A 288,358-nucleotide genomic window follows, 5' to 3' on the forward strand; every position below is an offset into this window, starting at 1 on the left:
AATACTAAATATATTTCATCAGAATGGTAATCGTGTTCTGACAAAGCTCATTGCTCTAATAAATTCTACAATTCTAGTGAGGAAAATAATGAAAAAAAAATCTTAAATCTGTATTTGAAATAATAAGAATTCTGGAAGTTAAAACATCAAAATTATATCTATGAAACAAGTGACAATATTCAGAAACTGCTATCAGACTTTTAACACAATCTAATGTATAGTTTTAAGTAATTAAGTATTTTTAGACATAAAATGAATGGAATTTCAAAAAAGAATAAAAAAGCATGTGTGCATCATTCTGACCTAAATTAATGGCTCCACTTGTTATAAAATGTCACTATTGAAATAAAACACATTTTGAAAATTTATAAATTAACGCAATAAAATCTGCATCATTTCCCCCCAGTTTCAACTACTTCCTAACATGTATTTTTAAATCAAAAATGTAATATTCAAGTCTTCAAAAATAGTTGCTTATTTTTGCTCATCTCTTAAAGGGGAGGAACATGTAAAATACTATATCCAAATTTTACTGTCAGTGCTTGAGAAATATGGTTTCCATGATGTTTCATGGAAATCTTACTGGGTTTTATGCATGGTGGGAGTACTAGAGCAGGGTAAAGAAGAAGTCTGGGAAATCTGGAGTGTCAGCCAAGATTTTAGAAACTGTTTCTAGACCCTTTGGTTTGGTGGTAGGCTAGTAGCCCAGCTCCCTTCCTCCACGGCTGACTGGGCAGAGCGGCACATCCTCTCTGAGGGATGGCTTACCCAGAGATGCCTGGGTGGTTCCTCGCACATGCCCCCATGCCCATGACCATGACTCAACAGTGGAGGGAAGGTGCAGGTGTCTTGCCACCAGATGGACCGAACTCCACGGCACAACTCACACCCCACATCACCCCAAGGGAGCAGACAATGGGTCAAGTTCAGAAGGACCCTATCTTTGCTTAGTTTCTTCCCACATCCTGTTCTATGTGCCCATCCCTGTCCCTTCTCCTTCAAGCCCTCCCTCAATAAACCACATACTCAAGAAGCCTGTCTCAGGCTCTATTGCCCAGGAACCTGTCCTCAGACAGATGGGGTCAAACCCTCCATAGTCACCGATGGGTGATGTAGTTAAAGATGTGAGGGACTTCCCCGGTGGCCCAGTAGCTAAGACTCTCTCCAAGGCAGGAGGTCCAGTTTCGATTACAATTAAGGGAATTAGACCCCACATGCTGCACCTAGAGATTCTAATGCCCCATGAAGATGGAAGATCCTGAGTGCCACAACTGAGACCCCCCAAAAAAAGATGTGAATCATGTCAATCTTAAAGTATTTTTCTGACAAACTTTTAATTTACCTTCTTTCATCAAACATCAGAGAGAATTACATATTATGTCTCAAGACTTGAGAATCAAGACAATGAAAATGGGAAGGCTTCTGGACTTAATGGAGAATTTGTGGTACAACAGTCGCAGTTTGGAAATTTTGGACTCTTACGTGTTTATTTTAATGGAAGTGGTAAAATATTTGGAAAAGTAAATATTTTAGGGAGTTTTATGGTTAATTAGGGATGTGTTGTGCTGTGCTTAGTCGCTCAGTCGTGTCCGACTCTTTGCGACCCCATGGACTATAGCCTGCCAGGCTCCTCTGTCCATGGGGATTCTCCAGGCAAGAATACTAGAGTGGGTTGCCATGCCCCCCTCCAGGGGATCTTCCCAACCCAGGGATCGAACCCATGTCTCCCACATTGCAGGAGAATTCTTTACAGTCTGAGCCACCAGAGGAGCCCTAATTAGGGATATTCTAAGATAAATTTTAATACTTCTATTTATTATATTTTATATTACATTATATTTATATTATATTACATAGATACAATAAATATTTGTTAATTTGAAGTGCAATCGACTTATCATATTCCATAAGTTATTTCACTTAGTATAACACCCTCTAGGTCCATCCAGGTTTTCTCAAACAGCAAGATTTCATTCTTTTGTGGGTAAGTAATATTTCATTGTGTGTATGTGTGTGTGTGTATATATATATATATGCTACATCTTCTTTATCCATTCATCTATTGATGGAGACTTAGGTTGTTTCCATAGCTTGGCTGTTGTAAATAATGCTACAGTGAATATAAGGGTGCTTATATCTTTCCAAATTAGTGTTCTGTTTTCTTCAGAAAACGCCCCAGAAGTGGAGTTGCTGATCTCTATGATAGTTCTATTTTTAATTTTTTGAGGAACCACCATACTGTTTTCCATAGTGGCGGCAGCAATTTATATTCCCAGCAACAGTGCATGAGGGTCCCCTTTTCTTCACATCCTCACCAACACTTGTTATTTGTTGTCTTTTTGATGACAACCATTATGACAGGTGAGTTTCCCTGATGGCTCAAACAGTAAAGAATTTGCCTGCCATGCAGGAGACCCAGGTTCAATCCCTGGGTTGGGAAGACCCCCCGGAGAAGGAAATGGCAACCCACTCCAGTACTCTTGCCTGGAGAATCCCATGGACAGAGAGATCCGGCAGGATACAGTCCACGGGGTCTCAAAGAGTTGGACACAACTGAGTGACTTGCACTTTCATTATGATGGATGTGAGGTGATGTTTTACTGTGATTTTGATTTGTGTTTCCCTGATAATTAGTGATGTTTAGCATCTTTTCACATGGAGATTTTTTTATTATAAATCTATAGGCTTATTATCAAGTGGAGATTTTAATACTTTTAGATTTATAATATTAATTCAATAAATGAAAGAGAAGTGAAAGATACTGTAAAAATGAAGAACTATGGCATGATTTCTTATAATAAAACAAAAATAAATGTTAATTCCAAGAGAAAAATATAATATCTTAAAATAAATTATAATATTAAAATGCATTTGTTATTTGAGGGCAAAATCCTGACACTACTAAATGGTATTTGTAAAGATATATGGGAGCATATATTCTTGGGCTTCCCTGGTGGCTCAGCTGGTAAAGAATCCGCCTGCAATACGGGAGACCTGGGTTCGATCCCTTGGTTGGAAAGATCCCCTGGAGAAGGGAAAGGCTACCCACTCCCATATTCTGGCCTGGAGACTTCCATGCACTGTAGTCCATGTGGTTGCAAAGAGCTGGACACGACTGAGCAATTTTTGCTTTCACTTTCACTTTCATGGGAGCATAAATGAAATTAAACCAAAGGATTAAATGATTTTTTGTGATTTAGAAATAAAAGATAATAGAAATATTGGGTATAGGGCTTCCCAGGTGGTTCAGTGGTAAAGAATCTGTCTCTCAATGTAGGAGATGCAGGTTTGATTCCTGATACAGGAAGATCCTACATGTCTCAGAGCAACTAAGCCCGCGCACCACAACCATTGAGCCTGTGCTCTAGAGCCGGGGAGCCACGACTTCTGAGCCCACATGCCTCAACTACTGGGCCCTGAGTACCCTAGAGCCTGTGCACTGCCTCAAGAGAAGCCACTGCAATGAGAAGCCTGTGTGCTGCAACTAGAAAGTTTACTGATATGACGAATTTCCGTGGACCATGATAGTGCAGATTCGTCATGATTTGGGCCCCATGCAACGTGTCAGGTCCATGAATGAACTTTTTTCTTTTTCCACTTGAGACTTTCTATCTGATTTGTTGTGTAATCTTTGATAAACTATGATCCTTTTTGGGGGGCCTCGATAAGGTACTCCTAGTAATGTTTACTAACAGCCCTAAGAAGAACTTCCTCCAGTTTCCTTTGCTGTCTTTGCTGTCTGCTTTCTTTTGCTGCGGTCTGCAGGCTTCCTGCCTGAGCTGAAAGTTCCACATGCAGAAATGCCCCAGACACGTCAGCTTTTCTGAAAGAGCCCCCATCCTTCTGGGCATGACAGTTCTCAGGCCAGGATGGATAAGACATTGGTGGGAAACGTCAAAACCGAAACCTCTGATTCCCTTTAGCAGAAATTCTGGCGTTGAGAGTTATGCCACCAGAGATTAAACTGGTGGGGTGCTTTCCCTCCCTCTCCTTTAGTGAGAGAAATTGCCACCAATATTGCCATCTGAAGTCACTGAGTGCTGCCTTTGTTGGAAGGGTGGGTGCCTGAGAAGTAACTTTTACTATTGGAAGGAAATAAAGGCCTTTTACAAACTGAGGGCTAACTTTGCATTTTTCTTTTACAAACTGAGGGCTAAGATGATTTGCTTCCAGACAGTGGCAGCAGACAGGGAGGAAGTGGGGGTGATGGCAGCAAGCCCTGGGCTCTGTTCAGACCCGCAGTGGTGTGTGGCTGGGCATGACTGACCACAACAGGCTAGGAACCTGGGGAGCCCAAGCAAGGAGCCCCTGGAGCAAGTTAATACTGGAGACTGGATGATGTTTTGGAAGAACTTGCACCCAGGCAGGGATGTGTCTTCCCCACGGAGAGGGCACCTGTCCACAAGAACGCAAGAGGCCTTCAGGGTCAACCCTTCAGGCAACAAGAGCCAGTAACCTGGGAATTCCCTGGCGGTCCACTGGTTAGGACTCTGCACGTGCGCTGCGGAGGATGCAGGTTCATTCTCTGGTCAGGGAACTAAGATCTCACGAGTTGTATAACTTAGCCAAAAAAAAAAAACCCACAAATAAGAAAAGAAAAAAAGAACCAGTAATCCAAGTGGCGCAGCCCAATCACAGCCCCCGCCACTCAGGAACCCCTTACCCCCTTCCCACTCCCCACTTCACGCTGGTGACAGTAAAATATGCATCCACTTGGCAGAGTTAGAAGTCTGGACTGGGTGGAAGTGAATCACAAGCCACTTCAGGGCTGTAATTTAGACACACTGAGGCTGCTGGGGCCCTGGAGAAAATTCAGAGCCCCAGGTTTCATCCCCAGGAAGCCTGGAACAGGGCCTAGAAGCCAGCATTTAACACAGTCAGGCATTTCTCCTGCCACGTTTCTGTGTTTCTCTCTAGACAGCCAATATTGCTCCCCAAGACTAAACCAAACTTTCCACTCACTTCCTTTTGACCCAGGCTGAATCCAAAAAGAGATGATCAGGTGGGTTTGCATAAAGACAATGCTCTTGTTGTTTAGTTGCTAAGTAATGTCTGATCCTTTTGTGACCCCATGGACTATATAGCCTGCCAGGCTACTCTGTCCATGGATTTTCCAGGCAAGAATACTGTAGTGGGTTGCCATTTCCTTCTCCAGGCGATCTTTCCCACCCAGGGATCGAACCTGGGTCTCCTGCATTGGCAGGTGGGTTCTTTACCACTGAGCCACCAGGGAAGCCCATAGTAGCCACACCTTCTCTTTTTCTCACAGTCCGCTTCCCTGCCAGCCTGAATTAGAAGCAACCTGCCATATCCCTCTCTGCCTACACGTGCTCACAGAGGAGCACGGGGTCACACCAACCAGTCCTCTCACATCAGGCTAGTCCACACAACTCCAATTTCTTTAAATTTGTCGAAAAAGAGGAAGTTCTCTCTGTGATTCGCTGATGGGAGGCAGGGAGGCCATCAGGACTCCTTTGCCCTCCTCCCCGATTTCATTCAAGAGAATGTGGGGCTATTTAAACCAGCCGTTCTTTGGGGCATTTTTCTTTCTGTCACATCTGAGGCTCACCTACCATTTCGAAGCTTGAATCTCCAAACCAAAACGTCATGTGGAAGAAGAGTTTTCTCGTGTTCCTTTTCTCTCTTTCAGTTCAAAAGGCTGCCCTGGATTGTGAAAGAGTAAGAAAAACAAATGGTAAGTTTCATGTACTTCTCTGTTGTACTAAAGCCGCTTTCACCGAAACGGTGAGACAGTCAGCTTTAATCGTGCGCCGTCATGAGCGGGTTCTTCTGTGCTTTTTGATGAACAGCCAAAGAGGAGAGTTTTTCCACTTTGTACTGTTTAAAATGAAGTGATTTTAGGGAGGGAGTCAGAGAATCTTTCCTGAAACTAAGAAACAAAATGTAGAGCTGGTTTTTTTTCTTTAAACAATGAAATGGTTCTTTCTTTCTCTGTTGTTTTTTAATTAGAAAATCAACCCACAATTGTTGTAAAATAATTCAGGTGACACTAAAAACATATCCTGGGAGGCAGTTTATCATCATAGAGCCAGGCTTGTTGCGGTCCTAACCTTGTTTCTACCCTTTTCCAGCTGGTAGTCTGGGCACATGATGAAAACCACTTTAAGCTTAATTTCTATTCTCTGTGAAGTGGGGGAGTGGGTTGGCGGCGGGCGGGGGCGTGCGGTGGGGTGGGGGGGAATAAAGGCACCTCCCTGGGAGGGCTGTTGTGAAGACTGAGACAAGCCCTGTCCCTCAGCACAGAGCCGAGTGCGTGGGGAGCCATCAGTAAATGCTAGCCCAGGTTGTTGTTATTATACTGTAAAAGGTGAACGTTCTGCTGTAAACAGATCCCCAGTCTCTCTCCCATCTCTGTGTCCAGAAGCAACCACTATTAACAGTCCTTTTCGCTCCAATATCAAAGCAAACAAACTCTTCTGTGACCTGTTCTTTTTAAAGTTAACACGTCCCAGACTTCTTTCTAAGAGGAAGTTGTAGATTTAGCTCCCTTCTTTTCAACAGTTGCATGGCAGTTCACAATAGGACTTAGTCATAATTCATGGAACCATCATTCCCTTATTTTATTCCTTATCTTAGAAACAATACTGCAGTAAATATCCTTTGTGGACACATGAGCGTGTGAGTTCATGAAGGATAAGATCCTAGAACTGAATCGGCTGGGTCGAAAGCCGTGTCCATTTGAATTGTTACAGCTAATGCTAAGTTGCCCTCCTAACACGCTGAACTGGTGCATGTTCACCAACGCTGACCACAGACATGGGTAGAGTGTGAGTTTCTCACCCTCTCTCAGACAGTGGATACAATCAATTTTTTAAATTTGTGTCAATCTGATGAGGACAAAAATAATATCTCAATGTTGTTTTAGTTCGTGGTTGCCTCGTCACTCATAAAGCTGTGCTCCTTTCTCATGTTTGTTGACTACGAAAGCTCTAGCACGCCCATATAAAAGACATTTAGGGATGGCAATCTGGCTGGAAAGAGAAGTGAGGTCTTATCTTGAATCTGAGCTTACATAAGACTGAGAAAATATTAACTGTCCAGATCAAAGTGTAGATTGCTGGCGTTTTTGAGGGGTCTAAACCCCTCCTCCACCCAAGCCATCCCTCGAACACTATTTCTTCTTCTGAGAATTACCTATTCATATTATTTGACCATTTATTTGATTGTCTTTTCCTTATTAATTTGCTATTGGTTTATGTATATTAGGGCTTCCCTGGTAGCTCAGACGGTAAAGAATCTGCCTGCAATGCAGGAGACCTGGGTTCCATCCCTGGGTTGGGAAGATGCCCTGGATAAGGAAATGGCAACCCACTCCAGTATTCTTGCCTGGAGAATGCCATGGACGGAGGAGCCTGGGCAGGCTACAATCCATGGAGTCCCAAAGAGTCAGACATGCCTGAACGACTAACACGTTTATCTTATGTATATTAAAAGAATCCTATGCGGAGAAACAGTGGAAACAGTGTCAGACTTTATTTTTCTGGGCTCCAAAATCACTACAGATGGTGACTGCAGCCATGAAATTAAAAGACGCTTACTCCTTGGAAGGAAAGTTATGACCAACCTAGGTAGCACATTCAAAAGCAGAGACATTACTTTGCCAACAAAGGTTCGTCTAGTCAAGGCTATGGTTTTTCCTGTGGTCATGTATGGATGTGAGAGTTGGACTGTGAAGAAGGCTGAGAGCCGAAGAATTGATGCTTTTGAACTGTGGTGTTGGAGAAGACTCTTGAGAGTCCCTTGGACTGCAAGGAGATCCAACCAGTCCATTCTGAAGGAGATCAGCCCTGGGATTTCTTTGGAAGGAATGATGCTAAAGCTGAAACTCCAGTACTTTGGCCACCTCATGCGAAGAGTTGACTCATTGGAAAAGACTCTGATGCTGGGAGGGATTGGGGGCAGGAGGAGAAGGGGACAACAGAGGATGAGATGGCTGGATGGCATCACTGACTCAATGGACGTGAGTCTGAGTGAACTCCGGGAGTTGGTGATGGACAGGGAGGCCTGGCGTGCTGCAATTCATGGGGTCACAAAGAGTCGGACATGACTGAGCGACTGATCTGGTCTGATCTGATCTGATGCTTATTTATGTTTTAAGTACTTTCTTCTAGGCTTCCACTTGTCTTAATTTTTCCATGGAGGAGTTTAAAGTTTTAGAATAGTTATTTCTTTCAGTCTTTTCTTTATGGTTCCTGTTTTGTGGGTCTTACTTGGAAGACCTTTCCAACAGATGATATAAAAATGTTTCTGTGTATTTCTCTTAATTCTTTTATAATCTTAAATTTTAACATTAGATTTTCTGATGAGGGTTATTTCTTCCTTTGGCATTTTTTTTTTTTGGCATTTTTAAATAATAAAATACAAACACACAAGCTATCAGAGATTACTAGGATTGTGGCAAAAAGAGTCAGGAGGCCATTTAGAGAAGCTATAAGAATAAAATAAGTTTAAATAGTGTAATAGGTTGAGACACATCAAATATGTTTACATCTATGAGTTCACAATGATTCTTAAACAAAAATAACAATAATAAAGGAGAAACATCTCACTGTTTTAAGATACTAGGAAACCAACTCATTATTTTTTAAAATTGGTCAATAACAGAAGAGAATCTAGTATTTATCCTCCCTTTTCTAGACAAACCGATCCAGAGTGTAACCAAAGAGATGACAAGGGTATTTCTCTTTAGATAATTATGGGTTATAAATGAAAAATAATTGGTATATCCCCATTTTGCAGCGTCTAATGAAATTATCAGTGTGCACATGTGTTCTCAGGCGTGTGTCTGACTCCTTGTGACCCCATGGACTGTAGCCCACCAGGCTCCTCTGTCCATGGAATTTCCTAGGCAAGAATACTGGAGTGGGTTGCCACGCCCTCCTCCAGGGGCATCTTCTTCACCCAGAGATCAAATCTGCATCTCCTGCCTAAGCAGATGGGTTCTTTACCACTGTGCCACCTAAGAAACTCAATGAAATAATGTTTCTGGGTAACCATCATCAAAGCCTGCTAACAAACAAAAAAGAGAGATAATCAGACATTATGTGCCTCCTAATGGAAGTACACCTACCCCCTAAGTTGCATTCTTGCTAAATAAAAGCTAATCTGAATTTCATCAAGCCTCTGGACAGGAGATAGAAGAACATGATAAAGGAGCACCATGGGAATGTAATTAAAGAAATCCAGACCATGGAAAACACTTCAGAACAAACAACTTGCTATCTTCAACAGATAAAGTACAGGGGGAATAAAAGAGACGGAAAAATCTATCGATGAAAAAAGATATAAGAAACATTTCAACTAACTACAACAGACCATCATGGATCCTAAAAGAAAAATCAGACAGTTGGGGGAATTTGAACATTAACTAGATATCTGGTAATATTTTTAAAATATTGTTAATTTTCAGGTGGGATAATGGTATTGTTATTTTTACCAAACAGTCCTTACTTTTTAGAGATTAAAAACTATTATTATGAATGTCCTCCAGCCAAAGATCACTGGAGACACATGTGTAGTTGAACAAAGTTAGGTTTTGAGGGAAAATGTGTACCATGGGAATGAGCAAGAGGGCATCCTAGAATAAGATTTGTGTTCGGTAGCTTGGAGGAAGATTTGAGGCAGCAGGATTTACTCTGAATTGGATTCTCTCTCTCTCTCTCTTTTTAAATTTATCTAGTTTCCTGAGCAGGTATCAAACCCAGGCCCCCTGCATTGGGAGCATGGAGTCTTAGCCATTGGACCACAAGGGAAGTCCCTGAATTGGATTCTTTTAGCAAATGGAAACAACAACACGGTTGGGCATCTTAGTAATTCTTATCTGATACCCAGCGTGAGACTGATGCATGAAGCAGAGCCCCCAAAGCCAGGGCTCTGGGACAAACTAGAAGGATAGGGAGGGGAAGGAGGTAGGGGGGCGTTTCAGGATAGAGGGACACATGTATAAGCTCTCACCAATTCATGTTGATACATGGCAAAAAACCATAACAATATTGTAATTATCCGCCAAGTAAAATAAAGTAGTTAAAAATAAAATACATAATTCTTATCCAAAAGATAAGCAATGCAAGACAAAAACCGTGACGGATAAAGAAGCAGCTGTCAACCGTACTAGCCAGTTTAGAGGGATATTTGGCCATTTTTGTGTTTTGGACGATGTTCACGTCCTCATCTGTGTTTAGACAGGAGTCATCTGGTCTTTTTGTCTCGATCTAATATGGTCATAGTGTGGCCTTGTCTGGTACCAGGGACCAGTAAGTTCCAAGCCAGAACAAAAGAGCTCAGTGAGGTCACCCATCTCTCACTGGGAGAGGCCTTTGGAGGTGCCGAGACTTCCTCACACACTGTCCAGCCTGGATGCGCAGGCAAGAAATGCCCCCCACCTCTGGGAAGTTCGCCAGGAAAAGAGGGTCTCCACCACCTCGACCCACAAAATGTGGCTTGACAACCATGGGGTGATTATCACTGGATGGTAAAAAGGACTTTCTCTTGTGTTTTGTTTTCCAGAACTCCCTTCTCCAAGTCTGCACTCAGAAACGGACACAGTCAGGAGGGGTCAGAATGTATCTCTATCGTGTTTGCAACAGAACAAATCACTAGAGATCACCTATTTTTTGTTTCGGGGTGATAAACGCCTGCAAACCCAGGATGGAAAAGGTGAACCCGTGACTTTTAACCTAACAGTCTCAGAAGCTCATGATCTGGGTCCCTACAAATGCAAAGTCCAAGTTGCTAACTGTTCAAAATACAGTCTTCCATTCAACTTCACATTTGCCGGTAAGTAAAACGCTTGTTCGGAGAAGGCAATGGCACCCCACTCCAGTACTCTTGCCTGGAAAATCCCATGGATGGAGGAGCCTGGTAGGCTGCAGTCCGTGGGGTCGCTAAGAGTCTGACACGACTGAGCGATCTCACTTTCACTTTTCCCTTTCATGCATTGGAGAAGGAATGACAACCCAGTGTTCTTGCCTGGAGAATCCCAGGGATGGTGGAGCCTGATGGGCTGCCGTCTATGGGGTCGCACAGAGTTGGACACGACTGAAGCGACTTAGCAGCAGCAGCAGCAGCAGCAAAACGCTTGTTACTCAGGGGCCCTGTGATTTGGGGGAATTATTTCCTGTTATAGAGTGGACTCTCTGTTCTGGTTAACACTCTCTCAAGATCTGTGTACAGTCTTTCCACATCCTGTCTTCAAAGTAAATGCACTAGTTTCCTGTAATGTGTTTCCAGCAGTGATTACACTGCCTGGTAGAATTTTTTTATAGATTATAAACCTGTATCATCTTCATTTAGGTCAGACTAGGAAAGTTATGACCAACCTAGATAGCATATTCAAAAGCAGAGATATTACTTTACCAACAAAGGTCTGTCTAGTCAAGGCTATGGTTTTTCCAGTGGTCATGTATGGATGTGAGAGTTGGACTGTGAAGAAAGCTGAGCGCTGAAGAATTGATGCTTTTGAACTGTGGTGCTGGAGAAGACTCTTGCGAGTCCCTTGGACTGCAAGGAGATCCAACCAGTCCATTCTAAAGGAGTGTTCATTTGTAGGACTGATGCTGAGGCTGAAATTCCAATACTTTGGCCACCTCATGCAAAGAGTTGACTCATTGGAAAAGACCCTGATGCTGGGAGGGATTGGGGGCAGGAGGAGAAGGGGACGACAGAGGATGAGATGGCTGGATGGCATCGCCGACTCGATGGACATGAGTTTGGGTGAACTTTGGAAGTTGGTGGTGGACAGGGAGGCCTGGCATGCTGCGATTCATGGGGTTGCAGAGAGTTGGACACAACTGAGTGACTGAACTGAACTGAACTGAACATCTATTGAGTGCCTACCCCATGTGAATAACTGTCTTGCATGCTGCCAGAGTTTCGATAACACCTAAATCATGGTCTTGTTGCCAACTCAGTAAGGGATATGAGCCATGAACACAGATTCATTCATCTTTGATCCACTCATTGAATATTTAATGATATCCCCAATGTGCCAAGCCCTGGATATACATTAGTTCCTGCCTTGGTGGGGCTTATAGTCTAATTGAGGAGGCATGAAACCCAAGTACCCAGTCAAATAAATTCATAATCACAAACTGTGTTGACGGTTATAAAGAAAAAGAAACTGGCACAGTGATGGAGAAAAGTTGGGGAGTGGGTGGTGAATGGGGAGTGACTTCCTTAGATAGGGTAGTTGTGTGCATGCTAAGTCAATTCAGTTGTGTCCAACTCGACTATCAACTGTAGCCCACCAGGCTCCTCTGTCCATGGGGATTCTCCAGGCAAGAATAGTGGAGTGGGTTGCCATGTCCTCCTCCAGGGGAATCTTCCCAACCCAGGGATCAAACCTACATCTCTTAACGTCTCCTGCATTGGCAGACGGGTTCTGTTTTTTGGCTGCCCAGGAGTCTTAGTTGTGGCATATGGAGATCTAGTTCCTTGACCAGGGATTGGACCCCTAGAGTCTTAGCCTCTGGACCACTAGGGAAGTCCCAGCAGATGGGTTCTTTACCCCTAGCGCCACCTCGGAAGCCCAGATAATTATGGAAGGACTTTCTAAGGGGCTGGCATTTCAGGGGACCCCTGAAGGATGAGCAATGATTTGCTACAGTGAGAGAAAGAAGGCTCTAGTCAAGGGATAATACCCTGTGCTGGGGGCTCCACCTTGAGGAAGAACTTGGCTGTTGGGAAGGGTGTAATATGCCACTGGTATGGCTGGAGGTCAGATGAAGGGACGGTGAGCTCAGGTGAGACTGGAAAGGGGAGGGGAGAGCCAAGTCAGGCCTCTGACCCCATTTATCGTCTTTGAATTTAATTCTTCCTGGGTGGGGCAGGGCAAAGGTAGAGGTTGGGGACTGGCTGGGAGGCTTCTGCAGTCATCCAGGAGATAAACAGTGGGGAGACGGAGAGGAGTGGACGGGGTCAGAACAGACTTTGGAGGGAGGAACAACAGGACTTGCTGAGTGATTAGGTTTGGAATCATAGGTACTAAAGGTGAGGAAGGAGTCAAGAATGACCCTCAGGGGTCTACTGTGATCAGCTGATGGACAAGGAGTGGTGTCGTTTACTGAAAGGGGCAAAAATAGAAGTTGTTCAATGGGTATAAAACTTTGGTTAGAGTTAACAATGCTGTACTATGCACTTAAAACTTTGTTAAGAAGGTAGATCTCTACAAATGACCCAGTTTCATTCATCTTTATGACTGAGCAATATCCCATTGTATATATGTACCACATCTTCTTCATCCATTCATCTGTCATTAGATCTATCAGCGGCTTCCACGTCCTGGCTATTGTAAATAGTACTACAATGAACATGGGGGTACACGTGTCTTTTTGAATTATGGTTTTCTCCAGATATGTCCAGTAGTGGGATTGCTGGGTCATATGGTAATTCTATTCCTAGTTTTTTGAGCAAACTCCATACTGTTCTCCATAGTGGCTGTATTAATTTACATTCCCACCAACAGCGCAAGAGGGTTCCCTTTTCTCCACACCCTCTCCAGCATTTATCATTTGTAGTTCAATTCAGTTCAGTCGCTCAGTCATGTCCGACTCTTTGCGACCCCATGAATCGCAGCACACCAGGCCTCCCTGTCCATCACCAACTCCCAGAGTTCACCCAGACTCACGTCCATCGAGTCAGTGATGCCATCCAGCCATCTCATCCTCTGTTGTCCCCGTAGACTTTTTTTAAAAAATACTTATTTATGTATTTGGCTGCATCGGGTCTTAGTTGCAGCACGTGGGATTCTTGTTGCATCATGCAGGATCCTTCATTGTGGCGCACAGATTCCAGAGCGCTGGGGTTCAGTAGTTGGGCTCCTGGGCTTAGTGGCCTGGTGGCACATGGAATCTTAGTTCTTCAACCAGGGATTGAATCCATGTCCCCTGCTTTGCAAGGTAGATTCTTAACCACTGGATCAGCAGGGAAGTCCCTATAGTTTGTAGAGTTTTTGATAATGGCCATTCTGACCAGTGTCAGACATGGATGGACCTAGAGTCTGTCATACAGAGTAAAGTCAGAAAGAGGAAAAAAAAAATCATGTATTACTGCATATGTGTGGAATCTAGAAAACGGTACAAATGAACCTATTTGCAGGGCAGGAGTAGAGACTGAGACACAGGGAACAGATGTGTGAATATGGCAGGGGTGGGATGAACTGGGATATTGGGACTGATGGTATGTGCTCTGCCACGTGTGAAACAGATAGCTAGTGGGAACCTGCTTTATAGCGCAGGGAGCTCAGCTCAGTGCTCACCCTAGAGGGGTGGGATGGGGGTGTGTTAGAAGGGAGGTCCAAGAGGGAGGGGCTGTATGTATACATATAGCTGAGTCACTTCATTGTACAGCAGAAAATAACACCTTGTAAAGCAACTATCAGATCAGATCAGTCGCTCAGTCGTGTCCGACTCTTTGCGACCCGATGAATCGCAGCACGCCAGGCCTCCCTGTCCATCACGAACTCCCGGAGTTCACTCAGACTCACATCTATCGAGTCAGTGATGCCATCCAGCCATCTCATCCTCTGGCGTCCCCTTCTCCTCCTGCCCCCAATCCCTCCCAGCATCAGAGTCTTTTCCAACGAGTCAACTCTTTGCATGAGGTGGCCAAAGTACTGGAGTTTTAGCTTTAGCATCATTCCTTCCAAAGAAATCCCAGGGCTGATCTCCTTCAGAATGGACTGGTTGGATCTCCTTGCAGTCCAAGGGACTCTCAAGAGTCTTCTCCAACACCACAGTTCAAAAGCATCAATTCTTCGGCGCTCAGCCTTCTTCACAGTCCAACTCTCACGTCCATACATGACCACAGGAAAAACCATAGCCTTGACTAGACGAACCTTTGTTGGCAAAGTAATGTCTCTGCTTTTGAATATGCTATCTAGGTTGGTCATAACTTTCCTTCCAAGGAGTAAGCGTCTTTTAATTTCATGGCTGCAGTCACCATCTGTAGTGATTTTGGAGCCCAGAAAAATAAAGTCTGACACTGTTTCCACTGTTTCCCCATCTATTTCCCATGAAGTGGTGGGACCAGATGCCATGATCTTTGTTTTCTGAATGTTGAGCTTTAAGCCAACTTTTCACTCTCCTCTTTCACTTTCATCAAGAGGCTCTTGAGTTCCTCTTCAATTTCTACCATAAGGGTGGTGTCATCTGCATATCTGAGGTTATTAATATTTCTCCCGGCAATCTTGATTCCAGTTTGTGGTTCTTCCAGTCCAGTGTTTCTCATGATGTACTCTGCATATAAGTTAAATAAACAGGGTGACAATATACAGCCTTGACAAACTCCTTTTCCTATTTGGAACCAGTCTGTTGTTCCATGTCCAGTTCTAACTGTTGCTTCCTGACCTGCATACAAATTTCTCAAGAGGCAGATCAGGTGGTCTGGTATTCCCATCTCTTTCAGAATTTTCTACAGTTTATTGTGATCTACACAGTCAAAGGCTTTGGCATAGTCAATAAAGCAGAAATAGATGTTTTTCTGGAACTCTTGTGCTTTTTCTATGATCCAGCGGATGTTGGCAATTTGATCTCTGGTTCCTCTGCCTTTTCTAAAACCAGCTTGAACATCAGGAAGTTCACGGTTCACATATTGCTGAAGCCTGGCTTGGAGAATTTTGAGCATTACTTTACTAGCATGTGAGATGAGTGCAATTGTGTGGTAGTTTGAGCATTCTTTGGCATTGCCTTTCTTTGGGATTGGAATGAAAACTGACCTTTTCCAGTCCTGTGGCCACTGCTGAGTTTTCCAAATTTGCTGGCATATTGAGTGCAGCACTTTCACAGCATCATCTTTCAGGATTTGGAACAGCTCAACTGGAATTCCATCACCTCCACTAGCTTTGTTCGTAGTGATGCTTTCTAAGGCCCACTTGACTTCACATTCCAGGATGTCTGGCTCTAGGTCAGTGATCACACCATCGTGATTATCTGGGTCATGAAGATCTTTTTTGTACAGTTCTTCTGTGTATTCTTGCCATCTCTTCTTAATATCTTCTGCTTCTGTTAGGTCCATACCATTTCTGTCCTTTATCGAGCTCATCTTCGCATGAAATGTTCCTTTGGTATCTGATTTTCTTGAAGAGATACCTAGTCTTTCCTATTCTGTTGTTTTCCTCTATTTCTTTGCATTGATCACTGAAGAAGGCTTTCTTATCTCTTCTTGCTATTCTTTGGAACTCTGCATTCAGATGTTTATATCTTTCCTTTTCTCCTTTGCTTTTTGCTTCTCTTCTTTTCACAGCTATTTGTAAGGCCTCCCCAGATAGCCATTTTGCTTTTTTGCATTTCTTTTCTATGGGAATGGTCTATACATGGACATCACCAGATGGTCAACACCAAAATCAGATTGATTATATTCTTTGCAGCCAAAGATGGAGAAGCTCTATACAGGCAGCAAAAACAAGACTAGGAGCTGACTGTGGCTCAGACCATGAACTCCTTATTGCCAAATTCAGACTTAAATTGAAGAAAGTAGGGAAAACCACTAGACCATTCAGGTATAACCTAAATCAAATCCCTTATGATTATACAGTGGAAGTGAGAAATAGATTTAAGGGCCTAGATCTGATAGATAGAGTGCCTGACGAACTATGGAATGAGGTTCATGACATTGTACAGGAGACAGGGATCAAGACCATTCCCATAGAAAAGCAACTATACTCCAATTTAAAAAAAAAAAAAAGAAAAAAAGAATCTACTGTATAGCACAAGGAACCCTACTCAATACTCTGTAATGAACTATATGGCAAGTGAGAGAGTGGATGTATGTATACATTTAACTGATTCAATTTGCTGTACAGCAGAAACTAACACAACATTGTAAATCAACTGTGAGCCAATAAAAAATAATTTAAAAAAAAAGAAGGTAGACCTCATGTTAACTGTTCTAGGCACAAAAGAACTAAATGAATGACTGAATGAATAAAAACATTTTTAAAAAGAATATAATTTTAATAATGTTTATCTACCTACCAATTGATTCATTAACTAGCAGATTAACTAGAGTTCAGTTTCAAAAGGTTATGTTTGAGGTGGCCAGGAGACATTCAAGTGGATCACAAAATAAGAGGCAGAAAAAGTAGTATGAGGATGGGATCAAGTGCTGCAGGAGACAGAAGAGGGAGAACTTTCGCCTGGAGGGTTTAGGAAAAGTTTTATGGGGAAGGTGGCATCTGACTGAGCCTTAAAGGACTCCTTTAATTTAAAAAACAACTGATTTATGGAAGAGTTACAACTCCCTTCCCTTGATCACAGTGATGCTGTGATGCCCTTTACCAGTCCTTTTACAAACTCTGAGGGAAGTTTACATCTTTCCACTAAATTTAGATATCCACCCTTATTCTGGTTTGAACCATCTTATCTCAGAGAGAAGTCCATGCTCTCTGCTTCATCATGAATACATCAATTCCTGAAAATTGCAGGAAGTAGATTTCAGTTTTTCGTAGGAAGAACAGTCTATTGATGCTATTCCCAAACAAAGTTGCTCTTTGAGGCTCCCATCCCTGGGTACCACTCTGTCAAGGATGCTGCCACCGGGATTCCTGCTCAGGGGAGGGAGGGATGGAGCAAGAAGACTCTAATTTGTTAGCTTCTTTCCTTTGACTTAAACAATGAAACATGTTTCATTGTTTCTGCACCCAGTTATTAAAATGGCACAGTACTGTCAAAAACAAAAGTATCTGCTTGGGAACTGGCCCTGGCTCTGCCATTTATTAGGTATGTGGTCTCTGAGTTTCAATGGACTCATCTGTGGAGTGGGCATAATGCTGTCCACCTTGTGTGCTGTTGTGGAGTGAACCAAGATAACGTGTATAGTGACCCCAACACATGAAGGGTACTCAGCGATTATCTTTCTTTCCCTATAATCCTGTTTCATTAAAGAACTATATAACAAATTACAGAGCTGGATTCTCCCATGAAGTATGGTATGATCTGACAGAGCCCACCAGACTCACTCGTTTCTGGTCAAGAATTTCCCTTAACTCTATTTATCAGGGTTACTTCCTGTTTTGGGGAGGAACTGAAAGATAATTGTACAGCTGAATTCTATAAACGACAGTACTGTGAGAAAAGATGATATTTTTAGACTTTCTTGATTAAAAAAAAGACACTTATCTTACAACGATTGGGACTAAAAGCACCTCTCAACTACATACTTGGAGCTGGATCTTTGACAAAATTATACCATCAACCACAAACAAATGGTGAATTCTGATAAAAGGCAAGTTTGCACTCCAGCTCCTCAAAGCAGAGAGATGCTCTCCACTCTCTGGCTTTCTCAGAGCCTGGTTCATGCCAGGATACATGGGGTTAACCACATACCTATTGATCTTTCCCCATGGAGCTTCTTGCGAGCTGCTTGACTTCACAAGAGCAGTGTTGTCCATCTTCGGGTGAACAGACGGGAATAGAGTAGGGCTTCCATCCATGTTTGTGGACTGAGTGAGGGAACCAATCTGCTCAGCCATTTAACGTGCACTTTCATTTTTCTAGACCCAGTGACTGCACCGGTGCTGAACATTAGCGTCATTCAAACAAAAACAGACCGATATATAACGCTACGCTGCATCTCATTCAACGGCTCTCTGCCTATCAATTATATTTTTTTTGAAAAAAACATCACCATATCACCAGTTATTTCCAAGGATGTAAGGAAGCCTGCTGAATTTAACATAACCAAGAGTAACACTGCGGAAGTGAAAGAGTACAGGTGTAAAGCTAAAAACAGATTGCCTGACCATGCAAAATACAGTAAACCTGTCACCATACCCTCAACAGGTAAGGGCTACCTGAATTCGTTCAACAGGGTCTAGATTTACTTCCAGAAACTGCAGCCTGTCCTCTGCCCACCATTTCCCACTTCGCCCACCTGCTTCTAAGTACTTTTTCTTCTATAGGGTCCATTCGCTCTGATGGGGCTGCTTTCTGCCATAAAGGAACCATAGAAAAACCTAGAGTGGGGCAGGAAGGGACCTTGTTGTAAGACTTCCTGAACTGACTCTGTTTCCTGCTCAGGTTCTTAGCAATCACATTAGAATTTGTAACTCTTTGTTTTCACTTTCTTTTTTTAAGCACTGTTTTTATATATGCATTTATTTTGACCATGCTGGGTCTTCATTGCTGCGCATGGGCTTTTTCTAGTTGCAGCAAGTGGGGGCTACTCTTCGTTGCAGTGCCCGAGCTTCTCAGTGCAGTGACTTCTCGTTTGTGGAGCACAGGCTCTCTGCACATGGGCTTCAGTGGCTGCAGCACAAAGGCTCAGTAGTTGTGGTGAACTGGGCTTAGTTGCACCATGGCATGTGGAATCCTCCCGGACCAGGGATCGAACATGTGTACCATGCATTAGCAGGCGGATTCTTACCCACTCCACCACCAGGGAAGTCCTGCATCTCTTGAAGCTGGTGGGGTCTCTTGATTTTCTTGTGCTTTTTAAAATCATTTAAATAAAAACTCACTTCTAACACCGGTACCTTCCTCCTTGGCTGTTGAATGCCCTACTGCTAATGCTTGGTGAATCTAGATTTCTCTACTGGGGGCAAAAGCAGCTCCTGTCCCAGTCTTGTGTTTCGGAAGGCGCTATCTGGATTCTTCTAAGCCATACACTTTCCAATAAGCTTCCCATAAGCCATAGGGATGCCTGCCTGGACCTTGTATCTCTACTTTTCTGTACCTCACTCTAGGTTCCTAGACCTGCATTCCCTACCCCATCAGATCAGAACCCACCTCCCAGGGCCTGCACAAGTCTCTTTCCCAGCTCGTCCTCCCAAGGGTAGACCACCGTGAGGATGTGAGCACTTCTGGACTCAAGCCAAGGGAGCTGTTTGTGGGGGCTGAGGGACAACACTTGGCCACGCAGGCAGGTTCCTTAGGGCGCAGATCAGAGCCTGGGTGGGAAGGGGCCAGGCCAGAGCTAGAGCCAGCTCTCTTTACACTGTCATGTTCCAGCGCAGAACTCAGAGTCTGAGAATTCCAGATTTAAACCTTTCCTTAGGGACTTCCCTGGCCATCTAGTGGTTAAGACTGCATTTCCAATGCAGGTGGCATGGGTTTGATCCCTGGTCAGGGAACTGGGACCCCTCATGGTGCATGGCCACAACATTTAAAAAATAAAAACCTGGCCTGATGAAGGGACACTGGTCAAGGCGGGAGGAGAAAAAAAAAATTAGGTTAGCAAGGGTAATAGGCATCAGATCAGATCAGATCAGTCGCTGAGTCGTGTCCGACTCTTTGCGACCCCATGAATCGCGCATACAAGGGCATTAAACATCTCATCCTCAGAAGATCAGAGCCCACATCTGGGTGTTCAGTAAGTTCTAACAGTCAGGCAGCCTGTTGGAGTCAGGCCCCAGAGTCAGCCTTTTGCTTACAAATCACCGCCTTCCATTCACTAGCTGTGTGACCTTAGAAAAGTCACATACTCTTATTTAATTGCAAAATGGGAACTTTACTTGAGTCTTATTCTACTTAATTGTAAAATGGGAATAATACCAATGAGATACCTAAGGCAATGCACGAAAAGTGCTTAACACGAAGTCTGCATATAGTCAATAATAAGTGACAGCTGTTGGGTAACATAGATCATACCGACATGACTAAAGACTTTGCCTGACAAATGGCCAGGCTGTTCTCAGACTTATGACCCTAATGATGTAGACAACAATCTGTCTGTTAAATGCTGTACTGCTTTTTTTTCTTTGCAAATAACCCTTGGTGGAAGGTGGACTTGGTCTGACTTTTAGAACTTCATTGACAACTTAATTCTCAGGTGGTGAGGGTGTCCACATAGGGCAGGGACCCAGGTTTCATGGGTAACTTGGGAGACAGTCATGATCGACCTTTCCAGAACATTCCACAATTCAGTATCATTGGAAAAGCAGGTTGTGCAGTGACCAGTGAATGCTGTCTTCTTCTTCTTCCAGGAGGAGACTGCGGTCCATTCTGCCTGCAGCTCCTGCTTCCGGGGTTATTACTGGTGCTGATAATAATCATCCTAGTTCTGGCATTTTGGATGCTACGAAAGTACAAAGCAAGTAAGTTCCTTAGGAACTTTGCCATTGTTTTCCCTGGTGGCTTAGACAGTTAAGAATCTGCCTGCAAGGCAGGAGATCCGGGTTCAATCCCTGGGTGGGGAAGATCCCCTGAAGAGGGGAATGGCTACTCACTCCAGTATGCTAACCTGGAGAATCCATGGACAGAGGAGCCGGACGGGCTATGGTCCTTGGGGTTGCAAAGAGTCGGACACCATTGAGCGACTAACACTTTCACTTTCCCTGGATTTTGGAGACAGACAGAAGGGGAGAGGGTAAGGAGGAAGGGAAAGGAGAATCAGAAATGGGATATGAAGAAAATGAAAAGAGAAGGAAAAGATGCAAAACAAGAAGATAATGAAGGACTTCCTGAACTGTTCACATTTAGCACAGTTCTCTTTTCTCTGGTGAAGCCTTCCCTATTTAGATTGCTTGTGGGTGTGTTACCTGTGCAGTCACATGGGGCCCCGGGCTAAGAAGACATTTTAATGCTCTGCTGTCATTGTCTTAAAATTTGTCATACCTTTTTACCTTTTTAAAAATTTTTTAAAAATTGTTTTTCAAAATTGTGGTAAAATATGCATAACAACAGAATTTACCATTTTGGCCATTGTTAAGTATACAGTTTAGTGGCATTAAGTACATTCACATTCCTGGGCTACCATCACCAGCCATCCACTTTTTCACTATGCAAATATGACACTCTGTACCTGTCAAATGGTGTAAGTCCCTATTAACTTCTCTCTCCTCTCAGCCCCTGGCAAACACCATTCTGATTCCTGTCTATTCTGACTAATAGTCTAATCTGACTATTTTAGAAATCTCATGTAAATGGAATCATACCCTATTTATCCTTTTGTAGGTGGCTTCTTTCATTTAGCACAATGTCCTCTAGGTTCATCCATGTTGTATACATGTCAGAATTTCCTTCATTTTGGGGGACTTCCCTGGTGGTCCAAGGGTTAGGACTCTGCATTTCCACTGCAGGGGACACGGCTTCAATCTGTGGCTGGGGGACTTAAGATCCCCCAAGCCTTGCGGTGCAACAGATTTTTTTCTCCTTCATTTCAAAAGCTGAATAATCAGTTATATATATGTGTGTATATATATATAATATAATATATATATTATACACACACATGTATACATACATAACACATACTTTGTTTATCCATTCATTCATCCATCAATGAACTCTTTCTTCAGAAAAAATTCCTAGAAGTGGAATTGCTGGATCGCTTTTTTTTTTTGAGACTCCTCCATACAGTTTTCCATAGTGGCTGCATCAATTTACATTCCCACCAACAGTGCATGACTTTCCTTTAAGTTGCATCCTTGTCAACACTTGTTACTTGTTACCTTTTTGATGGTAGCTATTCTGAGATGTGTGAGGTGGTATCACTTTGTAGTTTCAACTTGCATTTCCCTAATGATGAGTGATTTTGAACATCTTTCCATGTGCCTGCTGGAGATTTGTATGTGCTCTTTAGAAAATGCCTATACAATTCCTCTGCCTGTTTTTAAATTGGGTTGTTTGGTTTTTTGATGTTGAGCTGTATGAGTTCTTTGTACATTTTGGATATTAACTCCTTATCAGACATATCATTTGCAATATCTTCTTTCATTCTGTAGGCTGCCTTTTTGCTTTGTTGATAATTTCCTTCGCTGTGCAAGCTTAATGTAGTCCCATTTGTTTATTTTTGCTTTTACTTCTCTTGCCTGAGGAGACAGAGCCAAAAAAAATATTGCTAAGACCAGTGTCAAAGAGCATACTACCTATGTTTCCTTTTATGTGTTTTATGGTTTCTGATCTCACATTTAGGTTCTTAATCCACTTTATTTTTGTAGATGGTGTGAGAAAGTAGTGCAGTTTGATTCTTTCACATATAACTGTCCAGTTTTCCCAATACCATCTATTGAAAAGACTATCTTTTCCTGACTGTATATTCTGACCTCCCTTGTAAATTAATTGACCGTGTAAGTAGGGGTTCATCTCTGGGCTCTCTAGTCTGTTTCACTGACCTGTGTGTCTGTTTCTGTGCCAGTCCCATACTGTTTTGATTGCTGTACCTTCGTAGTACAGTTTGAAATTAGAGAATATGATACCTCCAGCTTTGTTTTTTCTCAGGATAGGTTGTTTTGTGTTTCCAAACAAATTTTAGAATTATTTGCCTAAGTCTGTGAAAAAATCCCATTGTTAACTTGACAGGGATTTCATTAAACCTGTAGATTGCCTTGGGGAGTACAGCCATTTGCAATATTAATTCTTCCAATCTGTAAGAATGGTATATCTTTCCATTTGTTTGTGCTGTCTTCAATTTCCTTCACCAGTGTCTTATGGTTTCCCAAGTACAGGTCTGTTACCTTCTTGGTTATATTATTCCTCGGTATTTTATTCTTTTTGGTACAGATAGGATTGCTTTCTTAATTTCTCTTTCAGATAGTTCATTGTTGGTGTATAGAAATGCAACTGATCTCTGTATATTATTAATAATTCCATATACTGTGACTTTAGCTGAATTCATTTATTTGTTTCAATAGCTCTAGTTCTTTGGTGGTGTCTTTAGGATTTTCTCTATATAGTATCATGTCATCTGCAGTGACAGTTTTACTTTTTTCTTTCCAATTTTGATTCCTTTTTTTCTTGTCTGATTACTGTGGCTCAGACTCCCAATACTATTGTGAATAAAAGTGGCAAGAGTGAGCATTCTTGTCTTCTTCCTTATCTTAGAGGAAATGCTTTCAGCTTTTCATCACTGAGTATAATGTTAGCCATGGGCTTGTTATATATGGTCTTTATTATGTTGAGGTATGTTCCCTCTGTACTCACTTTGTTTAGTTTTTATCATAAATAGATATTGAATTTTGTCAAAAGCTTTTTCTGCATCTATTTAAATAATCATATGGCTTTTATTCAATTTGTTAATGTGGTGTATCACACTGATTGATTTGTGGATATTGAAATGTCCTTGTATCTCTGGGACAAATCTCAACTGATCATGGGGTATAATTCTTTCAATGTATTATTGAATTTGGTTTGCTACTACGTTGTTGAGGATTTTTGCATCTACATTCATCAGTGATATTGGCCTGTAGTTTTCTTTTTTTCTGGTGTCTTTGTCTGTCTTTTGTCATTTGGGTTTTTGTTGTTGTTCGTATTGGCTGCACCAGGTCTTAGGTGTGACACTTTGGATCTTTTTTTTTTTTTTTTAGTTGCATCATGTGGGATCTTAGTGGCACCACGAAGGATCTAGTTCCCTGACTAAAGATTAAACCCAGACTCCCTGCATTATGAGCTCAGAGTCTTAGCCACTGGACCACCAGAGAAGTCCCTGTCTTTGGCTTTGATAGCAGGGTGATACTGGCCTTGTAGAATGAGTTTGGAAGGGTTCCTTCCTCTTCAATGTTTTTATAGAGTTCACTTGTGAAGCCATCTGGCCCAGGATTTTTGTTTGTTGGGAGTCTTTTGATGATTGCTTCCATTTCATATTGAATGGTAATTGGTCTGTTCATATCTTCTATTTCTTTCTGATTTAGCCTGAGGAGGCTGTATATTTTAGGAATTCATCCATTTATTCTAGGTTGTCTGTTTTATTGGTGTACAACTGTTTATCTTAATCTCTTACGACTCTGTATTTCTATGGTTATCAGCTGTAACTTCTTTCATTTTTTTTTTTAAATTTCTTGGACAAAATAATATGGAATTTACTTCCATGGAGAATTCTCATTAAAGTCCTATAAAAACATTCCTTTTTTTTTTTTTAACTGAAGGATAATTGCTTTACAATGTTGTGTTGGTTTCTGTCATACAACAATGCAAATCAGTCATAACTATATGTACATCCCTCCTTCTGGAGCCTCCCGCCCATCCCCCACTTCTTTCATTTTTGATTTTATTTATTTGAGCCCTCTTTTTTCTTGATGAGTCTAGCTAAAGGTTTATCAATTTTATTTGGCTTTTCATAGAACCAGCTCTTCATCAATCTTTTCTACTGTTTTATTTTAGTTGTTAGTTCACTTATTCCTGCTCTAATCTTTATTATTTCTTTCCTTCTAACTTTTCTTCTTTCCTTTGGGTGTAAAGCTGGGTTGTTTATGATTTTTCCTGTTTCCTGAGATAGATTTGTATTATAATAAACTTCCCTCTTAGAGCTGCTTTTGCTTGGTCCCTAAGATTTTGGATGGTTGTGCTTCCATTTTCATTCATCTTTGGGTATGTTTTTACTTCCTCTTTAATTTCTTCAGGGACTCATTGTTTGTTTAGTAGTATGTAGTTTATCCTCCATGTGTTTGTGGGTTGTTTTTTTTTTTTTGATAGTTTTTTTTCTTGTAGTTGATTTCTGGTCTCATATGTTGTGGTCAGAAAAGATGGCTGATATGACTTCAATCCTCTTAAATTTATTGCATCTCATGCATTTTTAAAACTAGTCTCTTCCTACAAAAATCCGAGGATCTTACAAAAGTGGAATTAATATTCTTGAGTACTCGCCAGGGCTAAATGGAACTCAGTTGGGTAATTTAGTATCTCTTGCAGATATTAAGAAGCTTTTTACAGGCTATTCTTTACAGTGAAGGAAAGAAAAGATATCTCTGGCCATCTCAGGCACAATCTAAGAGGCCAAGGGTGTTGTTTGCAGATCTGAGAACAAATCAGAAGGGCTCCTGGCCTGAAGCAGCAGATGCTACGGTCTCCTAGCTGAGCCCACGATTTCCCTTTAATAGACAACACTTCAGGCCATCCGAGAAGGTCATTCTTCCAGAACTTTGGGGAATTCTGCTCCGTGGAGGAGCAGGAAAAAAAAAATTGTGGCTGAATTGGTTTATTTTAATGATTTTGCACCAACTTATGTAGGAAAAGCTATGAAAGATAGTGCACCCAGAGTCTGCAGAAATATACCCATGGAAGCTGGAATATATGCAAATGTCTGTGAAAATCAAGCAGGTAAGAGAATTTTGTTTGAGATTTTGGTTGGTTTGGGGTTTTTGTCTTTTACATTTTTTTTAAGGTCATACACAAATGGGTAAAATACTGAAGAAGCTGAGTATAGCGTCTCCCTTCCGCCCCAACACTCAATCCCACTTTCCACTTTAAAGTCCTTCCACAGATACTTTATGTGTGTTTTATAAACATCTAAATAAATGGTAGTAATGGTAGCATGTCATAGATATGCCATTCTACACCTGATTTTTTCAGTTAGCAACATATCTTGGAAATTTTTTTTTTTAATATCACTTCAGAATGATCCACACTGTGTTCCAATCACTTTTATGATCATCTCTTAAAGTTGGCATCGTTTACTGCTTTATGGTAAATAGACCCAGCACCTTGGCCAACAGTGAGAACAACCCCAGCCAATGTGGATGCTGACTGAGGACCAGCCATGTTCCAGGCACAGCCCTAAGCGACTTCTCTGCTCTGTCTGGTGCAAACACCACTAACTCCCAAATTATATCACCCCCATTTTACAGATGAGAAACCCGTGCCAGGCTTAGAACCAAAGCAATGTGTTTCCAGTGCCCAAGATGGTAAGTACTCTGCAAAGTCCAGAAGCGACATGCCACTGCAAGGGTAGCCACTGCCCTCAGGAGATCAGAGATTTGGACCACAGACCCAGTAATTCTGTTTCTTGTCTTTTACCCAGGGGCTAAATACTCCCAGGAGATACATTATGCTGACCCCGTGTTCCAGCAAGTGGCACCAAGAGATCAGGGTGAGCCACAGTTTGGGATAGGAGACGCTGTTGAAATGGGCAGTGGTTTCTGTGAGGCCATCATTAGCTTTAGGAACCCAAGGATGGGATGAACAGGGGCAACATCCACGCTCTAGGACACCAATAGCAGCCAGCACCACAGCGCCTAATACATTTCATCAGGACGTGGGTGGATGGGGAGGAGGAAAGGATGTGGTAGGGAGTGTATCACATTAAAAAAATCCAGAGAGAACAAGGCAAGTGCACTTCTAAAATGCTTTCAAGAATAAATCACATAATGTAGTCCAGGAAAAAAAGACAGTTCATACTTGGTTTTATCAGGACCCCCAGCTACCAAAATAGAATTTTAAAAGAGCTTCTATAGATATATATCCAAGATTGAAGGCAAAAGGAGAAGAGGGCGGCAAAGGATGAGATGGTTAGATAGCATCACCGACTCAATGGACACAAGCTTGAGGAAACTCTGGGAGATGGTGAGGGACATGGAAGCCTGGCATGCTGCAGTCCACTGGGTTGCAAAGAATCAGACATGACTTAGCAACTGAACACCAATGACAACATCCTAAGTTTACTGAATTATTTTCTCTTCTATATTACAGAAAACAGTAATAATTCTAAAGATGGATACGTCTATTCTGAACTTGTCCTCTGAGATTTAAAGATGTAGGCTACATCTCAGGGTAAGATGCTTTTTATAAAGCTGATTTCCATAAAGAAAAAGCAAACTTGATTGATACTTTAAAAGGTTTCACCTGGTTACCCAAAGTGACTCGCTGTTTTTCATGCTTAAACACTATTCCTTTGGCTTTTTCAGGTACATACAATCCTGTCATCAGACAAGAGTTTTGTTAGGTGGGATCCTAAGTTTTTACATGCTTTTGCCATTTTTTGGCAAGGACCATTTCCCCCATTTCCACACCACTGAATAAAGAATAATTTTTTGACCACTGTGTTCTTCATAAGTGCATCCTGGAAGCTTACAACAATCATCTCCCCATCCCCATGCCCACTGAAGTTTCAGAAGCAAACACACAAAGCAAAAACCATGCCTGAATTCCAAAACAAAGCCTGGTGGCCTTGAAAAGGTGTCTGAAGAAAACAGCACCTGCAGTCACCTCTGGAGAAAGGCAAGATCACTCAACGAGTACACATTTATTACTCACTGCCACTAACATTTGCTCTTAGCTTCCGGAAGCCTGCAAATTCATTTGTATTGATTTCCATGGACTTTCTCAGTCCTCAAGATTCAGCTCATGTCAGAAGCGTGCCTTTATGTGCTGCATTTTTCCGGTCAGCTGTCTGTCAAGAGGACAGCCCAGAGTTGAGTTGGGGAAGAACAGAGAAATGGATTGGCTTCCCAGGATTGCTGTAACAGATTACTACAAACTGCTGACTTAAAACAACAGACATGTATTTTCTCATAGGGCTTCCCTGATAGCTCAGTTGGTAAAGCTCCTGCAATGCAGGAGACCTGGTTTGATTCCTGGATCGGGAAGATCCGCTGGAGAAGGAATAGGCTACCCACCCCAGTATTGGTGGGAGTGACTTAGCACACACACAGTGGATTCAGGAACTATCCAGATGATCCAGGTTGATCTTATCTGGAGATTCTTATTAATTACACCTTCAGAGACCCTTTTCTCAAGGTGATATTCACAGGTTCCGAGCGTTAGAACTTATGGGGGAGCCACCATTCAGTCCACTTGAGGGGCAAAAATATTTCTGGTTTGAATCTCTCATCCCAGGAGTTATAAGTAAAGTCCAATAAAGCCAAGAGGCATTTCTGGGGTTCTGGACACAAAATAACTTGGCCAAAATTGCTCCACTCTGTTCTTCTTCTGGGGGGGGGGGGTTGCCTGAACCTGTCTTAACTATTCTCAACAATGGACCTCTGACTAGAAAAATCATAGTTATCAGCTAATTAGACACTAACCCTGTAACACCCTTGGGGCCGGTTTTATTAACTTGATTTTACAGGTAAGGAAACTGAGGCTTAGATGGGGTAAGTAATTTCACAGGGTCATCCTCAGCTTGGTAAGTGGTTGGACTGGGACTTAAATCCCAGCAAAGAACAACATCAGCACTGGCTGTGGGAATGCATATTCAGGGTGGGAAGGGCTATACTGTACACACAGGTCCAGGTGAACCTGAGGATTTTGTTGCGATAAAGCAGCATCCATGAGCTTAATTTCCCCTTCTTTCTGTGGATATTTTTATTGGCTTGGCCATTAAGTCCATCTGGGTTCTTTCCATAAGATGTTATCAGTTCAGTTCAGTTCAGTTGCACAGTCGTGTCTGACTCTTTGCGACCCCATGAATCGCAGCACACCAGGCCTCCCCGTCCATCACCAACTCCCGGAGTTCACTCAGACTCACGTCCATCGAGTCAGTGATGCCATCCACCCATCTCATCCTCTGTCATACCCCTTCTCCTCCTGCCCCCAATCCCTCCCAGCGTCAGAGTCTTTTCCAATGAGTCAACTCTTCGCATGAGGTGGCCAAAGTACTGGAGTTTCAGCTTTAGCATCATTCCTTCCAAAGAAATCCCAGGGCTGATCTCTTTCAGAATGGACTAGTTGGATCTCCTTGCAGTCCAAGGGACTCTCAAGAGTCTTCTCCAACACCACAATTCAAAAGCATCAATTCTTCGGCGCTCAGCCTTCTTCACAGTCCAACTCTCACATCCATACATGACTACTGGAAAAACCATAGCCTTGACTAGAAGGATCTTTGTTGGCAAAGTAACGTCTCTGCTTTTGAATATGCTATCTAGGTTGGACATAACTTTCCTTCCAAGGAGCAAGCATCTTTTAATTTAATGGCTGCAGTCACCATTTGCAGTGATTTTGGAGCCCAGAAAAATAAAGTCTGACACTGTTTCCACTGTTTCCCCATCTATTTGCCATGAAGTGATGGGACCAGATGCCGTGATCTTCGTTTTCTGAATATTGAGCTTTAAGCCAACTTTTTCACTCTCCACTTTCACTTTCATCAAGAGGCTTTTTAGTTCCTCTTCACTTTCTGCCGTAAGGGTGGTGTCATCTGCATATCTGAGGATATTGATATTTCTCCCAGCAATCTTGATTCCAGCTTGTGTTTCTTCCAGTCCAGTGTTTCTCATGATGTACTCTGCATATAAGTTAAATAAGCAGGGTGACAATATACAGCCTTGATGTACTCCTTTTCCTATTTGGAACCAGTCTGTTGTTCCATGTCCAGTTCTAACTGTTGCTTCCTGACCTGCATACAGATTTCTCAAGAGGCAGGTCAGGTGGTCTGGTATTCCCATCTCTTTCAGAGTTTCCCATAGTTTATTGTGATCCACACAGTCAAAGGCTTTGGCATAGTCAATAAAGCAGAAATAGATGTTTTTCTGGAACTCTCGTGCTTTTTCCATGATCCAGCGGATGTTGGTAATTTGATCTCTGGTTCTTCTGCCTTTTCTAAAACCAGCTTGAACATCAGGAAGTTCACGGTTCACATATTGCTGAAGCCTGGCTTGGAGAATTTTGAGCATTACTTTACTAGCATGTGAGATGAGTGCAATTGTGTGGTAGTTTGAGCATTCTTTGGCATTGCCTTTCTTTGGGATTGGAATGAAAACTGACCTTTTCCAGTCCTGTGGCCACTGCTGAGTTTTCCAAATTTGCTGGCATATTGAGTGCAGCACTTTCACAGCTTCATCTTTCAGGATTTGGAACAGCTCAACTGGAATTCCATCACCTCCACTAGCTTTGTTCGTAGTGATGCTCTCTAAGGCCCACTTGACTTCATATTCCAGGATGTCTGGCTCTAGGTCAGTGATCACACCATCGTGATTATCTGGGTCATGAAGATCTTTTTTGTACAGTTCTTCTGTATATTCTTGCCACCTCTTCTTGATAGCTTCTGCTTCTGTTAGGTCCATACCATTTCTGTCCTTTATTGAGCCCATCTTTGCATGAAATGTTCCCTTGGTATCTCTAATTTTCTTGAAGAGATCCCTAGTCTTTCCCATTCTGTTGTTTTCCTCTATTTTTTTGCACTGATCGCTGAGGAAGGCTTTATCTCTTCTTGCTATTCTTTGGAACTCTGCATTCAGATGTTTATATCTTTCCTTTTCTCCTTTGCTTTTCATTTCTCTTCTTTTCACAGCTATTTGTAAGGCCTCCCCAGACAGCCATTTTGCCTTTTTGCATTTCTTTTCCATGGGGATGGTCTTGATTCCTGTCTCCTGTACAATGTCACGAACGTCAGTCCATAGTTCATCAGGCACTCTATCTATCAGATCTAGGCCCTTAAATCTATTTCTCACTTCCACTGTATAATCATAAGGGATTTGATTTAGGTCATACCTGAATGGTCTTTCCCTACTTTCTTCAATTTCAGTCTGAATTTGGCAATAAGGAGTTCATGATCGGAGCCACAGTCAGCTCCTGGTCTTGTTTTTGTTGACTGTACAGTGCTTCTCCATCTTTGGCTGCAAAGAATATAATCAGTCTGATTTTGGTGTTGACCATCTGGTGATGTCCATGTGTAGAGTCTTCTCTTGTGTTGTTGGAAGAGGGTGTTTGCTATGACCAGTGCATTTTCCTGGCAAAACTCTATTAGTCTTTGCCTTGCTTCATTCCGTATTCCAAGGCCAAATTTGCCTGTTACTCCAGGTGTTTCTTGACTTCCTACTTTTGCATTCCAGTCCCCTATAATGAAAAGGACATCTTTTTTGGGTGTTCTAAAAGACCTTTAGACCTTAGACATCTTTTTCGGGTGTTCTAAAAGACCTTTAGGCCTTTAGACCTTTTAGTTCTAAAAGGTCTTGTAGGTCTTCATAGAACCATTCAACTTCAGCTTCTTCAGCGTTACTGGTTGGGGCATAGACTTGGATTACTGTGATATTGAATGGTTTGCCTTGGAAATGAACAGAGATCATTCTGTCATTTTTGAGATTGCATCCAAGTACTGTATTTCAGACTCTTTTGTTGACCATGATGGCTACTCCATTTCTTCTGAGGGATTCCTGCCCGCAGTAGTAGATATAATGGTCATCGTAATTAAATTCACCCATTCCAGTCCATTTCAGTTTGCTGATTCCTAGAATGTTGGCATTCACTCTTGCCATCTCTTGTTTGACCACTTCCAATTTGCCTTGATTCATGGACCTGACATTCCAGGTTCCTATGCAATATTGCTCTTTACAGCATCGGACCTTGCTTCTATCACCAGTCCACATCCAAGCTGGGTATTCTTTTTGCTTTGGCTCCATCCCTTCATTCTTTCTGGAGTTATTTCTCCACTGATCTCTAGTAGCATATTGGGCACCTACTGACCTGGGGAGTTCCTCTTTCAGTATCCTATCATTTTGTCTTTTCATACTGTTCATGGGGTTCTCAAGGCAAGAATACTGAAGTGGTTTGCCATTCCCTTCTCCAGTGGACCACATTCTGTCAGATCTCTCCACCATGACCCGCCCATCTTGGGTTGCCCCACGGGCATGGCTTAGTTTCATTGAGTTAGACAAGGCTGTGGTCCTAGTGTGACCTCGGACGTGGGGTAGCTCCTCTCGGCCACGCTTAGTGTGCTGGTCGCAGGTGCCCGTGCTTAGTGCCTAAGATGTTATAGAAAACCCCAAATGAACTTTTGACCAACCCTAAAGAAGGCTGAGTACCAAAGAATCAGTGCTTTCAAATTGTGCTGGAGAAGACTCTTGAGAGTCCCTTGGACAGCAAGGAGATCAAAACAGTCAATCCTAAAGGAAATCAACTCAATATTCATTGGAAGGACTGATGCTGAAGCTGAAGCTCCAATCCTTTGGCCAGTTGATGCAAAGAATTGACTCATTGGAAAAGAGCCTGCTGCTGGAAAGATTGAAGGCAGGAGAAGGGGGAGACAGAGGATAAGATGGTTGGATGGATCACCGATTCAATGGATATGAGTCTGAGCAATCTCCAGGAGATACTGAAGGACAGAGAAGCCTGGCATGCTGCAGTCCATGGAGTCGCAAAGAGGAGGACACAGCTTCGTGACTGAACAACAATATTTGGAGGAACTCAGTATATCACAGAGGCTGAGAGTGAGGATATCCAGGCTCAGTGCTAATTGTGTGACTCTGGGTAAGTTACATAAAATCCTGGGGTTCAGTTTCCTCACTTGAGGGGGTGGGGGAAAGAGGAGAGGGACAGGGAGAAATGTTACCTACATCACGGAGCTGCTGTGAGAATTAACTCAGGTGATGAATGTAAAAGCTTTGGAACAGGAGCTGGGGACAGAGTAAGAACTGGGAAAAAAAAAATGCTAGCTATTCATAGTATGCTCATCCTTAGCACGGGTCATGCTAATTGGCTGCTCCCCTTAGAAATCTTCAGTCTTTGAGGTCATAAACTTAGTTACTTGGCCGCCATTAACCTCTTGATGTAGTAACCTGAGCTCCTTCCTGAAGCAGAGCCTGAGGCAAGGACTTGGTGCAGGTTGTTTATATGAGGGGCTAGGGAGACTGAAATAGAGAAGAAGCCAAGACAAGAGGTGGAGAGGGGCTGGCAAATTAATGAGCACCCCAGTAACTGGATGTGATACTATTAAGCCCATCTGAGGTCTCAAAGTCCACTATGTCCCTGGGTTTCACAGCATGCCCTGAATCGACAGCCTCTCATTTTCTCTTTGCAAAGCTTCTAAAGCAGTTAGCAGAAGCCAACCAACCCACAATCCATGTAATTACCACTGCCTCGTGCCTTTCAAGGGCTAGAACTATTGCGTAACCTCGAGCTTCATTATCTACCTCTGCTGTCTTCCCCACTGCAAGGGAAAGTCTTAGTAATTGGGAAGCTATAACATGTAAGGATTATCTCTACTCCCCTTACCACCAGCAACAGAGTCCTTGTTGCCATTCATCCTGGGAGGAAATCTGTTTATCAGGGCTGCTTTCTCCAGCCTCTGACAGGCTGATAGCCCTGAAAGCAGAGGCTGAGAAAAGGCCTTCTGTGGAACAGAAGGGACACTGGCAAACAGGCATGAGGGGCTGGAGGAAAAGCCAGAACGCGGTATAAGGTTGAGTTGGGCATTGCTGTGGGGAACTGGGGCTCGATTCCATCGGAACTGTCTGTGGAGTGAAAAAATGCCTCTCAGAATTATCCCCTTGAGGACTGAGTGAGAAGCACTCATCCATCGGCTCCCATCCCCCATTGGCTGAGGGCTGCCCCCAGGAGATGATGCATGTGGGCATTCCAAATGGGCTTCCATTGGCCTCTCACCGAGGCACTGGAAAGCCCCGGGGTAGAAAAGGAGTCATATGTCTTGGACACTAAAAGCAAGAAAGCTGTCAACACAAAGTGGGTGAGGCTGCAGATGCAGCTGGAATCAGAGGATGTGACTGCTGGCTGCTCGGCCGTCTCTCAACATTTCCTTTGTACTGACTATGTGGTTTATTTGCTTGTGTCTGACTCTTTGCGACCCCGTGGACCGCAGCACGCCAGGCTCTCCTGTCCTTCACCATTTCCCGGCGTAACAACAATAATAATAACTGCCACGGGCTGAGTATATACCAGGTTCCGGGCACTGCTGAGTGTTTTGTGTACTTCTCACAACACCCTCCTCACACAACCCCAACTTTCTACGGCCTCCACCTTCACCTACCCCCCGCACGGTCACTGAGCCCCAGCCCATGGCTTTTGGACTGAATTGTTTAGGATGGCAAGGGGAGGAAAAGGAAGAGGAAGAGGATCTATTGAGTTTTCATTCAATAGTTACATTTTTTTCATGTCTAGAAGTTTCCCTTTGGTTTTTGATTTTTTTTTTTGCTGAGCCGGGTCTTAGTTGCAGCACGTGGGCTCTTTAGTTGGGGCATGCAGGATCTAGTCCCCTGACCAGGGATGCAACCTAAGTCCCCTGCATTGGGAGTGCAGAGTCTTAGCCACTGAATCACCAGGGACATACCTAGTTCTTTTTCAAACCGACATACTCTTTTTTTTTTTTTGGTTGTGAAATAGAGTATGCATTATATAAAAATGCACAAAAATATATACCCACAGTTTAATAAGTTCTATTAATTGGACACTAGCAACAGAATGTTGTCAGCATCCCAGAAGCCCTCTGCATAGCTCTTCTCAATCACAACCCCAATTCCCCAACTTAACTACCCTATTATGGGAATCACACCTTTGCTTTTCTTTAGTTTTACCACCTACATATGCATTCCTAAGCACCATCTTTAGTTTTGCCTGCTTTTTCAAAATTGAATGTAAATGAAATCACATAGCATTTATTCTCATGTCTGGCTCCTTTTGCTCAACATTGTGTTTGAGAGGTTTACCCAAGATGCTGCATGTATTTGTAATTAATTTATTCCTCTTGCTTAGTTCAGTTCAGTTCAGTCGATCAGTTGTGTCCAACTCTTTGTGACCCCATGGACTGCAGCATGCCAGGCTTCCCTGTCCATCACCAACTCCTGGAGCTTGTTCAAACTCATGTCCATCAAGTCAGTGATGCCATCCAACCATTTCATCCTCTGTTGTCTCCTTCTGCTTCTGCTTTCAATCTTTCTCAGCATCAGAGTCTTTTCCAGTGAGTCAGTTCTTTACATCAGGTGGCCAAAGTATTGGAGCTTCAGCTTCAACATCAGTCCTTCCAATGAATATTCAGAGTTGATTTCCTTTAGGATTGACTGGTTTGATTTCCTTGCTGTCCAAGGGACTCTCAAGAGTCTCTTCTCCAATACCACAGTTCAAAAGCATCAATTCTTTGGTGCTCAGCTTTCTTTATGGTCCAACTTTCACATCCATACATGACTACTGGAAAAACCATAGCTTTGACTATACAGACCTTTGTCAGTAATGTCTCTGCTTTTTAATATACTGTCTAGATTATTATTATCTTGCTAAGTAGTATTCCCTTGTTTGAATACACTATAATTTATCTATTGTGGGCTTCCCCGGTGGCTCAGTGGTAAAGATTTCGCCTGCAACAGGAGCCGCAGGAGATTCGGATTCCATCCCTGGGTCAGGAAGATCCCCTAGAGGAGGGCATCCCAACCCACTCCAGTATTCTTGTCTGGAGAATCCCATGGACAGAGGAGCCTGGTGGGCTACAGTCTATAGGGTTGAGAAGAGTAGGATACAACTGAAGCGACTTAGCACGCACATACACAGCTTGGAACTGTTACAAACAATGCAGTTATGACCATTCTTACATGTCTTACACATGTCTCCTGGTTTCCAAGTGCATGCAATTATGTTGAACATACATAGGAATGGAATTACTGGGGCACGGGGTATGTTTAGTTCGCTTATTCCTAAAATGCTGACATTCACTCTTGCCATCTCCTGTTGGACCACTTCCAGTTTGCCTTGATTCATGGACCCAACGTTCCAGATTCCTATGCAGTACAACATCAGATTTTACTTCTATCACCAGTCACATCCAAAACTGGGTGTTGTTTTTGCTTTGGCTCTGTCTCTTTGTTCTTTCTGGACTTATTTCTCCACTGATCTCCAGTAGTGTATTGGGCACTTACCAACCTGGGGAGTTCATCTTTCAGTGTCGTATTTTTTGCCTTTTCATATTGTTCATGGGGTTCTCAAGGCAAGAATACTGAAGTGGTTTACCATTGCCTTCTCCAGTGGACCATGTTTTGTCAGAATTCTCTACCATAACCCATCCACCTTGGGTGGCCCTACACAGCATGGCTGGCTCATGGTTTCATTGAGTTAGACAAGGCTGTGGTCCATGTGATCAGATTGGTTAGTTTTCTGTGACTGTGGTTTTCAGTCTGTCTGCCCTCTGATGGAGAAGGATAAGAGGCTATGGAAGCTTCCTGATGGGAAAGACTGACTGAGGGGGAAACTCGGCCTTGTTCTGATGGGTGGGGCCATGCTCAGTTCAGTTCAGTTCAGTCGCTCAGTCGTGTCTGACTCTTTGTGACTCCATGAATCGCAGCATGCCAGGCCTCCCTGTCCATCACCAACTCCCGGAGTTCACTCAGACTCACGTCCATCGAGTCGGTGATACCATCCAGCCATCTCATCCTCCATCGTCCCCTTTTCCTCCTGCCCCCAATCCCTCCCACCATCAGAGTCTTTTCCAATGAGTCAACTCTTCGCATGAAGTGGCCAAAGTACTGGAGTTTCAGCTTTAGCATCATTCCTTCCAAAGAATACCCAGGACTGATCTCCTTTAGGATGGACTGGTTGGATCTCCTTGCAGTCCAAGGGACTCTCAAGAGTCTTCTCCAACACCATAGTTCAAAAGCATCAATTCTTCAGTGCTCAGCTTTCTTCACAGTTCAACTCTCACATCCATACATGACTACTGGAAAAACCATAGCCTTGACCAGACGGACCTTTGTTGGCAAAGTAATGTCTCTGCCTTTGAATATGCTATCTAGGTTGGTCATAACTTTCCTTCCAAGGAGTAAGCCTCTTTTAATTTCATGGCTGCAATCACCATCTGCAGTGATTTTGGAGCCCCCAAAAATGAAGTCTGACACTGTTCCCACTGTTTCCCCGTCTATTTGCCATGAAGTGATGGGACCGGATGCCATGATCTTCGTTTTCTGTTGAGCTTTAAGCCAACTTTTTCACTCTGCTCTTTCACTTTTATCAAGAGGCTTTTTAGTTCCTCTTCACTTTCTGCCAGTAGATGTTTAATCCAATTTTCAGTTGATGGGTGGGGCTGTGTTCCCTCACTCTTATTTAAGTAGAAAGTGAAGTTGCTCAGTCATGTCCAACTCTTTGCGACCCCATGGACTGTAGCCTATCAGGCTCCTCCGTTCATGGGATTTTCCAGGCAAGACTACTGGAGTGGGTTGCCATTTCCTTCTCTAGGAGATCTTCCCAAGCCAGGGATTGAACCCAAGTCTCCCACATTTTAGGCAGACGCTTTATCGTCTGAGCCACCAGGGAAGTCATTTACCCGGGGCCAAACTATGGTGGAGGTAATGAAGATAATGGCAACCTCCTTAAAAGATCCCATGCACACACTGCTACACTCAGTGCCCCTAACCCTGCAGCAGGCCACTGCCAACCCACACCTCCAGAGATTCCTAGACACTCTATTCATTTCCAAGGAAAACCATTCAATATCACAGTAATCCAAGTCTATGCCCCAGCCAGTAATGCTGAAGAAACTTAAGTTGAATGGTTTTATGAAGACCTACAAGACCTTCTAGAACTAACACCCAAAAAAGATGTCTTTTTCAGTATAGGGGACTAGAATGCAAAAGTAGGAAGGCAAGAAATACCTGGAGTAACAGGCAAATTTGGCCTTGGAAATATGGAATGAAGCAGGGCAAAGGCTAATAGAGTTTTGTCAAGAGAATGCACTGGTCATAGCAAACACCTTCTTCCAACAACACAAGAGAAGACTCTACACGTGGACATCACCAGATGGTCAATACCAAAATCAGATTGATTATATTCTTCACAGCCAAAGATGGAGAAGCTCTATACAGTCAGCAAAAACAAGACTGGGAGCTGACTGTGTCTCAGATCATGAACTCCTTACTGCCAAATTCACTTAAATTGAAGAAAGTAGGGAAAAGTAGACCATTCAGGTAGGACCTAAATCAAATCCCTTACAATTATACAGTGGAAGTGAGAAATAGATTTAGGGGATTAGATCTGATAGACAGAGTGCCTGAAGAACTATGGACAGAGGTTCGTGACATTGTATGGGAGGCAGGGATCAAGATCATCCTCAAGAAAAAGAAATGCAAAAAGGCAGAACGGTTGTCTGAGGAGGCCTTACAAATAGCCATGAAAAGAGAAGCAAAAGGCAAAGGATAAAAGGAAAGACATACCCACTTGAATGCAGAGTTCCAAAGAATAGCAAGGAGAGATAAGAAAGCCTTCCTCAGTGATCAGTGCAAAGAAATAGAGGAAAACAATAGAATGGGAAAGACTAGAGATCTTTTCAAGAAAATTAGAGAAAAATTTTAAATTAAAAGTTGGCTTAAAGCTCAACATTCAGAAAACTAAGATCATGGCATCTGGTCCCATCACTTCAAGGCAAATAGATGGGGAAACAGTGGAAACAGTGTCAGACTATATTTTTGGGCTCCAAAATCACTGCAGATGGTGACTGCAGCCATGAAATTAAAAGAGGCTTGCTCCTTGGAAGAAAAGTTATGACCAGCCTAGACAGCATATTAAAAAGCAGAGGCATTACTTTGTCAACAAAGGTCCATCTAGTCAAAGCTATGGTTTTTCCAGTAGTCATGTATGGATGTGAGAGTTGGACTGTGAAGAAAGCTGAGCGCCGAAAAATGGATGCTTTTGAACTGTGTGGGAGAAGACTCTTGAGAGTCCCTTGGACTGCAAAGAGATCCAACCAGTCCATCCTAAAGGAAATCAGTCCTGAATATTCATTGGAAGACTGATGCTGAAACTCCAGTACTTTGGCCACCTGATGGGAAGAACTGACTCATTTGAAAAGACCCTGATGCTGGGAAAGATTGAGGGCAGGAGGAGAAGGGGACGACAGAGGATGAGATGGTTGGATGGCATCACCAACTTAATGGACATGAGTTTGGGTAAATTCCGGGAGTTGGTGATGAATAGGGAGGCCTGGCGTGCTGTGGTTCATGGGGTCGCAAAGAGTCAGACACGACTGAGCGACTGAACTGAACTGAACATTGTGATTTTAATTTACATTTTTCCTGATGACTAATAAGGTCAAGCACTTTTACATATATTTGCAGGCCATTTGGATTTCTTTTATAAGGTGCCTGTTTGAGGTACTTGGCCTATTATTCTACTGAAGTGTTTTTACTTTTTCATATTTTTTAGTAGTTGTTCTCCTACTCTGCAGCTTGATTTTTCACTATCTTAATGGTACTTTTTGATGAAGTTCTTTCTTCTGTTTTAGCTTATAGTTTTTATTATAACCAAGTAGCTTTACCAAACACAAAATTCAGTAGACTTAAAATTCTCATGCATTATATCATGCAAAATTGATTTCTGGCTTGTAATGATCCACTTTTATTATTTTTACTCAATATTATTTCCCATATAGGTTTTCATATATTTACATAGTTTCTTTTAACTTTTTCAGCACATATCATCTTTTTAAAAAAATCTATTTATTCATTTATTTGTGGTTGTGATGGGTCTTCTACTGCTGTGTGAGGGCTTTCTCTAGTGTTGAGCAGGGGCTCCTCTTCCTTGGGGTGCATGGGCTTCTCATTCAGCACATACCATCTTATTTAATTCTTGCATTGTTGGTTGGTTCGTTGGTTTAGTTGCTAAGTCATGTCCAACTCTTTTGTGACCCCATGGACTACCCTGCCAGGCTCCTCTGTCCATGGGATTTCCCAGGCAAGAATCCTGGATTGGGTTGCCATTTCCTCCTCCAGATTGATGAAGTTTGAAGAACTTGTTGTGCCTGCCGTGTCTTTATGGTTAGTGCTTTTTTGTGAATGTGTGTCCAGATGAATATTTTTTCAACTTGAGGTCATACAAGCATTATCCTATACTGCTATCTACTAAAGGCTTTTCTTCTTCTTCTTTTTTTACTAAAGGCTTTTTTAGTTACTTTCATATTTCAGTTTCTATCAGCCTGCAATTGTTTCTGTGATATGAAATTGGCATCACATTTTTTTAAAAATTTCATTATTTATTTTTGGCTGTGTTGCTTTGCACGGGCTTTCCTCTAGCCGCGGTGAGCAGGGCTACTCTTCGTTGCGGTGCACAGGTCTCTCAGCGTGGCTCCTCTTGTTGCAGAGTGCGGGCTCTAGGTGCGTAGCTCCAGTAGCTGCAGCATGCAGGCTCTAGAGCGCAGGCTCCGTAGTTGCGGCACGGCATGTGGAGTCTTCCCAGACCAGGGATCAAACCTGTGTCCCCTGCTTTGGCATGCAGATTCTTACCCACTGCACTACCAGGGAAATCCTGGCATCTCACCTGGTTCCCCTCCCCTGCATGGACGTACCCCGTTGCTGCAGCACTGTCCACTGAAAAGGCCGTCCTTTCCCCACTAAACTGCAGTGTCATCTTGGTCACTAATCAAATGTTCATATACGTGTGGGTTTCCTTCTGGGCTGTGGATTCTGTTTCACTGTTCTATACTTCTCTCTCCTGTGCCAGTGCCATACTCAGCTTTTAAATAGATCCTAATAGCTGGAAGAGCAGTTTCCCCACCTTGTTCTTTTTAGTCACGTCTTAGCTTTTCTTGACCTTTTCATTTCTGTACTTGGCGAGTCTTGTGGGATCTTAGTTTCCCGACCAGGGATGGAATCCATGCCCCCTGTAGTGGAAACACAGAGCCTTAACCACAAAACCGCCAGGGAAGTCCCTGCATTTCCATACAAACTTTAGTCAGCTTACTATTTCCTTACAGAAAACACTAAGCATAGTACGGATTTTGATTGACATTGCATTGAACTTTTTAGATCAACTTGGGGGAGAATTAATAGTTTTATAATATTGAATTTTCTGAACTGCAAAGTATTTCATCATTTGTTTGTTTTTTTTCAACTCTCTCAGTAGTGTTTTTTTATTTTCTGTATAAACAATCTTGCGTACTTTTTGTTAGATTTAGTCCTAGCTGGTCAATATTTTGAGGCTATGTTAAGTTGTATTTTTATTTCATGTTGTGGATACACAGAAACACAATCACTTTTCTTGGTCAACTTTGTATCCAGCAACCTTGCTAAATTCCCTTTTCAATTTTAATAATTCGTCTAAAGGTCTTTTAATTTATCTGCAGGTTTTCTAACAATCTGGAGACCAGACAGCTACCGCTGCTACTGTTAGCGTTGTTGCCTTCAGTACAACTGCCTCACCCAGAAACTGGAGCCCAGTGGAGTGTGGAGTTCTGCCATTAGAGACACTTACTTTTCAGCAGAAATCATCATCTCCCTTCTCCTTTCCAGGTCCTATGGATATGTGTCTAATTGGTGGAAGATATTCACAGTCATACCCTGGCAGCAAGGGAATTGCAATTTTTCAGGTTTCAGACCCCACCAAATAGAAGAAGGGTTATGAGGTGGCTTAAGAGAACCAACCAAAATAACTACCACTTTAGCCAAAATACCAATCAAGAACTGAGGGGGAAATAAACACATTTTAAGACAAAGGAGGAGGTTTCTCAATTGCGTTCACACTGAAAGAGATACACAATGTACTCATGAAAAAGGAAACTGAACACAGATTCAGGGAGCGTGTGTGGTGGGTGAGGGATGAGAGAGAAGGGGGTATATAAGGGTTCAAAACATGATAAAATTAGCAGGATTTTGAAGGTGTGTTATGGGCATATGGCTAAACAAGTAGAAAGTGTAAATGTAACATGAAAGAAAGTCCAAATATAAATCTAAATACAGATGAGAGTTTAGTATGTGAAAAATATGGCATTTTAAATCAATGGGGAAAAGATGGAACATTCAATACAGTGTAAAAATTGCAAACCACATTTAAAAACTTAGAACTCCATTTTTTTTTTCCACTTCATTCTTTACAAAAAAATCCATTCAGCTAGCTCAAATATTAAAACATCTAAAAATTAAGCCACAGAAGTGGAGGAATTTTATAATAATCTTTAAGAGGGAAAGGCTTTTCTAGGTATGATTTGTGATCCAGAAGACATAAATGAGTGTTAAATTTAGTTAGATGAAACATTTAAAAATCTTTAACTAAATCAAAAGAATGGGGAGAGGAAATATTTTTAATCCATGTCTCTGATATAGTATGATGTTTTACAATATTTGATGAGCTCTCAGAAATCATTCAGAAAAAGGCCAGCAACCCAATAGGAGACTGGGAGAAGGCAGCATATGCAAGGTGACACCAGGGCAGCACGAAAACCCTGCTGGGATGAGGAGCTGCAAACAGGTGTTCCCTTCAAGCATCTGTCCCTTCTGCCCCTTCTGGTCCCAGAGCTGGGGGATTTCAACCTAAGGAGACTGCCTTCTCTCAGTGCTGCTTCTCCTAAAGGAGATAAAGGGGAGAGCTAACCACAGGAATGATCAGCAGTGAGTGGTTCAGTGATGTCTGATCACACGTTCTTCTTTCTCCTTTATTGCCCTGGAGAGACACGCACTAGTCCTTGCCTTTGACCTTCCCCATTACACACTATCAGAAACAGTAACTAAGATCTCGGATAGTGCATCAACTCACAGGTTAGGACAATTAGACACCTAAGGATTACAATGATCTCCAAGCACATCTCCTTGGCCCCTCACACATAATGTGGAGGAAGGCACAGCAGAGAAGCGCCAGAGCAGGACCCTCTAAACGACAGGACTAAGGAGGTATTGCTACCTCTTGCCAGGTCTTGCCAGGTCTAAGGAGGGTATTGTTACCTCTCTTGTCCTGGCCACCATCACCTGGGTACTGTCAGAGCTCCTAATAGGTCTCCCCACTGCCCTTTTACTCCTCTAACATTCCACTCTCCACAGTGAGCTTTTCAGAACAACAGAATGTCCCTCTTCTGCTCAAACTGTGCCCCCTCCTGTCCCAATGGCTTCCGGGCTCCGTATGTGAAGCACCCGGACCAGCTCTCTGACCTCACGCTCGGCTCTGCCCTGCTTGATGGTCCTTGCTCATTCCATGCTGCGTCCCTCCTAAGGGCCTTGCCACTTGCTACTCCCTTTTGCTCAACGCACTGTCCCACATCTTCACACAGCTGGCTGCTTCACATCATTCAGTTTCAGTTGCAGGTCATGGCCTCAGAAACTTCCCTGATCACCCATGTAAAGCACACCACCCAAGGCGTGATCAAACACACCATCCTGTCCTATTTTACAACACTATCGCTACCCAGAATTACCTGAAATTGCCATGTACCTACTGGCTTACTGTCTGTCCCCACCTGCCCACCCCCAGAAGGGCTTTGTTTGTTTTGCTCACCATTGCGTCCCAGCACCTCAAGTTCCTGATACTTGGGTGCTCAAAAAGCTTTTGCGAATAAACAAAATGAACAGATACATGACGCATGTAACAGGCCAGTCTTCAGGAAAAGCACAACTATCCCTGGCATTTAAATCTGAAATTTCTCCCGTGCTTTCTCACAGGAAGATATGGTGTAACATAGCAACCGTCAAGAACTTTTTTATGGTGGCATGAAAAATGAATTTCATAAAGCTCTTTTTTTTTTTAACCTGTCCCGTGGCATGTGGGGTCTTAGTTCCCCACCCAGGGATCAAACCTGTGCCCCCTATAGTGGAAGCACAGAGTTGTCTTAATCACTGGATTGCCAAGGAAATTCCATAGAGCTGTTTCTAATAACATCTTTTAATATATATTGGTGTGGTATAATACCTAAGAAGGGTATTTACTAAAAAAAATTTTATTAAATGCAATTGAGTTGGAGGGAAGTTCTGTCAAAACCATACCATCCAGGTATGGAGCTCTCTAATAATTTTTTTAAGATTTTTTTTTTTTTAATGTGCACCATTTTTAAAGTCTTTACTGAACTTGTTACAATGTTGTTTCTGTTTTTTGCTTTTTTGTCCATGAGGCATGTGGAATCTTAGCACCTCCTGGATGTGGGCTTCACTGTTAACACAAATAGAATGTCTGTCTGGGACAGGGCTTGAATATATTTATTTTTAAAAAGTTCCATAGGAGATTCTGATGCATAACCTCAGTCGGACACCTCTGATCTGGATAATCCTCCATAAATATTACTTACCCCAACTGGTGTTTAGATATTCCATGTTGCCAGTTAGTGCAGTCAGCTGACCTGAGACCAGGAATGCAATCCTCCTGTGAAGCCTGAGGCCCCTAAGAAGACAAAGTACCTAAATAAAGGTACCTGTGGGTTGGACTGAGATTTTCTTTAGAAAAATAGGTCTTTAAACTTTTTAGATTCTTATATACTAAAATCAAAAATTGGACCCCAAACTGCAAAAATGAAATTTAACCTTTCAGGTAGACATATGGTAGGAATATTGGTGTTGCAGTTTCTGAGAGTGCTGTGGTTAAGATAAGGCAGGGGAGCAGTTGTGTGGCATGACATTCTAATTTTATCTCTCAGTATTGAGAATTGGGGTTCTTGGGGGTGGGGAGATACAGATGTGTGATAGAAGAAGTTCAAGTCAAAACCCTAAAGTCCTAAAGGGGCATGAGGGGACTTTTGGGGGGTAATGGAATGTTCTATATTGTCACATGGTGGTGGTTATTATACACATGTCAGAACTCATAACGTGTACCTTTAAAACAAATTTACTGTATGTAAACACACACACTTACCAGCTCTGAACACTGAAAAGGTCTAGGAAGAAAGACCACCTTCTAATAATGAGCACCCCTGGCACCCAGGATATAATCTCCAGTTTTCCAACAAAAGGAACCAGGGGTCCTCGGAGAAACCCTAACTATATAATCTCTATATTAGATACTACAGAAGCTCTCAAGCACTACTACAGTTGTGTCAAAAGGACTTGAGACAAAAGATAGGACAATTGTGCATGAAAAAGAATTAAAGAGGGCAAACCCAGCATTTCTCCCCTTTCCCATACCCCTAAGCAAACAGTAGATGAGATATTTTCCTTCATACAAGTATTTTAGCTAATAAATAAAGAAGGTGAAGCCACCTCTTAAAAACTGGCTGATCTGGGCATTGGTCAATGATTGCTGGCATTCCCCCGAGAGAGAGAATCAGATATTTTGCCCACCCTCCTCCCCACACCAAAGTGATCAAGCCTCTGGATTCAATTTCCAATCTATAGGAGATACAGAGGAATAGGCTAAACTAAACCAAGGTGATACAGTTTGCAAAATCCAAACAGTAGGAAACACTAGTAGATAAACGTTTCATAAAAAAGTACAAGTGAGCAGGAGTGCTCAAATCTATAAGGATAACAACCAACTTGAATAAAGTAGACCTTATTTGGATCCTGAACCAATTATGAGACAGTTTTTAATAGAAACTAAGTGGATAAAGTAGTTCAGTCGTGTCTCTTTGTGATCCCATGGGTGATCCCACCAGGCTCCTAAGGTCCATGGGATTCTCCAGGCAAGAATACTGGAGTGGATTGCCATTTCCTTCTCCAGGGGATGCTCCTGACTCAGGGATCAAACCTCGGTCTCCTGCATTGCAGGCAGATTCTTTACCATTTGAGCCACCAGGGAAGCCCATAACTGGATATCTGATACTACAGATATGATTTTTAAAACTGTTTATTATAATCCTCAGACATACACAAAAAGCAGGACAGTGAACCCATGTACCCATAACTCAACAACTCAGGACTATCCTTATTTTTCACCTATATTCTACCACTTTTTTAAAACTAAATTTTAAAACAAGTCTCAGATATCATATATTTTTACTCAAAAATATTTAAGTACATGTCTTTCAGATAAGGATTTTTAAAAAGAAAAATAAAGCCATAATATCATGATCACACTCAAGAAAATTCTCAAAAATTCCTTAATATCATCTAGTGTTAATTTTTTCAGGCATGAAAATGGTTAACAAAAGATCCTGAACTAAAACATTTACAAACGAAATGATAGCTGTGACCTGCTTTGTATAATATGGAAGGGTGGTGTTGGGTGGATGAGGCAAGACTGGTCATAGGTTGATGGTTATTGGTACTGGGTGATAGGCACATGGAGTTAATTATACTGTCCTGTAGATATCTTTGTGTTTGAAATTCTCCCCAAGAGCAAAAACTAAAAACCTACTAGGTAAGGTCAACTCAGACAAGTTAGCCAACCTTTCGAGACACTGTATATAAATCATCATTTGGGATATCTGCCAAGTTGGCAATGACAACAGAGTCAACACAAACATAATCAGCACATAAACGTTTATAGAATGAGATACTAATATTAGACTACGCCATTTAACATTTATTTTAGCTTGCTTTTCAAAAATCAATAAATGTTCTAATTTAGTTTTAGGTTAATCTTTGATATCTGAGAGTGTACATAAAGACCTTTGCTTTCCTGACAACAAAACCCATTTCAGAGACTAAAAGACAGTACTGTAGCACCAAAGGATAAAGTGTCTTTGATCCAAATTAATCATGATATCCTCATGCCCTTGGACAATGATTGGCCTAGTAATGATCGTGTGATTCAGTTCTGATGAATAAAAGTAAACACGTCTTCTGATTAGGATGTTTGGGAAAGCGTTTACTTTCCTAATTAAAAAGGGAGAGAGTCATGGTTGGCTAGTTCTTATCTCTTTGACTTTCTTTCTAACTAGAGTGTAGCTGAGGTTAGAAATACAGCAGCCGCCTTGTGACCAAGAAGCAACAAGTAGACAGATATAAGCCATATACTGAAGATGGTGGAAAGACAGCAAGAGCTTCGGTCCCTAACTACTATAGAGGAAAAAATTATACCAGCTCCGGACAGTCTAAACCCTTGATCGCTTGTTATTAGAAAAACAATCCCCAATTTGCTTAATCTAGTAGTCTTTTTCTTATAGTTGAAAATATTCCTGATACCATGAAATACATCAAGAAGTAGTAAAAACAATGAAAAAACAAAGCACCAAAAACATCCACTTCTTAAGTGCAAAAGGGTTAAACAACAAGAAAGTTAAATAAGACAACCAACTTAGGAAAGGTGAATATTTATTATACAAATATTGAAATCTATACATTCTTAGCTGATGATATATATTTAGTTAAAAAGTCTTTTACTTTGGATATATGCATCATCTCCTTCATTGTGGTGTCTCTGCTTCTCAACTGTATTAATCCATTCTCCAAAGTAGCTTCAGTAATCAACACTGTGAAGAGGATACTCATTTCATCATATCTAAGAAAAAATAGTTAACCAAAACATATGAGCACAAATATAAATTGGAAATTCACTACATTACCAGCATTAATTACTCTGGAATCAATGTCACTTTCCAGAGCCACAAAACTCAAAGGCAGTGTTGGAGAGCTAAACCCAAAAACAGTTTTCTCAAGTTTCTGAACCATTTTCAAAGTAAAATCTTCAGAAAATTTCTGACATATTGTGATAGCTTGGAAGCTATAAAAGAAAATAAAATATAAGAAATAAATACTATCAGGAAAAAAAAAAAGAAAGAAATATTGGTATCTCAAAACAACATCTGGGATGATATTATGTATGAACCTCAGAATAACCTCGGCCTTTTGGTATGTGGATACAATCCAAGAAAATTATTTTAGACCCAACTCTCTTATACAACTACAATAATATTAGATCCAGTGCACAACAAATGATACCAAAACCCATGTTTGATACATAACTTAGTATGCTAACTTACAGTTTCTAGTTTAGCAGTAACTGAATACATTCCACACTGGCCTTCTTTTTGCTTCAGTCACACACTAGGTCATTACTATTTCTCTTCTTTGTAGGACTCCACCAGAAATTATCTTATTTATCTACTGACTTGTCTATAGTCTACTCTAGCCACTGGCAATATAAGCATCACAAGAACAGGAAACTTTGCTGTCTTGTTTGTTGCTGTATCAAAGTACATAAAATATAGTAGGTGCTTTATCTGAATGAACATATTCTGGGACAAAGCAAATAAATATCCTGAGACATAAAACCTTTACTATGTAAAGAACAAACTTAACTTGATAGTGTCCTTAAGACTCCAAGGGTAAGACTTTAGAACTGAGAACATTGGAAGGTTCAAGTACTACTACTTCATTTTATATATGATAAAACCATCAGCTGCTCTACCTCTAGAAACCTGTTTTTCTTCTGAAAGGTCTATTTAATAATTTACTAGAGAACTGAGGAACAAGACACTGAGCTTCACAACTTATCACCTAAAAGACATGTATTTGACACAAAAAGCTAAAAAAAAACACAAAAAAAACCCCAAAGTAAGGGAAATGAACTGTTTTATTGAAAAATAGAAGTCATTGGAAATAGCAAGGCTAAGACTAGAGACAGGGAGATCGATTAGGAGATTAGTTCAATGATTCAGCCAAGAGATACTAGTAACCTTAACTTGAGTAGGGACAGTGAAGATGGGGAGAAATGGACGTGAGATACATTTAGGAGGAAGACAAGAGTCAGTGATGGACCGGGTAAGGGAGAGGTAGGAATGCAGGACAATATCCAGGTTTCAGTCTTAAGTAATCAGGTAAACAGAGGCACCAATCAACTGAGAAAACCTGTTCTCTGTTCTCTGTCCTCTGGAATGAAATTACCTTCCACTCAGCCTGAGAATGAACCATAAGAACGAGCAAGAAAAAGGCACTCCACTCAGGTTCCCACAGTCCTGATTCAACAAACGCATCTAATAGGAGTAATTCCATTCCTGATAAACTGAAAACCTCAGGGACACATACTTCATGGTAGGAGTCCTGAGGTTTCACATAGCACATGGGTAAATATACCTGATGAGTACTGCTTCCTGCTGTAGCAATTAACTAAGGGTTTGTGGTTCTGTAAACAGAACAGTTAGGAATAATTTTAAACTACATTATATATACATATTCAGAAGAGGTTTGTTACCCATAAAGTACAGAAACATCAGATAATCAAAAACTCTGAATAAATACAATTATTTTTAGCAACCAAAAAGATAATTCTCACTTTGAATAAAGTTGTTCCAGTGAAGACTGCACAGTTTCCAGATAACCAGGCCACACAGAAATTCCATTCTCCAGTAATTCATTAAACAGCCCTTGACAAACCTGGGGAAAAATACAAAAACTCTGAATATGAAAGAGAGAAAAGTAGCTAGAAGTAGTACCCTATTTTCATGAAACCACCTATCATCTTTTTCAATCTTTAAAATGGGCATAAATCCTTTTAATTACATAATATTGTTGATAATTTTATATATTATATATTTATAAACTGTATATTTCTTAAGAACTTAAACACTGCAAGGCGTGTTAGTTGTTTAGTCGTATCCGACTCTTTGAGACTGCATGGACCACAGCAGGCCAGGCTTCTCTGTCCATGGAATTCTCCAGGCAAGAACACTGGCTGCTGCTGCTGCTGCTAAGTCGCTTCAGTCGTGTCCGACTCTGTGAGACCCCATAGATGGAAGCCCACCAGGCTCCCCCGTCCCTGGGATTCTCCAGGCAAGAACACTGGAGTGGGTTGCCATTTCCTTCTCCATGCATGAAAGTGAAAAGTGAAAGTGAAGTCGCTCAGTCGTGTCCGACTCTTAGCGACCCCATGGACTACAGCCTACCAGGCTCCTCTGCCCATGGGATTTTCCAGGCAAGAGTACTGGAGTGGGGTGCCACTGCCTTCTCCGTAAGAACACTGGAGAGGTGGCCATTTCCTTCTCCAGGGATCTTCCCAACCCAGGGATCGAACCCAGGTCTCCTGCATTGCAGGTAGACTCTTTACAGTCTGAGCCATGAATACTAAATGCAAGTCTCTGAGATTTTTATACTAAACTTAAGAATTTTTATTATCATCACTCAAAACACAAAAGCAAAACAGAGTCTATCAAAAAAAAAGCAGGTAAGTCCAAAGGATTATGTTAACTCATCTGAGACTTGAGGATTGAAGAGAAGAGACATCAAAGAAAAGTAAGAAGAAGCTAGAAAAGTATGAAGAAAACTAGGAAAGTGGTATTCCTGAAGCCAACTAAAGAAAATGTTTCAGGAACAGAGAATGATTGATTAGCGTCAGTGGAATGCTAGAGACAAAAGCCTGATGGAAAACACAGAAATAATAATGAGTAAACGACAGTTTACTGTTTTAAAAACGGTGATGAAAAAGAAAGAAAGAAAGAAAAATTTAAAATGCCCGTAACAATCCAAAACTCTAAAGCAAAATTTTCCTCACTGGTGCAGCCGACACAAGATGTTTAGCAGTATCCCTGCCTTCATCAGATGCCTGGAGCACTCTCCCTTACCTTGTGACAACCGAAACTGTTCGCAAACTTTACCAAATGTCCGTGGTGGGGATGGGGAAGGTAATGGTGAGTGGAAGGGTCACATGAGAGCCTGTGCTTGCACTAGAGCACTGTGTCTCCAACTTTAGCTTCAGTAACACCTGGAGGGCTTGCAAAACACAGATGGCTCAGCCTCACCCCAGAGTTTCTGATTCAGCAGGTTTGGCAAGAATTTGCATTTCTAGCAAGTTCCCAGGGAAAAACCAGAGCAAAGTAAATGGGTGTTAAGGTATATGGTATTTTGGGGACAAATGAGAATAAAGATATTAATAAATCTTAGAATGTAAGAGGAAAAAGACTAATATGAGTTTTAGTAAGTTAGTGGTTGCCAGCAGAAAATGACCTCTTCCTAACAGAAGGTGGAAGAGGAAAGAAAAGCATGATTAAGGTGAAGATGTGGGGGAATGAGAGCCCTCACGCCACAGACAGTCCACAAACAGGTGCAGCCAGTTTGGAAAGCAAGCTAACCGATACAGTGAAATTAAGGCTACGTGTTCATTTTACCCCCAAATCCGATCCCTGTAAAAACAACCCACAAAACCTCTTCCATGGCCCAGAAAGTTACAGGCATAAGGATTCTGTCATAAAGCTGAGGAAAAAGTTAAAAACAGAACAGGATGCTCCTCGACACCACTCGTTCGGTACAACGCGGGAGGCGCCAAGCAGCACCATTCTTCCTGTAAACAAGCAAAGCAGAGCAGGGCCTGCAAGGGCACCGAAAATCTCAGAGGCAGAGCTCTTCTTTGTCCTGCAAGCGGAAAAAACAAACTCCCCAGGAACTTGGTACCTCCTGCGGTGTTTGGGAAGTCCTCCTCAATCCTGGGGGCAAATGTGGACATCAAGCCATTCTCTTTCCCTTTCCCTGAGCTCAGTATCACCACCTTCCCAGACCCTCCCCAAGAGCTTGAGAAAGCCAGTTAATCTTTCAAGAGTCCTCACTCAGTTCTGGACGGTCTGAGTCACCCAGACAGAAATGACTGCTGAAGGGGCCCTGGCTTTTTTAAGAGTATTTAATTTGACCAGATACAGTAAAAAATAAAATAAGATTGCAAATCTAGAGCTTGTGCTGATACCAACAAGTATCAAAATGTTAAGTTGGCCAATAAACACACGAAAAGATGCTTAACATCGTTCAGTATTAGAGACATGCAAATCAAAACTACAATGAGATACCACCTCACTCCGGTCAGAATGGCCGTCATCAAAAACATCTACAAACAATAAAGGCTGGAGAGGACAGGGAGAAAAGGGAACCCTCTTGTACTCTTGGTGAGACTGTAAATTGATACTGCCACTATGGAGAACAGCAATGGAGATTCCTTAAAAAACTAGGAATAAAACCACCACATGATCCAGCAGTCCCACTACTGGGCATATACCCTAAGACAACCACAATTCAAAAAGACACATGTAACCCAATGTTCATTGCAGCATTATTTACAAAAGCTAGGGCATGGAAGCAACCTAGATGTCCACTGAGAGATGAATAGATAGAGAAGCTGTGGTACATATACACAGTGGAATATTACTCAGCCATAAAAAGGAATGGATCTGAGTCAGTTCTAGTAAGGTGGATGAACCTAGAGCCTGTTACACAGAGTGAAGTCAGAAAAACAAATATTGTATATTAATGCATATATATGGAAGCTAGAAAAACAGCACTGATGAGCCTGTCTGCAGGGAAGGAATGGAGATGCAGACACAGAGAACAGACTTGCGGACACAGTGAGGGAAGCAGAGGGCGGGACCCACTGAGAGAGCAGCGCTGACATATACGGCACTGCTGTGCTGAGCCGCTCAGTCGTGTCTGACTCTGAGACCCCGTGGACTGTAGCCCACCAGGCTCCTCTGTCCAAGGGAGTTCTCCAGGCAAGAATACTGGAGTGGGTTGCCATGCCCTCCTCCAGGGGATCTCCCCAACCCAGGATCAAACCCAGGTCTCCTGCATTGCAGGCGGATTCTTTACCATCTGAGTCACTGGGGAAGCCCAATACTGGAGCGGGTAGCCTATCCCTTCTCCAGGGGATCTCCCCAACCCAGGAATCAAACCAGTGTCTCCTGTATTACAGGTGGAGTCTTTACCAGCTGAGCTACCGGGAAGCCCATATATAACACTATCCTGTGTAAAGTAGCTCTCTAGTGGGAAGCTGCTATATAACACAAGGAGCCCAATCTGCTGCTCTGTGATGGTCTAGATGGGTGGGTGGGAGAGTGGAGGGAGGTTCAGGAGCTGGAGGATATACATATAATTATGGCTGATTCGAGTTGTATGGCAGAATCCAGCACAACACTGTAAAGCAATTATCCTCCAATTTAAAAAAAAGTGTTAAAAAGAGAAAAGGTAAGAAGTTACTCACTAGACTTCTGTACAAATATTTTGATCACCAAAATTATGTATACTCATTTTAAAAAATGCAATTATGACTGAGCATGACATTAACAGCAAAATCCACACAAGTGTATTCAGTCTCTTTTGTATGCTATATTTCAAATTGCATTAATTAATCACAGTATTTATCCACAGTTCATTATTCAGTTAAAGATTTTTTTAATGAATCAAAAGAAAACTTAGATGGCAAACTACTCATTTACTTGGAATAGCGGTTACAGTTGAAATCCAGACACTGAAGCTTGTTTAACCCACCTGTCTTAGTTCCACTGTTGGGCCTCGTCCCACATCCAAAGCAGCTTTAATAGGCGCCAAGCAAGGGTGAAGTTTAAGCACCTGAAACAATTTAAAGAGCAGGGGTAAGAAGGACAAGCACCAACCAACACGAAGCTGCTTCAACAGTTAAAATTTTCTGTGTGAAAATGGAAGCTAGCTGAGGTCATAAAAGGTCATGTAAAGATTCAGCTGCCATAGATGTCTCCATTTAGGCATTCTGCAGAAATACATCCATCTGATGCTCTCCTCTCTCCCGACAACTCCATTTTCCCTCAGTTGAAATGCCCTTTCAAAGGAACCACTGCCTTCACTACCCAGCCTGCGCCATGCGCCTTATCACTCGCACCTTCTCTGCCAAAACCCATCACGCTACACATTCATTCAGCCATTTAACACTTGTATGAGAAACAGTTCTAGGTGGTGGGGACAAAAATCCCTGTCCCTCACGATGGGGAGAAGATAACAAAATAAAAAAGTAATATATTTGAAGGTAGGAAAAGAAAAGAAAGTGAAGTCGCTCAGTCGTGTCCGACTCTGCGACCCCATGGACTGTAGCCCACCAGGCTCCTCTGTCCATGGGATTTTCCAGGCAAGAGTACAGGAGTGGGTTGCCATTGCCTTCTCCAGGAGATCTTCCCAATCCAGGTATTAAACCCAGGTCTCCCACGTGCAGGCAGACGCTTTACCATCTGAGCCACCAGGGAAGCTCTATATTTGAAGGTAGTAAGTGCTTAAAAGGAAAAAAAGAAAGAAAGAAGATATGTGTTGGCAAGGGGTGGGCTAGGGGAGGGCTGTTTGCAATTTTAAATAAGGTGATAAGAGAAAGTCTCCTCTCTGAGGTGACATTTGAGCAAAGACTTGAAAGTGGATTGAGGGGCAAGACCTGTGCGTTTGGAGGAAGAGCACTCAGACAAAGGGAGAACTAATGACATGACTCTGGGGGCACACCTGGCATGTTCTAGAAACAACGATGATGTCTGTATTGCTGGAGCAGACTGAGTAACGTGGAGACGAGCTGAAGGTCAAAAAGAAAAAGGTTTTGTAAAACATTTTAAGGGGCTTGAGCTTTTCCCCTGAATAAGAGGAGCTTACTGGAGGGTTTAAAGCAGAGGAGCCGAGTAACATGAATGTTCAAAAGGGCCACTCAGTGCAGGGTGGTGGGGATGACGGTGGCTTAGATCAGAGTTCAAGGAGGGGAGGTGGTAAGAAAAGACCAGATTCAAGATATATGTTGGAGACAGAGTCAAAGAGGTTTTGCTGATGGTTTGGAAGTAGGGTATAAGAGAAAGAAGGGATCTCCCTTGTTTGTTTGCCACAAATGCCCCATAAATCCCAACTCCCAGAATGGCCACATCAGGCTAAATGAACACCGCATAATAAATCACTAACTGTGCAGAGTGGAGCTACAAGCTCATGGTGTCTGATGCCAGGTGAGCACTCAACATGTTAAAACTTTTGATTTAGAGACGCTCCCTGTCACAGTTGAGGGGAATAGGACTATTCTAAACTCTTGCCACTTAAACCCCTACTCCTCCACATTTTAAGCTAACAATCTTGCTTCTGAATTCCCCAAGAAAACAAAGGATGTGAGTAAAGCTTCCTTCAAGGGCTAAACAGCCCTGGCAGCCTATTTTTATCTATACTATTGTTTTTCCTCCCTGCTGTTTAAAGTAACCCTTTTCAAGACAACCCACCTCCCCCTGCAACATGTATTCTTGATTCTGTCTTAATCCTTCTTGTTACTTCCAAAATTTTGCTCCATTAGGCATTTCATTTCTCTCCTACAGCTGCAACTCCTCCTCTCTCTCTTGATTTTGAGCCCGTAAGAATGCTAAAACTGCACATCCTAAAATAAGCCTTTCCCTTGACCCAGACCCATGGCTTGCTCCTGTGATCCAGTGACCAGCCACTTGGGGTCAGACCAGAAGCTGAGAGGTCAATATCACAAGTCTGGCTGGTCTGTCTTACTCCTATTTAACATTTTGCTTCTGATGTAAGTGGAAGCCATCAGTTAAGAGGCTCAGGGGCTGAGAGTGAGAGAGCTGTCTAGCTGCCCAAGATCAAACAGAAACGCCTTTGGGGCTACCCAGTAGGGATTCCCGGTTCTAATTCTGCAAGAACCTGCTTATTATTCCTGTGGCCGCATTCTCTAAGAAACCTGAAAAATATTTCAATTACTTGCACTAAAAAAATTATTATTCAGACTTTATGTTAGAAACCAAGTACGCTAACACAAAAAAGAGGGGAGAAACCTGTATTTTTAACTTCCCAAGGCTGTCTCTGAAATATCAAAGTACCTTTCTATGAAGATCTTTCTTTCTTGTAAAGGAGTTCTCTGTTAGCTGGAAAGAATCATAGAGGTAGGCCAGCATGCCTCGGTCTAGATCTCCATTTATAGATAAAACAGAAGGAACCACATTTTTCCGCCCGTCTCGGCCCTCAATAGAAAAGTACAACAAAAATAAAGCATTATTCAGCAGAACTACCTCCTAAAATCACATTTTAGACTTACAGAATCAGTGATCAATAAATCTGATCAATAAAACTGACCAATAAATCTAGACAGAATGATGAAATTAATTTAAAAGTTATCATTTTGGCAACCCTCACAGTAATCATTGATTTGGGCAAAAAAGATGCTGTAACATCAGCAGGTCAAAATTTGCTGAGAAACAGGTTATTTTTACGTAAAGTATCTGCCCACAAAAGACTTATTAATTACTTGCCAAGGAATAACCTCAAAATACTTATCAGCTTTACAATGGAGAAACCTGGGAGGGTCATCTTAATCAAGTGATAAAGGTTAATATCACCAGTAACAAACGGCTATCACATGCCTCCTGATACGATGCACTGTGGAGAGGGTGGCACCATCTCTGTGGCATGCCTAGCAAAAAACACTTGAAGGAAACTCCAACCAAGGGACGGTCTACAGAGCAGCTGGCCTGTACTCTTCAAAAATGTCAAGGTCATGAAAGACAAGGAGAGATAAAAGGAATTGTTCATTTGAAGGGGACTAAGAACACATGACAATTACTTGAAACCCAATCCTAGATTGGATCCTGGACCTATAAAGGGCAGATCGGAATAACTGATTACATTTGAAGGGTTCTGTAGATGTGACAGTAATAGCAGATTACTGTTACTTTTCTGATCATAATGACCGCACTGCAGTTATATAGGTGAGTCCTTGTAATACTTGAGAAATGCATACTGAAGTACTGAGAAGTCTTGGGCCAGCCACCATGTCTACAGTTAATTCTCAAATGGTTCAGAAACAATCACAGGGTAGTCCAGTGGTTAAGAATCTGCCTTCTAACACAGGGACAAGGGTTCGACCCCTGGTCTGGGAACTGAGATTCCACATGCCACGGGGCAACTGAGTCTGTGCACAACGAAGACCTGACACGGCAGAAAACTAATAAATAAAATCTGAAAACATAATAAAATGTACAAGTCAGAGGGTTTTTTAAAAAGTATATCTTAAAAATGATCATGGTTAGAGAATCTGGGTAAAGGACACACAGGAGCACAAGGGAAAACATACGTGTACTTGAGCCACACTTCCAGGATACATGTGTAAAAGTTCATGATCTCCTAGGTTCCACAGGGTTTCTATTGGCTCCTTTCCCCAGGGGAAATTGTAGTAAAGTCTGTTTCCTTTTCGGCCTGCTTCATCCTGACAATCTCCACTGCTGAAGTTAGATGGACTCATAGCAAACTGGAAAGGAAAGTTTGTCTTATTAACATATTAAAATGAACATTAGAAAGTAAAGTTGCCTGCAGCAACTGAAATGAAATGGGTCAGGTTCCACATAAGAACTGTGAAGTTGAATTAAATATGAGTGACTATGCTGCTAAAAATACTGTTTTTTAATCTCAAAGAATTACAGAGAATAACTGCTGATGCTATCTAGCCTTTCTGTGGTCAATTAAAAAGAAGGGAAGGAACCATGAACTTAGATACAGAAGAAAGTATCACATACCATTCTCATCCTTCCATAAACAGCCTGAGTATTTGTGATCATTTCATTTAGTTTAGGTGAGTATTTGGAGATTCTGAGAGTTAGAGTAATAAGACAATGGCAAGACAAAAATGCTTACTTCAGCTTTTCTCTCTTAGGCTTACATTAAAACTTGATTGTAAATTACAGGACCGTTTGACTAACATGGAGAGTTCATGGAGGTTGGGAGGAAAAGCTAAAGTTGTAAGAGTGGGCAAGGGTCAAACTCTATACCAGTCAGGAATGCCAGGTAAGAGAATTTGAACTTTATTTTGTTGAAGCCTTACCAACAAAAGTTTCTGACCAAAACATCAACAAACACCTTTACCAAAGTAACTTACAGAACAATGAAAATCATTACAAAGAGTTTTTTTTATATGTACTTGTTAATTTTTATAGCTGTCTCATAAATATAACATAGCTACATCAAATAAAATTTAATTTATTATAGAGAAGTATTACTTCTTACTTAGCCAATTTGCCTATTCATTATTAAATTAAAGGTTAATTATTGTAGTACCTTTCTCCACCATAGGAGTCGATGACGTAACCAGAAATCAAGCCACTGGCTTGCAGTTCTTGCTGAAGTAAACCATACCAGAGAAGCTTCAGTCTTTTCACCGATTCTTTAGATATGAGAAATATAAGACAATCATTTATTTGAAAATGATATAGTCTATCCCAAAGTGAAAGTGACTGTTTAAACACAAGGCCAAGTTATATGCCATTTTCTGTGTACCTTTTAACACCATCAGGTGTCTGCTTAGTATCAGAAACAGGGTGAAAACACGCTCCAATCTGAGCAAGGCCAAAAGGTAGCCTCTTGTTTACCAGATCCAGGTAACTAACATAGTGCTCCAAGGCACCTGTTAAAAAATAAATCAGTCATTGTATAAATCTGTTGCATAAACCCAATCATTTTGGTCAATTTATAGACAAATTAATAATATAATGCTAACACAGCAATAAGTAATAGTAACATGGAGCTCAAGTAGATCTTAGTTGATTACCACTTAATTTCAAGTAGTGCTCTCCAACTTTTTAGTTTGACGATTTTCAAATCTACAAGAAAGTTGAAAGAATAGTACAATAAACATCTGTAAATCCTTCACCTAGATTCACCAACTGTAAACATTTTGCCACATTTTTCTTGTTCACCACAAAACATTTCAGCAGGCACCTCCTAAAATTAAAACTATTCACTGTACACCTTTATTACACCATTAATCATGTCATGATTTCACCTAACATATGATCAATATTTTATTTTCTGTCACCCCAAATGCCATTTATTGCTGTCTTTTTCTCCCTAATTAAGGTTAATAAATGCTCTGCATTTTGATTAGGTTTCTTAAATCACTCTAAATCTAGACTATTTCTCTGATTTCTCCAACTTTGCTTTTAATAACACTGACTTTTGATTTGAGTACAGGCCAGTCACAGATTAATCTCAAATTAGACTTGTCTGAATGTTCCCTTATGATTTAATTTGGGTTAATCATTTTTAGCAAGAATACTACCTAGTTGATATGTTTTGTCTTACTGCATCCTAATAGGAGGAACCTAGTATCAAATGATCCCATTTCTAATGAAACCAGATTTAGATTAACTAGTTCAGGCAGTGAATATCCATTCCCCACTATTATCCTACTCCCCAAAAATCTTCCACCCAATCTTTTAGAATTCACTGATGACCCCTGCTTGAATTATCGTATCAAGGATTACAAAGGTAGTTTTTCTATTCTAGTGTTCCTTCTACATTTACTGCACTGCTCCTATTAAAACAAACTCTCTTCAACTCCTCTTTCTACCAAGAGCCTGAATTACACCAAGAGCCTTAATTACTTATTTTTTTCATTAACACTGTGGATTAGATTTTTAATGTGTTCTCAGCCATTACCATCAATATTTATTTTAATGTTCAATTTGTCCCCAACTTAGCCAGTGGGAATCTCCTTCAAGCCAGTATCTATGTCCTTTTATCATAAAGGACTCCCGCTCCTGCTCCTTGGAAGGAAAGCTACAACATACCTAGACAGTGTATTAAAAAGCAGAGACATCACTTTGCCGACAAAGTTCTGTATAGTATAGTCAAAGCTATGGTTTTTCCAGTAGTCATGTATGCATATCAGAGTTGGACCATAAAAAAGGCTGAGTGCCAAAGAACTGATGCTTTTGGATTGTGGTGCTGGAGAAGACTCTTGAGAGTCCCTTGGACTGCAAGGAGATCAAAGCAGTCAATCCTAAAGGAAATCAACCCTAAATATTCATTGGAAGGACTGATGCTGAAGCTCCAATACGTTGGCCACCTGACGGGAAGAGCCAACTCAATGAAAAAGACCCTAATGCTGGAAAAGACTGAAGGCAAAAGAAGAAGGGGATGGTGAGATAGTGGGATGGCATCACTGACTCAATGGACATGAATCTGAGCAAATTCTGGGAGATAGTGAAGGACAGGGAAGCCTGGTGCACTGCAGTCCATGGGGTCACAAAGAGTCGGACACAACTTAGCGACTGAACAACAATACTTAGTCTTCTAGTAATTTTTTGCTTTCTAGCACCATAAACTGTCCCAAAGTCACCTTATATTGTCCCTGCCCCAGACCTGGAATAAGCCATTTCTCCAAGTACTGGTTCCTTTTAGAAACTTAATTCTAGGTGTGCTCGTTGCTATTGTCATTGTTTCTAGGCCTTTTCAATGAAGAAAAGTTAGGAAATATGTATTTTTAAAATAAGTTCATACTGATAGTCAATTCAAACAATATTACAAAGTTTATCCTTATCTGCTTTGTATCTTTTTTCTTACAGTGAAAATCTTGGTTCCTACTAAATCTATCCATGGGTCTATTTGCTCAGAGTTGGACACAACTGAGCAGGCATGCACAAAATATATGTAAAATAGCTTCAGAATTATAATTCCAACATTTCTACTTAGAATAAATCAAAGTTCAAGACTTCTTACACTTAGATTATATCCCACTAAATGACAACACTGTGTTCAACAGTTACTTGAGATTTCCACTTCCCATAACAATTGGCAAGCTTGTTGACAAGAAAAGCTTGGCCGAGAAACTTTAAAAAATCTGTTTAAAGACACAAGAGAGCTATCAAGGCAGTAAGGACCGAGGGTCCAAGATTTGGAGAGAAAGGAAGAGTAGAGAGGTGAATTCACTTTCACATCTGAAGTAGCAGAGCTGAGAAGCTGAAACGGACATCGTATAGGGCTGGGAAGTATAAAAATTGTAGTCCAAAGGTCATAAGAAAGACAAGCCCTGGCGAACACCCCAGCCTTTCACTAGGGACACCTAAAGGATTGCCTTCTAGGGGTCAAGTGCAAACGAAGCTGTCAATGAACTTTCTGGATAAATATGCCCTAACTGCCTGCCCAAAGCAAAAGTAATCCCCATCCGCTAGCCCACAGATAGAAGAAAACGTCACCCAGAGCCTCAATTTATCTCTACAATTAACACACAAATTACTTAGAAAATCAAGAGAAAAGTCCAAATGAACAAAAGTCCAGAGTAACACAGATACTAGAAACAGGCATAACTGAGTTATCAGACCAGACTTTGAAATGTGATCAATGTGTTCAAGAAAGTTGGTAACAAGATGGGGGAAGTCTAACATATGTGTAACTAATCACAGGACAGAAGAAAGAGAACAGGGCAGTAGCGATCTTTGGAGATAAAATGGCTGAGAATTTTTAAAAACCATTCATACTTAGATCAGTTCAGTCACTCAGTCGTGTCCGATTCTTTGCAGCCTCATGGACTGCAGCACGCCAGGCTTCCCTGTCCATCACCAACTCCTGCAGTTTACTCAAACTCATGTCCATTGACTCGGTGATGCCATCCAACCATCTCATCCTCTGTCGTCCCATTCTTCTCTCTCCTTCAATCTTTCCCAGCATCAGGGTCTTTTCAAATGAGTCAGCTCTTCACATCAGGTGGCCAAAGTATTCATAGCCAGAGGCTACCACAATAGTTCAGATATGAAATAGAGAAGGCAAGGGCATCGGGCATAGAAAGAAATGGCAAACTGGTACTTGAAAGCCAGAAGCACCAGACAACTAAAAGATTAGGCAAATGCATGGATTTAAGTTTCTTAAAGGGAAGAGAATGTCTAGCTCATCAGTAAATACTTTCATGAATCTAAGACAGCTGTGTTTCATTTTCTCATAGGAAATAAAAAATTGATTTGTTTTGGAACATGGTAATGAAAAGTGATTTAACTTCCCCAAAGTAAAACCATCATGAATAATTAAAGTAGTTCAAATCAAAATGGTCACATTTACTCCACAGTTTAAGTTTGTCTTATTAAGGAAATCTTTAAAAGGTTGTAAGTACTAATTTTCACAGACCATGGACATTGGTTATTTCAAATTACTTCCTGCTACTGCTAAGTCGCTTCAGTCGTGTCCAACTCCGTGCAACCCCACAGACGGCAGCCCACCAGGCTCCCCCATCCCTGGGATTCTCCAGGCAAGAATACCGGAGTGGGTTGCCATTTCCTTCTCCAATGCATGAAAGTGAAAAGTGAAAGAAGTCACTCAGTCGTGTCCGACTCTTTGCGACCCCACGGACTGCAGCCTACCAGGCTCCTCTGTCCATGGGATTTTCCAGGCAAGAGTACTGGAGTGGGTGGCCACTGCCTTCTCCAAATTACTTCCTAGTACCAATTAATTAAAAAAAAAAAAAAAAAAAAAGGCAAGGATAACATGTTGCAAAGATGAGATGCTTTAAAAAAAAAAATCTAATCCCCCCCCAGAATCTCTACTATCATGTACTATTTAACATTAAAGGTATACTGTGCCCTACAAAGTTCTGTGTATTCACTCAAGAATCACTTATAAAACTTGATCAGTCCTATTATTCTGCCAATTCAAAAATTACCTGAAGGGCTCTTCAAACAACAGATTATGTAGATCAGTACGAAAAACTGAGGGAGGGCATTTTCTTGTTGCTCTGGAAAAACGAGCTCTTTTTTTTAATTTGGCTATGCGGCATATGGGATCTTAGTTCCCTGATCTGGGATCAAAGCCACACCCTTGCACTGGAAGCTTGGAGTCTTAACCACTGGACCACCAGGGGAAGGCCCAAAACGAGCTCTTGCTAAGTCGTGTGTGTGTGTGTGTGTGTGTGTTGCTAAGTCGTGTGTGTGTGTGTGTGTGTGTGTTGCTAAGTCGTGTGTGTGTGTGTGTGTGTGTGTGTGTTAAAAGAGTAACTGTGGAAATACTTGTTAGTATTTTAGTAACAATGAACCAACTACCAGGGGAAGGCCCAAAACGAGCTCTTGCTAAGTCGTGTGTGTGTGTGTGTGTGTGTGTGTGTGTGTGTGTGTGTTAAAAGAGTAACTGTGGAAATACTTGTTAGTATTTTAGTAACAATGAACCAACTACCAGGGGAAGGCCCAAAACGAGCTCTTGCTAAGTCGTGTGTGTGTGTGTGTGTGTGTGTGTGTGTGTGTGTGAAAAGAGTAACTGTGGAAATACTTGTTAGTATTTTAGTAACAATGAACCAACTACCAGGGGAAGGCCCAAAACGAGCTCTTGCTAAGTCGTGTGTGTGTGTGTGTGTGTGTGTGTGTGTTAAAAGAGTAACTGTGGAAATACTTGTTAGTATTTTAGTAACAATGAACCAACTACCAGGGGAAGGCCCAAAACGAGCTCTTGCTAAGTCGTGTGTGTGTGTGTGTGTGTGTGTGTGTGTGTGAAAAGAGTAACTGTGGAAATACTTGTTAGTATTTTAGTAACAATGAACCAACTACCAGGGGAAGGCCCAAAACGAGCTCTTGCTAAGTCGTGTGTGTGTGTGTGTGTGTGTGTGTGTGTGTGTGTGTGTTAAAAGAGTAACTGTGGAAATACTTGTTAGTATTTTAGTAACAATGAACCAACTACCAGGGGAAGGCCCAAAACGAGCTCTTGCTAAGTCGTGTGTGTGTGTGTGTGTGTGTGTGTGTGTGTTAAAAGAGTAACTGTGGAAATACTTGTTAGTATTTTAGTAACAATGAACCAACTACCAGGGGAAGGCCCAAAACGAGCTCTTGCTAAGTCGTGTGTGTGTGTGTGTGTGTGTGTTAAAAGAGTAACTGTGGAAATACTTGTTAGTATTTTAGTAACAATGAACCAACTACCAGGGGAAGGCCCAAAACGAGCTCTTGCTAAGTCGTGTGTGTGTGTGTGTGTGTGTGTGTGTGTTAAAAGAGTAACTGTGGAAATACTTGTTAGTATTTTAGTAACAATGAACCAACTATTCAAACACGCGATTTAACTTAGGTCCTAATTCTAGGACTACTCAATTGAACTCCAAAATACTACGGTTGCCTTGGGAAACTGACAGCTTTACTAGATCCTTGAACCAGATTCTTTTAAGAAACAATAACGATCCCATGAACCAGTTGTCTCCAAGGTAGCAAGACTGTCAATAAACCCAACTACGTCAAGAAGACAGATTCAGGTAATTTCCTTTCCACGTGACTAAAGGGCCAGTTGCAATTCGTGAAATCGAGCGAGATTGCCTTTCCACCCCACCTATTTTGAAGCATGAAATCGTGAAGCATACCGTGAAGAAGGTTCTCCCGTAGTTTCCCAGAAGTGTTTAGTAAGTTCTCAAGAAATGCTACTAGCTGTTCCTTACTCAGCTCTTTGTCTTGCAAGATTTCGCGCAGTGTTTCTGCAGAAACTAACCTGAAGCCATTGTCCACCGGCAGCGAAGGATCTGGTTCACGATGGAGGGCGTCTACCGGGAACACCTGCTCCCTGAACACCACCACTGAGGACCACCATTCGGCCGCCAGGTTCTTCCGCAACTCTATGCCCAAGGGGCCAAGGCCGGGGTGGCATCCGTTTAGAAGAGAATCTCGGCTAAGCTGCTGCTTGGTGCCACTGAGGAAACGTCTCTTCCGACAGATCTCTACCAGCGGCTCACTCCCCTCACCACCAGACTCGGGGGCCTCTCTCGGCTCGTTTCGGGGTAGCTCCGCTTGCGACCTCACGGGCCCTACGAAGGAGCCTGTCCCTTTCGACAACTGCTCCGGCTGCCTCCCATCTACTTGACCCCCAAACCCAGACAACAGGCACCGGCAGATTCTCTGGCAAGCTCTGATGGCTGGAGCAGAGCGCATCGCCCTCGGGTGTTACAGAGCAGTCTCCTACTAACTGGCTGATCCCAAAAAACCGCCACAACAGGGCGAGCCCAAGGGTCCAGTTGCGCAGGCGCGACGGAAGTGAGCGTGAGCGGAGACCGGTCCCTCCCACGGAAGTACGTCACTGCGTTCCGGCCGCCGCCGTCCCATCCCTTTCGTCCAGGTGAATACAGGATTCCTCTTCTTTTCTCAAGGTCTAGATCCTTCAGACTGCTGCTCTTTTAATCCGTCCTCAGCACCGAAAGATCATTGCCATCTGCTTTTTACTATCCCGCTGTTCCCAGTAGAATCAGCTTTATTTTCCTATTTGCTTTTGCCAAAATACCTAGGTGTTCTGCACATTTCCGTTTACATACACCTTATTTAAATGGTAATTTGCATTCTCAACGTCGTGTTACCGAAAACCTTAGTTCCTTTTTAAAAAAAGGGTGTAGTCCTGAATGTTAGAGACCAGGCCTCTTGTGCATCTCTACTAAAAATGCTGTCACCATCCTCCCTGTCCTCTCCTGGAAGTACGTGAATGGACGTTGTGACGATCAAGTATAGTCCCTTTACATATATTAAAAAGGATGCCCTTGGCCACCTGTACCCATCACCTGAAAACACTTAAAAAACTGCTGAGAATGGCCCAGTAGTATTAAAAACTCTCCAGGTTAATGAGGCGGCACCAGACAACCAAGCACTGGCGTACACTACAGTTGTTCTACCAGAGGGCCCTTAAGACCCTTCCAGGAGCTTGTGACTTCACACTTCCACTTAAAAAACATCAGCCCTGATAGTGGTACAGCCCAGATTAAAGAAAACGGTTTATTTCAAAATGCATTATAGTTCTACTTCAGACTTTCCCGTAAGTGGCTACGACGACTAAGCCAGGTGGAAGAACAAATCACTATATTCTACTAGAATACCAGGAAAAGGCAGTTTATGAAGAGGACAGTCTAGCAACTGAGTTAAGAGAACACAAGAACAGTGAAAATTCATCACGTGTGACAGGTTCAGAAAATTGCTCCATACAAGAACATGTAAGTCTGTTAAAAAGTCAGTAGATCAGTATATATGAAAAGCAATTGTATTAACAGTGAGGCTGGGCAGTATTAACGTGTTTTCCACTCCCAGAAAACACACACGAGGCCTACAACGCAAATAAATAAAAGAGAGAATGGGGAGAAAAATCACATTTATTAAGACAACCACAGGCTGGACACAACACACATGCTAAAAAGTGGACTGTCTTAAAATTTACTTCAAATAGTTTGTTTTCCACAGCCCCACAATCATTCCAGTGTTTACAAATTAAAAGGCCCACTTTAGACATTAAACAGTAATATGTAATAAATACTTCAACCTACCCCCAAAAGCTCCTTTTAAGAGTCATAATGAATGACTAATCATGCTATTGAAAACTGTTAAATTACTAAAGGGTCCATCAGTTTTCAGTGTCAGTCCTAAAAATACCATTCCTTGTCTTGTCCCTGGAAAATTCTAGTTTGTTTTACATTTTAGAGCTAAGGCATTAACACCAATTAAAGCCTCAATAACCATAGTTTAAAATGAAGTCTCATAAAACCCTATCCTCTCCTTGCAAACATTCAAATGAAGTATTAAGGTTGGTGAGACACAGTTAAAGCTACCCACCAGATCTCTTCAGCAATAAACCCATGTTGATCCAACAAAAGGATCTGTATCACAGTCACTGTGCTTTGGGCAATGTGGCTTCCTCTAGGTTAACCCGTTAAATTTGAGGATTTCTTACATCCTATTTTACATTTTGAAGTCCTCCAGAGTTCCCTCAATTACTGGCCATTCATGACTCCTAGTTTGACTAGGTAAGAGCCCCAGGAGGCCTATGAAGACTAGCCTTTCTGTATTACCCTTGGCAGGAGAACACAGGACATGAATTCAATCTTAGCTTGTGGCCAACCATCTTCAAGGGTGGAAGTCTTTCAGCCTCAGTAATAGTACAGCCCAGAGCACAAATATAATCTCTTGAAAAGTTATTTGAAGACTTTTCCCAAATTACAAATTTGCAAAAGGAACAGTCATCCATGTTCTCACTAAGCAATCTAAGTTAAGGGTGGGGCTATACACTTGTTTCCTGTTTTAGTATCTCCTTTCACCCCTCTAAGACTATTTAAATGACTCACCTGATTTGGGGAGGCACCAAAAGAAAGCCTTTGTGCAATTTAGCCTAGAACTGCTAATCAACCTAAATCAACTGCATTTTAATCCTTACAATAGGAATAGATCACTTTAAGAAGGGCCTTCTGATCTCCCCACTTCCCAAAACGAAATTATAGAAAGGAGCAGTCAATTTTAGTTTTATGATTTAAAAAAAAAAAAAAAAAAAAGACCATCTAAGCAAAGTTTTACATGACATTATATATGTAAAATAAAGTACCATTTCCACTTAATTCAGTCTTCAAATATTTTTTATTGGAAGGCCATGCATTGCCTTCATTTATTGTATTTCAAATCACTGTACATTTACTTTTGTGAAAACACTGCCTGCATTTTCTAGTACAAAAAAAACCTAAAAATTGTTTCAGGAATGTAGAGAAATATCCAACTTAAATAGCGAAAAAGTGCACCATAATTACTGCTGCACTGCAGTCATTTCTGCATTTCCCATGTTTCTTAAATAACTATCTTGTCTGATAACACACAATATAAAGAGCAATTATGAAAAACAGACATTTACATATACTTCTAAAGTCTTATTGAGAATATCCTGTTGGCATCGGATAACCAATCATAGGCGCAGCTGCAGTAGCAGGATATGCATATGCCTGTTGGTTCATACCATTGTGCATATTTGGAACGTTACTTCCATATTGCTGAGTGCTATCATAACCGTTCTGGTAAGTCCCTGTTGGATTACCAGTCCTAAAACTGGTCTGTATACCAGCAGACACAAAATTACTTCCAAAGCTCCCATTGGTGTAATTTGCAGCACTGTAAACACCATTCTGAGTTTTTGCCCCAAAATCTCTCTTAAGCAGACTAGAGTAACCGCGGTCATAATTTTCCCTGTCTCTAAATGTATTAAATCCACCCCTCTTGCCCGCAGAGTATCTGTCCCGCCGGTCATCCTTCATGCCTCCTCTACCCCTGGAACGACCTGTCAAGAAAAAAATTGCCAACCGGTTATTTCCATGGAACCAATCATTACTAACACAGAAAAGAATTTCGTAGCTCAATTTGAGAAGTATTTTCTCAACTTCTTTCTGCCCTCACCCACCAATCCCATCCAAATGGACTTGTAAATAATCATGTGACCCCACACCCACTTACCAAAGGTTGGTCTTACCTGAACCTCTGTCTTCGACCAACTGAAGCAACTTAGGATTAATTGCTTGATTAGCTTCCCGAAGCACAGAGATAAGGTCGCTCACTTGCTTTATGTTATTAGGTGTAAAGAAAGTGTATGCTGTGCCTGTTTTGGTACTGCGAGCAGTTCTTCCAATTCGATGAATATAATCCTCTGAGGAGTTAGGGTAGTCATAATTGATGACAAATTTCACATCTTCCACATCTGTAAGGTGTTGCAGTGTGGCAAAATAGCAATGTACAGGGTTTTGCACACCACAACAGCCAGACCAAAAATAAAAAGTTAGACAATTGTATTCCCAAGAAGGTATGGGCTGCAAAAAATACAGTTAAAATGGTTATCCATTCCCTGTAGGAATACCATTGAGGTTGAAGGGGGGGAAGAAAAAAAAACAAAAAGCACACGTCATCTGTATACCTTATTACCCACCCAATGATGGAGCGTGTCCAAAGGACGTGTGTATTTCCTAACAGTCCCAAATTAGCAAGTCCCCTTACAGATCATCAAGTGACATCTGAATGCTTCTGCGCAGTAGGGCCACTTAAAAGTTCACAGCAACCTCCTCGTGTGCTCTCATTTTGAGGACCTTTCAACAAAAATGTACATGGTCCTTTGCGTTACACACTTATCAGAAGTTCAAAATTCTGGCCACACTGCTTGTCTTGCCAAGACCTTACAACCGCAGCTGCAAGAAAAACATACCTGTCCCCCAAAAGTTGTTTTTATGCACTGTGTCTCGTCTAGGCAAGCGCTTCCAAGAAGCCAGGATTCACTTGAGAATGTGTCTCTCTCTGGCAGGTCTCGACATGACGACTACTGTGTAGGTGAGGGAGGAACTTTCAAAGCACTGCTTTTTTTCCCACTGACTACGTGTGAGAAGTTGCTCCTGCTCTAGATCTTATGTGCCAGTACTCACCAATTTGTAAAAGGCTTTTAGTACCTTTTAAAGCTGCTCTCTCCATTTCAAACTTGAACAAAAATTTCATTGAACATTGAAGTTTGGAAATATTTCTTCGACATTTCAGCAAACTCACTGAAACTCAAAGACCCACAGATCACAGTAAACAGTTTGAAACAATGCTGTACCATGGCAGTCATGCAAAGCATGGGACAGAAGAAATACCACGGCAGTGAACTGTGAGGATAACTTCCATTTTTTTCCCCCGGAGAGAACAGTTTACGGGGCAGAGGTGGTATGTTCTGCCTTTTGAAGATTACTGGCACACTTTCAGCTTTTCACCTCTCTAATCGACTGGAAGCAGCCAGCCGATCACTAGTCCTCCATCCCCCTCGAGTCCTCCGATTGTCATGCCTAGGCCTTGCCACAAAGACTGCACCTTTATATGAAAAAAACTTAGAAAAAATGCAGAGGTTAAAGAAAGCAATAAACTTTCTTTAAAAAAATTATATGGGTATCTTCTGGGAAACCAAGCCATGAATTCGAGTTTGTACTAACCTAGCCCTCTGGAGGCCACATCAGTAGCAATCAGAATAGGAGCCTTTCCATGTTTGAATTCTGCAAAAGAAAGCACATATATAACCATCAATATGAATGGTATTCTAAGTCTTTGGGGGGTGGGAGTGGGACCCCGCACTTAAAATACTTACCATTTAGAACCCAGTCACGTTCCTGTTGACTCTTGTCACCATGGATACCCATGGCAGGCCACCTAAATTAAAGAAAAATTACATTAAGAGACTGGCATTTAAATCCTTGTAGATTTTAACCATGTGCTTTAACGGTTTTGGTCACAAACCCTTTTAACTCCATCTGAAACAAGGTACACACAGTCTTTCCTATACATGCATACTACCAGATCATTTCCATCTTTGAAACTCAGAGCTATCAACCCTGATTAAACTTTGCCCCTTCTCCTGAACTCAGCTCCAATAAATATCTGCTTTAGTGGAGGACAACCACACATACCCATCTCTCCTCATTTTTCTAGTGAGTTCATCACATCTTCTTTTGGTTTCAACAAAAACAATGGTTTTGTTCTCCTTTTCACTCATGATCTCTTCCATTAGACGAATAAGCCTTGAAAGAAAAATTTTCTCAATTTTTTAAAAAGTTCATGGTTATGAGCAGACCACCAACTTTTACTCACAGGGCTACAAGAGAACACCTGCTTAACCTTTTTAACCATTCTACCCTTTACCCTTAAACCACAAGACAATACTCTTTCTGTTAATAATTTAAAAAAAAAAAATAGTGATAGCCAATTACCTGAAGGAAGCAAAACAATTTTCAACATGACAGATTTCAAATTAGCATTTAGATTCCACCCAACTGAAAGTCACTCTTAAGATAACTTGTGCAACAGTGACTCAACTTGTAGAGTTGTTTTCAGAGTTAGTCACTTACTTTTCATCCTTTTCTACGTCATGACACACATCCACAATCTGAAGAATGTTGTGATTTGCACTCAGTTCTAGTGCACCAATGTTTATATGAATATAGTCTTTCAGGAAATCTTCAGCAAGCTGTCTTACTTCTTTTGGCCAAGTAGCACTCCACATTAGGGTTTGCCTGTCAGGCTACAGATTTTTAGATTTAAAAAAAAAAAAAAAAAGTCATTGTATTTCAAGAACAAATTTACAGCTTAGTTTGAAGACATGACACAACATTTAAAAGGACACTCACTCTGATCTGGTCCACAATCTTCCTTATTTGGGGTTCAAACCCCATATCAAGCATTCTATCTGCTTCATCAAGGACAAGGTAGGTGGTTCTTCTTAGATTGGTTTTCCCACATTCTAAAAAGTCTATCAGTCTTCCAGGTGTTGCAATACAGATTTCCACACCTTTAATTAAACACACAAATGTTACCACAACATCCAGAACTTTCTGCATAATCAGTGACAAATAAAACCTTTTTGGTTACATACCTCTTTCCAAATCACGTATTTGTGGTCCCTTGGGAGCACCGCCATAAATGCAAGTAGACTTCAAGCGACATGCTCTACAGTATTCAGCAGCTACTTGCTGTACCTGTTGGGCCAGTTCCCGAGTAGGTGCCAGCACCAAGCACTAAGGAAAGAGAAAGCGGAACACCTTAAGGAGAGTCCTGAATTCTAGTTTTCAAGTGCTAATTTACTATTGCTACACGGGTAGATGATTTACACTGGCAATACCCAAAGCAGCTTTGTCCCTTCCTACACTGAAAAACATAACTATATATAAAACCACCACAATTTTACTCTGCTGTATATTCCACAAATCTCTATGCTTTTAACAAAGTTAAGAGAATACAATGTACACTTACAATAGGCCCATCACCTCTCTCTAGGAATGGCTGATGATTGATGTGGACAATGGCAGGCAGCAAATACTATACAAGAGAAAAGCAAAAAAATGAAGTCACATTAAAAACACTTCTGGTTTCTTTTAACTCCCAATCCATTTTCTTCAGGACCTGTTACATAACTCAAAAGTTCTCCCAAACTTACAGACAAAGTCTTCCCAGATCCAGTTTGTGCTACCCCAACCATATCCAATCCACTTAGAGCAACTGGCCATCCCTGAGCTTGAATAGCTGTGGGTTCAGTGAAGTTCTGCCTTGCAATCACGTCCATGACATTTGCTGTAATGTTAAGAATTAAACATCAATAATGCCAAAAGAAAAGGAATTTTTTTTAAAAGGTGGGGAAAACTAGCACTTACCAGGGAAGTTTGCCTCATAAAAATTCAGGACTGGCTTCGGGCAATTATGACCTCTAACTGTAATTTCCTTGCTTCTTCTGTATGTCTCTACCTCTTGCTACAAAAAAAACCATAAAAATCCAGTTTATCTCATGAGGACTCCCCCTAACTAAACACACAACCAATACACCCCTAAGTGTATAATTGTCTACATTAACAGTCCTTTAAGTTTGCAAGACATTTCTAGTCAAACTTAAAAGTCACTTGAGTTACAGCCTGAAAAAACCATATGAAATTACTCACTGCTGTACGCCTAGCCAAATCGGGGTGTTCTTGATAAAAATTCTTCTCAAACTTAGGCAGCTCATCAAGATTCCACTTCTTTTTAACCAGTTTCTCTCCAGGATTTCCAAACTTCTTTCCAGATAAGGGCCCTGCCCTACTACCTCCAAATCGAGGAGCACCAAACCTAAAATTAGAGAAAAAAAAAATTGCATTTTCAAACATGTACAGACTTATTTTACCATCCCTGCGCACATGCTAAAACTCAATGAAAGACTCTGGAGGTGGAAGTGCTGTTCTCAGTGACGGTCATTCTTTCAAAAGCCACAGTTAGTACCACATCTCCCTCATTTCCCGTTATAGGAAGTACACACACCATTGAAAACAAATCAACAGCCCGGGATTTACTAGGTCGGAAACTGGCTGGCCAAGCTCTAGGAGTTCAGATACAAGGACAGACAACAGCTGGTAGATACTACTCTTTCCCACGAGCAAAAGAATTAAATGCCTTAAAAAGCCAATAAAGCAGAAGCTTAACACAGATGTTACTTAGCAGCTGTCCTGAACCAAAGAGCTCTGGTTTTAATAGGTAGCGGAACAACACAGGCAGTGAGTGCAGAACACTGAGGATGGTCTCGGGGGTAGTAGGCAAGCCAATAGAGTTGAGGGATCCCTCAAAACGGCTTCCTACCAAGGTAGCAAAATTATATAACGAAAGGAAAATGAGGAGGAGGAGCTGGAGACTACCGGGGGAGGAGTCCCGGCCCGGGCGGAGTCCTTCGGGCGGCGTTCCCGCTGGGGCGGCGCTTCCCCCTTTGTCTCTCATTTCTCTCTGCGCCACATTTTCTCGACGCTGCCATTTTGAGCTCCTCCGCCGGGCGGGGTAACAAAGGCGCCGCCGCCATGTCCGCCGCCGGCATTTTGTACCCACGGCTCGGCCACATGGCCGATTCCCGCGGCGCCGGCCACCCTCCAAACATCGCCGCATTAACGGCTTCGGAGGTGGCCCCCTCGGCACCCACAGAACCCCCAGATTCCGTAAAACTCCTGTAAGCTTACATCTAATAGCGGCAACTTTGCCTCGAAGCGCCGCGCTTTCCTCCCCTCGAAAAATGTGCTCGAAATTCTCCGAACAATTGCCAAATCATCAAGGTCCCGATACCCCCTCCCAAACAAAAAGGAATATTGAGGACCGTTAACATGAAAACTCCAGGTTTGGACAAATATCAAAATGGCGCAAGCCCTTTTCGACGGCGGAGGCCCAAGAATAGTCTATAGAAGCCGAGTTCCCCCCACCACCCCACCCCCGCAACCCTCATCGGTCTCCCATCCCCCACCCGCCGGGCCTGACAGGTCGGTTCCCACACTCACCCTCGATCCCGGCCACGGTCTCGGTCACTCGAATAACCCGACATGGCGTCAATGGTTGCGGTTGGCGGGAAGCGAAGCGGAGAGAATCGGGTGCGACGAGTCGCTGGAGGTGGCTCCGGCGACGGCAAAGCCTTGAGGGGGCGACAGCGGCGGAGGGACGACGATGACAGAAGCCAAGGCTGCCCAACAAGAGACCGGTGGAAATGAATGAGGTGCCGGCCGCGTCCCGGCAGCCGGTTTTATAGCCTGGCCCGCCTCCTCCGCCGCAGAGAATGCTGGGAGCCGCTCTATGACCTAATCACTCCGCCCCTGCGCAGAGGTATTAACGCCTGCCGGCGTTCCGGGATCCGCCATTTTCTCGCCCCTCCCCCCTTTGCCGATTTTTCGCCCCTTTCAAGGATGGTACCCGCCCCCCGCCCCCCCGCCCCCCCGCCGCGGTCCTCCACTGGGATGCCTCAGCCTGCACTCTCTTGACTTCACCTTTTTCTGGTTTTTGACACTTCAGGGAGACCACTGGGCCCTTTTCCAGGTCTAGCCCAGACAATAAAATGTCCAGCCCACGTCAACCCACTCGGTCCCCTTGAAGATGTTTACGTCTCCAAAGAGCCTTTACGCCCATTACTAGGGGCGACAGGAAGGCGGAGCCCGACATTGTCACGTGGCTGCCCCGCCCGCCGAGTGAGCGGGACGCACTACTTCCCCAGTTGGCGTCGGCGGAGGAGTACAAGACGAAATAGCTCACCGGAAGTGCCGTGCTAATGCCCCCGGGAAATTGGCCGGGGCTGTTGGGTGACCCGAACTGTCAAACCCACCCACCCCAGGACCCCTGAGCGGGATCTGGCTGGTGAAAAATGGTATCTAGAGCTCGCAAACCGCCACCTCGGCACGTGCTGCCAAAGGAAGTACTCCCCCCGGTGACCAATCAGCAGCGAGAATTCGTTTTAACGTCCCTTCCTTTTCCACCGCATCCCTTCCCGGCACTTTCGTTTGCTTCCTCTCCTGTCAGCGCTGGGTCTGCTCCGTGCGGCCCTTTCAGGACGCCGTCCCGCGCGCGCCGGGCTAGGAGTCCGGAGGCAACTTGCCTCCGCGACATGGCCGGCTCAGAGGCTGGTGAGTCTCTGCCTGGAGTCCCGTTTGTGTGTGGGCTCAAGTCCCCTTTCAGTCCAAGTCCCGAACGCCCCTCCCCATCTTGTCTTGAGGCTTCGGGTGGCTCTGGGTTGCCGGAGGGGCTCGTGAGACAATCCGGTCGTAGTTGGCGGGTTCTCTGGCTGGGGCTTAGCCCCGCTCCCTGGCGCATTCGAAGTTGTCGAGCCTGTTTTGGGGCGGGGAGACAAGGGCCCTGCGGCGAGGCCCGCAGCATGCGAGCATGTTGGCTGTAAATGATCAGAAAGTGTCTTTGCCTAGACTGGTATTTTCTGGGGAGTGTGCCCTCTGCTCCTGCATTGCGGGGCCTGAGACTGAGTATTAGCACTCTAAAAATCTGTTGTCATCCCAAAGCAGAATAGTGGTGGATTTTCCCGCTTCAGTGCTTTCAACGGTTACCGGCTTTCTGTAGCGCAGTTTTTGAAAAGCGAGTTGATTGGGTTGTCTAGGACGCTTTCATCTTTTTTTCCAAGACAGCGTTCAAACCAGTTGTCATGGTTTGGTCTGCTGTTAAGTAATGGTCACTGGGAGAGGGAGTTAAGGTGCCCTGACAGTCCCACACATAAACATGTTTATTTCTAGAGCATACTGAAGATAACGTGCACAATAAAAGAACTTGCCCCTTAATCGTCAATTATTTCAGAGAACAAGTGTTTCAGGTTTGCTAAATTACCTTTGGGTGAGAAGCCCTTGAAATAATTTGGCTAATCCCAACGGAGGGATGGTACACAGGAAACTTCGATAAGGTTAGTAATATGCTAGCTCTGAATTTGGAGAAGGCAATGGCAACCCACTCCAGTACTCTTGCCTGGAAAATCCCCATGGACGGAGGGGCCTGGAGGGCTGCAGTCCTTGGGGTCGCTAGGAGTCGGACACGACTGAGCGACTTCACTTTATTTTTTCACTTTCATACATTGGAGAAGGAAATGGCAACCCAGTCCAGTGTTCTTGCCTTGAGAATCCCAGGGTTGGGGGAGCTTGGTGGGCTGCCGTCTTTGGGGTCGCACAGAGTCGGACACGACTAAAGCAACTTAGCAGCGGCAGCAGCAGCAGCTCTGAATTTAAAGGCGTTTTTATGAATTTCCCAGGCCTCTCTTCATATATGTCAAGTATAATTAAAAATAGAACTAACAAATGCAGTAGTGTTGGTGCCATTACTCTAGTTCTTCACAGGCTAGGTTAATCACCACCATTTGGGCAGCAGAGAAATTCCAACTTGCACAAGATAATTGGGTTAAAAACATGACTAATTCTATGGGGAATTTGAAGCAACATCCATTAATTAGTTTCTAGTAGCCTGAGATTATCATTAACAAACTGTCTTGTTTGTGACATCCTGTTTACTTGTAAATGTGTTGAAAAAACATCTACCTATGGTTAGTAAAATGAGATCAATGGTAAGCAACTTAAGATTTTAGGTTGCAGCAGTGAAAATTGAATTTGCATCATAGTTTTGACTAAATTGAAATTACAGCTTTTTGGAAGTCATCCCAAGAAATTAAATACAGCTTTTCAAAAATCATGCCCAGTCCAGTGGTTAGGGCTCCACCTTCCAGTGTAGAGGATGCAGGTTTGATCCTTGTTAAGGGATTTAAAATCCCTTATACTGTAGGGTGTAGCCCCCCCCAAATTTTTTTTAATTGAAAAAAAACCCACCTAGCAGGGTCTTCAAATTCTCTAACAATCAGATTCCTTCTCTTCTATTGAATTTAGTGTCTGTGTTTGTGGAGGTTATTTTTTAAAGAAATGTGTTTGACTTTTTCTAGTATTAGACTAATCTTTTCCTTCCTTTCCCAACAGAGTGGATAACTATTGCCAATAATCTTCTTTTGAAATGTCACATACACCTGAGGATTCGAGAACTAGAAGACTGTGATGCTAATGTTTTTATTGCTCTTTATCAATCCATTTTGGGAGAAAAGGTACCAGGTAAGAATACTTAAAAGCAGGAGTAATAGTGTCTCTATCTTAAGCCAGACGTTTCTAGTGCTTTTTAGTTAGATCTTTATATATAAAGTCTTGAGATTTCTCTTTTATCTTCTTTTTATCTAAATAATAGCATTCATTGCCTTAATGAATATCTTAGGAGACCCACCTATAGTAACTGCCTTGGTCATCAACTGTTTAATCATTCATAATGTTGTGTGAAAGTCACACCTTCTCTGTAAATGTACCTGCATGGGTTCTAAGAAAGTGAAAGAAAGAAAGTGAAGTCGCTCAGTCGTGTCCGACTCTTTGCAACCCCATGGACTGTAACCTACCAGGCTCCTCCGTCCATGGGATTCTCCAGGCAAGAATACTGGAGTGGGTTGCCATTTCCTTCTCCAGGGGATCTTCCCAACCCAGGGATCAAACCCTGGTCGCCCACATTGTGGGCACTGAGGCATGAGGGAAGCATGGGTTCTAAAATTGAATGGAATTTGAAGACTTGTTGAGTCTTGGTATTTAACCAATATTATGGATAAGAATTGTTGTTTGTACTGTGTTCCTGGTTGACTATCTCAGAGTCCTTATCCATAGATTCCTCTGCTACTTCTGTATGTTTATATTGTTTATAACCATTAAGCACTAACACTCTGTACAATCTCTCTCCCCTCCATTGTTATGAGTCAGTCCCTCATCACTTCCTGGAATAATGGGACACCCTCCAGCTGGTATCTTTGATACTAATCTTTTTAGAGTACAAAAGTGAAGTGAAGCCGCTCAGTCGTGTCTGACTTTTTGCAACCCCACGGACTATAGTCTACCATGGGATTTTCCATGCAAGAGTACTGGAGTGGGTTGCCATTTGGGCATGTAGTTATTGAATCAGTCTTTTAAAATACTTATTTCCTCCTTCCCCAAGACACTTATCTTCCTCAATACAAGAGGAGAAATTCCAAATTTAAGTTGTCATTAAAATCTTTCTGCTCTGATCTATATTGATCTTAAAAGCCTTTATGCCAGTAATTCCCAATAGCTTGCTTTAACAGCACATATATGAATCCTCCTTTCATACCTGTTATGGGTTTTTTCCCTCTTATGGAAAGCAGCCTGGTGTTATGGGTTAAAGTCCCAACTCACGGGTTCTCTCTCTTATTAGAGTATTAGCATCTCCTTGAATTTATGGATCTATTTAGCTTTCTTTAGCATGGCACTTATGGAGCATGTTCATATATGTGTTTTGTGTGTGTGTGTGTGTGTGTGTGTGTGTTAGTCGTCCAGTTGTGTCCGACTCTTTGCCACCCCATGGAATTCTCCAGGCAAGAATACTGGAGTTGGTTGCCATTTTCTTCTCCATATATATGTTGATTGACTATTCAACCAATAAAGATTCCACTTTGTGGAATTCAGGCTCTGTTTATCTGTATGTTATAGCCCACTCTGTTTGGGCAGAGCTCAGAGGCCTGGTCAGAGACAGGTAGATGAAAACTTGGATTTGCATAGGATGCAAAATTACATAGTTTTTTCTCCACAGATCTCATAGCTATTCCCAGGAATCAAGAGGACGACGCTCACAATGTGCAAGCAGCGATTGATTCGCTGGCTTTGGATTACCTACAGGTCAGCCTGTCTCACATAACAGGTTGGTATGTACTTAATCATCAGATAATTTAGCATTTTACTAAAATATTTTGTTGGATAGAACTCGGCCTTGTTTTACCAAATGAGTAAGGTTGTGAAATAGACCAAACAGCAAGACTGAACCAAGACAATTCACTGGTATAGTTAAGACAACATCCTTTAAAGCTTTTCCAGGAGAGTTGTACGTTGAGTTTGGGATAGGTCTCAGAATCCTAGCTGGTAATTTGAATTGTGTTTTGTTGTTGTTATTACTTTATAGCTACCATTCTGTTTGTTTGTAGTAACTAAAAATTAGAAACACCTGAGTGTCCATTAATAGGGACAGGTTAAATAAATTACTGTAGTTCCTTATAGGGAACTACTCTGCAGCTATAAAAGATAATTGATAATGCTCTATATATCAATACGATGTTCCATATTCATGAAATGATCTCATATATATTATATGAGAAAAATATGTAGTTATAATGTTGATTTGCAGAATATGCTATTATTTGTAAAAACAAATTCAGAAGTTATATGCAGTTGATTGAATGCAGAAGGACTCTCTAGAAGTACATGTAAGAAATTTAATTCTGATTGCCTCCGATGAGATAAACTGGACAAGGGTGGGAAGAGATTTTTCATTTTATACCTTTTGTACTTTTTAAATTTTGAACCATATGAATGTATTACCTGTTCGGAATAAATAAAACTGTAAATTGTTTTTCAGCCTTTTTCCAAAACAGTATCCATACTTATATTCAAAAGCCAAACATAACAAATTCATTTGTAAATCTCTGTTTTGGTAGATAGAAAATGAGGGTTATTTCAGTAAATTATTTCAAGCTAATGAACAGAGGAAATTTTGGAGTCTTAAAACTATACCTGAATCACTAAGAGAAAGTGTATACTGTTTCATTCTTTGACAGTCATTAAGAGAGATACATCTTAGTCAGGATGGGACATTTGTATCTTATTTTGGTAGTAATAAGAGCAAAATTTTACAGAAATACTGTCTTTAAGTTTTTTAGTGTAGTTCAAGGTGAGTAAATGTGGTAAATTAGTTTGGGGAAGATTCATTTTGAGGGATAATGCTGGGACTTCCCTGTTCTTTGGAAATGGCTTTCTCTGCCAATTGGGCAATTTTTGGTATTTGTATTTACTGTACAAACATACCATATACCAAGATTGTGTCTGCTTATAGAACTTCTGGTATGTGGAGTTGCCTCTAACAACTCATACCCACCCCACAGAAAGTTGCAAAACTGCTTACCTCCTCCAGTAGACTGCAAAGCAGCTTTTTACTCGTGCTGTTTAAAGCAGTTTCTCCTACACGCTGAAGCACTGCATTCTGGCGGGCAGTCTTGTTGCTGGGTTGGCACAGTACACTCCCCATCATAGAAACCACAAGTCTTGGATATGTCCTTGGGGTATGCTTGTGTATCTTGTTAAGCCGGAAAACATAGGACTTAAAACAAAACATAGGGCTTAAGATATCTGTTCAGTTGTTTTAAACGGGAAAAAAACTATTAAACATTGACTGTCTTTACTGGAGTGTTATAAAACATCAAATTCCTGGGTTAGTTTTTTGGATTTTTTTTCCTGCATCATGACTAAGGTTATGAATGACTGGATTATCTCAAATATCAAATTTCCACTCCGCCTCTCCCATACTTGTTTGAATTCATGCCAAATCTAATCTCCCAAAGGACAGCCCAAGTGTGTCAGGAGTTTTAAGTTCCATCCACACCTCAGGTTGCTCAGAGTCCATTTTAGGTGACATTAAACACGTCAAGTTTTCATGCTTTTGCAGCCCGTTTCTCGTCAGCATTTCAACTGAACATTTATTTAAAATCTGTTTGAGCCAGGTACTGTGCTGGAGACTTTAAACAGTTTAAATGTTAGTTTCTAGGTATTACGTTGGTATAATGGAAGGTAAGGCTGGAGAGTTGGGGGTAAGGTGAGATTAAAAGGAGTTTTATATGCAGGGGACCGGCTCAGTTTTTAATTAAAAAATTGTATAACGTGTAGTAAGTGAATAGGAGTTAACAAATTTTAAAAATTAGGAATTCCTGATGAAGGTATCTTAAGTTTGTTTTTGTTTTATATTCTCTACTGCTATTGTCTTCAGAACAAGGCATACCACCATCATTCCATATTCACCAGCCTAATAAAATTCAGCTTAGTTGTTTTATACTTTAGTATAAATCTTATAGGATGAAGTTCACTTAATTTGCTTCTTCATAAATAAAGGACTGTGCCAATGAATTATCACCCATAATATTCAGGACTACATTTTTCAAATATAATCAAGTATCAGGAAATTGATATTTTTGATATTTACACTGTCATTTTTTCTTTTGGGTTAATTTATAATCCTGTGTCCTGAACAATATTTTTATACTGGTATATCCATTTCAAAATCATGAGGCTTTCAATTTCTTGGTTAATTTTTTTTAATAGCTCTGTATTCTGTGTTCAGGAGAAAATATAGTGAAAGGAGATAAAGAATCTATTAAGAATCTTCTAGAAATATTTGATGGGTTGCTGGAGTATCTTACAGAACACGTCAGTGAAACATCTCACGAGAAAAGTAAGTTTAAGAATAAAATTTGGCTTGATTTATATTCTGTTATCTCCCTTTTTATCTTTTATCTTTTTGCCTATTTTTCTCCTTAGGAATTAGAATCACTAATACACTGTATCTGATGAATTTAATTGTAAATTAAGTTTCACTTCTCACTGTTGAAGTGGTTGAAACTCATCTAATCATCACATCCTTTGTCAACTTGGGTATTGCTTATAAATTACTTTAAAGCTAATATAGGAAGCTAAATCTAGTTAAAATTGCTTATTGTCCTATTATTACATGAAATTCCTTACTCAGTAATTCCCATGTCAGAACTGCCATTTTTGCACAAATTTGGATATTGCCAAGGCATCAACAGAAAGAGTTGGTATGTTTCTGTTTTCAGCTTACACCTAGGTTTGTGACAGCTTGAGTATTTTTTATTTTACTCTTCAAATAATTCATTTCCCCAAATTGTAACAGTTTGTTGTGTGAAATTTTGATTTTATGTTTTTTTATTGCTGTATTATTAATATTTTCCAAAAGTATTCTGGTTATATTTAAACTGTATCACTAGTGTATAGGAGTTATTCATAATCTTTGACTCCATAAATCCCATTTCTAGGGATTTATCCTGAAGAAATAGTACAGAAGAAAGTTAAGGACTTCCTTGGTAGTTAAGTGGCTAAGACTCTGTACTCCCAATACAGGGGCCTGAGTTTGATCCCTGGTCAGGGAATTAGATCCCACAGGCTGCACTGAAGATTGAAAATCCCAGGTTCCATAACTAAGACCTAATGCAGCCAGATAATATGAAATAAATTAAAAAAAAAAAAAAAGTGCTTAGAGGTTTTCATGCACTGTTACTTACCACTGGAAAAAAAAAAAGGACCTATATGTCTTACCAATTTGGATTGATCAATAAATAATACAAAAGTGCATACAGGTTTCTCCTACCTCCTGAGAAACCTGTATGCAGGTCAAGAAGCAACAGTTAGAACTAGACATGGAACAATGGACTGGTTCCAGATTGGAAAAGGAGTGCATCAGGCTGTATATTGTCACCCTGCTTATATAATTTATATGCAGAATACATCATGTGAAATGCCAGGCTGGATGAAGCACAAGCTGAAATTAAGATTGCCAGGAGAAATATCAATAACCTCAGATATGCGGATGACACCACCCTTACGGCAGAAAGTGAAGAGGAACTAAAGAGCCTCTTGATGAAAGTGAAAGAGGAGAGTGAAGAAGCTGGCCTAAAACTCAACATTCAAAAAAATGAAGATCATGGCATCCGGTCCCATCACTTCATGGGAAACAGATGGGGAAACAATGGAAACAGTGTCAGACTTTATTTTCTTGGGCTCCAAAATCACTGTAGATGGTGATTGCAGCCATGAAATTAAAAGACGCTTGCTCCTTGGAAGAAAAGTTATGACCAACCTAGACAGCATATTAAAAAGCTGAGACATTACTTTGCCAACAGAGGTCCATGTAGTCAAAGCCGTGGTTTTTCCAGCAGTCATGTATGGATGTGGGAGTTGGATAAAGAAGGCTGAGCGCTAAAGGATTGATGCTTTTGAACTGTGGTGCTGGAGAAGACTCTTGTGAGTCCCTTGGACTGCAAGGAGATCAAACCAGTCAATCCTAAAGGAAATCAGTCCTGAATGTTCATTGGAAGGACTGAAGCTGAAGCTCCAGTACTTTGGCCACCTGATATGAAGAGCCAGTTCATTTGAAAAGCCCCTGATGCTGGGAAGGATTGAAGGCAGGAGGAAAAGGGGACAACAGAGGATGAGGTGGTTGGATGGCATCCCTGACTCAATGGACATGAGTGTGAACCAGCTCCAGGAAATGGTGAAAGACAGGCAAGCTTGGCGTGCTGTAGTCCATGGGATCACAAAGAGTCGGACACAGCTGAGTGAACAACAACAACATTAATATACAGTGAATAATATATGACTCAGAATAGGTTTACTATTGTGAAGTTATCCAAAACAAAGGTTTTAGCAGCCATAGCAATTTATATAAATTCTAGTACAAATGAAGACAAAAAATGGAGGCAGGCTCATGATTTCTAATTCTCACATTGTTAATGCTGATACCTATGCCATGATTATAACATCTGAAATTAATCTTAAATTCTTTAGAGATAGTTTTCTATTTTTTATCCTTGTTGCTGAAAAGATTTAAAAGCATATAGAGATAAGGCCTAGAAGGAAAGTTTGAAGGACACCCTATACTGTATATTTCTTTTTATTTTAATTTCAAAAAACTTGAGTGTGTAATATATTAATATGTTAAATATCAACATAGGAACGCTGGGAAGAGTCAAAGCTGCATGCCATATTTATTGCTGTCAAATAAACCTATACTCAAGTTAGGGAGAGTGCCATAAGTATGTACAATAAAAAGCATTGTAAGAGAATTGGGAGGGAGTAAATGACATGCAAAAAAAACCTGACCTAGGGGCACTCTCTGCCCCCTTCTGATGTCTATGTCAGAAGCTTTCAGTCCTTTTTTCACTTTAATAAAACTTTTGCCACACACAAAAAAACAAAAAACAAAAAAAACCTGACCTAATTCAAGGCTGCCATGGGTATTTCAATGCTCTATGGTTTTCTAGTCATTTTAGCAGCAAAAGTAAGAGGAAGAAAACTACCTGTAGGAGACTGATTGATTCAAAACGTTCTAGAGACAGCAGTTTTTATGACATAGTACTTGATTACAGGTAGCAGGGGATGATAATGGGGATGGAGAGGAGGACAGAACAGAGAGATACTTATATGTGAGGCTGGTAAAAAATGAAATGCTGAGTGGGGAATCTTCCAGGGGAGGTCAGAAGGCTATGGTGAGCTTAGCGCTGCTAGGAGGGAGTTGCTCACATGGAGTTGGAGAATGTTTTCTGAAGTCTGGTTCTCAACTTTGCAGGTCCAGATTTATACAGCAGTATTACCTGGAGCTGATCAGAATCTCAAAATGGCAATTAATAACAGGAAATGTTTATTACTAGTCAAGTCAGGTATAGGGCAATTTGTTCTGACCTGGCATGATCGTTTACCACTGAAGAACGAGGAATTTGAAGGCAGACTGTGGACTCAGTGCTGCTGCCCACTGTATGACTAAATTTCCACCCTCACTGTGTGACTGAACCTTTCTAAGCTGCAGTTTTCTCCATCGGAAATTCTTTCACGGTTGTAGGAAAGGTTAATAGATACACATAAGTGGTTTAGTACTGAGCCTAGCCCAGAGTTACTACACAATGAATATTGACTAACGTTGTTTGGTGAATATAGAAATAGGAAAAGGTGAGAAGTGGGATGAGAATATGCAGACAGGTAGATGTGAAGTAGGAGATTTCACCCACATACCTCCTGGAATCGCTTAGTTACTGCCACTGTGAAGATGTATTTCTCTAGTGTATTGGGGTAGAAAAAAGGTTGATAGTCTTCTCTTTTTTTGGCTACTCGGTATGGCATGTGGGGTCCTAGTTTCCTGACCAGGGATGAACCCCTGCAGAAGGGCAGAGTCTTAACCACTGGATCACCAGGGAATTCCCAAGGTCGATAGCCTTAAGGAGAATTTCATCCACACCTTACTGTGGTCTCTCTCTTTGGCTAGGGCATGATTGGGAGCTTGAGTCAGGCTGACACAGTCATGTTTTTCTGAAGCTACACCCTAGTCATTCTGCCTCAGCCATCCCTTACAGATGGAGAGGTATGAGAATGATGAGCCTACCACCTAGCTTAAAGAAGAAAACGTTGCTAGTACAACTGTAGACTCTGCTCAGAGAGCAGCGCTTGCGTTGCTTCTTTGTTACCCAGGTAGTGCGCGCTCATTGCGAGTACTGATTTGGTTCTTACTTCACTCACAGGTACCTAGTTGACCAGTAAGGGGTTGGGGTATTTTGCTGTCCTTACCTCTATGCTTGCCCTGTAGAGAAATAATTGCATTAACTTGTTTTTTCTTTTTTTAACCTGGGGTGTGTTTTTTTTTTTGGTATTGTTTTTATCTGTTCCAAACAGGTGAAACTGGACAGGATTCTAAAGAATCCCATCGAGGAGACCCTTTGGAAGATCGAGAAAATACTAAAGAATCCAGATCATCATGGAAAAGAGTTTCTTTTGAGAGGTAGCTCTCAATGTCTGTGAATTTAATTAAAACAAGTTATGCTTTTCCTTCTATTAAGAATTAAAATTGCACACAGTATACCAGAATGGCAGCAAAAAGCAAAGCTAATGTGAATTTTACTAACTTCTCGTGTTTTAAACCTCCCTGAGAGAGTTTTAAGCACCTTGAGCTATGTATAATCTCAGCATTAACCGCCTACTTAATTTAAAACATTTCCTTGATCACCAAAGTAATTTATGTTCCTTGCAGAATACTTGGAAAGTACTTGGAGCAAAAAAGAAGCAAAAAACAAAGAATAAGATGAACTACATCATTCAGAACTAAATAACTGCTTATTAACTTTTTTTTTTTAAGTCTTTTTTTTAACTATATTTTTCTTTTGTGATTTAGCCATATTGTCTGTATAATTTTGTTTCCTAAATTTTAAAGTTTAACACGTCTTTTCCTAACTTGATAAACTCTTTATAATGATTTTTAGTCACTGTATAACATACTGTGCAAATGGATGCATCATAATTTACTAAACCACTCCTCTTCAGTAGAGGTAGTTTTTTAATATATATTTATTTTTTAAGGTGATACATACTTTAATTTTTCTTCTCTTTTCCTGTGTTTAAGCTGTATTCAAAGACTGTGAATGATATAGGGTGATTCAAAGTTGCCAAATGACTTTGCAGAAAGGCTGTGAGTGTTGCATATCCACCAGCAGTATGAAAGTGCTGGGGGCTGCGCTAGCGGCCACCCACCGGCATTGTTGCCTGTTAAATGCCAGAGTTTTTAAATTTGTGCTGCTTTCATAGGCAAAATGTAACGTTGTAACAGGCTTGATTATACTTCTACTAAGTAGAGGTTGAATATGATACTAAGATTTTCTTTTAAATATCTGATTATCATTTTGTGGAGTTTGTCCTGGTTTGAAAAGCACAAGCAAAGCCTTCTTATGTAAATATAGCACATTGTAGAATATGTGTCTAAAGAAGACTATCAGAAAATAAATTTCTTGACTTAATTTTTCATTATTAGATTAAAAAAGTATATAAGTGCAAAAGTAAAACAACAGAAGGATGTTTAGTACAAAATTAATATCCTACCCAGATTCCCTTCACACCCCTAAAGTAACCAATATTTATTTTCTCTGTGTGTCTTCTCTTATACATTTAATCCTTGACACTTTATACACTGCTTTTCCCACCATGCATATATCAGATAAGCAGCAAAAGGGAGAGTCTCCCTTTTTCCTCTCATAGCGATGACCAGTCTGAGCATTCGTAGGCAGGCTACTTGAGGCAGTTCTCGGGATCCTGTCTGGAAGGGCCCTGTGGTCGGACCAGGCCGTGAGTGAGTGAGGAAACTCTTTCAGGTGTTCCTTATCGTCTGGGGCATTGGGCTCCTCTTGGGATGGAGATGAAGCGGAATCCACTGGTGAAATAATTAGACTTGGAGACACAGCACACACCTTTTCTCTAAGAAGTAATGGTGAGTAATTAAACTTTAAATATCAGTTATTATTCAGCATACAAGTATGAAAATGTAAATAGTTATACCTGGGAGTTTTTAAAAGTTGAGAAGAATAGAGAGCCCTAACTGGATATCAGAATTGAAATTCCAGAATGCCACCATTACCCACTAAATATGAACAGTGGTCCAAAATGGATCAAGTGGGAGTCCCAGGTGCATGGGCAAAAGGCGTACGCAAGCTTGTCAGGTAAGGTGTGGGGCTTCCCAAGTGGCAGTAGTGGTGAAGAAGCCGCCTGCCAATGCAGGAGACGCGGGTTCGATCCCTGGGTCGGGACGATCCCCTGGAGGAGGGCATAGCAACCCTCTCCAGTATTCTTGCCTGGAGACCGTGGACAAAGGAGCCTGGTGGGCTGTAGTCCCTAGGGTTGCAAAGAATCGGACATGACTGAAGAGACTTAGCATGCATGAATGCACATGTGGGACTTGATACCCTAGGAAGAAAAGCGTGGATGCAGCTTAACAGTCTAGTCACATTCAGAATACCCACTAAGTATAGTTTTCCAAGCTGGGTGACTCATTTCTTTCATAGTTTCAACCAAGTCTGTACATCCAGAGGCAGTTTTTCTCCCAGGCTCAGGCCCCATTTCCGACAGTCTACTGCTTACCTACAGGCCGGCTTTGAGCCTCTCACCTCGCCGTCCTCCAGCCATTCCACTTCTGTTCTGCTCATCCTGGTTGTCATGCTCTTTTCTTGTCATCATATATTGAGTTGGCTGAAAAATTCATTTGGGTTTTACATAAGATGGTACAGAAAAACCCGAACAGACTTTTTGGCCAAACAAGTTTCTTTTTTTTTTTTTTTTGGCTGTGCTACACAGCTTGAGGGATCTCAGTTCCCTGACCAGGCTTGAACCTGGGCTGCAGCAGTGAAAGCACAGAATCCTAACCGTTAGGCCACCAGGGAACACCATATAGTTTCTTTTGTTGGAATACTCTTCCTCTTTGTCCCTGGAAGACTCACTCTGTACAAAGCCCGGCCTCTGAGGCTCTGTATTCCCACAATGGTGTCTCCTTGCCTTATTTCACTAACACCATTCTCAACATTGCACAATAACTTTCGAGGTTGATGTTACGTAAACTGAGTTGCAGGGGCAGCAGCCACCTCATACACTCAGCCAGTGTGTGTGCGGTGCCTTCCCTTGCCAGGCAGTGGTGACGCAGCGCTAAACAGGCGCACACACAACTCCCTTCCCTCGCGGCATGCATACTCTACTGGTGGGGCAGTCAGTAAATAAGACAAATAAGTGAAATGTGTAATAAAACTTTTCATATTTGTCTTGCTACTACTGCTAAGTCACTTCAGTCGTGTCCGACTCTGTGCGACCCCATAGACGGAAGCCCACCAGGCTCCCCCGTCCCTGGGATTCTCCAGGCAAGAACACTGGAGTGGGTTGCCATTTCCTTCTCCAATGCATGAAAGGGAAAAGTGAAAGTGAAGTTGCTCAGTCGTGTCGGACTCTTAGTGACCCCATGGACTGCAGCCCTCCAGGCTCCTCCGTCCATGGGATTTTCCAGGCAAGAGTACTGGAGTGGGGTGCCATTGCCTTCTCCATCATATTTGTCTTAGTATCCCCCAAATTAGGAAAACATCAGGCCCACAGTTAAGTATATTTTGGAGTTGAAGAACAGGAATGGTAGAGTTAAATGAAGTACATTAAATTATGGCAGTCAAGTGTCCCACATTCTCTTCCAGACGCTGTACCGGCTGTGTGACTTAGGACAAGTCCCTTCTCTTTTCTGAGCCCCCGTTTCTTCCAGTGTGAAGTTAGAGAATTCAACGAAACCATCTCTGAAATCCTTCTGTGCTTCAGTACCCTTAATTCCAAAGAATAGACTCTTCTTTCCAAGGAATTGTGTTCAAAGAGCCTGAGCCTGGGAGGTCAGACAGTAGGCCATAGACTTATACTTGGCATTAAGGTGGGCAGAGGAGCAGAATACCAGAGTGAAGTGTAGGTAATGCAAGAAGGTTTCTTCAAGGCAGAGAGTCAGATGAAAGGGATGGTGGTTTTAGAAATGGTATTCTGTGATAGCCAGTGCATGTAGAAAGGCTGTATCTATAAAAAGTGAATTACTTGCTTTCAGATTTTAGCTATTCAGATGAAACTCAATTCAAGGGAAAAAGAAAAGGTTGAGAGAAAAGCCAGGCTGAGGTGTTTGGGTTTGATATCATATGGTAGCTTCCTTTTATATTGGATTTAAGTCATCAGATAAGTGTCATCATACACATCCTTAGACATCTAATTCAGACTTTAATTCCAGGATTATAAATCTTTATTGCAGTATAATTGATATATTATTATACAGGTGTACAATATGATTCTTTATTTGTGTATATTGTAAAAAGGATACCACAGTATATCTTGTTGTTCAGTCACTCAGTCGTGTCAAACTCTTTGTGACCCCATGGACTGCAGCATGCCTGACTTCCCTGTCCTTCACTATCTCCCCGAGTTGGCTCACACTCATGTCCACTGATGAATGATCCCATCTAACCATCTTGTCCTCTGTCTCCCCCTTCTTTTCCTGCCCTCAGTCTTTCCCAGCATCAGGGTCTTTTCCAGTGAATCAGTTCTTTGCATCAAGTGGCCAAATTTATTGGAGCTTCAGCATCAGTCCTTCCAATGAATATTCAGGGTTGGTTTCCTTTAGGTTTGACTGGTTTGATCTTACTGTTCAAGGGACTCACAAGAGTCTTCTCCAACACCACAATTGGAAAGCATCAATTTTCGGCACGCAGCCTTCTTAATGGACCAATTCTCACATCCATACATGACTCCTGGAAAAACCATAGCTTTGATTAGAGGGACCTTTGTCAGCAAAGTAATGTCTCTGCTTTGTCATATACTCTCTAGGTTTGTCATAATTTTTCTTCCAAGGAGCAAGTGTTTTTTAATTTCATGGCTGCAATCACCGTCCACAGTGATTTTGGAACCCAAGAAAATAAAGTCTGTCACTGTTTCCATTTTTTTCCACATCTGTTTGCCATGAGGTGATGGGACCAAGTGCCATGATCTTAGTTTTTTGAATGTTGAATTTTAAGCCAGCTTTTTCACTCTCTTCTTTCACCTTCATCAAGAGGCTCTTTTATTCCTCTTTGCTTTCTGCCATTAGGGTGGTGTCATCTGCATATCTGAAGTTGTTGCTATTTCTCCTAGCAATCTTTATTCCAGCTTGAGCTTCATTCAGCCTGACATTTCACATGATGTACACTGCATGTAAGTTAAATAAGCAGGGTGACAATACACAGACTTGATGTATGACGTACTCCTTTCCCAGTCTTGAACCAGTTTGTTGTTCCGTGTCCAGTTCTAACTGTTGCTTCTTAACCTCCATACAGGTTTCTCAGAAGGCAGGTAAGGTGGTCTGGTATTCCCATCTCATTAAGAATTTTCCACAGTTTGTTGTGATCCACGTAGTCAAAGGCTTTAGCGTAGTCAGTGAAGCAGAACTAGGTATTTTTCTGGAATTCCCTTTTTCTATGATCCAACAGATGTTGGCAGTTTGATCTCTGGTTCCTCTGCCTTTTCTAAATCCAACATGGACATCTGGAAGTTCTTGATTCACATACTGAGAAAAAGTATTTTTAAACCTTTTCTAAAATTGAGCCTAGCTTGAAGGATTTTGAGCATTACTTTGGTAGCATGTGAAATGAGTGCAATTGTGTGGTAGTCTGAACATTCTTTTGCATTGCCCTTCTTTGGAATGGGAATAAAAACTGACCTTTTCCAGTCCTGTGCCCACTTCTGAGTTTTCCAAATTTGCTGGCATATTGAGTGCAGCACTTTAACAACATCATCTTTTAGGATTTGAAGTAGTTCAGCTGGAATTCCATCACCTCCACTAACTTTGTTTGTTGTAATGCTTCCTAAGGCCCACTTGATTGCATAGTCCAGGATGTCTGACTCTAGGTGAGTGATCACACCATCATGGTTATCTGGGTCATTAAGACGTTTTTTGTACAGTTCTGTGTATTCTTGTCACCTCTTCTTAAATATCTTCTGCTTCTGTTAGGTCTATACTGTCTCTGTCTTTATTGTACCCATCTTTCCATGAAATGTTCTCTTGGTAGCTCTAATTTTCTTGAAGAGATCTCTAGTCTTTCCCATTCTATTGTTTTCCTGTATTTCTCTGCATTGTTCACCTAAGGGTTTTTTTATCTCTCCTAGCTGTTCTTTGGAACTCTGCATTCAGATGGATATATCTTTGCTTTTCTCCTTTGCCTTTCACTTCTCTTCTCAGCTATTTGTAAGGCCTCCTCAAACGCCTTTTTGCATTTCTTTCTCTTGGGGATGGTTTTGATCACTGCCTCTTGTACAGTGTTATGAACCTTTGTCCATAGTTCTTCAGGCACTCTGTTTATCAGATCTAATCTCTTGAATCTATTTGTCACTTCCACTGTATAATCATAACAGATTTGAGTTAGGTCATACCTGAATGGTCTAGTGGTTTTCCCTACTTTATTCAATTTAAGTCTGTATGTCTAATTAACATTCGTTACCTAAAACTTACCAATTTTTTTTATCGTAATGAGAACTTTTACGATTACTCTGTTAGCAGCTTTGAAGTAAACAACAGAATTTTTTCTTAAAGCCTTTTTAAAATTGAGATACAGTTAACGTACAATATTATATAAGTGTTAGGTGTATAACATTGTGATTCACAATTTTTAAATTTTATACTCCATTTATAGTTTTTATAGGTCTTCCCTGGTGGCCCAGATGGTAAAGAATCCACCTGCAATGTGGGAGACCCAGGCTTGATCCCTGGGCCGGGAAGATCCCTTGGAGGAGGGCATGGCAATCAACTCCAGTATTGTTGCCTGGAGAATCCCACAGACAGAGGAGCCTGGTGGGCTACAGTCCATGGGGTCACAAAGTCAGGACACAGCTGAGTGACTAAACACGTGGTTATACAATTTGGCTGTATTTCCTGTGTTGTATGGTATATCCTTGTTGCTTTATTTTATACATAATAGTTTGTACTTCTTAACCCCCATCCCTGTCTTGTCCCTCTCTCCACTAGTAACCATTAGTGTATTCTCTGTGTCTGTGAGTTTATTTCCTTTCTGTTACATTCACTACTTTTATTTTGTAGATTCCATATATAAGTGATATCATATATAGCATTTGTCTTTCTCTAACTTATTTCACTTAGCATAATACCCTCAAAGTCCATTCATATTGTTGTAAATAGCAAAATTTTCATTCTTTTTTATGACTGAGTAGTATTCCAGCGTGTGTGTACATAAACCATGTTTTTTCTATCCATCCGTTAATGAACACAGGTTGCTTCCTTATCTTGGTGATTAGAAATAATGCTGCTGTGGACATTGGGGTGCACGTGTCTTTTCAAATTAGTGTTCTCTTTTATTTTGAATATATAGCAAACGTGGAAGTGCTGGGTCGTATGGTAGTTCTATTTTTAGCTTTTTGAAAAGCTGCTGCATTGTTCTCCACAGTAGCTGCACCAATTTACATTCCCACCAGCAGTGTGCAAGGGTTCCCTTTTCTCCACATCTCCACTGACATTTGTTATCTGTGGTCTTTTTGATAAGCCATTCTGACCAGGTGATAATCTCATTGTGGTTTTAATTTGCATTTCTCTGATTAGCAGTATTGAGAGTCTCTTCATTTACCTGTGGCTGTCTGTATGTCTTTGGGAAAATGTCTGTTCAGGTTTTCTGCCCATTTTTAAATTGGGGTTTGTGTTTTTGATGTTGCGCTGTAGAGCTGTTTTTATACTTTGGATATTAACCCCTTGTCAGTCATGTCATTAGCAGATGTTTTCTAATTTTAAAGGTTGTCTTTTTGTGATGGTTTTCTTTGCTGCGCAGAGCTTTTAAGTCTAACTAGGTCTCATTTGTTTCACTTTCAATTGTTTATTTTTGGTTTTATATCCTTTGCTTTAGGAGATAGATCCAAAAAGGTATTGGTATGATTGTTTCAAAAAGTGTTCTGCCTATATTTCCTTCTAGGAGTTTTATGGTTTTGGTCTTATATTTAGACCTATAATCCATTTTGAGTATATTTTTTGTATATGGTGTGGGAAAATGTTCTAGTTTCACTCATTAATATGTAGTTGTCCAGTTTTCCCAGCACTACTTATTGAAGAGACAGTCTTTATTGTATTTTTTGTCTTGTCATAGATTATTTGCAATCTGTATATATACATGATTGTTTTAAGTTGCTGATCTCTCACTTTCAAGCCCTTTTTAACAGCCCTGCATTTGTACTTTCCTCCCCTCACAATTACTGTTTTTGATTTTATATTTTATATCTAATTATTTTGTGGATCCCTTAACTGGGCTTCCCTGCTGGCTAAGTGGTAAAGAATCCGCCTGCCAGTGCAGGAGATACAGGTTCAACCCCTGGGTTAGGAAGACTCCCTGGAGAAGGAAATAGCAACCCAGTCCAATATTCTTACCTGGGAAATTCCATGGACAGAGGAGCCTGGCAGGCTACAGTCCATGGGGTCACAAAAGAGTCGGACACGACTTGGCAGCTAAACAACAGTTCCTTATTGTGGATATTCATGATTTTGCTACTTTTGTCTTCTAACCTTATTAGCTTTGTGTGTGGGTGATTTCCTACCTTTTCTGTATGGTTGCCTGTACCAGTGAACATTTTCATTTCATAATTTTCATGTTTCTACTTATAGCCTTTTTTTTTCATTCAGAAGGTCCTTTAACATTTGTTGTAAAACTGGTTTGGTGATGTTGAACTCTTAGTTTTTGCTTGTCTGTAAGGCTTTTGATCTCGCTATCAAATCTGAATGAGAGTCTTTCTGGGTAGAGTATTCCTGGTTGTAGGTTTTTCCCTTTCATCACTTTAAATATAGCCTGTCACTCCCCTCTGGCCTGCAGAGTTTCTCCTGAGAAGTCAGCACATAGCCTTGAGGGAATCCTCTTGTTTCTTCTCCCTCATTGCTTTTAGTAACAAGAGCAGTTTTTAATTTTTACCCTTAGAACTAGAGTTGTCTTGTAATGTGGGACTTCCTGCACTTCCTGGACTTGGATATCTGTTCCTTTCCCAGGTGAGGGAAGTTTTCAGTTATTATGTCCTAAAATATGTTACCAGCTCCTTTTTCTCTCTCTTCTCCTGGAACCTGTACAATGGGACTGTTAGTGCACATGATACTGTGCTAGAAATCTATTAAAATGTTGTCATTTCTTATCATTTTCAAAAATTCATTCAGTGTCACTGATTTCCACTGCTCTCTTCTAGCTGGCTGATCCATTCCTCTATATCATTTAGTCTATTTTTAATTCCTTTTAGTGTATTTTTCATTTCAGTTATTGTATTCTTCATTTCTGTTTTGCTCTTTAGTTTCTCTTTGTTAAAAACTTTGGCTTCTCATTCTGTGCAGCCGTTGTTCGCTCGAGTTCTTTGATCATCTTATACGATCACGCCCCTGAACTCCTTCTCTGGTAGACGTCTGTCTCCGCTTCACTTGGTCCTTCTGAAGTCTCACCTTGTTGCTTTGTCTGGAACGTGTTCTTCTGTCACCGCATTTTGCCTAAGTTGCTATTTTTATTTTTGTGTATCTGGTATGTTGATTATGTTTCCCTACTAGAGAAGTGGCTTTTTGTTGGAAATGCCTTATGCATCCCAGCAACATGTCCCCCTCTCGTCACCTGAGCTGTATGCTCTAGCAGTTGTCCCTATGAGGACTGCGTGGGGCCTTCGGTTGTGGTGGGCTATTCGGTACGCTTGATTAGCCCTTGGTCCAGTTGGTTGCCAGGCCTTGCCTTGTGCAGCTGCTGGTTGGCTGGTCAGAAGGTGGCTAACTGTGTAACCTCAGAGACCCCCAGGGCTAGTGCTGGCTCAGTGGTGGATGGAGTCACTCTTGAAGGCTGCAGAGCTGTTTCCTGCTGGTTGGTGGGTAAAGCCATATCCTGGCTTAGTGCTGCCTTATACATGGGCAGAGCAGGTCTTGGAGTCTGGTTGCAGAGCCCAGAGCTGGTGTCTGATTGCTGGGTGTGGACAGTTCCTGACACAGTTGGGTACAGGGTCTGGGGTGTCCTGAAGCTTGTGTTGGCCTGCTAGTGGCCAGGGCTGGGGCCCAGCTGTCCCAGTGAGGGGTCTGGCCTGCTGATCCACTTATTGCAGGACTAGTTTTCTTGCATCTGATGTCTGTCCCCTGGTGGGAGAAACTGGTCCAGAGGCTAGAGCAGGCTCCCTCGAGGCCAGGGCCAGGGCCAGCGGATCTAGATCTTGGAACTGCTGCATGCTTACTGGTGGGTGAAGTTCATGGGGTCTTAAGGCAGCCTGTCGGCTGATGGATGGGGCTGTGTCCCTGCTAAGTTGCTTGGCCTGAGGTGTCCCAGCACTGGTACCTGCAGGCTTTGGGTAGGGCCAGGTCTTGGTGCTAATAAGCTAGAGGTAGGATTCCACAGTGCCGCTTGCCAGCACCAAGGTCCATCCATGTGGCAGATGGCGTTCCTCACAACGGCTGCCACCAGTGTCTGTGTGCCCAGGGTGAGCTGCCGCTGCCACCTGTCTCACCAGGAGACTCTGAGTTCAGGAAGTGGGCCTGGCCTAGGCTCCTCTCAAATTACTGCTTCTGTCCCCAGTCCCAGAATAGAGATTTTGTGTGTGCCCTTTAAGAATGAAATTTCTTTCCTGCAGCCCTTTGGGACTCCTAAAAGTAATCACCACTGCCTTCAAAGCCAGATGTTCTGAGGGCTCATCTTCCCAGAGCAGGACCCTCAGGCCAGGGAGCTTACTCCTTTGGGAGAACCTCTGCAATGTAATATTCTCCAGTTTGTGGTCCCATACACCTTGGGATATGGGACTTGACTATATTGCAAGTCTGCCCCTCCTACCATCTCGCTGTGGTTCCTTATTGATGTCTTTAGTTATAGAAGATCTTTTTTGGTAGGTTCCTATCTTTTTCATCAACTGTTGTTCAGCAGATGGTTGTGGTTTTGGTGTGCCCATGAAAAGAAGTGAGTTCAGATTCTTTGTACTCTGGCATCTTGGCCATCCTCCCTTCCTTATATCTTTTCCATGAGTAAGGAGAAATCCCTTCCTAAGCACCTTGTAATAAGATACACAGCAGGATCTCATCGTGATGCAAACCTGGCCGAGGCATGTTGCTCTGTGACTTGAGTTGGGGAGGCGATAGTGAGGCCTCGTAAGAGCTGGGTTTGCTTTACATTTGGCGTGAACAGGACTCATGGAGGAGGAGGCTTCTGGCGCCCAGGGCACTGCCCACTCAACACAGTGTTAATTGTAGTCACCATACCTGTACACTGGGGCTTCCCTAGTGGCTCAGACAGTAAAGAATCTGCCTGCAGTGCCAGACACCCACATTCGATCCCTGGATTGGGAAGATCCCCTGGAGAAGGGAGTGGCAACCCACTCCAGTATTGTTTCCTGGAGAATTCCATGGACAGTGGAGCCTGGTGGGCTACAGTCTGTAGAGTAGCAAAGAGTCGGAGACAACTAAGCAACTAAAACTTTTACTTACTGTACATTAAATCCCCATGACTTATTTATTGTATAACGGGAAGTTTGTACTTCTATCTTCACTCATTTGTTCTACTGAGGACCTTTTTGTTTTTTGTAAATGAGATATTATGTATGTATTATATAAATACTTACATAATTTTTTTTTTTGTGCCATGCAGCTTGCGGGATCTCAGTTCCCTGACCAGGGGTTGAACCCAGGCCACAGCAGTAAAAGTCCAGAATCTTAACTGTTAGGCCACCAGGGAAATCCCTAACTGAAATATTATTAATGTTTACAGTAGAGAAGTTCACAATCTCTGCAGTGATAAAAACAGTAGGTTCTAAAACAATCTGAAGATTGAGAGATAATTAAATGTGTAACTTTTAGTCTGACAAAAGTTCTAGATGATAACTAACCATGAGTCTTTCAGAGAAATCCCATCAAAAAAAGGGGGAATCCATTTTGTTTATGGGGAGTTGGTGTATTGTAGATTTCCAAGGCAGCAAAATGGTATTTCCTCAATTTCAGAACTATTTTAATACCGCTTTCTATGTAATATATTATAGAGCTGATTCAAAATATTAACCATTCAAGAATTAGACAAAACTTGGGATTTCCCTGGTGGTCCAACGACTAAGATTCTGCACTTCCAATGGAGGGAGCCAGGATTCATTCCCTGGTCAGGGAACTGGATCCCACTTGCCCCGACTAAGACCTGGGGCATCCAGATAAATAAAAATAAATGTTTTTTTAAAAAGGAAAAAAATCAGAACATTTGTTTGATCTCTAAATCTTTGATTATGGTTCCAACCAAGACTTCTAGCTCGGAGATGCACCTGTGCGACAGTTGGCACTTCTGCAACCCTGGCCCCTGCTTTTCTAAAGCAGAGGAAGGAAGCGCTGTGTAAAACTGCTTTTAAGTTACATAAATGACTCTGGGCTACAGAACTACATGTTGCTATTAGTTACAAAAAAGTAATTGGTATTTCAAGAAATCAGACCAACATAGTTCTGTGATTTATGTCATTTCTGAGATTTTTATCCTCAAGATACTAAACTTTTAGCTTTTAGTCTAACAGCAATAAAAAAATTGTACCTTTAATATTTTCTAGGTGCCCAAGGTCCTAATGAAATGCAGTCTAAAAAACCCTCAACCCTTCCATGCTCTAGCTCACAAGAAGAGGAAGTGCTGAACCCTCCCTCTCGTTTTTTGTCCAAGAGCAGGACATCCTTTGTGGAAGACAGTGAGTAGTAACGCACAGAGTTCTTGAGACTGTGGCTGGGAGCTGGCGGTGGTCGATCGTGAGCAGTGCTCTTAGCCTTTTTACTTGTGTTGCTCTATGGTTAATGTGATTCTTTTTGGTTTTACATGACCTCATTTGTAAATGTTTACTATTATGAACTTGGATGTCGTCTTTTTTTTTTTTTAATTTTATTTTTAAACTTTACAATATTGTCTTCTTAAGATGGTCTTTGGTCATATGTTTTGCATCCACTATTTTATTATCTAAATCCTCTCAAAGGCTTTAGGACAGTAAGAGTCTCCGATATATTAGTTTATCAGTTGGTGGCCTTCAAATTATATTAACTTGAAAAATATTCTCATTTCATATTATCTCTAGGATTTTCATATGGTTAGTATTATATAAAGTCATAGTTAACGGCTATTTTTATAACGTATAGATGAACCATAATTTATACAGCTATTCAAGCCATTTAGGTTTTTAGTAATTTTTCATTATTTTAAAATAACTTTTTAGGAAACTATTATAATAATATTAAAATTATATTCTTCCTGATTTAATTAGGTCCCTACTTGTTCATTTAGAATGAGTCCCTATTTCCATTGTCTTTTTGGTGTACTTTTCTTAAAATCAGATTTAAAATATATTTCTAAATAGTGTGTGTGCACTTGTTTGTATAGGGTATATGTATATGTGAAATGATTTATGTCTCAATGTCCACTTTACTTTGTCCAACTAACAGAAATTTCTTCTGTGGATATGATTCCAAGTGCTAGGAAGTTAGGGGAGCCTATCCGGTCAGCTATTCCTTTACATCCCCCTTACCACCCTTCAGAGCCTCGAGCTCCCTGCCCCATAGGAAAAGAATACTTGCGTTCAAGTCACTGCTCCCCTACCATGAATTCTACCGGAGAAGGCACGGCATTTTCTACGGTAAGTGGAAAAGCTTGCTTTCAGCTGGACCAAAGCCTATAGATTTATTTAAAAGTTCTCTGCTAGACTAGTAGTCAAGAATACTGCACTAACCAGAGAGCACTGTAGTTCTTAAAATTCACCTCTGCATACACCTGCATATTCTCAGCCTGGGAAGATAGGGACAGGGTGACTGTAAAGGGGAAGTAGGATGAGCCGACACTTACTGAGTGCTCATTTGTGTTAGGCCCAGTACTGCATACTTTACAAATACTGGATAAATTACTTCTTAGAACACAGCTCTGAAGTAGATACTATTTTTATTTCTTATGGGGGAAACTGAAATACAGGGTTTAAGAATCTTGTCTGAGGTCACACAGCAGTTGTAGAATTAGGATTAGAATTCAGGCATTCTAGCTTCAGAACCCATATTGTATATATCTAATTTAATAATTGAAATTATTTAACAGAAAGTATAAAAAATAATCTTTCAGCCATATTCCTATTAATCCAGCATGAACTACTATTAACATTCTGGCCTATTTGTTTCTACTCTTTTCTTTGAAAATAAAAGCCTTTTTTATACAGTCATCATGTTCCTATTTCCCCAGCAACAAGAGCACTCAGGTATGTGCCAAGAGTAGGTATATTTAAAAAATAATACACTGTCATTAAAAATTGAAACAGTACCAGAAAAGTAAGTTAGCATTAGGTGACTGTCATTCTAAACATTCTGAGCATCAGTTTAGGTTGGAGGGTGAACGGATAAAGAGAGAAAGGGATCATAGGTTAGTGGTTACTTTGAGGGGGCTTGCAGGGGTGATGGAAGGGCTTCTGAGTTGTTGGGAATACTCTTTTTCTTTACTGAGTGGCAGTTAAATGGAAATAATCATTTTGAACCAGTTCTTGAGAAGGACACTAACTTCAGTTTTAAAAAGGTTTCTTTTAAATATGATTGTAATATAGTTTTTACTTAAAGGCATTAAATTTAATTTTACTTTAATAGAAGAAAAAGATACTGAAGTGAAATTAAAGAGATAGTTAAACATCAAATGTTTCTTAACCACAAGAAATATTTTCCATAAGATTCCCTCCAAAGTTAAGATATACATTGTTTAAAATGTTACATTTATATTCATATTTTAGAGGTTTTGCCTATTTGTTTTGAAGTTTCTGTTGACTCCTTCATATGAAAGAAAATGATTTTAATACTTTCCACTTGTGATTTGATCATTTTTTCACTGTCCAGGTGTAGCCATAACCTCTATAAATTTTCATATTTGAGACCACTTCACTTGCATTTATATTTGAATGACATCCTGAGCCATGCTTTTTCTTTGAGGACAAGTTTACAGACATTGCTCCATTCCTTTGGCATTGGTGATCAGTAGAGTGTTTTGACAAATGGGTTTTTTAAAAAGGCAAAACATGGAGAATAAAGGGACCTAGCTTTCTATCACAGGTCCTCCCTTCCCATCACACACAATGTTGTTGTTTATGTCTTCCCTGTATCTTTTTCAAATAAATTCTCCTTTGTTTTTAATAGGAACCAGACAATAGAGTTTCCTTAAGTTCCAAGTTGTCTCAAGATAGCAAACAGGAAATGTATCCAGCTCGGGACCAAGGCCCTAGGACAAGGAAACTTCCCAGAGAAAAAAGGTAACAGCACTGCAGGCTTCAGTGTTGCGGGTTGTTACAGGGATTTGCGGAGGTAAGGGTATACTCTCCAGATGGAGCTGTGAAGGCCAGGATGAAATATTTGGCAAAGCATGTATTACAGTTGTTCTGAACTAAGTAATGTACACTTGTCTATTTAAATGTCATATCCTTTTTATTACAGATACGAAAACAGAGCTGCAGTCTCATCCTGGGATTCAACTTTCTCCCAGAGGGCAGGAAAAAGGTTAACAGAACAAGAATTACATGCAGTATCAGAGAAACTATCTCAGCGCCTCTCTGAACTAGATTCGGCAAGTCTTATTTTTTTGTCTTATCTGTATTGAGATTGCCGTAGTTGGTGAGCATTTAAGTGATTTTCCAATTAAGGTGAGAGCTAAGCTTAATGAACTAGCAAGTTAATTTTATCTTAGTTACTGTGAAAATCTGTAAATCAAGCAGATGGGACATAGGCTGAGAAATTATCTCCTAGCCTTTTATTGTATAACCAGATTTGGTACATATTCATGCAAATTTTATCGAATTCTGATTAAATAACAGATGATTACATTAAACCATGTATATTTAGATGCATATGTATTGTTTCTCTTTGTCACTAAAGACATTCTGATATAAAATTGGATGAGCTCTGATTTTCAAAAATAAAATACTGTAGTTTGGAGATATCATTGAATAAATATATTAAGTCCTATGTAACTTACTCTTAAGGTTATTGGAACTGATAGTCTGTGGCACTGATACATATCCTTTAGAAACTCTGCATAAGCGTCTGAAAACTTGTGCCTGAACCTGTGCCTAATTATCAGAGAAAGCTTTTAAAAGGTTTTATCTGTCTAATCCTTCCAACTTGCATTCTGCTGAAATCAGTAACAGATGTTAAAAATAATTTTCTTGATAGATGTTAAAAAGTGCCCTGGGTGATCGAATGAAAGAAAAGACTGGCTCCGAAGAGAATATTGGAAATGAAGAGGTGGGAAGTGGAAATGATGAGACACTGTCTCAGCACAGTGATGGCATTGTGGAGTACGGACCGAAGAAGCCAAGGCCAGGTAAAGCCTGTATGCATTTCATCAAGATCCGTTTGAATTTTATCTTGTTCTTTTGTTTGGAACATATTCTACTATTTCTTCATTTTCCTGACTTTGTGTTGGTTTCTGAGCAGTATGTAAAACAGCCACTCTCTCTGTCCTGAAGGAGTAGTCTTGCACAGGAGGACTCTTAGCATTCAGCCCATCCCTAGCTCCTGGTTTGTTCTCAAATCTTTGTGGTTGTCCAAACCACTCTCTTTTCTTAATGGCTCCTGGTAGTTGAGGGTGTGCCCTAACCCTTTTTGATGTGGGTTTTTTGTCATTTGGGTCACTCAGCTAGTGTCTGGATTCTTTTCAGAGGAAATTATTCCATATGTAGTATATGTTAGTGTCTCTGGAGGAGATGAATTCAGGAGCCTGTATATTACCATCTTGAACTGGAACCCTCTCACCCCTGTCTTTTTACTTAAAAAAAATTTTTTTTAATGTTTTAATTGAAGGATAATTGCTTTATAGTATTATGTTGGTTTCTGCCAAACATCAACATGAATCAGCCATAGATATACATATGTCTCCTCCCTCTTGAACTTCCCTCCCACGTCCCTCCCTATCCTACCCTTCTAGGTTGTTATAGAGCCCCAGTTTAAGTTCCCTGAGTCATATAGCAAATTCCCATTTCACCTGTCTTTTTTGTTTAACAGCATTGTGTTACCTGTCTAAATATGCTATTTTTTTAAATTTACATAGATACTATATATAGTATTCTGCAACTTTTTTTTTCCTGTTAACATTGTTTTAGAAATCTGTTCGTACTTCTGGTTCACTCATTATAACTACTGTGTAACAGAGTTCATGCTTCCTTGGTGACTAAGACGGTAAAGAATCTGCCTGCAATGCAGGAGAGACCTAGGCTTGATCCCTGGGTTGGGAAGATCACCTGGAGAAGGGAATGGCTACCCACTCCAGTATTCCCAGGGCTTCCCTAGTGGCTCAGACAGTAAAGAACCTTGCCTGCAATGTGGGAGGCGTGGGTTCAATCCCTGGGTTGGGAAGAGCCCCTGGAGAAGAGAAGGGCTACCTACTCCAGCATTCTTGCACAGAGAGTTCCACAGACGGAGGATCCTGGCGGGCTGCAGTCTACAGGGTCATGAAGAGTCGGACATGACTGACACTTTTCACTGATTTCATACAGTGTGATTTCATACACTCATTTATATGAGTGTGTATTTTTATGTATGTATATGTGGATTTTTTTTGCTTCCAGATTTCAAAACTACAAACAGTTCTGCAATGAACAACTTGTAATATGTGCAAAAGCTGCTCTAGGATCCACATGTACTGGAATTGGTAGATCAGGGGTTTACACTTTCTTACCATTGCCAACTTCCCCTCCAGAGTGATCGCACACATTTGTACTTACATGAGCAATGCCTGACAAGTTTCCGGTTTGCCACATCCTTGCAGATGCTTCCTACTGCTTTTTCAAATAATTATCCCATTTTCCAGCAACTAAAATTCTGCATTCATTTTTATCTACTTTGGTCATCCCTTGTTTCTCTAGAAACAGTCCATTTCTCATCCAGAACTTACTTTTCAGATTTGTTTTTTAACTTTAAGAATACTTTTTCCTTGTCTTGATTATTTCCTCTCTTCCCTGAGATTTGGCTTAGGTAATCTCTAGGAACCCTCATCCTGTAATGTGCATGTTATACCATTTTGAAAACACATTGTAAGTTAAAATTTTATGTTTATTGGATCTTCAATTTCTAAAGAATACATTGTGGACATAGTAAAAATGTTATTAAAACACCATTTAAAACAGATTGTGTAAGTTAGTTTTACTTAATTTGAAAGATTTAAATTAAGAGAGTAAAGAGACAAATAAAAGCTCAAGGACACTTCTCTGGAAAAATTTATTTAGAAAGTTATCAAATCTTTCAAATTGCCTTGATGTCAGAGCTGTATTGAATTACTTGCTTTTCCAAAAAGGCACAGCATCCCCCTCTTCACAACTAGCAGATTCCTAAGTTTATCTATAAACAATGGGACATAAAAAGTTTTGTGGAGGGAAATAATTTGTTAGATCTCACAGGCAGTGTGGAATATGGGGGCTGGATCACTAAGTAGGGAAGAACAGGACTGCTTAAAAAGGCTAAATAACTTCTGTGTGTAAGGTGCTGCTTTATAAGGGTAAGGTGTGTGTGTGTACACATACCTACACACTTACATCCCCCTCCTCAGGACCTACATAGGTAAAAGGTGAGCGGACACATTGCTATGGTTTACCTTTTTTTTTTCCTCTCTCTACCACCAAGAGTACTAAGTACGGGCCTTTGTGTGCAGCAGGCATCCCACATGTTGCTCCATTTTCAACCCAAAAGTGAATATAGAAACTCAGTACATCTTTGAAACATTTTGAGTACATGTTTATGTGCATTTGTCTGTCTGCTTGGTATGATGAAACATACAAATAGAAGTTACTTAGAGGAGAGTACATTCAGCACATTCACAGTCTCTTTGGATTTGGTAAAAATCAACTATTTGGTGCCAGCTTAACATTTCTGGCTCTCAGAAACTCACGGTACGTGTCTCTCTGGTGTTGCAGGACTTGCCATGCATAGAAAGGCACCCTCCAGATCTCATTCACTCTCTCCATCTCCAGTTAACAAAAACAAACAATTCCAGATGGAGAGAAAAAAGCAGCGAAAACCAAAAGAAACAGATGTCCGCCGATTTCAAGCAAAGGTATATCCCATCTCTTGACTGTTACTAGGCAGCAGGTATTACCATTATTTACCCTCAGCCAGATGCTACAGTGAACATGCTGTTGATGAAAGGCATAAAATGCATTTAGGATTCTTGAGCTGAGTGGATGACAAAATCATGTGACATGGCTTTTATGGTCCCCCATTATAAAACTTGTGCTCCTGAAACTCTAACAAAACTAACCTTATATAGCCCAGTGCTCCAGTGGATTAAGAAAGTGTATCAGAGTAGACTGATATTTTCAGAGAGAGGTTTAGAAATAAAGAGAACTTGAGGTGGATTAGATGTGACAGACCATTTGAGTTACAGATGGGATGAAAATCCCCAAGACAGGAATGAAAGGAGGTGGCTAGGGGTCAACAGGAGAATGTATGATTACTGAGGAAGACTTTCTGCTGTGGAATAGTGATTTTGAAATGTAGCATAAATTTAGAACACTTAAGTTGCTTGCTGTCCTATGTTTTATAATGGTGAAAACTAACTCAGTGTGTAATTCAACATGTAACTTCCATCCAAGGGTGTATCAAAATAATTATAAACTGTGGGAACAAAAAAACAACATTAGGTAAAGTTTTATGTCTCAGTTAGGTGTCTGTTAAATAATATATGTTTATTGATCAGTAGCCTGAAAGGAACTTTAAAAAAAGTGATTCGAATGGCAGTCTTAGGTAGATTTTTTTTCCTTCATTTTCATTTGTATGTTTTTAATAACTATAATATCATACTGCCTTTCCCTGTAGGCAATAACCGAGGCATTTGAAAAGGAACTAAGAAGAAATAAAGTTCAAGAGAATATTGGACCTCTAGGAATAAATGACGAGGAGGAAACAGTGGGTAAAAGTCTCTGCTGTAATAAATGCCATTTGATCAGATCAGTGGAAAGTACAGAGATGATCTTTTTAAATGGAAAAAAGAATCAACAGAACCTTAATCATTAGCCTCTTAGAAAAAAGCAGAATTTCATTTCATGGATGTGGATTTTCTTTTATTCATAGGGTAACCAAGCTGCTAAAATGTGGTACCAGAAACACTAGTATTTTTTCCTGCCTGCCTGAAACTTACATCAGTTTTAAGGGCTTCTATTGTTTTATCAGTTCACCAAGGCTTTAAAGACAGTCTGGACTGACAAGTTAAAGAGGGAGAGTAAGAAAAGACAGAAAATCCCAGTTCTAAGCTTGGCTGGAACAAACCCAAAGCATAAGTTTTCATTGCCTTTCAAAAGAATAGTTACAGAAGCTAAATGAAAGCATGGAAGAAAATGCTTATGCTAAAATGTTCACAAACCAGGATATAGAATATAGTATGGTTGTAACTAAACATTGTCTTAGAACTTTTGTAATCCACATGGAAAAGCCTGTCAAAGAAGCAAGCACATCAGAACAGTGTCAGTTGTTGTATTTAGCGGGTAGGACTATGGCAACTATGAAACTTGAATAAGATTCAGTGCTTTTTCAAACTCCACGGGATGCCAGAAACTAGAGGTATTTCACTTAGAGTAGGTAAAGACTAACCAAATTTTAGAAGTCTGAAGTAAGGTACTTTGGTTGGGAATTATGTTGACTATTTTTGCTGATATGTAATATTTAAGATGATATATGAAAGAGCTATTAGACTTCTCATTCTATTGTTTTCTGTCTAAGGAAAAAATATACAGAGAAGCTGTTCATAAAGGAACTCCAAAACGAAGCCAGCCCTGGAAGATTTACTCTAGAAAAACCACAACTCCAAGTCCAAGAGGTGGCTTGCCAAAGCCAAATAAAGCAGTTCCAAGTAAGAACCACAAAATTGTACTTTATGGAAAACTGGCATCCTTTGAAAGTGCACGCTGCCTGCCAAGGACACAGCACTGAAAACTAACATCTACCAGTGAGCTGGACAAAGTGCCCTCTTCTGCCACTGCCGTATGCTAAAGAGAGATAAAACTCTTCAATGAGCCATTTCTTTAAAACTCTTAAGTATATGCCAGTACATTGGCACAAAGGAATGCACTGGCTATGACCTGCTGTTCCAACTTGAGCTCTCTCTGTTCACTAAGTGCTGGCTGCCTTTTCTTTGTTTCTGGGAAGTTGGTAGAACCAAAGCAAGCAGAGAGCCTATCCAGCTCCTGTATAGTGACAGTTGGCACCGAGGTGCAGTTTCAAAGACCACTGACCTTCTAACTACATCCTATTAGACACAGAATTTCCCTCCTGGGAGGGTTGGAGAGTCTGTTTGACCACACACAGAGCATCCACCCCAGGCACTGAGTCAGCTGAGCAGTTAGGATGGACTTCACAAGACCAGCATGTCCTCAGTCAGAAATGTTGAGCTTATTTTCATCCTTACTAGTTGGCTTGTCCCAATCAGAAAAGGAATGCAAAAGTAATAACATACTTCTAGACTTGTTCTTTTCAGGCTCAGAGCCATATCACGTAGATAAGCGTTGACTGAAGGTTGAATGAGGTTTCTTCTTAAAAGCTGTCAGCAAGTTTCTCAGATTATAAAAATTTTTTTTACCTCACAGTGAAAGTGAATGAACACAGTCTCCTGCCCCTGATGCTGGAGCAGTTTCCATTTCTCTATGTTTCTGGCCAAACACTAAGCAAAATGTGGAAACAGCAAATCGCACAGGTTGAACAACTTAAAAAAGATGCATATAGAGAAAATCGATCAAAGAAGAAACTCCAGGATGAAGTAAGATAACTGTCAATTAAGCATAGAAATGTAAAGCAAAAAGAGGCAGAGCTTATCCTTGATAATCTAGTGAATAGAATTATTAACTTCCTTCTCTTCCATCCCACTTAAAGATAGAAGAAGCCTTGAGAAGGCATGACCTCCTTACTGCGCTTATCAAGAAAGAATATGAACATAACAAGAGACTGGTATGTCAAGAGCAAACTGGGTATTATATCTTTGAATTTGTAAGTTATATTAATTACTTTTATTTGTACTAGCTGGGCAATATCCCTACTGACTCATACCTCCAGCATTTGCCTGTGGAAGCATTTAGGTCTTTAACCAACATTGATGTGAGGGTAAGGTGCTAGGTGCTTCATAAACACCGTTTTATTTTTTATTTATTTTTTAATTGGAGGGTAATTGCTTGACAGAATTTTGCTGTTTTCTGCCAAATATCAACATGAATTAGCTCTAGGTATACGTATGTCCCCTCCGTCTTGAACCTCCCTCCCTATACAGTGTCTCTATAGTAAGACAATGGAGATGTTTTCTATGAAATGAAAAACCTGAAGTTTTGAAATGTTAACTTGCCCTCAGTCTCGCCATAATCAGCAAGGGCAAGGTTAGATTTTAATCCAGGTCTGTCCCTACCTATGAGCCCCTTCAGGGTACCAGGTGGTTAACTCGAGTGGTTTTTTTGGTCCTCTCCCTTCTTTCTCAGGTCCCCAATAGAAAGTTGAGGTTATTTATGCCTCCATTATAATTTGGGCTAACAATCGCATACAGTAAAATGTTATCCTCTTAAGTATCATGAAGGGAGAGGACAGAGATCAAAGACAGTAATAAGCCAGAGGAAGAGACTGAGTATAGAGACAAGCTGCTGCTAAGTCACGTAAGTCGTATCTGACTCTGTGTCTGACCCCATAGACGGCAGCCCACCAGGCTCCCGTCCCTGGGATTCTCCAGGCAAGAACACTGGAGTGGGTTGCCATTTCCTTCTCCAGTGCATGAAAGTGAAAGTGAAGTCGCTCAGTCGTGTCAGACTCTTTGCGACCCCATGGACTGCAGCCTGCCAGGCTCCTCTGTCCACGGGGATTCTCCAGACAAGAATACTGGAGTAGGTTGCCATTTCCTTCTCCAGTAGAGACAAGGAGCGAGAACTGAAACTCTCAACAGTTCCTGAGAAGGAAGGGGAAGCATCAGGAATTGCATGTGGGACTCTGGTGCTGGGGAGAAGAAAACGTGTGTCTGGACAGGTAGTTAGAAGGCTTTTCCTTCATGACTTCATTTCATCCTCACTACTTTGCTAAGATATCACCTGATTTCCTTAATTTTGCATCTTTTGAGAGTGCCAGTTTTCTACTCCTTTTAAGTGGGCATCTGGGTATTACTTAAGTGACCTCCTGGAGGAACAGGGAGATGAGATTCTCGTTTGAGAGGGGCTCAGTGGAGATGGCTCTTCTTTTTCCGCTCTTTTGGCTACACAAATGGCATGCGGGATCTTACTTCCCCTTACCAGGGGTGGAGCCCATGCCCCCTGCAGTGGGAGCACAGAATCTTAACCACTGGACTGTAGGGCAGCTCTTCCGACTCCGATGATGAACCTACCAACAAAGACTGGAAGGCTTCTGGGGGCCACACACTCTGCCCAGCCAGCAGACCACGGGCCCTCCATAGCCAGCTTGCTGCCTGAAGACATCGTGATGGGGAGCAGGGCAGATGAGAACATCGGAGTCTGTCTTCCTCTTGTCCTTACCTCTTTTTCCTTCCCCTTAGCAAGACTTCAAGGACCGAATTCATAGGCAGAAATTGACCCAATCAAAGATAAAAGAAAATCGACAGCAGATTGTTCGTGCCCGAAAATATTATGATGATTATAGAGTTCAGTTGCGTTCAAAAATGATGAGAATGAGGAGCCGGGAAGAAATGGTAACTATGGCTTTTCTGTCCAGTCCAATTAAAAAGATAAATTTTGTCTGTTACCTTTTTGAACCACCTTCATTGCAACTCTTGTCCTAATTTGAATGCAAGTCTGAGTTCAGACTTGTTCGCACCTCATTTTATTACTGCCGTAGTGTGTCCCAGTCTATTCTTGGTCTCTACTACTACTTTTAAAATCAAAGTATAGTTGATTTACACTTGAAGTATAGTTGTGTTAATTTCTGCTTTACAGCAATGACTCGGTCATACATCCATTCTTTTCCATTCTGGTTTGTCAAAGGATATTGACAAATATCCCATACAGTAGGTCCCTGTTGTTTATCCATTCTCTCTATGAAGGTTGGCACCTGTTAACCCCAGCTGAGCCGCTGCATCCCGGCCCCTCAACGCTCTCCCCTTTGGCAGCTGCCAGTCTGTTTTCTCCACCCCTATTCTTTGTTTGGTAGATGGGTTCACTTGTGATATTTTAGATTCCACGTGTAAGTGATATTATATGGTATTTGTCTTTCTCTTTGACTTACTTAGTAAGATAATCTCTAGTTGCATCTGTGTTGCTGCAAATGGCATTATTTTGTTCTTTTTATGACATTACTCAATGTTCCATTGCATATATGTCCCACATCTTCTGTGTCCATCCATTCACCTGCTGATGGACGTTTAGGTTGGTGCTGTGTCTTGGCTATGGTGAGCAGTGCTGCTATGAACATCAGGGCGCATGTATCTTTTCAAATTATAGGTTTGTACAGATACATACCCAGGAACAGGATTGCTGGATCAGATGGTAATTCTATTTTTAGTTTTCTGAGGAAGCTCCATATTGTTTTCCAAAGTGGCTTCACCAGCTTATATTCCCACCAACAGTGTAGGAGGATTCCCTTTTCTCCACACCCTCTCCAGCATTTGTAGACTTTTTAATGATGGACATTCCGGCTGGTGTGAAGTGATACTTCACTGTTTTGATTTGCATTTCTCTAATAATTAGTGAGGTTGAGCATCTTTTCATGTGCCTGTTGGTCATCTGAATTTCTCTACTGCGCTTATCTTAATGTGAAGTCTTAATTCTCTCTGACCTCCTGTGTGTCGGTATTTTTCCAGGATGACTGCTTTAGGGGGCTGGGAACATGTTCTAAGAGACAGGAACTTAAGGTGTCATTACATGACCTCGGATTCTACTCAAAATCAGGAAAATAATGGATAGGTATGCTGTGAGATCTTTCCACAGGATACTTGCTATTTCATCCTTATCAAGCTTGTTATTCCAAACTAGCAATATTCATCTCTAGAGTAAAACATTATGGTAATTCTACTTCATGGGACTAAATACTCTGAAGGGAGTCATACTATTATCCTCATTTCTAGAGGATACTTAGGCTTTGAGAGGTTTAATAACTCCACACTAAGGTAATACCACCGACTAATGAATGCATGGCTGTACTTTGGTCAAGAATTCTTACTAATCAGTGGAGGACAAGTGGGCATATCCAAATCCTTTGAACAGCTGTTTATCTGTGGCCTAGATAATAATGACGTGGCCCTCAGCTGTGCACAAGTGGACATGCAGCATTTACTTCTGCTCTGGGGTTATTTACCTGTATATATGGCTGCAGCAAAGAACCTTTGGGACACAGGAAAAGATGCTGAACATCATTAGTCATTGAAGGAATACAAATGAGAACAACAGTGACAAACTCCCACCCATAAAGGTGGCTAAAATAAAGTATTGGCAAGGATGTGGAAGGTGGAACACAGATGCAGAGCTGGTGGGGTTATAAAACGGTGCAACCACTTTGGAATCCAGTCTGGCAGCTCCTCAGAAGGTTAAACATGATCCAGCGCTTTCACCCCTAGGTAACTATACACAGATGTTCCTACTGTAACAGCCCTATTTATAACAGACAAAAAGAGGAAACACTACCAGTGTCCATCAGCTGGTGAATTAACAAAATGTGATATCCATATAGTAGAGTATTAAAGTATTATTTGCTAATATTTCCAAAAAAAACTCTGTGAAATACAGTCAGTATGCATACCTCTAGTTGGGCAAAATTTTATTCCTCCATGAAAACTCCGCATAACTTTTTCTGACTTAAATAATTAACAGATATTTAAGAAACTGTTTGAAGAAGGTTTACAAATTCAAAAGCAAAGGTTACGAGACCTAAGAAACTATGCCAAAGAAAAGCGAGATGAACAAAAGAAACAGCACCAGAATGAACTGGACTCAATGGAGAACTACTATAAAGACCAGGTGGGCTCACCGCTCGTTCACCTTCTGCTGCGCTTGATCTTGACCACCTGCTGTCATGAGTCTGTGTTAATTCAGAACTTGTCGCTACACAGGTTAGACTGGCTGAAATTTAGAATTAGCTAGTGCTTGACCACAGTGTAGAATCTGTATTGCTGATTAGCATTAAAGATTTTAAGCCTGTGAACGTTAATTGTTATATTTGGACTACAAATACAAGGTTTGGTTTTTTTTCTTCCCTGTAAACAGTTTTCATTGCTGGCAGAAGCCATATCACAGGAACGTCAAGAGCTCAAAGCCAGAGAGAAATCACAGGCCCAGGTAATAATTAACAAGATAGAAATCATTTATTTACATTTTTAAGAAATAGAAGTGGAGAGGATACTAGTAAGATCTATCAACGATTCAAAACCTGTATTCTGTGATTTTAACTTTACCTGTTCAAATCTCTGTGAGAGCTGCTGCTAAATTATTAAAATTACTGCAGAAGCTTAATGAGTAGGAAAGTAGAGAGGGAATAAAAATAGATGAGGGCCTGGATCGTGTTGTGACTAGCAAGATGACATGAATTCTCTTTTAGATGTTATATAAGGTGAAGAGGGAGCTGAGATCTAAGATGGAGAAGGAAATTCAACAACTGCAGTACATGATAACACAGGGCGACGACGACGCTTTTTTCCGGGAATTGGAAGCTGAGCGCTTCAAATGTCGGCTTCATTTGGCCTCCTTTCAGTACAGTAAAAATCCCTTCCTATGATGCCAGGCTTCCTCAGTGTGGACTTCACCAGGGCAGAGCTAGAACTGAGCCAGTAAAATAATCTAAACCAGAAGAATCATTTCTGAATGACTTTTGACTAGTACTCTTTATGAAATAACTTTTAAAATAAATACTGTTTTCTTAAAGTTTACTGCTTTGAATTTGACTTAAAACTTTAAAAGAGGTGCATGAAAGCAATTAACAGGCCTCAATTGAGTAGCCAGCTCCTGAAGCCTGTTGCTTTAGATCAACAAAAACAGCACTTGAGGACCAAAAAAAAAGATCTCTAATTCAGAAAAGAGCTAAAGTGTGGGCTTATCATTAGAGGTGGGTCTTAGGGTTAAACCTTAAAAATACAATGGTTAAGTCTGTAACTTTGTCATATGGAGGCTGGGAGATGAGAATTATGCATTATGGCGTCTGTCATTTGGGAGGGGTGACAGGTGTAAGATCATCCATCTGTGTTCAAAAGAGCACTCGTGATTGCAGGTGGGAAGGAGTACACCAACCCTGTTCTGGGGAGAGCAGAGGAGGAAGAAGGAAAACTCGCTCAGAGTGATGTCCTTCCTGAATAGGAGGGCTTCCGTAAAGGCCAGGAGGGGCAGGGGGACCTCAGAGCAGTTGAGGAAATGGGAACTTTGCTAATCAAAGCCAGAGAATGGCAGAGGGCACCAGAAAAGGACTGGGAGGGAGAAGAGAGGCTCCCATTAGGGTGTATAGAGAGGAATATATGGACAAGGATGGAGGCCCAGGGAGGCCAGCTGGCCATGATAGGGTGGATCTGCTTACCTTGGAGAGAAGAGTAGCAGCTGAACCCAATGCTCTGGTCCCACGTGCTGCCCTTTTGGAATGACAGCTGACAGGGTGGGGGCTCTAGGCAGGCAGGAGTTCCCTGGATAGCCAAATTCAGAGCATCATGAGGACAGACATGCAGGGAGCTGCAATATATATATTGTGACAGTTAGTGCAGGTGAATGGACAGGATGCGGGAAATGCACAAGAGCCAGAACATAAGTTCTAAAACTGTTAGAGAAAAATAACATCTAGCTAGATATACATGCTATATCCTTAAATAAAATGAGCAAATCTTTCAAACGCTGTGGTATGAGTGGGTATAATGCAGTGTAGTCAATACAGCATAGACAGAGGGTGGCCTCTATGGCTCAGTCAGTCAAACATCCACCTGCAGAGCAGGAGACTGTCTGCAATGCAGAAGTTCGATCCCTGGATCAGCAAGATCCCCTGGAGAAGGAAATGGCAACCCGGTCCAGTATTCTTGGCCTGGGGAATTCCCATGGATAGAGAAACCTAGTGGGCTACACATACTTGTTCATAGGGTTTCAAGAGTCAAAAACACCTTAGCAACAAAACCACCAAGGTCTGGAAGAACAGTCCCCAGGTGTATATTACTAACTCACTGCATAATATACTGTTCGAATTTGTTATACAGGTATCATGCTTGTTTTAATTTTTCTTTTTTCCTTTTAATGCTTTAGGACTCTTAAGTTAGTTCTGCTAGCTCTTTATCAGACTAAGTAACTGGGAATAACAAAAAAGAAGAACAGGTGAGGGAATTTACCAGGAAAGGGATGGGACTGCTAAGCAAAGGTCAAACAATAGGAAGCAAAAGATGCCAGTGCATTTTTGAAAAGTAGAATGCAAATTTATGAAGCGGTAACTTTACTCAGTGGAAGGTCTTGCTATCCAAGTACCTGTGGAGAGGGGATTATATGTGAAGCCGGTTTGCCCAGAACCACCCAGGGAAAGCTTATGATCACACATTTGAAAAGTGACTTGCTGCTAAGTTGCTTCAGTCATGTCCGACTCTGTGCGACCCCATAGACGGCAGCCCACCAGGCTTCCCCATCCCTGGGATTCTCCAGGCAAGAACACTGGAGTGGGTTGCCATTTCCTTCTCCAATGCATGAAAGTGAAAAGTGAAAGTGAAGTCGCTCAGTCGTGTCCGACTCTAGTGACCCCATGGACTGCAGCCCTCCAGGCTCCTCCGTCCATGGGATTTTCCAGGCAAAAGTACTGGAGTGGGGTGCCATTGCCTTCTCCGGAAAAGTGACTCAGAACTATAATTTAACTATAACTGTATGGGGGTGGGGGAGGAGGTGTTACAGAATGAGGTGGTTTGTGTGAGAACTAAATCTATAAATATCCTCCTCCTTCATTCCCTCTGCCCCCCACCCAAATCAAACTGTCTAAAAGTAATGAAGAGCACTATTAACCACATCGTCTGGAAATGTGGAAATACCAGAAGAGCTGACAGAAGGTTTAGGAGTAGCAGCTTCTGGAAAGTAAGATGGGTTTGGGGAAACAGGTGATGAAGAGTCTCTCCTCTTTTAATGAGATACAATTGATACATATCTTAAATTTATACGATACCTTAAATTTATACAATTTCATATATCAATGATTTGATAAATGTACATATTGTGAAATGATTACAAGTGTAGTTAAAATCTGTTACCTCAGATTTTTTTTAAACTGGTAATGAGAATTTTTTTTTAATAACTGTGTATGTTTAGCTTTATATGTGGGACACTGGAGAATTAGCTGCCTCTCCTATAAAATGTAGAAAGGAAAAGAAAACCTCTAAGTAAGGCAGGAGGATAGAGCCTTTAGTGAAAGAACTAAGGGTGTCGGGGGAATTTATTCACAATAGAAAGAAGTAGCACATTGAAAACAGGGAGAGTCTGCAACAGGAGAATGAGATAGGCAGGGCCGACAGAAGACGGCGATCATTAAGAGAAATGGCATAAACAGAAGGAATTCCAAAATTGGGGTTTAGGCTGCAGCTTACAGAGTGATCTATTAGATTAAATCTAGACATGCTGAAAACGTTGAATGGAATTTCAGACTACTCAAACTCTAACTTAGAATTTGATGGACATGGCCAGTTTCTTCTTAGCTTAAAAAATACACTAAATTTGAACTGCCTTTAAAACTCTGCTCTCTGAAGAACAAAGCTGGCGGCATCAGGCTCCCTGACATCAAACCATATTACAAAGCTGCAGTACTGAAAACAATATGGTATTGGCATAAAGGCACATAAATTAATGGGACAGAATTAGCCCCAAACAATCCCATGGGCCCAGGAGCCTGGCGGGCTACAGAGAAGAGTCAGACACAACTTAGCAACTACACCACCACCACCATATAAAATCAATTCAGTAACAAGTGAGCCAAGAATATACAATGGGAAAGGATATTCTCTTCAATAAATAATGTTGGGAAAACTGAACAGCCACATGCAAAGAATGATGCTAGGCCGCTGTTTTAACTATACACAAATAGTTAACTCAGAATGGATTAAGACTGGTAAGACCTGGAATCATAGAAGAAAAAGGCAGTGAACTCGCTGACATCGGTCTTGGCAATGATCTTTTTCCCTTTTTGGATTTGACACCAAAAGCACAAGTGAGACTAAATCAAACTGAAAAGCTTTTGCACAGCACAGAAAACCGTCAAAAAAATGAAAAGGCAACCACCCAATGGGGGACATATCTGCAAATCAGACATCTGATAAGGGGTTAATATCCAAAGTACCTAAAGCACTCACACAACTCAGCAGCAAACAGTCTGGTTATAAGATAGGCAGAGGAATTGAATAGATAATTTTTTCCCAAAGATACCTGAGGGTCAACAGGTTCATGAACAGGTGCTCAGCATCACTGATCACCAAGGAAATGCAAGTCAAAACCACAATGAGATATCATCTCATAACTTTGCTGCCAAAAAATTAGTTTTGGTGACTGTGTAGAGAAAAAGGAACCTTGGTGCACTGTTGGTGGGGATGTAAACCGGTGCAGCCACTATGGAGGTTCCTCAAGAAATTAAAATCAGAACTACCATATGACTCAGCAGTTTCACTTCTAGTTATTTATTTGAAGAAAATGAAAACACTGACTGGAAAAGATTATCTGCACCCCCACGTTCAACTGAAGCAATAGCCAAAATACAGAAACAACCTACGTGTCCATCGATGGATGAATGGATAGAGAAAATGTACATATATACACACACTGAAATACTCAGCTTAAAAAAAAAAGGAAATCCTGTCATTCACAACATCATTAGCCTTGAGGGCATTATGCTAAGTAAAATAAGAGACAAATATCATCTGATCTCACTTATGTGTCAATTTAAAACAAAAACAAACCCTTGTCACCCTTCAAAACTGAGCTTGTAGATTCAAACTGGGGGTTGTCAGATGGGGAAAGGAAAAAATGGGTGAAGGTTGGCCAAAAGGTATAAACTTTAAGTTATAAGGGCTTCCCTTGTGGCTCAGCTGGTAAAGAATCCACCTGCAATGTGGGAGACCTGGGTTCGATCCCTCAGTTGGGAAGATCCCCTGGAGAAGGGAATGGCTACCCACTCCAGTATCGTGGCCTGGAGAATTCCAGACTGTGTAGTCGATGAGGTCTCAAAGAGTCAGACACGACTGAGCGACTTTCACTTATAAAATAGGTCATAGGGATGTAATGTACAGTATGGTGACTAGGTACTATAATGTATTGCATATTGGAAGGCTGCTAAGGGATCTTAAAAATTCTCATCACAAGGAAAAAAAAATTTGTGACTGTGGTGATGGATCTTAAGACTGTGACCATTTCACAATATAGACAGATAGCGAATCATGTACACGTGAAATGAATATAATCTGTGTCAACTGTACCTGAATTAAAAAGCAGAACTTTGTCCTTCTGTCTTGAGGGCTCTCCACTGTCACCGTCTTTGGGAAGAGTGAGTGGTCTCAAGGTTTGAGTGTGACATGCTCTCCATCTCAAGTCTTCTGGGCGAGCGAAGTCTTCATGAATGCTTAGATCAGCAGGAGGAAAACCCACCCCTCAGGGTGCTACAGTTGTCTCTCCACTTCCTTTGCTTATAAAACACTTAATCTCTTACAGTCTGACTACAGCTCAGACTGTTTTGATAACCTAGATAAATCCCAGCCCAAACATCCACAAAAGGTATGCTAGAATCTGAGATGTCATGGGCAAAGGGAGTAGGGGAACAATACCAACTTTTAAAAACCAAAAGGGATTTGAAGCCTTGCTGAGGTGAGGTCATTAACGTCATGTTCCCATCATGACTGACTGACTGATTTGCTGCACACACTCTTGAGTTCTGAGCACCTCGGTTTGCACTGTAGCTTCAGAGACAGACACTAGGAACACTTGTTTGGAAGTTCCGTTTTTTTAACCACCATCCAGAGCTGTGTCCCTAAAGCTGGTGCAGAGCCGGACATGTGGTAGGAGCGTGAGAGGTGCTTGCTGAATGGACAGCGAGCCACGTTTAAGGTACATACCTTTTAATGAAATGTAACTTGAAAATCTGACTTGTCTAGTTTGCTGAGAATATTATTATGGGCCTTTAAGCCTTTTTCTGTGTAATTACCTCTGCTCCATTCTGTTGTGCATATCCTACCAAAAGCATTCGGGATATAAAGTACAAATAAATGCAGTGGGTGGTGCTGAGGTTAACCTTCATTGTAATAAAAAGACAAACCTTTCAGGTCACCACAGGGCAGGAAAACGTCACGTATTACTCAAACTTTCAGGTAATTTATAGATGATACTACTACTAAAATCCTTAATGTACTAAAAAGTATATATAAATTTTAGATCATAACAAGTAAACTGGCAATGTGAGGCAAAGCAAAAACAGATACATTTCAAAAGGATGTAAAAATGGACCCCATGCCCACTCTGGGAACTTTAATACAGGACTGCTTCCACTGCACCACCACCCCCTCGCCCCGCCAAGACATGCCTCTCTGCGTGGCCTATGCTGAGGAGAGGCTTACACAGACTGTTGTGGATGAAAAAACATCCAGTTCTCTGTCCACCCATGTAGATAGCTAGACTTTAATTCACTACGTTTATAGAACTGTGAATTATGGCCCTTAAAGCCATGGCTCTTTGGGAAAATGTAACTGATTTCTGCTTTTCGAGGATTTTACCGCTCAAGGAAGCAAATGAGGCCCCGGTCGTAGCTCTGCCCTCCAGAGCCTGGAAAGCTGTTACTGGCCACACTGACCACTGAGGCTGCGCCACCGCAGGAGAAAATGAGCAGCTTCCCTGCCAGACCTGACACAGAAGGGTCCCGAGCCCTCATGACAAAGACGTCAACTCAGGAAGGCCCGTGGATCTTCTTAAACTTCACATTTTATGGTCTGTATGTAGTCACTCTCGATAGAGCCAAAGTTCTTAAAAACAATTCATTATAAACTCAATATTCTTTAAAAACTTTGATGCTGTGACAGTGCAAACAGCATTCATTTATTGCTCAACTTCGGCATGGACACATACATAGTTAATTTTTAAAAACCATTTATACAGATGTTATTGATAAAGCTCATGTAACAACTGAGTGAAAATACAAAGAATATCAAAGCTAAAACACTCTGTAATAAATACACATACAATGAAAATGATAAAACTTTGTTTTTAAAGTCAGTTTGAGAGAAGAATATTACAATAAGTGAACTAATTACATCTAGAAACAGAACAACTCAGCATTTGGTACAACCATCATTCTAACGTAAGTACATTAAATACCACAAACGGCAGCCATTGACTGCTGCAGCCTGAAGACAAGCAGGAGGAGCTGCTCTAGCAAACTGTCAGGACGTCTGGGACAAGCTCAGACTCCCATCAATGCAGCCAGCTCAACGCACCGGAAGTTCAAGCCAACTTAGTGTTATAAAATAAAGCAAATTACACTGTATTTAAAAGAAGGGAAACTTGTGCTCTGGACTGTAATTACAAGGGAAAAATAAAAGACTTGATTAAAAATAAAACCCATTCAGGGCAACAAACTATGTGCAAAAACAAAATGTACACTATACACAGCACTATTTAAAAACTCTTTACAACCAAAGAAGTAAGACCCTCTGAAACAAACTCACCTCTGTACTGCATATGTGCTCTACAAAGTAACCACTGTTCATAATTAAGCATTCATGATGCAGAGGCAATGTATGGAAACACGACATCACGTTCTGGAATAACACAACTAGAGGAAGGATTAGGAAAAACCCAGCTAAGAGGGACATGTGGAAATAAATATTCACATTAAACATGAGGTGCAAGTCCAAGGTTCAGTGATTCGGTGGGGGTTTTGTTTGCTTAGCACCTGTTTAGAAGTAAGCAGGTAACGTGACTTTGAGAATGAAATCTAATCATGTTTTTATAAATTATGTTGGTGATACCATAGACTGTAAGGGAGGGGAGTTTGTTTCTTTTAAAGCTCTATTAAGTCATAAAGTTAAAAAGGCACTCAAAAAGCGATGGTATTTGCCTGCTCAATTTTGAGAGTAGCATTTCATTAGTACTTCATCTGTCAGTTACAGTTTCTCTGAAGTGTTCATCATGCACTCACTTTTACTGAAAGATAATAGGCACAATTGCACTGCGCAGTGCTTTAATTTAAAAGATGGACCTGCAACCAATAAGGTATTATTGTGAAAGCCGAAAACTACTGATAATCAAACAGGGCATTTCAAGATGTTCTCCGGTACAACTAAGAATGCAGTAAGAAAACAAAGCAGGAAGAAACAGCTCAGCATAAGCGCATCGCCCACTACACAGTTACGACTAAACCAGATTGCGTGTGGCTGTCGAATCCGGCTGAATGAAATAAATACATAGAAGCTGCAGGAGTAGTTCTCAACTTTTTTTTAAGCAGCAAGTTTTCCACCTCTTGTATTCTACCCATCCCCCCACCCCTCCTAGTCTCTGAAACCTTATGTGAAATTCCTATATATATATATATATATATATATAAAAGAAAAATCAGAGCTGTTCTGGGTAAAAGGGGGTGGGGAGTTCGAGGCCTCTGCTCAAATACCAACTTGGCCTTTCTCCGCCCTCTCTTTGTCCCTCCTCTCTTAACCATGACTTCTGAGGCACCTCTGAGGAAGCCCTTGTCTCCAAGAACACAGGCTGAGACCAGTCCATCAAATCAAAGAACACAAAGGGCTGATTCACTTGATAATTAAGCTGCAAAATTTAAACAAAGCTGTCATCAAAATTTGCTATGCTTGATTTTACATCAATGTAAAAAATAAAAAAAATAGTGCAGATTTCTGACGGCTGAATTTAAAAAACCACTCACGACTTCAGATTTTTCCAGGCTCTCACTCCAGAATTCTGGTTGCCCTCTGGATCATGCAACATGCCACGCACCTTGAAAGCTGAGTCTGGATGTTTCAAAATCAAATGCTCATCTTCAACACCAAGGGAACCAAGATTCCCTTACCTCCAAAATTACTCTTCAGACTGACTGTATGAGAGTTAGAACCACTTTTTGTTTTTTGTTTTTAGTAATGACATCTCCTGCCCCACCACCCCCACTTCATTTTGTTAGGTAAAAGAGTTTTCTAAGCTTTGCTAAATAATCTTTCGAGCAGAGTTTTTCCTTTTTCATAATTTTAACTGATTAAGATATGAGCAGCTAAACAGATTCAGGATGGTTTACTTGATAGAAACTTACCATAATTAAAATATAATATGAATTAGGTGCACTTGTCATAGGAGACTTTGGTTTACAGAAATAGTATATATATATATATATCAAAGATAAGCTGACCCAGTAACAGAATGAAAATCCCATCTCATCCATGTGATCTGAGTAGCTATAAAAATGCAGTATTTCCATTTAAGATGCAAAGTAAATCCAAAATACCTGATCATACTCATTCAAGATAAAAAATTAAGGTTTCTGTTTTAAAGTCTCTTAAAGAACAGGGAGCCCCTGAATGCATCATTTTATTGTAGCAAATAAGCTACTAAGTTCAGACTAAATGGTTGCATTAGGAACTTGACAACCAAAATTATATAGCTGTATTCCAGAGAATTCGTGCTTGAAAAATATAAAAAAGACTCAATTAGGCTAGGTTGAAACATATAATGCTTCTAAAATATAATGCTTTGCTATAGAAAAATGCAATTAAACGTGTAAATGGCTTAATTTTTTTTAAAGATTCTTTTGTAGCCAATTGTTTACAAAGGTAGAATAATTCAAAATAATTTTATTTTATTTTATTTTTTACAAAGAGCAAGTACAGGAGCTGTTCAAAATCATGTATTCAAAATGAAATGTGACTTGTACCGACTGCTGAAGTTGTCTTGATGTTTGATAGACTTGAAATCTGTGAAGTGATTTGAATAGATTACCTTTTATAAAAATAGTAGTAGTCTTTAAGTGTAGAATACTGCCTAACTCTGGAAATGTAGGAAAAGTCAGCATTCTTTAGGTTCAAGATATTAATTTTAAATAGCAGCTGAATGTGGCCTCATGGCAAAGCACAAAGACCTCTTTTTTTTCCTTGAAAAGGAATTTCAAAATTGTCCTTCCCCTCACAGTGTCCTAAAATGTTTTAAAGGGGGGTTGGGGGGGGGGGCGCTTTCCTGTATTTCAGCATTTCTTGAAACTCTGCTGAAAGGAGGCTGTCTGTCCCTCAGGCTATAAATAGAGTCCTGGGTAAATCCTTGAAGTTGTCATTCCACAGCAAATCCACACGTTTCTTCGATGGCTGTTAGCAGCTTTTCATATAACTTTTCATAGCTTTCATAGGGCGGAATGTCTATTCGATTGAAGCTGTAAATAAGCAAATCACAGTTCATTCAAAACAGGGCAACTGACTGCCAAGTGTGTATTAGTTTACACTAAACTAATACAGCCGTATCACTCTGTGTCACATAGAAAACTACAAGAAAGAGGCTACATTCCTCTCAAGTTGCGATTTACTTGAAAACCTCCCAAAGGGATTTTCCTACCCATTTTTGGATAATCTTAATCCACTTAAAAGGAATGATAAGCAACTCTTTTAAGGGTCCAATCAGTAAAAAGAACAAATAAAACGTCAAATCTGTTTGAAACTAACACCTATATACCTGGCATGAGGGAAAAAAGCTACTGAAGTAACTCACCAAGTGTGGGCTTTGGGCAGGTTGTTAGTGCAAGCATCGATCTGGTGTATGGTGAAAAGCCGTGGACCTGCGGCACCTGCAGAGGGAGCCAATGTGGGTCAGATCACTGCGGGCACATGTGTCAGTCTTCAAAATCTCAGAATAAAACTGGTACATAAAACCACAGGGTCTAGGGCTAAGGGAGGACTGGTGACTCCACACAGCTGCCAAAAGGCCCCCGGAAAGAACCTGGGTTTTTAAAAGCTGGAACCTGCCTTGGATAACAAGCTGATTCCTTGATCTGCTAGCCTTTCGATTTAAGAAAAAGTTCAGGATTGAAACCTTTTGCCAACTTCTACCTTCTATGGACAATCATTGTCCCAAAGGGGCAAATCTAAGATCCAGCACATATTCAAAAAGATGACAGCCTAATGCAAATTTAGGTTTCACTCCTCAGACTTCACACAGAGCAAAAGATCAGCAGTCTAGAGAATAAAGAGTTTGCAGAAATACAACTTCACTTCATGCACCTGGGCAGTCTGCTGGTAACGAGTTCTCCATACAGGGAATGCAGACACGACTCAAGTCTGTTTTCCCCCACAGAATTCTGACATACAGACTGTACGCAGCTCTGTGGAGTCATGTACCAGTCTTGCTTCCCACACCCTCAGTCACCAGCAGCAGCAGCAGTTTTAAAAATGAAGAGCTTCAGAGGTAAAGGAACACTGCCACCCAGTGAAGCACCACGATCACTAGCAATACCCCAACTCATCCCCCACCTGAACAGCTCTTCCATGGAAAACAATTCTTAAAAATGGAATATGGCTGTGAGATGGTCTGATGCCATGCATTAACTACAAGTGCTCTGATCAGACAAATGGCTTCCACGACTCATGCTGCCTCTATTAAAAGATTAAAAAAGCAGAGGGGAGAGGCCTCCCAAGTGGGTAAACACTTGCCAGGCTGAGATGTGAACATGTAAGCAGACAGACTTCCCTAGAGGAATGGGCAGCAACATTTTAAAGCAAGGTGTCCAGAAAGGCAGAGCATCAGCACACACGCCCCTGACATGCGGCACTCACTACAACCACAGAGAACCCAGCGGGAAAGGCTCTTGGGAGGGAACAAAGGAAGGAGAAGAAGGTATCAAGACACGAGAGTTACAGATAAGAACCAGAGTGAAAAGAGAATCTGTTTATAAGCACATGTGTACACCATCTGCATACACCAAATACTAACCCCCTGCCCCTGACAACGAGATGCCAGATCCTCTGTGCCTCCCTCTCTCCTACCTTGTAAAGCCTTGAAGCCCTGCAGAGGCACTCGGGATGAGCCGGTCACAAACTGAAGCAACCGTGCTCGTCGCTCTTCATCAAAGAACTCCACAGCCTTCCAGAACCACTTGACAACATTGCTGTCTGGAGTACAGTGTTTTAACCGGGTGTTTACCTTCCAGTCATTAACATCTATCTTTCCAAGTCCACAAATAATGAGCTGTTAAAATATTGCACAAATAATGAGCCAATGGAAACCCAAGTCAGGCCAAAAATTCCTTAAAATGGAACTTTAGATTTGCAATGTTCGCTTTCAAACGGTGTCCTTAATCGAGGGTAGACGTCAGAACCGTCCAGAAAGTTTTTCAGAATATACACACTAGGTTCTGTGCTCATATTTTAATTCTATGAATCTGGGGTGAATTAGGATCGGTATTTTTTAAAAGCTCCATGAGTACCTACACACTGCAGGTTCCCTACCCAGGATCTGAGAACCACAGTGACGGACATGACAAGATGAGAAGTTCCATCATCTCACAGTAGAATTCTAAAAAAAATGTTAATGAAACTAGATTCAGAGTAAATACAGTTTACATATGCCTTCCTTAAGACCTGTATCTACTATTCCAATTTCAACATTTATTAGCTTTGGAATTCTGGGCAGTTCAGCTCACTTCCCTTGGCCACAGTTTCCCCTGCAGTAATAAGGCAGTCATATCTGTTTCATTATATCCTGTGAAAGCAGCCAACAGTGCATGGGCATTCAAGAAACTGCGCTGAGTAAGTGGCACTGTCTGCTTAAAGCGGGACCAAAGGACAAATACGTGAGTGCGCTACTACAGAGCTCCACTGGCACTCTGCTGCAGGCTCAGTACAAATGATGTATCAAAATCACTTTGATACTATTAATACTCACACCTCCTTAGGGTCCAAGACAGTCATTTTACTAACCTGTGAATAACACTGACTTATGATAATGTGTAGTACAGAACATAATTCAACCTGAAAATTCCACAGTTTATAATTAATTATAATAACCCAGTATAACACTAAAATAAATTATATATATATATTTCTTATGAAAAGCTTAATTTCATTAGCAGTAGAAATTATATAATAAACCCTAACATTATTGAATAAAATCTGCAACAAAGCTTCTACAGGGTTCTGAAAAATACTGAATCACAGCTACATGAACAGGTAAGTGGTTATCCAAATAGAATTACAGAAGTACGTATAATACTGAAGATACCTCTCAAAATTCCTTTCTTCAGAGGAGTGGTAACTTTAAGGCCAAATTCCTTATTTATTATATGAACAGAAAAAAATGCATCATATTTCAACTTTATTGTCATTCCTGCTGTGTTTTATTCCTCCTACTTCCTTCTGGTCATTTCACTATTGAATAGTTCAGTCACAAAAAGAATGGGAATGGTATTGAGTCAAACCAATCTTTTTAGGTTTGTCTAACAGACTGTTAACAGATTTAGTTAGGACACTGAGGTTAAAATCATGTTTTAAATTATGTATAGACTTCCAATATTTATGCTATCTCTAGGCACTAATTAAATTTTGGGACCTCGGGTAGAATAAAATCTCATTACTTTCCAAAGCAGTTCAGTAGCAATTCAGATGTATTTGTTAAAGGTCTTAATTATAAAACCAAACCTAAGGTGCTTTAAGGACTAGCTTTAAAATAAAACAATGATTCAGTTCAGTTCAGTTGCTCAGTTGTGTCCGACTCTTTGCGACCCCATGAATCGCAGCATGCCAGGCCTCCCTGTCCATCACCAACTCCTGGAGTTCACTCAGGATCACATCCATCGAGTTGGTGATGCCATCCAGCCATCTCATCCTCTGTCGTCCCCTTCTCCTCCTGCCCCCAATCCCTCCCAGCATCAGAATCTTTTCCAATGAGTCAGCTCTTCGCATGAGGTGGCCAAAGTACTGGAGTTTCGGCTTCAGCATCATTCCCTCCAAAGAAATCCCAGGGCTGATCTCCTTCAGAATGGACTGGTTGGATCTCCTTGCAGTCCAAGGGACTCTCAAGAGTCTTCTCCAACACCACAGTTCAAAAGTATCAATTCTTCAGCGCTCAGCCTTCTTCACAGTCCAACTCTCACATCCATACATGACCACAGGAAAAACCATAGCCTTGACTAGATGGACCTTTGTTGGCAAAGTAATGTCTCTGCTTTTGAATATGCTATCTAGGTTGGTCATAACTTTCCTTCCAAGGTGTAAGCGTCTTTTAATTTCATGGCTGTAGTCACCATCTGCAGTGACTTTGGACTGGTTATTAAAGTCTGTATTAGTAACAAAAATTTGCGAAGAGACTGAAGATGTTTAGATAGTGTGGAAAGTCACTCTGTCATGTCCAATTCTTTGCAACCCCATGAACTGTAGTCCATGGAATTCTCCAGGCCAGAATACTGGAGTGGTTGGGCTTTCCCTTCTCCAGGGGATCTTCCCAAGCCAGGGATCGAACCTAGGTCTCCTGCATTGCAGGTGGGTTCTTGTTTAGATGGAGACGATCCTAAATGTTTCCTCTAGGTTTTTGTCTATCAAATGCTTTCTTGTAAAGCTTAATGTAAATCCAATTGGGTCTAGGTTTTTATTCCAAATAAACTGCAATATGGCGGAGACCAATTGATAAAGTTTCACTTAACTAAATCAAGAGCCATTTAATTAAAGAATGGGAAGTAACACTGTAAGAATATACACAAAACCTGTTAAAAGGAAGAATGGATAATATGGAAAAATAGAGGATAGTCACAATAGAAGAGAGACTACTTGCAGAATTTCCAAAACATGAAAGGCTTTTCCTATGAGTTAGAATTCTCACAGCAACACACAGAAAAACTTCAAAAGCACCAGAAATACAACTCCTCTAAAACTAAGTAACAGAAACTTCTCAACCTTGCTTTGTTATACTAGATGATATGACATTCATACACTGACCTCTAACTCCTTCTCATCAAATGTCTTCAGCAGATGCTGTGGAATTACTTCATTAAATCCTTTCTGCAGGGCCAGGAATTGCGCCTCAATGCCTCGTAAAAATCTCCAGTTCACGTAAAGCCTGGAAACATTGGGCAGGGGTTTTGTATGATCAAATATATTCAGATTTGGTAATTACTATGAATATCTAGTACATTAGCAACACTGCACTTTACAAGTGTGTAGCGTTAAGAATTTAGTCTAAGATCTAAGAATCTCAGATTACTGAAGGTAGATGGATCCTCAGTAGTGAGGCAGTTCAGTATAAATTATAAGCAGTATAAATTAAAAAGCAGTAACCTTCCACTAACAAAAGCAGCATCACTACAGCAACTCTTCACTTCAGAAAAACTCCTATTAAACTGGAAGTTGGCTGGAGAGCAGATGGGTCTGAAGTTAAAATCTAAGTGAAACGATTTTCTCAGCTTCTAGCATGCATGCCAATAACCAGAAAAAAGAGCCCATTCAACCGAAAATGACTTTTTCTGATTTCACTTGAAAATACAATCTGAACATGTCGGGTGTTTTCTTTATTATTTTGTGGGTTGTATATGGGGGAAGGGAAGGTGAAGAGAATCCCCATATCCAAAATGAGAAGAAACAGTAAAAGCCACTGCTGCTGCTGCTGAGTCGCTTCAGTCATGTCCGACTCTGTGCGACCCCATAGACGGCAGCCCACCAGGCTCCCCCGTCCCTGAGATTCTCCAGGCAAGGACACGAGTGGGTTGCCACTTCCTTCTCCAAAAGCCACTAGCAAGCACTTTTTGACTACTTGTTTTTCCCTTAGGCTTTAAAAGCCCTGGAAGATGTAATTTTAGCAACAAAAAGTACACAAAACTACATCTCATGTGTAGCTCTACTTACGTCTTTGTTTGGACTTAGACTTTCTATATGAATTGCTTTTTTTTTTTTTTATCTATCTTCCCAGGAAAACTTAACTCACAAACCTCAGAACTACTCACACTCCCAATTTGTCAGTATCTCCTTTCCCAAACTTGGGAGAAATAATTCTCTAAGAAATAAGTTACTTAATATTAACTGTATCCCTTGGGGTACCTCATTTTTGTTTAAGGGCACATCAAAACTGCATACCTGTAAAAAGTTTTTCTTTGTAATTTTTAAAATTTCAAAACTATCTGGTAAGGGATAATCACTGGTAGTCGTGTCAGACTCTTGCCACCCGCTGGACTGCAGCCTGCCAGGTTCCTCTGTACATGAGATTCCCCAGGCTTCCTTCTCCAGGGGATCTTCCTGACCCAGAGATTGAACCCATGTCTCCTGCACTGCAGGTAGATTCTTTACCACTGAGCCATCTGGGAAGCCCCAAGAAACAGTTACTGTGTGCTGTAAACATGACTGAATCCTGGAAAGTGAGCAGTCTACTCCAGATCCTGGAAGTGACACACTACTGAACCTCAGGAAATTCCCATTCACTCTTCTTTTATTATTTTATTTTTTAATTGTTATATATGTGTGTGTGTGTGTGGGTGGGTGGGTGTTTTGCGGGGGGTGGGGGCCACACTGCTTGACATGTGTAATCTTAGTTCCCCATCCAGAGATCAAACTTCAAACACATGCCCCCTGCCGTGGAAGCATGGAGTTCTAACCACTGGACCGTGGGGAAGCTCCTCATTAAGTTACAAATGTAATATGTTTGTTATTAAAAGGAAAATCGTAGTTAAAAAAACAAACATTAAATGTGGAGACAGAGTAAAACCCGCAAGTCCACTCTCTACCCTCTTTCGCAAGTCCACTCTCTACCCTCTTTCGTCTCTACTTCCAGGCCTATCCCTTCCACTCCCCCACCCTAGGCAACATTTTATTGGGTGAGTGGTCTTCCTGAACATCTTCTGTATGAGAATAAAACAATACAGACTTTGTTCCAAGACATGCTTTTTAAGTGACAGCTTACGTAGAATCTTTTTAAATAGCCACACAATATTCTGTTTAATATATCTCATCATCCTCTTCTACAAACATTTTGCAGTTTTCAGGGTTTTTTTTGCAAGTAATATTTAAACAGCCCTGTATTTCTTTAATTACAAATGTGTTTCCAAACAATAGATTCCTAAGAATGGAGCTGCATATGCATTTTCATTTTGGCAGCTGTTTTCAAATTGGTCTCCAACAAAGCTCTACCAGTGTTCACAGGCTATGAGACTGATGGGCCTCATCTGTAAACCAAAACATTTCAGCCAGTAAGACCTGAGGACATATTCTGTGCAAAAAAGTACAGCAAGCACACTTCTGTGTACATATGGTGAAGTTCAAACTCCTAAATTTGATTATCATTACATACCATGAGCCAAATGATCACACTCAATACTTCTAGATTCCTCAATCAACAGGTGATTTTGTAAAACGTGAACATTTTCTTGATTTTTTTAGTAAGAAATATAGTACTTATATATCTATATTTCTTTAATAAACATTTCTATTTATATATATCACTATATTTCTATTTTCATAAATTATATTTCTATTGAAAACATGTATTTCTTATATAAACCCACATCTTTATTTATAAATAGGATTAAGTCCTAGTAATATAGCACAAAAGTGCTTCTGCACAGCTAGCTGTGGGAGCTACACTACATATGACATGGCAAACCGTGTTTCCTGAAATCAGTGCCTTTGTACAGCCCCTCTTTCAACTGAACCTGGGCTGGTATGCGACTCGCTTTAACCAAGAGAATACAGCAGAGGTGATGTTGGCCAGTTCCAGGCTTAGGCCTTTAAAAGATCCCACAACTCCTCCTCCTGTGCTCTGGGAAACCAGCCACCCGATAAGAAGTCTGGCTATTGTGCTGAAGAGAGAGGCCTCTGACACCACACGGATAACCAAGGAGCCCAGCCAGCAGTGAGAACCAGGTGCCGGATGGTGACCCAGCGTCCAGTCCAGCCAGCCCCCAGCCAGCCAAGCCACCCTAGGTGAAGCATCAGACATGTGAATGAAGCGGCCACCTTAATGTTTCCACCCCAGCTGACACCATGCGGAGGAGCAGTGTGCTATCCCTATTGTCCTCGATCCAAATAACTGACCCACGGGACCATGAGAAGTAATAAAATGGTGGTGGTTTTTAAGCCACTTAATTCTGCAGAAGCCCATTCTGTGGCAGTAACACTACCTAAGCATCACTGTTTTTCTGTACCACCATTCTAGAACATTAAAACAAGTCTCAGGCTTAAGAAGATATAAGTGTTTACCTGACATATTCTTTTTTATTTTCTTCAGTAACAGGGATGCTCTTGCCATTTGGTTTAAGTTCATGCTGAATGATTTCACCATAGGCATTATGTTCGACACAGAAGGTGTGGTCCAAAACACCTGTGGTATCATTCTCGCTAGCAAGGAAGAAAGGGAAAGACACGTGACTAGAAAATCTAAAATTCAGATCTCGGAGATACAGTAATCAGTGAGACACATAAAACTAAGGTAGTTTTACGACATGACCAACACAGGAACATCTGACCCTGTGTTCTTTTTACTAGTTCTTATGCCACCGTTCCTCCTAGTTGGGGGGCAGAAAAGTCAAAGAACTTTAACCTTCATAAACCCTGGGAACATTTTATTGAGTAATGAGGAAGCCCTGGAAAGCTGGGTTTTACACAGGGAAACCTCGGTTCTGTTTGGCTTTCAGGTAAGAAGTTTTACCAGAATCTCGGTAATCCAAGTGACCAACACCTGAGGAGCCCCACTGAGAAAGCTACTTGTCTACCTGGTAAAAATAAGCACGGCCAGTGTATCTTCACAAACAAATAACCTCCCAACAAACAGAACTGACTCTTACAAATATACTTTTTCAAGTATGGTTTCCGCAATCATCATTGAGCAGAAACATCTTATTCACACGTGAAAAATGGAAACAGAACCTGTATCATGTTGAGGAAATCATTAAGTGCTTTTAAAAATACAGTATACTACATTTTCCCCTTTTAAAGTAATAACACTTTTGCTAAAGTTTAGGAATTTGGAAAATACACAAAAGCAGTAGAAAGAGGAAAAGTCTCATATGGTCCCATCATGTTTTATATTTCAAAAAAAGTATATCCATTTTGAAACATGTATCTTTTAAGAGCTCAGATTCTAATGAACAAGATACATACAGTATCCACACTAAACTGTTATGAAGATCTGGATCAACTAACTCCATGTCATCCAAAGTAATGGACTTCCCAAGCAACTGCTTATAGAACGGCAACGTGAAACCACCATCAATATAATGTCCATGAAACACAGCCATTCCCATTATTCGTCCAACAAAGTGGAAGTATGATAAATGTTCCTAAAATTGAAAAGAGTTTATATAAATATTCAAGGTAGATACTATCTAGGGAATTTTTAATATAAATTAAATATGTAAGCAACAGTAATTTTTAAAATAATAAGTATCAACTTATACTCCAATTTGTAACTATTTAAGTGGATAGGTTATCATATCAAAGCTCAATACTCATTAGGGAGAGTTTCTATAGGGCACACTTGAGATACTACACTTTGCTATAAAATATTACACCAGAGTCAACGCCTCTCACAAAGAAAGGGCAGTCACTCTGTAAAATTTATCCTCAGAAATTGAGTCTAGTCCCTCTAGCAGCCTCACTAAATCTCCTGCAGATCCTGTTCTCTCTCCTCCCGTCTCCTGCTGAGCTCCTTATAACCATGGCTCTGTCATGCGGAAAAGCTTTCAGTTCTCTACCGCCCTGTTCTCTTGACCTAACCAGAAACTGAACTTCAAAACATCACAGATTTAAGAGCACAGATTTTATGTCTAACTTGGACTAGAGTCCCGATTCTACCAGTTACTAGCTATGTACACTTGGGCAAACTGCTTAACCTCTGTAGAAATAATTTTCCATTATCTGGAAAAATGAGGGTAATAATAGTATCTAAAAAGGGTCTCTGTGGGTAGTAACATGAGGTGATGAAGCCCAAGGCATTGGACCTGGCATATGGTAAATGCTCAACAAATGTGAGCTATCATTACTACGGTGAATGAGCTGGTCAAGCAGAATCTTCACCTAAAAATCTTCCCTTTAGGAAGAATACCTAGCAAGGAACCTACTATGCCTACCATGTTTAGACAGGTTTGGTCTTCCATGATATATTGTTTTATTACTGTTGGATATTTGTATTTTAAACTTCCTTTACTTCTCTGTTTAACCATCCCTAAGCTCACCTTTAAGCCTCCCTTTTATCTTACAAATGGCACTTTTCTTTTAAAAAAGCAGTACCTGTTCACTACAAAATATTTAGAAAATACAGACAAGGAAAAAAAGCCCATAGTCTTAACACTGAGAGATAACCACTGTAAGTATTACAGTGTGGATCTTTTCAATGTTCTCACATATACGTATGTTTACCAAAGTTGCATCATTCTATTTTTTTATCTTCTTTTCACCTAATATATTATAAATACTATCTTTACATAGCATTATCCATTATCCCACAACATCATTTTAGGGGCTCTATAATATACCCTTGTATGGAAAGATAATAGAAATACTATAAAACCAACAAATTAGTAACAGCTGCTAACACTTGTTGAGTACTTAATAATATGTAATAGGGTTAATCACGTATAGCACTGTGCAGGGTCTCATTTAACAGTCACAACCCTTCTCTCAGGTTCAAATTATATTTTATCATTGAGGCTTAAGTCAATGAAAGTCACAAAGCTAGCTGGTAACAGGACCAGGATATGTTCTCATGTCTAATTCCAGAGTCTAAGCTCTTAACCACGTCATTCTTAATCACGTCATAATTTAATCAACCCCTCTTAGGGACCGAAATGTTATTTCCAGCTGGGGCTACTATAAACAGTGATGCAGAAAACCTCCCTGGGCCCAACTGATGCATACACTCATAATCATTTATCTAAGAAAAATTTTTAAAAGAGGACTTGCCAAGTCCAAGGATGTGACTTCAACAAAGACAGCAAACCTATGTCATAAACTACACTGACATTTAAAGATGAAAAAACACTGTAGGTCATAAGTTAGTTCATATCGTTATAACCACCAATCATACCGGATTAACTGCAGAATCAGGATTGATCTGCAATGTATAGATATCATCTCTTGAATACTGGAAGAGGCCATAATAAGGATTCAGCATTTCATGTGACAAGAGATATAACCACTCCCTAAAAAACAAGATATGCCAAAAGAATTTTTTGTTAATAAATATACTTTTACTAAGATATGCTATTAATGTTAGCAAAGAAGTTTTTAATAAAACAAAATGAAGCACTAACTAGTTATGTAAGATCACTTTAGAAAAGTATACCAATGCATGGAGCTCAGCCCCATGCCCTGTGACAACCTAGAGGGGGGGGACAGAGTAGGGGGGTGGGAGGGAGGTTCAAGAGGAGACGGTACACCTATGGCTGCTTTCTGTGCTGTGTGGCAGAAACCAACACAACACGGTGAAGCAAGCATCCTCCAGTCAAAAATAAAAAATTTAGTTGGAAAAAAAAAAAAAAGAACCAAGCCCCAAAGTAAATGAAAACCCTTGTTTTATTATATTGAACTCATGTCTCACTCAATTTTGGGTACTTTTATGACATTTTAACATCAGCGAATAATAATATCCAGAAGTACCATCAGATGCTGCAGCCCAGTGGTCTGTTACTTTCAACTGCTAAACAAATTTGTGATCCATAATAAATATAAAGTGAAAGGAAGAATATGGTTTTATTTCAAACCCTCCATGTGGTCCCATCCATACCACCCTGATCCTCTCCAATCCTGGCAGTTTTATACTAGTTTATACAATATATAACATGCACACATAACTAATTCATGTATTATTGTTGGTATGGTTTTAGTAAGAAAATTTCACTATCCATTTCCACTATCTGTTCTGTGTAAACCCTAGAATAACCATGATAAACACGAAAGTGGTGAGCAGCTACCAAGGCCTCTGGTGTAAGTGGGACTGAAAGGGCAGGCCAGCACTTTCTGGGGATGTTTCATCCCACTTTTTGGTTTCAAGCATACATCAGTGTTTTTAAAACCTATAATAAACAGTTCTATCACCTTCAACTTATTAAATCATTTACATTTTTCAAAGTATGAAAGACCACTTTTTGTCTTGGTGAGACAGAAATAAAATCACTAGTCTAGAACTTAAGGTGACGTCCGAGTCTCAACTCCTGTCATTCCTCAGCTGGGAAAGGCGTGTAAATGATATACTGTGATATTATGGATTAAACAGGTGAATAATATAATTTTAAGAAATGCAGTGAAACACTATTAAAATAGTTAAAGGAAAACATTTCAAAGTTCTATCATTTGATGGAGTCTAAATCAAATCATTATGCTTAATACTTGAAAAGTCTAGAAATTAAAAAGTGAGATTTACAATAAGCAACCTTCACACCTAATATATCTTGTATATTTTTTTATGCATATATGTGTCTTTTAAAGGCGTCTCTGGTGGTTCAGTGGTAAAGAATCTGCCTGCCAAGCAGGAGACTCAGGTTCAATCCCTGGGTCGGGAGGATCCTCTGGAGAAGGAAATGGCAACCCACTCCAGTATTCTTGTCTGGGAAATCCCCATGGACAGAGCAGCCTGGCGGGCTACAGGCCATGGGGTTGCAAAGAGTTGGACACAACTGAGCATGAGTGCACGGTGATCAATTCTAAAAATCCAAACTAAAGAAGCTATCTATTTCCAAGTAAAAGGGTCACAGAAAAAGTTTACAGGTGAAAACAAGTAATGCCAAATAGCAATTATGGGACCTGGTAGAAACACAAATTTAATTTAGGCTGGATTTAGATTAGGGGAGGCAGAATTATCATGATGGTCCTTAAAATGTTTTAACAAAGAAGTTATAATGTTTCTGCTGCATTTATATATAGTGAATTCTCACACCTGGAAAAAAATACTTGATGTATGAACGCAGCAGAAACATCATATTGAATGTACTGAAATATTCTATGGGGAATTTATGATATACACACATACTTCTAGACACAAACATTCCTTTAACAAGGTTAAAAAGCATGGCAATGAAAGCAAAGGGAAACAGTATTCAGTTTAGAATACATGTCATTAAAATCTCAAGATTGTTCCTGACAATGTAAAGCAGAGGGAAGAGCACGTACTAAAGGAGAGAAACGGACAAAATATCAGGCCTGTAGGCCCTACCAACAGTCCACGTAGGGTTGCAGCTAGTTTTCAGAGAAAGTCTCATTGAAGACATGATCCATTAGGGAGTTCACAAATACTTTACTGGCAGCATCCACTAGGGCATCCTCCGTACTGCAAACACTAGGTACCAATGAGAGGGTTACACCACAGAGAGGATCTGATTTGCAAATATAAGGATCTATATGCCATTTACTGACGAGTATGTCTTTACCTGGCAACCCCTCCATAGTCAAGGCCTTCTTCTCCACGAAATTTTATCATTAATCGCTTCCAGAGATCTTTTGGTCTCATTTTCATGACTTGTCGATATGATTCCTGAAAAAAATGTTTAACATACTATTATTACTAGGTGTTTTTAACCCTTGTTTAAACTCTCCTTTCCATTCCACCTACGAAACATATGTTTATTTAAATAAGGTGGAATGTGTTGAACAGTCAAATCAATGGATCAACTCCAAGTGTTTGGAACCTCATGGAACTTAAAACAGATATAGTTTAATACTACTGAAATCAATTCCTTTGATAAACATTATATTAAAAACCTACTAAATGCAAGACTCCGTATTCAAGTCCCATGAACTATAGCAATGATACCACTCATATTAAAAAACACAATCTGCCAGAAGTACCACATTTTTTAAAGGTAGTTGACCTAATCCAGGTGACAGATTCCAGCAGGAAGTAAAGGTAAGAAACAGAAAGTTTCAAAGAACGTAAGTAATTGTTAATGTGCTCCTCACTACACTGACAACTTTACATTATTTTAACACTACAAAGGACTGAGTACTACTAACAAGGTCAGAATTGTTCTGAGAGAAAAAAGTTCATCCTTTGGGAGAAGGATTACGAAGTCCCCAAACATCTCTTGCCCTGGAACCCGCTAATAAGTGGGAAAGTCCTGCCTTGGACCTCTTGCCACTTATTATGTAAGAACATTGAAGCTGCTATTAGAGCTATAAAATCCAGAGATAAAAGGACATACCAGAAAGGAAGATTTTCAATAAATTAAGGAAGCAGTCCAACAGTAATTAGACAAAACGATTTTTTGATCTAAGAGTCCCTTACCTTTTGGAAGAATTAGAAAATAAGGGATGGATAATATCTGTGGTCTTTTAAAATTCATGAACAAATCAGTATCTGCAATGCAGGGACCAAGCTGCACCCATTAGAACCTCTCACACTTCATCCCATCCAAGTGTTTATCTTATATATTAAATCTCTCCAATACTACTGCCTTTACTCCCCACAAGTAAGAAGAGAAATTAACGAAAATTCTCCCATTTTAAAGAGATTAAAGTGGAAGTCGCTCAGTCGTGTCCGACTCTTTGCGACCCCATGGATTGTAGCCTGCCAGGCTCCTCTGTCCATGGAATTCTCCAAACAAGAATACTGGAGTAGGTAACCATTCCCTTCTCCAGGGAATCTTCCCTACAGTGATCAAACCCAGGTCCTCCCACATTGCAGGCGGATTCTTTACCGTCTGAGCTACCAGGGAAGCCCTTAAAGAGATTGAGTCCCCCCAGTATATATTTGGAAAACCAGTTCATCACTGGAATTTAAATTTTCTCTATTTTAAAATCAGACTTGTACATTTACCTCAAAAATCTCTTCTCTGGAAACCTCAATGCGGCAATGGCCAGCCTGAGGCTGTTGCTGAGAAAGTTCCTGCCGCAGAATCTTTAGCTTCTGAACTAGGTCTCGCTTGTACCGTGGGACTGTCAGACACTCTGTGTCATCAGGGCACAACGACACCACCTGCTGTTGCTGGTCTTTCAATTGGTTCTGCCGACTAAAAGTAAACAAATATTATTAAGAATCTTTTTTAAAGACTTCAATTATACATTTAAAATTGCATTGCATGCTAAACCAAGTCTATCTATATTATTTCGAGGCCTTGTTTTAGTCTTAGCTTGACATTTCTAACAATAAACTGCCTCCAAAGTTTATTTCTTAGAATTTATGGAAGTGGACAATTAGAGTTTTATCCAAAAAGCTTTATCCAGCTGCTGAAAGCAATTTTCTCAAGTACTGTTTCCATTTTCCTCCACTCAGTTTACCAGCTCTCACTTCAAAATTCGGGCATATGCCAAATCCTGTGCCTGTTATCTAGAGCCTATCTCTCTGCAAGAGACAAACAGCTGGACTGGCAGTCTGGCAGGACCCCTTCTCCTATGCACACTACAGTCTAGACCACAGGAATGTGGCAAGTCACAGAGAAATGAGCACTTTACAAACAAGTCTAAATGCTTTATAAAGTGACTATTTTTCTTTTCTTCCTTTTTTTTTTTTTGCGCGGGGGGGGGGGGGGGGGGGGGGGGGGAGTGGCATGCAGGACCTTAATTCCTTGACCAGGGATCAAATCTGTGTCCCCTGCAGTAGAAGCATGAAGTCTTAACCACTGGACCACTAAGGAGGTCCTTACTTTTATTTTTACTGCGGTAAAAAACACATAAACTTTACCATTTTAACCATTTTTAAGCATTATAGTCACTGGCATTAAGTACATTCACATTGTCTCTTACACTACAGTGACTTCTAACTGCATATATAGTTTACCACAAATACACAGAAATAAACTCCCAAGTGCAGCAGAAACATAATTTTCAGAAGGCACATTGCCTACAGATATATTTATTCTCCTGACAAAAATACTGTAAGCTGCATCTAAGAATTTTTTTAAAGAATCTTATGATATAATGAATGAGTTAATTTCAGTAAACTGTCAGGAAATAAAACATCAGGTAATTCACTATTAATGTCTACGCAAATGCTAAATGATTCAGTTGGAATCTAATTTCACACACAACAGACAAGAGTACAATCTTCTAACCTAAAAGTAAAGGACAATGGTAGCTATGAGAAAATAAAAATAACTTTCAGTTCTCTAACAAATCACTCAAACTTACTTTACATATAATGATTCAACAGGTAAAAGCCCAAATTTATACCTAGAACATGTAACGATCCAAAAAAATGCAGCTTTGATGAAAATGACAAATCACCATTTATTCTCATAAGCATTGTAATAAAGGTGTTTTTTGTATACACATGCATATGTAAATCAAAACAGAATGTATTAAAAATACTCTTTAAACAATGGTATTAATCCTATCCCAAAAAAAGAACTTGGGTATACGAAGTTAAATACATAAAATTTTAATTCCAAGTGGATCAGAGACTTCAATGTAAAACCTAAAGCCAAAAGTCTTAGGTGCCAAAGCACAATCCATAGAAAAACAAATGGATAAAATGAACATCACTTAAATTTCAAAAAACCTTTACACTCTTCAAAAGACACTGTTAAAAAAATGAAGAGACAAGTCATGGTCTAGGAGAAAATCTTTCTAAAACTTATAGCTGACATACAACGTGTATTTCAAGCATCTAAAGAATTCTCAAAACTCAAAAAACTCAGTTTTTTTTTTTAAAACTTCACCAAAAAAGATATACAAATGGAAATAAGCCCATGAAAAGATGTTCAACATCATTAGTTACTAAAGAAAAGCAAATTAAAACTTAATGAGAATTCTGTAAAGCAATTATCCTTCAATAAAAATTTAAAAAAACTTAATGAGATACCACTACACATCTATTAGAATGTCTAAAATTAAGATTAACCATACCAAGTGTTAGCAAGAGCAACTACAACTCTCACACACTGCTACTGGGAATGTCAAATGGCACAATCACTTCAAAAAATAATCTGGCAGTCTCTTCAAAAGTTAAACACAAATCTGTCATATGATGCAGCCTAGGTGTTTATTTATCAAAGAGAAGTAACAGTGTCCACAGAAAGACTTAAACATAAATGTTCCTAACAGTTTAGTCACAGCCCCAAACTGAATCCAAATATTCATCAGGAGGTAAACAGATTCATAAATTGAGGTCTATCCACACAATGGAATGAAAACAAATGAACGACACAGGCAACAACAGAGATGAATCTCAAATAATTAGGCTGAGTAAAAGAAATCAAACAAAAGAGAGTACATACTGTATGAATCCACTTATCCAGAACTCTAAAAACTGCAGTGTATAGTGACAGAAAGCAAATCGGTGGTTGGCTGAAAATGAGGTGTGGACTGAACTGTGTCTAAGTAAATAAGTTGAAGGCATAAGCCTTAGCACCCCTGACTGTGACCTTATTTGGACACAGGGTCTTTGCAGATGTATTCAACTTAAATGAGGTCACACTAGATGAGGGTGGCCCTAAACCCAGTAGACTGGTATTCTTATAAGGAGAGGTAAATTTGGATCCAGAATATAGGGGAGAAGCTGTAACATAGTAAGAAATATACTTTGATCTTTGTCCCCAGTTATTGACAACACAACTCCTAAAATGCTTGAAATTTCCTGAGTGACAGAGGTGGCAAGTGTACTCTGTTCCAATATTTGGTCTTTGTCCCTGGCACAGGACAGGGAAGCTCCTAAGTCCCTCAGAAGTTCCTGGGTTTTGGAGCATTTTTTTGTTTCAGTGAGGTGACTATTACATAGTTGCAGGATAGGGCCTGGTTGCAGAAAAGACCAAGGCTTGCTGAGAAGCCTAGAACTTTCAGTGCCACCCCCCAGCCTCTGGGGAGCGGGGAGAGGAACTGGAGACTGAGTTAATGATCAATCACTCCTATGTGATAACGTCTCCATAAAAACCCCTGAATGCTGGTGTTCAGAAAGCTGGGTTGAAGAACACACTGCAGGTGCCCAGAGGATGAAGCACCCTGCAGGAGAGTACACGGAAGGTCCATGTAGCCCCCAGCCCCTCCCCTGCCCTATGCCTCTCTTCCATTTGGCTGTTCCCGAGTTACACCCTTTATAAAAAAACTGGTAACGTAAGGAAATAACTTCCCTGAGTTCTGTGAGCCGTTCTAGCAAACTGCTGAACCTGAGAGTCATGAGAACGCCTCGACTTATGGCCAGTTGAAACTGAGCCCTTCACCTGTGAGGCCTGATGCTAACTGGGTGGCATTAGACTGAATTCAAGTCCGTAGATGGGGAGAATTGAAATGTTTGAGGAAAAAACTCCCACACTTGGTGGCAGATGTTTTGTGGGTAGACCAAATCGCAGAAGGCCAGGTGAAGACAAGGAACAGACTGGAATAATGTTCCCACAAGTCAAGGACAGCAAGGTTTCCAGGAACCAACAGCAGCTAGGGGAAGAGCATGGAACTGATCCTCCTTGAGAGATTCCAGAAGGACCAACCCTGGGCCAGCCTGGCTCTGAACTCGTCTCCAGAACTATCAGAGAATGAACTTAGATTGCTCTAAACCACCCAGCGTGTAGTGTTTTGTTATGGCAGCCTCAGGAGACGAGGGAAGGGGTGGGAGGAGGGACCACCAAGAGGCTAGAGAGGGGCAGGAGGAACTCGCGGGGCAGTGGGTACGTTCACCATCTCCATTAAGGATCCAGGCAATTAAGGTGAGAGTCTCACAGTATATAATATGTCAAAACAAACCGTACATAGAAAATATGTACAACTTACTGTGTGTCAATTAAATTTCAACAAAGCCAATTTTAAAACAGTTCATCAAAAAAGTCTACAAATAATAAATGCTGGAGAGTGTGGGAAGAAAAGGGAAACCCTCCTACACTGTTGGTGGGAATGTAAACTGGTGTAGCTACTATGAAAAACAGTATGGAGGGTCCTAAAAAAACTAAAAATGGAGCTACCATATGATCTAGCAATCCCACTCCTGGGCATGTATCTGGAAAACATGAAAATTCAAAAAGATACATGCACTCCAATGTATATAGCAGCACTATTTACAAGAGCCAAGGCATGGAAGCAACCCAAGCATACACACTCTCACTCACGCACAATGAAATATTACTCAGTCATAAAAAAGAATGAAATATCGCCACTTGCAGCAACATGGATGGACCGTGAGAATATCATACTAAGTGCAGTAAGCCAGAGAGAAAGACAAATACTATATATGATACCACTTATACGTGCAATCTAAAAAATAATATACATGAATCTATACACAAAACAAAACCAGACTGACAGACATAGGACACAAATTTATGGTTACCAAAGGAGAAAGGGAGGGTGGGGAGGGGTAAATGAGCAGTATGGGATTAACAGATATAAACTGCTATACATAAAACAGATAAGCAACAAGGATTTACTGCAGAACACAAGGAACTACATTCAATATCTTATATAACCTATAATGGAAAATGATCTGGAAAAAATATATACATATAACTGGGTCACTCTGATATACACCTGAAACTGACACAGTATTATAAATCAACTATATTTTAATTAAAAAAAAAAAAGGATATATCAAGCCCATTCACAAAGATTTGTGAGAGAGACTGTTTCGGTCCTGCAAATGGGAAAAAAGGATTCAAGCTGAAGGACAAAACTGACAGCAGAAAGTCCTCTGGGATGGATTCAACTTTCCTAGAGCTAGTTCTAGGGCACTTGCAGGGTGAAGGGGAGAGGGACTCCACCTACCCCACAAAGCAGCCTGTCTCTGCAGGTGTACTGGGACAAACCTCTGACACACACCCTTCTCCTAACATTTCAGGGCAGGTTCCTACTTAAGCACAGTTGGGATTAAAATATGCAAACATGAGAGTAACATTTGGTATACCCATAAAATTATGTTCAACAGAAATAATTTATAACTGAAGAAAGAAGCCATTCTATCACATTTATTACAAAAAGCATCCATCAGTCTTCTTTTGTTGAGACTCATATCTTAACATGTATTATTTTAAAAACTTACTTTAAAACTAAATGCAAGTTAGCAGAGAGCCGAGGATCTGTAAACTGTGTTGTTCTGTTGTTATGGTCAACGAAATAAACTCTGCCTGTTGCTGTATTCCGGATCTCCCATCCAGGAGGCAACGGACCAAGCTCTTCACAATTGATGTTGCTAAGATCCCTGCAAAAACAAATATAAAATAAAAAATACCTCACTGCTGGGCCTGCTGAGCCAAGCAAGTGTAAATGACACAGAACAATTCCATGAAGTCTGAGAAAATGTATTGTTTCAGAAACTTGAGACGTTGAGCTGGAATCTTTAATTCCCAATGGTTTAACAAACTTGCTTATTCAAAACCCAATCCATAAATGGCTCAGAAACTTATCACACAGCCTACATTTTTAGTGAGTTCATTCCTGGGTTTTAATGTAATTCAGGTTTTAAATTAATCTAAAAGCAATCACAACATTTGCCAACATAAACTGTACTTCAATATTTGTCTGAAAAAACATTGTTTTCCAAATGTCAGTGATATAAGGAATTAAATGTTTTCTAAAATTTCCCTTCAATTATTTCTTTACCACGCCATAAAATCTGTGTAAATGTTCATTCCATGATTAATTTTAAGCTCTTCAATAAAGCAAAACTGGACATGTTATTAAAATTATGATCCTGAAAATAACTACAGCATACGTTTTAAAGGATAACTGCTCCTTTTTGAATTCTAAAAGCTATAAAGCTAGTGAATGGAGAATCAGTTTAAGACACCTTAGGAAGAATGTTCTAAGATTTACTGCTATGTAAAAAGAAGCGAAAGATTTTTAATGGAGCAAAGACCCCTGTTGTTATACCACATGAACGCTCACTCAGTTTTGTCTGACTCTGATCCCATTGACTGTAGCCCATCGGGCTCCTCTGTCCATGGAATTCTCCAGGCAAGAATACTGGAGTGGGTTGCCATTTCCTCCTCCAGGGGATCTTCCTGACCCAGGGACTGAACCATGTCTCCTGCATGTGAAGAGGAACTAAAAAGCCTCTTGATGAAAGTGAAAGTGGAGAGTGAAAAAGTTGGCTTGAAGCTCAACATTCAGAAAACTAAGATCATGGCATCTGGTCCCATCACTTCATGGGAAATAGATGGGGAAACAGTAGAAACAGTATCAGACTTTATTTTTGGGGGCTCCAAAATCACTGCAGATGGTGACTACAGCCATGAAATTAAAAGACACTTACTCCTTAGAAGGAAAGTTATGACCAACCTAGATAGCATATTCAAAAGCAGACATTACTTTGCCAACAAAGGTCCGTCTAGTCAAGGCTATGGTTTCTCCAGTGGTCATGTATGGATGTGAGAGTTGGACTGTGAAGAAAGCCGAGCACCGAAGAATTGATGCTTTTGAACTGTGGTGTTGGAGAAGACTCTTGAGAGTCCCTTGGACTGCAAGGAGATCCAACCAGTCCATTCTGAAGGAGATCAGCCCTGGGATTTCTTTGGAAGAAATGATGCTAAAGCTGAAACTCCAATACTTTGGCCACCTCATGTGAACAGTTGACTCATTGGAAAAGACTGATGCTGGGAGGGACTGGGGGCAGGAGGAAAAGGGGACGACAGAGGATGAGATGGATGGCATCACCAACTCGATGGACTGAGTTTGAGTGAACTCTGGGAGTTGGTGATGGACAGGGAGGCCTGGCGTGCTGCAATTCATGGGGGTCACAAAGTCGGACACGACTGAGCGACTGAACTGAACTGAAAGAATGAAATAAAAGTAGCATATCTAATATAAATTTGAACTATAGCCAAAAATTATAATGACAAATCTCATCAAAATTATGTTTTAAAAGTTAAACTAGAAAAAAGTTTTCCTGAAATAACCTCTTCTTGGCCACAGTGAAAATACAATGATGGGCACCCATAGATTTGTTGGAACAATGATTTCTGACCTGTGCTTACAGAAGCCCCAGAGATTTTTCTGCTTCAGAACAACTAAATATTGGAAAGAAGAAACTATTCTGAGACACTGCTAATCTTCAAAAGAGCCAAGGGGAAGAGTTCCAAGAATCCTCCTCAATTTTTTTTTTTAAGTGAATTGAGCTGGAGCTGGTACCTGAGAGGCAGACAGGTAGAGTGGGGGGCTGCCAGAGAGCAGTGATTAACTGGTAAACTCAGCCTCAGACCAGCAGCAAGGTTAGAAAAGGAAATCTGGAACTTCCCCACTGAGAACTCAAAGGCAAGATGAAGTGATTCCAGGAAAAATTCCTCAATTCTCACTTTAGGTTCACAGAACTCCAACCAATTAAAATCAAACTCACAATCAAAGATCACCAAACACTTCATTCAGAAAAGAATTCATGGTGACTGAGAGTCAGTAGAAACAAAACCAAGGAATTAGATCCCCAAGTACTATCAGAGATCAGAAAGAATAGCTATGATATGCAGTGTAAGAAAATAATAATAAAAGGGAACAATTATAGAAACAAACTATCACTTAGAGATTAAGAATGAATAGTTTTTTTTTAATGGAACTTTTAGAAATGAAAGGTAATTACTGCAATCAAAGAATGAATAATTCTTTTGCTATAATGCAACATTTGACCTTATATCATTTTATTCAGAATTTTATAGATTTACAGTCATACATGGAAGAACTCTAAAGAATTGATAAGCAGCAGCAAACTGTAAACACTACGTGGCGCTGAGACGTGATTAAAGGAAGATGGTATCGTATCAAGACTACATGGTCAGTGTGCCACGGAGTGAACAACAAAGCATCATTAATCACTATTTTAAAGGGAAATACAGAACATTCTGAAATGCGACTTCTCAGTAAATCTAAGTTTACTGGGTATCTTTAAATAAAGCTAGTCTTAAAAAGTGTCTGAGTTACACTATTTTATAAACGTCTTTGACTAGTAATAATATTTTAATAGAATCTAAATATTTACAGTCTGCTTCGATAAAAGATCCTCCATACAAAAGACGTATTTATTAAAGGAACTCCCCAAACAAAAGATACATAATTTAAGATAACACTTTGGAGTATAGGGACTAAAGAAAACACATAATCCAGAGCATTATTTCTTAAAGTTATTATTCAATACTCAATATGAAATATTCTTAAATCCTTATAGAAACCCCTTACTAATTAATGAAAAACTGCCACTGTTTTCTCAGGAATAAGAACATATTGCCAACTGTGGTGCCAGAATCTCTCTCAATTCCAACTTCTGATGCCGGCTTAACATACTACTCTTTCAACAGGCAACTCAAAATCAACTTTCACACTACTATAAATTATTTAGTTTTTTTTAAGAATCATTTTTCTTCTAAACGTTTCCTTACAATGACTTTAATTTTATAGAAAAGTTCAATATTGACCTTCAACTTGATAAACAAAACCCAAAGCACTTCTTTTAATAACTTATGTAACAAAACTCTTATTTCTAAAAATTAGGCACTTGGATTTTTTTCAGTGAGCTTATTAATAAAACAAAAATTTCCTCTCCACTATTTTTTTTTTAATCAATAGCTTATATCATGAACACACAGAAATGGCCACCCTGACACAATCATTAATGATAACACATTTCCTTGGCTGCCACTCTCAAAAGATTCTAATTAAGCTCTATCACAAGTAAAACATTTTGGGAATTCCCTGGCCGATTAGGCAGTTTTCACTGTTGGAGCACAGGTTCAATCCCTGGTAGAGAAATTAAGATCCCACAAGCCACCAAGTAAGGCCAAAAAAAAAAAAAAAGGTAAAACATTTTCATTATAATAGCTTTATTTATAAATAAATAGAGTATCAAAGCCATCCAAAATCAGCTAGTCAAATCTGTTTTTAATTTAAAAACATGACTCTTGACAGAGCTCTGAGTACAAACTTTATGCAGGAAAAGATCTGACTCTCCATAGGATTTTTTAAAGAGAGGAATGTTGTATTTAATATATAAAATATCCTCATCTTATAAAGGTATATGTGCAGCTTACAAAGTTGATTTAGAAACTCATTTAGAACTCAGCCTTTTTTTTTGCAGCTTCAACTGGACTGCTTGGCACCCTCCGTCTGTTCATTAGAAAATAATTCAAATAGCTAGTGGCTTAAAATCCATTATTTGATACTAAAATGTACTAGAAATTATGTTCAACTACTGAATTGATTTTGTGTCATGTCATCTTCTTGAAGTTAAAAGATAGCTGACATTTTGGGGTTGGCATTCAACAATGCCTGCAGTTCAAATATACAAGTTTTGGCATTTAAAATAAATTTAATTTCTTTTAATTGGGTTATTTCTCTTCTACTTTAAAACCTGAAGATTGATTATATTTACATAAAGCTAAAATAAATAAACCTTAAAAAAAAAAGCCTAACCAGAAATAAAAATATCAATTTACTACCCTTAAGAAAAATGTTTTTGTTAACGTTTCCATGTTTTCCCCAAGTCATCTTTCAAACTCTTAAAAGACTCATGTTTCTGCCTTGATTTTTTTAAGGGGGAAGGGGAGAGGAACCAGGGACTGGTTGGGGGGCGGTGGGTAGGGCACGGGGATAGGCTTGTGGATAGGCTTGCAGAGAAGTTAGAACTTCCAACTAAATGTCAAACTGAAAAGATGATCTGAAAGAGCCAAACTTTTACTATTTTAAGGAGTTAAAGATTAAATAATCAAATAAATCCTCAGTGAAATGGATATTCAATGGTATGAAGGGTATTCAGAACATGTTCTTACCTAGGCACTCTTGGATCATGCCATGTGCTCACGCCAGTCTGCGTATGTAAGAAATACACCTGACCTTGTTGTGTTGTCCTCTGTTCTGTAAAATTAAGAAACACTAATGATAAAAACATTCAGAATGTCCAAATCAAAAACAGCTATGAACACTAGGACATGAATAAGTAAAATTTCCAAATTACCAATCTATTTTATTACAAAGGAATTGCCTTACTTGTTCTGAACTCAGAACACATTTCCTCCTGGAAACAATCTTATAAATGGTGCTGAGGGTCACAGGCCAGCTATCTAAAATATGGCTCAAATATTAAACATGTTGCAATGGAAAACAGAAAACAAGACTGTCATAGTACCAATAATTACATGAAACAAACACGAAATTATCTTTTGTTTGTCTTAAATGTAGAGACTAAGGGGAACAGAAGGGCTCAAAGGAAGAGGCCAGCCAACTCTGGGGAGATTCTCAGGGGATGTGTAGAAACTTTCAAAGAGTTAACAGGCTGGGAATGCTTTTTAAATAATTTTATATAAAAACTTGTATTTTTTTCTTTCCCTGAGAGAAGTGTAGTCTCAAGTCTACACTTGGACTCCGACTAAAGCAAAAACAATGAAATATGAGAGAGATACCCTATAGTCAAAAATAGGCAACGATGGAAAAATAATCAAGTCAGAAAGAGAAAGACTAAAGGCAAGTGTGCCTACTGGAGAGAAAAAAGCCATAGGTAAGATTAAGTCAAAGCCTTTGGGAAGAGACTGAGGAAGCCAGAAAAGAGAAGGCATCTGTGCAAGGGCTTCTCTAATGGGGTTTCTTCAATGGTGGTTTTCGGTCTTATTTATGCTTTTCAGCAACAGAACTACTTAAAAAAAAATATCTAATGAAAAATTCCAACATATGAAACAATAAAATTATTGCTAATACTTATTAGTATACATTTGTTCACAAACTTGTAATGAAAACCAATTTAAACTTTAAACTTTTAAAATTATAAATGCAAAAATGTTTAAAACTGGTTCTGCATGACAGCTGCAATAATTTCAGCCTCGGAACTCACTTTTTACTCCTATGTTTCAGTTGTACAAAAAAATTTTTTAACTGAAATCACACAAATATAAAAGTATGACTACCCACACTCCAAGCTGCTTGCCATATAATCTCAAAGAGTAATGGCAGGCAATACTAGATTGTAATGTCTGAACATTAATAATGACTGCTAAATTTTACTAATTTTAACTTCTCATGAAATTTCATTTATTTCTTACAACAAATCTATATGGTTGGTACTAATACTTCCCCCTTTTTATGTAAGATAAAACTGGAGGCTCAGAGAGGTTAAATAATGTACCCAGAGTCAAACAACTATTAATAACATGTAGCAAAGACAGGATTTGAACCCAGGTCTGCCTGTTTTCCAAGCTCCATGCGCTAATCACTGTGCTTTAAGTTAACCTGTATGGCCTAGCATAATTAATGGGGAAAAAATTTTTTTTAATTACAGAGTTAAAATACTTTATAAAGTCAGAATGATGCATTTAAGTTTTAAAAATATTCTAGAGTAAAAATAAGTTAGATCAGGCAATTCCCATGTTGGTCACTAGGTGTCATGACCAGCCCACAGTAGTTTATCTAGAGGTTGTGAGAAGAGCAAGGGCGTAAGTAACTTGGTTAAGTTTTTAACAAGAGACTCCAGTTGAGTTCATACTACAAGAGTTCACATGTCCTCAGCTATAAGAAGACTCATATTATCTCCCACATGGAATTCTAAAATTTAGGAAATTACCTAAGATTATATTTTTACACAAACACAGAAGTGACTAAATCATTTACAATAACCCAATCACTCAGATAACCCCAAACTATAGACAGTACAAATATAATACATAAATACCATCACAAACATGCTATTTAAGTTATTTCTAAATATGTATGTTTAGAAAATTACATTACAGTTCTGACTTCAGACTGCCATTATCAAGAACACCAGCATCCCACTTTTTACAGTGCCTGTGTACAAAGCAGTCTCACGCTGTTTCATATACTCCTCACAAAACCTTTGTGAAAAGGAGAGGTATTGTTCACCTCATTTCACTGTAAAGGAGCAAAAAGGCTGAGGTTAAATGACTAACCCAAAGTCAGACTCTTGTTAGTTTTCTATCACTTCAGAGACTTATCAGAGTTGGGGGGTTTTACATTTACTTTTATTTTCATGCAGAATTCCTAAACCCAGATTAATAACTACTTTAAAGGCTGATTTTCTGGCTTTCTAAGCAAGCTTAAGTCAGTAAAACACACTTTATTTTTCCTCTGGTAGTTGTCATACCATAGCCTTCCGGTAGGTCTGGAGGAGTATGTAAATGTGTCCTGCTCATGTAATTTCTATGTCGTTGTGACCTGACTCTTCTCTCTGCCAGTCTGGGATCTGAAGACTGTCCACACGTTGCACCATTTGTTCCACTAATTGGAGTGTTCTCATCAACAAAGCAGCTAAGAGGTCTGCCGGGACTAGAATATTCAGATGCCGGTCTATCAAAAAGTAACAAGGAAATAAAAACTTACTCAACTCAGATATCACAAGTAGAGATTATAGACAATGTGTGTACTGCAGTAACAATCACTTCCAAGAAAACAGAATGATTAATACAAACATGACAACTTCAAGAAACTCTAAATAAAAGCAAACCAGAAGTCTCAAAGCACCAAAGAAACCCAGGTGATAAGCAGATTATCAATTACAGATTAAAATCACTTTGGTGGTGGTGGTTTAGTCACTTAGCCGTGTCCGACTCGTTGCGACTCCATGTACTGTAGCCCACTAGGCTTCTCTGTCCTTGGGATTCTCCAGGCAAGAAAACTGGAGTGGGTTGCCATTTCCTCCTCCAGGGGATATTCCCGACCCAGGAATCGAACCCAGGTCTCCTGCACTGTAGGCAGATTCTTTACCATCTGAGCTATAAGGGAAGCCCTTATTGATCTTAATTACACTTTATATGAAATCTACATACATTTGCAGATGTGTGTATGAGCGCCCAAAGCCCTGCTTGGCTCAGCTACAGGCCACCTCAGACTTGCACTTCCATCCTTCTCCCATGCTGCCTCTGCCCCACCAACCCTCTTCCTCCTCCTCAAGCTTGCATGGTTGTTTTACCTTCAGTGCCAGAGAGCAGCCCTTCCTCCTATTTAGGATGATTTTTTCTCCTATTTTCTCTAGGCCAGACTCTTTTTTGTCATTCAAATCACAGTTTAAGCTTAAATGCTGCCTCTAAGAAGTCCTTCCTGACCGTCAGATCTACTCACCCAGGCATCTGATAGTACATCACCTTTCTTCCTCAGCAGAGCAGTTAATTCTGGTATTTTCCTCATCTGCAACCCTGTTTCTGCCCATCTTCTCCTACTAGAATATTTATTGAGAGAACAGAGTCTGCCTAGTTACCCACCGTATATATTCCTGTACCTGGAACAGTACTCAGCATACATTTAAGAGAAGTAGTTCAATAAATACTGAATGAATAAAGGAAAGAAGATAGTCTGTCACTTCAAAGAGCTTCCAGTCTCTTCTAGGTCAACCAAATTAAGAGGATAATCAAGAGTTAATTTTTAAACTAACATTTACAATCAACTTTATACATGTGAAAATTAAAGTCAATTTTATCAGTTAAATGAGGAAGAAAGGGACTTCACTAAAACACTGACACAAGCACACATTTATTTACACTGAGATATGATAAAAATAGATTCTTCTGACTTCAATATAATCCTTGGCTGGTTAATACTAGAAATAAACTCTCAAATAAGCATTTTTTTAAATGGCAACATAAGCTAGGCTTTCATCCAAGAATCACAGTGTAATAGAGAAGACTGAGTGACTCAATGAGTTAAGCAATTTAATCCCAATAAAATAAAAGTTTTCCAGTGGTCATGTATGGATGTGAGAGTTGAACTGTGAAGAAAGCTGAGCACCGAAGAATTGATGCTTTTGAACTGTGGTGTTGGAGAAGACTCTTGAGAGTCCCCTGGACTGCAAGGAGATCCACCAGTCCATCCTAAAGGACACCAGTCCTAGGTGTTCATTGGAAGGACTGATGCTGAAGCTGAAACTCCAATACTTTGGCCACCTCATGTGAACAGTTGACTCATTGGAAAAGACCCTGATGCTGGGAGGGATTGGGGGGCAGGAGGAGAAGGGGACGACAGAGGATGAGATGGCTGGATGGCATCACCAACTTGATGGATGTGAGTTTGGGTGAACTCCGAGAGCTGGTGATGGACAGGGAGGCCTGGCGTGCTGTGATTCATGGGGTCGCAAAGAGTCGGACACGACTGAGCGACTGAACTGAACTGATAGCTAATGAGAAGCATTCGATGTTCTATGTCTGGGGTCATTCCTGTTCAGGGAGGGAAAAAAAACAGTAGGAGGGGCAAAGCAAGCACTGAGTAAGTACAGGTGGCAAATAAACTTTTTTCTTATTTTGAAAAGTAAAAAAAGGAAATCCAGCCACTTATCCTATTCACTTTCAGTTACTTAGAGAGCTTTCCTTGAAGCTTTCAAAAATTACCTTGCATCCCCCTGTCTTTACACATTAAGCTCCAGGAAGGCCTTTTGGCATTATTCATTGTTATAGCACAGAGCCAAGCATACAACAATTTAGTAAATTCAATGATAGCTGTTACCACTGTCCTGAACACTTTTCATCATGTTCCCCCTTACTTGGCTAAATCTTCACATGCTTCAGGATTTTTAGTTCAGAGATTCTCCTCCTTCAGAGTTTTCCTTTCCAAGTTCTACCATTCCCTTACCCCCGACTCTAAGTCAAGTGCCTCTCCAGATGGTCTCAGACCATCTGGTTCTTCTCTTGGTCACAGACCTTACTGGACACACTATAATCACCCCTTGACAAGACTGAATAAATGGTGATCCCTGTACACATATTTTGTTACAGCCCTTCAATAATGGACTCAAAAAATTTAAGAGTCGCAGGAGTAAGACTTATTTAATGTATTCATTTAGCTCATTTAATAAATATTTACTAAATACCATCACAGGCCATGGAGCTACAAAAACAGGATAACCTGCTAAGCAATCTTTATTAAAAATAATAAAGGCATCTGCTATAAGATCTACTGATCTAGAGCATTTTACACAAAGGAAAGAAATCTGATAAAGCTGACATACAAGCAGAGGGTGACTTCAGGAGGGTGAATAGCACAGACTCTGGAAAAAGATTCTTATGTTCTCACCGTGTTGGGCGTTCCCACTGCGTAGTTCTTGTTATGTGGTTTAGGTACTGGATTCTTCCAGAGGCAGTTCGCCTTTCTTCCCAGCTTAAATAAAAATATTGAGAGATAAAGCAGTAATAGGAAGCCAGACATGGAGTGGTTTTGGTGCAAGCCACAAGACATTTGTTGTTATGAATCAGCAATGACAAATTGAAAAAAACAATGCACAGAATATAAAAATTGTTTCAACTTATTTTACAACTGTACAATATGTCTTCTGGAATTCTGAAGCTTTTAAAATATTTATTCTGAGGAGTGACTATCTTCCATCAGCCAAACTGAGAATTTTTCAATGATGTAAACAATGCTCAATTATTAATAATTATACTAATTCTCCAGAATTTAGTGGGAGGGGAAAAAAGTCCATACTAAAAATAAAAATTACACATAATTTTAAAAAATTAAATGTAACTAGAAATGTATATAAAAATCTTTCCAAAACATTTAGGCTACCCAAACTAATTTTTTAATCTTCATATTTTTATTTTCTCTTACATATTTTCTATCAAAAGTTATTTATGAATTAAAAAAAAATTTTAAGTATAGCTGACATACAACATTATATTAGTTTCAGGCATTCAACATAGTGATTTAACATCTCCATACACTACACAATGATCACCAGGATAAGTCTAGTAACCTTCTGTGACCAAAGTTACTACAACATGGACCATATTCCTTATGCTGTACATCACATCCCCATGACTTACTTATGACTGGAAGTTTGTACCTCCCAATCCTCTTCACCTATTTCATCCATTCCCCTCCCTCTCCCTGCCCTGGCAAAGCAATACAGAGTTTGTTCTTTGTATCTGAGTCTGTTTCATTTGTTTGTTTGCTCTGTTTTTCAGTTTCCCCATACAAGTGAAATCAGATGGTATTTGTCTTTCTCTGACTTATTTCACTTAGCATAATACTCTCTAGATCCACCTGTGTTGTTAGAAGTGACAAGATCTCATTCCTTTCTTATGGCTGAGCAATATTCTATTTTGTGTGTGTGTGTGTATACACTGCATCTTCTTTATCCATGTCTCTGTTAATGGACACACACAGGCTGCTTCCGTATCTCATCTATAATAAATAATGCTGCAACAAACAAAGGGATGCATATACCTGTTTGAATTAGTATTTTCATTTTCTTAGGACAGATACCCAGAAATGGAATAGCTGGATCATATGGTAATTCCGTTTTTAACTCTCTGAGGAACCTCCATACCATTTTCTATAATGGCTGTACCAATTTACACTCCCATCTATGCCATACAAGGGTTCCTTTCTCTCCATAACTTCACCAACATTTGCTATTTATCAAACTAAATTTTTAAAAAGCAAAAATTTTACTTCTTCAATCTTATTAATATAACAAAAAAATTAGGTAAGTGACTACAGTAATGTTAATATGCCACAAGCCGCTGGCAAAAAAATAGAAAATAAAAAGGCACTTGCAAGTTTCTCCCCTCCGTGATTACAATTACAGTACAATGATGTGGAGCAAATTTAGAATAATTAGCCTTACACTTTTGTAACCTCTCAATATTGATTAGTTATTTCATCCTAAACTTCTCCCTCAAAAGTACCATAATTTACCTCACATCCATAAAAATTAACAGGTACATCAAGAGTCTAAAATGACCTATAAACAGACTTAAATTATAGCAATTTTTAACAGTTCACACAAAATGAGTAAACATCATAGCCTGGATTTGAAATTTCATGTGAAAATAACTTAAATCAAAATTTAAATCAATTATACATTTTAAATGGATATAACTTGTTATACATGTAAACTATACCTCACTGAAGTTAATTAAAAATACTTTGAAAATTAAAAATAAAATGGTAAGATTTCAGAACTAGTATCAAACAAAAATAGAGAACAATGATAAAAGCATAAACTTCGAATCAAGACTTAAATCTGAGTTCCAGTTGTGCCATTTTTATGTGGCCTTTGGCAAAATACATATCTTCTCTGAGTCTCAGTTCCTTAAGCCTGTAAAATGCATGAGGGTGGTACAGTAGTAATGGTAGTAGTAACAGCTAATTATTTATTAAGCACTTGCTGTATGTTAGACATTGTGCTAAGCGCGCTACATGAATGATTCCATTTCATCCTCACAAGTATTTAAGGCAAGTGCACTACCATCATTATCTGCAATATAAACCAAAGTTCACAAAAGCCAAATAAACGGATTAAACTTATAAAGCTGGTAAACAGAAGGGTAAGGATTGAAACCCTAATGGTCTAACTCCAGAATCACATGCTATGAGAATTCAATATTATGCATATCATGTAATGATAAATGATATAAAGTGCTAACACTTGTAGGCTCAATAAATGTTACTATGTTATTGTAATTACTATTACACAAATTCTGTATACCATCCCTTTAAATAGAGCAATGTCTCATTCAGTATGTATATGCCATGTTTTAAATAATTTAATCAAACAAAAAAGCTTTTGTTTTGAATACATAATATTTACAAGAGATTTATATCTGTCAAGCAATTTGATTTTTTTCCCAGTCAAAACTCTTAAGTAAAACAAATGTAACATATCTAATTTGTTCATAATTAATTCATATCTTACTTTATGAATCTGTTGTAATAAGATTCCTCACTAATTTTCTAAGTGCAAGGAAAACCAGGACTCTAGAACTGATCAGCAAATTTCTAACGTGTAAACACCAACTTACTGCTCATTATTTTAAGGCTATCACCAATGAATTTAGCTTACCCATCTGGTAAGTCATTATCAAACAAACGACTGCAGTCCACCACTTGTCCTCCTGTGCCTATTCGGTCTCTGGACTGAAGGCTCACTATTAAACAACAGAAACATCACCAAGAGTCACAGAACTAGAAAGAATTACTGCAATTTACAATACTGCTTTTTAAAAGATAGCTGGCTTATTAGCTTATTTTAATAGTTAAGAATGAACTCTAGTTTCTACTAAATTCTGCAATTTCTTTGTCCATGAGATTTTCCCCTTTAACGTTTTCTACCTTTTATCATGACTTCCCTGGTGGCTCAAACGGTAAAGCGTCTGCTTTTATCATGTTCATGGCGAGTCCATGAACTCCTTTTCTTCCTATCATAATGGGGCAACACAAGTCCATGCTGCTGCTGCTGCTAAGTCACTTCAGTGGTGTCCGACTCTGTGAGACTCCATAGATGGCAGCCTACCAGGATCCCCTGTCCCTGGAATTCTCCAGGCAAGAACACTGGAGTGGGTTGCCACTTCCTTCTCCAATGCATGAAAGTGAAATCACTCAGTCGTCTCCGACTCTTAGAGACCCCATGGACTGCAGCCCACCAGGCTCCTCCGTCCATGGGAGACTCCAGGCAAGAGTAAAGTCCACGAGTGCACTTGAAATATAATACAATGAAAGGTATATTCATGTATTTCACATTTTTGAGTTTTTAACTTCCTTTTCAATCTAAGAAGGACAGGAATTATGAATAATACTGTAGTTTAGATACTTCCCTGATACCCACAATAGGGCTTTTGTTATGATGCTACTCTGCTGCTACTGCTGCTAAGTCGCTTCAGTCGTGTCCGACTCTGTGCAACCCCAGAGACAGCAGCCCACCAGGCTCCGCCGTCCCTGGGATTCTCCAGGCAAGAACACTGGAGTGGGTTGCCATTTCCTTCTTCAATGCATGAAAGGGAAAAGTGAAAGTCAAGTCGCTCAGTGTGTCCGACTCTTCGAGATCCCGTGGGCTGCAGCCTACCAGGCTCCTCCGTCCATGGGATTTTCCAGGCAAGAGTACTGGAGTGGGCTCTGGCAACTCCCTAACCATGAACCTAATTCATTGCCTTCTAAATTTAAGTCTTTCAAGTACTTTCTGTAACTAAAACCTCTCTAACAGGTTCATATAACGCAATATAATGCCATTTTTTTTTTTTTTTTAAATATATTTTGGCCATGCCATACAGCATGTGGGATCTTAAGTTTCCCAACCAGGGACTGAACCCATGCCCCTGCGTTGGAACCACGGAATCTTAACCACTGGACCGCCAGGGAAGTCCCACATACAATGCAATCATTTTATTCTAAACTCTGCTCTATAATCAAATGGTAAGATTTCAATTGCATATTTCTTTTTAAAGAAGTTTCAAAGGAGCCCATCTCAGTGTCCTATACTCTTCTAGGTATCTTGATCAATCTCAATCTATCAATTCTTAAGATAAGTCTCAGGAAATTTTATATAACAGGGTCAATTCAAGATAACCTCACTAGTCCAATAAGTGCCTATGAGTAACAGAACAATTTTCCCTTTCTCCTATCAGTGCTATACTGCTATTTCTCATCCTATTTTTTTCAGTTAGTAAAAATTATTTTAAAACCATAAAGTATTAAACTGGCTTTTCTTACTCAAAAACTAGTTTGAGAAGATCTTGATTTATCTCAAAGTTTTACTGTATTTGTATATTTTTAAAAAATTCCTTCCTAAAGGATCAATAGTTCTTCACATTAGGAGCATATTTTTTACATTATTTATATTTTGTTCCTTTTTAAAAAAATTAAGTTGGCCTGGACTCTGGATCCAGTATTCAAATAATTTTACATGACTTATTTAATTCATGCCAGTACAATGAACCTACAAAAGCTACAGTTATAGTACTTTGATTTAAAATGTATTCAGAGTTTGCTGTGCTAAGTTAAGTTGCTTAGTCGTGTCGGACTTAGAGTTTAGGTCAGCTTAAATGAAACCAAAATTCATATAATTTTCAGTGCCACACTTACCTACTATCTGTCCTCTAACTGTATCATTGTCATTTGGCCCAAGTTTGCATAGATCCAACCTCTGATCTATTTCAAATCAACAACAAAAGGAAAAAAAGTAAGTTGGTATCAGAGATTCTAACATCTATAGAGTAACAGTAAATTTCTACAATCCATTGGAAATTGGACCAATCATTTCAAGAACTTTTAAGGTTTAATGATGAAACAAATGTTCAAAATTTTAACTGCACACATAATATTAATATAATGTCTCAATGGAAGTTTTGACAAACTTAGATTTCAAAAAACGTAATACATGATGCCAACAAGCAGTTATTTTTCTCCAAAAATTTCGAAACACTTTAGTCTAAATCTTAGCTTGCCGCTTAATAGTTTGGTTCTTAAGTAATTTATCCCTAAAGCTTGATTTTTTTCAGGTATAATTATAGTACTATAATTATACCATATATTAAGGATTAAATCAGATAGTTATGTAAAACTCTCAGCACAGTACCTGGCACATAAGAGTCCAAAAATGCTAGTTGTTGTCATATTTTTATCTAACCATTTCAAATAACCCCTGCCCCCACACACAACATAAATATTAATAAGAGGGCAACTATAAACTAACAAAAGGGTTTGAGTCAGTTCTGGTACTAATCGTTTAGAAGCAACTCACTTCTTCTCTCGTGTCTCATCTATAATAACAGACATGACACTGGCCTGACCAGTTACAGTAAGGAACAATGTCAACCACTGCATGTTGGTTTTACTTTGATTACGGCACTCATAACTGAATTCTTAACATGTTTCATTTCTTTTGAAAAAGTCAACAAAATAAATTTAGACCAGGAATTTTTATCAATGTTTCAGATATACAGGGGAAGTCAGGTTTTGGACCTCTGCCTCCCCCATCAAAATATAGATATACGTATATATATTTAAATTTGTATATTTAAATTTTTAAGAGCACTCGTCATCTACTTACAACCAGTGTCTTTGAGGCGGTTGATGGCATTGGAAAGAAGACGAACACAACCAAGAAATCCAGCACCTTGTTTTTTATGGATCTTCTTGTGATTCCATACACTGATCGTAACTGAATCAGACTTTCCAATATACCTAAAAAAAACCAAAATGACTGCATGAGTAACTTGGTAACTATGAGTAGTTAATATAAAAGTTTTCTAAGTTTTCTTTCCTTTTTGTTGTAGTCCAAAGTCACAAATGTTTAGAATATGGTTAGATAGCCCGAAATATGTTTGAATTCAATCTATCCACAGGACTGAATTTTTTTAAAAAAAAGCTCAAAAGTAAAGTCTAAAAAGAATTTTTAATATATTCTTTAACACATTTGCCACTTTCAGATTGAGTAACAATTTTTGTTAATAAAAGAAACTATTTTAGGAGCTAGTGTCACAGAACTCTATGGAAGTTTATGATTATTTCTTCCCAAAAACAAAAATCTTAGAAGACCTTTTATCACAGTCACATTTTAAATATATTTCAATGACATGACCTATTACCTCAGCGAATACTCAGTTCATTTTCAAGGGGCATTGTCAAGGCTGACAGACCAAAAATCTGACATACCTGTTATGTTTTAAAATGCTGTAGAACAAAAGCTGATTGTAACGCTTTTCCCCTGCTTCTTTCCTGTATGCAGGCCTTGAGCGAGCAGGACTCTTGCAGATTTCACTTCACTGCCTGCAGACAAGCAGAGCAGGGAAAAGCGTTACTACACTTGTCTGTGCATACACCTGGAAGTGTGGAGAAGCTCTACCACAGCCAATTGTTAACATGGTGTCATCCCATGCGAAAATACAATAAAATAATTATATCAGTAGAACCCTAAATTTCAATGACTCTAAGAGGTCAAATTTTTGGTCCAGCAACCTTGACCTTAAAGTGTAATTCAGTAAAGCAGTAATATCAGAAAAATTAAAAAAAAAAAAAAAAAAAAAAAACCTATACCACTTAAGTAAGGACTAAATCTTTTAAATGAGTAACATGAAAGGCACACTTGAGGCCTTGGATCCAGCTGTGTTAAAGCATGCCTACCCTCCTTTTAATTACGTAAGCTAATACTTTTACATTTTTTACTTTATACTGGAGTATATTTACACTGTTGTGTTGGTTTCAGATGCACATCAAAGTGAATCAGTTATACATATACTCATTCTTTTCCCATGTAGGTTATTACAATAGGTCCCTGTTGAGTATCTATTTTGTACATATCAATGTGTATATGTTTCATTATGTAAGGCAACACTTTTCAAAAATGAAGCCAATGTGAATTTCATTTCTACGGCTTGCAAATGAAAAAATCTAGACTAAAATATCATTCAGTACACGTGTATCAATTTTCAAATAAACCTAAACAGAGCTTATTCGTTAACTATATACCTCCATGACATTTAAAAATTCTAGAATCAGAATCAAGTATTAACAAGATAAATCACCCCAGACCAAATATTTAAAAAAAAAAAAAAATCACACTAAAGTCAGTGTCCCAGCTGGCAAGCCTGATACACAAGTATGCTAAAATACCGGTTCCTTGAGGCCTTAAAGCCTACCCATCCACTGGCTTAAGCATCCTGTTGGAAGGCTGGATATCAAAGCCCAGAGAGACCCTGGGAACATATACAAAAAACAGGAAAGTTTCTGTCAGCCTGTATCCTTGAATGACTGTCTCCCTCTGAGACTCCCTGAAACAAGATTATTGTCACCAATCCCTGAAATATTCCCAAATGGTAAGCCTAATATACTCCAATGGTGATGACGAGGTTGAAACAGAAGGAGTAGCGAAAAGTGTTTAAAAGGAATGGAAAGTTAAATCAACAAGTCAATTTAAAAAAGTAAATAAATAAAAGGGATGGAAGACTTCCTGAATCCCTTCCCCAACCCAGTTCATCCTCAACCATAGCAGCACTCAGAGACAGTAGGCACAGCTGAGGGAGGAGGTGAAATTCTGTAATAAAAACAGGGTATTCAGAGAAGGGATTAATCTAGTGAATGGAGAGACCTCCTAGCATCCTCAAGTCTTTCAGATTCAAGAACCCTTTCAGATCAAGAATATAGCCCCCAGGAAGGAGAAGGAAGAATTCTGTGCAGAAAATGTCAGTTACTCCTGACTACCCTACCAAGCAGGCCAGCACTATCCATGGGCAGATAGTTTCCAATCAATATTTAAGTGCCTCTCCTTGAATATAAAAAGACAGGAACCCAAATCAAACTAACAGAAAAGAAAAAAAGGAAACCTGAGCAGAGAGAGGTTACACAAAAGAAAAAAACTACAATTATAAAACTTCTCTCATTAAAGAAGATACTGCTTCCAGGAAGTAAGAGTAAGTTATGAAAAAGAAACAATGAGAAAGCAAAATGATATTGGAAATTAAAAACTGGAGAGCAGAAATTATATTAAATAGGAATGCTTGAAAAAACGGCCCAAATATTTTGATGTGGACTTTAATTACTAGAAGTAAACATTTTTATTATCACTTTTTTTTAATATGGGAGAAAAAAGACAGGACAACTAAATGATAATCAATTCAGGAGGGGTACCATCCAAATAACAGGAGTTCCAGAAGAGGAAAAAGAAATACAATGGAGGAGAGGGAATTATCTATAGATCATTAAATAAACAGAAAAGTTTCCTGTGACTGAAGAGTCTAAGTATCCAGATTAAAATCACAGTAAATACTGAGCACTGTATTTCAAATACACTGTAGGAGAGAGAGTCTGTGAAGTGCTCAATGAGACAGATGGAAAACTAAACAAATGGTAAAGTTAGACAGCTATTAATTTCATAAAAATAAAAAGGTGTCCAGAAAGAAAATACAATCATTGCACACCACATGACTCAGTCATGAATATTTTACATGATAATAGCATAAACAAAGAACAATATGATTTAAACAAGAAGGTTCAAATAACTATATATAGGAGGGCTGGGAGAAGGAAAGGGGCATATGGATGCTGTAGGAATGGGATGAGAGAGATCAGCTGTAAGAGCTAAATGATCTTATATGGTAAAAAAATTTTAAATAATACCTAATACTAAATAAACATATATTTACATTAAATGCTATAAATAAGCACGATACCTAAATGTAGAAAATTCTACAATGGCCAAAGTTATTGAAAACAGTTACCTTGAGAATTAGAATCAGGAATAAGAATTTTCCCATTAAAAGCCCTACAGTATCATCTGCCTTTTTAAAAATGGTACATATGCTACTATGATTAAAATAGATTTTAGAAGAAATCATCCATATAAGAAACAAAGAGAATGCCTGTGTGTGTACTCCAATGATGATTTCTGATTTTATATTTATAACTGACCTAACCAGATCAAACCAGTCAATCTTAAAGGAAATCAACCCTAAATACTCAGAAGAACTGATGCTGAAGCTGAAGCTCCAATACTTTGGGCACCTGATGCAAACAGCCAACTCACTGGAAAAGACCCTGATGCTGGGAAAGATTGAAGGCAGAAGGAGAAGAGGATGACAGAAGATGAGATGATTGGATGGCATTGCCAATGTAATGGACATGAACTTGGGCAAATTTCAGGAGATGCAAAGGGACAGGGAAGCCTGGCATGGTGCAGTCCATGGGGTTGCAAAGATTCGGACATGACTTGGCAGCTGAACAAACTGACCTAAAGTGAATTAATGCTCTATGTGACTGAAGGGGGGGCTGCACTTTACTGTGCACACGTCTCGTTCTTCATAGGCTTATTAAGGACCCCGCATCTTCACACAAGGTTTCGCATCCCTCTGTGACAATCAAATTACACCATGATCAAACTCAGATCATATTCAGTGATTCTTTTCAAAGACTATATCAAATAATATTGAGTCTATGTTTTTATTTCAAATAAACCATTTAAACCTACAGGTCATAATGCTGATTCCATTTTGGATCGAGTGTATTCTTCACAGTATCTGTAGAATGGCATTGCCCAGATCCATCAACCACCACCTTAGCAAATGGATCAGGAAGCCCTGTGGGGGGTGGGGGGAAAAAAGGGAGGGTTTAAAGAATATTTTGACAAGAAGATTAATTATATAAAGACTAACATTTGCTACAAAAGACTTATTCCATTCTTTATAACATTAAGCTACAAATGAAAAGTGGTCCATTTTAAAACTAAGATTAAAACTAATTCTACATTAAGTATCAAACCTACACTTTTTTTTTTCTTGCTCCTGTCTCGAACAATCTCACTTAAACTACCAGTCTAGAGATTATCTTACAATGTAGTCTTCATTCATCTTTACCAGCCCTTTAACCCCTGAGGGGTGAATGCTTAAAGCATACCTGGCTCTCTCAGAGCTTTCCCAAGGTCTCCCTTAGTAGCTCAGTTACAGAAAGAGCTTACTGAAGTTTTGACACGGGAACACAGGCTACCAAGAAATCAAATTAGCCATAAAGTTTTTTACTGAATAACTACCATGAGTTATGAGAAACTGAAACAAAAAATTTAACACCCTGCCTTAAAAGAGCTTCCTATCTGAGAATATTAAAACACTATACATTATAAACAAAACAAAAAACCCCAAGAATAAGCAAGTTTTTGACCGTACTGATTATAAAGAAAACACTTATAATACCATGTCAGGCACTATTCTAAATGCTTTATGTATATTAAACCTCTTAATCTTCAAAATCATTCTATGGAGTGAATACTACTACTATCTCTATTTTACTGATGAGGAAACTGAGGCACAAAGGGGTTAATTAACTAGCCTAAGGTCACACAGTAGGAGGTGGAGAGCCAGGGTCTGAAGTGTAGACTCTTACACCCAGGTACACAGTCTGGTTCGTAACTTTATGCTCTTTACACTGTATCATACCTCTCATTTGCTCCCTGGTTCAACAGTGAGTACAAGAGCTCGGAAAAGCAGAACAACCTGAGTCTGAACAGTAGAGAAAGGCTCCCCACCCTACAGCCCATTTTGAGGGCATGGGATTCCTCTGGGGTTTAAAGAACAAACAAAAGGAGTAACAAGCGGGGTATAACAATACTTGAAGGGCTTTGAGCAATCTAATAAAAGCCTTTGTGCTGAAGTGTAAAAAGTAAATACCGTTGGAGAGATTAGACTGATTAGTAAGAAAGGCTTAAAAGTCAGAAAATAAAGGCTTGAAATGACTTAAATAGAAAACGGGGAGCTGTTTTAGATTTTTGAGCATTGCTATAAAAATACTGTCGCATCTGTCTACTAGTGGTATCCAGAGAAGGAAAGGTTAAAGGCACAGAGAAGCTGTTCTAACTTTCACACAGTAGGATGAGTAGAATTTTAAAATTCAGGGGAAGAAGGTAGAACTAAACAAAATGTTAGAGAGCAAAACAACAATTCAGGAGTTAGACATACTGGGATAGCGCAGATTTCCCAGAGACAGCTGAAAATACTAAAATGAAATACTGGTAAGTGTTGATAATTGCAGAAACTTTGTACCTTGATAACTATGCTAATTTTTTAAGTCAAGATATTAATCTGCCAATATTCAAGGCCAGACAGAAATCATCTAGCCAGTTCCTCAATTCTATGATTCTGTGATCTAGCAACTTCAAATAAGAGAAGACTAATATTTAGCAGTATTAAGTATTCAAGAAAAACCTTGGCAAGTGAGAGTATCAATCTATTTAACTATATATTTCTTGCAGTTTAGCACTATTCATATTAGTATTTCAATAAAACCTAAGCTTTTGTAAATGCGTCTAATGGAAGAATACTTTCCCCTCTACTTGCAATAATATTAACTTTTATAATCCATTTTATCTGGTTCTTTTGATTCTACTATCTAAACAAATAAACATATAAGTGTATGTCTCTAAGTAAAAACAAAATTTTAAAAATCACATTTCTAGCTTTCCCTTTAGATGGCCCTTAACTAGTTAAAGAATCAAGACTGAGAAAAACAACTTTTTCACACAGAAGTCAGTAGGTGTGGCTTCTAGATCCTTATTTAAGTATGAAAGTCTGAATCTCATCTTCCTATGTTCCTTTCTGTTATATAATACAAAATACAAGCTCTTCTCCCTAACAAAAAAACACCTGGGTTTCAACTTACCTGATTATATTATCCTACAAGAATTTAACATGAGAGTCAAGTTCCCCTAATGCAGTCGGAAGATAAAGTTTTCACAAGTTAGTGAGACCTCTAGTGGTAAATATAAAGTGGCTATTTTCTATATTTTAAAAAAATTTCTCAATTCTCCCCATCATTTCAGTCATATAAAATAGCTAAAACTCAGGAACTTCCTCACTACAATAATGCACTTAATGAGCTTCAAATAATGAGACAAAAATTTCCACTTAAAAGTGAGTTACTTAGCAGATAAAATAAAGCTTTGTTTTTGATTGGGGTGGGGGAGGAAAAAACATTCAACCAAACATGCTCAAGCTCAATGACTTCAATTTGGCCCTACACAGCACCTTAACAAAGTATCTTACACACAAAGATTTTATTTAAATGTTGCATAAAAGACAAAAAGAACTTGACACTAATAAAAACATTCTTTTAAAAACAAAATGAATATATTCTTTTTTGTAGCTGAGTAATATTCCATCCCCCTGGAGAAGGGAATGGCTAACCCACTCCAGTATTCTTGCCTGGAGAATTCCATGGACAGAGAACAGGTGTATCCATGGGGTCACAAAGAGTCAGACACGACTGAGTGACTTTAATATTCCATTGTATACATGTAAAGGACAAAACAATATTAAAGCAATTATCCTCCAATAAAAAAAGAGGAAAAAAAGACAATAACAACAGATACTATTAAAGAAACACAATGGATAAATGGATAGATACGTGATGAAGTTAATGACAGAATGTGGATGATGGATATTCATTGTAAAATTCTTTACATGTTCCTATGTGTTTGAAATTTTTTTCTGCCAAAATTTGGGGGGAAGCGGGGGTGTAATATTTTTAAAAGCCAGTAAGCTTGAAAATAGTTCCCAAAGATGAGTTAGCAAAACTTTTCTCAGAAAAGGTAGATTATCTCAAAGTAAAGGTAGTATTATCTCAAATTATACAAATTACTCTACAAAAGACAACACACGGCAGTGCATTTCTTCCTATAGTTAAATATATATAATGTCGGCCTATAGTCATGCTTCATATTCAAATTTACACTTTTCATTCCACATGACTTAAATTGATCTACAAGCAGAGAGAACTATATTGCAGTATCAATGATAACAGCATTCTGATCAATATAAACACACTCTCACTCAAATTTAATTGAGAGATTTAGGAACTATCATTCAACTCTTTCTTTGAAATTGATATGGGCAACCCTCAACATATCAACACATCAAAAATAAATGTATCTGTCATAGAGGGAGGACCCTCCCAGCTTGAACCTGGGGTGCTCCGTCCCCAGCTGAGTCTCTCCTGAAGGCCTCACGAACGGGTTTCCTGTTTTCCCACCAGACCATCAAGTGTTTCTTCCAACCTGGGTTTCAAAGATAATCACAGTTTCCTCTAGTTTTCTTATCCCTGAAGCATCCTCACAACTCAAGAATTTTTATCAATTTTTACTGCTTACACCAATAAAAAGGGGAAAGATTTCCTTCTTTTTTTTCACATACAACTTATGAACAGATAAAGATCATGTAATTGATAATAATAGACTCTCAGGGGTTTACAAAGACTTAGAATAAGATTTCTCTAGATTTCCTAGGAAGACTGAGACAAAGATATCTGATGCTTTATTGGAGAAGGTGTGTCTTGGGACTCCAGAGGAAGGAAAAGAATTTGGGAAGGAAGGTAAGGAGACAAAACTGAAGACATTGTCTTTAAAACCAGAACAGTTGTCCTGGAAGTGGGGGTGGGTAGACAATGCCTTACTTCACTCCCTCTTCTCCGTGTCACCTGCCTAGCCAATCCTACTGGGCACTCTGAAGTCCCACTAGGATAAATCCTACTTCGGATCAACCTAGAGGAAGGTCAAAGGGGTACACATCAGTTTAGATCATCGGCAACAGGGAAGAGGGGGATAGTTCAGTAGCCACTGTGAAGGTAACACTAACTGGGGCAGCAAGGAGAGAGTCACTGGCCCCCCTCCTGCAACATGCTGTAGGGTAAAAAGAATATGGTACATAAATGGAAACTACTTAACCATGTCCCAAATTATCCTGTTTAACTGCTCTACCATATAAGCATACCATAATTTACACAGTTAATGTTATTTTATAAACTTTAAGGTGCTCTTCTAGGAAGACTGAAGTAATTAAAATTTTAAGTGGAATGAATTAAATATGATTTAAAATAGATCAAGAGCTTATTACTTCTTTTAATCAAACCTTGAAAATTAACTAAGTCATATATTAATTAGCATATAGCCAGTTTTTGCTGGCTGGTAGGATCTGAACTTTAAAAATCTAATGAACTTCTCTATTTCTAATTTCAAATATTTTGTCTATCAAATTTTGCTGGCTTAGACTTTTTTTTTTAACAAACAAATTATATGATTTTTACTCAAAAATTTAAAGCCAATGTGAAGTCTAATATTATAGGGTAAAGATTTTAAATATGTGTGAGGGGTACTTCCCAATCCTCCCTCACAGAACTTAATCCTATTTTAAATAAAGCCACAAAAAAATATCACAACTGATTGACAAAGAAACTGCAAACACAGTAACTAAATGTCTTTTTTGGAGCCTGAGACATTAGGAGCTTCTATGGTCAAATGAGGCAGAGCTTTCTTTCCTACACTCTGGAAATTCCAAGCAGACTGAATGACTTCACTGCCTTCCAATAACTCCTGAATGCATGGGTAAAATTTCTACAAAATGTTAGGGGGAAAGTGTTTAAAAAATACTCTCAAATCTCTTCTAGAAACCTAGTAGTATGCACACCTTCAGTATACGTTACACACACACATTTCACACAAACACGCTGGGGGCCTCAGTGGATAAAGGGAAAGGGGCTAAGGAGCACAAAATCCTCTGTAAGAAATGTGACGCCAAAAGGCTCCATCAAAGAATTCATAAAACAATAAGTATATTTCTGAACAGAGAAATCCCTAAACCAGACAATTCTGAAAATGCTTTGCAAAAAAATCTACATACAATATACAAGATTTAAAGTTAATTTACTTACGGAAAAAATCCTTTTTCACCAAGTTTTTTGCACAGAGTACTGCAAAAAAAAAAAAAAATACATGGGAAGAATTAAAATGGTGAGATTGCACCGTCAAACATTTTGAAACACTGTGAAATACTAGTGAATAATAATTAAACACTAATTATAGCAAGGTATGAAATATGATCACAATCTTTGATTAAAGCTTAGCAAAAGACAGCTGAACCAGTGGCTGCAACTTCAGCAATGATCACCAGTAACAGGTGAGGGCAACAAAGTTTATAAATCTGGTATTCTAACAAAGAACCGATTCCTATCTTCCATCAAGATCTAGTCTCAGAGTAGCTTGATAGCAAGGGAAAAACACAGTTCTAAGGAGGAAATACATACACTGGGATTAATATACATATACTTTAAGGGTAAAATAATTCTATATTGAAGAGGATCATAAGTAAAATAAAGCTTAAATGATATAGATGACATTAAAAAAAAAATAACATCGTTATTTCTCTCCATCTAAACTCCACAGAAACACTGGCTAAATGACAAGAAAGATTGACTGTGTCTTCCAAAAACTAAAAGTTAATGTATCAAGACAGATATCCCAAATCCACATTCTCTGGATTACCCTGCATTAAATGATTACTTACATGGTGATGGCTGCACAGCCTTGTGAATAGATCAATTCTAAAATCACTGGACTGCACATGCTTTAGAGGGATGAATTTTACAGTACATGAATTACATGTCAATTTAAAAACCTCTGCTTATGCAGTCACTGAACTTCTGTAATTCAAACTTGTTATAAGTGAAGGGAAACCACCAATGTCCATATATTTATACTTTAATTTATAAAATATCTATGAATGTAATGTGTGACTAATTTCTACCCACTTCTACTGATAGTTTAAATGGTCTGTTCAATTAGTTGCGCTTATTGGAAGTTTAGTGTGTAAAAATTCACTTAACAAACCTTGGGAACAAGTCTAAATAAACGAATCACTGTGAAAAGTTCAAATAAAAATAATCTTGAAGACAGATGTTACTGACAAATGAATAAAATTATTAAGTAAGCACAAGAAACTGATTTACTAGTCAGAGTCTCTTATGCCCTGTGTTAGAAACAGTTTAAGAACATAAAAACTCAATCATGAAAACCAAGGCCATATTTCAGAATACCAAATCAGAAAGCTGACTGAGGAGAACACCTCCCACGGGACTTCCCTGGGGCCCAGCAATGAAGACTCTGCGCCTCCACTGCAGGGGCTGTGCATTCAAGCCCTGGTTGGGGACCCAAGATCCACCATGCCTTGTGGCATGGTCAAAAAAAAAAAACTTTTTTAAAACAAGAAAACCAAGAACAGGGGTGCTGTTGTCATAGAGAACTTGGAATGTGATATGATAAAGAATTAAAAAAAAAACAAAAACTCCCTCAACTTTTGTTATCATCACATAAACTGAACAGAATACTCAGGATCTATACATACACAACACACACTGTTAAGTCGCTAGGTCTATCCAGCTCTTTTGCGATACCATGAACTGTAGCCTGCTAGGCTCTTCTATTCATGGGATTTTTCAGATTAGAATACTGGAATGGGTTGCTATTTCCTTCTCCGGGGGCTCTTCCCTACCGAGGGACTGAACACACGTCTCCGGCATTGGCAGGCAGATTCTGTACCACTGAGCCACCAGGGAAGCCCATACAGCACATATATAAATTCAAATCATAACCTGCAGTGTTGACAAGGTAGTAGTAATTTTTAAATCAGCATTCTATGATTCAAAACATAAATAACTATACATCCTACTTCAGAGAAAAAAAATACAAGGGAAGTTCTCCAACTTCTTATCACTAAGCCTACAAACACACTGTTTTAACACTCATTCTTTTTTTCTTCCTCCCACTTACCATGTTCACTCCTCTAATGGCATCCTTCCGATCGTGCTATGGATTTCATACCCAACCCATCACTTTCTCAAGAACCTGTCCCCTCATCTCCTCTAGTGATGGCCTCATCAGTATTTACTCATACACTTGCCCGTGCCTCTGCACTCCAGCCACCATCTTAACTCTTTTCTTCCATAACTGAACTACTTTAAAACAGTGTGTACACTTTGTGACTTCACTTCTTTACTACCCACTAACGCCTCAATTAACTGTAGTTTGGCTTCTCCTCTCACCATTGCCTGACACTGCTTCTCCAAAGCACTGGGGACCTAATTACTAAATCCATCCAATGGGCGCTTTTCATTCTTTATTGCACTTGCCCCTGGGGGGCATTTGCCACTACTGACTACTCCCTCTTCTGGAACCCCTCTCTACTTTTGGTTTCTGCTTAACACCAAACATAAAATTTACATCAAGCGTAATTTTTTAAAATTAAGTTATTTTTAATTGGAGGATAATTGCCTTACAATATTGTGTTGGCTTCTGCCATATATCAACATGGATCAGCCATAGGTGTACGTATGTCCCCTCCCTCTTGGATCTCCCTCCCACCTCCCAGCCCATCCCACCCCTCTCGGCTGTCACAGAGCAGCGGGTCTGAGCTCCCCGCGTCATACAGCAACTTCCCACCCGCTATCTATTTCACACGTGGCAGTGTGTATGTTTCCGTGCTCCTCTCTCAAGTCGTCCCTCCCTCTCCTTCCCCGCCTATGTCCATAAGTCTGTCCTCCATGTCTGCGTCTCTCTGCTGCCCTGCAGATACGTTCATCAGTACCAGCTTTCTGTATTCCATTTATATGCATTAACATACAATATCTATCTTTCTGACTTACTTCAATCTGTATAATAGGCTCTAGGTTCATCCACCTCATTAGAACTGAGTCAAATGCATTCCTTTTTATGGCTGAGTAATACTCCATTGTGCATATGTATCATAAACAATCCAAGTATAAAATTTACTCTAAGTCATGTTTGCCAGATCTCTTTCCTTTGCTCCATCCATGAAAGTTGAGGTTCTTCAGAGATGTCCTCACTCAGGTCCTCTTTTACTCTATAACCTAAGGAGCACAGATGTCCATCCTATAAACCTTGGAATTATATGTAAACTGTTACATGCTCAACACAATATTGGCAAACTGAATCCAACAACACATAAAAAAGATCACATACCACGATCAAGCTGAATTCATTCCACAGTCACAAGGATGGCTCAACATATGAAAATCAATCAACGTGATACACCACATCAATGAAAGACCCAAAAAAAGCCACATTATCATCTCAATGGGTGCAAAAAAACATTTGATAAAATTCAGTATCCATTCATGATAAAAACTACAGAGAAAACATATCTCAACATAAAAAAAGCTATTTATGACAAACCCACAGCCAATATAACACTCAACACTGAAAAGCAGAAAGACCTCCTGCTAAAATCTGGAACAAGACAAGGATGCCCATTCTCACCACTTCTATTCAGCCAGCATTGATGCAGATGACATGACACTACTATACATAAAAAACCCTAAAGACACACATAAAAACCACTAGTACTGATAAATTCAGCAAGATATCAGAATACAAGATTGTCGTGCCTAAATCTGTCACATTTCTTTACACTAACAGTGAAATACGAGAAAAGGGCAAGGGGGAAAATAAATCTCTTCTGAAATTGCATCTAAAAAAAAAAAAAAAAAAAACACCATAGGAATAAACCTCACCAAGGAGGTGAAAGACTTCTATGCTGAGCGCTATAAAACATTCATAAAGGAAATTGAAGATGATTCAAAGAAATGAAAAGGGGCTTCCCTGGTGGTTCAGTGGTTAAGAATCCACCTTGCAATGCAGGGACACGGGTTCAACCCCTGGTCCCAGAAGATCCCACATGCTGTGGAGCAACTAAGTCTGTATACCACAACTACTGAGCCCATGCTCTAGAGCCCATGAGCTGCAACCACTGAAGCTCTGAAGCCTGTGCTCTGCAACAAGAGAAGCCAATGCAATGAGAAGCCTGAGCACTGCACCTAGAAAGCAGCCCCCAACCGCTCCAACTCGAGAGTAGCCCCCGCTCGCTCTAACTAGACAAAGTCCACATGCAGCAACGAAGACTCGGCACAGACAAAAATAAAAACAAAGAAATGGAAAGATATCCCATGCTCTTGGATTCAAAAAACACTGTTAAAGTGGTCGTACTACTCAAGGCCATCTACAGATTTAATGTGATCATTATCAAATTACCCACATCACTTTTCCCAGAACCAGAACAAACAAACCTAAAATTTTTATGAAACCATAAAAGACCCAGAATAGCCAAAGCAATCTAAGGAGAAAGAACAAAGGTGGAGGCATAACCTTCCCAAACCTCAAACAATACTACAAAGTTACAGAAATCAAAACAGTGCAGTACTGCCACCAACACACATGGGTCGGTGGGACAGAACAGAGCCCAGAAACAGACCTGCAAACCCAGAGTCGATTACTCCATGACAAGGCAAGAATATACAACGGAGAAAAGACAGTCTCTTCAACAAGTGGTACCAAAAAAACTGGACAGCCACAAGGAAATCAATGAAGTTAGAACAGTCTCTCATACCATACACACAAAAAAACTTAAACTGGCTTAAAGATTTAAATATAAGACATGACACCATAAAACGCCCAGAAGAGAATACAGGCAAAGCTTCTCTGACATAAATCAATGGTTTCTTGGGTCAGTCTCCAAGACAACAGAAATAAAGCAAAAATAAACAAATGGGATTGTGGTGTTGGAGAGGACTCTTTGAGAGTCCCTTGGACTGCAAGGAGATCCAACCAGTCCATCCTGGAGGAGATCAGTCCTGGGTGTTCATTGGAAGGACTGATGCTGAAGCTGAAACTCCAATACTTTGGCCCCCTCATGAGAAGAGTTGACTCACTGGAAAAGACCCTGATGCTTGGAGGGATGGGGGCAGGAAGAGAAGGGGACGACAGAGGATGAGATGGCTGGATGGCATCACCGACTCAATGGACATGAGTTTGGGTAACACAACTCTGGGAGTTGGTGATGGACAGGGAGGCCTGGAGTGCTGCTCTTCATGGGGTCGCAAAGGGTTGGACACGACTGAGCGACTGAACTGAACTGAATCAAATATAAGCTTTACACAGCAAAGGAAATCATAAACAAAAAGACAACCTACAGAATAGGAGAAAATATTTGCAAACAATGCAACCAACAAGGGCTTAATTTCCAAAACATACAAACAGCTCATACAACTCAGTAACAAAAACAAACAAAAAAACCCAGTCAAAAAATGGGCAGAAGATCTCAACTACAACCAAAGGAGTAGTCATACTACTCCAAATAAGACATACAGATGGCCAACAGACACATGGAAAGAGGCTCAACACTGCTAATATGAGAGAAGTGGCAATCAAAACTACAATGAGGTGTCACCTCACCCCAGTCAGAATGGCCATCATTAAAAAGTCTACAAATAATAAACGCTAGTGAGGGTGTGGAGAAAAGGGAACCCTCCTGCACTGTCGGTGGGGATGAAGTTGGTGCAGCCACTATGGAAAACAACATGGAGGTTCCCCAAAACACAGTGTGGCCACATGATTCAGTAATCCCACTACTGGGCACATATCTGGAGAAAATGTTAATTCCAAAAGATACATGTACCCCAATGTTCATAAAAGCACTACTTATAATAGCCAAGACAAGGAAGCAACGTAAATGTCCATCAACAGATAAATGGATAAAAAAGATGTGATCCACACATACACAGGAATACTACTCAGCCATAAAAAAAAAAAGAAAAACTGCCATTTGCAACTACATGGGTGGACCTAGAGATCACCATACTTCAAGTGAAGTCAATCAGAAAGAGAAAGACAAATACCATATGCTGTCACTTACGTGGGAAATCTAAGACATGATACAGATGAACTTATTTACAAAACAGAAGCAGATTCACAGACGTAGGGAACAAACATGGTTACAAATGGGAAAAGGTTAGGGGAGGGGTAACTTAGGCGTTTGGGATTCAGATAGATAAACAAGGCACTACTGTACAGCACAGGGGACTATATTCAATCTCCTGAAATAAACCAGGGTGGACGAGGAAAATAAAAACTGTTATATCCACGTGTACTCTCCTGGGGAGAAAGTTCATAGTTTTGACAGTCTGACAAAGCTCTTCCTCTCGTCTTGAAAAATAAATTTGATGAGCCATTTTTTCATATGTTCTCCCTGGTCTTTACCATTTTGATGACACCTCAATCTATAAACCCAACCCTCAGCTCTCTCTTGAACTCCAGGTCCACACAGGCACACTAAATACACCCTCAAATAAAAATCACTATCCCCCTTTCCCTCAAACTCCTTCTCCAGTTAACTTTCTTTCAATAAATATCTTTGCTTTCCATTCTATTGCCCTAGTCAGAAACCTCCACAGCAACCTTCACTACACTACCCCCTCCCCACCTCCTGGCAATTACCACTTCTAATCAACTCTGCCTCTGAAATATCCTTCATCTGTCCACTTCTCCCTATTACCAGTGCCATTACACCTGTGCAGACCACCATCAACTACTGTTTAAGTCATTACAACAGCCTCCCAATCAGTCCCCTGCCTTAAACCCCAACTGCCTTCAATCAGGTCTCCACACTAGACCTAAAATGATTTTTCTAAAAATATTAATTCCTTCCATCCATTTCTCTAATAACTTTCCAAAACATGTGTAAAACACTCAAAACAGTCCTTCCACTGGTGCTCTGGATCACATACCCAACCTCCCACTTTCTCAGGAACCTTGTATCTCGTCTCTTCTATTGACCTCCATTCTTATAATACTGCCAAGGTGTTCAGCCCAAAACCTATCTGGCTAGTAAGCCCATCAGGCCCTGGCTCCTGCTCTCTGACCTCGTCTTCCACCACCGCCCGTCCTCTTCAAGCATCCAAGTCCAAGATCCAGCCACACTAAACCTTCACATTCTCAAACATATTCTCTCACCCACAGCCTTCATGTGCCATTCTCTCTCCCCAAAACATCTGCCCCAGGCAACTTCAACTACCCGTATTTAGGTCTCAAAAGGGAAGGAAGCTTTTTAGAACATATTTCTCTCAACCTTTTGCCCACTTGCATTTTCACAGAAGCCCATACTTATCCCAGGCACTTGCCGCACGTTATTATGTTTTTCGGTTTAGAATGTTGCTTGTAACTAGAGGTGGTAAGCTCCATTCAGCTGCATCATGTCTGTATCATTTCTTTACAGCCCCTGCACCAAGCCAACACTGCGCCAGACATTTGATGGGCACTTAGTAAAATGCTAAATAAAAAACAAACTCCAAAATCATCTAAAATGATTTCATTCAAAGAGGGACTTGTAATACTATGTGATAGATTACCAGTCTGCAAGTAATCATAGTTTTGGCTTATACAATGTTATTATCATTTCCCGCTATTTAAAAGATACTCATCAGATCATGTTTGACATTTTTCCTTTTAATCACAAGTATGATGTTGCTAATATATGACTAAGTTTTAAAGAGTAACTGAAAAAATCAAAAGAGCAAAGAACTTTAAAGTCAGGTTCAAAGTTTATAGAGAGAAATTTTAGCAACTCTGAGACTAAGGAAGATAACACAGAGAAACAAGATTAATTTAAAACAAAGAAATATCAAGACTGGTCAGAGTGCCAACTTTAACACTACATTTCAACAGCTCCAGACAACCTTTTAATTATTTACATCCTAGTAGCAAAAGAGTGCACTTGTAAATCTTCAAATGAGATTTTCAACCACCATTTGAGATTCTGGTATTTATTCACATAAATTCATTTTCAGCCCTTGGAGTCTTTACTGTTTCTTTTCTTCGGAATGTACTCTGGGTCCTAGAACCACTGCCCACTGCTCCTTCCATCCTCGGTACCAATCATAAGAGCTCAGTAAATGCTCAGCGAGTTACTGAATTTCACTAGGACAAACTCCTATTTGTCACTGTCACTAAGGAGGTACACATCAGAATCTCCTGAGAAATATATAGTATTACAATGTGTTTTTATATTTGTAGTGTAATTTTACATTTATATTTGCACAAATTTATATCTGTAAATCACTTTCTATAACAGAAAACTATAGAAAGTTGAGCCAAGACTGGGAATGTGGCACTAGGGAAGGGCAGCAGAGAGGAAGAGCTTCCATTTTTGCTTTATAAATGATTATTACAGGAGAGAGGTAAAAATAATGTTGAGAAACACAGGAACTGAGAAATTATAGGAAGGGACTCACAGGAGAGAAACCTTGTAAGGGGGTGTGAGGGCCAGAACAAAGGCTAAAGAGTACAGACTTACCCCTAGACAGATATCAATATTTTAAAATTTTTAATGTTAAGTTTTCTCTTGAAATAATTTACAAAGAAAAGTGCATAATTCTTAAGAATATAACTCAATGAACTTCCACTAATTTCTGTATTAAAACATTATACAGGACTTCAGATATTTAACAGCCATATGTCAATTTTGAGTAATGTGAATTACAAACGTGGCATGACGCCAGCACAGTGCCATTACTTCAGATCCCATCAGGGACCAAGCCTCACACAGCCTGTGGATTTACACTAGGTTAATTTTACTAGACTAATATGATCATGCTGCTACCCTTCTCAAATTTCTTCCAAGTATTTGTCACTCCTAAGTCTACACTTCCCAAACCTAAAACCTGTTCCAGCTATTCTACTCTTCAGCAGATAGGTGGGTTTGAAATAGAGGAGATAATCAAAATAAGGTAAGGTCAGCCTGGCTGGTACACTGGTAATTCCTCTCTATTTCACACACAAGTAGATGTGACCATCTTGAGATGCTTAATGAGAACGGAATGCTCCTTCATTCACCCTTTCATTCGCATTTCCTGAACAACTGCTTTGTGCCAAGTGGGACGACAGATTCTGCAGATATACAGATAAATAAGACACAGTCCTCTGCCCTCAGAGCTTGCTGGTCAGGTACAATTCAAATATGCTATAAATGCCTTTCTTTGTTGTTGTTTTCTCAAGAAATATTTTTAAATTTCACAAAAATCTTCTTTACTATATTTTATTAGAGGCAGTGATGGAGGAAACCAGGTGCAGAAGTACAGATGCAATAAATATTACCATTTAAGTTGATGATTCCTTCTTCTGGTTGGAAAAGTGTTATCTATATGTAACACACCATCTAATAATACCAGAGTACAACTCCCAGCTGTAAAAGTAGAATGCTATTGCTGCTCTTACTGAGTTGTACTCATAATGCATGGCTGCCTATACTAAATCTGAATTAAACTCCCAAATGCTCAGTATCTTCTTGCCAAAAATTCCCCTTCCTCCTCCAGACTGGAATTGCATTCCAATTACACTGCTGATTGGAATGAGGCTGTTTGAGAAGAAAAAAAAAAAAACAAAACACTCAGACATCCCATTTTCCTTTGCCCCACAAAAACAGATTATATAGCACTGTTTGTTCAAGCTGTACGAACTATTTTTCAACAGAGTAGATTGCTTTTGTATTTTCTTTGAATTTATATTGACATTGCAAAACAAAACTGAAGTTGAGGACAGCAATCCTATACCGACTCCAACACGATGGCCTAGTGCTCTAAAGATGCCTACAATATGCACCCTTCCTGATCACTGGCTCATGACAGAAATGTAGATCTTTCTGCTCCAGGAAAATAACCTCTACTTCAACTCCTAGGCACGAAATTTAAGTTCTATTGAAAACTTGCATACAAGATAATTTTTATACCTATGTGTTTCAGTTTTTTGCTTGAAACAGGAGCCCTAAGATTCATATTCAACAGCATTATTATCCTTAAAAAAGCATGATTACAAAAGGCTATACTTACCAGAAATATCAAATACAACCTTATTTGCACAATAACAAAATATTGATAGTTATTAAGGATGACAAATAGTATGCTGAAATATAACCATTAAGATTATGTAAATATTTATTGACAAGAAAATATTTTAATATGCTGTTAAGAATAAAAGTCCATTTATTCATTAAATGAAAAGGAACTTTAGTAAGGAATATAAAAAGGTTGGATAACATTTATTGAATATTTACTATGTCCAAGTATTTACCAATCATATGAAGTTAAGTAACAGTATTACCTACATTTTTCTTTCATTTTCTTTTTGGCCACACAGCATGGTATATGGGATCTTAGTTCCCCAATTAGGGACTTGAACCTATGCCTTCTGCAGTGGAAGTGCACAGTCTTAACCATTGGATCGCCAGGGAAGTCCCTACTACACTTTAGAGATGAAGAAATTGAAGTTTAGGCATAAAGGACTTGCCAAAGATTACACTGTAAATGCTAGAGTGTAAGATAACAATACAAATAATCAATACTAATCACATAATCCAAACTCTTAATCATCATACCTACAGCTAAACACAGTCTGTCAGATTAGCTCTTCCTTTTTAAAGGAACTTAATGTGGAAAATTCTGAAAGAGATGGGAATACCAGACCACCTGACCTGCCTCCTGAGAAATCTGTATGCACATCAGGAAGCAACAGTTAGAACTGGACATGGAACAACAGACTTCCAAATCGGGAAAGGAGTATGTCAAGGCTCTATATTGTCACCCTGCTTATTTAACTTATATGCAGAGTACATCATGAGAAACGCTGGGCTGGGTGAAGCACAAGCTGGAATCAAGATTGCCTCAGATATGCAGACGACACCACCCTTACGGCAGAAAGTGAAGAAGAACTAAACAGCCTCTTGATGAAAGTGAAAGTGGAGAGTGAAAAAGTTGGCTTAAAACTCATGGCATCTGGTCCCATCGCTTCATGGCAAATAGATGGGGAAACAATGGAAACAGTGAAGAGACTTTATTTTGGGGGGCTCCAAAATCACTGCAGATGGTAACTGCAGCCATGAAATTAAAAGACGCTTGCTCCTTGGAAGAAAAGTTATGACCAACCTAGACAGCATATTAAAAAGCAGAGACATTACTTTGTGGATAAAGGTCCGTTGGTGTATGGATGTGAGAGCTGGACTATAAAGAAAGCTGAGCGCTGAAGAATTGATACTTTTGAACTGTGGTGTTGAAGAAGACTCTTGAGAGTCCCTTGGACTGCAAGGGGATCCAAACCAGTCCATCCTAAAGGAAATCAGTCCTGAATATTCATTGGAAGGACTGATGCTGAAGCTGAAACTCCAGTACTTTGGCCACCTGATGGGAAGAACTGAATCATTTGAAAAGACCCTGATGCTGGGAAAGATTGAGGGAGGGAGAAGGGGACGACAGAAGATGAGATGGTTGCATGGCATCACCAACTCAACGGACATAAGTGTGAGTAAACTCCGGGAGTTGGTGATGGATAGGGAGGCCTGGCATGCCACAGTCCATGGGGTCCCAGAGAGTCGGACACAACTGATCGACTGAACTGAACTGAACATGCTAAAGCAATTACTGGTGATACAGGTTCACAAAATGGTTAACAGAAACCCAGATTGCAAAAGGACCTCTTCCAAAAGATGAGCAATTTCTTTCAATAGATTATAGTTTACCTCTACAATCATATTAGATCTCCTTTTAACTAAATGTCTTGCTACCGTGCCGTTTAATCAAGGAATTTCAGGCAATTCATTTCATGCATGTTACAAAACAAACTGGGTCTCTAAGTTTAGCTTAATGTTTTTAGTATCCAATGGGTAACTAATTTAATCAGTTTACAGATGATGTATTAAAGATACAGGTTCTACCAACATGATATAAAAATTCTTATTTAAAGGAAAAAAAAAATAAAGTGTCAGCATTTAAGTATTTCAAAGGCAAAACTGGTTCTTAAGTTAACCAACTGAAAATGACCCATCTAGTTCCTTCACATCAAACAACTTTAAGCGCAGATATTTCTTTTAGCCACAACAGTAAATAATTACCTTAAAAAGACTGGAGGCAATTTTAAAATAAAGCTTCTTCTATTACACACACCATTATCAAGTTTTTGCATAAAAAAAAATAAAGGTTCTGCTAAAGCCAAGCAACATTCAGTATGAAATAAATGTAAAGCATGCAGTCTAGGTACTTGGTATGTAGTAGGCACGCTGCAGATACTGTTACTATAAGAAACTCTCTGAAAGTATTTCTGCTATCTTAAGCAATATTTCCTTGAATTCTTTTCTCCACTTGAGGGATGAAAATACACAGAAGTACTATCCTTCATTCATAAGGATGGTAAATTCACTGAGACTTAAGGACCTCCGAGGCAGTCTGCAGACTGAATACTATCAGGCTAGTGCTAATGGAGACAGTCACTGCACCTTCTTGACTGGCACCTTCATTCAAACAGATCCAGTTCGTAACTGGTGGCTGCTCAAGAGACAGGTCTGCTGCTGCTGCTAAGTCGCTTCAGTCGTGTCCGACTCTGTGCGACCCCATAGACGGCAGCCCAACAGGCTCCCCCATCCCTGGGATTCTCCAGGCAAGAATACTGGAGTGGGTTGCCATTTTCTTCTCCAATGCATGAAAGTGAAAAGTGAAAGTGAAGTCACTCAGTCGTGTCCGACTCTTAGCGACCCCATGGACTGCAGCCCATCAGGCTCCTCCGTCCATGGGATTTTCCAGGCAAGAGTACTGGAGTGGGGTGCCATTGCCTTCTCCAAGAGACAGGTCTAGTGTATCTAAATTTCACTACACAACAATTTACTTTCTTCATCAAAACACCAAGAGAAGGAAACCTTGGTCAAGTCAAGTATACAGTTGCAGTGAAGCCTGAACATTATTCTTCGTGTAGGGGAAAAGTTGACTCACTTTCTGGCCACTCCCAAATGTGTCTCCTTTACCCTCTTTCTCTAGAGACAGGCATAGAGATACCATACTATAAAGATATAAACACTATATAACGTTAAACGCTTTGAGTCAGAATGCCTAGGTTTGAACCCGGTGCTGTCACTTATTAACTTGTGACCCTGAACAACGACTTAAAGCCTATTCACCTCAGATATCTCGTCTGTTACAGGGAAGATACTAGGAGCTACCTTTTAGTGTTGTTTTAAAGATTAAATAAATTCAAACACATAAAACACCTGGAAGAGTACCAGGTGCTCAAAAAATATTAGCTGTTATTACTCTTTCTACTCTAAAATTTCTAATAAAGTTAATCCCCCAGGTTGCAAGCATCTTAAATAGCAAGAAAGGGGTCTTCTCACAATCTGATGAGAAGCCTGTCTTAGTTCAGGCTGCTATAATAAATGCTACAGACTGGGTGGCTTAAACAACATTTATTTCTCACAGTTCTGAGGCTGGCAAGTCCAAGATCGAGGGACAGGCAGATTCAGTGTCTGGTGAGGAGCCCCTTCTTGTTTTGTAGGCAGCCACCTTCTTGCTGTATCCTCATACAGCCACAAGAAGTAGCACCTCTCTTGAAGAGCACTAATCCCAATCAAGGAGAAGGCAATGGCACCCCACTCCAGTACTCTTGCCCGGACAATCCCATGGATGGAGGAGCCTGGAAGGCTGCAGTCCATGGGGTCGCTGAGGGTCGAACATGACTCAGCGACTTCACTTTCACTTTTCACTTTCATGCATTGGAGAAGAAAATGGCACTCCAAGAACCCACTCCAGTGTTCTTGCCTGGAGAATCCTAGGGACGGGGGAGCCTGGTGGGCTGCCATCTATGGGGTCACACAGAGTTGGACATGACTGAAGTGATTTAGTGATAGCAATAGCAATCCCAATCAAAGAGCCTCTTGGTGAAAGTGAAAGTAGAGAGTGAAAAAGTTGGCTTAAAACTCAGCATTCAGAAAATTAAGATCATGGCATCTGGTCCCATCATTTCATGGCAAATAGATGGGGAAACAGTGGAAACAGTGAGACTTTATTTTGGGGGGCTCCAAAATCACTGCTGATGGTGACTACAGATATGAAATTAAAAGATGCTTACTCCCTGGAAGAAAAGTTATAACCAACCTAGACAGCATATTAAAAAGCTGAGACTTACTTTGCCAACATAGGTCCATCTAGTCAAAGCTATGGTTTTTCTAGTAGTCATGTATGGATGTTAGAGTTAGACTATACAGAAAGCTGAGCACCAAAGAATTGATGCTTTTGAACTGTGGTGTTGGAGAATTCTTGAGAGCCCCTTGGACTGCAAGGAGATCCAACCAGTCCATCCTAAAGGAAATCAGTCCTGAATATTCACTGATGGACTGATGCTGAAGCTAGAGCTCCAATACTTTGGCCACCTGCTGCAAAGAACTGACTCACTGGAAAAGCCCCTGATGCTGGGAAAGATTGAAGGCAGGAGGGGAAGAGGACAACAGAGGATGACATGCTTGGATGGCATCACCGACTCAATGGACATGAGTTTGAGCAAGCTCAGGGAGTTGGTGATGGACAGGGAAGCATGGCATACTGCAGTCCATGGGGTCACAAAGAGTCGGACATGACTGAGCAACTGAACTGAATCCCAATCATGAGGGCTCCACCTTCATGATGTGAGTACCTCCCAAAGAGCCCCACCTTCATTTATCATCACACTAGGGATGAGCATTCCTTTTTTGGGGGGGGGAGGGGGGCTTGCAGATCTTAGTTCCCCACCCAGGGATCAAACCTGGGCTCCTAGAAGTGGAAGGCAGAGTCCTAACCACTGCACCACCAGAGAATTCCCCGATTAGGGTTTCAACATATAAAATACGGGGGGACACAGACAGAAGCATTCAGTCAGTAACAAAGTTCATGAACCTAGTAAGCTTTTGGTACACACTGATGGGTCTCAATCTGTACGCCCAGTCTTACTCCTATCTCAAAATCCAAATTCACATTACAATTGTCTACCATAACATACTCGCTTGGGATACCTTACCTTACCAGCATTTGAAATTACACGTATTCAAAACTAAACTAATCAGGGATTTTCAGGGATTTCTCTGATGGCCCAGTGGCTAATACTCCACGTATCCAATGAAGGGGGCCTGGGTTTGATCCTTTGTCAGAGAACTAGATTCCACATGCTGCAACTAAGAGCTCGCATGCCACAACTAAAGCGCCTGCATGCTGCAACTAAAAGGATCCTACGTGCTGCAGCTAGGACCTGTCACAGTCAAATACATAAATAAGTACTTTTTAAAAACCTGAATTCATCAGCTTCCCTACTGAAACAGCTCTTCTTCCTTTTGACCTCCCCAGTTCTACGAACTGCACCATATGCTTGCAATCATCCAGAGAGCAAATGTCTTATCAATCCCTCTCCCTGAACACCCAAAGTAGTTGCCAGATTATTTCAGGTATCACATATCTGCTATTTCCATTTGCAATATTCACATTTAAATAACATCAGTTCACTTCAGTTGCTCAGTCGTGTCCAACTCTTTGCAACCCCATGGACTGCAGCACGCCAGGCCTCGCTGTCCATCACCAACTCCCGGAGTTTACTCAAATTCATGTCCATCAAGTCGGTGATGCCATCCAACCATCTCATCCTCTATCTTCAATCTTTCCCAGCATCAGGGCTTTTCAAATGAGTCAATTTTTCACATCAGGTGACCAAAGTATTGGAGTTTCAACTTCACCATCAATCCTTCCAATGAATATTCAGGACTGATTTCCTTTAGGATGGACTGGTTAGATCTCCTTGCTGTCCAAGGGACTCTCCAAAGTCTTCTCCAACACCACAGTTCAAAAGCATCAATTCTTTGTCACTCAGCCTTCTTTTTATAGTCCAACTCTCACATCCATACATGACTACTGGACAAACCACAGCCTTGACTAGATGGACCTTTGTCAGCAAAGTAATGTTTCAGCTTTTTAATATGCTGTCTAGCTTGGTCATAACTTTTCTCCCAAGGAGTAAGCATCTTTTAAGGTCATGGCTGCAGTCACCATCTGCAGTGATTTTGGAGCCCAAAAAAATAAAGTCTGTCACTGTTTCCCCATCTATTTCCCATGAAGCAATGGGACCGGATGCCATGATCTTAGTTTTCTGAATGTTGAGTTTTAAGCCAACTTTTTCACTCTCCACTTTCACTTTCACCAAGAGGCTCTTTAGTTCTTCTCCACTTTCTGCCATAAGGGTGGTATCATCTGCATATCTGAGGTTATTGATATTTCTCCCAGCAATCTTGATTCCAGCTTGTGTTTCATCCAGCCCAGTATTTCTCATGATGTACTCTGCATATAAGTTAAATAAGCAGGGTGACAATATACAGCCTTGACATACTCCTTTTCTGATTTGGGGCCAGTCTGTTGTTCCATGTCCAGTTATAACTGTTCTTCCTGACCTGCATACAGATTTCTCAAGAGGCAGGTCAGGTGGTCTGGTATGCCCATCTCTTTCAGAATTTATCACAGTTTGTGGCAATCCACACAGTCAAAGGCTTTGGCATAGTCAATAAAGCAGAAATAGATGCTTTTCTGGAACTCTCTTGCTTTTTCTACGATCCAACGGATGTTGGCAATTTAATCTCTGGTTCTTCTTCTTTTTTTTAAATCCAGCTTGAACATCTGGAAGTTCACGGTTCAAGTACTGTTAAAGTCTGGCTTGGAGAATCTTGAGCATTACTTTGTAGTGTGTGAGATAAGTGCAACTGTGTGGTAGTTGGAGCATTCTTTGGCATTGCCTTTCTTTGGGATTGGAATGAAAACTGACCTTTTCCAGTCCTGTGGCCACTGCTGAGTTTTCCAAATTTGCTGGCATATTGAGTGCAGCACGTTCACAGCATCATCTTTTAGGATTTGAAATAGCTCAACTGGAATTCCATCACCTCCACTAGCTTTGTCTAAGTATTTTACAATGTGCCCCCCCAAAAAATGTATACAGAGTCTTTCGCTTGGTCCTTACAAGTCTGCAAGTTCCAGTCTAAAATCCACCATGAGGGGAAACTACAACTCAAGAGTTGTGGCCCGTCCAACCTGTTACCTAGTAAATGAGCTCAGGTATTCTGGACCCAGGTTCCATCCTCTTCTACAGACTCCTCACTCGGAGGCTGTCAAGAATCCCTTCTTTCTCTCTCATTAACTCCTACATTGAAAATACTATTCTCTTTGTCCCCTCAAAGAAACCCAGGATTTTTCTGCCTTTGCCTTTATTCAAAATACTCTCCCCAGCCCAAGTGCTATTATTCTAACTACTGGGAATTTTTTTATTTTTTGGCCACACCAGCTGGCATGTGGGATCTTAGTTCTCTGACCAGAGATCAAACCCACACCCCCTACCTGAGAAGTACAAGTCTAAACCACTGGCCTGCCAAGGAAGTCCCTATTCTAACTACTAATCCTTAAAATTTTATCCATTCATCACATTTCAATTCCATGTGAAAACTCTTACGATTTCTCCTCCTTTCTCTCAATCTGATTTGGATCTCTCTCTTCCTGTGCACTTCCAGTTCTGGCTCTACTTGTTTTGCATGTCCCTTCTCATTTTGCTTGTATTAAACATATTCACATGATGTCTTACCCTTCCTTTTATGTCCCATTAAGCTATACGTTTCTTGAAGACAAAGTTTGGCTTACTTTTATTTCTCCTACAGTTTATTACATACGATATGCACTCAAATATTTGCTGAATCAATGAAAATCCTCCAAAAAGCACTGACGAGGTAGAAGGATGAGCAAACTAAAAGGTAAACAATAAAACAAAACTCACTGCTCCCTTTAGCCTAATCTTCAAAAAGATTGTTTCATTTAAATCAGGGTGGCTTCCTCAACTATTTGTAAGCACTCTGTTTTACCAGAGGGCTCAACTACCTACTGGAGCCCCTTCCCAATAACACATCTCACTGAGCTCTCTCATACGCAATAAAAAGGTGTATGAGAACGTGAGGTCATCCAAATTTATTAACCTATTTCTACAACAGTGCAAATAAGGATGAGTTCCCAGGTCTTCTGCATTCTTCCAGGCTCTAAAAAGTACAGTCACTAATTACCTGAGGATATACTCTGATGGAGCAAAAGTGCCAAAGATATTTAGTTTCCCAAACAGCCTCCATTTGTAAACACAGGCCACCAGCATACACAGGCAAGAAGACTGCGATTACAAAAAGTACTGTAGTTACAGTAAGAAAATGCTTCTTTATAATAACTTCATGCTTTTGAAAGATTTCCAGGGTTCCCTACCAGACCATTAACTCCTTGAGGTCAAGGACTTAATTTTGATCTCCACTGCATGCCTGGAGTCTAGAAAACCATGCACAGAGTTTCAATAACTACTAAAAATATTGACATTTTAGAAATTCTGAAGCTCCACAAGAGGACTCAGAATTGAGTCATAATATAACTCACTGTTCCAATGGAATCTGCCTAGATGTCATGTTTACACTCCTGTTCTAACATCACTATGTCTAATTCACTGAATTGTCTTACAGTAAACAAAAGCCTTCCTTTTTCCACTGCTCCTCCCTCTTATCTCACTGCAAGCCCAAAAACTATTAAGTATTACTCAGTAAAATTTCCAATGCAAAGGACTAATGCATTTCCTAGATTCTTTCTACAGAGGTAACTGCTACTTACCCATCAGCCTGTCCAAGTTCTGTTCAAATGATCACTTAAACTTTCTATGTAGAGTTTAAATGAAAGGCATAATGCCAAATCCTTATCAACACTGGCAGCAGCAGAAAAATTACTGACAATGAAAGTTCCCAAAATCTACTGATACATGTTTACACAAAATGCCTTCTTCAAACACCCAGTAGATATGTATGTAAAATAAAGCATCTGAAACCTACCAGGACCTTTTTATAAATCTGTAATATCTAAAGGAAACAGCACAAGCTAAATACATATTGTCTTATGTGTACACAGTTTGATTATAATTTGAAAGAATGTTTCCACAATCCATCCAAACACATGCAAAATTAAGTCAAGATTATAATGACATGGTTCTACTAAACAACTTTATGTCTATAATTTTCTATAATATATCTGTACTATAATATCCATTAATATAATATTCACTAAATTGTGAGGGCTTGTTTTTTAGAGAAAGTTACTGTAGAGAAAAAGAACACAACTTACTACTAACTAAAATGCAAGTCAGATGGTCCTACTTTAATCCTAACAGCATATCAAAATGCCATTAAACTGTACTACCTCAATAAAATGTAATCTATAGCTACAGCATGAGCCAGAGAAGAAAAATATCAGCGGCTGTATTTGTAACATGTGATCCTGACCACAGCTGATTGGATGATGAGTAGCCACCAGATCCCCAATGATCCAGTTAGATCCTCTCTGCTATGCAACAAGCACAGGGAATCAGGCCACTGCAAAGAAGGAAGTACCGCACTTAGAAGAGTTCTAAACGGCCAGAAGGGGGTCACTGAGAATAGCTGCCTGAGGCTTTCCATTTCCTGGATCCTGTCTCACCTAAAGCTAGGCTGCACTTTTTCCTCGGGTGTGAAAACTGCACTCCCATAATGTCTCTTTTTGCTTAAGTTAGTCTGAGCGGGTTGTTTTCCTGTTAACTGCAACCAAAATGTCTTCATTAGAATAAAAGTAATCTACAGTGCTAACCAAAACACTCTTAAAAACCAAAAGGCATTTAACCAAAAGTAAAAATATGTTAAACCTAGGAGTCATTAACATTTTATAAATCAAAATGTTTTCAAATATTAGTTCCAATCCTAAATATCAACAAAACAAGATTTGTGTTTAATAAAACTGCTACGCAGACAAGAACATGTGAACATACGAACATGCTTGTAGAATTTTGTATTCAACTGATGTCTCTATTCTCAAATTGTCAGCAAATTAACATCAGTGTAGATCACATAGATTAGTATCAACTATGCACAGAGTCAGACACAACTAAGCGACTAACACACACACGCCAACATATATAGAAATTGTATTTGTTAGATTATTTCTATTCTATCACCTTAAAGTCATGGTTTTCAAATTTTAGCCTCACACCATCTGGAGTGTTCACTGAAAGATGAGGAGGGGGCACTTTTAGAGTTGCTAATTCATTAGGTCTGGAGGGAGTTGCCGGGACTAAATACCCAGGTGATGCTGCTGCTTCTGGTTTCTGTACCACTTTTGAAAACCACAGCAATAGAGTAATGCTCTTAACTTTCCAGGGGATGAGATGATGGTGGTAAAGGCCCACTTCGAAAATCTGATGAAAATATGTCCTTACACGACACACACACACGGTAAAGGGCCACTTTGAAAATCTGATGAAAACGTGCCCTTACACACACACAAAAGGGTTTAGGGAAACTCAGAAGCTCATCCACGTTCCTCTTCCAGAGAATTCTAGGTTCAGTTCAGTTCAGCTCACTCGCTCAGTTGTGTCCGACTCTCTGCGACCCCATGAATCGCAGCACGCCAGGCCTCCCTGTCCATCACCAACTCCCGGAGTTCACTCAGACTCATGTCCATCGAGTCAGTGATGCCATCCAGCCATCTCATCCTCTGTCGTCTCCTTCTCCTCCTGCCCCCAATCCCTCCCAGCATCAGAATCTTTTCCAATGAGTCAACTCTTCGCATGAGGTGGCCAAAGTACTGGAGTTTCAGCTTTAGTATGATTCCTTCCAAAGAACACCCAGGACCGATCTCCTTCAGAATGGACTGGTTGGATCTCCTTGCAGTCCAAGGGACTCTCAAGAGTCTTCTCCAACACCACAGTTCAAAAGCATCAATTCTTCAGCGCTCAGCCTTCTTCACAGTCCAACTCCCACATCCATACATGACCACTGGAAAAACCATAGCCTTGACTAGGCGGACCTTTGTTGGCAAAGTAATGTCTCTGCTTTTGAATATGCTATCTAAGTTGGTCATAACTTTCCTTCCAAGGAGTAACTGTCTTTTAATTTCATGGCTGCAATCACCATCTGCAGTGACTTTGAAGCCCAAGAAAATAAATAAAGTCTGACACTGTTTCCATTGTTTCCCCATCTATTTCCCACGAAGTGATGGGACCAGATGCCATGATCTTCGTTTTCTGAATGTTGAGCTTTAAGCCAACTTTTTCACTCTCCTCTTTCCCTTTCTTCAAGAGGCTTTTTAGTTCCTCTTCACTTTCTGCCATAAGGGTGGTGTCATCTGCATATCTGAGGTTATTGATATTTCTCCCGGCAATCTTGATTCCAGCTTGTGCTTCTTCCAGTCCAGCGTTTCTCATGATGTACTCTGCATATAAGTTAAATAAGCAGGCTGACAATATACAGCCTTGACGAACTCCTTTTCCTATTGGGAACCAGTCTGTTGTTCCATGTCCAGTTCTAACCGTTGCTTCCTGACCTGCATATAGGTTTCTCAAGAGGCAGGTCAGGTGATCTGGTATTCCCATCTCTTTCAGAATTTTCCAGTTTATTATGATCCACACAGTAAGAAACATTAAAATAGTAACAATAGGGTCCTTGCATATCCATGTTTTTCAAGTACACTTTGGAACTTTCACCTAGTTTATTTCACACATTCACCTTGATTTTTTAAAGAGTACAGGCTTTTTCATTAAATTACTAATCAACATAAAGAATCTGTTTTAGAAACCCACCTGAAAATAATTTCACCTTGTCATGGAAAAAAAAAAAGACCACATGACATCTATAAAACAGACAAAATCTGTATCTAGATTTAATTAAACACAAAAGAAAAACATTTAGGAATAACTAAATTATCACATGAAAGATATACAAATACAGGTATGTACCAATACAGGTTTGTTTCAAAAACAAACAAGCCAACCACCTCTAGATTACAGCTAACAAATTCTTTTCTATGAAGAGTCATTCCAAAAAGCACTGAGACCTACACGTATAATCCACCACACCAAAGACAAAGCCAAGAAACTCCTTCCCTGAAAGCTCACTGGGCCACTGGAAAAATCCAGGCGCATAAGCACTTTTACATACAGTGTAATAATTAGACCATTTATCCTTTAAGGGCAGAACATTTAGGAATTTTGTTTCAAAAGGTTATCAGTTTACTGTCCTCAAGAGTATCTCTTTCAGTGACTAAAATGTGACACTGTAATAAAATCTGTAAAATATGAAAAGCCATACTGTTTCATTATTTATAGTTCATAAACTTTTATTTCCATACTTGGAAAGTCCTAGATAATGTTTCATTTTTAGTAAAGTGTTATTTTATGGAAATTAAGATGTTATTTTGGGTATATAACTTTGATATCATTGAAAAATGGGTATGTTGTGGACTGAATGCTTGTGTCCCTCCAAAATCTGTATAGTGAAACCTAACCTCCAATGTGATGGTACTTGGAAGTGGGGCTGTGGGAGGCGATTTGGCTCTCTTTGAACTGACCCAGGCCACATAGAGAAGCCACTGGTGGGAATTTCAGTTGAGAGTCACAGCTAAGACCCCAGCAGACAGCCAGCTGAACTGCCAGAAATATTACTGAATAAACCTTCAGATGACATAGGCCCCAGCCCTTGAGACACCCCAGCTGATGCTGAGTGAAAGAGACAAGATGACCCTGCCAAGTCCTGAACAAATTACAAATTTTTGAGCAAATTCTTGTTGTTTCAAGCCACTAAATTTTGGGGTGGTTTACTGAACATCAACCGATAATTAGAACACCATTAGATGAGTTAAGAACAGATTAAGATCTGTTAAAGCAGACATTTTTCTCTACTAGACCACCTTTAGAAGTCTATACCATACCCAGATCTCTCTGACACCCACACCCCTATATCCATACAACTACTTAAACTCTGATAAACCTTGACCTGGCAACCTCACCTGATGCCAATCCAGCAGCTGAGTGACATAATCTTAACTTGGACATACTACATACAACAGAGGTAGTTAAGACCACATGTATACCACAGACTCTCTCCAGCCAGCCCAGTGCTTACCAACCAACAAACCTAGATAACACCAGCCAGTGGCTCTTCTATTGTGAAACAAAGATAATTCATGGTTTTGGCTTTAAAGGATCTACCCCATTTCTCCTGCCCTGAAGCTGTCCCTGAGGACCTGCTTATAGACTCTGGGCTGGATCAGGTTCCACGCTTGGCAATAAAGCTTTTTCACTCAGTGCACAATCTGGGGTCTCCAACAGTCACTGTGCTTTCTTTAACACTTCAGAGGTCCCACAGAGATCAAATGATTGAGCCACCAGTGAAGCTGACAGACCATGGACACTTAAGAACCTATTGAGCCCTAGATTTAGCAGAGTTTTGGCACCTTCTGATGGTGACTCAGCTGATTTCTAGCTCTGAGTGTGTTCTATCCTATCTCACAAGGTTCTGTTTATTCTGGCTCAGAGCCATCTCATAGGTAGAGGAAATTTGGTATCTTTTTTGAGTGACAAAAAGAGAGGGCATCCATTCTATACATTTTCTGTTGTTAATCCACTTATGTCTTATTGAAGAGACCCTCAGAAAACTCATGGTCTGCACCAGATTCAAGGACTGCGGGCACTAGACTACGGGGTTTCTTTCAACTGACAAGCTACTCTGTATACATTTGTCTACCAAGTGGAAAAAGAATCTCCTTCTTGGCATTTATTGAAAGGATTGTCAATTCAAAGAATCAAGTATATGTATATTCATTTTAGTCCATGTTCATATACATGTCTAATAACACGGCATAACTACAACAAGTATAGTTTATAACTGTAGTAGTCACTTTGGACCAGAGAAGGCAATGGCACCCCACTCCAGTACTCTTGCCTGGAAAATCCCATGGACGGAGGAGCCTGGAAGGCTGCAGTCCATGGGGTCGCTGAGGGTCGGACACGACTGAGTGACTTCACTTTCACGCACTGGAGAAGGAAACGGCAACCCACTCCAGTGTTCTTGCCTGGAGAATCCCAGGGACGGGGGAGCCCGGTGGGCTGCCGTCTATGGGGTCGCACAGAGTAGGACACGACTGAAGCGACTTAGCAGCAGCAGCAGTCACGTTGGAGAACTTAACGACTTCAGCAAGGACTATTCCCAAGGCCATGGTTTGCTTTTTTAAACTGGTACAAGACATCTAAATGCCTCATTCAAAATTAACTTCCTTGAAGGATTCCCTGGCAAATGCTAAAGCAAAGGCAACTTCTCTGTTCCCGGCTTTCTGCCTCCAAAATTCAGCCTTTATCCCATCTTCCAGAATCCTAATGTACTCACTCCTCAGATGGAGACTTCAATACTTCTCTCACAACTTCTTTATTAGCATGGCTTGCCCTAATGTCTTCCTCCCTTAACGATCATGGTCCTATCTTCTCCCCTGCTGCTGATCTTCCATATAAGGAACAGACAATCACACAAGTTCGATTACGGAGTTATCCACCTCACTCTTTAAAAGGAGGTCATAGGTCATACTGCTACTTTCAACTTTTGGTCAGAAAGCGTACCCAAGCCCACTGAGAACCAAAGGTTTAGAGGAGGTTAGAATGTTTTTAGACACCTATATACACCCTAGACTTCCCAGAACTTCACAGGCTTATCCAGAACACCAGTTTCCTTAACAGAAGGTTTGAAAAACACAGATTGGGGTTCTAATGCACTATAACAAATTAGAACAAATTTTAAGGAAAGCTAAAGACACAGAAAAGTGTTTGCTTCTGGCCATCCCAGATGCCTTTCTTATCAAAGTACAACAGACCAAAATCCAAAACTACAAGCAACATTATTCATAATCAGAAATTCTAGAAACTTTTAGGAAATACTTCAATATAGACTGAGAAGCAGACCACTACAAGATGTTCTCAGCCTTTTAATGAATTAAAACCAGAAATAACCAGATTAGTGAGATGAATGCCAGTGGACTGGCAAATAGATCATTTAGATGAGTTACAACAGAAAATTGTCAAAGAACTCTAAAAGATTGAAAAGGAAAAAGACCCACAAGTCCCCTTCAAAATAAACAACTTACTCAAAATCTAACATTCCCTCCTCTGACAGGTAAGAACTGTTGGAGAGGGTTTTCTAGATCCATTAAGAGTTTAGATGCTAGAAAAGTGACTATCCCTTAAAAACTGAGAAAGGAGTTAAACCAAATTAAAGATGCACAGTAACAACATACCTCTGAGCATCTCAGCAATACCCTATTATCCTTTCTGCTGTTACTAGACAAAATGAATTTTCTGTTGAGAAACACAGCTGCAGTTTCCTAGGTGCAGGGCCTTCTGTCTCTATCCTAAATCCCTTTCTATTCTTTCTCATAGTACAAAAAGAACAACAGTGGTACGTATCATCAATAACCCTATTATTGTCCCAGTCTCCCAACATTTGCCGATTTCAATTAGTCTATTAGAAAAGGAAGATATCTTCCTAAGTGTAATCTTTGCTCTGGATAATTTACTAGGTTGAGGATTATTATGTAAGTACCATGTCAAATTAAATGACAGAAGGCATATGTATTTTAGAGATCCCAAATGAAAGGTATACATAAAGGTAAATCATAGCAGCTGCAAACACTCATGCTTTCTTGCACACACTGGCTTCTTTTAAGCCACCCTTAGATCAGACACCTGTACTCCTTGAGCTAAAGATTTTACTAACACAGGTAGAATAGATGATGCTGACTCTTAAATAAGAGTTCAAACTCTTAAGATTCAGTTATATATTATACGTGTATATTCTTTTCAGATTATTTTCCATTATGGGTTATTACAAGATAGGTATAGTTCCCTGTGTATATACAGTAGGTCCTTGTCAGTTATCTACTGTATATATAGTAGTGTGTACATGTCGGTTATCTATTGTATACATAGTAGTGTGTACATGTTGGGCTTCCCTGATAGCTCAGTTGGTAAAGAATCCGCCTTCAATGCAGGAGACCCCGGTTCAATTCCTGGCTCAGGGAGATCCACTGAAGAAGGGACAGGCTACCCACTCCAGTATTCTTGGGCTTCCATCGTGCATCAGCTGGTAAAGAATCCACCTGCAATGTGGGAGACCTGGGTTCGATATGTATACATTAATCCCAAACTCCTAATTTATCCCTCCCCTTCTTCCCCTCTTTGGTAACCAGAAGTTTGTTTTCTATATTTGGGAGTATATTTCTGTTCTGTAAATAAATTCACTTGTATCATTTTTTAATACCACATATAAGCAATATCATACGATATCTTTCTCTGACTTACTTCACTTAGTATGGCCATCTCTAGGTCCATCCATAAGTAATAAATAGCACTGTCCACACCAGTAGCCTACTGCTTATTGAGACATTCCCTTTCTGCATTTGGTGGTACCTTTTCCACTCAACTTGATGTTTCGTGATTCGTTACTTCTAAGCAACATCCAACACTTCTGTCAACCATCTTACCTCTCATGAAGTCAATTTTTTTCACTTTGTGTATCACTCTTCAACTCTGTTCAAAACCTAATCACGTAACAATACTGCCTTGTCAGACGATGGGGAACTACATGACTTTTACAGTAACTCAGAACTGAATTATGCCCTGGTCTGAGCCTACAGATACCACTTTAGTCAACTCTGATTTAATACTGTTTGTGGAAGAACTTATCTTAAAAATGACAAAGGTATTCCCTGTGCAGGGTACAATGTTGCCACTGAATATGTAGGCAGAGGCAGGGTCACTGCTTAATGAAACATGGGGCCCTACCTTCCTATCAAATAGTCAAGGAATTCATTTCATTGGAAGAGGTAAACAGAAACTCTGTAACACCCCTCTCTTCACCAGAAACTCCACTTCTCATATTATCCCCAAAGTTTCAGAAACCTTTCCTTTTCCCCAGCCTAAAGTTTTGCCACTATTAATAATGGCCATGCAATGTTCCCTCAGAGCTGACAGAGAATTTCTTTCTATTTGTAATCATTACAATATGCCCAACACAACTGGGGTCCACCTCCACTAAAAACTTATTCAACTTATTCTGTACTCTTACATGCAAATCTCACCAAATACTGTCACTGACTAACCTGATTTACCCAGTCTCTTACCCAAAAAGTGTAAGCTACCTTGCCTCTCTGCTAAGGACCATTTCAGGTCCTCCTGTCAAAGCTACAACAGTCAAACCTCAAGGAGTGGAGGCATGGGTGTGTGTCACAACTGAAACAAGCTCCTAATTCAGACCAGGAGATTTCCACGCCCCCGAGTGACCGCAGACTGAGCCTAATTAAAAGACCCCTAGAAGCAGATGATTCTAAGAAACAAAGTTTGCCCCAAAACCACAGATCAAACTGATGACTACATATAAAGACAGTGTCTACATAAGATATTGGAACAAAACACAGAATGGTATTTTCTTTTTTAAAAAACAACTGTTACAGTATTCTTCTGGTGATTTAACTCAAACACCAGGTGACTGTTGTTTTCTCTCAGCATACTGAGACTGACTGTAACTATGTTTAGCTCCCGGCACAGGTAAAACACATTTGTAGGTACACTGTAAATGCACCTACACTAAGGCCTGCACACTGGCAGCTAGCTACACATTATAATCTCAAGGCAGGCACATCCACATATGCTCAGGACACATACCCAGACTACTTCTGGCCAGTCCAGTGCTTATCTGACCAACAAATACCTTTATCATCAGCCTATCAACAACACTCAGAGACTCTGCTTTCCTAATACAAAACAAGTAGCTAATACAAAACATGTATACCTAGGCTCTGTGCTAGATCAGCCTCCCTGCTTGGCAGTAAAATGTCTTCATTCAATGCTTAATTTTTGGTCTCTAATAGTCTTCTCTGTTCTCTTTAGTAACTGTTTCTAGGGTTCCCCCCACTATTAAATTCTGATTCATCTATCCCTTTCCTCTTCAATTTTAACAGCACTACCAATCCATTCCTTTTCCAGTAGTCATGTATGAAAGTGCGAGTTGGACCATAAAGAAGGCTGAGTGACAAAGAATTTATGCTTTCAAATTGTGGTGCTAAAGAAGACTCCTGAGAGTCCCTTGGACTGCAAGGAGATCAAACCAGTCAATCCTAAAGAACCCTGAATATTCACTGGAAGGACTGACACTGAAGCTCTAATACTCTGGCCAAGTGATGCAGAGAGTCAACTAACTGGAAAAGACCCTGATACTGGGAAAGAATGAGGACAGGAGGAGAAGGGGGCAACAGAGGATGAAATGGTTGGATGGCATCACCGACTCAATGGACATGAGTTTGAATAAACTCTCAGAGATAATGAAAGACAGGGAAGCCTGGCATGCTGCAGTCCAGGGGGTCACAAAGAATTGGAAACGACTTAGCGATTGAACAACCACCACCAATTCACACAGTCATCGAGGCAGTTTAGAAATTAATCTTTATCCCTTATCCATACACTTTCTACAGTAAACTGTCTAAAACAGAACTCAGATTACATCATTACTTGCTTAAAATTCTTCAGTAGCTTGCCAAAACACCTTAGCCACACGGTACTTCAAAATTTGATTCCCGAACACCATATTCTCCAGCATAACCTCCTATACTCACATGTACCCTTCAACCACTATACTCCTTCAAAACAGAATGCCTTTTCTCTATCCCAGCTTACACACCTGGCTAAACACTGCTGCTGCTGCTGCTAAGTCGCTTCAGTCATGTCCGACTCTGTGCAACCCCATAGATGGAAGCCCACCAGGCTCCCCTGTCCCTGGGATTTTCCAGGCAAGAACACTGGAGTGGGCTGCCACCTCCTTCTCCAATGCATGAAGTGAAAAGTGAAAGCGAAGTCGCCCAGTCGTGTCCGACTCTTGTGACCCCATGGACTGCAGCCTACCAGGCTCCTCCGTCCACGGGATTTTCCAGGCAAGAGTACTGGAGTGGGGTGCCATTGCTACTAATCCTTAAAAACATTTCCCAGCAGAAAGTGATCCTGAGCACCCAACCAGGCCTCTACTAGTCTGGTCAGGTCTGGTTTTCTTTTCTTAGTCTTCTTACAGTACTGTGTTTATTTCTACCACTGCACTTACCAACATATATTGAAATACCACACTGTAGGTACCTTACACATAAAGACCATGTCTTCTTAATACCTATTCTCCTATCACACTGCCTGACACAAATCAAGTACTCAGTACATATTTCTGAACTAAATGACTAATCCTCTCGGTATGCTGGACTGTCACTACTTTAATGGTCTGAGAGGTCTGGGGTTTTTTCCAGCTTTACTGAAATATAACACGTATCACTGTGTAAGTTTAAGATGTACAATGCAATGATTTGATACTCATATATATTGCAAAATAATTACCACAGTAAGGTTAGTTACTGAGCTTCCCCGATGGCTCAGACAGTAAAGAATCTGCCTGCAACACAGGAGACCTGGGTTTGATCCCTGTGTCGGAAAGATCCCCTGAAGAAAGGAATGGCTACCTGCTCCAGTATTCTTGCCTGGAGAATCCCATGGATGGAAGAGTCTGGCAGGCTATACATTCCATGGGATCACAAAGAGTGGAACACGACTGAGCAACTAAGCATACAAGGTTAGTTAACTGAGGCCCACTGCCCATTTCTTAAAGGGGAAAAAAAAACCCTTTGCTATGTATATAGATACTTATTATCTTCTAGGTATCTTTTATATAAAATTTTAGTCCCACTACAATTGCATGAGGTGGATATAATTTTACTGATGAGGAAACTGAGACTCAGGGTCTCAAAACAACAAAGTGGAAAAGGAAGATTTAAAATTCAATTGTTTCTCACTACAAAAATCCATACTCTTTCCACTACATTTTGCTGTTAACTTATGGGTAAAATCTAAAGAGAAAGTAACTCCTCATCTACGGTGGCTACTTCATCCCTCCCCAAAACATGATTATAAATTGTAAAGAGTATTTAAGACTCCTTAAGGCCAGTTAGAAAGAGATGGGAATACCAGACCACCTGACCTGCTTCCTGAGAAACCTGTAGGCTATGGTTTTTCCTGTGGTCATGTATGGATGTGAGAGTTGGACTGTGAAGAAGGCTGAGCGCCGAAGAATTGATCCTTTTGAATTGTGGTGTTGGAGAAGACTCTTGAGAGTCCCTTGGACTGCAAGGAGATCCAACCAGTCCTTCCTAAAGGAGATCAGTCCTGGGTGTTCATTGGAAGGACTGATGCTAAAGCTGAAACTCCAATACTTTGGCCACCTCATGCAAAGAGTTGACTCATTGGAAAAGACTCTGATGCTGGGAGGGATTGGGAGCAGGAGGAAAAGGGGACGACAGAGGATGAGATGGCTGGATGGCATCACCGACTCGATGGACATGAGTTTGAGTGAACTCCGGGAGCTGGTGATGGACAGGGAGGCCTGGCGTGCTGTGATTCATGGGGTCACAAAAAGTCGGACATGACTGAGCGACTGAACTGAACTGAGGCCAATTAGAGCAATTATCATTGCACTGGAATTAAAGGGGCAATCACACCAGGGTAAGATACGAGTTTCTAAAGAGATGGTATTTCCAGGGAAGTCCTGGGAAATAATCTTGGAGACCGGGACTGATGTTCTGGGTCAGTATCTTGAAGACGACTTTTTTAGTAACACTGCAATAAAAAGAAAGGCTAGAGAGAATGACAGATAAGTTAGTTTTCAGAAAAGACGCTGAGGGAATTCTCTGGCAGTCTAGTGGTTAAGACGTGGCACCTTTGCAGGAGTGGCCCAGGTTTGATCCCAGGTCAGGGAACTAAGATCTTGCAAGCTGCAGCCAGAAAAAAAAAAAGAGAGAGGCTGAGATGAAGAGCAGGTTACTAAAAATTTTAAGAATAACATAGGCAAATGAGACTGAAAGCAAAAAAAAAAAAAGAAGAAGAAGAAGAAGAAAAAAAAACTATTAAGAACAGAGGCCAGGAAAAACAATCACAATAATTAATAAACTATCCAGCCAACTCTGGGAGATAGTGGAGGACAAGGGAGCCTGATGTGCTACAGTCCATGAGGTCGCAAAGAGTTGGACATGACTGAACAACCACAAACTATCCAGTATCAAAGAAAGCCTATGCAGAGACCTACAGGAAGAGCTTAGAACAGCTACCATAGGAGGTTGTCTTAAGAGAAGAGTCTTGACCTAAAATCTATAGGAAATTAATTTGGTGACTTGACTGCAAGAAAAATACGTATCCAGAAACCTAGGCTACTAAGCAGAGAAAGTAAAGGCTAAGGCTTAGGAGAAAATGGAGGGAGAACTTATGAAGACAGTAACCTCAAGTGTCAGTTAGGTTCAGAAGAAATGACCTGAGAAGTCACAAAAGATATCTGGAAGGAGCTATTTCATACTTTAAACAAAGTGTCAAGCTGAGAGACACGAAACTATTAGGTTGGTGTAAACTTAATATCAATTTTTGCACTGCTGAAATTTGCCATTTGATATTAGAACACATTCTTAAATAAACGTGGTTATGTTACACATACATTTTAATGTGCATTTCTTGCTTTGCTTTTTTCTTTTTTTTTTTTGCTAATGACATTACTTGCTATTTATTTTATATTTATTTTAGACTATGGAATGTTGTTAGACAAAAAGTAAATTCAAGTGATTTCTTATTCAAGTTCAAAATGGGTCATAAAGCAGTGGAGACAACCGCAATATCAAAAATGCACTGGCCCAGGAACTGCTGATGAACATACAGCGCAGTGGGAGTTCTGCTACCCAGTTCAAGCTCACTGCTCGCCGCACAATAGGCCCACGAATCCAAGAGATGAGGTGTTGAAGCAAAGAATATTACTTTAATTCAGAAAGGCAGCTGACCGAGAAGATGGCAGACTAACTTCTCAAAATAACCATCTTGTCAGGGCCTGGATGTCAGGTTCTTCTATTTCTTTTATGGATCAGAGATGGGGAGGAGGTAAGGAAACAAAATAAAAAGACCATTTAATTTCTGCAAATACCTACTAGAATGGCAAGCCTCAAGGAAGAGGATGTGTTAGTTTCTTTTCCTTACAGTCATTCACAGGTGGGCAGGGTCAGAATGTCTCCCTATGAGGTATGCAAAGGCACTTTAGTTTAAGGGTCAGGCAGAGAGGGCAAGGTTCTGAGGCAGGCCTTCATGTATGATTATAATAACAAAAATGGCAAAAAGAAGGATTAAAGCACAGCATGGAGTCAAAATTAACCCTTCCCAGTTGGCAACCCACTCCAGTATTCTTGCCTGGATAATCCCAGGGACGGTGGAGCCTGGTGGGCTGCCATCTATGGGGTCACATAGAGTCGGACAGGACTGTAGCGACTTAGCAGCAGCAGCAGTTACAGTTCAACATGTTTTGCAAAGGAGACAGTCTTGAAGATGAAGAGCGCAGGGGACCAGACATCAGAAGTTGACAATGATCAATTGACAGCCATCACTGATCCTCTTACAACTACAAAAGAAGTTGCCAAAGAACTCAACGTTGCCCAGTCTATGGTCATTTGGTGTTTGAAGCAAACTGGAAAGGTGAAAAGGCTTGATAAGTGGATGCCTCATAAGCCGACCGGAAATCAAAAAAGTCGTCATTCTGAAGTGTTGTCTTCTCTTATTCTACACAACAATGAACCATTTCTCAATCAGATTGTGACATACGACCAAAAAATGCATTGTATATGACAATGGCGATGGCCCGCTCAGTGGCTAGACCAAGAAGAAGTTCCAAAGCACTTCCCAAAGCCAAACCTGCACCAACAACAACAAAAGGTCATGGTCACTGTTTGGTGGGCTGCCATCTATGGGGTCGCACAGAGTCGGACACGACCGAAGCGACTTAGCAGCAGCAGCAGCAGCCCATCTGATCCACTATAGCTTTCTGAATTGTGGCAAAACCATTACATCAGAGAAGTATGCTCAGAAAATCGATGAAAACTGCAACACCTGCAGCCAGCACTGGTCAACAGAAAGGGCCCGATTCTTCTCCATGAAAAAACCCGACTGCACATGGCACACCAATGCTTCAAAAGTTGAACGAATTGAGCTAAGAAGTTCTGCCTCATCTGCCATGTTCACCTGACCTCTCACCAGGTAAGAGAGGTTGGTAAGAGATGTCTGCAAGCATCTCGACAACTTTTTGCAGGGAAAAATGCTTCCATAAGCAGCAGGATGCAAAAAATGCTTTCCAAGAATTTGTCAAATCCTGAAACACACATTTTTATGCTACAAGAATAAACAAGCTTATTTCTCATTGGCAAAAATGTGTTGATTGTAATGGTTCCTATTTTGATTAATAAAGATGTATTTGAACCTAGTTATAAATGATTAAAAATTCAAGGCTCAAAAACCGCAATTACTTTTGTACCAACCTAATACCTGTCTTTCGACTACATATAGTTTAGACCCAGAAATGGTCTCATAATATGAAGATTAGCTGTAAATCTGACCTCAGTTAACAGGGAGGTTTTACAAAAGGAGACAATGAATGACAGTAAAGACTAGTTACTTGAGGTGACTGGAGGTAATAATCACCTGCTTTTGCCTCTAGGTGATGAATATAAAGTTAACGCAGATTAAGTGATTAGCAAAGATCCTAAAAGAGTGTTTTGTTTTAGGAGGAGTCTTCATGTCTGCACCAAGTAAACATCACTTCATCTGAGAGATTATCAGTCAACTGGGAATTTCTAAAAATATACAATATCACTAAAATTAAATGCCACAGAAGAAAGGAAACCTGTTACTCTGCAAGTGAGCAAAGAACCAATCTACCAAGACATAAAAAATTAGTTATCACCACACCCGAACTGGTGTAACAGGTTGGTGTAAGGGGTAGTGCAGAAGTGCCTGTTAATACTGTCAGAACTAAAAATTTGTATTTAAAGGCTCTAGGACAACCATCAGTAGAGAGAAAATGGGTGATAGCCCAGCCAGAGTAGAAATAAATTTAGCCTCAGTTTTTTAAATTGTCTTTAGAAAACTATAACAACTACCCAGAGTTTGCCTCTGCTAAACTGATAAAGATAAGAACACATTGCTTTAGGGGAGAACTTAAAACATCCCGAGGCCAGCACTCAACCAATTCTAGGATGTCCTTAAATAAGAAATTACTAGTTAAGTAGTGAAGCCAAGAAAGGAAGACAGAAAAGTCTCCATTCATTTTATCAATTAGGGCACCATTATCTTCACCAAAAAGTTTTGGAAGAGTACTAGGCAAAGACTGGATTAGCACATAAATGAAAAGTGAGAAACACGGACAGAAATGACTGGACAGCTCTTATTCTAAAAGTCGGACTTGAAAAAACTACAGGAGCTAAACGATATGGGCTGCAGAAGGACTTTTTAATATGAGAGGTACACATGGATACTTAAATTCTCAAAGAAATAGAAAAGGGCAGGAGGGCAAAGATCCACAACACAGAAGGATAATTAACTGGTCTTGACTGAGGAGGAGCCCAAGCTTCTATGATCTACTCTTTAAATTAAAAAAAAAAAAATTAACCGATGCCCTCCAAAAAAAAAAAACCACCAGAGAAATGTGATAAGGCCCTACATTCTACTTCTGAATTCATTTCTCATTTTAACACCATGTTTATTGGATGTAAACAAGTATTAACAGAATAGTAATATTCACTGAGTGCTGACTCTTTCACTGTGCTAACTACTTTATATGGATTAGTTCACTAAATTTTCTGGATTAATAATACTATTCTCATTCTACAGAATAAAATTAAGGTTTAGAGAAGATCACCAGTGAAGTTGTAGTTTACTAATATAGGCCTCTCATCTATTAACCACCCTAAGCCTCTGTATTTAAAAAGGGGAAAAAGGCATCACTTTCAATTTCCCTAAGTTTTGACTTGATTAAGTTTTGGCACATTAATCACAAATTTCCTCATTAGATCAGATGTCTGACGGCAGAATGGCCAAAGTACCCTGTGTAACCCACACCACATGGTTAATAGTTCACCATGCTCCCACACTCTTCTAACATCAACCCTCCGGGGGAACATCTGCCAAATAAATGAAATGAGTCTCCAACTGACTTACACTCAGTCAGCTGTTGAAAAGAGAAATGTGCAGGAAAAAACCAAACTTCTCTTAATTCAAAACACAGCCTATGTGACCCAAAACCTGGTTCTAAAGGAAGTTACAAATACTTCTGTCTTCCTTTTTTTTTTTTTAAGCTGAAGGGAAAAGTGAGACAAAAACGAACTGCCCAGGAGAAAAACAAAAACAAACAAACAAAAAAACCCTGTTCAAATACCTCCAGAGCGCTCTGTCAAAGGATCTGAACAATTTAGGAAGACAGTGTAACACAACACAGACAGGAAAGTAAAACACATCTTGTTCAAATTCAAGCTCCCCCATACTTACTAGCTTTGAACCCTAGACAATTAACTCACCTCTCTGAGGTCAGTGTTTTCTGATGATAATATGACGACAGTATTTGCACCCACCTACTTCACAGAATTACTTTGAAAATTAAATGAGATGATTCAGGTAAAGAATTTCTTAATTCTTGTACATATTAGGAGCTCCCTCCCCACCAAATAATCATAAAGTTTCACAAAGCAGAAATAGTAAGAACAGTCTGTGGTCACAATTAATGTAATCAATGAAATAAAATTAAATCCTCTGCTCTTTTTTTTTTGCCCAAAATATCCAGGTTTTAATTTTAAAAAATCCCTCATCATACAACACATCAGGAACATTCCAAACTAAACAAGGAAAAAAAATCAGAAGACATCAGCACCAAGATGACACTGATGTTAGAATTCTCTGACAAGGATTTAAAGCAGCCATCATAAAAATGCTTCACTGGCCAAACATGAAAAACTTAAATTTTAAATACAGCAGAGTGTACATGTCCATCCCAGACTCCCTAGCTAACCCTTTCCTTCTGCAACCATAAGTTCATCTGCCAAATAAATGAATTTGTTTTGTATATTCATCTGTATCATTTTTTAGATTCCACCTAAAAGGGATGTCATATGATATTCCTCCCTGTCTTACTTCACAAATCTGTTAATTTATTAATTTATTTAATGAAACTCCAATAAAAGTACTAACAATCATTTTCTAGAAAAATTGGTACCCCGGGATAGGTGAAAATATCACAAAAGAATATCAAGGAGAAGAAAAGCTATGGAGGAAAGGACAAGCCTAGATATACCAGATACTGAAACAAACTACAAAAACCCTACATTTAAAACCACTAACACATAAAGAGACAGTAGTTTTGGAGCATTAGTAGACAGACTGATGGTAAAGAACAGAAAATGAGAAAATAGACCCAATTACTTCACTATTTTACCCATGATATATTTGATATATATCCCTTTACAGAACATATACCAATGAAACATTTCTTTTACATAATTTTTTATCACTGCAGTTATCAACTGATCTCCATAAGAGGAGAGACTGCCTCATTCATCTTTCCATCCATTCATATTGGCACAACACCGAATTCATAGCCTTATTTTGACTGTGAATAGAACAGCAGTAGAATGAATTAATGAATATCCATCCACAGGCAATGAGGATAATGTGTCTCAGGATCAAAAGATAACTGCAAATTCACCAATTCCTGGTAAATACCATGTAAAATCTTTTCTGTCAAGGAAGTATAACTAATTTTCAAAGTCAACTCTAAAGTAACTCTCAGATTATCTGCAGCTAGGTCTTTCTTTATTTTAAACATATTTATTTATTTATCTGGCTGTGCTGGGCCTTAGGGGCTTCCCCCGTGGCTCATCAGTAAAGAATCTGCCTGCAATGCCAGAGATGTAGATTCCACCCCTGGTCAGAAAGATCCCTTGGAGAAGGGCATGGCAACTCACTCCAGTCTTCTTGTCTGGAGAATCCCAAGGACAGAAGAGCCTGGTAAGCTAGAGTCCGAGGGGTTGCAAAGAGCAGGAAATGACTGAAACACTGAGCACGCGCTGGACCTTAGTCATGGAGCGTGCGATCCAGCTTCCTGGCCAGGGATGGAACCAGGCCCCCTGCACTGCAGTGCAGCCAGCCACTGGGGGAGAAGGAGGGGAGAGTGAGTGAGTGACTGTGTTTTGTGTACGTGTGTGTGTACGTGTGTGTGTGTTTTCAGTCATGTCCAACTGCAACCCCATGGACTGTAGCCCACCAGGCTCCTCTGTCCATGGAATTTTCCAGGTTAAGAATACTGGAGTGGGTTGCCATTTCCTTCTCCAGGAGATCTTCCCGACGAAGGGATCAAACCAGTGTCTCTTGTGTCTCCTGGATTTGCAGCTTGGTCTGTTTAACACCAAAAGTCTTGGGAAAAATCTACATGGTCAAGATGAATTTTTTTGTTTCTTTTTTAGTTTTAATTATTTCATATTTTGAGAAGGGTTAAACATGACTAGAATTAGTTATTAACCATTTATTTAAGGACAGAATTTCCCCCAGCATACCTTCACAGAAATATGGTCAAAACTGTTGAAGAGACATAAGTTCTGTTTGTATATGTGTAGAATCTCTTGTTCAAGTGCATACTGATATTCACATTAAAACAGAAAAGAAGTACATGAGAAACACTGTAAATTAACTATAGGCTTCAATAAAAAATAAATTAAAAAAAAAGAGCTTTCAATCCAAAGTGCTCTGAGACTTCACTTTCTTTTTCATGTTTTTTCCACAGAAAATAGGTTTTCTAGGCTTTCTTTTCTCAGAAAAATGCATCCATTATAAATGGAATCAACTCTGTGGAAAAATTAAAAAAAAAAAAAGCTATACAGATAGAAATTACTGCCCTCTAAAAGTTGGATCATTTCAATATCATTAAAAATAATCCAAATATTTAAATTACTGTCCTTATAATTTAATATTAGGAACAAAAGGAGGTCTGTATGCAATTTTATACTTAGAAGGATGATTTTTAGAAGTCCATGCCTGGGTTCAGTCTCTGGTCAGGAATCTAAGATCCCAAAGCCACTACCAATCAGTGTGACAATCAATCAGTCTATGACATAGTAACAGCAAGAAAATGAAACAGAATTACAATCAGTGACGATTCATCAAACTTTTCTTAAAAAGTTAAAACCTAGTATAACAATTCATTATGTCAGTTCCATAATGCTAGGGTTGATCTTTATGCAGTATTAAATTTGAATCTTATCACAACAATTTTACTATTTAAAAACTTTTGTATGGCAAAGGTTACCACAAAACAAAGTCAAAAGAGAAACGACAGGAAAAAATACAGAACAGAGAACTAATATCCAGAACATATAAAGAACTTCTACAAACCAAGTAGAAAAATGGTTAAAACAATATAAACTTGGAATTCACAGAAGCTAAAATGGCAAATAAGAATATGAAAATATGACTACCACACTATGAATCAAAGAGATTAAACTTGAAGCAAACATCATGGTAGTATTTTTAACCCACTGAATTGGCAAAAATTTTAAAGAGCTGTTAAAACTCAAAATTTTCAGGGTATAAAGAAACAGACTTTTTTTTTTTTTTAACTATTCATGGCTATGAATGTAAATTAATTCCTCCTTTCTGGAAAGCAATTTTGCAGTATCTGACAACAGTCAAAATCCAATTATCCTAACTCAGCAGTTTAGGAATACATCCTGTTGAAATACTAAAACATGAACCAAAAGATGAACACACAAGGGAATGCCCCAGTGGTCTAGGGGTTAGGACTCCAGGGTTTCACTGCCAAGGGCCCAGGTTCCATCACTGGTTGGGAAACTAAGATGCCACAAGCTGCCTGATATGCCCCCAGCAAAAAAATGCACACACAAAAATGTTCACTAGGTAACTATTTGTAACAGCTAAAAATAAACAACCTAAATATTCAGCAACAGAAAATAAGCAGCCTCTACTTTTAATTACTGCCTAGTATTTTGGACTATCTATTCTATCTGAAAGTAAAAGTGTTAGTTGCTCAGTCATGTCCAACTCTTTGCAACCCCATGGACTGTAGCCCACCAGGCTCCTTGTCCATGGAATTCTCCAGGCCAGAATACTGGAGTGGGTAGCTGTTCCCTTCTCCAGAGGATCTTCCTGATCTAGGGATTAAACCCAGGTATCCTGCACTGCAGACAGGTTCTTAACCATCTGAGCCACCAGGGAAGCTATTTTATCTATTCTATGGTTAAAAAAGAATACCTTCAAGACAAATTAAGTGAAAAAAGCAAGTCCCCAGACACTTGGTAGAGTATGATTCTATTTCCATGTTTTATTAAGAAAAATATATTACGTGAATGTGTATATGTATAGCAAATCTAGAAGAGTTATACATACACTGAACTATACGAACAGTAGTTACTTCTGAGAAGACAGTAAGATTAGCTACTAGGAGGAACCTACACTTCTTACTCCATATATTTCTATACTGTTTGAAATTTTTACAATGAGCATGTAGACTTATGTAACTGAAAAACAATGAAAATTAAATCATTTAACATATACTACTTTCTGTATTTTTAAATAATTTATACTTCACAAATTTGCATTATAGAGAATATAGTTGCAGTTTTTAAAAATAAAACAGCCAAGAGTTACTTACTTTTAATCTAAATTATTATATATAAGTAACAAATAGTTTCTCCTTCTGCTGTCTTGTTTAAAAGCCTCTGAATTGAACACAAGCTGCCAACTTTTACTTCAAAAGCAGACAATATCTGCAATTTGATTCAAAGTTTGTTATAAAACCAGACAGGCACACAATCGTAAGTATATTTTTGCCACAGGTCCTTACGTGCTTGTTTTTATTTTACATATGTATCTAATGTTCAAAAACTCCAAGGTTCTTAGCATAATACTGCAAAATGGAAGGTACTGATTTTTCTGTGATTTTAAGAAAAATATTACCAGGCAAAACAAAGACTCAAGGATATACAATATTATTAAACTCAATTGCCGTTAGTATATAAACATAATTCTCAAACTCATACACACATCCCCTCAAAAAATACATTTTAACTGTGTGTGTGTGTGCGTGTGTGTCTGTGTGTGCAAGCGCGCTCAGTTGTGTCCGACTCTCTTGCGACCCCATGGACTATAGCCCTCCAGGCTCCTCTGTCCATGGGATTTTCCAAGTAAGAGTACTAGAGTGGCTTGCCACTTCCTACTCCAATATTAACTATACTAGTTGGCAACTATAAAGGAAACATTATAACAAGCTATAAACACACAGAGCTGTCATAAAACTATCCCTCAAATTGAAATTTCAAACACAGAAAAAAGCACTCATCATAGAATAATTTCTATAAAAGTATTTCAAACAGATAACCTTTAGATTATCTGAACAGAGAAAACTACTCATTATAGAAAGGGGTATCATACTGTTTTTGTAGGCCCAAAAGGAAGGGGCTACTTGAACTTCTGTTTCTTTAAAATATAACCTAACCTACAGCTATGACATTCCATATGTGTGCTTCTATTTCATACAGAAGTATACATTTCTAGGGTTCTGAGAAACATGTTAAAACTTTTCCAGTTACTAAAAAAGCTTTAAGTCCAAAAATCAATTGTCAAATATTTCACACTAGACTGAAGCATCTCAGCACTATTTTTAAAAATGAAAACCATTATGTAAGAATTCTGAAGGACAGATTAGACATTTTTCCTGCCCTGAAGAACTTCATAGTCTAGTTGGGAAGCCGTGACTAAGAAACATAAAACAACTACTATCAAATTGATGCTGAACAATTAGTGCTAAAATAAACTACCAAAACATTTGTAGCCAGCACAAAAGACAGTCCCAAAATAGGAGAGTTCAATTAACAGAACAAGTATTTGTCGAAAACACATGTACATGAAGGCACTGTGTTAGTCACTCAGTCGTGTCCAACTCTTTGCGACCCCCACGGACTGTAGCCTGCCAGGCTCCTCTGTCCATGGGATTTCCCAGGCAAGAATACTGGAGTGGGTTGCTATTTCTTTCTCCAATGAAGGCACTATGTGCAGAAAATAAACACCGTAACTAAGTTATATCATCCAGCAAGGCAGTTAAGACAAACCAGGCACAATAAGTGCCTTAAGTATAAAGAGTTCTGAGATTCCCGAGGAAAGAACTCAAACTAGCTTCTAATTTGAAGAAGCTCTACAAGGGAGGTATAACTTTAACTGAACTCTAGGCTGAGTATGGTTTTTAACCAATAGAGATGACACTAGAGAAAGGATAACCCAGGAGGAAGAAACAAAGATGAAATGTTAAAATGAAAGGGGCAAGCTGTATGAGAGGATAAAAAGGAACATGTGAAGTTCTCCAGAACCAAGGGAAAAGATAAGACTTAAAAGGCAGACTGGATTAATTATTGGAATGGCTTGAATGACAAGCTAAGAAGTCTGGATCTTATCCTGTCAACAAATAGGAGATACTAATGGTTTCTGAGCAGGAGAAACCCCTGATTAAAGTAAAGCTCTAGGTAAGATTAACCTGATAGTGATATCCAGAATTAGCTGCAGGACAAAGGTCTCGAAGCAGAGAACCATTTGTTAACTATAGCAACCATCTCAGTCTGACGTAATAAGGACTGGATTATGGTAGTGGAATGAGTAAGAATGGGAAAGGAAGGATAGGTTAAGAGATTTCAAAGAAGAAGTAGGGTTTCAGAATGAGGGTTGGGGAAAATGGGGAATTAACCATACAGGAAGCCCCCTAAATACAAATGAGTTCTGTTCTGAGAGTGCATTTATAAGTCCAATTTGTTCTTATGTCTAAAGTGACCCTGTTCTTAAGCCTAAAGTACCCAGCTAACACAACTAGCTATATAGTATTGTACTGTAACAGGTTTATAATACTTTTCACATAAATAATACATAAAAATATAAAACATTCTTAATCTTACAGTATAATACCTTGAAAACTACAGTAGAGTGCAACAGCTGGCATACAGGGACGGACACTGAGTGAACAGGCAAAGAGTTACTGACTGGAGGAGGGAAAGGAAAGGGGAGATGGCAGAGCTGAAGATCATCAGCAACAGGAGACGAGGAGAAGCTGCAATCTCACTCAGACCTGACGCTGACGGAATGCGCGTTTGCATCTTTGAAAGCTCACAACTTGAAGACTTGCATGTAGGGGACTTACTGTAAATCTAAAATTCCTCCCTTATTTAAAAATGTTTACTAACTCCTGACTACCTATCGGATAAAATCCAGACTCCCTAGCCTGTCATTTAAGTCACTGTACAATCCCACTGCAGGTGTTCCTTTCTTCCCCTCCCTACCCTATTGTACTGGTGGCTCAGCAGTAAAGAATCCACCTGCCAATCCAGGACACATAGGTTCAATCCCTGGATCAAGAAGATCCCCTGGGGAAGGAAAAGGCAACCCACTCCAGTATTCCTGTATGATAAACCCCATGGATAAGGAGGAGCCTGGCAGGCTACAGCTCATAGGGTCACAAAGAGGCGGACACAACTGAGCACACACACAGGGAGATTCCTTAAAAAACTAAAAGCAAGAGTTACCGTATGTTCCAGCAATCCCACTCTGGCATATATCCAGAAAGAAAAAGAAACTAATTCGAAAAGAAACATGTTCACAGCAGCACTATTTACAATAACCAAAACACAGAAGCACCTAAATGTCCACTGAGAGAAGAACAGATAAAGAAGATGTGGTACATACATACAGCGTGATGCTACTCAGCTGTTAAAAAAAAAGAATGAAAGGTTCATCTGCAGCAACATGGATGAACTTATAGATGATCATACCGAGTGAAGTAAATTAGAGAAAGACAAATATCATATATCATGTACACGTGGAATCATAAATGACTCAAATGAACTTATTTACAGAACAGAGGCCGGGAGTTCCCTGGCAGTCCAGATTCGCTGCTTTCACTGCCCGGCCTGCGTGTGATCCCTGCTTGGGGAACTAAGATTCCCACAAGTCACGTAAACAGCCAGAAACAAAACAGAAACAGACACAGACACAGAAGACAAACTTACGGTTAACAAAGAGAAAGGGGAGAAAAGAGAAAATGAGGAGCTTGGAAGTAACAGATACACACTAGTACATATAAAACAGATAAGCACAAGGACCTGTTGCATAGCAAGAGGAGCTATATTCAGTATCTCATAATAACCTGTAATGGAGAAGACTCTGGAAAACTGTGTGTGTGTGTGTATGTACATATATATATAAAACTGAATTACTCTGCTCTACACCTGAAACTAACACAACACTGTAAATCAACTATAGTTCAAGTTTTTAAAAAAGAAACTGTTTAGGGAGCAGATGGAAATTAATCATTTCCCTGTACAGTCTTCTGTACAATTTGCCATGCATATACATTTAGCTTACTCAATGTTTTCAACTTCTAAAAATCATGTATAAGAGAGATAAAAACTGAGTAACAACCTGTTTCTTCAAGATGCCTCAAAATCAATCACAATACCAGACCAAATCCTAAGTCTTTTTTTTTTTTCCCTCCAAATTTTGGCCTCACAGCAGAGCTTACGGGATCTCTGTTGACTGACCAGTGACTGAATCCAGCCATAGCAGGGAAAGCACCAAGACCACTAGACCACCAAGGAACTCCCAAGTCCTAAGTCTTGTTTCTTCAAGGTTCAAGCCAAATAACTACCCCAAGGCAACTCTGATCTTTCTTCTCCTTACTGTGTAGCGAAGTTTGAAACCTTTTAATAGAGAAAAAGGGCAAAGAAAGTCCTTGACCGCATATCAATATAATTTTTTTTTAATCTTAGAAAAAGAAAGTAATAGTCCCACTAAAACACATTTCTGAGCCACATACTATTAAAAAAAGAAAATGTTTCAATATAATTCCAAAATGTAAGGTAATGTGAGTAATGATTTTTCTAAACAGTGATTTTCTAAATTTCTAAAATGTTTCTGAATTACTTTATAATCAGTTTTTCTTAAACAATGTTACAAACTGACAATAATCTCAACCTTAACAACACATCCTACTTGGACTTAAACCTAGGACTGATTATTTAATAAATAAGCTTAGATTTCTCCTTATATGCTTGATGCAAATTATACAAAGTCCCTGCCCCCAAGGGGGTTTCAGCCTAGTAAGAGACAAAATACAGTGTAAAACTCAGTAGTTGCTTAAGAGAGAAGTCACAGAAAGATACGCTAGTCCTTAGGTTTTATTTCCAAAATCAACTAAAAGCTTAGGAATGTGTTAGCTGCTCAGCTATGTCCAACTATTTGTAACCCCACAGACTATATAGGCTACCCACTTCAGTATTCTTGCCTGGGGTCACAAAGAGTGGGAGACGACTGAGTGACTAACACACACACAGGAATGTGTGTACTACCCTACACTTACTTAAGGCTTCAATGCTAAAATGTATTCAAATTGACATTCAAACTACAAGAATACAAGACCCCGAAACAATCATTAAGATATTACTAACCAGGACAGAAAAGGAGATTTACATTCCAGAAAAAATTCAACACAGTAAATTAAACAACCCAAGCTGTCTCCCTAAACATTCATTCAACAACTGCCCCACCTCAAAAAATTATAAAATGTGTGTGAGATGCACCATTTAATCTTTTAAAAATGTTCCCAGAATTTTTATTTTTCTCAGTTTTTCCCTTCACAAAAAGTACAAAATACAAAATTTTATTCTTCATAATGATGAGGACTATTTGAAATGTCTCATTATTTTAAGTTAGTCACTTTTTCTTTTTTTTATTGCTGTATAGTTGCTGTATAATAAGTTGTGCTGTACTCAGATGCTCAGTCACGTCTGACCCCTTGCACTGCATCCCGGCAGGCTCCACTGTCCACGGGATTTCCCAGGCAAGAATACTGGAGTGGTGTGCGATTTCCTCCTCCAGGGGCTCTTCCTGACCCAGGGATTGAACCCAAGTCTCCTGCATCTCCTGCATTGCAGGCGTATTCTTTACCTGCTAAACCATCAGGGAAGCGTTATGTAAGCTATAGGTTTACAATTCAGTGATTCACAATTCTTAAAGGTTATACTCCACTTATAGCTACTATAAAATATGGGCTACACTCCCCATGTTATACAAAATATCCTTGTAGCCTATTTATACCTAAAAAACTTCTTAAAGGTCTACCTATCCCAGGTTAAAGGTAATTTTAGAGCTCGGTTCTCAGTCAGCTCTGAAACTTGGGTGTTTTCCATCAGCAAGTATTTTAGCAATAAAGCCGTAAGGTAATTGACAAAAGCAAAGAAAAAAGAATCTGACAAATAAAAGTGATCAACGGGACTAACAAAAGACTATCAAGCTCAAAATTCTTTAAACGTGCCATGTCTCTTACCTACAAAATTGTCAAACACTAAAAAAATTGATAATGTCTGTCATTGGCAACTTTTTATTTTATTTTTTTTTTTACAAGTTTGGCTTTTGTTTATAAACAAGAGTCCCGACACAGCCCCTCTTCCAAGAAGCTGGATAGCTCCCAGAGTCTCCGTCCCTGGACTTCAGGTTCCCCGGCTCCCCTCCCTCCCTGCCTCCCCTGTGTGCGCACGGGCACACAGCACCACGTGTCAGTCCCTTAGAGTGTGTTCCCTCACTTTGATGGACGTATCCTTCAGTAGCTTCCTAAAAAAGGTTAAGCAGGAAAAATTGGGGGGGATCTGGCATGCCTCAACACGCAGCTTTATTCTGCCTTCATACTTGATGAGCAAATGGTTCTAGGCTAGAAGTCCTCTCTTTCCTCAGAATTCCAAAGGCACCTTCTCAGCTCTGATACTGCCGTTGAGAGGTCAGTGCCGCTTCTAATTCTCCACGTGCAAGTGACAGTTTAAGGAGTGCTGAGGCCCTTCTCCCCCACCACGCAACTGACAACTTTCACTGTAAGGCGTCTAGCAGGGAGACCGGGCTGCTTCATTAGACTCTCTGAATATCAGCATTTATCAGCGCTTTCTCAGGAGCTGTCAAATATTTTCCAGAGAAGACCTCTTCATAAAGGGGAAAAGATTTAACTGGGTGCTAGTGTTCGTGGAGCTGAGCAGTACAGGGGGGCTGGGAAAAAGGGTTGCCGGTCCCCTCATTTTCAGGGGAGCATTTCTCCCATCCCTAACCTTTCACACTACCAGGCATGCCTGATGCTTGGAGTCAATCTGGTTAAGTTTCTCCACAAAATGTCTTTAACTTTCTCTGAGGATTGAGGAAGAACAGTCACCAGGCTGCCTGGAATAACATACAGAAATACAGAACCTTTGACAGATATTAAATCATTTCTCGTTTTCAGCCTCACATCTCATCCACACCCCCCAAAGAAACCTCGTGCCCCCAACCCATGAGTCTGTTCCTGAGATCTCGGATATAAGGTAGCTGGAATATGGCAAGGATCTGGCACATCCTCTGCAACTACTTTATATTCTACATTCTCAGCTAAATTACCTGCTCCAACCCTTTTCCATCTCCCCCAAATTTTGACATCACTATTTGCCCTCTCCTCTTCTGTTCTTTTTGCTCTTACCCATTTACTATCACCGAATGGGGTTTGGGAAAGAACAGAAGTAAATGTTTGCTCAATCCCCCATGCTTAAAAAGACAGCACAGTACCTGAATCACTTTTATTTGATGCTAATATACATCCAGGGTCATCCAGGTTTTCTGGAGCCTGGGGTTCATACAGTTTGGGGGCCCCATTTTAGAGTAAGAATACAAAATTAGGTATGAAAGTAAGTATTCAATTTTGAATGAGAAATCATAAATTTGAACAAGCTGACAAATATCAAACATTATAAAAGCCAGAAAAGAATACTTTTGTTAACTGACAACCTTAGAAAATCTTTTTTTCCTAGTTTTTTTGGCTGCATACTCACTGAGTACCTCTTCCCATGGGACAGGGGATTTTCTACAATTTGTTTTGAGATAGGAGTCACATACCCACTCCAGTGTTCTTGCCTGGAGAATCCCAAGGACGGGGGAGCCTGGTGGGCTGCCGTCTCGGGGGTCGCAAAGAGTCGGACACGACTGAAGCGACTTAGCAGCAGCAGCAGTAGTCACTTAATATAAAATTCACCATTTTAAACTGTGCGATGTTCCTAATGCTGCACAACCACCTCCATGATCTAATTCCAGAAAGAAAACACCACACCAGAGAAGTCACTCCCAATTCTCCCCTCCCCTGTCAACCACCAATCTACTTTATGTCTTCAAAGATTTTCCAACTGGAGTCATACAATGTGTGACCCTTTGTGTCTAAGCTTCTTTCACTCAGCATACCGTCTCTGAGGTTCATCCATGGTGGCACATGTATTAGTACTTCATTCCCTTTTCGAGCTGAATAATATTCCATTATACAGATACACCACATTTTATCTATTCATCAGTTAATGAACATTTGGGTTGTTCCCACCCAACTACTTTGGCTATTACGAATAATGTTACAATGAAAATTTGTGTACAAGTTGTTGTGTGAACACATGCTGTCAATTTTCTTAGTTACACAGCTAGGAATGGAATTGCTGAGTCACATGGTAATTCCATGTTCAATTTTTTTAAGGAACTGCCAAAATTTTGCCACAGTGGCTGAACCACTTTTACATTCCCACCAACAATGTATGAAAATCCTTGCCAACACTTGTCCTCTTCCCACTTTTTATTACAGTCCTTCTAATGGGTGTGAAATGGTATCTCATTGTGATTTGCATCTCCTCTAGTGACTCACAATATTGAGCAAGTCTTCACAGGCTTATTGTTCACTGGTCCATCTTCTTGGAGAAATGTCTATTCAAGTCCTTTTCCCATTTTTTGTGTTGGTGTGTTTTTTATTGAAGTATAGCTGACTTACATTGTTGTACCAACCTCTGCTGTACAGCAAACTGACTCAATTTTATATGTATATTCTTTTAATATTCTTTTCCATTATGGTTTATCCAGAAAGACTGGATATAGTTCCCTGTGCTACACAACAGGACCTTGCTGTTCATTCACTCTAAATGTTAAAAGTTTGCATCTACCAACCCTAAACTCACAGTCCACCCCTATCCCCCCCACCCCGCCTTGGCAACCACAAGTCTGATCTCTGACCACAGATATATGAGTTTATTTATGAACTCTCAATTCTATTCCATGGACCTATTATGTCAACCCTTATGCCAATACCACACTTTCCCATGAGTTTTATAATGTCATTTTCTATAGAGATAACACAAAAATAATTCAATCCTGTCTCTAGCATAGCTGAGCACATTTTTTTGCTGTTATAAAACTTAGAAAAAGTTTCTTTTAGCACAGGGCCATTATTGGTAATGTTATGTAAACTTTTAGGACTGTGGCCAAACTTGGGGAAATTATTAACTATTCTCTTTCATATGAAGCTTTAAGATTCAGAAGAGTTTTTCACGAACTGGCCTTTTGGCATCAAACCTTATTTTTCCTCCACTAACCTCATACTTCAGGTGCCAGATGCCATGGGACATACTCAGGTCACTACACCATCTCTAGGACTGCACATTTATGTCACAATGTCCAATGAGTTAACACAACGTGTGGTGGTCCTAGACACTAACCTTGTACTCGGAGAAGGCAATGGCACCCCAATCCAGTACTCTTGCCTGGAAAATCCCGTGGACGGAGGAGCCTGGTAGGCTGCAGTCCATGGGGTCGCAAAGAGTTGGACACGACTGAGCGACTTCCCTTTCACTTTTCACTTTCATGCACTGGAGAAGGAAATGGCAACCCACTCCAGTGTTCTTTCCTGGAGAATCCCAGGGACGGGGGAGCCTGGTGGGCTGCAGTCTATGGGGTCACACAGAGTCGGACATGACTGAAGCGACTTAGCAGCAGCAGCAACTTTGTACTAGGATGGCTAGCAATACCTTAACTGTACATGAAGAGACTGAGAGACTACCCATAAACATTATCCCGCTAAAACCCAACTAAATGTATCCCCAGGTCAGTCTCCCCATAACCAGGTGCTCAAACTGCCTACAGCCACTCCAGTGCCACTAACATAAGGAGGGAGAAGCATGATAGAAGGCAAATCAGTGTAAAGAGAGACAATGACCTTAATTGCTTGTGGTTAAGATAGCTTTGCAACTTCATAACTGTGTGACAATGTACAGAAAATACTGTTTCTTGATCTGGGCATTGCTTATATAGGAGTGTTAAGCTTGTGAAAAGTCTTAAGTTGCAAACTTAAAATTTTTGGCACTTTTTCTGTATATATAATATACACTAATAAAACAATTTTTTAAAGTGATCATGTGAACTCAACTGCCAGCGTCTCTCCCAGGACCTCAGATAGAATTCTGAAAGTTAAGCATCATTGGTTTCACAGTAAGTGAAAGTCGCTCAATCGTGTTCAACTCTTCGCGATCCCATGGACTATACAGTCCACAGAATTCTCCAGGCCAGAATACTGGAGTGGGTAGCCTTTCCCTACTCCAGGGGATCGTAAACTCACCTCTAAACATAGCAAACTAGACATCACAAGATGTGGTTTCTAGTATGGCCCTGGAGACTTTGGTACTGCCAACTAGCCACAGACTTAGAGAAGACACACATGACTTCCCTGAGCGAGTTATTCACGCAAAACGGGAAAGGGGTTAGACCATAAACTCTAAAACATCTTTCAGGTAGTACGTCTTCCAAGAAATACTTACAGAGTAACTCCTAAGTGTTTAGTATTATTCTAGGTGAATGAAACACACTCAGTCTCTGCCCTGTAGGAGCTTCCAATCCGGTACTGATAAAGGTTAAGGAAATCTAAATAAAGTATGGAATTTAGTTAAAAATAATGTCTCATTATTGATTCATTAATTGTGACAAATGTAACATACTAACGTAAGATTACTTAGTAATATAAGAAACTGGATAGGGAATATATAGAAAGTGAAAAATCTTACAATTTTTCTGTAAATCTAAAACTAATCTAAAATTTAACATTTTTACAAAGACAATAAATATTTAAATATGAATAAATATGAATAAATTTAAATATGAATAAATATGAACAAGTAGTAAATATGAAAATAAATTACAGCAAGTGCTCTGAAGTTAACAGGATACTATGATAGAGAATAGCAAAGGTAGAAATTCGAGTATATAGGAACTCTCTGAAATGATAAACTGACACAGAAAAAAATTACAAGTAACTAGAGAAAGAAGATTACTAAAAAAAAAAAGGGTGGGCGCGTTTGCTTCAGATGGGAAAGAGATTGGTCCTTTCAAGAAAGCAAAACACAATTAAAGTCACTAAAGCATAATGAGCCAAGGAGAGACAGGGCCAGATTATACAGGATCTTGTGTAAAATAACATCTATTTCATTCAACGTATAATGGAAAACCACTGGAATGTTTAAGCAGGAGAGTAAAATAATCCAATTTACATTTTTTAATGGAACTGCTCCATGGAGAATTATAAAAGGTTTAAAGAAAAACAATGCAGACCTGATGAAAGAGCACCAAAACTCTTTGATTTTTAGCCCTGAACTACAATATTTTTTCAATATAAAACTCATTCCAAAGAATTAAATAATTTAATTCACATATTTTCATAAATTATTTTATTCAAATAGTATCTGCCTTCTTTCTTACCAGTCTGCTTGTTTCCACCAAGTATCTTTATCCTACATAGAAATTTTATTTTGGTTATTAATAACAAATTACCATAGCAAATTATCATTAACTCTTTTAGAAACTGTTGAAAATTTCTATGCCATTTGTTAAGTTCTCTGTAATAAAATTCCTGGAAACTTCAAAGGCAGGACATAACTCAATTATAAATGCTGGAAAATAGTATCAGATTAGGATACCAAAGAGCATGGAGTCCAATCCAAAAACCAAAAGTAGCAGCAGCAGAGGCTGCCACCACTGTCCCCTATAACAACTTTTTAAATGACTGTAAATTCTTTTCTTCTATTTTTTCATCAAGAGATACAGTCAATGCTCTTTCCCCTGGAATCTAGAAGAGCTTGTAAGTTAACTTGCTTGTAACCAATAAAATGCAACAAGGACTTTCTAAGGCTGAGTCAGAAAAGAAGATGGAGCTTTCCGCCTTGTTTCCTGACAATTCCTTCTGGTACCCTGAGCCAGTCATGTTAGCAGTTACACTGAAAACCACATGGAAAGACTTGCAAATGACCTGAAGAGAGATAAATGCCCAGCCAGTCACCAGTTATTCCAGTTTCAGCCACCATCTGAATAAAAATACATGACAGATCCTGCGCCAAAACCACCCAACAGAGCCCTTTCCAACCTTGTGACCCACAGAAATCATAAGAGAGAATAAAATTACTGCTTGTTTTAGGCCTTTACGTTTTGGTGTAATTTTTTATGCAGCAATTCTAACAAGCCTTTATAGAAAATAGATGATAATTAGTTCAACTAACTGGAGGGAGGGAAAGAATTTGGCTAGCAACGAGGGTGCACTTTCTATATAGAGACCAGCTTTCATTTAAGAGACTTGAAAAAGCTACATAATAACCCAGAGAAAGTCTAATAATAAGTAAGGCATAGTCTACCTGAAATCAATATAATTTTATGGCCTTACAGCCTCTACAGATTCTTTCCCTGCATAATTCTCCTATAGCAAAAGAAGGTACATAAATACACTTACCATGCCACTGAGTTCAGACAAATCAGTCTTCTATTATAATCCTTCTAAATACAGAAGTTATCTATTATGGCCTAAATTAATCCCTGGCCTTTCTTCAATCAAAATGAGTAAGTCAATTACTGCAGAAGCATCAAAACTGCCAAACAAAGCAAAAATTATAGACTTACTCTTCTGAACTAAGAATCAACAACACATTACCACTAAGTAGAACAGATCTTTTAAATTACATATCTTATTCATCGCTTTCCTTAAACTTAACAAATATCTAATAAGCACTGTGGGTAGACAAATATGAGTAAGAGCTAGCTCACAGCTACAGAGAGGAGTTCACAGTGCTATGGGGAAAACATCAATACAACCAATGAATTTTAAGTCAATATAATAAATGATGCAATGGAGTATGCTAACGTATTATAGGAATATAAATAAGGGTGTTCTGTATATTTCTATTTGCTCCTTCAGATCATTCTCCATCCTTTAATTAGCACATAGTATCCTAGGAGGCTGACATTTATGGACTATATTAACTGGCCTCGCTCACCCTTCACCTTCAAAGTGGGTTCAGTAAATGAGAAGCAACAGCAAGGGTCTCTCTGGGTTCCCATGACTACTCTCTCCCTTTCCCTTTCTTGCTCAAAGACGATGCCACTTCCCATCACTGCTAGTCCCAACGTGCTGCACCGTTCCTAGCTGGATTCCCCTAATCCTGCCCATTCATTCTAAGTAATCTCTTAAGGACATTCTCCTTCACCTTTTGTGAGAATGTTATTTGTCTCTATCAGGACCCTAACTATTAGACAGGGGCACCTAACTCAAAGTGGGAAAGTCTGGGATGACTTCTCAGAGGAGATAATGCTTCGGCTGTCTTAAAAGCCTAGTAGACTGCGCAGAGCAACTAGGTTAGGAAGAAAATATTGTAATTGTAATAGTGTCTCAGTAAACAGTACCATCAAAACTTGGGAGATATGAGAAAACGTCAAGAACAGGAAAAGAGGAGGAATTCAGAACGTGGAATATAGGCATATGATGGAACACAGGCATGATGGGAAACAAGGCTAGAAGCAAATCATATAGAGTTCTTAGATGAAAGTATTTAATAGATCTGGTTTCTATAAGTAAATTCAAAAAAGAAAGCTGAGCAGGGGGCAATGGGCCTATACTTTAAAGTGACTTTAGACATATAACCAAATACAATGTATAGACCTTTCCTGAATCCTAATTAGAACAAACCAATTATTTCTGGTGGCTCAGATGGTCAAGAATCTGTTTGCAATTCAGAAGACCCAGGTTTGATCCCTGAGTCGGGAAGTTCCCCTGGAGAAGAAAATGGCAACCCATTCCAGTATTCTTGCCTGGAGAATTCCTTGGACAGAGGAGCCTGGTGGGCTACATCCATGGGGTCACCAAGAGTCGGACACAACTGAGAGACTCACACACACACACACACACACACTTATTCAAAAGTGGGGGGGAGGAGATGAGGAAAAGAAGAATCAGAGATACATCATTTCATAAGATGGATGAGGTTTTATTTTTAATTCATTCACGTGTCTATCAATGAATGTTTGTTGAAAATATTTTATTTCAACTTTTCATTTTTATAAATTCAACTGCTAAGAAAGCTTATTTTTATGAAAAAAAATTTTTAATGATCAACTAGCAACTTGATCGAGTCCCTAAATTAAATTAAAGGGTTGAAACTATATGACTTGTAAAAAAGGTGTCACTCATTGGAGTCACTGCCTTCCCAACAACCTCATCAATATATCAACTTGTCTCTTAGGTGGCCTGGAAAGCCTCTTAACCCAGGACGATGTTATTTGGGATAGTCAAGAGATGTGCCTTTCTTTTGTAAAGAGAATGGAAGAAAATATAAAAAGCTAATCAACTTTAGAATCTAAAAACTGAGCTCCCTTGAACTCCCTCAAAAATATCCACAGGTTTTCATTCTTTTATTTTACCCTCATTGCATGTACCATTAACTCTAGCATTAACTGTTCAGTTACTTCATCCAAGTCTTGTCTCTGCTTGTTTACACTGTAGGTTCCCTGAAAGCAAGACGAGGATCCAAACTCTTCCTGAAATCCCAAAACCTATCCCTAAGGGTAAGTAAGGTGCATGTAAGACGCTCAAAAGTGATCACGGAATGGATACATAAGTATTTCATCACCATTCCAAGTCCCCTCTCTAGTTAGAGAAAAAAAGATTTAAGATAACTAAACTGGAAATCAGAAAAACTCGAAATAACATCACCAATCTATTTTAAAATAATAAAAAGAGTAGTTCACTACCTAAGCTTTCCTAAATCACTACAGATGGTGACTGCAGCCATGAAATTAAAAGACGCTTACTCCTTGGAAGGAAAGTTATGACCAGTCTAAATAGCATATTGAAAAGCAGAGATATTACTTTGCCAACAAAGGTTCGTCTAGTCAAGGCTATGGTTTTTCCTGTGGTCATGTATGGATGTGAGAGTTGGACTATGAAAAAGGCTGTGTGCCAAAGAATTGATGCTTTTGAACTGTGGTGTTGGAGAAGACTCTTGAGAGTCCCTTGGACTGCAAGGAGATCCAACCAGTCCATTCTGAAGGAGATCAGCCCTGGGATTTCTTTGGAAGGAATGATGCTAAAGCTGAAACTCCAGTACTTTGGCCACCTCATGCGAAGAGTTGACTCATTGGAAAAGACTCTGATGCTGAGAGGGATTGGGGGCAAGAGGAGAAGGGGATGACAGAGGATGAGATGGCTGGATGGCATCACTGACTCGATGGACTTGAGTCTCAGTGAACTCCGGGAGTTGGTGATGGACAGGGAGGCCTGGCGTGCTGCGATTCATGGGGTCGCAAAGAGTCGGACATGACTGAGCGACTGATCTGATCTGAAGCTTTCCTATCTACCTAAATTTTAAAAATTTCAAAACAACTAAGAAATAGAAGGGACTGCCCTATAGCTCAGATGGTAAAGAATCTGCCTGCAATGCAGGAGACCCAGGTTCAATTCCTGGGTCAGGAAGATCACCTGGAGAAGGAAAGGCAACCCACTCCAGTATTCTTGCCTGGAGAATCCCATAGACAGAGGAGCCTGGTGGGCTACATGTAGTCCATGGGGTTGCAGAGAGCTGGACACATCTAAGCCACTAACACACACATACACATATACAGGAAATAAAAAACTAAAATGTATAAGGATTCATATTTTATTATGAAAGACTTGGTACAACCAGCCTTATCTCTATGGACTTAAAAAGTTGTACCAATTGTTCCCTCAAAAAATCTATTACTATTCTCTTTGTAAGATTCAAGAAAAAAAATTTCATTAGGTAAAAGACTATATTTCACTTTCATTGATTTAGAATACCTATAGTCAGGATCTGAATAGCAATTAAATTAGATAACAAATGAGAACAAGTTAAAACTATAGCGTTCTGAAAAATTATCTTCCTAACACTGACAGACTTGTTATACATGTGAATTTCTTAGGTGACACTGCAAAAACAAATCTTTTGTACTGAATATCAGACTGATCTTCACTTTGTAGAGAAGTAAATTTTGCAGAGGATGGTAAAAGATTACTATTCATTAAGTCAAATACAAACCTAAATGAGTACTTCAGTCCTCTATCTTTATAACTTAACACTCAAAATTTATTAAGGCACAAACATCAGTTAATTCAGTAATAACATCACAAAAAGAGACTCTATTATTTGTTTCAAATGAAGTCCTCTTAAACCATCTAAGCATTTTTTTCAATTTCATCATTCTTGAATTCACAAATATTTACCGAAGATACACTATGTATCAAGTACTGTGTCAGACATGGTATTTTGAACATATCAAATACCATTTTACGTTAAAAAATCTTTTTCATTCTTCTTCCTTTACAAAACTCAATTTTAAAAAAGTTCTTTCAACCTTATTTATAGAATTAACTTCATATGACTCTGAATAACCAATCAGTAAGTTTTCTACTTCACAAGAGAAAGTTAAAGCCTGATGACATAAGATCATACAAAAATAAAAAATGAATTAACTACCAATGTTTGCAATTCTAATATAACAAAAATAATTTGGGGGGCTTCCCAGGTGATGCCAATAGAAAAGAACCCACCTGCCAATGAGAGAGGCGTAAGAGACGCAGGTTCAATCCCTGGGTCAGGAAGATCCCCTGAAGGAGGGCCTGGCAACCCACTCCAGTATTCTTGCCTGGAGAATCCAGGACAGAGGAGCCTGGAGGGCTCCTGTCCACGGGGTCGCAAAGAGTGGAACACGGCGGAAGTGACTTCACACACATGCATGCATTCTTCCTATACATATATTAATAACATAACATACAGTTTATATAAGGAAGTTTATCCTAAAGCATGGATTTCCACTAGAAGCCAGCATCATCTTTGATAGTTTCTAATTCTCCAACTCTCTTTAAGAACTCTTATTTACAACTTTGAGTTTCAGTTTTACAAGTTTCTTTTACTCACTGTTGATATCTACCTGTGCAGAAATATCTCCACCTACTGGCAAGAGATGAAACTACAGGCAATTTTTGAAAGTACTAGCAAAAAGTTATTGAAGATGAGGATAGAACCAGTTCTCCCATCTCCAAAACCCTAAGCCATTCAAATTATTCTCCCAAGCTCCTTTACTTCTTTAATGTTGTACTTGCTCCTATAAAACAGCATATAATTTGTTATGACTATTTAAAACACTATCTTTGCACACAGTATATATAAAAAATAGATAAACAGAAAGAACCTACTGTATAGCACGGGAACTCTACTCAATACTCTGTAATGACCTAAATGGGAAAAGAATCTTAAAAAAAGGGGATATATGTATACATATAAATGATTCACTTTGCTGTACTGCAGAAACTAACACAATACTGTAAATCAACTGTACTCCAACAAAAATTAATTAAAAACAAAACTCAATCTTTGGATAAAAATGTCAAAATATATTAACATAATACTTGAATACAGCTTGAATAGTATTTTTCACATACATTATTTCTTATCTAGCAGGATCCTAAAATAAATAACACTGTCATTTTAAATGTGTATTTATAACTAAAAAACAAAGGCACCAAGAGAATAAGAGATTTGCTTAAAGATACAAAGTTTATCAGTGGCATAACTAAGATCTGAACCCAAATTTCCTAGCTCCAAGTTCTATACATTCCACAACATTCCCAACTGCCTCCAACCTTAACAGTAAATAGGTCTACACTGTAGATGTCTGCTTTATGACAGTTTCCAGGAATACACTGTGGTTAAATTAAAAAGTCTGTTCATATTTTAATAAAACTTTCTTCCATATTCAGATGGCCAAGAGGCACATGAAAAGATGCTCAATATCGCTAATTATTAGAGAAATGCAAATCAAAACTACAATGAGATACCACCTCATACCAGTCAGAATCGTCATCATTAAAAACTCTACAAATAACAAATGCTGGAGAGGATGTGGGAAAGAGAATCCTCCTACGCCACTGGTAGGAATGTGAATTGGTACAGTCACTCTGGAAAACAGTATAAAGCTTCCTCAGAAAGCTAAAAATAAAATTACCATATGAGGGCTTCCCTGGTACCTCAGCACTAAAGAATCCGCCTGCCAGTGCAGGAGACACAGGTTCGATCCCTGATCCAGGAAGATCCCACATGCCACAGAGCAACCAAGCCCACAACTATTGAGTCTTTTAAAAACTCAGCACAGCCAATAAATAAATAAAATTATAGAATTACCGTATGATCCAGCAATCCCATTCTTGGGCATATAACCAGTTACAACCCTAATCCAAAAAGATACACACACTCACTCCAATGTTCATAGCAGTGCTCTTCACAGTAGTCAATACACAGAAATACCCTAAATGTCTATCAACAGATGAATGGATAAAGAAGATGTGGTACACATATACAATGGAATACAACTCGGCCATTAAAATAGAATGAAATAATGCCATTCGCAGCCACATGGATGGACCTAGAGATTACCAGTAAACCAGAAAGACAAATACCATAATGCTCACTTGTGGAATCTAAAATACGACACAAATGAACCTCATCTACCAACCAGAAACAGGCGCACAGCTGCCGGGGTAGGGGGCTGAGGGAGGGAAGGGGTGGGAGGTTGGAGTTAGCAGATGTATGGAATGAATAACAACAAGGTCCAACTGTATAACACAGAGAACTATACTCTGTATATGACAAGCCATAATGGAAAAGAACAGGGGAAAAAAGAATATATATATACACACACACACAAATATATATATATATATATATAAAACTGAATCACTTTGCTGTACAGCAGAAATTAACATGATAAATCAACTACACTTCAATAAAAAATTGTTTTTCTTTTGTCTTATAGAAAAATGCTCATAGAATAAGTTTTTAAAAATGTAATTCAACCCACATTTAACAAAACAATTATAATTATATCCTTCTTTTCTATTGCCACATTTTAGGTATGTTTATTTTTTATCCCACCTTTTTCCAAAAATTATTTGTAGAGGCTGGTAGCTGTAAATAGCAAACTTTATTAAGTCATGCTTATTGTTATCCACTTTCATCAGTAAGAGACAAAAATAATAAACTTCTTAAAAGATTTTTAATCGAATTTTAAAAAGAAAAGTGAGCCCAACCCAGGTTTATTCTGATTTCTTATACTTCCGTTCATGGTATTATAGAATTTAAAAAATTAATGTCTGACACATGTCAAGAAACTGATAAGTATTTGTTGACTAAATAAATGAAATAATGGCTCCAGACCATTACAAGATTCTAAATCATTATGGGGTCCTACATTGAAGACTCAATTATGCTTATTAAACTGTTTTCAAGATGTTTCCAAAAAGTTTAATCCATGTGTGATATCAGAAGACTTATATGTTAAAGCTACAGTAATAAGAAAGTGTTAATTATAAACAATAAACTTACAAAGAAAAGAATGGTAAATAAAAGGAACAGAATAGAGTCCAGAAAGAGAACATGTATGTTGTCAACTGATTTTTAGCAAGGTGCCAAGACAATTCAATGGAGGAAACAAAAGCATTTTAACAAGTGGTATGAGGAAAATTGGCCATCCGTGAGAGAAAAGAAAAAGAACCTGATCCTTGCTTATCACAGTTAAATTAACTTTAGGAGGGTCCCAGACCGAAATGTAAGAACTAATATAAATATTGCAGAAGAAAACATAGAAAATCTTTAGAACTGTGGATTAGGAAAAGATTTCTTATATTCGACGTAAAAAGCATGAACCATAAAGAAAAAAAACTGATGAATAGGGCTTATTCAAAATTCAAAACTTCTGCTCTTTGAGACACTATTAAGGGGAGGAAAAAGCCACATGCATATTAGGAGAAAATATCTGCAAAACACTTATCTGATAAAGAATCTGTATCCAGAATACAAAAAGAATTCTCAAAACTCAGTAAGAAAACAATCCAATTTTAAAACTATGAGCAAAAGATTTGAAAAGATATTCACCAAAGATACACAGATGACAAGTAAGTCTATTAAAAGATGCCTAACACTGTAAGGTCAGTAAAGGAATTAAAACTAAAACTACACTTACGTTATCTCTACACATCAATTAGAATGGTTAAAATCAAAGACTGACAACAGCAAGTGCTAAAGCTCTCTGGCTAGGATCGGGAGCAACTGGAACTCTCAGACGCTTCTGACAGAAAAACAAAAATGGTACAACTTTGAAAAACAGTTTAGCAGTTTGTCGTTTAAGTTAAACACATACTTACCATATGATCCAACGATCCTAAATATTTACCCAAGAGAAATAAAAACATGTTCACAAAGAGAGGTGTACCCAAATTTCCTTTATGATGGCTTTACTTATGATGGCAAAAAACTGGAAACCAATGTCTGGATATTTGTGAACGCATAAATAAAATGGGGTATGCGTGTACAATGCAATATTCTTCTGGAACAAAAGGAACAAACAACTGATACACAACTTGGATGGACCTCAAAAGCACTACACTAAGTGAAAGACGCCTGACTCAGAATACTACATACTGTATTGTCACATTTATATAAAATTCTAGGAAAGACAAAACTACAGCAACAGAAAGGGAATCAGTGGTTGCCAAGGACTGGAGATGGGAGAAGACTGTGAAGAGGCAGGAGGAAACTTTTGGGGAAGGAAAAAACGCAATTTGTGCGATCATCTACATAGGAATTCCTACCTAAAAGCAGTATTTATTTTAAAACTAAGTTTTATGTCTGCTGTGGATTTTTAATAAGAAACCAGACCAAACTGCCAAACTTAAGACACATGAAAGTTCTAAATTCATATCAAATGCAGTTTTTAAAAAGTCAATGCCTTTAGAAGTGATTCTAAAATAAACTGATATAAAATTCTTCACTTTGTTCAATTAATCATATATTAGTCCAAAAATCCAAACGAAAAGAAAAAAAATTTAGTGTTAACACCGAACTGTAAAAAATGCCAAATACTCGGGACTTCCCTAGTGGTCCGGGGGCTCAGAGTCCACGCTCCCGACGCCGGAGGCCGGTGTTTGATCCTTGGTCAGGGAACCAGATACCACATGTTACAACCAAGACCTGGTGCAACCAAATACATACATTTTTTTTTAAATGGCAAATACTGATATCTGGAAAACTCGCACTAGTGAAATATTAGTAGGCTCAATGTTCAGCAAAGTCGCTCTAATCAAGCAAAAATAGATATGACTGCAATCCTAAATAGAAACCAATAACTAAGGTTAGAAAATACAATGAATATGTTACAAATATAAATTAGCTGGAATTACATTAAAACATAGAAAGAAAACTATTAAGCTAGTCTAAGCAATATAAACAAAAGTTCAAAGTTTCTAGGTGGAAAAATGAAATACACTTAAATGCCTCCTTTTCCCAAATTAATGAATTCTAATCACAATCAATGAATTTGTTTTTAAATTTAACCATTTAATTGGAGTTAACTTGGAAGAGCAAATAAGAGCAAAAATTTTTCTGGTACAATGAGAATATTAAACTAAATTATAAGCTATAATAATGAAGAGTATGGCACTGAACAAGAGCTCATCCATTGTAACTAACGTATTAACATAACAAAAAGGTATCACAGCGCTGTGAAAAGGAAGAACTGGTTAACAAATAATGATGAGATGACTGAATAGCAATTCGGGGGGCAATGTCTTCCTAAATCATTTTTAAAAACTCTAAAATAAAATGTACTTAAATATTTACTAAGCCTCTTGAAGAAAAGGGCTTCCCTAAGTATAAAAGAAAAAACCAAGGGAAAGTTGGACAAATTTGACTCCTTAAGTAACAAATTTATTCAAAATCACTTTTCTTCCAAAAATGATCAAAATTAAAAGTCAAACAACAGACTAGGGAAAATGTCTGTAACAAGTATGACAACAGATTAATACCTTTTTCAATTCTCAAGCAGATCACCCAAGAAAAACACACAGAGCCTAACCAATATCTAGGACAAGACCAAACAAGTCAACAAAGAGAAATATTACTTAACAGAAAAATACTCAACTTTACAAGAAACTGTTAAATACTCTTTGTCATGAAGTTAGCAAACATTTAAAAAAAAAACAAGAGCCAATTCTTATAATAGAATATTAAGAGGGATACATTTATTCAATGCCGCTCTAAACAGGCACAATTCTTTTAGGAAATAGCCTGAGGAAAAAAAGTCATCAAGAACCTAAAAAGATCCACACCCTTTAATGCAATAGCACTCTATGGAAATATCCTACGAAAACAACCCTTAAAAAAAATATTTTATCTACACCAAAATGTTTACAGCAACTATCTATAGAAATAAAATTTAGAGATAAAAGTTAAAACAAGAAAAAAACCTGAACAACGGTGATGGTACAGCATTCTCTTAACTGGTTATCCTAAAATCAGTCTTCACAGTTTCCATTCCAGTCCATCCTTATTGCCTGAAGACTGACGTTTCTAAACACCGAATACACGAAGCTTAAAATCCTTCAATGGTTCCCACCACTGTAAAAAATGTAAAATCGAACTTCTTGGCAAAATTTCTATATAACAAGGTCCTAAAATGGGTTGGTCCAATCTACAGCCTGATCTCTTGCCACTCACACCCAGTGTACTGGTCATAAACAACACATGTAAAAATACACAGAATTACTTCTATGTCTCCAGTATTCGTTCAAAATAAAATGCCAGAAAGCTCTTAATCCATGTTGAAACAGGATTCTGCCTTCACATGAGTTTACAGCATTGACAACACTCACTGAGCATAGATAACTCGAGACAACTCACTGCCTTCTGTGAGTTAGGGCTGATGCTAGAGGTAGAGCCTCTTAGTCACAGAGGAAAGGTCAACATCGGTCAAGGAGAAATTTATGGATAAGGGTTCCTTGAGTTGAGCCTTAAAAGATGAGCAAGGATTTCGAGGGACAAGGGTAAGTCAAAATAAATGAAACTGTTTTATTTTCCACACAAGATCTTAGAAGTTTGTAACAGGCACTCTAGACAGACAACTTGGGCTCTAACATGTACTTAACCTCTCCAAGTTTCTCCTACCTCTTGGAGTATGAGAATTAAAAGTAATAATAGATGTAAACTTAATATGGTATATGGCACTTAATAAGCATTCAATACATGTCCCTTATACAGAAACACATAACAATGCTGATTACAACAATATATTTCAAAGGTTTAGCATTCTTAGAACAAAGTACCAATAAAAATGAGAGCAAAGAGAAAAAGCTGTAAGAACAGGGCAACATACAGCCAGAATCCAACAGTTCTCCCTACACACTATGATGACATCCTCGTACTACACATGACAACAACACAATAACATATTCATAATGATTGCTGTTACTGTTCCATCGCTAAGTCATGTCCGACTCTTTTGCAACTCCATGGACTGGAGCCCGCCAGGCTCCTCTGTAGATGGGATTTCCCAGGCAAGAATACCATTTCCTTCCATTTCCTTCTCCAGGGGATTGTCCTGACCCAGGGATTGAACCCACAACTCCTGCATGGCAGGTGGATTCTTTACCACTGAGCCACCTGGGACTGAATCATAAATAAAACATTAAGTTCTGTTAAGGACGGACTACTTGAAGAGTAAGACATAGTACATCTTTGAAAGCCTTCAAAATTGTTGGAAGATACCAAAAATGGCTAAAATAAAGACCTTGCAGGGCTAAAGCATGGACCTTCACTTACCTTGAAAATGGAGTTATATACTAAATATGCTAAATTATACGCTAAATAAATGTCAGTGTGTTGTGATAGTTACAGTTCAATCAACAGGACAAAAGCAGAATCCATGTTTAAACACACACACACACACACATCCACACTTTAGTCAGCAATGAAAACCAAACTACATTAAGCACCTTGGCAGTTTCAGTCCCTGCCTGAAGGTTAGACTGGAAGAGATAAACTTAAGAGAAAAGGAAGGAGCTAAGTTACACTGGCTTCATCCTCAGACACCAAGGGAAAAAAAAAATGAATTGGGGACATTCAAATTACTAACACCCATAGAACAGACCATTATGGTGTACAGGCACATTCCCACTTAGGAAACTATGACAATCAAGTTGCAATTTTTAAAATTTTTGAATCAACAAAATATGCAATAAAACAATATTAAGATACCAGCATATGTAAAATGAGACTTTTTTAAAGTTAATATTGCTTTAGCTATAGCCAAGGTTATTACTGCTTAGGATTTTATAAATTAATAACAAGGAACAGTGTACAAAAACATTTAAATTACAAACAGGTCTACAATAAATGTTTTGGAGAAGTAATCTGTTATTTCTCCATATCTAAGATGATATGATCTAATCAGAATCCATATCTAAGACTTTTAAATATTTGAAACTATAGTAAACTGCTTTTTCCAGCCTTTGGTTTTCAAAAACAGTAATAATATAAAAAACCACCCTCAATTTTTTTACCTCAAAGAATATCTTCTATCCAAACCATCATAAGAAAGGCCTATGCATAAGTCTAATGTACAAGAATTTACGTTTTATAATTTTCTGTATGAATACTAGTTGAAATTGATAGCTTTACCATATAGTCCATTTTAATGATCAGGTATTAATGTGTCACAAAAAAAGTAGTAGTTTGATGGACCAAATCAGATCTTAACCACCAATGACCTGAGGAATTTCAAATTTCATATCAAATTAGCACTGCCTTCTTCACATCAACAAATATCAAACAGTTCGCTAGTTGACTGTAGTCTTAGGAATAACATGTGAAAAAGTATAATATCTGTTGTGTGCAGAGATCTCATGGTTCAAATATTTTTCCTTCAGTTCGTGTGTACATGTGAGAATGTATATATGGGGGGAGGGGTGTGTGTGTGTGTCTGTGACAAACACCAAGCAAAAGCTGTTTACATCTTTCAGTAAAGTGGCAGCTCTCCATGAAGGACATAACTGAGTAACTACAATTCATGAAGCACCTTGGAATCAAAGACAGTCTATAAATTTAAAATACTAATATGGTATTAAAACAAAGAACAATTATTTTACATCATCTTACAGTTCAAGTATACGGTAATCCAAATAAAAATTCACTATGGGATTTGCTCCCCCCATTTTTTTTTTTTTAAGTAATTTTCCTCTATTATGGAACCCAGATCTAAATGAACTGTTAAACACTTAAGTCTAAAGGTATGCCAAACATTTCTTAAGGTCTTAACAAAGAATCAACCTTTTTTTTTTTTTTTTTAAACAAAATGAGGCCTAGGTTAAATATTTTATTTGGCTTCTCAAGATGGACTGAAAAGTTGGGCACCAGCTCCAGACCAATTCCTGGACGCACATCAAACACAGCCCTGTCATTTATCCAGTCAGTCAAAACAATCTTTTCCATCTAACTCTTTAATGTTTATGTCCTAAAAAGCTGCTAATTGAATCCAGCTCTTAAAATCTATTTGTTAAAATCTATACCATCTAATTTGTAAGTGGACAAAAATGAAAAAATACATATTAACCTTCCTGGCAAAACAGAAGGGACTCTACCATTCGTAACCAAAAGGAAGAAGGCGAAATTCTTAATATTTAAATAGTTTTCTCTTAAAATATGACAGAGACAAATTCCCAATGGTTTTAAGAAACTGAGAGTATCTAAAACTGTTTTTACAATTAAGGGGACAAAGTGTATTTAAAATTCCTCAGAAAAATCTAAAAATACAAAATTACTCTATAGATTTAGCCCAGTATTCCCTATCCCTCCAAAAAATGAGTGTAATCTTTTCTCCTGACTTTACTCATGAATTTTATAATGTATCATATGCAGGAAGAAAACCACAGATAAACACTTTAAGATCTGAATTACACTAAAAACCTCAAACTCATTTTATCTGCAGAAAGTCAAAAGCCCTGTTTTCTCCCTCATGCTCTCATCGTGTATATAACCTAGAAGGAATTAAGTGGCCAGGAGCCTATTTCTGATGCCTTTTGCACACCTGGAATCACAGGTTCTTTCCATGATCACTGACACAGGATTGACTCCACAGAGGAACAGCAGTAGATAAACTCTAAAACAACAAAGATCCCTTATAAAGGTTTCCATTGATTCATTAAGAAAATAAGGAAACTGAATGGGGGGAAGTAAGGGAGACAGGCATCCCCCAATCCAGGTTTTCCATTAAGAACCACTCAGTTAATGATTCTTTGCAATATTCCCTAGAGAAAGTAAAACTGTCATGAAAAGTAATATATTTTAAAAATTGCAGCCAACATACAGTCAGGCTAAATTCTCGAATACCTAATTCACTGCAAGTTTTTATCTCGAAAGTTCAGCCAGTGGACTGGGATGTGACATACAAGCATTCAATTACAAAATTAGTCCGTATAAATCTCAAAGTCTAGTGGAGACAAACACAATTACAGTTTATTTTTACACACGCACCCACATACACAAAGATTCTCTAAGTCATCTTTCTCATCACACATCCGAATATCAACGTGCACAATTTATTAATAGCAAATAATGAAGCCAGAATTACAATGGTTTCATTTACACGTATCAAACTCCAAGTAATTTTTCCCTAAAATGGGGTAACACGACCATGTAAGAATATACAAAACGTACTTGTAACATTAAAGATGTAACACACTTGGGATCATAAACACTTCGTAAGAAAAGTCTGCTATCCAGCAACCCCTCCAGACATTCTTTTCCATTTAGAAAAAGGAAGAGGAGGAGAGTGGGGAGAGAGAAAAACTTTGCTTCAAAGTCCTTCTGAGCACAAACTTAGAAAGGGACTCAGAAAAAGTGTGTTTTTAAAGCAGGTTAGAAGTGAGACACAAGTTCTGCGGCCTACAAGGAACAACCCCAAACATACTACCCTACAATCAAACACTTCCAAAACACAGAGGGTACAACGAGCCCGAGTCGTCGGATCAGGCAGACACACCGGAAAAGTCAACCTCGGTCTCCTTCCCTCTAAAGTCGTGCGTTTCAGGTGTGTGGCACCGGCTGCTGCGCCTGGCAGCCGAGAGGGAAGGTTTTGCACGCGGGCATAAGTGGGCGAACAAGTTAACAACCGGGGAACACACACACACACACACCCTCCCGTTAAGCGCTCCATCTTTAAGGAGTGTTTACTGCGCGCAGTCAGCAGCCGGATTCAATAATCCCCGCCACAGGAGCTCCTCATCCCCTCCACGACCCCACCTGGGCAGCAGCCCAAGGGCTGCTCCCCGACGCCCCGGGAGAGAGTCGTGCTTCTCGGCCAAGGCTTTTCGACCTCAAATCCGCCTGGAATTCCAACGGGGGGACCCCCCCCCCAACAACAACAAAAGACCCCCGACTCACCCTTGGCTTTTCTAAGAATTTCCCAACGAGGGAGAGTGGTTTTGCAATTACTCTCCCTGAACTAGGCCTTCCCACGTCCCCGACCTCCCACTCACCATTGATCGCGACCCTGGCCCTTCTCAAGGCCACAGGCACCCCCCGCCGGCTCGCCCACCCCGCGGCCGCCCGGGCCTGGCTCCGGCCGCCCGCCCAACCCCCTCACCTGTCAGGCGCAGCTTGACGGGCCCGTTCCTCCGGCCCCCGGGGTTAGACATGTCCCCGGCGGCGGGGGCGGCGGCGGGGCTGCGGCCGCGGCGCGGGGCCCGGGGCCGGCGGGCGGCGGGCGGGGCGGGGGCGACGGCGAGGCGCGGCGCAGTCACCACAGCGGCCGGGGCTGGGGCCCGAGCAGCCGGCGCCGCGGCCGCCACGGCCGGAGGGTCCCGGATGTGCCGAGCGTCGTCGCCATGAGCCGCGGAGGGAGCGGGACGCCGAGCTCCCCCCTCCTCCCACTTCTCTTTCCTTGGCCCGGGCCGCACAACAAAGCGGCAGCCGCGGCCGGCCGCGCCGCCTCCGCCCGCGCCCCCGCCGCCTCCACGCAGCCTCCTCTGCCTTTCCCTCTTCTCGGCTCGGTGAGGCCCAGGAGCCGACGGGGCCGGGCGGTTGAGGCGGGCGGTGCTCGGCGGCGCCGGAGCAGGATTCTGGGCTCGGCCGCTTCCTCCTCCACCCGCCCTCTTGTCTGAGGAAACCCGGTCCTGGGGCCGCCGCCGCCACTCAGCGGCTCCGGGGGGCGGGGTGGAGACGGGGGCGGGGTCGATGATGCGGGGCGGGGCCGGGGGCGGGGCCTGGGTGGCCGCGCGCGGAGCACCCGGGGGGCGGAGGCTCCAGGCCTGGCTTCGGCCTGGGCGCGGCGGTCCCGGCTGATGAGCCCTGCTGTCCCACGCAGAACTTGAGGAAGGAGCGGGCAAAGGATCCGGGTGGCGGCGCCGACCTCTGTGGTGCCAGGAGGGCCTGGAGTTCAACCCGCTTAGGGGAGAGCTTTTGTCCGCGTAATACAGGCTGCCTTTATTAGACGCCCACCGCGTGCAGGGCGCTTCTCTGAGAGGCAGGGGCCAGCGGTTAGAACCGAACCTGCTACGGTCCGGAGTGAGCCTCGGCTGGAGTGAGGCAGGAGACGCTCTTCCCACACCGAAGGTTCCGGCAAATCCCCAAGGGTGTTTTGCTCCTGGTAGCGTAGTTTCCACCTCCATCCAGGACTCACCTGGTGAACGAGATCAGGTTACCAGCCTGCTTGGGCTCTTTTTTTCAACTGTAGCGCAGGGATAGGCGGATGATAATGCCTTAAAGGATAATTAACAAGATAAGCCTTCGAGAGCAATGTATGAAAGCTTTTCATTTTGTTATCTCAGGAGGAAAAAAATAGAAAATGAAATAAAAATAAATGTACCTTACCCTTTGACCCTGTAATTGCACTCAGGAATTTATTCTTGATATAATAGTACAGAAGATGTTATTGCAAAATTCGGTTAATAACAAAAGGGAGACGAGCTGACAGCCTAATGGCGAATTTCATTACATCAACCGCATAGGTTTTAATGCCCCCATTTAAGTGGCAATTACGAAGATCATATAATATGGAAGAGTTTACAAATAATCAAAGTTTAAAAGCAGAATAAAAAGTTGTATGTATGCATGCAAAAATATATACATGGAGGATTTTTTGTGTGCTGTTTTGCTTAAGGCTACTACTATTGCAATTTTAAATGTTTAATAAAATCTGATATATTTTAATACTGTATCAGTTGTTTCTTTTAATTCATCAATAATGTCATTTTATTCTCCAGATCAACTTACCTCCAAGAACTTCTCATCAATCTGGATGAAGTGAAGTGAAGTGAAAGTCACTCACTCCTGTCCAACTCTGCAACCCTGTGGACTATAGGGTCCATGGAATTCTCCAGGCCAGAATACTGGAGTGGGTAGCTGTTCCCTTCTCCAGGGCATCTTCCCAACCCAGGGATCAAACCCAAGTCTCCCACATTGCAGGCGGATTCTTTATCACCTGAGCCACAAGGAAAACCCAAGAATACTGGAGTGGGTAGACTATCCCTTCTCCAGCGTATCTTCCGGATCCAGGAATCAACCGGGGTCTACCGCATTGCACGCGGGTTCTTTACCGACTGAGAGTTATCAGGAAAGCTCATCAATCTGGATACAGTCCTACAATTAAACTGATGCAAAAATTATATAAAGTTCCGGAAGTCAGACTAGAAATTCAGGAGATAGTGCTAGAAATTCATTCAACAAATGCTGAGTGCCTGCTATGTGCAGTTAACTTTTCTTTGTGCTACACAAGCTCTGAAAATACATAAAACAATTTCAACAATGGTTGCCATTACAGTTTAAAAGACTAGACGAGTAATGGCAATAAAACTTAGCAAACGGATGTATACATACATATCTGCCTTATTCTAATGGCACACACTGTTCCCAACCACCTACTAACACAGTTTGCAGTTTTGTATTAGGTAACAGAAGTTAAGATCTCAGAGAACAACGGAGCTGTGGAGATTGCCTGTTGTGAAGTTTAAAGCAGTACATTCAAATGTGCAAGTGACAGTTCAGGAAAAAATGCATACATGCTAATATGCAGAGAAGGATTCTGTTTAGGCTTGCCTGCATATACGTTTAAATCTTGTTGTTTTTTAAAAAAAGATTCGGATAAGAATACCTTAAAACCATACTATTGAGGAGAGCTAAACTTTCATTAGATTTTATTTCAGCCTTAGAAATAAGCTTCAGCATTGCTTCATCCCTGGAGAAGGAAATGGCAACCCACTCCAGTATTCTTGCCTGGAAGATCCCATGGACAGTGGAGCCTGGTGGGCTACAGTCCACGGGGTCACAAGGAGTTGGACGCGACTGAGTGACTGAGCATGCATGCATTGCTTCATCATGGCAACGTTTTTAGACATATTTTTGAGAAAAAAGGGGAGGAACAACAACTCCTAGGGAATTCACACTTTTCTTCCTTCCTAAAATAGAAATCTACTTCTAATGTAAATCATACCTGCACGTGACTCTAATGGGTACGGGAATTGCAGAAAATCTTTTCAAAGACTTTTTATTCCCTTGTGTCTTCTAATTTGCTCTCAGTGGAATTGTTCACCTTTTATCAAATCATTGTTCTAGGCATCTGTCTTAAGTATACTAACTCCACCTATTTCATACCAATAAAATATGTCTTTTTCCATGAATGCCACTTAATAGAACCTTCCAATGAAAATGGTGTAAGAACTCATTAAACACCATTTTTGAGCAAAAGTTTTAAACTCTTTTCATTAACTTATTTTAATCACTTCAAGTTGCACTCTTTAGGATAATATCCTAGACCAGAGGTGAAAATCTACACACTGTTCTAAGAACATTTAAATCCTTTTGTTTAAATATGTTTCTGTTTTCCAAGGCTAATGTTAAATTTGATGTGACTTTGCAAGAAAATGCTTACCATCTGTAGTTGGTATTTTTCTTCTGCTTCAGCCATTAATATATTTTGTACCTAGAAGGGCTGTCTCCAGTAATAAAAAATCTGTCTGAGGTAAGGTTATGTTAATAATGGTACTCCTGTGAAGCTATTTTTGTAGTGTAAATTTCAATTTTAATACAGTTTACATGCCATGGAAAAAGCAAACATCAAGCACTCAGCAGTTTCTACCACTGCTTAAAAATTCAACTTTCTTCACTGTTTAAATATTGTTAATTTTCTGATGCTGGAAAAGATTGAAGGCAGAAAGAGAAGAGAGCGTCAGAGGATGAGATGGCTGGATGTCATCACTAATGCAATGGACATGAACTTTGGCAAACTCCAGGAGATGGTGAGAGACAGAAAGCCCTGGCGTGCTGCAGTCCATGGAGTCGCAAAGAGTTGGACATGACTGGGCGACCGAACAACAACAATTTAATTTAATATTTAGTTCTGGCTTCCTCCAAATCAGTTTATAACTGAGGAAGCAGCCAAGCACAGCCACCATATACCTTGTCAACATGACTCTCCCCACCCCCCACCACCTCCACTCATTTCCTCTCTGCCTCTGCCTGTCTCAGGTCCTCAAAATAAGGTTCACTAAAAACACTCACATGTAGTCCTGTCCTGACATGATTTACGATTAGGTCACGTTCTGAGCTGTTCTCTGTGACCCCATCCTTCAACCCCTCCCAGCAGACCTGGTCCCCAATGGTAGAAGCTGAGGCCCCATCTAGGACCTCTCTCTCTCCTGGTCTGAGCTCCCCCATGCTCCTCACCTCAGCTCTGGCCTCTAAGGTGATACACTAAGATGGTAGTCCTTAACCACATCCTCTTCTAAAGGAATCTGCCCTCACCCATGGCTCTAACACACTATCCCAGGCTCCATCCCCAGAGACACTGATTCAGCAGGTTGGGTGGGGCCCATGAGTTTACATTTCTAAGGCTTGGATGGAGAGAACCCACTTTGAAAACCACTGCCTTAGACAAGGAATGAGCCTGGGTGGCCCCAGTTGTACTAGGTGGGCTTGGCCTCAGCTAACTGAGCCAAAGGTGGGTGAGTGACTAAGTGGCCAATCAGATTTTCTCTTCTTGGAACGTGAAATGGGCCATGGGGCCAGTAAGTTAGAGGTGGGGAGTTGAGTGGAGAAATCCTAGAGGTCCGCGCTAAGGAAGCCACTTTAAGGCCCAATTAGATAAATAAAAGAGGAAATGAGTGTGTAGAAAAGAGACTAACAAAACAGACAAGCAAAGAGAAGTGGAGATAAGAGGTTTCATAACTAAAGAGGGAAACAAAGAGAGTGATTGTCTGACCAGTTTCCTGCCAGTACTCCCAGCCCAGGTGTAACTTCTTACAATTAGTTTCCAAAGGATCTCACTGTACAGAATAACCAACCCATCTCTGACTAAAGCAAATTTCAGGGGATCCTTTCCCATTGGTTCACTTTGCCTCGACTTGGAACACTGTTTCCTCTTCAGGCTGTCCTAAACTCTTCCCTAGACACCCTTAGGTTCTGCAGTGCTCCTGCCTGTGTTCTTCCCCAGAACTGAGTCTCACTTGCAACCCAGTCTGTGGCTTGAATCCTAGCAGAGTCAGCATTTCTAGAATCGAATACAGTCTAATACATGTGCCTATGCTGCTCTTGACATATGGCTAGTGATGTCCTGCAAGTATAAAATGCACATTGGATTTGAAAGACTTAGCATGGGGAGGGCTTCCCTGGTGACTCAGTGGTCAAGAATTCGCTTGCCAATGTATGAGACAAGGGTTCGATCCCTGATCCCAGAAGATCCCACATGCCCAGGAGCAGCTAAGCCAGTGTGCCACAACTATTTAGCCGTGCTCAGAGCCCAGGAGCCGCAACTACTGAAGCTCACACCTAGAGCCCGTGCTCCACAAGAGAAGCCACCACAGTGAAAAGCCCAAGCACAGCAGCCAGAGAGTAGCCCCTGCTCTCCTCAGCTAGAGAAAAGCCCATGTGTCAATGAAGAACCAGAACAGCCAAAAACAAAGAAATTTTTTAAAAGCTTTTTTAAAAAGGACTTAGTATGGGGGGAAAAAGGAAGGCAAAAACAAATATCTTAACCTTTTTTATATTAATGCCATATTGAAATTATAATACTTTGGGTATATTGAATTAAATAAAGTCTTTTTTTTTTTTTTTTTTGCTTCATAACATATGGGGGTCTTGGTTCCCCAACCAGGAGTCAAACTCACATCCCCTGCACTGGAAGCACAGTCTTAACCACTGTACCACCAGGGAAGTCCCAAAATAAGGTCTTATTGCCCCCATTTCTTTTTGCTCTTTCTGATACGACTACTGGAAAGTTTAAAACTACAAGTGTGACTCACTTTTATCTATTTATTTATTTAGCCCACATTGCCCAGCTTGAGAGATGGTCTTGATTCCCCAACCAGGGATCAAACCCAGGCCCTCAGCAGTAAGAGTTCAGAGTCCTAACCACTGGACCACCAGCGGACTCCCGTGACTCACTTTGTATTTCTGTTGAACACTGGTGATCTAGAGGATGATGACGACCCCACCCATCTACCTCCAGAAGTCTTGCCACCAGCCAGCTAGATTCCCCATCAGTGGGCTCTGTGGTCTGTCCAACACCAGAATGTCCCTGCACCACTCTTAGGACCTTATCCTACCCACCCAGCTCTGCAACCAGTTTCTTTTCTATTTTTTGGCCAGAGGGCATGTGGGATCTAGTTCCCTGATCATGATCAAGTTTGACCATGATCAAACTCGAGCCCCCTGCATTGAAAGCACGGAATCTTAACCACCAGACCACCAGGGAAGTCCTTTCCACCAACTTCTAAAACTAGGTCAGTTCAGCAGCAACTATCTCACACTAGCGAGTGTGGGATAATTTTGTGTCAGGACCCTCTTTCTGCCACTTCTCCACCTACCTGGGTTTGACTTAAACTGATTATCATACTTTGTGCCTAAGTCTTGCAATTGGATAGATCTTATATAGCTGATTCCTACATCCAGTAGAGAAATGAACTTAATGACCTAAGTTATGGGTTGAATTTTTGACCTCCCCTCCAAAAAATATGTTACAGTCCTAAACTCCACTCCCAGTACCTGTAAATATAATCTTATTTGGAAATAAGTTCGTCATTTAAGATGAGGCCATTAGGGTGGGTTTGAATTCAACACGACTGGTATCCTTAACGAAGAAGAAAATGCTATTTGAAGTCGGAGACACACAAGAAGAATGCCGTATGGTGACAGAGGCAGAGACTGGAATGTGTAGATGCCAGCCAAGGAATGCCAAAGATTGTTGGCCCCACCAGCAGAAGCTAGGAAGAGTGACTTCCCCAGTGGTCCAGTGCTTAAGAATCCACTTTGCAAGGCAGGAGACGACAGTTTGCTCACTGGTCTGGGAATTAAGGTCCCACATAGCGAGGAGCTACTAAACCCATGGACCACAACTAGGAAGTACAAGCGCCGAAGCAAAAGATCCTGTGTGCCGCAAGTAAGACCTGATGCAGGCAAAGAAATATTTTCTTTAGGAAAGATGCTAGGAAGAGGCAAGGAAGGATTCTACCCAGAGTGTCAGAGAGAGCATGGCCTTGCCCGCAACTTAATTTTGGACTTCTAGCCTTCATAACTATGGGAAAATAAATTTCTGTTGTTTTTCCGCCACCCAGTTTGTGAAACTTTGTCACGAGAGCCCTAAGAAACTAAAACAACCCCTCAGTCCCTTCCATATGCAGTTGTATTATATACAATACAGGTAAAAAGACACACAATGTAACTGTTTTTCATCATTTGTTGCATTTACAATATTGTGTGTGTTTTTTTTTTAATTTAAATCCTGTAAATCTAGCCCATTTTTAATGCCCCCATTTTCAAATGTCTTAAGTACACAGACTGCCCTCTGATACTGTGAATTCTGAGTTAAAAGAGAATGTAATTTGAAGGCATTGCATATTTTCCAAAGCCAATTTGGTGATTTAAGCGTGAAAGTATTACAATGAAATGTTTGAAAAGTTATCTGTGCATGGTTTGCTGTAAGCTGATATCATGAAGCAACACATCTTTTCGGGATGAGGTAGCAGCCCCAGCCCCGGGGGAAAGGGAGCGGGCGCATCACTCAACTACAGCTACTTGGACAACTGAGCAACACAAGCAGGCCCAACCGAAGAGTCATATCCAATCAGCTTCAACATAAAAACTGTAGTAGCTACAACAGGATTCTCTAAGGGCGGGATGGGAGGAGATGTGGAAATATTTGTATGATGCAGTCTTTATGGGTAATGCAGAGAATATGGGCCAGAATGAGATCAACATGGCTCATAAGCCAATGGGTCAATGTCAACCATTGCTTAAAAACCTTCAATGGCTGCTCATTGCCTTTGGAATCCAATCCAAACAGCGTTAGTGGCACGAAAGGAATGCTCCTGATGTAAATCTGTAAACTTTTTAAAAGCAGAAAACAAGACTATCTGTTGGAATAATCCCAATTCTAATTTTTAAATAAATATACTCGTAAATACATTCATCCATTACAAATGGCATGTAGCAGCTAAGCATATAGTAGCTGCTGAGTACTGTTCTTAGAGCTCTTAATCTAGTGGAGGAAGACAGTCAACAAATAAACAATATGTAAAATGAAAGAGTAAAAAGAGAATTATCTGTTGCTCTCTAAAATGCACTTTCAATGTTGGAGTTAAATCAACCACAGCAATTCTCCAGAGTTTTACTGAACATGTTTAGAAAGATTTTACCTCTTTCTCACTAAACATTAGCTAGGAAGGACAGGCACTGTGGGGTCGTATTATGGTCCTCAGTGGCAGACACTGTCATTGGAGACTGGAGTCAACACAGAGGAAGAGGGGCCAAGGGATGGAGAGAGTGGAATATGATCTTGACTATCCCACTGAGTCCCTGGATCCAGCCATTCCTAAAGCCATCACATAGTTTGGGTCACATGTTCAGTCACTTGCTCACAAGAGTCCTAGCCAATACATTGAGGGAAGCAAAATCTCTGGGGTGAAAACTGCAATAAGGTCTCCAAGTGAATAATCGTTGAGGAGGTAAAGAATTGGCTCCAAAACACAGGCCAGCAAACGTTTTCTGTAGAGGGCCAGAGAGTATTTCAGGCTTTGCCAGCCATAGCGCCTCCTTTGCAACCATTAATACCCGACTCTGGTGTCATAACGCAAGAGCATCATTGGATGAACAGGTGTAGCTATGTAATAAAACTTTATTTACAAAACCAAGCAGTGGGCTAGATTTGGCGCACTGTCCATAGCGCTAACCCCTGCTCTAGACCTAAGGCCGGAAGCAAACAGGACAGTGTCAGAGTCAGTAGAGTTCTGCAAAGTGTTTTTCCAAGATCTGTGAAACCTGAAACCGTTTAACGGTTGAGGAAAGGGGGCCAGTACAATTCTAACCAGAACTAATGCTTACTGAAGTCTCTCTACGTGTCAGATACTTCCCTAAAAGATATATCATTTAAGAGGTTTGGGTTAGCAAGAAACAGAAAGCCTAATTCAAACGAACTTAAATAAAAGAGAAGATTTTTTGTTTCTTATAAAAAGTAGTTCTGAGATAGAGTTGACTTGGTAATTGGAGTTTCAGTGGTTTAGTGATATGTTCAAGGACCCAGGTTCTTTCCGTCTGATACTTCTGCCTTCCTCGGGGTTTTGGTTTTACCTTCAAGTAACCATGACCACAAGACGGCTACAGTAGCCCCAGGCTTCATGTCCAGACCAAACAATCTTCAAAAGAGACAGATCGTCTCTTTCTCTGTCTGCTTCTTCAGTCAGTCAGTTCAGTCGCTCAGTCATGTTCGACTCTTTGCGACCCCATGAATCACAGCACGCCAGGCCTCCCTGTCCATCACCAATTCTCGGAGTTCACTCAAACGCATGTCCATCTTAGGAGTGAAGAAATCTTTCCCAGAAGTCCCTGCATGCTAGCATCTTTCCCTCTAGGCTCTCATTGGTCAGAACTTTATCCTAGCCCACACTTAAACTAACCATTGGCCAAGGGAATGGAATTTCCATGACTAGTTGAGAATCATCAAGAACGACTCCTGATCTAGGCTACTAGAGAATTCAGAAGATAATACAGAGGATGTATGACTACTGAACAAAATCAGAGTTCTGTTGGGAAGGAAATATAGGGACCAGAAATGGATACTGGATAAGCAACCACAAGTGATTTTATTGGGTGATAAACCTTTCCACATTTTACAGATGAGAAAATAAGGTTCAGTGAGAGGAAAGTGACTAGCTCAGGGTCATACACCTCAAGAGACTGGACTCAGATCCAGGTCTGGGACTACAGTGCCCAAGACCTCCACACTAAAGTGTTATAGTAGAGCTGAGGATGTTAGAGAAGAACAGGATAGCTCCAAAGATTGCCTTAAAGTCAAGTAAAACTGAGCCATTTATTAAACCTGTGATGTAACCAGATCTCCCTAGCAGTGTGAACCATTCAGCTTCTGCTGTGTAACAAACCACCTCATCATTTCATGTGTAAAGCCACAATCATTTATTTAGCTCCAATTATATGGGTCAGCACTTTGGACTGGGCTTCCGGGCTCAGCTGGACTCACTCATGCATCTTTGGTCAGCTGCTGGTCAGCTAGCAGATCAGCTGGGGACTGGCTGCTCTAAGTGGCCTCAGGTGGGATGGCTTGGCTTTGTTCTACGTGGCCGCTCATCCTCCACAGGCTGGCTTGGGCTTGTTTACAGGGAGGATGGGCTGAGCGCCAAGAGGGAAGTGGAGCTACACAAGGCCTATTGAGTCGTAGCTCAGCTCAAGGAAAAGTTACTTCTTGATTAGGGACTGAGCTGAAAAAGGATTCTATTTTCTCACTCCATAGAAAGATCAGTGCTATGAACACTTGTGCGCAACATTATGCCCCATATCCATGTTATAGTTCCAGAAGTGATCAGTAGGTTGGCCAACATCACCTAGGCTTCCAGAGGACAAGGACTCTTAACCAGAGCTGGCAGGTGATGCCAAGGAATGGAACATGGATTTAGTACAGACTTGGAAGAGTAGCACTGTGGTCAGTGGATTGAGCCTGGGATAAGACAACACAAGGAGAGCATCTGAAAACCAAATGTTTTAACCCAAAGACAAAGCGATACCCAATCAATTCGTGCCCCTACCAAAAGATATTCCATATGGCAATCAAGAGACTAGAGGGACTTCCCTGGCAATCCAGTGGTTAGGACTCCAAGCTTCCAATGCAGGGAGCCAGGGTTCAATCCCTGGTTGGGGAACTTAAGATTCCACATGCTGCATGGCACAAAAAAAGACTAAAGTCATATTTTTTACTATCCCAGTAGAATAAATATAAACTATACATTCATTCATCAAAATATTTACTGTACCAAACGCTGTCAAACTTGAATTCTTAGTTTTCAAGTTCCTGTCTTTAAAAATAGTTTTCAGAATGACTTGTATTATCTTTATAGGAACCAAGAGGGTTTCCCTTCAATATCAGAATTTCCTTGTTTGCAAAACTATTAAAATATGTGGTGTAACCATTTGAAAATATTGATATGCCTTGTTTCTGAATTCATTCACTACTATCATTAGCAGTTTGAACCTATGATTATATGTAGGCATTTAAAACTTTCTGGAATTAGTTTCTAAGGAAAGGCAGTGAGCACAAGTACATTGTTTTTTCGTCTTATGAACCCATTCAGAAATTTGCAATCTGTAGGTATGAACTTACACAGAGTAAAGCTTGGCCCACAGCATGTCTGAAAGTAGAATCTGTCTCCTGTGAATTCGCATAACAAAAGAGGCATTGCCAAAACTAGCAACTTTCTTCAACTACAGGTGAAATAATATTCTTACAAAGTAAATCCTCACACTGTGAAACCATACAGAGTCAGTTCACTAAACATTCTCTAGAATAGTTTTCCACAGAATTGAAGCCATGAAAAGCAACTCAGCCAGTCAAGACCACGGAGGGAATTCCTCTCCTGCGTCATCATGCTGGAGGCACAAGAAAGAACTCTGAGTAAACCAAAGTGAAACCTGTCTACCCTCACGGTAAAGCAGCCTGAAAGGAGAAATTCTTTTGGCTTCAGTTATCTCAGCTTTGGGGCTTCCCAGGTGGTCCTGCTGGTAAAGAACTCATCTGCCAATGCAGGAGACATGAGACTCGGGTTCAGTCCCTGAGTTAGGAAGAACTCCTGGAGGAGGGCATGGCCACCCACTCCAGTATTCTTGCCTGGAGAATCCCATGGACAGAGGAGCCTGGAGGTCTACAGTCTATAGCGTCACAAAGAGTCGGACATGACTGAATGAGCACAGAAAGAGAAAATGTTCATGAATATGAATATAAAAGCACACAGAAAATTTAAAAAAAGTTATCTACTTATTGTTTAATGCTTATTGTGAATTTTCTTGTTGAAATGGGAATTTTGAAGGTACCATTTGTGATTGTATTATAGCTAAATAATCTATAATGTATGCATCTAATAGAATGCCATATTGGCCATTAAAAATGCTAAGTAGATAAAGTATATTAACATACTGAATTGTATATTTGTAATAAAGTTAAGTTTACTTAAGAAAATTGAGTTAAATATCACTAAGTAGTACATATTAACAAAGAAGTTGAGAACACATGACCTAGTGAGAGATTTTATTTAGAATAAAAACTTTATATCCCAGCAAGAAGTTACAAAGTATCTTAATATCGAACCATAGAGGGTCAGTTAAATAAATTATGGCATATTCATATTACATGGACGTCCCTGGTGGCTTAGTGGTAAAAAATTTGCCTGCCAATTCAAGATGCTCAGGTTCGATCACTGGGTTGGGTAGATCCCCTGGAGAAGGGAATGATTACCCACTGCAATATTCTTGCCTGAGAAATCCCATGGACAGAGGAGCCTGGTGGGCTACAGTCCAAAGGGCCGCAAAGAGTTGAACATGACTTGGTGACTAAATAACAACAACATTAATATTATGGAATACATTCAGTCATTAAAATAATATTATAGAAGTATGTTTTAAAAATAAAGATACATAGCACACATATAATGCATAAATATTAAATATTATTAATATGTATATTTCTTCATGTGGGGAAATGCTTCCAACGTGCTATAAAGTGAAAAAAACTTTATAATTAGTATTACTGTATAAATTTATTAACAAAAATATATATGCAGATTTAAATGTCTTGACAGAAATATATCCAAATGTAACAAGTCATTTCTAGATAATGGGATTTCTGTTTCTTCTGTTGCATATTCATATTTTCCACCTATTTCTATAATGAACATCTACTCTTGTAAGAAAACAGTTTAAAATATTAAGTTTTTAGTAAGATAAAAGTAGACAAATAAAAAAATGAAAGATTGATATACATGAATGTCATTCATCAACAATGGTGTATCAACTAGATGATGGCATCATATAGGACTTTTATTTTCCTCTTTAATTCTGATGTTTTTCTGATTTTTCCACAATGAGCATATATTAAAATCATATAACCTATGTTAGTAACATGAAGAAAGAAAGTGAAAGTGTTAGTCATTCAGTCGTGTCCAACTCTTTGCTACCCTATGGACTGTAGCCCCCGCCAGGCTCCTCTGACCATGGAATTCTCCAGACAAGAAAACTGGAATGGGTAGCCATTCCCTTCTCCAAGGGCTCTTTCCCACCCAGGGATGGAACCCAGGTCTCCTGCATTGCAGGCAGATTCTTTATCATCTGAGCCACCAGGGAAGCCCTGTTAGCAACATTCAGTTCAGTTCAGTTCAGTCGCTCAGCCGTGTCGACTCTTTGCGACGCCGTAAATCGCAGCACGCCAGGCCTCCCTGTCCATCACCAACGCCCGGAGTTCACTCAGACTCACGTCCATCGAGTCAGTGATGCCATCCAGCCATCTCATCCTCTGTCATCCCCTTCTCCTCTTGCCCCTAATCCCTCCCAGCATCAGAGTCTTTTCCAATGAGTCAACTCTTTGCATTAGGTGGCCAAAGTACTGGAGTTTCAGCTTTAGCATCATTCCTTCCAAAGAAATCCCAGGGCTGATCTCCTTCAGAATGGACTGGTTGGATCTCCTTGCAGTCCAAGGGACTCTCAAGAGTCTTCTCCAACACCACAGTTCAAAAGCATCAATTCTTCGGTGCTCAGCTTTCTTCACAGTCCAACTCTCACATCCATACATGACCACAGGGAAAATCCATAGCCTTGACTAGACGGACCTTTGTTGGCAAAGTAATGTCTCTGCTTTTGAATATGCTATCTAGGTTGGTCATAACTTTCCTTCCAAGGAGTAAGCGTCTTTTAATTTCATGGCTGCAAGTCACCATCTGCAGTGATTTTGGAGCCCAAAAAAACAAAGTCTGACACTGTTTCCACTGTTTCCCCATCTATTTGCCATGAAGTGATGGGACCGGATGCCATGATCTTCGTTTTCTGAATGTTGAGCTTTAAGCCAACTTTTTCACTCTCCACTTTCACTTTCATCAAGAGGCTTTTTAGTTCCTCTTCACTTTCTGCCATCATTACATATTAATAATACTAATATTTCACCCCACGTTGGGTAAGTGAGCAGGGGAAGAAAAATGGTTGCAGTTAGGAGAAAGGTTACTTCAATGAACCAAAAATTTCTATATTATCATCAACTGCTATAGATTCCTTCTTCAGAAATGTGACTCTCCACAACAATGTTAATCGGCTATATGCCAATATAAAATAAAAAGTTAAAAAGAAATGTGACTGTCATGGCAAGATTCCTAAATGAAGCCAATAAGGGTGTAATTTGCAAATACCAGCAACACATTTGTATTGGTCCAAATGGTGGTGGGATTCCCTGACTCAACACCGCCCCCTTCCTGTGATCATAGCATTTTTCTCTAAGACAAGGACAGCCCTGTGCCAAATTCAAGTGAGAAAAGGAGCTTAACAGGGATCCCTGGGGTCACTTGGATTCAAAGTCAATTGCTCAAGTAGAAGCTGAGGGAGACGTGAACCAACAACAACTCCTGTGGAAATGACTTCTGGCTTTTAGCTGACAGTGGGCTCAGCATGAGTCATTCAGGGTCATGGGCTCTTTAGCTGGATTCACAGCAGGATTCTATTGGGGTGAGGGTCAGGATGGTTGCACTCTACCTGTAGCCCATCAGCCCACACTATGAGTAATACTTTCAGCTCTGAGTGTGACACTGTAAAAAGGACCAGGTAGAAAGGAACCAAGATGCTGAGGGACGTCAAGCCATGTCCCATGCAGAAGGAAAAGCCGAGAAAGAAAACTCAGAGGAACACATCAGCTGCCTTAAAATAATAAGAGATCGTGTCCAGGTGAATTAACATTCTGCTACATAGTTTTTCAGGGAGGAACCATGATCAGTGTGATGGAGCTGGGGTTGGAATTCTATTGAGACAGACCTTGAGACAGGAGGAATGCTTTTTGAGTCATTTGAACCGGCAGAAGATACACCGGCTTTGAATCTGCTCCTCAAAGTGTGGTCTGTAGAACTAGAGCATGGACCTCAGGGGAAGCCCATGAGAAAAAGTGTGCTGGGTCTCAGGGCCAGCCCAGACATATTGAGTCAGAACCTGCAGTTCAAAAAGATGCCCAAGTGACACAAATGCATATTCAAATTGGACAGGCACTGGTTTGGACTGCCCAGTTGGGGAGGGGATAAGTGCCCTGTTGCTCTGGAGAGAAATCAGAGGTGGGACTACCCTCATTCAGGAGTGTGTAGAGAACTTAAAAACTGGAAGGCTATCTCAGAAAGACTTCTGAATAAGAATGTTCATTGAAGGGACTTCCCTGGTGATCCAGTGGTTAAGACTGGATCACGCTGCCAACGCAGGGGGATCGGGTTTGATCCCTGGTCAGGGTCTAAGATTGCACAGGCTGAGCCCTGTGGCCAAAAGATTAAAAATAAAAAAAGTTCATTGAATAAGAGTTTGAATTAGAAAAAGAAAATATCTGGTAAAAACTATAAGAAGAAAATGTATAGCCATTAAAAATTATATCTCAGATGAATGTTTAAAGGCATTAATAGGTTCATTAAAAGTGTTCATAATACATTTAGGGAAAATAAATTACAAAATAATATGTTCAGTGTGATATTTACCATGTGTATTTAACATTCACTTAAAAATAATTACGAAAACCTTAAAAAAGGTTGTCTAGCCTATGAAGCCGAGAAGGCAATGGCACCCCACTCCAGTACTCTTGCCTGGAAAATCCCATGGACGGAGGAGCCTGGTAGGCTGCAGTCCATGGGGTTGCTAGGAGTTGGACACGACTGAGAGACTTCACTTTCACTTTTCACTTTCATGCATTGGAGAAGGAAATGGCAACCCACTCGTGTTCTTGCCTGGAGAATCCCAGGGATGGGGGAGCCTGGTGGGCTGCCGTCTATGGGGTCGAAGAGAGTCGGACACGACTGTAGTGACTTAGCAGCAGCAGCAGCCTATGAAGATTGATTTTTTTTAATGTTTATTATAGAAAAGAATAATTGCTCATTGTAAAATTTGGAAAATGGCAAAAACTATAAAGGAGGAACTAAAAATGACTTATTATATCTACCAATCAAAGATAACCACTGTATATTTCATCTTATTGCTTATTCTATGGAAATTTGTATATTTTTAACAATATTTTTCTGATTATAAAAGTAATGCAAGTTTAATGCAGAAGATTTGGAGAAATACAAAGGAGAAAATTGTATGTATTTATATTTAATCACTATTAATATTTCAATCCTAGTTGTGTTTTTAAAATATTTAGGTCTCTCTTAAATTTGTTACAATACTGCTTGTGTTGTTTATGTTTTGGTTTTTTGGCCTGTATGGCATGGGGGATCTTAGCTGCCTAACCAGGGATTGAACCTGCACCTCCTGCATTGGAAGTTGAAGTCCTAACCACTGGACTGCCAGAGAAAGCTCCCAACTTGTGTTTTTATGCATAAACATAAAAAAAATTTTAAACCAAGTTGTTACCATACTGCAAATCAATTTTACATCCAGATTTTTTACCTATCACGAGACTATTTCCAAATCATTAAATGTTATTTTTATAAGTGGCTGTATAGTATCTTGGGCTTCCCTGGTGGCTTGGTGGTAAAGAATCCACCTGCCAATGCAGGAGTTGATGCAGGAGACACAGGTTCAAATCCCTGGGTCAGGAAGATGTCTGGAGAAGGATATGACTACCCACTCTACTATTCTTGCTTAGAGAATCCCATGGACAGAGAAGCCTGACGGGCTACAGTCCATGGGGTCGAAAGAGAGTCAGACATGACTTGGCCGCTAAAACAACAACAATGTAGTTTTTCATCCGATAAATACACTTGATTTATTGCCTGTTTCCATAGTGATGAATATTTAGGTCATTTCCAATTTTTCACTAGTTTTTATCTCCAAAGAATACTCTTGCTCATAACTCCTTGGTTCTTTTATTAGAATGAGTCTTAAAATTGGGATTCCCTTGAAGTCAAAGGGCGTGAACTCTCTCAGTACAGTCTTTTTTTCAAACAAATGAGGCTATTTCACTGCATGACCACCACTCCTTCTTTTCCCAAAAGCTGACTGTATGGACTGGCAATTCTCTGGACTCAGATATTTTCTTGAAATTGGCTTTTTCTTTAATGACATACATATTCAGTTTCTTCCATACCTTTTTGCTTATTCTGACGTGCTACTTTCTCATGGATCAATTTTGATCACATATTTCTCTGGAAAAATTTTCCACTTCATCGAGAATTGCAGATTTACTAGACTTGAGTTGAACATCATACATTTTAAATTTTGAGAGGTTTCTTCTCATCTTATATTCTCTTCCTCATTTCTAAATCTAGTTATTGTGGGGGTTTCCCCCCTTTTTTTACGTCTACTTAGATCATCAGATTTTTTCAAAGAATTAGCCCTTCAGTTTATTTATCAATTCAACCTTATCTCTGACTCATTTACTTTCCCAAGCCTAAAAACAATAAAAGTGACTACAAAAGAAAAAATGATAGAATTAACTTTATAAAATTATTTTTTAAACTTACGTAGGCCCAAGAAAAATTAACACCAAAGCGAAAGAAACAGACTGCACTTTGTTTCCAAAAGTGATTAGGGAAGTATTTATATATTTACTATGTAGATAAACAAAGCAGCAAGGAAAAAACCCCAAACCCAAAGTAGTTGCACATATAGTTCAAAGAAAAATTTTTAATATTCAACAAATTTTTAAATTTTTCATTTGTTAAAATATGTGTAAGTAATTGAATCAGGAAAGTATAACAGTAAAGAATAACCTCATGTTAGTTTCATAGAACTCCTTGCCTTTTTTTAATAATAGCCTTATTGAGGTATAATTCAATTATGCAAGTCAGTGCTTTTAAAGTGTGCAAACCAGTGGTTTTTAGTGTAGTCACAGAGTTGTACAACCATATCACTATCTAATTTTAGAACATTTTCATCACCTCAGAAAGAAACATTGAACCCACTAAAAGTCACTTCCTACCCCCCTCCCTTCAGCAGTGGACAATCACAAATCTACTTTCTGCCTTTTTAAATTTGCTTATTGTGAACTTGCAATGAGTGGTCATTTGTGACTAGCTTCTTTTACTCACCAAAATGTTTTAAAAGTTCATCCATGTCATAGTATGTATCAGTATTTCAATTCTTTTTATTGGCAAATAATATTCTATTCTGTGAACAGACCACATTTTTGTCTATCTATTCACCACAGGCATTTGGATGTTGCCACTCTTTGGTGATTATGAACTTTCATGTACAAGTCTTCATGTAGAAGAACTCTCTCTTTTACATACACATATATGGAAGTATGTAATTGGATGTAACTCTTTGACACAGTTATATATAAAATGGATTCCCTGGTGGCTCAGATGGTAAAAGAATCTGCCTGCAATGTAGAAGACCTGGGTTCAATCCCTGGGTTGGGTAGATCTCTGGAGTAGGGAATGGCAACTCACTCCAGTTTTCTTGCCTGGAGAAGTCCATAGAAGAGGAGACGGGTGGGCTAGAGTCCATGGGGTCTCAAAGAGTTGGACATGACTGAGTGACTGTTACTTTCAATCCTTTGACAAAGTCATATATAAACTGTCCATAGCTTTTAACTCCCCAATCTCACTTCTCAGAATCTGATTCAAATAAATCAACAATATACAATGTGGGAAAGCGCTAAGTGGAAAGCTGCTCATCATGATATAATTTAAGCATAACAAGGATGCCCTGCTTCTTCAGCATAAGGCACAAGCATAAGATCCCATCTTCTTTATAGTTGACATGCCTGGAGACATGTTCCCAATCTTTTGCTTATCAATCAACAATGCAACAAATACCCTTATAAAGTCAAAAACTCAAATTCTAATGTGTAGAGAGGGGTTTCCCGCCCAAAACCACCAAGCAATGCTCTGACACCACCTGGGTGTCCTGTAATTCAATTCAATTCTACACTATCTGAGAGTGTCAATTTCCACAACTTAAGGGCTCAGTCCTACAAGACTGCCTGCCACCTCTGCACCCCCAACTTCAGGTTACTACCTGTACTTCTGACTCAGTGGCTGCAGATCAGAGGCTCCAACAACCTTTGTTTTAGGTTTGATTTATTTGCTAGAGCAGCTCACACAACTCAGAGAAACATTTTTACCTACTAGATTACCAGTTTATTACAGAAGAATATAAGTCATATTAAAAAGCAGAGACATTACTTTGCCAACAAAGGTCCATGTAGTCAAAGCTATGGTTTTTCCAGTAGTCATGCATGGATGTGAGAGTTGGACCATAAAGAAAGCCAAGCACTGAAGAATTGATGCTTTTGAACTGTGGTATTGGAGAAGACTCTTGAGACTCCCTTGGACTGCAAGGAGATCCAACCAGTCAATCCTAAAGGAAATCAGTCCTGAATATTCATTGGAAGGACTGACGCTGAAGCTGAAAGTCCAATACTTTGGCCACCTGATGTGAAGAGCCAACTCATTGGAAAAGACCCTGATTCTGGGAAAGATTGAAGGCAGGAGAAGAAAGGGACAACAGAGAATGAGATGGTTGGATGGCATCACCAACTTGGACATGAGTTTGAGTAAGCTCCGGGAGTTGGTGATGGACAGGGAAGCCTGTCGTGCTACAGTCCTTGGGGTTGCAAAGAGTCGGACACGACTGAGCGACTGAACTTAACTGAATAACTCGGGAACAGACATTTGGAAGAGATGCATGGGGCAAGGTCCATGGAAAAGGTAAGGAGCTTCTCTAAGCACATTACTCTTTCCAATCTCCATGTGTTCACCAACCGGAAACTCTCAGAACCCTCTCTTTTTGGATTTTTATGGAGGCTTCACTACACAGGTATGATTGATTAAATTGTTCAGTTCAGTCTCTCAGTCATGTCAGACTCTTTTCGACCCCATGGCCTGCAGCACGACAGGCTTCCCTGTCCATCACCAACTCCCGGAGCTTACTCAAACTCATGTCCAAGTTGGTGATGCCATCCAACTATCTGTCCCCTTCTTCTCCTCTGTCGTCCCCTTCTTCTCCTGCCTTCAATCTTTCCCAGAATCAAGGGCTTTTCCAATGAGTCAGATCTTTGCATGAGGTGGCCAAAGTATTGGAGTTTCAGCTTCAACATCAGTCCTTTCAATGAATATTCAGGACTGATTTCCTTTAGGACTGACTAGTTGAATCTCCTTGCAGTCCAAGGGAGTCTCAAGAGTCTTCTCCAACATCACAGTTCAAAAGCATCAATTCTTCAGCACTCAGCTTTCTTTATATTCCAACTCTCACATCCATACCTGACTACTGGAAAAACCATAGCTTTGACTAGACGGACCTTTGTTGGCAAAGTCTCAGCTTTTCAATATGCTGTCTAGGTTGGTCATAGATTTTCTTATAAGGAGCAAACATCTTTTAATTTCATGGCTTCTGTCACCATCTGCAGTGATTTTGGAGCCCCCCAAAATAAAGTCTGTCACTGTTTCCATTGTTTCCCCATCTATTTGCCATGAAGTGATGGGACCGGATGCCATGATCTTAGTTTTCTGAATGTTGAGTTTTTTTTTTTTTTCTACATGATATTTTACATGTTTCAATGCCATTCTCCCAAATCTTCCCACCCTCTCCCTCTCCCACAGAGTCCATAAGACTGTGCTATACATCAGTGTCTCTTTTGCTGTCTCGTACACCGGGTTATTGTTACCATCTTTCTAAATTCCATATATATGCGTTAGTATACTGTATTTATGTTTTTCCTTCTGGCTTACTTCACTCTGTATAATAGGCTCCAGTTTCATCCACCTCATTAGAACTGATTCAAATGTATTCTTTTTAATGGCTGAGTAATACTCCATTGTGTATATGTACCACAGCTTTCTTATCCATTCATCTGCTGATGGACATCTAGGTTGCTTCCATGTCTTGGCTATTATAAACAGCGCTGCGATGAACATTGGGGTACACGTGTCTCTTTTCCTTCTGGTTTCCTCAGTGTGTATGCCCAGCAGTGGGATTGCTGGATGTTGAGTTTTAAGCCAACTTTTTCACTCTCCTCTTTCCCTTTCATCAAGATGCTCTTTAGTTCTTCATCTCCTGCCGTAAAGGTGGTGTCATCTGCATATCTGAGGTTATTGATATTTCTCCCAGCAATCTTGATTCTAGCTTCTGCTTCATCCAGTCCGGCATTTCACATGATGTACTCTGTATATAAGTTAAATACGCAGGGTGACAATATACAGCCTTGACGTACTCCTTTCCCGATTTGGAACCAGTCTGTTGTTCCGTGTCCAGTTCTAACTGTTGCTTCCGGACCTGCATACAGATTTCTCAGGAGGCAGGTCAGGTGGTCCCATCTCTTTAAATCATTGGCCATTGGCAATTGAACTCTATCTCCAGCTCCACCACATCCTGGGAGTTCCAACTCTCTAATTACATGATTGGGTCTCCTGGCAACCAGCCCCTAACCCTAGGTGCTGTCCAAAGTCATATTAACATAACAAAAGACACCTTTACAATTCTCACTTCAGAAATTTCAAGGGTTTTAGGAGCTCTGTGCCAGCAATAGGACCAAGTCGTTGAATGTGTTAGTCACTCAGTCGTGTCCAACTTTATTCGACCAGATGAACTGTAGCCTGCCAGGCTCCTCTGTCCATGGGATTTCCCAGGCAAGAATACTGGAGTGGGTTGCCATTTCCTTGTCACTAAGCCGTGTCCGACTCAGGGATTCAACCAGGTCTTCTGCATTGCAGGCAGATTCTTTACCACTGAGCCATCGGGGAAGCCCATAATGGGATCAAGACCAAATGTATAAATCACCAGATCACAAAAAGACATCATTGCTCATAATAAATCAATGAGTTAAATGTTAAGTATACCCACCTCGCTCATAGATGGTGGGATGGAGATTCAAACCAAGGTTCTCTAAGCCAGGGTTGAGGATCTTAACGACGAAGCTAAACTGCGTTTTTGGTCCCTCTCAACCTGAGAAATAAAGACTGTTACTGTCTGGGGTGGGGAAGGCAATGGCACCCCCTCCAGTACTCCTGCCCGGAAAATCCCATGGACGGAGGAGCCTGGAAGGCTGCAGTCCATGGGGTGGCTAAGAGTCAGACACGACTGAGCGACTTCACTTTCACTTTCATGCACTGGAGAAGGAAATGGCAACCCACTCCAGTGTTCTTGCCTGGAGAATCCCAAGGATGGAGGAACCTGGAAGGCTGCAGTCCATGGGGTCGCTAAGAGTCGGACACGACTGAGTGACTTCACTTTCACTTTTCACTTTCATACACTGTAGAAGGAAATGGCAACCCACTCCAGTGTTCTTGCCTGGAGAATCCCAGGGACGTGGGAGCCTGGTGGGCTGCCGTCTATGGGGTTGCACAGAGTCGGACACGACTGAAGCGACTTAGCAGCAGCAGGACTGTCTGGAGTAGTTTTCCTATGAATTGCTCTTACTGTGAAAGAAAATGAATATTATTTCATATGTTTAAGAATATTTTGCTTTCTTTTCTATGAAATGTTTCTACCTAGTCTTGGACCATTCTCCACTAGATAATTGACTTGTTTCCTTACCAATTTGTAGGAACTCTTAATATATTAGATAAATTAGTCCTTTCTATATTTGAAATTGAAATTGTACTTCAGTTTTTCATTTGTCTTTTGATAGCTTGTATAATGGTTTCTACCATGAAGAAATAAGATTTTATATGATCATATTTATTCATTTTTTAATTTTATGGATGCTGGACCTTGTTTCATACTTGGATAAGATTTCCATTAATGAAATAATGAAAAAATTCCCCAGCGGATTTTTCAAGTATTTTTACAGTTCATGCATTGGAGAAGGAAATGGCAACCCACTCCACTGTTCTTGCCTGGAGAATCCCAGGGACGGGGGAGCCTGGTGGGCTGCCATCTATGGGGTTGCACAGAGTCGGACATGACTGAAGTGACTTAGTAGCAGCAGCAGCAGCAGGATTGTTTTTTGTTTTCATTTTTTGGATACCTAAATATTGGGTGCACTTGAAATGTATCCTAATTCAGGATACAGATATGAGGGTTTTTCCTCCCAGTTGGCTACTCTGGTGATCCAACATAATTTTTCTTGTCATTATTTATGTGTGTGTTAGTCACTCAGTCGTATCCAACTCTGCAACTCCATGGACAGTAGACCGCCAGGCTCCTCCAACCATGGAATTCTCCAGGCAAGAATACTAGAGTGGGTTGCCATTTCCCTCTCCAGGGGATCTTCCTGACCCAGGGATTGAACCCAGGTCTCCTACATTGCATGCTGATTCTTTAACCATCTGAGCCACCATGGAAGCTCCTTATTATCTATAGTTCCTGTTGATTTATGTACCCTTATAATATATCAGATTTCACTGGCAACATTCAAGTGATGGCTTCTTCTAGTTTAAAAAAATACTGAATATAGATGCCCCTTATGAATTAATACCAGGGACACCTTAAATATTTGGTAACACAGACCAAGAATAGGATTCTGGTTAAAGTGTGTTCTTGTAAATCTTCCTGGTGAAATCTCTTTAAAGCAATGACTTAAAAAGTTATGTCAAAATGTAGGGGAAATGCTTCTGATGCAAATGTCAAGTGAAAAAGGTAATAAAGTTTACGCAAACCAAGAATATGACCACATTCTGAAAACATGCGAAGCAAAGAATCATGTGAGCAACACACCAGTGTTGAAGGATAATAGTGCTTTTGTTGGAAGGAGAGACGAGAGATTCTCCCTACCTTCTCTTCCCCCCTGAATTTTCTAACAGTGGTGGTATCAGTATAATTTTCAAATTTAAGTTTTAATCATGACAGACTGTCCACTTGGGTTTTTCTCCTTTGCCTTGGGAGACCTTGTTACCATGATAGTAAAGAAATTAAAAGATTACAAACCTATGAGAAAGAAAAAAAAAAAAGCAAACTATCTCATGGTTGAAAAATTCCAACACATTTTTGGGAGAGGGCAAGCTGATGGAAGAGTGGTAACAGACCCACAGATCTGTGAAGGAAGAGACCAGAAGGCGCTGGGCGGGGTGGTGATTAAAATAAAACATGTCACTTGTGGACAGGACGCCAGACTCCCCTCCTGGGAGACGTCGCTGACTCACTGTGCGTGCCCTCCAGCCAAGACACTTAGAAGTGCTCCTGTTTCTTTTCTCTCCACTGAACAAGGAACACTGTGTTTCACATCTCTAGCTTCCACTTGGGTCTGTGGGGAGCTTAATTACCAACTGAGAAGGTATGTGAACGGGTGGGATAAAAGACCCAGCAGGCAGGAGGAAGGTTCTTAGGAGTCATGCAATCCTGTGCATCCTGTGATCTCCCGAAGCTCCTGGGAGGTCAGCACTCCGGGTTTAGAGCTGGGTCGTGCAAGGGCAGAACTGTGGCCCAGTGCTCACATCACTATCAGTAAAGGGCCTGCGCTCAGTCACTAAGTCATATCCAACTCTTTGCAACCCCATGAACTGTAGCCAGGCTCCTCTGTCCATGGGATTTCCCAGGCAAGAATACTGGAGTGGGTTGCTGTTTCCTCCTCTAGGGGATCTTCCTGACCCAGAGATCCAACCTGCATCTCTTACGTTTCCTGCACTGGCAGGCGGATTCTTTACCACTGAGCCACCTGGGAAGCCCCATCAGAACAGGACAAGGGTGGCCAACTTGAAGACATGAATGCACGTGAGACTCCCAGCTGGGATACCAGCCCACGTACATCCTTCAGCATCTATTCCCCATTGAGCTAGTGACCTGTCCTCCTTGGTCCCCGCCCCCGCCACCAGTGTCCCTGTTCCTCCCCAGATCTGAAGCCCTATCTTAAGCTCTTATTTATTATTATTATTATTATTATTAGCTGCACCAAGTGTCTTGTGGGATCCTAGCTCCCTAACCAAGGGTTGAACCCTGGGCTTTGGTAGTGAAAGTGCTGAGTCCTAACCACTGGACCACCAGGGAATTCACTTAAGCTCTTATTTAAAGTGGTCTTCCCTGATAGCTCAGTTGGTAAAGAATCGCTGGCAATGCAGGAGACTCCGGTTTGATTCCTGGGTTGGGAAGATGCCCTGGAGAAGGGATAGGCCACCCACTCCAGTATTCTGGCTTGGAGAACTCCACGGACTATATAGTCCATGGGGTCACAGAGAGTCGCACACGACTGAGTGACTTTCACTCACTTACTTGCTGTCCTGCCTTTCTCCCATTTATCAAGACAAGTCTAGTCTCCACATACTTGGAGCTCTGATGCCCTAGAAGTACTGCTCAGAATGAAGTAGCCTCATCAAGATGTTGAAATGTGGTGCAGTAAACTGTTAGTATTGGCAGTTACATCTACTCAGGGGACAGACACACACACACATTTGATTTGGAGAACTTGCTTGTAGGCTAGGGTCCAGTCTCTTTCCTATGGCCGGGAAACCAGATGGGGCTAAAAATATTCATAGATGTATTCCATCAGTTGTCTTCATTCTTCCTTTGAGGGAATGAATTTCTAAGCCCAGAAATTTAACTTTGAAAACCACAGTCATCATTTATTGAAAATCCACTCTATAGGTCACTCCCTATTCTCTACTCTATGAAAATACAAAGAAATATAACCCCTACTTCAGAGCTAGCTAAACGATTTATACTTCTTTTATTGTATTTTTTTTGAAGTCTTAATTGAATCTTTTATAATGTTGCTCCTGTTTTGCGTTTTGGTTGTTTGGCTGTGAGGCATATGGGATCTTAACTCTCCAACCAGGGATCGAACCTGCTCCTCCTGCATTGGAAGGCGAAGTCTTAACCACTGGATCACCAGGGAAGTCCCTATACTCTTTTTAAAGATCTAAGCATTCTTTTTTCCATGAGGACAGGAACCTTGTCTGGCTTACTTGCCCAGTATGTTGCATCCATTCATCCAGTAAATATTTACTGAAGATCTACTATGTGCCAGAGCCCAATTCAGGCACCAGAAATACAATAGCGAATAAAAACAAGGTATGCCTTCTGGTCTGAGATTCTAGAAAGACAATAAGTGAATGAAGAAAGAAACCCATAGCGTGTAAAACAATGGTAGATGCTTAGGAAAGATAAAGAAGGGTAAGGAGACAAACATGGTGGAGGATGTTATTTTGCAGAGGTTTGTCGAGGGAGAGTTCTCTGATAAGCAGAAGTTCAAGTTGAGACTTGAATTAGGTGAGGGAACAGGCTGTGTGGAAGTCTGGAAGCAGAGGGACTTGGAAGTACAAAACCCTCAAACAAGGAGCAACCAACAGTGTTTGTTGGAGAACAATATATGAGTGGAGTGAGCAAAGTTGGGGTGCAGTCAGAAATGAGGGCAGGGGAGAGGGAGTGGCATTGTCACTGTCTCTGATGGGCCAGTGGTTAACACTCCAAACTTCCACTGCAGGAGGTGTGGGTTCAATCCCTGGTCAGTGCACTAAGATTCTGCGCGCTGCAGGGTGCAGCCAAAAAAAAAATTTTTTTTTCAAGAAATATGGCCTGGGGAGAGGGAGTGGCATTGTCATGTAGGGCCTTTTAGATAAGAACTTTGCGTAAGCTTTTCATGGAAATATGGGAAGAGAAAAGTACACAAATCATAAATGTACAACTCAATGAATTTTCACCAGCTGGACACACCCATTTAAACCACCTTCCCAAATGAGTTTCAGAACATTGCCAGCAACCCTGAAACCTCTCCTGCCTCCTTTGTCATTATCCCAAGGATAATCATGACTTCAACTTCCATTACCATAGATTAATTTTGCCCATTTTTGAGCTTCGTGCAAATGGAATTGTACAGTATTACCCTTTGGTATCTGACTTTGTTCACTCCGTGTTATGTTCATGAGACTTGTCCCCTCTTGTTATGTACAGTCAGGCTTCATTTTTTTCATTAGTGTATGGTATTGCACTGTATGAATATCCTACAATTTCTTTCTCTATTCTATTCTACTACTGATCAATATTTGGACTGTTTCCAATTTGAGGGATATTTCAAATAATACAGCTATGAGCATTCCCGCTCATGTCTTTTGGAACACATGAGCATGCCTTTCAGTTGAGTAACTATTAGGATGGGATTCGGGGGTGTGGGTTTTTCTTTGGTAGAAATTACCAAACGGTCTTCAGATTTTGCTCTTCAATGTGAGTGAAAAGGGAAATCATTTGAAGTTTCAGCGTAGAGAAATCACACAATCTGAACTACATCTTTAAAGGATCACATACCAGAAGTTCTTAAAGATTACATCTTTCAAATGTTCAGCATATGAAATAAAACCCAAGCTAACCAGAGCCAGCACTAAAAGCATGACTCCAGAGTTGTATCTCCAGCCAGGACCTCTGCTCTGAACTATGCACCCATGTCTGCATAGTCTGCTTGACAACTCAACGTGGATATCTAACAGGCATCTCAAACTTTCTATGGCCAAAACCAACTTCTTGATATTCTGCCCTGGCCTAGCTTCTCCGGCAGGAGACCCCATCTTAATTCATAACAGCTCCATTCTTCAATTTTCCTGGGCTATACACATTGGTGTTATCTTCATCTCCTTGTATTTTGTCACACCCCATCTCCTAACAGCAGATCCTGTGAGCTCTATCTTCAGAATATTCTGGAACCATTGCCCACCCCTTCCTCTTCCCTTACCTCTCTAGGCCACCATTATCTCTCCCCTAGACTTTATTTTTTGGCCACACTTACAAGCATGAGGGATCATAGTTCCTCAACCAGGGATTGAACCCCACACCCCCTGCAATGAAAGCAAGGAGTCTTAACCACTGGAACGCCAGGGAAGTTCCTCCCCTAAGCTAAGGCAATCCCCATCTAAGTGGTTTTGTCACCCCTCTATTAAAGCTCTCCCATGGGGATTTCCCTAGTGGCTCAGTGGTAAAGAATCCACCTGCCAATCCAAGGGACACAGGTTTGACTCCTGTTCTGGGAAGACCCACATACCTTGGAGCAACTAAGTTCGTGCACCACAACTATTGAGCCTGTGCTCTAGAACCTGGGAGCCGCAACTACCGAAGCCCGTGCACCCCAGAGCCTGTGCTCCGAAACAAGAGAAGCTACAGCAGCTAGACAGCAGCCCCTGCTCACCACAATGAGAGAAAAGCCTGAGCAGCAATGAAGACCCAGCACAGCCAAAAATACATAAATAAAATTATTAAACAACTCTCCTGTGGTTTCCCATATCAGTCGTTATGCTAAGTTGCTTCAGTTGTGTCCGACTCTGCAACCCTATCGACTGTAGCCCACCAGGCTCCTCTGTCCATGGGATTCTCCAAGGCAAGAAAACTGGAGTGGGTTGCCATTTCCTTCTCCAGGGGATCTTCCCGACCTAGGGATCGAACCTGCATCTCTTATGTCTCCTGCATTGGCAGGCAGTTACTTTACCCCTAGTGCCACCTGGGAAGCCCTCCCATATAAAAGTGACAACCAAAGTCCATACCACCACTCACAGGTTGGCTCCTTCTACCTCTCTGACTTCAGCTCCTGTACTTCTCCGCTTCTCACTCCACTGCAGTCACCCTGGCCTTTCCCCCATTTGCCAAATAGTCCAGGACCACTTCCACTTTCCAGCCCTCACACCTGCTGCTCCCTCTGCCTGGAACGCTCTCGCCCCAAACTGATGACTCCGTTGCCTCCGTCCATTCTTTACTTAAAACTTCCTTTTGCAGCAAAGACTTCGCCAGACCCCTTGATGACCATTTCACGCTTCCCATCACACTCAACATTTCGTATTTGCTTTCCCAGCTTTGTTTTCTCCGCTTAGCATTTATCGCTATCTTACATGCCATAAGTTTTTATACGTTTTATCTTGTTTATCAGCTGTCCCTGCCAGCGGATCATACGTAATTGCCATGAGGACATCGATTATTTAAAAAAAAAAAAAACATTTTATTTTGTATTGGAGTATACTCAATTAAGGGGTTCCTCAGGGTCTCAGACAGTAAAGGATCTGCCTGCAGTGCAGGAGACGCGGTTCAAACCCTCGGTCGAGAAGATCCCCTGGAGAAGGGAATGGCAACCCACTGCAGTATTCTTACCTGGAGAATTCTGCGGACAGAGGAATCTGGTGGGCTACAGTCCATGGGGTCGTAAAGAGTCAGAAATGACTGTGTGACTAACACACAAAAACATAGTCAACTAACAAGCAACATTGTGATAGTTTCAGGTAAACAGTGAAGGGCCTCAGCCATACATATACATGTATCCATTCTCCCCAGACCCCCTGGCATCCAGGCTGCCATGTAATATTGATCAGAGTTCCACATGCTATACAGTAGGTCCTTGTTGGTTATTTTAAATACAGCAGTGTATACAAAGACAGTGCTTTTTATGTTTTGTTTACCTCCATAGTCTGGCATCTAGAATAAGTCTTGGGTCACAGTAGGTAGGGGCTTCCCTGGTGGCTCAGTGGTTCAGAATCCACCTGCCAATGCAGGAGACGTGGGTTCAATCCCTGTGTTGGGAAAATCCCCTGGAGAAGGAAATGACACTCCACCCCAGTATTCTTGCCTGGGAAATCCTATGGACAGAGAAGCCTGGCAGGCTACAGTCCATGGAGCCTCAAAAGAATCAGACCAGACTTGGTGACTAAACAACAAGCAACCAACAGCATAGTAGGTGCTCAATAAAGATTTTTTGTTGGAGGGAATGAAAGTGAAAGTTGATTAGTCATGTGTAATTCTTTGCCACCCCATGAACTATATAGTTCATGGAATTCTCCAGGCCCGAATACTGGAGTGGGTAGCCATTCCCTTCTCCACAGGATCTTCCCAACCCAGGAATCGAACCCAGCTCTCCTGCATTGTGGGTGGATTCTTTACCAGCTGAGCCACCAGGGAAGCCCAAGAATACTGGAGTGGATAGCCTATCCCTTCTCCAGGCGATCTTCCCAACCCAGGAATTGAACCAGGGTCCCTGCTATTGCAGGCAGATTCTTGACCAGCTGAGTTACCACGGAAACCCCAGTCGGAGGGAATGGATGGATGGAAATTATTCTTGCCACAGGTCCTTTCTTGACTACCATGTGCCTGTGAGGCTGATAACAAACCAGAGGTGGTTCTAAGCATCTCCATTGAGTTGGAGTCACCAATAGAAACACGTTCCTTCTCTATCTACTATCCCTTCCTGGCGTGCAGGGACCTGGGAAAAGCGGAGATGCTGATCGATATCTCTGACTGGGAAGGAAGATGGGATTAGGTACTAGAAATCAGAGGAAGGATGTCTCCGCCCGTCTGCTCCCAGCAGCAGAGGCTGCGATCTGCCTGGCAAGTCGCCTGCTCTCAGAAACAGGATGTGTCCAGAGAGGAAGTGACTGCAGACGTGGTTGGGGTGGGGGGAGGGAAATGCCCTGTGCCTGAGACAGAACACTTGAGGCTAGTCATTCTGGAGCCTTCCAAGGGTCCATTCCTGGGGGGTGAGTAAATTCCGCTCCATGGTCCTGCGGTGACTCACTCTGTGTCTTGGGGAATGCGCAGCCCATCCCTAAGAAGGGAGAACAGGTGTTTCCTTCTTCAGGGTTCTCAGCTTGAGTGACTGGTGGCTGAAGGTCGATCAGGACGCTGATGCCAAGCCCCCAGCCAGCTCCAGTGGGCTGTGCGATTAACCCGCTTCTGTGCCAGTGTCTTCCTGGGGATGATATGAGTGAGGAAGTGAACACTTGACGAGGCAGCAAGTCTTGGTACTGTGTTTGCCGCCTGGAGGGAGGTATAACTCAGTGGCAGAGAGAGGAGAGGATGTCTGGGTTAAGGCTCTGTAGGAACTGTCAAAAGGAGTAGCTTTTTATTTTATTTTTTTTAACACACCACATGGCATGCAGGATCTTAGTTCCCTGACCAGGGATCGAACCCATGCCCCCTGCAGTGGAAGTATGGAGTCTTAACTACTGGACTGCCAGGGAAGTCCCAAGAGTAGCTTTCTAGCAAGTGGTTTTACTAATCTTGGTTTGAGGTAGGAGATTAGACCATCTAGAAGCCCACTGCCCAAGGCTCTCTAGGAAACCTGCTTTCTGTATCTCCCCCCGGAGTGGTCGAGGAAGCTGACTTGGCCTGAATGAGTCCTGGGCCCCCATGCTCAGGCGCCCCAGCAGAGGACTCTTCCAGCTTTACGGAGGTGTTCCAGCCTCAAGACCATGGAAGCTGTGGCCTGATGTCTTGTTTGGCAGCCAGAAGAGAGAGAAACAGTTCCTGCAGACTCCTCACCTCAGTTCTGCCCTGGTGGGCTCCAAAATTTGGACTCTGCATTTTGGCCAAAGGGCATTAATGTCATAAAACCCGTACCAGGAAACTTCTGATGAAAACCAGCTTGGCTGTTTAAGAATCACAAACAAAGTGCTCAGCATAGGAAAGGGCAAATGCATTAATTTCAGTTTCCAGAAGAACAGAAAAAGCAAGAAAACTTGGCATGACCACAGATATCTCCAGACAAGCTCTGGGACTTGTGTTTATGGTGAAATGCAGCGAGCAGCTCAAAGCTTGGAATGTTATTATGAGCATTATGATTATTATAATAAAAGCTGCGATATTTTTTTTTCTTCTACTCTGAATATCAAAGCAAGCATCTTTAAGCTTGTCTTTGATATGAGGTTAAAGACAGCAGGAGGTATCATCCTGGCAGGATGCTTCTAATGCATTTATTTACAGGAAAGAGCTCATATGGTGCAAAGCATTCTGCAACCTGCTTTTTTACTTAAGCAGTTTGTCATGAGCATCTTTTCACGTCAATATGTATACATCCACATTTTTCTAGGTGCTTCCTGTAAACTGAGAAAGAAAGAGGTCCTCCTTGATGGAAGACATGGAGTCATCTTGGGAGTAGCCTGGAGGTGGGCCCCAAAGTGGGGCCTTCCAAGGTGGTGTCATGTTAAAGAAACTGCCTGCCAGTACAGAAGCAAGAGACGCGGATTTGATCCCTGAGTCAGGAAGATCCCCTGGAGGAAGGCATGGCAACCCACTCCAGTATTCTTGCCTGGAGAATCCCGTGGGCAGAGGAGCCTGGCATGCTATAGTCTATAGGGTCACAAAGAGTTGGACAAGACTGAATCGACTTAGCACGCACGCATGGGCCCCAAAGCAGGCATCCATTCTGCTAAATTCTCTGCTAAACGTTCACATAGGAGGAGCACACCATCCCAGCTTTCGGTCACATGTAGTAGAAACTGGTCCATCTTCTGTCTGAGCTCTGTGTGACAGCCAGAAAGGTGGGAAAACACCTCGAGTCTGTCTTGAGTTTTCCCTTCCTGTAATTTCCCCTCACCTTATTCCAACCTCACTTTTTCCTTTCTAGAAGCTGGAGAGGGAAAGCAAAGTAACGATCTTCCTGGTAGAGTGAACAGCCCCACTGGTTTGCCTGAGAATGAGGGTTTTTCCCAGGACATGAGACTTTGAATTTTAAAGCCAGAAGAGTCCCAAGAAAACCAGGGAGGGTTAGTCACCCTATTCCCAGAATCAGGAGGGGTGCGGGGAGACATGGTCCAGTTTGACCGAGTTGCTAGAGATCCCCTTTTCACAGTTCCACAAAGGTCAGTTTGGAAGTTTCTGGAAGGCACATTCTCTGAGTTTTGACCAGGCCTCCTTAGGTCCCATGTCCACCCTGCAAACAATCTCCAGGACAGGAGATCGATGCCTTGGAGGCAGAGGAGAACTAGCCACCCAGAAGGCGACCCTCTGAGGACACTGACTGTTCCCTGCTCTGCAGAGGCGTCATGCATCTGAAGCCAGCCGCGACCTCTCCCCAGACTCTCCGATTTGTCCTCTCATGAAATGGCTTCATCTCGCTGAGCCTCAGTTTCCTCATCTGAAAGTGGGAAGAGGATTAGAACGCAGTGACCTATGTCAGGTCCTTAGCAATTAGCTAGGCTGGAGAAATCCCTGGTGACATCTGGAGGGAGCTCCAAGGTGCAGGGCAGAGGGCAGGGGACAGCGTCGCAGACAGTCATACTGTCACCCTGCCACCCCCCCAACCCCTTGCCAGTCAGTTGCCCTCATCCCCCCAGAGCCAGCTTACCATTCGCTCATCCACCCATGAAAGGCAACAAGGTCAAGGGCCTTTCAGACCCTCTGGGTCAGTTTGGTTAGGGGGTGGCTTGCACAAAGCTTTGCTTGTTAACTTGAGGGCCCAGAAGTCACACTTTGTAGAAACACAATGTTCATGCCAGTGTCTCTGACCACAAACCCCAAGAGTCTAAATGTTGAGACACTCAGGAAGTCGAAAGGGTCCTCTCGTCTTCAGAGGCCCAGCCCAGCTCACAGGAATGGCATGCATCAAAAGGCAGGAAGTCCCTGCAAGTCTGTCCCGTCAAGCCACCAGACACTGGTCACCTTTATGTGGCTGCGCAAAAGTCAAGTTCTCAGGGAGAGGAGAGGTGATCTGGGACCTTCAGGGCTGGGGTGGAACCCGTGCCTGAGAATTGAGGCCACCACAGGAAGCCGGGCTCCCCTCTGTCGATAGAGGGACTCAGAGCCGAGCCTTGGCTCCCTCATGGGATAAGTGACATTTTGGTGCCTGTTCCCTTTTCTCTCTGTTCTTTCTTTTTCTCTTTCTTTTTTTAAAAAAGAAATTTATTTATTTATTTGGTTGCACTGGGTCTTAGCTGTGGCGTGTGGGATCTGGTTCCCTGACCAGGGATCGAACCCGAGACCCCTGCATTAGGAGCAAGGAATTCTAGCCACTGGACCACAGGGGATCTGTCCTCCCTTATTTATTTCCTTTTTGGCATACATTCTCCGAGGAAGTATCAAACATGTACTACAACTCCCAGGAACAAGCCCCCCAGAGAAACACAGAGAAGACTGGGTGGCCTTCCTTCAAGATCTGATGTATTGAAGGTCTAAGACAGCCCTGGCCCATCAGGCTCCCCTTCCACGTTGTGCTCTACTGACTGACAGGGACAGAGGGAAGAGAAAGTAAGAGAAAGGGGCTGGTTACACCAAAGTGATGGCCTGGCAGGTCACAGAGTCAGGCTTGGTCACAGTCGCCCACAGGGATTTCTCTGCAGTGCATGATCCCATGAAGAGAGAAAGAAAGAGAGAGAATCTCTTAGTGAGCTGAAGCAGTATCATTGCAGAAGAAGGGAGAATAAATAACAGGTTGGCCAGGAAGAATTCCTGGCTTTCTGAAGGCAACAGTAGATAAAACACACCAGCTGGTCATAGGAGTCTTGCTTCAGGCAGAAGCAACCCAGAAAGGGAAAGTAAGCAATGCACAGGAGGGATCTCTTCCTGGTGGTCCTGGTGGCTAAGACTCCACGCTCCACGCAAGGGGCCTGGGTTCGATCCCTGCTCTGGGAACTAGATGCCATGTGCCACAACTAAGGGTTCAAATGCCACGACTGAAGATCCCACCTGCCACAACTAAGACCCGGCACAGCCAAATAAATAAGTAAAAGCAAGTACAGGAGAGTGAGAACAGCATGGGAGGAAGGAAAAGCAGAGAGCGAGGCGAATTCCTAGCGACAGAGGGCAGAGGCAGGCAGCTCCTGTTTGCTAAAGCCCTGTTCTAGGCCACTGAATACTGCCAGAAGACTTAGTTATCACAGCATTTTACAGATAAGAAGACTGAGGGAATTCCCTGGTGGCCCAGTGGTTAGGACTTCATGCTTTTATTGCCAGGCTCCAGGTTCAATCCCTGGTCAGGGAACTGAGACCCTGCAAGCCATGCAGTATGGCCAAGAACAAAACCCAGAAAACAAAACATACAAATGTAGAAACAGCACCGAGACCCATGAAGTTAAATTCTTCACCCCAGGACCACAGGCAGGGATTAGCTAAATCTGAATTTGAACCCAGGGCTGTCTTGACTCCAGTGTCCAGGCTTTTAATACAGCTCTACACTTCATCAGTCACTGCCTGGGAGCGGTCTGCTTTGAGTCCACACTTGACCCATGGCTGCTTCTCGTTGCTTATAACTGTTCAAAATAATCACATGTAAAAGAAAACTTTAAATCATAAGATTAAGTCAATATATACTGAATGGTATATTAAATAGGAAATGAATGTGGCTGCTGTGACAGAGAACCAAAAGAACAGTGATTTTAAGAAGCTAGCAGAGAAATTTCTGTTAGCAGCCCTTAGCTGTCAGAAATTCACACTCTTTCTGTCTTTGTTGCTCCACCCAGTGCGCCACCAGGATGCCAAATCAAAGCCATCAAAAACCTGAAAGATGCAAGGACAGCCCCTGTAACATACTTGTTTGAATAGTGGAAAACCCCAAGTGGTCATGGAGAATGTCAGGAGATTGACCCAGATATAATCAGGTACCAGCTATGGCACAATTCTAGGCACTTTAATACATAGGCTTCCCAGGCGGTGCTAGTGGTAAAGAATCTGCCTGACAATGCAGGAGATGCAGGAGACGTGGTTTGATCTCTGGGCAGGAAGATCCCCTTTAGGAGGAAATGGCAACCCACTCCAGTATTCTTGCCTGGAGAATCCCATGGACAGAAGAGCCTGCTGGGCTGCAGTCCATGGGGCTGCAAAGAGGTGGATACAACTTAGGCAACTCAGCACGCACACACACAATACAGAGCTGCTCAACAGAAAGCACTTTCCCCCCATCCCCAGAAGGAAAGAAAACTGGAGGCAGGGGCCAGTAGAGATGGTCTTGACTGTTCCCCTATCCCCAGAAGGAAAGAAAACTGGAGGCAGGGGCCAGTAGAGATGGTCTTGACTGTTCTGCCTTAGGGTTCCCTTAGCTCTCCTTTCTCTCATCATAATCTAGTCCAGAAAGCTGTGATAATCTTGATAACCTAAAAAACATCACATTGGTTCATGACGTGGATGAGTTACAAGTACTAATCATCTTAGATATCTAAGTAAACCAATGCATTGCAGAGGGTGGACGATAAACACCATGGCCTTTCAAAACCTACCATATTGTGAAATTCTCACAGTCTAGGGTATGTGAGAAGATCCCTTCTAAAGTAAGAGATGCACTTTGCGTTGCCCAAGAAAAAGATGCAACCCTGGTGGACCTCTGAATTTCAGAGATGGCATGTATCACATGTGGGCATGCTGCTCTGGGTGACCTGAAGTCTGCCTGCCTTGGTGGGGCTTAGAATAAGAAAGCTCTCCCACAGTCCAGGCCACACTGTAGACTGCTCTGCCTTTGGGTCTTATGACTCAGCACACCTAATGGGATCAGAAATGCCTCTGGCCCACAGAGATATTCTCTGGGGCACCAACAAGCCCCAGTAGGAGAAAAGTCTTGCCTTCTTCTGCCAGTCACTATTCTCCATCTGAAAAGCAGCCTCTGGTTTGCTTCTGGGCCAGGTTGAGAGTCAACACCTGAACAAGGCCACCGAGTCGCACTCGAGGCAGCGCTCCAATATTCCATCGGCAGTCACGCTGGTGCACCTGGATCCGGGTCCGAGGATCCGGAAAGCACAAGTGACGGTCCGAGCAGGTGACAAGGAGCTCCTGCTGTTTCACCATCTTTCCCTCAACCCTACACCTATGGGCTTGCAGCAATTTCCTTACGACAAGTTAGCAGAGGAGGAGGAAGAACCAGTAGATCAACTGGTTTCTGGCTGAGTTCATACTGCAGGCAGGCATTATGTGAGGTCAATGACAACCGCATCCCACTCAGGCATGGCCCTGAATGACAGTGGTGAAGGAAAACCTTCCCAACGGGCCGAACTTCAGACCAAACAACTGGTTTGTCCACTTTGTGTGGAATGAAAGGTGACCTGTGATATGGATCCACACTGACTCATGGGCAGTGGCTAATGGATTGGCTGACTGGTCAGGGGCTTAGTAAGTACAAGACTGGAAAACTGGTGACCAGAAGTTTGTGGGGAATAAACCCACATACCTATGGTCAATTAACCTATGACAAAGAAGGCAAGAATATACAGTGGAGAAAAGACAGTTTCTTCAGCAAGTGGTGTTGAGCAAGTTGGACAGCTGCATGTAAACCAATGAAGTTAGAACACTCCCTCACACTGTACACAAGTATAGACTCAAAACATACAGACTTATGACATGACACTATAAAACTCCTAGAAGAGAACATAAGCAAAACATTCTCTGACACAAGTCGTACCAATGTTTTTCTAAGTCAGTCTCCCAAGGCAATAGAAATAATAGGAAAAATAAACAAATGGGACCTAATCAAACTTATAAGCTTTTGCACAACAGAAAAAACCGTAAATGAAATAAAAAGACAACCTACAGAATTGGAGAAAATATTTATAAGCGATGCAACTGACCAGGGCTTAATTTCCAAAATATACGAATAGCTCATACAACTCAGTAACAAAACAACAAAAAACTATATCCAATCTCCTGGGATAAGCCATAATGGAAAAGAATATAAAAGAAAGAATATATATACACACACACACACACACACACACATACAGTAGAGATGGGTACAAGATTATAAATCAACTACACTTCAATAAAAAAAGTTTAAAAGACCAAAAAAAAGTGCAACCCAATCAAAAAATGGGCAGAAGACCTATTAGACGTTTCTACAAACAAGACATACAGATGACCAATAGACATGTGAAAAGTTGCTGAACGTTACTAATTATTAGAGAAATGCAAATCAAAACTACAATGAGGTATCACCTCACACTGGTCAGGATGGCCATCATTAAAAAGCCTACAAATATCAAATACTGGAGAGGGTGTGGAGAAAAAGGAACCCTCCTACCCTGTTGATGGGAACGTAAAGTGGTGTGGCCACTATGAAGAACGGTATGTGTGTGCTTAGTCACTCAGGCATATCCAACTCCTTGTGACCCCATGGACTGTAGCCCACCAGGCTCCTCTGTCCATGGGATTCTCCAGGCAAGAATACTGGAGTCGGTTGCCATGCCCTCCTCCTGGGGATCTTCCCAACACAAGAATCAAACCCAGGTCTCCCACAATGCAGGCAGATTCTTTACTGTCTGAGCCACCAGGAAAGCCCTGGAGAACAGTATGGAGGTTCCTTAAAACACTAAAACTTCCTTGGTGATTCAGTGGTTAAGACTCCACACTTCCACCACAGGGGCACAGGTTTGATCAGGGAACTGAGATCCTACATGCCACACAGCCACTACCAAAAAAAAAAAAAAACATCAAGAGTTGGAGATAAAGGAATAAATTGGAAGACTGGGATTGACATATACACACTGCTATATATAAACTAGATAACTAATAAGGACACGAATTTGAGCAACCCCTGGGAGATAGTGAAGGACAAGGGAGCCTGGCATGTTGCAGTCCATTGGGTCGCAAAGAGTCAGACACAATTTAGCAACTGAACAACAAATAAGAACCTACTTTATAGCACAGGGAACTCCACTCAATACTCTGTGATGACCTATATGGGAAAAGAATCTAAATATGAGTGGATATATGTATATGTAAAACAGATTCACTATGCTGTACTCCTGAAATTAACAGAACATTATAAACCAACTCAGATCAGTTCAGTTCAGTTCAGTCGCTCAGTCATGTCCGACTCTTTGTGACCCCATGAATTGCAGCATGCCAGGCCTCCCTGTCCATCACTAACTCCCAGAGTTTACCCAAACTCATGTCCATCGAGTTGGTGATGCCATCCAGCCATCTCATCCTCTGTCATCCCCTTCTCGTCCTGCCCCCAATCCCTCCCAGCATCAGGGTCTTTTCCAACGAGTTAACTCTTCACATGAGGTGGCCAAAGTATTGGAGTTTCAGCTTCAGCATCAGTCCTTCCAATGAACACCCAGGACTGGTCTCCTTTAGGATGGACTGGTTGGATCTCTTTGCAGTCCAAGGGACTCTCAAGAGTCTTCTCCAACACCACAGTTCAAAAGCATCAATTCTTCAGTGCTCAGCTTTCTTCACAGTCCAACTCTCACATCCATACATGACCACTGGAAAAACCATAGCCTTGACTAGACGGACCTTTGTTGGCAAAGTAATGTCTCTGCTTTTGAATATGTTATCTAGGTTGGTCATAACTTTCCTTCCAAGGAGTAAGTGTCTTTTAATTTCATGGCTGCAGTCACCATCTGCAGTGATTTTGGAGCCCTGAAAAATAAAGTCTGACACTGTTTCCACTGTTTCCCCATCTATTTCCCATGAAGTGGTGGGACCGGATGCCATGATCTTCATTTTCTGAATGTTGAGCTTTAAGCCAAATTTTTCACTCTCCACTTTCACTTTCATCAAGAGGCTTTTTAGTTCCTCTCCAATTTATGCTATAAGGGTGGTGTCATCTGCATATCTGAGGTTATTGATATTTCTCCCGGCAATCTTGATTCCAGCTTGTGTTTCTTCCAGTCCAGCGTTTCTCATGATGTACTCTGCATATAAGTTAAATAAACAGGGTGACAATATACAGCTTTGATGTACTCCTTTTCCTATTTGGAACCAGTCTGTTGTTCCATGTCCAGTTCTAACTGTTGCTTCCTGACCTGCATACAGATTTTTCAAAAGGCAGATCAGGTGGTCTGGTATTCCCATCTCTTGAAGATTTTTCCACAGTTTATTGTGATCCACACAGTCAAAGGCTTTGGCATAGTCAATAAAGCAGAAATAGATGTTTTTCTGGAATTCTCTTGCTTTTTTCCATGATCCAGCGGATGTTGGCAATTTGATCTCTGGTTCCTCTGCCTTTTCTAAAACCAGCTTGAACATCAAGAAGTTCACGGTTCACATATTGCTGAAGCCTGGCTTGGAGAATCTTGAGCATTACTTTACTAGCGTGTGAGATGAGTGCCAACCTAGATAGCATATTCAAAAGCAGAGACATTACTTTGCCAACAAAGGTTCGTCTAGTCAAGGCTATGGATTTTCCTGTGGTCATGTATGGATGTGAGAGTTGGACTGTGAAGAAGGCTGAGCGCCGAAGAATTGATGCTTTTGAACTATGGTGTTGGAGAAAACTCTTGAGAGTCCCTTGGACTGCAAGGAGATCCAACCAGTCCATTCTGAAGGAGATCAGCCCTGGGATTTCTTTGGAAGGAATGATGCTAAAGCTGAAACTCCAGTACTTTAGCCACCTCATGCGAAGAGTTGACTCATTGGAAAAGACTGTGATGCTGGGAGGGATTGGGGGCAGGAGGAAAAGGGGACAACAGAAGATGAGATGGCTGGATGGCATCACTGACTCAATGGACGTGAGTCTCAGTGAACTCCGGGAGTTGGTGATGGACAGGGAGGCCTGGTGTGCTGCAATTCATGGGGTCGCAAAGAGTCGGACAAGACTGAGCAACTGATCTGATCTGATCTGATCTGATGCCTCATTGCCTTAAAAATAAATAAAAATTTGAAAGCAAATATAGCAAAATGTTAAAAGTCACTTAGATAGCAGGTGCAGAGAACACTATAATAAATTCTGAACTTTGCTTGAAATGTTTAACAATTTTTTTTAAATGGAGCCCTCTTTTGCAGAAATTGACAAGCTGTCTGGAAGATTCATAGAGAAATAGAAGGGACACAGAGTAGCCAAAATAATCCTAAAAAAAGAAAAAAGACCTCCCAATTCCGAAACTTACTACAAAGCTACAGTAATCAAGGCAGTGTCCTACTGGCATAAGGATAGACATACAGATCAACGGAACAGAATTGAGAGTCCAGAAATAAACCTTACACTTATGGTCAATTGACTTTCAACAAGAGTGCCCAGACAGGGACTTCCCAGGTGGTCCAGTCGTTAAGACTCCAGGGTTCCACTGCCGGGGGCACAGGTTCATCATGAGTAGGGGAACTAAGATCCCACATGCTGTGTGCTGTGGCCAAAATAAAAAAAAAAGAGTGTCCATGAAGGAAAGATTAATCTTTTCTATAAATGGATATCCACATGCGAAAAAATAAAACTGAATCTCCTCACTTCAGTTCAGTTTAGTCCCTCGGTGCTGTCTGGCTTTTTTCAACCCCATGGACTGCAGCACACCAGGCCTCCCTGTCCATCACCAACTCCCAGAGCTTGCTCAAACTCATGTCCATCGAGTCGGTGAGGCCATCAACCATCTCATCCTCTGTCGTCCCCTTCTCCTCCTGCCTTCAATCTTTCCCAGCATCAGGGTCTTTTCCAATGAATCTCCTACCACACATCATATATAAAATTTTTTTAAATGGATCAAAGAGTTGACTGTAAGAGCTAAAGCTATAACACTCCTAGACATAGACATAAATCTTTGTGACTTTGGATTAGACAGTGATTTCTGAGATATGACATCAAAAGCATAGCAATAATGTTAAAAATAGATAAACTGGACTTTTTTTAATTTAAAATTTTGTCCTTCTAAGGATACTATCAAGAAAGTGAAAAGAAAACCCACAGAATGAGAGAAAATATTCGCAAATTATGTATCAGATAAGGGCCTGGAATGCAAAATATACAAAGAACTCTTACAACTCAACAATAAAATGACAAAAAAATATCTAACTAGAATGTGTGTGAAGGACCTGAACGGACGTTTCTCCAAAAAAGAGATACCAGTGGCCAATAAGCACACGAAAAAATACACTCAGCATCAATAGTCATTAGGAAGATGCAGATCAAAACCACAATGAGATACCACGTCACACCCGCTAGATGGCTACAGTCAAATAGAGGGATAATAAGAGGTGTTGGTGAGGATATGGAAAGGCTGGAACACTCACACATTGCTAGGGAGGATGTAAAATAGTGCAGCCACTTTGGAAAACATTTCAGAGTTCTTCAAATTTTAATCTGCTTTCAAATTTTTATTATTTTTAAAGTTTTAAATCCAATTTTATTGCAGTATAGTTGCTTTACAATGCTGTATTAGTTTCTGCTGTATGGCAAAGTGGATCTGCTATAGACACACACACACGCACGCACACACACACACATGCACATATCCCCTCTTTTTTGGCTTTTCTTCTCATTTAGGTTAACACAAAGCGCTGAGTAGAGCTCCCTGTCCTGAGATAATAAAAGGAAGTTATGGAAATGGATAAGTGGTAATGGTTGTACATGTTGTGAATGCAGTTAATGCCAATGAATTGAACACTTAAAAGTGGTGAAGATGGTAAATGTCATGTTATGCACATTCTACTGCAATTTAAAAAACCTGGGGCTCCCTGATGGCTCAGTGGTAAAGAATCCGCCTGCCAATGCAGGAGACATGGGTTTAATCCCTAATCCGGGAAGATCCCACAGGCCACAGAGTAATTGAGCCCATGAACAGCTATTAAGCCCTGTGCTCTCAGAGCCCGGGAGCCACAACTACTGAGCCCAGGGGTGCAAGTATGGAAGCTTGCACTCCCTAGAGCGCGTGCTCCTCAACGGAAGAGGCCGGTGTACTACAGCTAGGGAGCAGCCCTCGCTCTCCTCCAAGAGAGAAAAGCCCACACAGCACCAAAGATCCTGCACAGCCAAAAATAAATACCTTTTAAAAATACAAAATCTGAACCCAAAGAAAGAGGATAACCATTCAGGAGCGGTTTGGAGACAAACCCCCTTCCCCCCACATTTATCAAAGCCGAGTGACCTTCAAGACGATGAGGAAAAATCTTCATAAATGCTGTCCAGAGAGCAGACACTGGGGATGAATACTCTTTTACAAGATAATGACATCATATGTCTAAAACTCTCCTCTATTAAGAAAAAATGCCTGTGATGTGGTCTAGAGCAGCGCTGTCCAGTAGAAGTACAATGTGAGACATGTGTAATCTTACATTTCTAACAATCATGTTAAAAAAAAGACTGGGGGGAGGACTTATTTTTTACAAAGTATCTGTGTAACCCAGCATATACAAAATACCGTCTCAGCTTGTAAATAATATAAAAAATCAGTAATGACATATTGTACTTTCATTCCTTTTTCACACTAAGTCAAGAGCTGATGTGTATTTTGCTCTTGCCACGCATCTCAGTGAGAACAAGCCACATTTCAAGGTTCAAGGGCCATGTGTAGAGCTCCAGGCTTCAGTGTGAGGGGCACAATTCTGAACCAGCCCTGAGTCCCTGGTTTCTTGCTCCACCACTAACAATGGGACCTATGGAAAGAGCCTTGTGTGCTAAGTTGCTTCAGTCAGGTATGACTCTTTTCGACCCCATGGACTGTAGCCCGCCAGGCTCCTCTGTCCACAGAATTCTCCAGGCAAGAATACTGGAGTGGGTTGCCATGCCCTGCTCCAGGGGATCTTCCTGACCCAGGGATCGAACTTGCATCTCTTATGTCTCCTGCATTGGCAGGTAGGTTCTTTACCACTCGCGTTACCTAGAAACCCCAAGTGCCTGAATAGCTGTGAATCTCAGTCCTGAAAAGTGGAAAGTGTCAGTTGCTCAGTTGTGTCCATCTCTTTTCAACCCCATGAACTTGTAGCCCTCCTGGTTCCTCTGTCCATGGAATTTTCCTGGCTAGAATACTGGAATGGGTTGCCATGCCTTCCTCTAGGGGATCTTCCTGACCCAGGGATGGAACCCCAGGTCTCCTGCACTGGGAACAGATTCTTTACCATCTGAACCACCAGAGAAACCAGAATCGCAGTCCTAGTCTTGAGAAATTCCTAATAAAATGGAGTTGAGTTGACCTGTCTAGGCCATATGGTTATTGGAAGCCTCCATCAAGACAATACATGACTATAAAAGTTCATACAGCTGTGATGTCTGATTGAATCTATCAATACCAAAATGCAATATGTTAAAATTATAGCCTAAGACCATCATAACCACAGGCAAGAGAAATACTTCTGGACAAAAATTCCCGGATGGTCCAGTGGTTGGGACTCTGCTTCCACTGCAGGGGGCACAGGTTCAATTCCTGGTCAGGGAACTAGGATCCCATATGCTGCAGGGTGCAGCCAAAAATAAATAAATAAAATAAAATACTTCTGGACAAATGAACTCAGGGGGAGGCATGCAGGGAGGGTAGCAGGGAGAAGTTCATGGTACCAAGCATCCGTATACAACTCCAGACTAGTCTTCTCCAGGAAAAGAAGCCCCAAAGCCACAGTCACTGATTTGTGAATGTATGGAGCCTGAGAGACACATGGTCATAGCTGTTCTGCAAGTGGATTTTCTTCCCGGCTATAAGATGCTATTTCTCAAAGGAAGGAGCTCAGCGCTTCCTTGTTTATGAATTTATTTTTCAGGGGTGGAGTGATTTAAAGAGCTGGGGCTGTTTCCTGACAGTGTACACTGAGCCGGCCTGGAAGCCTCAGGCCCCAGCCAGGCTGACCACGAGCCAGACCCAGAGTAAGCTTCATCCCACGCTTCCTGTCGGGTCCGGCAGCCTGAGTTTCCTAGTGACCCTTTCCTGCACCCAGCTGATTCAAAGGCCTGGCAAGACCTGGTGCCAGCCAAGAAAATCTGAGGCAGCCAGGTTTGTTATTTCAAATCTCTAACCCAGCAGACCTCTGTGCTTGGCTAGTAAATAGAAAGTTTAAAACAAGGATGCATGTGATAGCTGCGATTTATAAGACAAGTGGGCAAAAATCCTTGCATGGCCAGCCTTCAAAATGTCAGCCCATTTCAAACTGAACGAATTTAACTAGTGTCATAAAATAATAAAAATGATGAACAGGGGGAAGGTAAAAATGGCAAGGCCATTCTAGGAAATGCTTTGGCAGTTTCTTATAAAGTTAAATATACACTTACCATGAGATTCGGCAATAGCACTCCTGGGAATTTATCCCCGAGAAAGGAAAATGTGTGCTCATACAAAGTCCTCTATACCAATGTTTACAGCAGTTTTATTTGTAATAGTCCTGTATTAGTCAGAATTCTTCAGAGAACCAGAACCAGTACAGAGAGAGGTTGAGAGAGAGGTTAAGGGAGAGGGAGATTTCTCATAAGGAATTGGCTCACATGATCATGGAGGCTGACAAGGTCAAAGTTTCGGAGTCGGCGACCTGGAGATGGAAAAAAACCAATGATGTAGTTCCTCTGAGTCCAAAGGCCTGAAACCCAGAAAAAGCCGATGTTTCAATTTGAGTGTAAAGGGAAGAAAAACCGATATCTCAGTTCAAGGCAGTCAGGCAGGAGGATTCCCTTTATTTGGGGGAAAATCAGTCTTTTTGTTCTGTTCAGGCCTTCAGCTGATTGAATGAGGACCACCCACACTAAGAAGAGCAATCTGCTTCATTGAGTCTACCAATTTAATTGTTAAACTCATCTAAAACACCCTTCCAAAACAATCAGAATCAAATTTGACCAAATAGCTGAGCACCATGTGATCCAGTCAAGTTGATACATAAAATTAACCATCACACACACACACAAAATTAACCATCACAAATCAAAAACTGGATACAAGCAAATGCCCCTCAACAGGTGAATGGATAAACAAGTTGTGGGCCAGTCATACGATGGAATACCGCTCAGCAATCAAAAGGAATGAGCTACTGATACATGAAACCACTTGAGGGCATCTTAGGGCTTTGTGCTGACTGAAAAAAAGCCAATCTCCAAAGTGTACATACTGGAGATGTACAATGCTGGAGATGGCTGTTATGGTTGTCTTGATTGCAGTACTCATCTCATAGCTCCTACGTATATCAAATCATCACAGGCACACCTTAAATACACACAATTATAATTTGTCAATAATACTTGAATAAACTTGGAAAAAGAGAAAAAAGATTAAGCCCTGCCCTTAAGGAAGGCTTTGCTCCTTTTTGCCTATTATAGATTTATATTTTAAAATAGCTCTTTTCAGGAATTCCCTGGCGGTCCAGTGGTCAGGACTCCACACTTCTACTCCAGGAAGGCACAGGTTTGATCCCTGGTTGGGGAACTAAGATCCTGCAAGCCGTGCAGCATGGCCCCCCACCCCACCCCAGATTGCTGTTTTTAAAGTGTTGATTTCAAAAAAGTTACATATTCTTTGATTCCTGAAGTGGCAAAATTATCATGACAGGGAATAAATAGATCAGTGCCAGGGGTTGCCAGGGGTTAGGGCTGGGGGGAGGTGTGACCACTAAGGAATAACATGAAAAAGTTTCTTATTGGTGATGGAATAGCTCTGTATTCAGATCTTGATGATAGTTACTTGAATCTGCACAGAAAATGTCATAGAATTATACACTCTCCAAAAAAGGAACGTATGTTTTTTTTCCAAAGATGATGAGTACCCATTCAGCATCATGTTCACAGCACTGCTCTTGCAACTTTACATACACTCTGTGCGTATATGCCTGCGTGTGCGTGCTCAGTCACGCACAGCTCTTTGAGACCCTATAGACTGTAGCCCACCAGGATCCATTGTCCATGAGATTTCCCAGGCAAGAATACTGGAGTGGGTTGCCATTTCCTTCTCCAGAGGATCTTCCCAACCCAGAGTTCGAGCCCACGTCTCCTGTATTGGCAGGAGGATTCTTTACCACTGAGCAACTTGGGAATCCCTTCCATACATTAAAATGATATTGACAGTAACTTTATGAATAAACACTATTGGTCCATTTTAGACAGGAAGAAACAGATGCTCAGAGAGTGTCAGTAACCACACACAATCACACAGTAGGGAAGTGGCAAAACCAGGGCTTAAACCAAATCTGTCTGACTCCAAGACTTTTGCCCTTTTCCCTGCCTGCCTCAAGTAACCTCCTAATCCATAAAAAACTCCAAAGAACAGAGCCTCCGTCATTCACACAATAGATCATTCCAGCTCTGATGTCATCTCGCACCACAGCTGAGCATTCTACACATCCTTCTCACGTGCTCAGAACCCCGCTGAGCTGCAGCCGGGTTCCTAAGGTAAATGCAGAAAATCCTACTCTATAAAGAGGTGATGAGAATTGGGAATTCCCCGGTGGTCCAGTGATTAGGATGCGGTACTCTCACTGCTGGGGCCCAGGTTCAATCCCTGGTTGGGGTACTAAGAGCTCACAAGCCATGGGGTGTGGCCAAAAAAGAGAGAAAGAACTAGCAGAGAGATGAAGCCATTGAAGAGTAAGCTACATGACAAGTCCAGATAGGCAGGTGGCTCAGACTAGCTTCAGGGCTTCCAGAGTAAAGGGGGCAGCTTTCCTCCATAAACCTCACTTAGAAAGTGACTGGCTCTTTAAAGGTATATGTGTCTCCTGTAGTATGCCTCATCAGCTCCCTCCGGACTGAGCTAGGAGCCCCCGTTTCAAAGCTCTCATCAGCAGGGTTTATTGGGGGGGACTAACCATACGGTTCCAGAATCATTAGTGTGTGTGCTGACGATCGGGGGGCCTCCAACAGAACTTGGCCTGAGTAGGAGTAGGAGCTCAGGGAATATTTGTTGAGTGAATAAATGAACTGTAAGGGGTTGTGGACTCAGATGTCTTCAGAAGTCAGGCAGGATGGACCTAGAGGATGGACCTTACTTACTGAGTGAAGTCAGTCAGACAGAGAAAGACAAATAGCGTATGATGTCGCTTATATGTGGAATTTTAAAAAATGATACATGGGTTTCCCTAGTGCTCCAGTGGTCCGCTTCCATGGCAGGGGGCACAGGTTTGATCCCCGGTTGGGGATGTCCACATGTCATGAGGTACAACCAAAATAAAAGTATAAAAACAGTACAAATGAACCTATTTACAAATCAGAAATAGTCACAGATGTAGAAGACAAACTTATGGTTGCCAAGGGGAAACCAGGGTAGGAGAATAAACTGGCAGACTGGTATTGACATATACGTGAAAGTGAAAGTCGATCCTTCGTGTCTGACTCTTTGCGATACCATCGACGATACAGCCCATGGAATTCTCCAGACCAGAATACTGGAGTGGGTAGCCTTTCCCTTCTCCAGAGGATCTTCCCAACCCAGGGATCGAACCAGGGTCTCCTGCATTGCAGGTGGATTCTTTACCAACTGAGCTATTATATATGTAACAGGTAATTAATAAGGACCTACTGTATTTCACAAGGAATTCTATTCAACACTCTGCCATGACCTATATGGGAACAGAAGCTAAAACACATATATGTATGTGTATAAGTGATTCACGTTGCGGTAGAGCAGAAACTAGAGCAACAGGGTAAACCAACTATAAAATCCAGACAAATACAAGTGACTGAGGTTGAGGGTTGTGAGCAGCAGAGAGTGGTAAGGAGCAGAGTGAAATGGAGTGCGTGCACCACGCTCAGCTCCAGCCACTTGCTGCCAGGGAAGAATGTAGACCGTTTATTGCCTCATCTGATTTTTCAGGAGAAGCCAAAATCCAGACTTTTATGATGAACTCCTGATTTTTTTCATGTTGTAAACTAATTTTAAACTTCTTAAATTAAGTGAGGACCAAACGAAACACATATGCTGGTTGACCACTGCCCAGCAGACATGTTTAGAGCTTCTACTCTGAAACTTCAGATGTTCTGGAGTTTCTGATGCAGTGATAGTGACTTTGGTGATAACTGATAGGCAAAGAGGTCAAGAGTGGGCAAAGGAAAGCCTCCTCTGTAGGCATCCCACAGGGAAAGGCCCAGAGTGCAGGCAGGAAATTTGAAGGGGAGCAGAGAGCCTTGTGACTATTAGCTGGTTCGGTTATAGGATTCTTGCATCACTTGAACCCTCGTGGAAAATGCATCTTTCTTGAATTATCAGATTATCTGTGCTTCTAGTGCCAGGATGAAAAGCCAGACAGCCTCATTTAATGGGCATGCGACGATCTTGCCATATCTATTTAAAGAGGAGCCCTCATTGCCTCTTGCACCGGACACAGGAAATTTAAGACAAGACTGGACAGGGCTGTGAGGCAGAGACCATGGGTGGTGAATCACCCTGGCTGACGGACCTAATATGGACATGAGGTCTCCCCACATCCCACCCTTCACTTCAACACTAGAGGCCTCTTTTTATCTCTCTCACTGGCCAGTTCTTCCTCCCCAACAAAGGAAGTGGCACAAAGTTCAGAATGGCTCAGTTTCAAATCCTCCCTCCACCATTTGTTGGCTGTGTGACTTTAGGCAAGAGACAGCTTTGGAATCTCCATCTTTAAAATGGTAACTAAAAGGGACTTCCCTGGCAGTCCAGTGGTTAAGACTGCCTTCCAATGCAGGGGGTGTGGGTTCAATCTCTGATTGGCAAGCTAAAATCCTATGTCTTGTGGCCAAAGAGCCAAAACATAAAACTGAAGCAATATCGTAACAAATTCAATAAAAACTTAAAAAATGGTCCACATAAAAAAAAAAAAATCCTCAAAAAAATGTAACTAGTACAGGTGGATATCACACATCCCAGGATAAGCTATAATCAGAAGGGCACACCACCTCGTAGGTGTTCTTTCCCAAAATCTACATTGCCAATCTTAATCATGAGAAAACATCTAATGAGCCCAAATTGAAGGCAGGAGGAGATGGGGATGACAGAGGATGAGATGGCATCACCGACTTGATGGACATGAGTTTGAGCAAGCTCCAGGAGTTGGTGATGGACAGGGAAGCCTGGCATGATGCAGTCCATGGAGTTGCAAAGAGTCAGACAAGACTGAGTGACTGAACTGAACTGATACAAAATGTCTGAGTGGACTCTTTGAAAGTGTCGAAGACAAAGGAAAAGGATAAACTGAGAAACCATCACAAATTGGAGGAGACCAAAATCACTGCAGATGGTGACTTGCAGCCATGAAATTAAAAGACGCTTACTCCTTGGAAGGAAAGTTATGACCAACCTAGATAGCATATTCAAAAGCAGAGACATTGCTTTGCCAACAAAGGTCCGCCTAGTCAAGGCTATGGTTTTTCCAATGGTCATGTATGGATGTGAGAGTTGGACTGTGAAGAAAGCTGAGTGCCGAAGAATTGATGCTTTTGAACTGTGGTGTTGGAGAAGACTCTTGAGAGTCCCTTGGACTGCAAGGAGACCCAACCAGTCCATTCTAAAGAAGATCAGTCCTGGGTGTTCTTTGGAAGGAATGATGCTGAAGCTGAAACTCCAGTACTTTGGCCACCTCATGCGAAGAGTTGACTCATTGGAAAAGACTCTGATGCTGGGAGGGATTGGGGGCAGGAGGAGAAGGGGACGACAGAGGATGAGATGGCTGGATGGCATCACTGACTTGATGGACGTGAGTCTGAGTGAACTCCTGGAGTTGGTGATGGACAGGGAGGCCTGGCGTGCTGTGATTCATGGGGTCACAAAGAGTCAGACATGACTGAGTGACTGAACTGAACTGAACGAAAGGAAACTTGACAACTCAGGGCAACGTGGTACCTGGTTAGATGCTGGGATGAAAAAAGGCTGTGAGTAGAACTGGCGAGATCTGAATAAAGTCTGTAGGTTTGTTTTTAAATCATGGGACTAATAATTCTTCCTCTTCAAATCCCTTTTTCCTTCCTCTTCCTTTCCAAAACAATTCAGTCCTAAACTTAGTTGGGACAGAGCAAGGTGGGCATCCACCCTGGAAAGAGGTAGGGAGTCATGGTGACTCAGAGTGCATGCCCACATAGGAGGGAATGTGACATATGGAATCAGAGCCCAAGCAGGGTGGGAAGAGTGTCCACCCCAAGTGGCCTGGAATGAGGGGTCAGAGGTCAACAGTGAGAGGAAAGTATGGCTGTTGAAGACAGCGACAACCTGGAAGGGAGAAGGCTAGGATGAACCCTGTGATCGTGAATGAGAATCAGACACATCAGGGTGAGCTCATGGCTTTTAGTATATACAGACAGATACACAAATCATTATAGAGATGAGTATTTAATAGGTCGAGTTTCAGTTTTGCAAGATGTGGATGTACGATGGTGATGGTTGGACAACAATGTGAACATACTTTGTTGTTGGTGTTTAGTCACTACGTCATGTCCAGCTCTTTTGCGACCCCATGGGCTGTAGTCTGCCAGGCTCCTCTGTCCATGAGATTTCCTGGACAAGAATACTAGAGTGGGTTGCCATTTCCTTCTCCAGGGGCTCTTTCCCACCCAGAGGTCAAACCCAACTCTCCTGCTTGGCAGGCAAATTCTTTACCACTGAGCCACCTGGAAATCCCATGAACGTACTTAAGGCCACCAAATGGTACCCTTAAAAATGGCTAAGATGGGGACTTCCCTGATGGTCCAGTGGTTAGGACTTCACCTTCCAATGCAGGATAGGATTCAATCCCTGGTTGGGGAACTAAGATCCCACTGCCTCATGGCCAAAAAACCAACACATAAAACAGAAACTATTCTAACAAACTCAATAAAGACTTTTAAAAAAATAAAATTTATGGAAAAATGGGTAAGATGATAAATGTTATGTTACACGGACTTTACCGGTTTTTAAAATAATAAATAAATAAAGATACAAATGATTCTCTGTGTGTCACGTTGTATGTGTACATACCGACATTCCCTCCCTCTCTCTGCTCAGAGGGACTAGGAGGTCTTGCCCTGGTAGCAATGAGCACACTCGGCATCAAGATCTTGACTTCTAAATACCATTTCCACTAAAATCAACCACGTTCCTTGGAGAAATAGCTGATTCCAGGGTTGAGACAGGAAAATACAAGACGAGCCTGGTACATCTTGTGCTAGAAAGCTCAAAGAATAACAGGTCATGGCCAAAAGGACATGGTGACTAGCTTGAAAGGGCTCCCACCAGTCAAATCAGGAATGACTTAATTATCAAAATAATTACTGAGAGTCACAAACTGTAACACACTGAATCCACAAGTCCACGTAGACATAAATAAATTACTTGCCCAAGACCATGAACGGGTAAGGAAGCTCTCAGGCTAGAAGGACGCTCAGTCTCTTTTCCTGTTTCATTTTTTCTATTAAAAAAAAAAATAGCTTTGAGTGGAAAGGATATGACACATAGAGCAAACTAGAGGCCCAGAAAATTCCTAGAGAGACGGTCCAGGACATATGGACTTCTGAGATCTGTCCAATGTCATTTCCTGTTGGTGGGGAGGGAAGATGCAGGGGGTGCCAGGGTGAGGCCTGGGATGTGCGAGTGAGGGGAGCTGGGGAGAGGGGCCGGGGCTGGGTGGCCAGCTGCTCCTTCTGATATGCCCCCTCCCCAGGTGCTGAGGGGTCCCCGGAGTGGCTTCTGCCCTTCAGTGTGAGGAACTCCACATCTGGTTCACATTGAAGGGGAAAAGCAAATGGGTTTCTGAGCTGGAGGAAGCCCAGCGGACTTGGCCGAACCTGGAGCTTGGACACGAGGGCACAGCATCACCTCTTCCGCGGGGCACCGGGCCTGGCCAGCTCCCCAGGGCCTGCCGAGGGGCCGTGGTTGGAATGAGGCTGTCTTCTTCACTTAGAAGCCCATCATCCAGGTCCAGCTTTGCCTAATGCACAAAACAGCCTCGCTGTGTGTCCAGAGGGGCTGGTTCTATGACTTGCCGATGACTCATTTCGGGCCGGGAGTGAGGCTGGAGCTGCGCACACACCAAATGTAATCACCTCCACCCACAGGGCTTGTCTCTGCTTCCCAAGGTGCCTCCCTTGGCTGGGAAGGCACAACTGCTTGCCCTGGAATCTTGAGCCCCAGTTAACCTCTCTGAGCCCCAGTTTCCCCATCTGGAAAACGGGAACAACAATTTTCCTCCTCACCAGGCCACAGTAAGCCTACTAGAGTCGCTGGTTATAAGGCACAGTCAGCCCCAGGAAGCTCTCCATCAGTGTCTACCATTCCCATTGGTCATCTGGTTACTAGTCTTTTCTATTGGATAATAAAATTCTTAGTGGTGGGTGGGGGAGTGGGGAAAGGACTTTCTCTCTCTGGCTTCGTACCCCAGCAATCAGTACCATTCCTGAGAGTATGAGGAGTAGGAAATGGCAACCCGCTCCAGTATTCTTGCCTGGAAAACTCTATGGACAGAGGAGCCTGGCGGGCTACAGTCCATGGGGGTCGTAAAGAGCTGGACACGACTGAGCACATGTACACACACACACCGTATGGGACAGAGGACAAAGGACACTTCACTTTCCAGTTTTACTATTGGTTAGCTGCGTGACTCTATGAAGATTCCTTAACCTTTCTGAGCTTCAGTTTCTTCCTCTGTAAAGGGGGAATCCTTGTCCCTGTGACCCACACGGTTGCGAGAATTGAGAGAGACCATGCCTGTCAGGGTATAGGTGCTATTTTCCCTCCTAGACTTCTGTTAAAGACTCAAAGAATAGCTGTTGAGCTGAAGAAACGCACATCAGGAGAACATCTCTTAAAACATCCAGTTTTGGCTCTTTCTCTGCCCAGCATTAGTTCTTTCCTCTTCAAAAATTGGCGGCTGCCAGAAGAGAGCTGATTCATTCTGAGGCCCGCATCCCGGCCAGTGCTCCACGGAGGTCTCAGCTTCCGAGCCTGGTCTCGCCTCCCACGCTGTTGACCTCAGACATATAGAAAGGATATCACCTCTTTTCTGGCTGCAATCAGCTTCTCTGGTTGCCCTCCTGGGTGTTCCCTGGGAGCCACTCAGCCTTGATGGGACCCTCATCCATGGCTAAGAGCTCCAGCCAGGAACCAGGTCTGCAGAGCAAAAGGGCTTCAGTTCTGGACACCACCTTCCTTGGTCCTCTGGAGAAGAAGGTGAAACCAGAGAAGCTGCTTACACCTTCGCAAACCGTTTGCCCACCTTGTGCCTCAGTTCTCATACTTGTTGAAAGGGCTCATAGACACTCCCCACCTTACAGAGTGCGGTGAGGCTCCCTGAGAGGTTCCAGCATGTAAAGGATGTACTTAGTATAGTACCTGGCCCATGGTTGAAGTGCTCACTCAGTGCTTTGATGAGTGTTAGCGCTCATGGAAACCTCTCCAGCCCTAAATAATTCCTCCTGCAGCTCAGAAATTGCCAGGGTTCAAGCTCAGCTCTGCTTTACCAAGGAGACTAGGGGAGAGAGAGGCAGTCACTCACTTGGTTTCTCTCTCTCCCTTTCACAGGTGAGGAATACAGGGGATTCCCTGGTGCTCCAGTGGTTAGGACTCTATGTTTCCACTTTAGGGGGCACAGGTTCAGTCCTTGGTTGGGAAACTAAGATCCCATATACTGAGAGGCATGGCCAACCCCCCTGCCCCGTCCCCCACATACACAGGCACAGAAACGAAACAAACAAGTGAGGAATCTGATATTCCATCAGCAACTAATCCACTCCTATATATAATCCACTCCAGCCGGACAATCTACAGATGAAACCACAATTCAATCAGGTGATTAAATCTAAATTCAATATACCCACTTAACCCCTCTCCTCCTTCCAAAATTGTACAAGTCTCTCAAACCATCACCCACTTAACTACCAGCCACGATTTAATCACTCCCCTGAAACTTGGACACAGCTCAGTGTCATTAACACGCAACATTGAAATCTTTTCCTTTGAGCACTTTCTTCGAAACCTTGAAACAAGAAAAAGAGCAGAAGAAAGCAGCCTTCCCCCTCTCTGTGAAACCCTAAATTAAAAAAAAAAATTAATAATAAAAACCAAAGATACATTTTACACATAATTTCTAAATATAATAATATACTCCATTCCACAATACGATTGTTATATACTAAGAAAGTAATTCTAGAATATATGTCATTTCGGTGTGTGTATGTATACACTCAACCAAAGGCTAAGGGAAAGCCTGTCACACTCAAAAGTGAAATGGAACAAATTACACAGCGTCTGCATGACAAGGAAGAGCTAGAAGAATAACACTTGGAGGGCCAAGGGTTCTTTGAAGCAGCTGTTGAAATTTGCTTCATGATTACAATGGGATGTGATTGTAGGTGAGGATGGGACCAGGCCTTTGAGAAATTGTTTAGATGATTCTGGGGGGGGGCTTCCTTGGTGGCTCAGATGATAAGGAATTCACCTGCAGTGCAGGAGACCTGGGTTCAATCCCTAGGTTGGAAAGATCCCCTGGAGAAGGGAATGGCTACCCACTCCAATATTCTTGCCTGGAGAATTCCATGGACAGAGGAGCCTGGTGGGCTACAGTCCATGGGGTCACAAAGAGTCAGACAGACTGAGTGACTAACACTTTCATTTTAGACCATTTTGCACAGCCTTAAATATATTGTGCTCTCAAAAAAAAACAAAAAAAACCCTACCTATTCATTTATCTATTTGAAGCTTGCCTCCCTCAACTCCTGCATTTTAAAACAGTAATCAAGAGCTTACTTATTGAGCTGTTTGTCTATTCACTCTTAAAACATCCCTAGGAGTTTGATACTAGCTTCATCCCCATTTGGCTGAGTTGGACAGTGAGGCACAGAGCAGTTGAGGAACTTTCTGGAGGTCACACAGCTACGGTGTCTGCCTGGTTTCCAGAGCCCACGCTCTTAACCACTAGGCTCTACTGCCTCCCTGTGGCGGTTTCTCCAGTTGGGAGGAAACGACCAGCTTCCATCCCTACCGGATAACACACAGAACTCAGTGTCTCCCGTGTTGCTTTTCATAACAAACCCCACACCTTGTGTTTACATTTTCAACATGCATAAAATATTAATCCACCAGGAGAAAAAAATACATTGGTTTGAGGGATTTTTTTTAACCAATAACTTCCACTCTCTCTGACTCTAGACCATCATAAGGAAAGCATTTTTTTCTCACTTTCTTACATCAAACCAAAAGAATCTGTCAGCTCTAGATCTGGGGTAGGTTCCACCTCCAGAGTTTTAGGAACGTTTTGTTCTTCACATCGGTGATTCAGATACCTTTGCCTGGTGGGGAGGCAGGTTTATTTTCTTCCTGTTAAAACTTTAAAAATTTACAGTAAAAGTTGTCAGCCACAGAGGCTGGTTTTCTGCTGCTGTGGGTGAGGCATGGGGTGACTGGGGAGGAGGGTCCTGGTGGGTGGGGCAGTGTTGATGTATCTGGTGGGATAAGCAGCCCCTTTAATTAGAAGATTAGAACAGAGCTGATGGAGTCTGGGTGGGATGGATTGAATTAAAGCTTGACTAGGCATCTGGTTCCTTGTTGTTGTTCAGTTGCCAAGTCGTGTCTGACTCTGCGACTCCATGGACCGCAGCCCACTAGGCCTCCTGTCCCTCACCATCTCCCAGAGTTTGCCCAAGTTCGTGTCCATTGAATTGGCAATGCTGTTTGGTTCCTTACTATTTACCAGGTATGTGGAGGGTGACAAAAAAGGAACCCAAGGGCAAATATTAGCCCTGGCAGTCCAGTGGCTAAGACTCCATGCTCCCAATGCAGGGGGCTCAGATTCAATCCCTGGTTGGGTAGCTATATATGTGGGGAGATTACCGCAGAAAGAGGGAACAGCACCAGCAAAGGTCCTATGGCAGCTACAGGGTTAGAGTCTGAGGACTAGAGGGAAGGCCAGGCTAGCTGGCACACAGTGAGCTCAGGAAAGTATAAGAGGCAGACACTGGGGGAGCCAGTTCACAGGCCTTACAGGCTATAGTGAGTTTCATTCTAAGTGTGACGTGAAGCCACTGGAGACATGAAGCAGAGGAGGGATAGACTGTGATCTGTGTTTTCAAAAGACCCCTCTGTGGTTGAAGTCACACTAGTGGTTGCCTCTGGCAGCTGGGGAGTGGGGATGGCGGCTAAGGTTGCAGAGCAGGTGGAGGCGGGGGGGGGGGGGATTAGTAGGTGATTGACTAGAGAGGGACCTTAAAGAAACTTCTGGGGTCCTGGAAATGTCCCATACCCTTATCCAGATGCTGGTGACCTGGGTGTGTCCATAGGTAAAAATGCATTGAGTAATATGCTTAAGATTAGAGCATTTTACACACATTACTGTGGGTATACTTACCTCAATAAAATCAAATAGGGACAAATGAAGCAACATAAGTGTCCATCGACAGATGAATGGATAAAGAAGATATAGTATGTATATATATACATACTGTATACTAGTGTATACGTGTGTGTATATATATATATATATACACAATGGAATGCTACATGGCCATAAAAAAAGAATGAAATAATGCTATTTGCAGAAACATCAACACAGAATATTCATTGAAAGGACTGATGAAGCTGAAGCTCCAATACTTTGAGCACCTGATGCAAAGAGCCGACTCGCTGGAAAAGACCCTGATGCTGGGAAAGATTGAAGGCAGGAAGAGAAGGGACGAGATGGTTGGATGGCGTCACCGACTCAGTGGACATGAGTCTGAGCCAGCTCCAGGAGATGGTGAAGGACAGGGAAGCCTGGTGTGCTGCAGTCCACGGGGTCACAAAGAGTTGGACATGACTGAGTGACTGAACAACAAGCAGCAACACGGATGAACCCAGAGATTGTTGGACTAAGCGAACGAGGTCAGACAAAGACAAATATGATATCACTTATATGTGGAATCTAAAAAAATGATACAAGGACTTCCCTGGCAGTCCCCAGTGGTTAAGACTCCACACTTCAACTGCAAAGGGCACAAAATTTAATCTCTGGTCAGGGAGCTAAAATCCCACATGCCACATGTACAGCCAAAAAAAAAAAAATCTTTTAAAATGATACAAATGAACTTATTTATAAAACAGAATCACAGACTCAAAGACAAACTTGCAGTTACCAAAGGGAAAAGTCAGTGAGGGGAGGGATAAATTAAGATGTTGGGATTAACATACACACTACCACATATAAAACAGATAATCAACAAGGACCTACTGTACAGGGAACTCTACTCAATATCCTATAATCACCTACATGAAAGGAGAATCTGAGAAAGAATGGATGTGCGTGGAACTGGTGCCTGAAACTAACGCACCATTTCAAATCAGCTATACTCCAATACAAAATAGAAGTCAAAGTTAAAAAAGACAAACGAAAAGGAGCAATCTTGGGGAAACCGTTGTAAGAGCAAGCAAGGTTCGCCAAAAAATAAACCCTTCTGGCTTCGGCATAGACTGGAGGGGGACTTGCTGCCCTAGTGTTACTCTCTGTTAGGGGGACGGCGGAGAAGGCGATGGCACCCCACTCCAGTACTCTTGCCTGGAGAATCCCATGGACGGGGAGCCTGGTGGGCTGCAGTCCATGGGGTCGCGAAGAGTCAGACATGACTAAAGTGACTTAGCAGCAGCAGCAGCAGCAGCAGGGGAACGGGGAGAAGAAAGGGAGGCATGTTCTTTTCATTGGCACCGGCTTGAGTTTTATCCTTTAAAGACAAATTGCTTTCATGTTTTTCTGTTTCCCAGATTCATCCTCTACTTTCTGCATCCTGGTCCATTGCCT

General features: G+C 40.7%; 5 protein-coding genes and 1 non-coding gene across 10 annotated transcripts; 3 read left to right on the top strand and 3 right to left on the bottom strand.

Annotated features, from left to right (window-relative positions):
• Nucleotides 1-5,387: 5,387 nt before the first annotated feature.
• On the top strand, nt 5,388-41,793 carry MILR1 (mast cell immunoglobulin like receptor 1). Of its 3 annotated transcripts, none has more exons than XM_027518434.1 (9): nt 5,391-5,695; nt 10,528-10,797; nt 18,513-18,797; nt 20,939-21,049; nt 25,899-25,988; nt 26,516-26,572; nt 26,689-26,757; nt 27,357-27,437; nt 41,425-41,793. In XM_027518434.1, exons 1-8 carry the CDS (start codon nt 5,608-5,610, stop codon nt 27,407-27,409), a joined length of 1,023 nt encoding a protein of 340 aa, XP_027374235.1. In that variant the 5' UTR covers nt 5,391-5,607; the 3' UTR covers nt 27,410-27,437; nt 41,425-41,793. The 3 variants fall into 3 exon arrangements, with proteins under 3 accessions (XP_027374236.1, XP_027374235.1, XP_027374234.1); XM_027518433.1 differs by lacking the exon at nt 41,425-41,793 and adding an exon at nt 27,572-27,701 and having other exon boundaries at nt 5,392-5,695; XM_027518435.1 differs by lacking the exons at nt 25,899-25,988; nt 41,425-41,793 and adding an exon at nt 27,572-27,701 and having other exon boundaries at nt 5,388-5,695.
• A 4,700-nt stretch (nt 41,794-46,493) lies between these two features.
• POLG2 (DNA polymerase gamma 2, accessory subunit) lies at nt 46,494-65,108 on the bottom strand. Of its 2 annotated transcripts, XM_027517695.1 has the most exons (8): nt 63,759-65,108; nt 57,938-58,064; nt 57,719-57,824; nt 56,742-56,915; nt 55,492-55,632; nt 53,174-53,254; nt 49,206-49,306; nt 46,494-47,432 (listed from the first exon to the last, which is right to left on the bottom strand). In XM_027517695.1, exons 1-8 carry the CDS (start codon nt 64,318-64,320, stop codon nt 47,267-47,269), a joined length of 1,458 nt encoding a protein of 485 aa, XP_027373496.1. In that variant the 5' UTR covers nt 64,321-65,108; the 3' UTR covers nt 46,494-47,266. The 2 variants fall into 2 exon arrangements, with proteins under 2 accessions (XP_027373496.1, XP_027373497.1); XM_027517696.1 differs by lacking the exon at nt 57,938-58,064 and having other exon boundaries at nt 63,884-65,105.
• Nucleotides 65,109-66,752: 1,644 nt separating this feature from the next.
• On the bottom strand, nt 66,753-73,312 carry DDX5 (DEAD-box helicase 5). The gene is made up of 13 exons (XM_027517694.1): nt 72,966-73,312; nt 71,616-71,781; nt 71,334-71,430; nt 71,120-71,253; nt 70,936-71,001; nt 70,559-70,700; nt 70,314-70,474; nt 70,035-70,207; nt 69,597-69,707; nt 69,278-69,339; nt 69,126-69,185; nt 67,649-67,873; nt 66,753-67,459 (listed from the first exon to the last, which is right to left on the bottom strand). Exons 1-13 carry the CDS (start codon nt 73,007-73,009, stop codon nt 67,056-67,058), a joined length of 1,845 nt encoding a protein of 614 aa, XP_027373495.1. The 5' UTR covers nt 73,010-73,312; the 3' UTR covers nt 66,753-67,055.
• A 430-nt stretch (nt 73,313-73,742) lies between these two features.
• Nucleotides 73,743-118,644, top strand: CEP95 (centrosomal protein 95). Of its 2 annotated transcripts, none has more exons than XM_027517699.1 (20): nt 73,743-74,075; nt 75,909-76,037; nt 77,566-77,673; nt 80,137-80,247; nt 84,252-84,357; nt 85,718-85,833; nt 96,441-96,572; nt 97,315-97,505; nt 99,031-99,143; nt 99,325-99,454; nt 100,060-100,210; nt 102,795-102,934; nt 103,696-103,785; nt 104,596-104,725; nt 105,459-105,628; nt 105,742-105,816; nt 107,390-107,542; nt 109,656-109,802; nt 110,049-110,120; nt 116,520-118,644. In XM_027517699.1, the coding sequence occupies exons 1-20, from the start codon at nt 73,817-73,819 to the stop codon at nt 116,544-116,546; spliced, it is 2,550 nt and encodes an 849-aa protein (XP_027373500.1). In that variant the 5' UTR covers nt 73,743-73,816; the 3' UTR covers nt 116,547-118,644. The 2 variants fall into 2 exon arrangements, with proteins under 2 accessions (XP_027373500.1, XP_027373499.1); XM_027517698.1 differs by lacking the exon at nt 116,520-118,644 and adding an exon at nt 110,380-110,707 and having other exon boundaries at nt 73,750-74,075.
• SMURF2 (SMAD specific E3 ubiquitin protein ligase 2) lies at nt 116,825-230,729 on the bottom strand. Its single transcript, XM_027517700.1, has 19 exons — nt 230,655-230,729; nt 164,480-164,518; nt 159,258-159,366; nt 155,346-155,479; nt 154,379-154,444; nt 152,364-152,448; nt 149,591-149,674; nt 146,676-146,878; nt 144,355-144,439; nt 139,647-139,805; nt 134,508-134,700; nt 133,123-133,226; nt 130,785-130,899; nt 128,861-129,039; nt 127,961-128,098; nt 124,715-124,835; nt 121,772-121,973; nt 120,501-120,576; nt 116,825-120,168 (listed from the first exon to the last, which is right to left on the bottom strand). Exons 1-19 carry the CDS (start codon nt 230,704-230,706, stop codon nt 120,069-120,071), a joined length of 2,244 nt encoding a protein of 747 aa, XP_027373501.1. The 5' UTR covers nt 230,707-230,729; the 3' UTR covers nt 116,825-120,068.
• Nucleotides 230,730-277,098: 46,369 nt separating this feature from the next.
• TRNAE-CUC lies at nt 277,099-277,170 on the top strand. Its single transcript has one exon. It is a non-coding gene; the product is annotated as a tRNA-Glu (tRNA).
• The last annotated feature ends 11,188 nt before the right edge of the window (nt 277,171-288,358 follow it).

Source organism: Bos indicus x Bos taurus, chromosome 19 (genome assembly GCF_003369695.1).
Source record: "Bos indicus x Bos taurus breed Angus x Brahman F1 hybrid chromosome 19, Bos_hybrid_MaternalHap_v2.0, whole genome shotgun sequence".
NCBI lineage: Eukaryota > Metazoa > Chordata > Mammalia > Artiodactyla > Bovidae > Bos > Bos indicus x Bos taurus.

Excerpts from the sequence above, each read along its gene's own strand:
- MILR1 (XM_027518434.1), top strand. The coding sequence starts at position 5,608 with ATGTGGAAGAAGAGTTTTCTCGTGTTCCTTTTCTCTCTTTCAGTTCAA. Across the intron at positions 5,696-10,527 it reads AAGAGTAAGAAAAACAAATG|AACTCCCTTCTCCAAGTCTG; the intron begins GTAAGTTTCATG and ends TTTGTTTTCCAG. Across the intron at positions 26,758-27,356 it reads AGTGGCACCAAGAGATCAGG|AAAACAGTAATAATTCTAAA; the intron begins GTGAGCCACAGT and ends TCTATATTACAG.
- POLG2 (XM_027517695.1), bottom strand. The coding sequence starts at position 64,320 with ATGCGCTCTGCTCCAGCCATCAGAGCTTGCCAGAGAATCTGCCGGTGC. Across the intron at positions 57,825-57,937 it reads ACACCTGATGGTGTTAAAAG|AATCGGTGAAAAGACTGAAG; the intron begins GTACACAGAAAA and ends TCATATCTAAAG. Across the intron at positions 56,916-57,718 it reads GACTCCTATGGTGGAGAAAG|TTTGCTATGAGTCCATCTAA; the intron begins GTACTACAATAA and ends TTTCCTTTCCAG.
- DDX5 (XM_027517694.1), bottom strand. The coding sequence starts at position 73,009 with ATGTCGGGTTATTCGAGTGACCGAGACCGTGGCCGGGATCGAGG. Across the intron at positions 71,431-71,615 it reads ATTTGGCTAGGCGTACAGCA|CAAGAGGTAGAGACATACAG; the intron begins GTGAGTAATTTC and ends TTTTTTTTGTAG. Across the intron at positions 71,002-71,119 it reads GATCTGGGAAGACTTTGTCT|TATTTGCTGCCTGCCATTGT; the intron begins GTAAGTTTGGGA and ends TCTCTTGTATAG.
- CEP95 (XM_027517698.1), top strand. The coding sequence starts at position 73,817 with ATGGTATCTAGAGCTCGCAAACCGCCACCTCGGCACGTGCTGCCAAAG. Across the intron at positions 103,786-104,595 it reads TAAATGACGAGGAGGAAACA|GAAAAAATATACAGAGAAGC; the intron begins GTGGGTAAAAGT and ends TTTCTGTCTAAG. Across the intron at positions 105,629-105,741 it reads AGAAGAAACTCCAGGATGAA|ATAGAAGAAGCCTTGAGAAG; the intron begins GTAAGATAACTG and ends TCCCACTTAAAG.
- SMURF2 (XM_027517700.1), bottom strand. The coding sequence starts at position 230,706 with ATGTCTAACCCCGGGGGCCGGAGGAACGGGCCCGTCAAGCTGCGCCTG. Across the intron at positions 164,519-230,654 it reads CGTCAAGCTGCGCCTGACAG|TACTCTGTGCAAAAAACTTG; the intron begins GTGAGGGGGTTG and ends TTTTTTTTGCAG. Across the intron at positions 133,227-134,507 it reads CCAGAGAAGAGATTTTTGAG|GAATCATATCGACAAGTCAT; the intron begins GTAAATGTACAA and ends CATTTTTTTCAG.